General features: G+C 37.3%; 1 protein-coding gene across 1 annotated transcript; it reads right to left on the bottom strand.

Annotated features, from left to right (window-relative positions):
• Positions 1 to 74,246: 74,246 nt before the first annotated feature.
• On the bottom strand, positions 74,247 to 287,810 carry TTC6 (tetratricopeptide repeat domain 6). The gene is made up of 31 exons (XM_057543850.1): positions 286,866 to 287,810; positions 217,673 to 217,765; positions 212,278 to 212,487; positions 206,797 to 206,930; positions 202,174 to 202,368; positions 181,903 to 182,044; positions 167,446 to 167,550; positions 152,326 to 152,418; positions 150,147 to 150,221; positions 136,434 to 136,807; positions 134,236 to 134,698; positions 133,800 to 133,929; positions 132,787 to 132,959; positions 130,939 to 131,075; positions 116,863 to 117,032; positions 113,804 to 113,924; positions 112,230 to 112,380; positions 109,476 to 109,558; positions 108,462 to 108,538; positions 107,867 to 108,027; positions 105,043 to 105,177; positions 103,749 to 103,898; positions 102,786 to 102,926; positions 101,395 to 101,508; positions 98,250 to 98,369; positions 92,438 to 92,511; positions 86,973 to 87,183; positions 84,036 to 84,188; positions 83,027 to 83,197; positions 74,899 to 75,124; positions 74,247 to 74,450 (listed from the first exon to the last, which is right to left on the bottom strand). The coding sequence occupies exons 1-31, from the start codon at positions 287,808 to 287,810 to the stop codon at positions 74,314 to 74,316; spliced, it is 5,664 nt and encodes a 1,887-aa protein (XP_057399833.1). The 3' UTR covers positions 74,247 to 74,313.
• Positions 287,811 to 288,358: the final 548 nt, after the last annotated feature.

Raw genomic sequence — 288,358 nt, 5'->3', positions numbered from 1 at the left:
GCCAGATTCTCACAGTGCAGAAATTACCTAGTGACTTAATTCCTTCCAGCCACTAAGGACCTCTAAAGAAGCAATTTACTGAATGATACTGTAGTGATCAGAAAGAGGGAATGTGGCTAATTCCAAAAGAAAGTTTCCATGCAGAGTTTGCCCACAGGAAAAATATGTCTAAATACTTTTTAAGACCCACAGATTGGGGAGCAGTAAATTAATTCAGCAGGCTGTGTCTTTCCAGACTGTCTAAGAAATCCGTATGTGGTGGGTGTCACCTGTTGGAAGCCAGTTTTGAAAATCTGTTGAAAACAAAAAATCCCACTCTTCCATTACCTTTATTTGTGACTTGGATGTCTACACATGGAAATTCATGCTGGACTCCAACGTGGATTGTTAAATTGCTCACCAATGACCCTTGAAAAATAAGGGGGAAAATCTGAAGTTATTTTGTTCATTTCTAAAGGTTGTTCCTTTTCTTTGTGAGACTTGCACATATTTTAAAGGCAATGTAAGAAACAGGAAAAAGGGGGGAGTATGGACACAAAGTGAGGGAAGCAGGGGAGGGGGGTGGTGGTGGGACGAAGTGGGAGATTGGGATTGACATATACACACTAATATGTATAAAATAGATAACTAATAAGAAACTGCTGTATAAAAATTTTTTTTAAAAGGAGTGGGGGGGGGGAAGTGAGGCAGAGAGATAGGAAGAGGGAAATGGAAAAGTTAAATATATATATATATATATATATATATATATATATATATATATATATACACCCAACATCACACTAGTCATTACTGCCGAAAACCAGCATAAGTTTGGAGTCCACTCACTTGCTGTATCTGATTCTAATTCTACCACTAACAATGTGACATTAAGGATGCAACTTCACTCCTGTTCCTTTTCCATAAGTTTGGGGCACTAGTGTTGTTTACCCAAAGGTCCCTTCACGTTCTATGATTTTATAAGCTTCTACAAATAAGCACCGAGTATTCTCTGTTTTCTCAGCTCTCTCCCTCTCACTCAATTAGAAACCCAAGAGTCCATGTGAAGAAAAGTACTACAAATGAGCACCTACCCAGGGATCTCAGAGGTTGTTGTTTGTTTATTTGTTTTTTAACCCACACGGTGAAAGAGAAGTTGCTTCATTCTGCTGCCAAACTTGAGGAGAGTTATAGGCACCATAACTATGTTTGAATTTTAAGTCCTTTATCAATCAAATTCCCCCAGGGTTTAGTGCTGATCTCATTCCAATAACTCAATACCTTACAACAAAAAGAAAATAAGAAAGACAAACAAACTAACACAGAGTTACATGGCTCTCCTGGCTGTTGTTGTCACCTATTCCTTTAGTCAGTATGTTCCCAGAGAAAAGATCAATGTAGCCAAGGGAATAAATAAAATATGTGTAATAATAAAATATATGCAACTTCACACATCTATTTATTTACTATCCAGCATTCACCAGAGAGGAAGAATCTAACCAATTCTCACTCCAGCCCTTTCCTCAAACCAGAGAACAAACATAAAGAAAACAGGGGAGGAGAAACGTGGCAAAGAGGGGAGAAACGTGGCAAAGAGGAAAGAAACGGTTGATTTTAAGAATTATGTGCACCACATATGACCACGCTTTTGTATCTTATTTATTTACTTTGTTGTTGCTTTTCTAATTAATGTTATTAGTAAAAGTTTTTTTTTAAGTTCCAACCTGCTTCAACTGACAGATCTTTTGCCCTCGCTGAAGAATCAAGAGCAGAGGGAACGACTCAGGAAGCTGAGGTGAAGACCTGTAGATCTGGGACAGTGAGGGAAGTCAGCCCCTTGAAATAGAACTGAGCATTCCTTTTCCACTTGGGTATACCCTTATATATTTGCTTCTTCAAAGCTGATTTTCTGCAAGATATTAAATAACTTGAAACTCTTAACTGTAGAACTTTTTATACACTCAGTGCACCCATTTATAATTTTATCTATAGTAAAGTAAAAGTAAGGGACTTAGGAAAATAGCTACCAGAGATGTGAGACAATAAATTCTGTTGGTACATGTATTATTCTCCATAACAATATTTTTTTAATAGATCTTTATCGGAGTATAATTGCTTCACAATACTGTGTTAGTTTCTGTTACACAACAAAGCGAATCAGCCATATGCATACATATGTCCCCATATCTCCTCCCTCTTGAGCCTCCCTCCCATCCTCCCTATCCCACCCCTCTAGGTCATCACAAAGCACCGAGCTGATCTCCCTGTGCTATGCTGCTGCTTCCCACTAGCTAACTATTTTACATTTGGTAGTGTATATATGTTGAGGCTACCCTCACTTCGCCCCAGCTTCCCCCTCCCACCCCGTCTCCTCAAGTCCATTCTCTATGTCTATATCTTTATTCCTGCCCTGCAACTAGATACATCAGTACCATTTTTTTTTTTTTAGATTCCATACATATGTGTTAGCATATGGTATTTGTTTTTCTCTTTCTGACTTACTTCACTGTGTATGACAGACTCTAGGTCCATCCACCTCACTACAAATAACTCAATTTCATTTCTTTTTATGGCTGAGTAATATTCCACTGTATATATGTGCCACATCTTCTTTATCCATTCATCTGTCGATGGACAATCAGGTTGCTTCCATGACCTGCCTATTGTAAACAGAGCTGCAATGAACATTGTGGTACATGACTCTTTTTGAATTATGGTTTTCTCAGGGTATATGCCCAGTAGTGGGATTGCTGGGTCATATGGTAGTTCTATTTTTAGCTTTTTAAGGAACCTCCATACTGTTCTCCATAGTGGCTGTATCAATTTACATTCCCACCAACAGTGCAGGAGGGTTCCCTATTCACCACTCCCTTTCCAGCATTTATTGTTTCTAGATTTTTTGATAATGGCCATTCTGACAGGTGTGAGGTGATACCTCATTGTAGTTTTGATTTGCATTTCTCTAATAATTAGTGATGTTGAGCATCTTTTCATGTGTCTCTTGTCCATCTGTATGTCTCCCTTGGTGAAATGTCTATTTAGGTCTTCTGCCCATTTTTTAATTGGATTGTTTGTTTTTTTGATATTGAGCTCCATGAGCTGTTTGTATATGTTGGAGATTAATCCTTTGTCTGCTGTTTCATTTGCAAATATTTTCTCCCATTCTGAGGGTTGTCTTTTTGTCTTGTTTATACTTTCCTTTGCTGTGCCAAAGCTTTTAAGTTTAATTAAGTCCCATTTGTTTATTTTTGTTTTTATTTCCTTTACTCTAGGAGGTGGGTCAAAAAAGATCTTGCTGTGGTTTATGTCAAAGAGTGTTTTTCCTATGTTTTCCTCTAAGAGTTTTATAGTGTCTGGTCTTACATTTAGGTCTTTAAACCATTTGGATTTTTTTTTTTTTTCAAAACACTTAAGAAGTTTTACTGAAAACAGTAAAATAGAGAAACACCACATTTTCATTTTAAAGTAAAATTAACAGCATCTTCCACAACTGAACAAATGTGTATTTTCTCTGAGTTTGATTAGGGTGTGTGTGGTTTTGTTTTGTTTTTTTAATTAATATGAAGAAAGTTAAGTCCAGTTCTCACAGATATTAATCAAATAAAAATTGTTACTCATTCTTGAAAAGGTACAAATGTAAAATTTAAAAAATAAGTGGAGTGGAAGCTAGAACCATGAGAAAAATAGTTACCGGCAGGTTCATTATTTTGGATCTGGAACTTGGTTTTGTTTTTTAATAGTGCAGTTTATTTTTGTGTATGCTGTTAGGTAGTGTTCTAATCTCATTCTTTTACATGTAGCTGTCCAGTTCTCCCAGCACCACGTATTGAAGAGGCTGTCTTTTCTCCATTGTATGTTCTTGCCTCCTTTGTCATAAATTAGGTGACCATATGTGCATGGGTTTATCTCTGGGCATTCTATCCTGTACCATTGATCTATATTTCTTTTTTTGTGCCAGTACCATACTTTCTTGATTACTGTAGCTTTGTGGTACAAAGTTCCGTTTTTCTTTCTCAGGATTGCTTTGGCTATTCAGGGTCCTTTGTGTTTCCATACGAATTGTAAAATTTTTTATTCTAATTCTGTGAAGAATGCCATTGGTAGTTTGATAAGGATTGCATTGAATCTGTAGATTGCTATGGGTAGTTCAGTCATTTTCACAATATTGATTCTTCCAATCCAAGAACATGGTATATCTCTCCAACTGTTTGTATCATCTTTAATTTCTTTCATCAGTGTTTTATAGTTTTCTGAGTACAAGTCTTTCGCTCCCTTAGGCAAGTTTATTCCTAGGTATTGTATTCTTTTTGTTGTGATGGTAGATGGGATTGTTTCCTTAATTTCTCTTTCTGAGTTTTTGTTGGTGGTGTATAGGAATGCCAGAGATTTCTGTGCATTAATTTTGTATCCTGCAACTTTACCAAATTCATTGATTAGCTCTAGTAGTTTTCTGGTGGCATCTTTAGGATTTTCTATGTATAGTATCATGTCATCTGCAAAGTTACAGTTTTACTTCTTCTTTTCCAATTTGTATTCCTTTTATTTCTTTTTCTTCTCTGATTACTGTGGCTAGGACTTCCAAAACTATGTTGAATAAGAGTGGTGAGAGTGGACATCCTTGTCTTGCTCCTGATCTTAGTGGAAATGCTTTCAGTTTTTCACCATTGAGTATGATGCTTGCTGTGGGTTTGTCATATATGGCCTTTATTATGTTGAGGTAGGTTCCCTCTATGCCCACTTTCTGGAGAGTTTTTATCATAAATGGGTGTTGAATTTTGTCAAAAGCTTCTTCTGCATCTATTGAGATGATCATATGGTTTTTATTCCTTAATTTGTTAATGTGGTGTATCATATTGATTGATTTACATATACTGAAGAATCCTTGCATCCCTGGGATAAATACCACCTGATCATGGTGTATGATCCTTTTAATATGTTGCTGGATTCTGTTTGCTAGTATTTTGTTGAGGATTTTTGCATCTATGTTCATCAGTGATATTGGTCTATAATTTTCTTTTTTTGTGATATCTTTTTCTGGTTTTAATGAGTCAGGGTGATGTTGGCTTCGTAGCATGAATTTTGGAGTGTTTCTCCCTCTGCAATGTTTTTGAAGAGTTTGAGAAGGATCTATGTTAGCTCTTCTCTAAATGTTTGATAGAATTCTCCTGTGAAGCCATCTGGTCCTGGACTTTTGTTTGTTGGAAAAATTTTAATTACTGTTTCAATTTCATTACTTGTGATAGGTCTGTTTATATTTTCTAATTCTTCCTGGTTCAGTCTTGGAAAATTGTACTTTTCCAACAATTTGTCCATTTCTTCATGGTTGTCCATTTTATTGGCATATAGTTGTTTGTAGTAGTCTCTTAGAATCCTTTGTATTTCTGCAGTGTCAGTTGTGGTTTCTCCTTTTTCATTTCCAATTTTATTGATTTGCGTCCTCTCCCTTTTTTTCTTGATGAGTCTGGCTAAGTGTTTATCAATTTTGTTTATCTTCTCAAAGAACCAGCTTTTAGTTTTATTGATCTTTGCTACTGTTTTCTTCGTCTCTATTTCTTTTATTTCTGCTCTGATCTCTATGATTCTTTCCTTCTACTGACTTTGGGTTTTGTTTGTTCTTCTTTCTCTAGTTGTTTTAAGTGTAGGGTTAGATTGTTCATTTGAGATTATTTTTGTTTCTTGAGGTGAGATTGAATTGCTATAAACTTCCCTCTTAGAAATGCTTTTGCTGCGTCCCATAGGTTTTGGGTCGTCATGTTTTCATTGTTATTTGTTTCTATGTATTTTTTATTTCTTCTTTGATTTCTTCGATGATCTCTTGGCTATTTAGCAGCACACTGTTTAGCCTCCATGTATTTGTGTTTTTTAGGTTTTTTTTCCTGTAATTGATTCCCAATCTCATATTGTTGTGGTCAGAAAAGGTGCTTGATACGATTTCAATTTTCTTAAATTTTCTGAGGTTTGATTTGTGACCCAAGATGTGATCTATCCTGGAGAATATTCCATGTGCACTTGAGAAGAAAGTGTATTCTGCCACTTTTGGGTGGAATGTTCTATAAATATCAATTAAATCTACCTGGTCTATTGCGTCATTTAAAGCTTGTGTTTCCTTATTTATTTTCTGTTTGGATGATCTGTCCACCTGTGTAAGTGGCATGTTAAAGTCCCCTACTATTATTGTGTTACTGTCGATTTCTCCTTTCATGGTTGTTAGCATTTGCCTTATGTATTGAGGTGCTCCTATGTTCGGTTCATAAACATTTACAGTTGTTATATCTTCTTCTTGGATTGATCCTTTGATCATTATGTAGTGTCCCTCCTTATCTCTTGTAACAGTCTTTATTTTAAAGTCTATTTTATCTGATATGAGTATTGCTACTCCAGCTTTCTTTTGATCTCCATTTGCATGGAATATCTTTTTCCACCCCTTCACTTTCAGTCTGTATGTGTCCCTAGATCTGAAGTGGGTCTCTTATAGACAGCATATATATGGGTCTTCTTTTTGTATCCATTCAGCCAGTCTGTGTCTTTTGGTTGGGGCATTTAATCCATTTATATTCAAGGTTATTATTGATATGTATGTTCCTATTACCATTTTCTTACTTGTTTTGGGTTTGTTTTTGTGGGTCTTTTTCTTCTCTTGTGTTTCCCCCCTAGAGAAGTTTCTTTAGCATTTGTTGTAAAGCTGGTTTGGTGGTGCTGAATTCTCTTAGCTTTTGCTTGTCTGAAAAGCTTTTGATTTCTCCGTCAAATCTGAATGAGATCCTTGCTGGGTAGAGTAATCTTGATTGTAGGTTTTTCTCTTTCATCACTTTAAGTATATCCTGCCACTCCCTTCTGGCCTGCAGAGTTTCTGCTGAAAAATCAGCTGATAACCTTATGGGGATTCCTTTGTATAGTATTTTTGTTTTTCCCTTGCTGTTTTTAATATTTTCTCTTTGAATTTAATTTTTGTTAGTTTGATTAATATGTGTCTTGGTGCCTTTTTCCTAGGGTTTATCCTGTATGGGACTCTCTGTGCTTCCTGGACTTGGGTGACTATTTCCTTTCCCATGTTAAGGAAGTTTTCAACTATAATCTCTTCAAATATTTTTTCAGACCCTTTTTTTTTCTCTTCTGGGACCCCTATAATTCGAATGTTGGTGTGTTTAGTGTTGTCCCAGAGATCTCTGAGATTGTCTTCAATTCTTTTCATTCTTTTTTCTTTATTCTGCTCTGCAGTAGTTATTTCCATCATTTTGTCTTCCAGCTCACTTATTTGTTCTTCTGCCTCAGTTATTCTGTTAGTGATTCCTTCTAGTGTATTTTGCATTTCAGTTATTGTATTGTTCATCTCTGTTTGTATCTTCTTTAGTTCTTCTAGATCTTTGTTAAACATTTCTTCTATTTTCTCAATCCGTGCCTCCATTCTATTTCCGAGATTCTGGATCATCTTTACTATCATTACTCTGAATTCTTTTTCAGGTAGATTGCCTATATCCTCTTCATTTATTTGGTCTTGTAGGTTTTTACCTTGCTCCCTCATTTTTGACATTTTTTTTGCTGTCTCTTTTTTTTTTTAATGAGTGGGATTGTGTTTCTGTCTTACTGGTTGTTTGGCCTGAGGCTTCCAACATTGGAGTTTGTAGGCTGTTGGGTAGAGTTGGGTCTTAGTGCTGAGATGAGGACCTCTGTGAGACCTCACTCCAATGAATATTCCCTGGGGTCTGAGGTTCTCTGTTAGTCCAGTGGTTCAGACTCGAAGCTCCCATCACAGAAGCTTCAGCCCAATCTCTGGCTCATGAACCAAGATCCCGCAAGCTGTGTGGCGTGTTAAAAAAAAAAGAGATAGAACAATAATAAAGTAAAAAAATAAAATTAGACTAGGAAACTAACAGATATGTTAGAAAGAATATAAAAATAAAAGTATAGATGAATCAACACCTGGAAAGTACAACAGTACCACAATAGTAAAAGAGAGGAGGAGGGACGAGAAACAAAAAAAGAAAGAAAGTGGGGGGAAAGGCCTTGGCTGTGGAGGGCGGCCTAAGCAAGGGCGAGGTTTAGGTGGTGGGCAGGGCCTATGCTCAGGATCCACAGGGCTGGAAAAGGCCCTGGGGACTGTGGGGGGTGGGGCTTAGGCTCAACGGAACAGAAGGGGTCCAGGCGTGCCCTCCACCCCTGGTCTCAGAGGGCGGGGGACCTCACCTGGGAGCCCAGCAGGCTTCCTGGGCTCGAGTGGGCAGGGCAAACGCCCTCCTCTCCTCTCCTGCTCTTCCAGTGTCTCCAGGAGGGCTCCTCATGCCTGCCTCTCCTGTTCTTCCCTCAGCCTCCCTCCCATGCCCCCAGGACCCATGCAGCCTGGAGGGGCCTTTGGAGGGCAGGACTGGCCTGGGAGCCCAGCAGACTCCCCAGGCCTGAGTGGGCCAGGCGATCGCCCTCAGCTCCTCTCCCCCTCCTCCCGGAGGGCCCCTCCTGCCTGCCTCTCCTGATCTCCCCAGCCTCAGTGGTGCCTATCCTGTTTGGCTTCCACTTCTCCTCCCCCCTCAGTCCCCCCATGTCCTACCGGTTCACTTGGGGGTTCCTCCCATCTCTTTGGGCATCAGGGTCCCCCATCAGCGGCTGGCAGGCGCCCTAGTTGTGGGGAGACGCTAACTCGGCATCTTCCCACACCATCATCTTGACTCCACCCCCCCATAACAATATTTTTGTAATGGAAAAACATAAATATATCTCTGATATTAACTGAGCTTTAAAGCTTTCATTATCTCAAAAGAGGGGATTTTTTCATCCCTATTTCCCAAGATGAGCAAAGGATCCCTTGAGGATCCCACATGAAATTAACCCAGCAATAAACCAGTGATGTGCTGGTATACCAGCTCTCCAAATAAAAAAGCCCTGATCTGTAGTATTTGCTACAGGATGTAGTTTCCATGCTATAAATATTCCTACCACGGCCAGTTAAAGCTACCAATGTTTTAACAAATAACTTGCAAGTTCTTGATTATTTGAAAATCAGTTCTGAGAGCCAGTGCGAGTTGATACAAGTCAGTTCCAGCACACCAGCATCACATAATTAAACAACTTAAGAATTCCATTCAGAAAGTAAACTCATTTATTTAAATAACTTGAATAAGTCATCAGACTTCACAATTTCCTCCTTCTAGATTTTCAAATACTGACTTCCTGAAAATGTCACCAAAATAACCTGTTAAAAGAGCAACGTTAAGTTTATTGCTTACTAAGGTATGGGAGATCACTTCCTTGAAAGATTCTTGGTAGCATTTCAGAGAAAGGAGAGCAAAGACAGGCCATTTATAAGGTTTTTAGGGTCTGGTTTAGGCAGGTTTTTTTTTTTTTTTTCTTTTTTTTGTAAAAGGTGGAGAGAGGAGTTTGAATAGGATAAGTCAGACTTTTGACAAAACAGTTTAGGATTGGTGAACACAAGAAGGCAAGGGTTTCAAAGTGAATCTTGAGGAATAAACCGTCATTTGATGTTATTCATCATTCAGAAAAGGAATATTTATTCTGATGAGGGTACATTGAGTAGTCTAGTGTTCAGATGAGTGGATTTGGGGAATGTTCCTGAAATAATAAAGTTACTTGCAACTTTCTCTTTCTGGGCAAGAGTTTCTTGGAATCTTAAAAATTATGTTAACGAGGTCAAATGGGTAAATTACTTTAATGAACACAGCCAAATAATAAAGTTCTGTGTGGTTGTACCAGGTTTTGATTCCCAGAACCAAAGGTCCATGAACCTGGAGGCTTCTTTGCATGCAAACTAGTGATTTCCCTGTCAAGATTAGGAAGGGGCCACTGATTTTTTTTTCCCCCCAAGTCATGGGGATATAAATAGTTGATGAATACTCTGAAGACACCCACAGAAACCTGACAAGTATTCTGGAGCTCCAAAATGTAGAAAGAATAGCAGGGCATAGAAAGTTTAGACATTTGCCAGGCTGGTGTAATCAGAGAATTCACAGCTAGTCCTTCCACAGAAATGTTGCAAAATATCTACCACTCCCCTTTCTCCTCTTTGTGATACATACTAATCTGCTTTAAAATACAGATTTCTCAACACAGAGTCCCACTAACACACTGTCTCTAACATTTTAGTGTGAACGAATTGTTTTATTCATTGGTTCAGTCTATCAATCATTCAATCAAAAAATAAAGTGCCTATTAACTTTCAGATTGTGTTAAGCATGCAGTCACCAAGATGGACATGATTTTTAAAAATATATTCAATTAAAGGGAAAAAACAAGGGGTGCAAAATATTACTATCATTGGTTACAGAATCTCCACTGCTCATGAACTTTCCACTTTAAAATTTCTTAATAAGCTTGAAAGAAGCAACAATATGTCAACCTTGCCTGCCCTTAGATAGTGGTCTTGAATACTTACTTCAGTACAGGATATTGCATTATTCATAGCCTAAAATGCATAAGGCTATGTATGTTGTTAATGTGGAAACATTTAAGAACATTATGATCCCTGTCATATTCTATGGGCACATAAACAGTAAAAGTGATTTCAAAAACTTTTGTAAGAAGAGGCATAAAATTATAATATAAATGAAAAGATGATTACTAATTTTTCATTAAAGTTGTTTCCTTTTCCCATTTTTTCTGGTAAAATCAAATTACTACTTATTCTACTTTTTCCTTTATTAATTTGAGATACCTTCCATTTACGTGCTTTCATAATCAGATGCATTTTTGTCTCTACTGATATTTGAAATAAAATACCAAATATTTCCTTCATAAACATTCTCCTTCTGAATAAAATGATAGTTTTATTAGACTACTTCATGTTCCCTCCCCCTGACCCATGAGACATTGGGAATACTTTTACTCTGCCTCCTCCAAGCCAATTCTTGCTTTTGCTGAGATAGTTTGCTACATTTTTGTACTTTTTTAGCCTAGACTATTAGACTTTTCTTGTAGTAGGTTCCTTCCATTTCAGAGTCCGGATTCAGCTCTTACATTATACTCTTCCAGACAACTTATCATTTTCTATTTAATGGATAATTTAAATTGATTCTCCCTGTTTTCTCTCTTCATGTTCCCTTATTTTACTTTCTGATATGGTTCATTTCTTGTTTGATTGGAGTCTTTTACCAAGTGGTTTTCTGAGAAGGAAAACACAGTGGATAACCTCCGCTCCTTATACAAAACTAAACTTATTTATTAATGGTGGGCATATCATACCTGATTAAATAAGATTTATTCTCAGATATGACACTACAGGTATGGATTCAGTTGCACAATTTGTCCAATTATATTGTAGTAAAAAGGAGGACAGATTTTTACTGAACCTCTGCAAATAATATTATGGCTATTGAAGGAAGAACACTAAGTATAGAAGTATTTCTGAATTCTGAAGGGTCAGTGAGAACCAGCTACCATTAAGATATTTATTTCAGTTTTAAAAAGCAAGATTTACTAAACTGGGACATGGTGATATTTTAAGAACAAAGAGAAAGAACTTACTCATATATGCATTAAAAAATGGAACATTAAAAATCATGCCAACTAAATTTCAAATAAATAACCACAATTTAATTTCCTTTATCAGTTTGTCTAGTCACACATAATTCACTTTTGTTCCACTGGATCCTGGGCCAAACAGTCTGCTTTCATCATATATATCTGCTTCAAGACTGGAAAAAGTCCTGGAATTCCTAACAGTCCATTGGTAAAATCTGAAAGTCATCTAAGCATTGAGAGCTCAGAAATATATATCCAAGTATCTGTTCTTTAAAGTGTCAATATAGTGTCTGATAGAATCCATCCCATGAGACTCTAAAACTGTCCTTCTTTGTTGAAGATACAGCATACTAGCCTGTAGTGTACAGAATAGCCTTCAGGCAAACATCTAAGGGAAGCTGAAACTTGTTCAATAATGAAACTGAATGTGGTCAACTTAATACACAGTGACTAATAGTATCAGAATGGAGGAAAATAATATTCTCTAATGGAGTACAGTATATAGCTATTTCATAAGGGTTTGATCAATGTTTTTCCTGAGAATAGAAATAATGAGAGCACCAATAAATCTCAAGGGTTTTCTCACAAAATGTACAATTTCTGAAATATTTATCTTAATAACATTTTTCCTATATAAACTTAAAAAGGGTAGAGTCAGCATGTCTTCTGATTTAACAATTACTCCCATGTAGTTTTTACAATAGTGTCAAACTAATTGTGAAATATGGAGTATACCAAACACTCCTCTTTATTACTAGCATTCTTATAGGTATAGGTAAAGTTAAGGTATAAGTGTAAGGTAAAATAGTAAATCTTTTTTATTTTCTAGGGCCCTCTGTTAACTCTCAAAGACAGTTTTAGATGTAAAAGACATACTGATTTTATTTTTCTAATTTTAGGGTCTAAATCAAAAGAGTTATTAGAAGAGATTTGGATAGTTAATTAAGATAACATCATAGACGGGGAGAACTAGTACCTGGCTATCTATTTAATCAGTGTCTATTTAATAAATATTTTAAAATAACATCAAGCCAGGTAACATGATTGTAAGGAATTTTAACTCTTTCACAAGTGAAGGATCTTTGTTCTTTATTTTTGTTTTTAAAAAAATAATTAAGGGGCTTCCCTGGTGGCGCAGTGGTTGAGAATCTGCCTGCCAATGCAGGGGACACGGGTTCGAGCCCTGGTCTGGGAAGATCCCACATGCCGCGGAGCGACTAGGCCTGTGAGCCACAATTGCTGAGCCTGTGCGTCTGGAGCCTGTGCTCCGCAACAAGAGAGGCCGCCAACAAGAGAGGCCGCGACAGTGAGAGGCTCGCGCATCGCGATGAAGAGTGGCCCCCACTTGCCGCAACTAGAGAAAGCCCTTGCACAGAAACGAAGACCCAACACAGCCATAAATAAATAAATAAATAAATAAATAAATAAATAAATAAAAATTAAGGACATTACAAAAAGTTAATACAAAACAGAAAAAATTATTCTGATGAGATATGGAGTCTCTACTATCTGAATAGAGGTACAGAATAACATTCACAGAGGGTACAGAATAACATTTTTCTATCCCTTGTGAAGATTAATTTATTATTTTCACAGAGAGAAAGCTAAATTCTAGTTTTTTTATTTTTTTTATTTTTTTTTATTTTTTTTATTAATATGATATTTGGCAGTAAAAGATTCACAAGCTCTTTTTTGTTTCTTAAATTATCTTGTAAATACATTCTTCAAAATTGAACAAACTTTGCCAAAATTTTAATACATTTCATAGTTTTTTTTCAGACTAAACCATTATAGTTCAAGGCAAATAAAATCACTTTCCTCAAATTCTCTACAACTTGCTGTACATACTCATATTTTTGTCCTTCACTGTGCTCTCTTGAGAATATTCTGGAACAAACACACTTTAATGTAAGATTAAATCACTCTCCTTTTTTCTTAAAAAAACAAAAGTACATACACAGTTGCATTTCTCTCACACTATGGCTCCTACTATAGTCTCAAGCATCCATATTAATTATAACGTTTATATTGGTACAGCCACTAAATAACTTCTATTTCACAAAGCAAACTAGAAGATAGAAAATTGAGAAATGTATCATACTTAAGAATTTTATCAGTCTAACAAAACACATGAATACTGATAACAAACTTTCTCCAGATACACACATCCTTTACACCTTCATAAAATGGCAAAAATAGAACATTCATTAACATGAATATTCCAAAGATATAGCAGCTCTACAGTGTATCAAAGTCAGATGCAAAAAGTATATGAACTTGAAATTATGCTTAGTAATCAATGTTTTACTATCAATAGTACTTATAAATTATCTGTGTATCTATTGATTATCTTTTAAATAACACAATTTTTTAGATTCCAAGGTTTTAAGTTACCTACTGATCTCGGAAATGATGTTCAAACTGACACACTGCAAAAATAATTACTGCTATAAAAGTGTTTGTCAGAATTGTGAAGACAAATTTATAATTTTATAATCTTAAGCATTATGTATCTATAATATTAGTTTATTTGATTAATAAGTCAAAGTAACAAGTTTAGGAATTTTATATTAAACTAGTCTCCTCATGAGAAAACATACCCAAATCATGTTTAAAAAAATACACTGCATTATAATGACACTGATAAACCAAAAAAAATTATTAAACCAGTATAATTCATCCAAAGATTCACTTTAATTATGTAAACTTGGATTCTTAATGTGTTCCTAAGCTAGCAGTTTCTGTAAGAAGGATTTTTTTTCCTCAAATGCCTAGTGCATTTAAAGTAGTAAAAGGTTAGTTTCTTTATTTTCTGTGAATTCTAGGAATATTTAATTTATATAAGCATTTATTCATCTCTAAAAACCAATCAATCAGAGCCGAGTTCCTCAAATTTATTATAAACTGTAATCTAATTTATTAATACCCTCCAGAAGTAAGAAAATATTTCCCATTCACACACAAGAGGTAAAGGTTTTTCTGAATTACAAACACACAGCTTTTAGCCCAGTTGTACAATTTTAACTGCAGGTCAAAAGTAAACCCAGAAACCCCAAAGTTCATTAGTCTAGATTTCAAGAGTCGTTGCCCTTCCCAATGGTCAACAAATATTTTTCAACTGATTTGAGTTGAAAAGTAGGAAAACAGAAAAAGATTAACAGATCAAACTCTCACCCCTCAGGGACTAGATCTTCATCATCCATTTGACAGAGATCACCAATGGTCAGACCATAAAACCAAATTCCCAACCATTGCTGCCACCAATGGGGAATGGCTTTATTGACCATGCAGGAACCAGAAAAAGCAAAAACACAAAATCAAAAGAGAGAGAGAGAAATCTGAAGAAACAGAGCATCAGCAAAGCTAAACTTCTATTGCTGCTTGGCAGTTACTCCAGGGGGCAAGAAATGCTCAAGCAGCTCCTGAGGTGACTTCTCCAAAGAAGCAGCTCTTCAAGTGAGTGCACTTAGGTATTTCAGTGGAAGATCTCCAAAACTATTACAAGAATCATTTTCAAAAAGGTAAAACCACGATTCTCATGCGATATGAGCACTTGTCAATGATTTTTTTAACTCACTAAATAATGAGAAAAACAGTAAAATATTTAAGAGAGAGAGAGAGCAATTCAATGAGGATTCAGAAAGGGAGGCAGAAAGAAAGGTAGAGTCAGAAAGGAATGTTAAGATAAAATTGCTGAGTTAGATAGAAAATTGATTTTGTCTTACAGAGTCATAAACTATATCCTTTGGGGTTATCTGTTCCACCAAACAGGAATTATTTTCATCTCTACCAGACAAAAATATGCATATTAATCTCAGCCACTATAGACTTATAAAATAGTTTAGTCAATAGAAAGTCAAGCCCAGCTCTGCACAGAAAAAGCACCCAATAATCCCTTCTACCTAGTCCAACTTTGGGATCATTTTTTTCTAACAGGAGCTCAAGAATTTTTATCATACCTTAATATATCTTTTTTCATGCACCCTACCGATTTCTGGGGAGCCCTTTCAGAGTGAAGATTAGATCTTTTTTCAAATCAGGGACAATTCCTGCTAGTATTTAATCACTGATTCTCTCTTCAAAGAGAGAGTTCCTATTTCTCCTTCTAGAACTCAGAATGCGTACAGTGGGTCTTATAGAGTCAACCTTCTCTTTTCCCTAATGATTTCCATCTCTTGGTATTTTTCCACAAATTTCTATCTCAAAAGTAACCTTCTTCTTCCAATCAGTGACTGAATTCATTAGTTGGAAGATGTGATTTTTAGTTACAGGAAGTATTTGTGCTATACTTGACTCTTTTAAAATGCCCTGATTCCTACAACTCTGTTTGCCAAGTGTGTGTTCTATTTGTACTCACTACTCACCTTTCTGCTGCTGAGTCTTTAGATCGGTTGTTATTTTGTTGGGTTTTGTGTTTTTTGTTATTTTATTTGTTTTTTTGGTCCTTCTTGTTGACTCATCAAAGCTCATGTACAACATTCTCTTAGCCTCCTGCCTAGAAAGACTCAGCCCACTCATTCATTGACCTATTGTGAGCTGGAAAATCTGGCATATTTATGCAAAGCTGATTTTGATCTTCCTTCTCCCACTCTGGGCAGGGTTGGTGGGCACAGGCCTCTGTGAAGCTTTTCCCAAGTGCCTCTGCTTCACCTCAAGGGTCTCTAGTGCTGCTTCTCACCCAGCCCACAGAGAAAGGCTCCCCCAGTCTCCTCACTGGGGTTCCCACAGCCCAAGGGCTCACTTGGGTCCAGCTACCCATGTGCTCCATCACACATGTGGAGGCAAAGGAAGCAGGGTTCCACTCGCCATCTTTCATAATTCTTCACCAAGTACAATTTCAAATTCTCCTCCTTCACTGACGTTGCCTGAAGCCCCCTGAAACTGCTACGTCAGTTTGCCCATCATGCTGTATGCAGCTGCTGGGAAGGCAGGGAGGAGGGTGTGAGGATGGAGATTGTTCTTCAAATAAGTGGAAACATGAAAATTAAACTGTGTTTGACTAGGAAGGCTAAACGATGTCTTCATTTAGCTTGAAATAAGCAAACTGCTCACGTCTAGACTCCCTGCACTGCCAAATCTCAGGCTGGCATTAGAATCGACTTATCCTCTCTACCGTATGTTCACCATTCAATGAACTTGGGTTCTTTAGTTATTTTTGTTGAATTCCTATACTTGAGGGTAGGATATTTAAAGAATGGGTCAGGTACAAAGCCATACTGAGCCAGAAGAGAGCTTCTGGAAAAATGAGGGAAAATTTAGAACTTAGGCTTCCACAGAATGAAGAGGTTGTTTTGGATTTGTTTTTTTGAATTGCTTGTCTTTTTCTCTTGTTGCACCTGCTGCAATAAAATGGACCTGGGGCTGCCTCGCAATGGGACCACCCCCTAAGGATGCCTTAGACCAGCACTTCTGTAGGCCTTGGAACAAATCATTCTCCTCTCTGACTTTAGTAGTCTCACTTGGGTGTCTTTCCTTTCCTCTTTTCACCCAGTGTGTGTGTGAACTTAGGAGACAGACATCAACGGCTATATTGTAGTGGTTGTTGTGGTTCTTAGTGTGTTTGTTAAAGTGTATCTCATCCACTTAGGTCTGACTGCTGTAGATTAAAAACATTTTTGTGACATATTGTGATACAGCTCAGCTCCCAAGGAAACTAAATTTAAGTTTGGAACTAAACCTCCAGCTATTTATAGTCTATCTGTACCTGAATTTATCTCTTACATATCACCTTTGCAATCTGGTGCAGAGTTAGGAGACATTAATAATGATAATCTACTGAAGATAATGGACCTGGCTTTGTAGAGGTGGAGAATGACGCATCCTTTAGGATTACATAAGGCAGCTCTAATGGCCCTAAAAGATTTTATTTCTTCATAAAGAAGAGACAAACTTAAAGCATTGTCAGTATGATTAGAACCTTGAAATGGGTTCGGAGATTTTCCTGCCTTGTTCCCATTTGGTGTCCATAATTATTCAAAGATGCAATAAGAAAACAAACTTGCTGAATATTTGAACAGTAGCTTGATTCTGTTTTTTTCCCTTTATAAACAGAAAACAGTGCTTGCTTTTACTTTGAATTATAGCTTTAATATCGTTTTACAGTTTTATAAAAATACAAAAACACACGGAATAATATAAAAGTTATCCACAGTCTCAGTAACTAGAGGTAACCTCTGTTAGAATTTGCTGAATTCACTTTCATACATATATGCATATAGCTAATGAGTTCAGTCATATCTATATATTCAGTCATATCTATGATTTAGACAAGGTCGAGCTAGTTTTTAAATAATACGATCAAGTTTTTTTTCAAAATCCTATTTGAATTCATATTTTTTCTAATTACAAAATTGAAGAGTAGTATTAGTTTAACCTTCTTTTACTTCCCAATTCTTGCCAGTACAGCCCAAGATTATGCACCTAAAATATTATCAAATTATTTTTCATTCTATCTTTTTAAATTTTTATTCTTGTATTTAATTTGGATAACAATTTAAAATAATTACTTGGGCTTCACTCTATGCATATATCTGGCATCAGTGCTCTCATCATGGTCCTTTAGGATAATCTAATTTTTTTTAATTGACATATAGTTGATTTACAATGTTGTATTAGTTTCTGGTGTACAGCAAATTGATTCAGTTATACATATATATATTCTTTTCCATTATGGTTTATTACAGGATATTGAATATAGTTCCCTGTGCTATACAGTAGGACCTTATTGTTTATCGGTTTTATATATACTAGTTTGTATCTGCTAATCCCAAACTCCTAATTTATCCCTCCCCCCACCACTTTTCCCCTTTGGTAAACACAAATTTGTTTTCTATGTCTGTGAGTCTGTTTCTGTTTGGTCAATAAGTTCATTTGGGAAATTCCCTAGCGGTCCAGTAGTTAGGACTTTGCACTTTCATTGCTAAGGGTGCGGGTTTGACCCCTGGTCAGGGAACTAAGATCCTGCAAGCTACATGGCGTGGCCAAAAAGTAAAAATTTTAAAAACTTTAAAAAATAAGTTTATTTGTGTCATATTTTAGGACAATCTATTTTTTTTATCCTTACAAGTAACCTGGCTTGAAAACTTTAATTGTTTTTATACTGGGAATTCACATTTTCACAAGAATATGCCTGGAACTCCTCATTTTATTCATTTTGTTTAAAACATTTTCCTCAATCTATAGTGTCAGGTATTTTTTTTTTCAGATCCAGAAACTTTTCTTTATATATCTTTGATTATACACTTAATTATACTTTCTATTCATTCAGTCTCACCCTCAAGGATGCCAATTATTCGTAGCTTCATGTTCTATTCCCCAAATCTATCATTTTCTTTTTTATAATTTTCATTTTTTCTGCATTATATAATAGATTCTACATTAACTGTCCCCAAAGGGGATTCTAATTCTGCAGTGGTATTGTAATTTTTATGGATTCTTTTCTTAACATTGGCAACTCTTTTTTAATCTTTATCCACTCCCACTTCAAATACTCTTTCACAGATATCCTTTTTGCCTTTTAATAACTCAAAGCAGGTGTATTTTAAATATTCTTCTTTTACTATGATGACCTTTCACACATACTTTTTTAATTGTACTTTGTAGCAGTGGATTCCCTCTTTTATGTTACATGGGGCTTTTTTAAGGGTTCTGTTTGGGGGTTTTTTCCCCCTTATTTACACATAATTGAATGAGGAGGAATTTTCACCAGGACTGGTGAATACCAAGCAGCAGGGGCAGTCTTTCTTTTATTCCCACTCAGTGTTCCCCAGCTCTGACAGGGTCTCTCTCTCAAGGCTTCCCCTGAATGTGGATAAGCACAGCCCCTCCAGGTGTTTCTCTGGGAGATACTACAGGAGATACCTTCTCCTCTTGTCAAATCGTCTACCATGAGCTGCATTAATTCCTGGATAATCTGATCCTGTACAGGTCTTTTTATGTGTTCCCAGACACTGTGTGTGTGTGTGTGTGTGTGTGTGTGTGTGTGTGTGTGTGTGTGTGTGTGTGTGTGTGTGTGTGTGTAAAACCTATATTGAACCAGTATGCTTCATGATGTACTAAAAAGACAACAGTCCCATGTTATCCCCTTTTATTGGTGTTTTGTTTTTCTTTGCTTAACATAAGCTTTTAAATTTAAATATAATATGTGTAGAGAAAAGTTTATAAATCTTAACTGTGCAGTTTGATGAATTTTTACCTGGTGGATATATCCTCATAGCGACCAACCAAATGAAAAATTAAAACATTATCAGCACCCCAGATACCTTCCTTGTACCCCTTTCCAATCATTAATCCTACCCAAAGGGAATTACTATTCTGATTTATATCACCACAGATTAGTTTTACCTGTTTTTGAAATTGATGTAAATGGAATTATACTGTATGTATTCTTTTGTGTCTAACTTCCTTTGCTCAGGATTATGTTTTTGAGATCCATTCATGTTGTACATCGTCAGAATATGTTCATTCTCATTTCTCTGTAGTATTCCATTATATGAAAATAGCATAATTTTTTACCCCACCTCCTATTGATACACATTTGACTATTTCCAGCTGGGAGAGATATAAGTATGTCTTTTGGGATACATATGCTTACCCATAAGTTATGTGTATACACAGCTGTGGCAGGTTCTGCCAAATAGTTTTATAGGCAATGCATGAGAGTGTCTGTTGTTCCAAATCTTTTCTAACTTATAGTATTATCAATTTCTTTTTTATTTTATGCATTCTTGTAAGTGTGAAGTGATATTTCACTGTTTTATTTGCTTACTGACCATTTGAATATCCTCTTTGGTCAAGCGTCCAGGGTTTTCCTATTTTCAGTTGGGTTGTCTGTCTTCTCATTGACTTATAGATGCTCTTTACATATTATAGATACCAGTTCATCATCAGATATATGTATTTCAAAATATCTTTTCTCACTCTGTGGCTTACTTTTTCACTCTCTTATAGACATTTTTCATTTTTTATACTGAAATAATTTTAGACTTCAAAAAATTGCAAAAATAGTAGGTTTCCTGTATACTCTTCACTCAGTATCCCCTAATGTTAACATTAACACTTAACTAGTTCAATTATTGAAACCAGAAAGTTAATATTGATACAATTCTATTAATTAATCACAGACCTTTTTTTAGAAGTCTACCAATTGTCCCACTAATGTCCTTTTCTGCTCTAGGGTCCATTGCAGAAACCAACATTGCATTTAGCTGTCATAGCTCCTTAGTCTCCCCTAATCTGTGACACTTCCTCTGTCTGTCTTTGTCTTTCATGACTTTAAAATTTTGGGGGTGAGTACTGCCAGTTGTTTTGTTGAATTTTCCTCAATTTGGGTTTGTCTGATGTTTCTTAATGATTAGGTTGAGAATACACATTTTTAGCAATAATGACACAGAAATGATATTGTGGCTTCCCAGTGCATCATATCAGGAGGTACATAATGTTCCTATCTTATCACTGATGATGTTAACTTTGATCAGTTGGTTAAGGGCGTGTTTGCCGCATTATTCCTCTATAAAGTTACTATTTTCCACTTTGTAACTAATAAGTATCTTCTGGGGAGATACTTTGAAACTATGCAAATATCTTGCTTTTCATCATACTTTCACCCATTAACTTTAGCACCCATCAATGATTCTTATCTGCAACAATTATTTATTTCTATATCTGTCATTTATATATATATAATATATATATATAATATATGTATACATGTATCACAAATTCATATTAATACCTCTGATAGTTCAGTCCACGATCTTTTTAGCTTTCTCAGGCATGCAGCACAGTCCTCTCCCTGAGTGGTCCTCTTGAAGTCCCCTTTCTAGAGAAAGCCCCACCCATCCCCAGACTAGGGGAGAAATTTATACCGTTCTCACAAACCAGTTTAGACAAAACTCTTCAGTAATCCTCTTGCAAAGTCCTCTCGGAGGAGTCCAAGAGATGTGGGACACCTTGTAAACCTGCCTCTGAAGAGACTCCATCTCACACTCACTGTTACTGCCTAGCATATTGGTGCTCTATCAAAACTGAGGCACACACACAAAAAACCCCAGACTAATGGTTATATACATCCTATAGACATTCTCAAGGTTCTGACTGGGGACAGAGGAATGCCATTAGCCACATTAGAAAACATCCATGGTCAAGTTTGGAAGGAATCTCCTGACTCCGGTAGTTGGCTTAAATGGAACACATCAAAGGGCATGGGCAGTTGCCCTTCCTACTACTTCCTTGTTGGTGATGCACAGATCAAGGTTTTTGATCATTCACACGATGGTTAGAGGAAATTCCCCCAGGTGTTGCCAAGTCAGAAAATCATTTCCATGTTTCTGTGACACTATGTCTCTGCCACTGCACGTACTTTTACGAATATCTCAACGGGAAGGTTAGGGGGTAAATCGATGTAACTAGTTGGTCATCATGAAACATTAGCAATCTCTGTATATGTTTGGGATTTTTTAAGGTTTTTAGGTTACTTTTAGGAACATCTTTAAGATGAAGGAGTATAAAGAAGATTAAAATAATATCAAAGTTATGCATAATTAATTAAATTTTAGTCTGTCCTGTGTAATTTCATCATACAAAATATATAGCTGTTTCTATTTCTATAAGTGGTTTCTTGTAATTTTTTAAATTAAAATAATAGGCAGTTCACTCAGTACTGCACCAGAAGCTAGGGGTCAAGTCCCAATGAGCATGGGTGTCCTGAGAATTTGAGGCTGTCAGGATTCACAGAATCTCTGCTTCCCAGGACAGTTTACCAACCTCTGGGCGGTGACTGAATGATCCTCCTTCCACACAAGTAATGAGACAGGGTGGCAAACAAGGTTACCAATAATAATCACAAAGGCCAACAGTGATAGAAAAAAACTGTTGTTGATGAGTTCGATGCTCACCTCTCCCTGACAGGATAAGTTACTAAGCGGTGAGCTCAAATTTCTATCTCGTTAAATTTTACCTTGATAGCATTTCCATCCTCTCCTCCAAGCATCCCCTGTCTCTCAGTTTCATCGTGAATATGGTGGATGAAGGAAACACATTTTCTGAATTGAATACAGACAGAGTATTTTGTATTTCTAACTGTACTTCTTACTTATGCACAAGAGCATGGCTAAAAAGCAGAAGTTCTAAATAGAGATTCTAAGGGATTGACAAGCTGTTTACTTTCTCATGCCATCAATTATTATGGCCAATAAATCAATCGGACTGATTGGCTCCCTACAGCACTGTGTAGGATGCATTTCTTCATACATTGATCTACTACCATTTATTGTGACTCTTTAATGATCACTGGCCAGTTTCCAGTACACAGTGAACTGGCAATGCTTCAAAAGTCAACTAGAATAAAATCTTCCTGTTTCCATATTTTTAAATTACTAATTCATTCACTTAACTAACATCACTACCGTTTCTAACCTTTATTCTAAGCACTGTTCTAGGCTTGTAGTAATTATATCACAGTCCTTGCTTTCATGACAATACATGAATAATTATTATTTGAGCTAGTGTTTACAAAACATTGCACAAGAAGCACGGTAAAATGTCACAGAGATACAGAAGTAGGAATAAGTGCTCCCATCTGAGAAGATTAGGGAATGTTTCATCGAGGACTTAGTATCTGAGCTTATCTGTAAGAGTATGTAGGTTTTGAACAGATGAGATTAAGAGATGATGGAAGGACACTCCTAGCAAATGGAGTAGCATGGCAAAGTATATGAATATTTAAAAAAAAAAAAAAAGGCAAGTGGCCTTTTGACTGACGGGTGGGGTACTTAAAGACAGATAGAATAAAATGTAATTTTGGAAATGCAGGTTTGAAATAAGTCAGGGAAAATTTGAATGCCAGCCTAAAAGTTTCAGATTTCCTTTTGCAATCTGTCCAGCAAATAAAATAAACTTTGAAATTTTATTTACTTAAATTCTGACTAAATATGTCCCATTTATTCTATCTGAAAGAATTTCTTACTTGCAAGAAAAAATGTTTTCAAAATCCACAGATTTAATGTTCTACAATATCAATTGAATGATTTTTTTTTAATAAATTGAAATTTTTCGTTTTCACTAAGTACATTATATGTTAGAGAGCGACACCTAATGGTAATATGTTATTTTACAGCTAATTCTATGATTCAGGAAAGATTGGAGAGTCCTCCCAGAAGGGAGACTTCCCAGGACTACTGTAAGGGCTGTGATGGACACTAAGGGCAGTAAGAAGAGATGGCAGGTGATTGGGAAGGGCCCCAAATTTCCTGAATTACCAAGTTCCAACAGGACACCAATTATCAGTTGGCATGTGGGACCCTCCATGCCTGTGTTTCCTGCATCTGCCAGGTGATGACAAGCTTAAAGTATTTTTAACTAAGGATAGTATAAGAGTGAAAAATGCGCACCTATCTAATACTAGGTTCTTCAGATCCCCGGGAATTATAATGTATACACAGCAACAAGACAAACCCCAAATGTCCAAATGTTTGTTTAACGCCACACATAAACCATAAAAATTTATAAGAACAGTCTTACATTCTATTACTGGTGTCTTTCTGAAAAAAGGAGGTAGCATCACAAAGTGTCATAAAACACCTTCAGCCCCCTGAAGTTACTCTTGCGCCACCTCCAGTTCAAATGCCATGGCAGCATCTGCCCTATCCGTGGTCATGGGTTTATGCTGGAGGACCTTCTCTTTTGCTTACATCCTGCAAATAGAGTGGGGGATGATCCAGACTAGGGTAGAGTCTCTGGAGCACGTTGGGGGAACAAATCCAACCCACTAAAAAAAAAGTCACGCAATGACTACAATAACTTTCAATGCACACATTCTCTTGCTCAGCCTCTAATACTGGAAAGCTTAGAAAGAAAACGTTCCGTTGTTTCAATGAACAGGAACTTAGTTCTCACTTACCCTCTGCCTGTGTTTAGTATGAAGACCAGTCATCACTCTAACCAACTGGGACTCCGGGCTGCAATCCATAAACGCTGGACTAGAGAAGAAAAAGTAAAAGTTAGCACAGAACACCTAGGTCATTTCAGGTCCTCCGTTTGTCAACAACACAGCCGTCTACTCACATCTTCAAGTAGGACAAAAAAGAAAACCAAAATAATCCGATTTGCTTATATGATTCTAACTGGGTGCACTTCATTTCAGCTTTTAGCTCAGGTTTTATCATTTTAGCTCCCACCATGACTTTGAATTATATTTCTATTAGGATACAAGTTTGTGTATATAATTTATTTTCCTAAATGGCATTAATTTAATGCCATGTATTGAATATCTGTTATGTGCCATCACAGAATTATGTGCAAGGAAAAAGGCTGAGAGAAAACAAGTAACCTTCGTTTCCAACATCAAGTGTTTGTTTTTCCTCTACGTGTGCGTCCTAAGAAGATATTCTTAGGCACGTCAGGTTTACTCAAGTCTCTTAGCTTGACTCAGCTAGATTTATATTATATAATGGCTAAAATAGACTTCAAAAATGTTCAATTCCTATTCTTGTTCATACTGTAATCTCCCAAGAACTTATGAAACATTGGAGGAAGAGACGGATGTTCAAATATACAGGGACTATCCTAAGACATGAACATTGGCTGGCAATGCAAATAGAAATATTATTGTGGACTCTGGAGGGATTCGATGAGAGTGATCAGGGTATATAGGCCCCACCTGGCTTTTCCAGGCCCCAGAGGCGGGGGGCAACTAGTATGGATGGAAGGACCTGATGTTTCCCAAGGTGGCCCTGCATGCTAACGGGCCTGCCAGGACAGGCTCCTTGGTGCGTTGTAAACAGAACAGCAGGCAGGATAAGTGCTCCCAGGAGATGCCTACCAGCCACCCCAACACAGGGTTCTTTCCAGCTGGTTGGAAGCCTGCCTCTGTGACAAGGTAAATCCTAAAGGGACTGATTCTCCCTTCATCTCTCCTGCTTCCCCCACCTCCAGCAGAATAATATTTCTAGCGAGAATCACAAACAGATAGTGATGCCTTTTGTCCACAAGTTTATTAATTTATTTTAGTATGAACACCCCAAGCCCGATTTGCATTCTCCTTTAAAACCACAGCTTGGGCAACATCGCTTGTAAAATTAGATAACAAACAGCTACATAAAGTCTAAACCACAAGAATACCACTTGTGTACAAGAACTTTCCAACTTTTCTTGGCCACTTTGCAGTGCATGAATTTCTTGCAACAACGTATAGCATATTTTTAAACCAAATCTGAACTTCTCTGTCTTTCGATTCATGAATTTAGCCCATTCACATCTTATGTGAAAGAAAATATACATACCTTAACCCCGTTTGTTGATTTTAGGTTTACTCTTTATTATTCTTTATTGTTGTAGATCCCTCTGTTCATAGTGGCCTCCAGACACACACTCTAGAGCGTCACCATCCAATAGGACATTCTGTGATGAGGGAAATGTTCTCTCTCTGCGCTACCCAATTCAGTAACCCCCAGCCACACAAGGCTATTGGGCACTTGAAATGTGGTTAGTACAACTGAGGGACTGGAATTTGTATTTAATTTAATTTTAGTTATCTTAAATTTAAATGGTCACATGTGGCCAGTGGCTACTGCATTGGACAGTGTAACCTAGAAGCTTTTGTCAGGCTGGGATGCTGGGAGATGAGGGTCCCCACTTGACCCACAGGAGCCAGGAGCCTGAGGCTGGCATGTCTGAGTCCAGCCTGCTTTGTCAGCAATTCCAGAGCAAAGGAGGGTCCAGGTAGCGGAGAGGAGAAGAAAATCGCCATCTTAAACGGGCTCTGGGTCAGCTCTCCAGGTGTCTTTTGCCTCTCTGCAGACTACTGGCCTCAACAGCATCGAAATGTCTCATCTCCAGGACTCTGAACTTTTCCACAACACCAGGAAGCCCTCTCAGGCATTAAGGGATCTCTACCTGATGTCTTAATGAAGATTATGGGTAGCCAGTCCCCTTCCTCTTGCATACTTGGTTTCCTGCTCTGGTTTCTGGCCCTAGACTTAGAACCGTGGCTCTCAAACTTAAGGAGACAGTGGGATCAGGCAGTTCATCGGGAGCCACACGCAGCAAGTAGACAGGCCAGCTCCTTTTCAAGAGGATCCAGAGGCTTCCACTTGCTGGGCCCTGAAGAAGCCACAAAAATCTGCCATTTCACCATAGGCTTTGAGGAGAGACTAGCCCTCTCCGTTTCTGTGTCTCTCAACTCTTCACAGCAGCACAGGGGATTAGCGGCCCAGGGGTTCTCCCAAGTTTCCTCCTTTAGTTGTTATAATGTTCCAGAAGGACATGGGAATGGGGACTGTCAAGCCTGTCATATTCCAAGAAACTCCTCCAGCAAATTCTCTGAGAAAATGTTGCATCATTGTCCTAACTACCTTCCAAATGAATAACTAAGGAGTTGGAAATGCTAGACAATTTCAGCCTGGGTCCCAGAAGCCTGTTCACCCACAGTTGGATGGCACTTTTCTAAAACTTAGCTCTTCCTACATTCTACTTTAGGCAATCTTTCCCGCCTCTAACTACTGACCATACTCTGTCCTCTGTGGCAGCTCCCCTCCTGCCCTTCTTCTTCATTTTTTGTTTTTGGAATATACCTTACATATTATTAACATTTTAGAACTACAAGGAGACTAAATATCTTCTAGTCTAAGCCCCTAAATTTACAGGTGAGGAAAAAAGAATCACAGGAAGGACAAATAGAAGGCATGCATGCTGTCACTTTCCCTTCCTCTCCTATACCATGGCAGAGATCAATCAATTAAAGAAATCTTTTGGACTGGCCTCCAAATCTTTCTCAACAGAATACTCCAGGCAGCCTCTTCATATTTAATTATGAACATGATTGGCATCATACATTAAGTCCATTTGCCAATCCAGTGTTAAATGATGTCAAAGTAATCTGTGGCAAAACTAAGACTGAGACCTGAACCCAGGTCCCCCGTTTCTCAGGCCACTGACCTTTCTACTACTTCACAGTGCTGTGCTTATGTTCAAATGTCATGCTTTACATCCTCCCAACAACGCTTCATTTGGGTTTAAGTTTTCCAAAAACCATCTAATCATGTTGTTTGTCTTTTATTCTTCTTGAATAAGGACTACATTTACAGGGTTTAAAAATCAAAGTTTGGGATTAACAAATGCAAACTATTATATATAGAATGGATAAACAACAAGGTCCTACTGTATAGCACAAGGAACTTTATTCAATATCCTGTTATAAACCATAACGGAAAAGAATTTTTTAAATACAAAAAAAAAAAAAAAATCAAAGTACTATAAAGGTGTGTCCCGAGAAGTCATGCTCCTACCCCATTCCCACACACACCATCCGTCCACTTTTATTAGTTCCTCATTTATCCTTCCAGGGTTTCTTTGTGCAAATACAAGCAAATCAAATATATATTCTAATTTTCTGCCCTGGTTACACACAAAAGGTAGCATATTATATAAAATTTTAGCACTTTGCTTTTTTTTAAGTTAACATATTCCGGAAATGGATCTTTCTCATTATTCAGCAGGTACAAAATCATATTACCTTTGACATTTAGCTCCTTCAAACAAGATGCAATCTGCAAGACATGTCTTCTTAAGCCCTGTTTTTGTCCTCTCTGAGCTGTGATGCCACTATTTGGGCAGTTAACGTCTAAGCAGCCCTTTTTACGTAAGTTTCAAGATTATTCATGATCCTCCTCAGAATGCAGCTCAAGTTTTTCTATTATCCAGCAGTTATGGCCAACACTTTTATTTTAAAATAAACTTTATTACAACCACCACTCTTTTGAGAAACATTTTTTAAAGGCATGGAGGCACAAGTAAAGTATCATAATGGCATTGATAAGAGTTCAGTATTTTGGAGTTGCCAGGTAGAAACCTGGAGGCTTCAGAATTGATTTTAAGGATGGAGGCCTGGTTATTACACGTCTGCTCCTAAAACTGCTGTCCGTTCCACTCTCAGAAGGCCCGAGGCTTCTCTGGCATACAGGTCCTTGGTAGAGCCCCTTTAGATCTGTGGCTGCCCTAAAATTGACCCACTAGACCGAGCTCTGATGAAGTAGACCCCAAAGTGTCCACCCATATTCTTTTGTCAACTGCCCTGAGTGAGCGCACCTGATCTATCAGAGGAAAGTGTAGAGTCTTTGGTCCGTGCAGCATACTTGCATTTTCTGATCTTTATTACCTTCTATATAGGTATAAATCACTTGTGCATTTTTCAGTTCCTTTCAATTGCCCTGATCATAGAGAATGACCCCTCCTTAGAAAGCCAGCATCTATATGTGAAAATAAATGCTGGGGACATTATACAAAGCAAAGAAACAGATTTAAGGGTATATATCCTCATTTCCTTCACAACACTTCTTAGATGGCCAATTTCTTTGAACAAAGGCTAAGAAAGCAATTTAGGCACAGCGTGGATGGAGATAAAGAATAATAAGACCTTGTAGCTTGGATTATTGATGCCAAAGAGGTGGAGACATCACATGGAGATTGTTTTGCCTCTTTCCTACCACTGCTCCCCAGAGAGAGACAATCTGGGAGCCCCGTGAAGAGAGCACACCAGGCACCCTGCAGGGCCCCAGGACGGAGCAGACACCAACAAGTCAGTCTAAATGCTAGACAAGAACATTAGCCTTAATAGCATTAATTAGTAATTTATTTCTTCCTCATGTAGCCAAGCACTTAATAATATGAATCTTGGGAGGTAGCTGAGTAATAAGTCCCTGCTGGACAACCCATCTTGACTTTAGAAGTTGCTCTTGTTTTTTACCTTACCCTCAAGTGTTATCATTAGGTTTTAAGCAAAACCAATTCTCTTAATCATCCCCAATCTCCTCACCCCTTCTTCACTAGAATAATATCATCAACAGGCTGCACAAATTGGGCATCTGAGATTTAGCTGGATTAGTAACACCTCAAAAGATCATTTATGGCTGTAGCAATCAGCCTCCAATTTCATCTAATTAGAGAGCAAGATTATTTCCCTAAATCCTCACTAATATTTTGAGTTAACAAACAAGGAAGCAATCCTGATAAAGAGAATAAATGAGTTTCATAAAGCCACCGCTTTTTTGCTCCCTCTTCAATAACCTGACCACTATGCCCCACGTACAAATATAAGTGTCAAGAACAGAATACATAAGCATTCGTCACAACAGTCATTAGCCAAGAAATCTCCAAAGAAAATCCCCTGAATCAGAAGCATTTTAACTCTGGGGCTGCCATCCACCAGGAAGAATGCTACTGCTTTTATGCTTAAATTCTTAAACACTCAGGGACAGAGACAAATCTTGCTTGGTCCCTCATCATGAGAGTACTTAAGTATTTACTAAAGCTAATTTCTCCCAATAAGTTATAGCTCATTCCCCAAAGATGTTATTTCTCAAAGACACGGTGAAGCATTTAAAAAGATGAGGATGTGGCAATCTGACTAAGCCTGCTCTAGCTTGGTAAGTGACAACTTTTTTCATCTGAGACAACTGTAGCCTATGTCTATTTTGAGCACACATAAGGATATTAAAATTAATGTAAAATTGGATGGAATGTTGGCAAGCATGCCCCATGGGTAACAAGATGAGAAATAACATAGCAAATACACAGAACAGGGCGTAGAGAAGAACTGGCTGAAGAGAAGAGAAGGAAATAAATAGAAGACAGAAGAAGGGTTAAAGGGGGAGAGAGAGCCTGCTGAGGTTGCCTTGACAAAGAGTGTGTGGCCACTTTTGTGCTCCACGAGGGGATCTGGTAGGTCAGAACTTGGGCTGATTGACTAAGTGTCCTGTAAATGGGCCTGGCTTTGTCCCAAAGCACTTAATGCACAGTGACCCTGGCAGGGTCATTCTATACCTCGGCTTACTTGGCAACATTATTCTGGAAGATAAAGGGAGAGGTTGTATTGGGGAAGCAATAAGAAACCGGGTGTCCAGTGGGATATTGGGGAATTCTGGTTTTCTCCTTCCTCAACAGAAGAAGTTCAGGCAGGGTCCCTTAACATTTGCCCTCAGCAAAATTAAATGTGTCACCCACTCCTACCATTTGTAATCAAAGGAGTACAATGGGCAGAGTTTGCAACTTGCTTTCTGGAAACTTTAAAATGTCTAGTAATTTATTTTAAAGTTAATTACTCACTTGCAGGTGTGCAAACTTACATTTCCTAGAAATCTGGAAAGCCAACTAAACCCCTTGATTTTCTGAGGACCAATAGTATAGCTTATTAAGGCAAATGTCAACAAAGCAAAGAGAGCCTGCCCATTGTTTTCCCACTCCCCATAAGTGCAAATAGCACCCTTGTGGGAGTCTGGAGACCTGTTTAATTTTTCAGCTGACAAAGGTGAAAGCTATTAAGTGGTGGAGTCTGCTCTGAGCTCCATTGTATCGGATTCAGTTGTGTCCCACACTTGTTCCCTGACCTCTAAACCACACATCAGCCAGTCCTTTGTAACCCTGATTAATTACCGAACGAATAGTTTTCAAACTTCACAGATATCCGAGAAATGCCAAGATGCTAAAGAGCAAGTCAAAGGGTCCCAGCTTCTGTGGATGGGCTGCCTACCTTGTGTGAAGCCATCCCCACCGTGGTGGAACTGAGGACCCTTTTAATAGCTAACATTTATTAAGCACTAAACTATGTGCCAGTGTTCTGAACACTGTCTGTGAATCAACTCATTTATTATTCACAACTACTCTGAGAAGTAGTTGTCCCATTTTACAGATGAGAACACTGATCCCTAGAAAGGTTAAGTGGCCCAAGGCCTCACCACAAGTGGCTGGGGGATGCCTGAGTATAAACCGTGGCTCCAAACTGTACCTCCCTCTGTGAGACCAAGCCACCGTCTCCCTATCTTCTCTCACTCCTTTTTTAAGGCTGCTGATATTTTTCTTTAAGGTCATACCCCCAAATGCTTAGTTTAGAAACGTTTAAATATGTTTTATCATTGCCATCTTCTACTAAATTTGTACATTTTCCCAAATATTATCGTGTCTTTCCAGTATTTTGATTTTTACTTAAAAAAAAAAAAAAATACCCAGGTCGTATACTATAGGATCCCTCTCCTTCCAACCGCAGCCTGTGCAATCAAATTTAACCCCAGAGACAACCAGGGCTAACAGCGTGAGGTGTGTATATGTGTACCCCCTATGTATTTATTGTATTGTATCTAGGCACCATATGTATGTATATATGAACTTAAATACATACACAAACACATTTACCCTTTTTAACATAAAGGGATTATACCCAAGATATAGTTCTGCAACTTGCTATTATCAATAAACAATAGATCTTGAAGCTCTTTCAGTGCCTATGCATATAGATATGTCATTCTTCTAAGAGATGCAAATAGTCAAATGTCACCTTGACCGAGGGTATCCCTGGCCGTCCTATACAAAATAGCACCCCACCCACCTCTGTCATTCTCGTGCCTTACTTTGCTTTATTTTCTCCTCAGCTTTTATCAACCCCAGACACGTATTTATTTGTTTACTGTCTCCCTCCACTAAAAGGTAACCTTTATGAGACAGGACTTCCTTTTTTTACTGGTGTATTCCCAGCCCATAGAGCAGTGCTTGCACCTCTGAGGTGTTCAAAACATATTTTTTTCAGTGAATACTGTTGAGATTACCCTTCAAAAAGACTTTATTGATTTACATAATCACAATAGTGTATGTGTGCCCACTGACCCACACCCTCACTAACATTGCATATTATAGGACATTTAAATTTTTGTTAATCCAAGAGCTCATTTTAATCTACATTCCCTGAGAATTTGTTGAGTACATTACCTGCTTAAATACTTTTTTTCAATGTTTCTGATGAACCTAGGGGCACGACAAGAATAAAGACGCAGACGTAGAGAATGGACTTGAGGACACAGGGAGGGGGAAGGGTAAGCTGGGACGAAGTGAGAGAGTGGCATGGACATATATACACTACCAAATGTAAAATAGCTAGCTAGTGGGAAGCAGCCGCATAGCATAGGGAGACCAGCTCGGTGCTTTGTGACCACCTACAGGGGTGGGATAGGGAGGGTGGGAGGGAGACGCAAGAGGGACGGGATATGGGGATATATGTATACGTATAGCTGATTCACTTTGTTATAAAGCAGAAACTAACACACCATTGTAAAGCAATTATACTCCAATAAAGATGCTAAAAAAAATAATAAATACGTTTTTTCTCTTTGGCAGTTGGATTTGATTTCTTCTTACCTACTTGTAGGAGCTCTTTATACCTGCTGGGCACCAATCCTTTGTATTTTATGAGCTGAAAATATTTTGTCCTATTCTGGCACTTGTGTGCCACTGGTTAGGCATGGAAGCTTTAACTGGCTCCTCAGGGAGTCCCGCTACTGGGTGGAGACCAGAAGTCCTATGGACTAAACATCATCATGAACTGGCTTGTTCCAGATGACCTGGGCTTTCCAGAACCATTCAGTCAGCAGCTACCATTCACTGAACCCTACTCTGAATAAAAAAGATTCCCAAGATTGTGCCTCCTACAAAGCCTTGCCAGAGAGCACAGTGTTGAATCAGCTGCTGTCAGGCGCTCATCAGGTCAAGCTAAAACATTTAAGGAATATTGCTGGAGGACACGCTGCCCATCTAGGCCTTTGTATATTCTATCCAGCCTAATTATCGGAGAGCTGAATTCTTGGCCTCTGCTCTCTTGGAGTCACACTAGCTGACCTCCACTTATCCAGCTAGCTGGTTAACAGATGTCCCTCATTCCCTCTGAAAATGCACCAAGGAGAGCCCAGGGCCAGCTGAATGCTAGCAGCTAGCAAATCCGAGCGTTTCTGTCTCCCCAGTTATTTGCTTGCCAAGACTCAGTTGTGTTTTTTCTCAAATCTATTTATACTATTTAATTTTGTTACTATGATTTATAATTTGGTTAAATATTATATAAAGTAATCAAAATGTGGGTGAAAAGAGATTAGTTGTTTCTGTGAAAACTTAGTTGATTGCTTTGGATACTGTCAGTAAATTAGGTGCTAAAAATTGCTGTCACACTATATTTATATGAGACAACTGTAAAAAAAAAAAAAACAATGGGAAATTTCCAAAAATGTGGAAATTTAGAATCATTCCTCCTTCAGACTGGATAGTAAAGAGAAGGCCCAGGCTCTACATCAAAAGCCAGCTCAACGACTGCACCTTTAGTTGTAATAAAATGAATGTCACATGCATGAATTTTTTTATGATTCTCTGCTTTAATACACTTTTATAGTAGCTGATTCTACCCAAATTGTACTCTGCAGATGGCAGCGGCGGCAGCAGAAGTGGAAGCTTATTACAAATGCAGGTCATCAGGCTGGCCCCAGACTTGCTGATTCAGGACCTACATTTTAACAAGTTCCTCAGGTGACTGAGCACGTTGCACTTTGAAAAGCACCAATCTACAGAGTGTGTTCCCTCTGATTTTATAAGGGATATTGAAGTAAATCTATGCAGTTGAGGCATTTTCTAGATATTGCTCAGCCCATGTCAAAATGTCTTTTAAATTTGCTGGTAGGAAAAGTTTCTTCCTCACAGACAGTAGTAATTATAATATCAATCTTACTTTCCTTTTCGTTTTGACCACAAGGAAACTCATAAGCAGAGTTTTTACTCTGCTATGTCATCTGTTCTTGTCTTCTTATTTTAATTGGTACTTCCCCTAGTGTGATAGCTGTTATTTATGCTTTGTTATTTCATTGCTTCATGTTTCTTGAAATTTACTTACTTTAGTGTCTTCCCTAACATCATTTACAGAGAAAAGTAGGGAGGTTAAGAGATAAACCCTCCTCAGTCTAGCACTGTCTAGTCAGAATTTAATCTGACTCCACCCACATCCCTGACCTCAGCTCCTGCTTCCGCCCACATGGACATCAACCTCTCTCCTTTACTCAAACATCCTTTTGCTTTTTTCCTGAACTCTTGATCTCTCAGAGTTCAGCCCAAATTATATCTCCTTTTTTTAAGGTTTTCCCTGGTCATTCTGGAGCAAAAGTTCTTTCCCCACTAAACTCCAAAAGCACTCTGTTGGTACCACCCCTCCAAATGCAAATTCACATTTAGGCAAGTATTGAGTCCAACTGCGTACGTGGCTTGCAAGAGCACTTTGAGGGGAGGGAACATGTGTCATTTGGGTACCTGCTGCACAGTAAATGCTATATTAATGAATGAATAAATAAATGTGTAATGGAATGAATTAAGTACATATGATGAGAGTTTCATTTGGTTTAAATTAAAAAAAAAAAAGATTTGACACAGGTAGCCACTGACCTGGTCAGTAAAATAACACATTATTTTTACATTTTCTGCTTTACTCATCATTCAAAGAAAGTCATAACCCAGAATTTGGTTGAGGGCCTAAAAATTTTACTCTAAACATGTGAGATGACGTGTATGATGTGAACTTTAACTCAAGACAATGGGATGTTAGGATGTGTGGTAGGGTGGGTCAGATGTCCATGTACAATTTGGACGGGTGATAGAACATATTTCCATCTTTACACAAACAACACTGCTTACCTGGGGCTTCTGGAACGATTTCTAAAGACTCACAGGTCTTTAGCCTTTTAAGGCCAAAAGCTCCCCACAGACTGTCTCACAAGGATCTGCAGGGGAACATGGTCACATTGACTTTGGTGGCTGAGAGACAGTGCAACACAGCAGCAGACAGACAGCCTGGCACACAGCCAGCCAAGAAAATGGAACATCTGTGTGTGAGCAAAATAATACCACCGACCTTGAGCTAAAGGAATGAACCTCTGGCAGGGAACATTAAAAGGCTCAGACTCCCTAAGCAGAGAACGAACTTCACTCCCGTGTAAGTGCAGGGGAATGGCTCATGCCATATTCACTCGCCTGGCACACAGCAGTAAATCAACGAAGCCAATTTTGTAATTAGGAGACACAGAGGACAATAAAGTTTACCAATTCTCTCACCTTCCATTGAGATCAGTACTGTCTGACAGAAATGTAAGACAAGCTATGAATGTAATTTTAAATGTTCATAAAAAGGTTTAAAAGAAATAAGTGAAATTAATTTCAATAATATGCTAAAAATAGTAATAATAAGCTATGTTTAACCCAATGTACATGAACTGTTAGCATTCCAATATGTAATCAATATTTTAAAAATTATTGATGAGACACATTACATCCACTTCACATACTAGGTCTGTGAAATACACCATCTCATTTTGGACTAGCCACATTTGAAGTGCACAGTAGGCACCTGTGGCTAGTGGTTACGATATTGGACAGTGCAGACTTTAGATACTGAAAACACAGAAGTGGTAAAGGAAGCATCCATAAATAATGGGAACGGTCCTGGCTTTGTAGACCAAGGCACCAAGCTACACTTCTACTCCTTGGCTTACTAGCTGGCTCTTGGGACAAGAGAGGCCATGTAACCTCTCCCAGCCTCTCCACATTAGGGAAGTGTTGGTAAGTAATCTCTACCTTCAAGTTGTAGGGATGAATGTATGAAGAGTCCCTAGCAGGATATGGGCCCCATAGGACACTCAGTAAGTGACAATGGATATGATAATATAGCCAGAGAGAAGGACTCCAGTGCTAGCTGTGAGAAATCCCTCTGAAGGGTGTGAAATCCTTGTGATTTTCCTGGTTTAAAATCACAGTAATAGAAGAGAAAGAGGACAGTTTCATTCTACTTTTTTCTAATTTTACAGTATGTTATTCCAATAGATTGTATTCCTTTTATGAAAATACACAGATAGGAGAAAACCGCACGTTTTGTTATCATCTTTAAATCAAGAAGTCAAAACATTTTGAATGTGCAACAAATCAATATTTAGAGAAGTTAGAAGATAAATACCTTTCACCAAGGAATATTTCACCTCATACCACCACTCACACAAAATGATTTCATGATCAATAACTTTGAAAGAAAGTGGCTAGTGTCAAACAGCTAAGTAGATGCCTGAAAATGTTTTCAGACTTCTGTAGTGACCTGGGGCCCAGGTCACTACAGAATTTAACATCTCATGTGCTTAAGTGTCCCTTTTTCTTCTGTCACCAGTGGGTGTAGCTGGGGTCTTGGGAACCCAGTCTACATTTTTGCTGTATTAAAAAGTATTGATCGTATTGGAAAATATCTCAGAAGAAAAGGAAATAAGATTAGGCATTCAACAAGTAGGAAGTTGTTCTAGAAGCAGAGTTGCTTTACACAGATATCAATGGGAAAAAAAAAAGACTGTCAAGAGACAAATTCTGAAGAGACAATTTCCTGGCCTTAAGCAAAAGGAGAATAGGATCAGTTAGGTAGGTGGAAGCAGGGCTTGGGAGATACAGGAATTCACAGTCTTCCAGAAAAATCTAAAGTCAAAATAATTACTAGAGGGCTTCCCTGGTGGCGCAGTGGTTGAGAATCTGCCTGCTAATGCAGGGGACACGGGTTCGAGCCCTGGTCTGGGAAGATCCCACATGCCGCGGAGCGGCTGGGCCCGTGAGCCACAACTACTGAGCCTGCGCGTCTGGAGCCTGTGCCCCGCAACGGGAGGGGCCGTGATAGTGAAAGGCCCGCGCACCGCGATGAAGAGCGGTCTCCGCACCGCGATGAAGAGTGGCCCCCGCTTGCCGCAACTAGAGAAAGCCCTCGCACGAACCGAAGACCCAACACAGCCAAAAATAAATAAATTTAAAAAAAAATAATTACTAGAGAGACTAGGAAAGAATATACATTATGATATAAAGACACAGGGTGCAGGGGGCAATGTCTCAAATCACTGTGAAGGCGGAAAAGGGATTGGTTTTCGATGGACAAGCAGAGCAGCAAAGTAAGAGTATGAAGCTAGAAGGGAGATACCAGAGTGACTTCCTGGAGTGCAAGAATAATTAGAAGACAAGAATAATTTCTCCTTTCAGAACAGAACTACAATTTCAGAGATGCACCAGTAAGAAGCTGGGTCGAAGTCACTGCAGCCCTTAGAGAGGTCAGATGTGAACTGTGGCAAACTGCTTCCATGTGGAAGGAGAAAGAAGGGCTGGGGCACTCTGGAGGCTGAGGGGACAGAAAGAAATCCTGTGTGGTAGAAAGCAGAGAGCAATCTCACTTACAAAAATATTCAGGACAGGATTCTTTTTAGGTTGACATTGTTAACTGTAATTATTAACCATCTTTTACATTCCCCCCTACCTCTAACTTTCCACCCTTTACCTTTTCTTTTTTCCTTTATGGTTGCCATTGACAACAATTTAAGAAGAACTAGCTCTTGCCTCTTAAGAAGGAAATTCTACAGAACCAACCTATCAAGTGGTTAGATTAGAAGGTACTGCTGGTGGGAAAAAGAGACATTTTGGGAAAATGCTTTTTATTTAGCAAATTTGAAAATAGTACTTCTATAAGAATGATTATTTCCCACATGTTTTTTTTCTTTAGAAAGTTTTCAACTGACACAAATTTTCCAGAAGACTTGTAAAAGTTGTTAGCCAGGTTCAGAACAAGTTTCACCACATGGCTTCTTGAGGTCAAAAGCAGTAATGTGTGACTCTTACAAAGGAACTCCTCCTTCCTCATGTTGTTTGGCCACAGTTTTGTGCCTCTACAGCCCCACAGGGTAAAGCCAAAATAAACTCTCCACATAGTCTCACTCTGCCGTGGTTTACAATCTACACTTACTACAGTGTCAAGCATTTCAAAATTGCTCTGGGTCTTGTTGGCAAGTTATTATCAACCAGGAAATCTGGAATTAGTAGAGGAAGACACCACCTAAAGCAGTGGCTTTTAAACCTTTTTCTTACCTCAACCCACAGTACAAAATAATTTTTATATCGTGACCCTGCACACACATACATAAAATACACAAAAACATACATAAACTGAATCAAGAGAATCATGAAACAATACTTTATTACCCTAGATGCACTCTGAAATTTCAATCCCAGCTCTATTTCATCCAAAAATAAATAAAACAAACTTGCTGCTGCCCACTATAACTCATTACTGTCCATTAATGGGTCCTAACCCTGTTTGAAAAACACTAACCCAAAGGCTTTCCACAATCTGGCCCCATCTCCCTATCTTGTATGAGTTCCCATTTCTCCTAACACAGATTTTAAAATAATATAGCAGCTTTCTTTTATTGTGTACCTATAATGTGACTATGTGTATAATATCTCTATTACTAACAACCCTGTGATAAGAGTATTGATTTCCTCCCAATAGACAGATGAAGAAACTGAGCCTCAGAGAAGTTGATCAAGCAAGTAAGTGACTGAGCTAGAACTTGAACTAAATGGGTGTAACCCTGGAGCCCCTTGATTTTCCACTAGAACACATTGGCCTCCAAGTGGGCGTGATTCCTTATTGCCCCTCCACCCGCTCTGCCTGGAGCCCACCCATGTTCATGCTGTTCCCCTAACTGGAAGGCCCTTCCAGCCTCTGCTTCTAGCAATTCACCCATGCCTACTGCTTTTTCTGGACCCAGCTCAAACCATGCTTTTTCCAAGAAACTACCCAGATGATGTTGGCCCTTGTTCTCTTTCCTTCTCACTCTGTGAGGCAGGGAATCTTAGAGGTCAGAGCTGAAGCACAGGAACCAGAATGCAAGTTTTGAGTGTTAGTTCAGCCGTATACAGTCTGGTCATGGTGTTAAACTTCTGTGTCTCCATTTCCTCTTCTGAAAATGGAGATAATAATTGCTCCTACCCCGGAGGATTGTTGCCAGGATAAATAAGTTAATAGACATAGAGGAATTCGTACAGAAGCTGGTACATAGTAGGTGATTAATAAATGTTAGTATTCGGTTGTACCACAATGAAACATCATCAGATCCTGTCCTATCCCTTAATGTTACCCAATATGTATGTAGCTTATTTCTTTGACTAGAATGTAAACTCTTCTTGGGCGGGACTGTATCACATTTATATTTATAGAAGTACCCCAGAGTTACACAGTACCAGGCATGCCATATGCATTTAACAAATATCAGATTTAGGAATTACAAAACTGGCAATGCCAGATGAAGAACTTTTTTTTTTTAGCAAAAGAACAGCTGAGGAAGACCTGCTAGCCTTCACTTTTCTGAAGGTAAGTATTAGTTACCATTGGAGATGATTTTGTTTTGGGAAATTCCTCAGGATGGTTTTTAAGTCCCACACATAGAAGTGCTCTGAGGCCATCTGTGGTGCAGATGCCGCTCTGTACTCTGTTTAGTGACAAAGCAGATATAAATTTCATAGATTATGTACTGAGACTGATGTTATTTTAGTTCTTGAGCTTTTATTTCCACTTAAGTTTACTTAGTCTCTTCAAATTTAATGCTGTCATTCTAAATATGATTCTCTCTCTCTCTCACTTCCCTTTCTTTCCTCCTTCACCAGGACAGTCTAAGTTCCTAAGCCCAACCAGAGCAAGGCTGGAGTGAGAAATAGGCCAATAAAGTCTGCAGATTTTTTTCCAGCTCTGGGCATTTAACGAGGCTGTGAACACGGCTCTCAGAGGTTGGTCTGTTATACGCACCGCTGCAGAAAATGGGACATTTTAAACTCACTCAATATAGCCACTTTCTTTGTCCCTGGTTTTCTTTTGAAGCTCACCCAGGTCTATTCATTCCGCAAAAACCTCTGCCCCCCACAGTAAGTACCTTGCAGTAAAGAAGAGACAGTTGGAGCAAAGGCAAAGACCTCCAGTCTGGCTGACTTTTGCCACCAGTTATAATGAAAACACATTTTTTTTTCTTGTACACAGAACACAAAACAGCAAACACACACACAAAAAAAGGCACAAAGACAAATCTCACAGGAAAATTCATCCGGAACATCTAAAGAAAATCACATATTTTACTGTATTTGTTACCTTTTCCAGGAAGTGAAAGTGTGAGAGCCCTCAGACATCTGCCTTCAGGGAAAACATTTCTGTTCCACTAGAAATGCCCTTACTGATTTTGATGGCACCCAAACACCGGTCTCCCTTCTAGAACTTCACCTGGTAAACGCTGATCTTCAGGACGTGGTTCTGCACTCTTGCTCCCACATTTGCTGGTCTTGTTCAAGGAAGATTGGTGGGTGAAAAGGAAATACAGAGAGAAATGACAGCTCCCTGGAAGCGGCATTTTTTTTTTCTAGAAAGTGACTTGAATAGGCTTCAGCTGAGGGATAAATCCTCCCCAAACTCTACCTGCTCTATTGAGGGTTCGTACAAAGTTCTAGAAGAGCCTGGACACTCACTGGATGCTTAGAATTCTTGGTGTTACAACCTGTCATTGTATGATTTCACTACAGAATCCCTCAGTGTGTTATATGGCATGTGCTTATGTTGGCACAAATAGAAAAGTATAAATCAGTGTGCAATCAGCCAGGTCTGAGGATTTTACCGCCTCCTTTGGAATACTGGTAGCACACTAACATTGCAAAATCAGATTCTTGGCTTCAGCCCAGAGCAATAGGTGCTGGTGTGGTCAGGGTAGTGCTTTAGCACTCAGGTTTATGTGAGTTTGGAGAAACTTCTTTTCAGAACCACATACCCACTTCGGTTTTTGTACTGAGACTTGTTCTCCCAGGCTCCTTGGGTCACTTCTGAAGACTACATCTGCTACCCCCCGCCATGAGCTCAAGTGATCAGTCAATATGGCCTGCTGGAGCCCAGGCTTGGCTGCCCATGGAGCTTATGACAAAGACAGACAGTAAGTACTGCAGAGCAGTGTCATTCATGTAAAATAAATAGTTCTGTTAAGAAATCTTAAACAATGAATTTCAATAAATAAATAATTTTTCAATAATAGCAGAATATAGAACCAAAGCAAACAAAACTTAGTTGCAGAGTAAAATCTTTCTGACTCGTACCAGCTTCATTTTGACTCCTCTTTCTCACAAACTCCACATAGTTATTTTAAAAGCAATTCCATTTCTACTAATAGGTTAACATTATCTTTCTTCTACGCTGCTGAAAGCTATAGCATCAGAAAGGCCTACTAGTCAGTTTTCGGAGTTTCTACATAATCCACGTGCTCCTTCTAGAATAGTATGAGTACTTCCTCCTGAAGTAAAACTTTGTTGAGCAACACCATACTTCTGAGATTCTTCTTGTCAAAGCAGAACTCTCCCTTTGAACTTCCCTTTCCAGTAATTCTAGCCAGGGATGAACTGACATCAGTGTCTGTTTCTAAGCCTAAAGAAAGATATCCTTAACCTTTACACACCAGGGGCTTATTTTCAAAGAATAAGCACCATTTCATATGGAGTCAGAATACATCGTGGGAAAACAACTTCAGGGAGACTACATCGAACCCTTCACTGACGCTTTGGAGCAGGGGGCTGGCTAGGAGAGAAAAGGCAAGGACCTATTTCAGGGAGTTGACAGACGGAAGATGGGTAGGCACAGCCTGTAGGCCTGTGCTGAGGGAGAGTGAGGAAGGAGGAGACGTGGGTGGCCCCCCATCTCACTGGGTGCAGTGCGATGTATCTGTCCCAGAACTTGGGCCTGAGCAGTTCACTCCCTGAGAGAGTCACCACAATGAGATGAGGAGAAGGAAAGAGCGGGAGAGTGATGAGCCATCCCAAGGGCACAGAGCCTACACTCAACACCTCCCCGCAGTGGTGCCATGGCCCAGAGATTCAGGGTCAGCTTCAGTCTGTATAAACAGCAGCACGTTGGTGAGAGAACAGAAAGATCATATGATGTCATTCCCCTGAGTTTAACTCTCCAGTGTCTCCCGTTGTGCTAATGATAAATCACCAACTAAATTCCAGGAGCTTTTAAACCCTGCAGCTCGGGCCTCGACATACCTCGCAGGTCCCCTCTCGGGAGGCTCTCCCTCTCCAGTCTTGTGCTGCAGCCGCAGTCACCTTCCCGGTGCTGCCACGCTTCTCCCGCTCCTCTCAGAACCGTCTCTGTCTAAAATGCTCTTCCCCCCACTCCTCACCAATGCCGGTATCCTTTAAGTGTCATTTATTTCATGGAAGTCAACCGATCTTCCATCACCCTACACTTTCTCTTTTAGCCCTTGATACAATTTTATTAAACCACAATTTGTTTAATGGCTGTCTTTTGACTTAGACTGGAAGATCAGTGAAAATAGGAACCATATCTGCCATTAATTCTCAGCATCTAACACTCATAGTGGATGCTTGGTAAATGTTTGCTGACTGAATGCCTGAGAATAAATGACGTTGAGCAGGAGAACATGGGCGAGACTTCAGTTAATAACATGTTCTTTTTCTGGCATTCTGAAACTCCCCCTCCCCCAGATTAATGCTTCTTAAGTACCCATTCAGTTATACACAGAGATTTTATAAATGATAAACAAAATAGATCTTTTAAGAACTTATAGAATAATTTTAGTCTATCTTCAAAGCCAAAATATGACATTTCTATTAATAACTGTGGCAGGAAAGAGGAAAATATGCAGAAGGATTAAGATACTGTAGCACAATTCATGTGCTATGCCTTTCCACCATTTGATTTAATGGATTAATTTTAATTTAGTGAATTTTAAAATTTAGAATTCCAATTATGCTACTTTCTGTTCTCTGTTATTATAGGCAGTTGTTCTGAAATAAATGGAGCAGAAAAAAGTATCTGGACAAGAATTGACTATTACCAGGTAACAGGACTGGAACAGGTATTAGAGTGATCAGAGATAATTACCAAATAGGTAAGATTGATCTCAATTCTTTCCTGAAGTGTAGTTGAGTTTGATCTAGTGCTTCTCCAAATTTCGTGTGCACACAAATCACTTGGGGATCTAGCTAAACTGCAGATTCTTATTCAGTAAATGTGGAGTGAGGCCCAAGATTCTGCATTTCTAACAAGCTCCTAGGTAATGTCTACACTGTTAGTTCAAAGATCACAGTTGAAGAAGCAAGGAAGGGCCTAGAAAAAACTGGACTGGTCAACACAGATTGGCACAGGTCAGAGGGCACATTAGTGCCCTGAAGGAAAGGATTTTCTTCACTTAGAGATAGAGGCCAAAGTGCTAAAGGTAACATACTTCATTAAGAGGCTGGCGGGACCCAGAGCTAAAGGGTGAATAGTAAACACCAGCCGTCGCCAGCAGGGGGCAGCAGAGTGCAGGGTAAATTGCAGAGGACTCCTCCCACCGCCCTCCCGCCCCGCCTCAACAGGCCAAACACCCCTGAGGGTAATTATAATAAAGCTCAGAACAGTACCTGGATAAGAGGGCAGTTGGAAAAGCAAGACACCAAGAAAATCAGCAGCATGGAGGGAGATGCTCACATAGGCCAGAATAAACTCGCAGGAGGGAACACTTTGCAGCAGTGGAAAGCACACCCGTCATGAGATCGGGAGACCCAAGATCCAGTATGGAAACGGCGCAGTGCCTTTGGGCCAGCTCTCACGCCCCATCAGCCTTGATTTCCTCCGCAGGAAATCAGGAAAAAGTGCAAAGGGTGATCTCGAATGGGCGTTTCCAACCTTCACATCCTGTGACCCGGGCTTCTGGTTCTGGCTTTGAGAAAACTGAAAGGATCCCTATCCTTTAGGCAACGGGTTGGGAGTCAGAGCGAGGCAGAGCCCACAGAGAGCCGGCTGTTCACTCTGCTGGGTGAGGCCCAACAGGGCGTGTGGATGGGCAGTGAAGCTGTTCGGTCTGCAAGCGGGGGCTCAGCGGCAGCTGTGGGGGGTTTTGTTTTTGTTTTTAATCTGTTAAAGATTACGCGCAAACTGGTTAAAAAGTAAATAGGCCTGAAAGGCTTATAACCGAAACAAGCCTCTCATCCCCCTTATCCTCCTCATCCTTTTGCTTGGAAGCAACGTCTTTGAATCCTTTCCGTTTCCTCTTCAGTCTGCCTCCATATTTCCAAATAATATGTATAATATAATCCTACTACTTGATCCAGTAGCTACTGGCTTTTTACTCCAGTGGATCAGGAATTAATTCAATCACACCATCTCTTCCCTTCATTATTCTCCAAATATCATTTTTCTTGTTTTTTGGATCATGTCTATATTTGTCACCAGCAAAGACCATTAGCAATTCTGGGGAACTAAAAATAGAATCTGGGTAATAAAACAAAGTCTAACCTTCTTTTCCTTTGCGCTTCCTCTCGTTTCACTTGTTCATAGGGGGCCTCGCAAAGAAGCCTCGCACCCAGCCCTTCAGACCAGAGTTCCTAGTCCAAACAGCCGCAACTGAGACTTCAGCCCTGCGGACGGACGGTGTGCAGAAGCCCCACGCTCCACGCTCAGTTCCAGATGGCGGCAGCGGGCCGTGTGCAGAGACGCCGCACCTGCGCTGTGATCTGGAGGCTGAGGAGCGCGCCGGCCCTGGACCCGGAAGCGCTTCCCTGCCGCCACGCCCCGCCCCACGCCGTGGAGAACCCAGTAAAGCAGCCCCGCCCTCGGCCTACGGGTAGAGCATGCGCTCTAGAGCCTGGGCTCAGGACCTTCCGTTCTCTGATCAACGAATAAAGCTTTCCTTTGCTTCTGAACCAAACTTGGTCTCGTTCTGTCGGCTCCAGCGACACCAGGTAGAAGGACCCTTGTTGGGGCCCGGACTCAAAAGGGTTGGTAACATAGTCACTGTTTCTATTATTATGACTATGTAAATATTATTCAAGGAACATACTATGTTAAGGACAATGATATACTGTGATTATATTTAGCTTCTTGTACAACCTTCTGTTTATTCTGGAATTAATAATTGTCTTATTTTTTTTAGTTGCTTAGTTTACTTTGACCATTTGACTAAATTTTGCACACACCCCGGCACCTCTATAAAATGTCCCTTCCAAAGACAGTTTTCCACAAAGGAGAATTTGTCAGATTATTCTGTTTCACATTTTGTTGTTGGATCCTGCTTCTTGGATTCCTGTGTTTAGGGGGTTTTTTGTTTTGTTTTGTTTTGTTTTTTCCTCATTTTAGTGGAGCATATCCTCCAGTAACATCCAATACCCTTATGTCAATGCCTCTTTGGTTATTGTGGTTGTCTAAGGTACATTCTCTAGTAGATTCCTCAGGAAGAACTCACAGAACCAATGCTTCCTGAGTTTCGGCATGGTCATGACAGCGGGTCTGAATGCTGTATTTTGTTTGGCTGGATTTTCCTTAGCTTACATTTTCCTTCCTTGAGTATCCTAATTATGTTATTCCATTGTTTTCTGGCATAACACATTGCTCTCGAATGGTCTGATAAAAATTGATTTTCTTTACTTAACACATGAATTGTCTTTTAACCTGGATACCCTGAAGATTTTTTCCTTTTATCTCTTTCAAGTCCCATATGTTTACTAGACTGTGTATCAAGGTTGGCCTTTTGGGGGTCAGTTTTCCCAAGTTTTCTCTTTTAATCTGAGGCTTGAAATCATCTTTGATTTCAGGAAAGTTTTCTTGAATTATAAACTTTAACATTTGTTGTACTGCAGTTATTTGGTTTTCTTCTTTGAGGATTCCTGCCACATGTATATTGGATCTTCTTTGCTAATCCTTCTATCACTAACTCTCAAATTCCGTTTCTTCAGTTCTGCTTGATTTTTAAAAGTTTTCCTTTTCCCCTCTTCTATTTCTCTAAGGCAATATCCATTGCGTTTATTTTCTTTTGTTTTCCTCCTAGTTTCTTCATTTCTACAATTCTTTTCCTTTTCTTTTTACTTATTTTGTGAATTCTGTTGTTTCACATTTAAATGTCCCTTTCTCCAGTATCTCCTGAGTCTTTCTAATTCTGATTTCTGTTGTTCTCTCATAATTTCTATCAATTTCTTTTAGCTTGTTTTGAAATATTAGTTTACAATTGTCATCTGCTTTGGGAATATTTTTGTCATCTGGGAATATTTTTCTAGACTCTCTCATTGAATGGGGATGTTATTCTACTTCTTATTCTCCTTTTTTTAATAACTCTGTATTGATTCACTCACAATCCTTTTCTGTTGCTCATTTTTCAGACGGAGGGGTTTTACTATACTTTTAGGAAGGAGGGGTGAGTGTATAGCTTTTCTAGTTTCATAGCACTAGGATTCCCTCTTGTGTTGTTTTTGAAGAGATAAATATTTACATGGCCTTGAGCTTTCTGAGATGTGCTTTCTGTTACCCTCTCCCCTCTTCATCAGAACTTCTCATTCCTTTTCCTCATTATTTCTATTCTCAATTGGATTCTACTTCAAGCAGTTTCTCCTCAGTGCAGATCTTTGCCTGCACTAAGAAGGGACCTTTTGGTTTTTTGTTTCTAGAGTTGGCAGTACCCAGATTACCCCAAGTTCTCTCTCATTAACTGGAGTCTCCAGCTCTAGTCACAGATTTAACTCAGATTTGGGTACGGAAACTCTAAACACTGTGGTCTTTTGACCACATCTCACTGTAAGCCAGCAAGTGTGTGCTGGTTCCACACTGCTTGTACTACATTCCACTCCCAGGGTTTCCTAAGTATGTGTCACTTTCAGAGGCAAAGTCTGAAAGGATTTGGGGAAAGTGACAATAGCATAATTTATGAAACCCCTTCAATCCCTCTCCATATAAGAACTGACAGAGCAACTATTAACCTTGAGTTTTTCTTTTTCCAGTATTATTTTTTAAATTGGCTACTTACTGGATCCATGATTTTGGCTTTTCTCTCCTAGTTGTTCTGTCCGAGACCTGAGTTTGAGGTGAGCCTATGATCTCGGGCTTACACAATCCACTCTTTCATCATTTGTAAATAGGACCAAGAATAATACCAGAGTTATCAGAATAAGATGAGATGATGTGGAAGTTGACACTTATGAAATTGCCCATGATTTAACCTGACATGTAAAAAAAATTATAAACTGTAAAATGATATGCCATCATTAGTTATTTCAAAATAGATTTATGTAATATGTGAAAACCTATAATTTTATGTTTAACCACATTGTTAACGCCTAATACGCTTTTTTTTCTTTTCTTTTCTTTCTTTTCTTTCTGTCTCTTCCCAACGGAATATGGCTTCGTAAAGAGTAAAGATTTTTATCTGGTTTCTTCGGTGCCTTATCCTCACCGCGGAGTCCGGTGCCTGGCACATAATAGGCACTCCGTAAATATTTGATGAATGAATGAATGAATTGTGCTAACTTTGCCTTAAAGCATATTGTGAAGGATAAAACGAATGGGCAAAAAATAAATTATTATTAGGCCGTTGTTGAATTGGGCCTGTGGAACATGCTCTGACAAACTTTTCCTTCCGCGTCTCCGTTTGCTTTGCATTCTTGCCAAAAAATAACATTGGTCCCTGCTGTGGAGCAGGGACGAGGCAACACCCAGGGCAGCGCCAGAAAGGGCTACTGCTCCCAGCCTCCATCCTCCCGTCCAAAATACAAAAAGCCTGAAACAATGTGGAGAATAGCTGGGCTGAGAACAAGGGGCAGTTCTGTCCCTCTCTCGCTGGCGTTTATGCAAGGAAGGCAGTCTGTTTTTAAGCAAATAGACTTGCTTTAATGGAGCAATCTGTCAAAATAAGCCGGACTGCTTAGAGGGGGCCGAAAAGGTGCAGCTTCCGTCTCCCATGGGAGCTATTTATTTGAGGAGGATGACAAATGAGAGCGAGGCAGAAGCCTGCGGTAATGACACTCAAAGCAAGAAAAATAATAGCGTGTGGCTTAGACTGGGCTCATCTTCACTCGATGTATAGATGGGTTTTGTGTGTTTAAAGAGCCAGCCCTTTCCATTTGCATCTCAAACACATCGGCCGAGGAGCAGACAACGCAGAGGCATTACCGGGCAGCTAGCTTCTGGTTCGAGGGTTTTGTGAGAACAGGGGAGGTAACAAAGAACAGATTAATGAGCAAAAGTTTAGTCTCTACAGGTTTTCTGCCTCTTTACTAATGGAGGGGTGACAAAACCACTAATTTGCTTCATCGCCACACAGTACTTAATAAATAACATGTTTACATCGTGAGCTATATGGGGTTGGACACGGTGCAGAGGGGCGTGGAGGGAAGAAATTACCAGATACTCGCATGAAGACTCATATTTTGGACTTTACTCATAATATTCGCTGCTTGTGAAATGACACAATGAAAGGGCCAGGTGTAGTTTAACCCTTTTAGTTTGTGCCAGAACCTTGAATTCTTTGGAAAGAAGAAAAGGATTTATTGTGAACTGCAAACGCTTTAATCAAGTGGCTTTCTTCACATACCATGAAAGCATTTTGAAACATTCAAGTAAAAAAAAAAAAAAAAAATCCCTATTTTCTGAAAATATAACCTCTTAAACACCAAGGACGGGGCCAGACCAAGTCCCATCAAGTAATAAGGCACAATAAGAAGCTTAAAATAGGTAAGGATTAAGTTACATTTGTATGAATAAGCTCATTTTTGTTGTTCTGGTCTCAATCCTTAAATGATCCCATCTCGTGCATGGAAGGTGTCTCCTCATTAAATGATACATTAATATTCTCAGTGTGGGTCCCAGTGAGACCCAAAATGTCCCCAGGGCTCACCAACCTTTGGAAATAACTACATCAATAGCAATAATTCAGAGTTTGCATGCCCATTGTCCCCAGCTGGAGGGCCCTCCCCTCACCCCAGCCAGGTGCTCTTGAGATGCCCTAGACGCATCTCACGTGCAGATGAGAAGTCTGCACCTGCTCCCTCCACGTGAGCACAGGTGCTGCCCCACTACTGGCACGTTCTGAGGGGAAGCCATTCCCAAACGCCGTTCTCGTCCCAGGGCTATCCCCAGTCTCCCAGATCTGCAAGACACACCAGCTGCCAAAAGCTGCACATCCCCTTCGGGCCTCTCAGGGCCACTCATGCCGGCTCCATGTCCCACTTTGTTTCTTGGGCCTTGAAACAGACTGACTTGTGCCCCACATTTCACAAAATCTTTCATGAAAACACCTTCATCGCTTCTGCCTTCTGCCTCTCTCTCTACCTGTCTCAGATATAGACCAAGGCCCTGGAAATGGAATAAATACCCCTCCTCCAGCACCCAAAGGAGCACAGGTGTCCTCCTTCCAAGAAATATTAACATCCCCTATGCAAATTAACTCCTTCAGGGCCTTCCCTCCCATTTGACAAACATGCCAAGATACACTTGAACCTTAACAGGAGAGTGTCTAATCCTGCCTCTGTCTCTCACACTCAGGCACCAGGTCCTATAAATGAATTTTTCCTTTGTAAAACTTCACCCTGACCTTCCTTTCCTTCTCATCTGCCACCATCTTCATTCAAGCTTCTTATTTCTTTACTCCCAGCTGACCTCAGAAGTTCACTAATCGGAATCACTTTGCTAATTCATCCTAAAAGCCGCTTCCAAAACAAAAATCCTTAGACTCTGTCTTGAGAACATAAACTTCTTGCTGTAGTTTCTGACTTTCCATTGGCCGTATGAATCAGGTCTGTTACAGAAAGAGTGCTAGCCTTGGAATCAGTTACCGTGGGTTCAAATCTTAGCTCTACGCTTGAATAACTTTTGTAACTTTAATTGCTTAAAGCCTAAATGTCATCATCTATAAAATGTGATATTAATATCTGCTTCATAGGGTTATTGTAAGGAAAAATTAAATAATGAATGTAAAGTGTTTTTTTAATGTGAAGAACAATGTTATGAAAATTCAACCACTTCCCCTTGGAACTAAAGTCCTCCATAAGCTGGCCACCACCCACTTTTTCAACCTTTTCTCCAGTTAACCCCAATTGCAGCCCTCCTTCCTGGATTTATCAATCTGGTTCTTGCCCTTCAAACACGTGTTTCACTTCCAAATAATGCTACTTGTTATACTAGATAAACCAAATGTCAGTGGCTTAATACAAGAGAAGTTTATTGCTTGCTCACTTAAAATCCAAAACAGGTATTCCTACTCGGCAGGTGGTTCTCCTCCAAATGATGATTCGGGGATTCAGGATCCTTCCATCTTGTGGCCCTATCATCCTTGACATGTGGTTTCCAGGGTCACTCCAAAAGGAGAGAGACCAGGGAGTCTCACACAGGGAGCTTATCATGGGTCAGGCCTGGAGGAGGCACATAGCAGAGCTGAGTCACATAACAGCATCTAATATAATCGCAAAGGGTGTCCAGAAAGAGGAGGACACAGGTTTGGTGAACAGCTGGCTACTCTGTGCTACCACCACAGACATATGTATTTTCCAGACTGTATTCCCCAGATACATCCTTCAAAAACCAGCTCAGGCCTCGCTTAATTCATGAAGTCCTTTTGGAGCAATCTGGCTGATGATCTTATTCTCTGAACTCAAACTCCTAGCATACATTGATTATACCAGCCTTTGACTCATTTGCCTCATTTTTGTTAAATCACATAAACTTATATCAAGTCTCTTTCTTCTTAAACTCGGAGACATTTAAATCTGATAGCACCCTCCTTGATGGAACATTTCCTACATCCATCGACATCCGTCATTTCAGACCTTCTCCTGCCTCCTGTGAGCTCTAGTCATGGTTCAGTGCTTTTTTCCACTGAATAATTGTGAGAGTTCCCCAAAGAATGATTCTTCTGGTGAAAGTGGCTGGGCGGCTGCAGTCAGGCCCCAAACCTCAACCTCAAATCCAGAAGGCATTGGCTGGGGAAAAAGCTGACTTCAGCTTAGAGATCTTCCAACGTTTCTAAAGCCTCTTCAGCTGTTAAGTAGAGTTTTTCGATGTTAACAATTCAGACAAAAAACATAATAGAGTAGAATTTATACTTGTTTTTAGCCAAGAATCCATGGTAAGAATTGGGTCGTACTGGCTATAGAGATGTAGTAATAATAGGAGTTAAGTATTTAAGTGATATTGGGAATAGTAGAAGATGAAAAAATGTCTCTGTTCACTTTTTATAGTGTTCATTAGGCAGACATACATAGTCAGCCATGTAATCCATTTTCTCCCTCGAGATGGCAACATGTGTTCTATTCACTCCTGTCTGTTCTTCATTGCTTTGAGGAACAAATAAGACTCTATGAGATGAAAATATGGGTATAATTTGGAGATGGAAGAAAATCAAGAAGCTGGATTCAACAGTAATTGCTTACAGGAATTTAAAATATGAAAAACAATTTACCAGGATTCCAAAAACCCACTGCAATTGTAAGATAACTTTCAATTCCCTCTCCTCTCCTCCTCAGATGCCTGGCTCTCACAGGACAGTTTGGGCATCACTAGATTCTGAAATCTCTAGAGAAGCCCAAAAGGTAGAGAGCGGTCATTGCTCTCCTACCACCTCAGCAGCACAGAGTGAAGCCTGCATGCTCTGGGCAAAGAAGCTGGCTCAGTCCATCGTTTTGAACAGACACAAACCTCGCTTCTCGTTCCGCTGTTGACGGCAGGGAACGGTGTAAAGACTCCTTCACATTTATTCATGCAGCTCCACTCCTGCCCCGTTGATGTTCCTAAGCAGATGTACAAGTGTCCGATGACAATTAACTGATGATTCATCCTTCAGGACGCCTGCTAAGGCAGGCTGCCTGGCTGTGAGTGAAAACATACTTCTGCAGTAGCTAATCTTTCCCTTTGGTCGAGGACCAAGTCAGACTAGGCATAGCTTTGAAGTTATTTCTGTCTCAGTGGATTAGAGGTATCAAAAGAAGCAGCTCCACAAACCTTTAACAAATATTTACAGTTCTGCACTAAACAACCTCCACCGTTCCTTAACCTTTACTGTCTTGTGAAATGCTTGCCAACTTCCCTGCCAAACACATTCACTTGACAGAGTAGGAGAGAGGGCAGCAGCTCAAAGAAAATGAAGTGCAAAACGGTAAGGGATCCACTGTCTTTGCTGCGGAGGAGAACGAGGCCCTTTTGTGCTGACCTACCTGCAGAGGGGGACTCCCTTCCCCTGTCCCCTCCCCCATGAGGGGTACTCCTCCACCCCTGATAGCTCACCTTCTCAACCAGGGTGTTGAAGAGACACGTTCTGTATTCAGCTCACTGAGGTCGTGGGACTGCCCTGAACCCAAAGTTTCCAAATGTGCCAAAGGATGGCTGTAGCCAGTGCAGGAAGGACACAAAACAATAGGTTAAACCCCAGAGGAGGCTGCTGGTGTTTCGGTCATTTAGAGGACTGCCACACTTCGCATAGTTTATAGTAAGCCTCCCTCCTCGGAGGTTTTGCAATGAAACTGATCATCATAGAATTCTCTAGTTGCTTCTAAAACGCTGTAGGGATTCGTTAAATAGATGACTGATGTGTTTTCTATTTTTAAGACTCCTTACTGTGAGCACAAAAATCTCATAACAAAAAGAGGTGGATAATTATTTTTAAAAAAGGATAAATGAAAGGAGCCGGCAGGCAGGATACCATGTCTATGGGGTGGAGAAGAGCAGCAGGCCAGCCCCTGCCTCTTCTCTGTCCTGACACCTCGGGGGGCCACTGCATCTTACCCCTGGAGTCAGGCCCATGATAAGACACATAAAGGAGACTCATAGCAGGGTCCAAATTGGTGAGGTCCCCCAAGGGGCTTCAATCAGCAACAGAGGTCCGTGGCAGAGAATCTACCAAAGGAAGCTTTAGCGGAACAGCAGCTGCCGACATAAGAGCCACCGAGGTTTGTTCATGAATCCCCCTGACATAGTACTCAGGGACCCCCCCAGAACTTACTGTGAAACTCTGAGGGGACCTAAATAGAAGCCCGCAGCAGTGATGGAGGCAAGGGTCAAAAATATGTGCTATACGGTTAACAGGACCACCAGCGGTTACCTCTGGCTAGATGCAGATGAACTCAGAGATATAGTGGCTAGGGTCATGGTTAGGCATTTCATTCATTCGTTCACTCATTCACTCATTCATTCATTCAACAAATGTTTATATTCCAAGACACTGGGTTAAGTGCTTTGCAAAACAAAATTACACATTGGTTTTGCCATCTAAAAGCTTGCAATAATCGCTACTACAAGTACACAAATATCCATAACACAGGTTAGGAGTGGGTCATTATATAGTCACAGATAAAGTCTGCACTGGCCAGGTGGAAGAGAGTGATGATTTCTGTGTTGGGAGAATTTGGAAAGATTTTGTATAGGAGCTAAGGGTTGAGGTAAAATTAGTGTGTGCAAAGGTGATGCAGAACATATTCTCAAAGAGAAATAGTCTGAGTGATGGTATTGAGAAGGGAAAGGTTGCACATGCTTAAAAATAAAAGTAGGTTGTTCCGTTGTCTGGGCAATAGTGTACAGGAAAGGAAATAGTGGGAAACATGGTCAGAAAAGTGGGATAGTCAGGAAATGGAGGGCTGAGTGCACCAGGTCAAGGAGTCTGATCTTCTGTATAAAGTGATGGGAAGTCACTCAAGATTCCTTGGCAGAGGAGAGACTTGATGATTACTTCTGGAAAATTAATCTTTGTTTAACAGCCAAGAAAACTCTTGTATACAGGGACAGGTTTATGATCGAACTTTACAGTAACTCCTGTTACAATAAGACTCAGTATCGTAAACAAGCAAGAAGATCGTTCATCAGTTTTCAATCCTAAACTTATGTTTTCCTACTGCCCAGAACACTGTTACAGGTTACCCACTTTCTGCATGCTCAGGGAGTGAAAACTCGTAAATAATAGCTTATGTCAATCATAATTAGTAAGGTCTGTCCGCTGGAGAGAGGGGCAGGGCAGACACAGTGAAGAGCTAATTATTATATAAAAATGACTAACCCAAGCTTACCAACAAGCGGCACATCCTCCAGGAAGCCTTTCTGGTTGCCCCACAATCTCTCCTCACCTCGGACAGATTTGGGGGGGAGCTTCTTTCATAGTCCACAATCCTCAGGTATGTATTCTTAATATCTCAAATAACTTACAAAGTCATTAATGCACAACTACATTCCTGAAAATTGGTGAAAACATCTTTTTTTCTGCAGGGATATTTTCCTTGTTAATTATGTAAAAATAACAGGAATAGCCCATAGACCTTGAGAGTCTTATTCTGAGGCATTAAATATAGCATAAACTCAATATACTTTATTTCACACATTTTAAGAATATGAAATGGGAACAATGGTCATAACTCCATGAAATCTAGCCATCACCTGTTGGTTGTAATCAAAATAATCTCTATTTATAGAAAATGCTTCCATGACTCCTGCAGCAGTTCATGAATATTTGCTTTTAATTTCAGAATTGCTTTACAGTTTCAAAATTTAAAAGACTTAAAAATTCAATGTTGGGCTTCCCTGGTGGCGCAGTGGTTGAGAATCTGCCTGCCAATGCAGGGGACACGGGTTCGAGCCCTGGTCTGGGAAGATCCCACATGCCGCGGAGCGACTAGGCCTGTGAGCCACAATTGCTGAGCCTGCGCGTCTGGAGCCTGTGCTCCGCAACAAGAGAGGCCGCGATAGTGAGAGGCCCGCGTACCGCGATGAAGAGTGGCCCCCGCTTGCCACAACTAGAGAAAGCCTTTGCACAGAAACGAAGACCCAACACAGCCATAAAAATAAATAAATTTAAAAAAAAATTAGTCAAATTGCCTTTAAAAAAAAAATCAATGTAAAGTTTTCTCTCTTTTCAAAAAGGTAGAAAATACATCTTTATTAGCAAAATTAGAAAAAATATATAAGCAAATTAAAGAAAAATCTTTAGTCCCTTAATCCCACCATTCAAAGATAATGACTATTAATATTGTACGTATTCCTCTAGATAGTTATGTAAACAGGAGCACATTACCTTGTAGTTGTATATTGAGCAATATATTGTAAGCACCTTTCTATGGAAAAAAATTCAGCTATGATACACAGTAGTTTTTAATAGAGAAATAACATTTTATTGTATAAATAGACCATAATTCATTTAACCTATATGCTCTTGTAGATTTAGTGTTTTCAATTTTTTCATTTTAAAAGCAGAACTTTTATGAGCATGCTATCTAAATATTTGCTTACATTTCTAATCACTTCTTATGACACGTTTATAGAAGTCTAATTTCTAGGTCAAGGGATAGGCATATTTTAAAGGGTTTTGATGAGTACTGACAAATCATACAGAAAAGTTAGACCAATTTAATTTCCCTCCTGCAATGAATGAAAGTGGCCATTTTCTTGAACACTGGATATTATTATATTTTATTATTTGCGTATTTAAATATTTTATAATGCATGTTACTCATGTGATTTCTTCCCTTTTGAGTTATGTTCTTCGTCCATTTTAAACTTCGTATGTTTGGGTTTTTTCCTTTTTCGGGGAAAAGGGACTCATGTTTAACAAGTATTTATATATATTGCAAATATATTTTTAATGTTTTGTTTTATCATTTTTGTAGTATTTTTGATATAGAGTCATTTAAATTTGTACATGGTCATATCTATCCACCTTTCGCTTTCATGATTTCTGGATTGTTGTCAGATATAGGAAATCTAGCACACTCAAGTTTACATAAATATTTATCAAATTTTTATACTATTCTTATGTATTATGTTTGATGTTTAAATATCTTTAATCCATTTGGAATTTATTTTGGAACGTGGTGACAAAGCAGTGGTTTGTCCCTGTGTGTTTTGCAAGTAGTTAGCCAGTTGTCCAAACACTATTTGGTAAACATTTCATTCCCCCATTTAATTATATATCAAATTTTTATAGATGAATGGACCAGTTTGAGGACTTTATATTTTTTCTTTTTCTTTTCAATTTTCTCTATTTTATTTTACCTTTATAACACCTTGTAATATCTGGCATGGTATGGTGAGGGCCTCATGATTAGTTTGTTTTGTTCAAATAGAAATTGTGCTAGTCTCACCTATTTATCCTTTAACAATTTTCAAGATGTTATGAAAATTTTAAACCATTTTAAAAGGCATATAGAATAATTAAATGAACATTCATGTACCTAACACACATCTTAAGACTCTTTTGAGTTTATTTATAGCTTTACTATGTATGTCAATATATATACTTGTTTAACATTGATAGTGTTCAATATTATGTTTGTGAAGTTTGCAACTGATATATGTAGCTCTAGTCTTTCATTTTCATTGTTTCCTAATATTCCATTGTATGAATGGGATGTATCATTTAAATTATTTATGCATTACCTTGTAAATAAAGTTTTATGTGGTTTCTTTTGCTATGAACAATCTTGTCCCTGTCTCCACATATATATGTAGGTATTTCTTGACAATATATACTGATAAGTAGAATTGCTGAGTTGTGGCATGTATATTCTTCAATTTATACTCGGTGTTCTTCTGTTGCTGTCCAGAGTGGTTATACATTTACTTTGCTACTAGCAGTGTATAAGAGTTCCCATTGCTCCACAACCTCACAGATTTTAGTGTTTTCAAGCTTTTAAACTTTCACCAACCTGATCAATTTATTTTTCCAGATGAACTTTAGAACTGTGTTGTTCTATGACAATGGAGGCAAGAATATACAATGGAATGAGAACCTACTGGGTAGCTCAGGGAACTCTACTCAGTGCTCTGTGGTGACCTAAATGGGAAGGAAATCCAAAAAAGAGGCGATATATGTATACGTATAGCTGAATCACTTTGCTGTACAGTAGAAACTAACACAACATTGTGTTTCTCCAAAGAAGACATACAGATGGCCAACAGGCACATGGAAAGATGCTCAACATAGCAAGTTATTAGAGAAATGCAAGTCAAAACTGCAATGAGTTATCACCTCACACTGGTCAGAATGGCCATCATCAAAAAATCTACGAACAATAAATGCTGGAGAGGGTGTGGTGAAAAGGGAACCCACCTACACTGTTGGTGGGAATTTAAACTGGTACAGTCACTATGGAGGTTCCTTAAAAAACTAAAAATAGAGCCTACCATATGATCCAGCAATCCCACTCCTGGGCATATATCGGGAGAAAATCATAATTCAAAAGGATACACGTGCCCCATTGTTCATTGCAGCACTATTTACAATAGCCAGAACATGGAAGCAACCTAAATGTCCATCGACAGAGAAATGGATAAAGAAGATGTGGTACATATATACAATGCAATATTACTCAACCATAAAAAAGAACGAAATAATGCAATTTTCAGTGACATGGATGGACCTAGAGATTGTCATACTGAGTTAAGTAAGTTAGACAAAGACAAATATCATACATCGTTTATATGTGGAATCTTAAAAAATGGTACAAATGAACTTATTTACAAAACAGAAATGGAGTCACAGATGTAGAAAACAAACTTATGGTTATCAAGGGGGAGGGGGGAAGGGATAAATTGGGAGGCTGGGATTGACATATACACACTATTTTATATATATATAATAGATAACTAACAAGAACCTACTGTATGAAACAGGGAACTCTATTCAGTACTCTGTAATGACCTATATGGGAATAGAATCTAAAAAAGAGTGGATATATGGATATGTATAAATGACTCACTTTGTTGTACAGCAGAAACTAACACAACATTGTAAATCTACACTTCAATAAAAAAATAACTTAAAAAATAACAGTGTTGTTAAGTTCTAATAGAATTTGTAACTTCATGTATTTGGAAAAATTAGCACACACACACATAATATATTATATGAACTCTGCTTACCTCAGAGCATGATTTTTCTTTCCAATATTTTCTTTTGCCTCTTTGTAGTTTTACACTTTTTCATAGTCGTGAACATTGCTTAAGATAATTCATATGCATTGCATATTTTGTTGCTATTGTGAATGAACTCTTTTTTTCAAAAGTTGATTTTTTAAGCCAAAAATTTACTTTATTCTTTTACTGACTTTGAATATAAGTAGATTAGTGCCCCCCAAAAGATGGAAAATATGTTAAGAACAAATAACTGAGCATATCATAGCATTATCTAAAATGTCAAATAAAAGGTCAGCATTGAAATTAAATTTCAGTACCATTATAAACACTGCTGGTCCCCTTCATTTGATCTGCACCACTCTCCAGAAGCCTGATTTTTTTAAAAGTCACTTTCAATGACTCCTCCTCCTAACAGGCTGATACAATGAGGTGATCTAGAATTCATCACATGAAAGAGTGGGCAGAGGGTAGGCAATTCCTTTGGGATCCTCCTGCCCAGGACACTTTGCAACACCTTACTAAGTTTCACTAGCAGTTGTAAGGACAGTGCTTAACCATTAGCTTTAACCATATGCTCAAAACTCAATGACATAAGAGAAGGTAGGCATAAGAATGGGGTCTCCTATCTCAATGCTCCTCCCTTGGTCTCTGAGCACCCATCTCTTCATCAATAGAAGTTATCTACTATGGACCAAGGGTTGGGTCTGATGCTGCTAAGTTAGAGGGAGAGAATATGAAAAGATCCTAAGACATGGTTTCTGCCCTCAAAGAGTATACAGCCTAGCTGAAAAGAGAACCAATGTGCATGCAGAATTCAGTTCAGTACCCCTAAAGAGTACTCTCATTTTTTTCTATAGTACTCTTAGCTGCATCCAATTATAGAGATAGACAGATCATAGATAGATAGATAGATAGGTAGACAGATAGATAGATAGATAGATAGACAGATAGATAGATAGATAAAGATAGACATATATAAGATAGTTGGGGTATTTTAGTTTCTATGTCACCCTGTGAATTGGAACAATGGAAAATATTCTTTTAATATCACGACTGGAAAGATGACCTAATTTAATGCTACTGCATCTCAACAGTCACAGCCAGGTACAAAGGATATCATTATTTCTCTTGGGGCTCTGAGTATGTTCCTCCTGCCATCACCACCCACTGGCCCCCAGCTGTGGGTTGTCCTGGACTACAGCACTTTTCTCCTCACCTGGGGGAGATATTGAGTGCCCAGCTCTGTTTAAGCAATCTCTGGTGTGAAACAGTAAACTCACCTACTTCTCAGAACTTTGAAAGGTGTAGGAAAAAAGTCCAGAACCCTGTGTACCTGGGATTAATTTTACCTGTCTTCAAAAAAAAAATAGTTCCTCCCTCTAGTCTCTGCTTTAGAATGATTTGGCGTAACATCTAGTGGGAGAGAGATTAGTCTGTTCATTTGTCTTGCATTAGGGTGCACATCATTAAAGACCTAAATACAAGATTAAAAGTAAATTGCAAGCTATTTTGATTCTTCAGAGGGAATTAATAGTATCACATTCCTTAATCTTTTGTAGAGGATTTACAAAGTAGTTTCATAAATATGATCTCTAATTCCCACAACAACCCAGCTGGGTAGGCTGAGCAGGTTAAATACTAACCCCATCAAATCCATAGAGCTTAAGGCTAGAAGAGACTTGAAGACTCTATCCTGAAAACAGGTTCAGAGCAGCTGAGTTGACACAACTAGTAGAGATGGGACTAGAAAACCTAGTTCTGACAACCAGATCCATTTGCCTTTTTACTACACCATGATGCCTCATCTATCTCAAGTAGAGAAGGATGAAAGTGGTCACTTAGTCTGTAGATGACTGCAATGGAAGGAAGGAGGGCAAGGTGCTCAAGAGTTTCAATAGTAGAATGTCTCTATGACCACATCACCTGAGATCCCCACATTCAAGATTATGGGAGTGTGAGGCATAGAACCCCTTAAACTTCCTGTGGTTTGTGTTCCAATGTTACAACTGATGCAGAAGTGAAAAGCCCCACTTCAGCTTCTCCAACTCCAAGGGAACATTGCTTTCCAGTCAATGCATCCCACCTGGCTTTCTCAGGGGATGTCTAGGTCTGGAATTTCAGAATCTCTGAGAAGGAAGGTAATTTCTAAGACTGACTATGATACACAGGGCCCAAACTTAGTCCAAAACCTTCAAACCCCATTAGAACAAATTCTACCTAGAATGGAACCAAATTTTACATTCCCCCCGCCCCCCCAGAACCAAAGCCATGGAAGAATAACAAAGCCAGAGCAAGAATAACTTCCCAGGCCCTGCCTCCTTGAACTAACCCTTGTGTGAGCCCATAGATGTACTGACAAAACTAGACATGCTGGGAAGGAGGTGAGAGACCTTTTATTTTATCTGGGGACCCCTGTGTCTACCTTCATAGCAATCAGCTGACATGGGAGATGCAAAGGTGAGACAGGTTGCCCAAGGACTGTACGGCAACCTCCTTCCCTTCGTGAGGCGGGGTAGTGTTTGGCCTCATAGCTAAGCTCTTTACTTGGCAAGCCACCAAGCATTTGGGACAGACAAGTGGATCACCATGCCCCCGTGACATCAATACTGTTCAGACACCGGAGCGAGTAAGACAGGAATTTGATCCAAAGATTGGTTTTGGAGAACCACACTCAGACTAGAAGGCTGAGCCTCTGAAAAAGATCTGTCTCGCCAGCTGGCCAAAATAAATACGTGCAAAAATAAAAGAAACGGGGAGAAAAGCAAATTATGAGTAGTTTTTCCAGACATGCAATTCTAAACCTAAGTCCAGATATGCACTTTAGAAAAAAAAAGTGCCCTAGTCTTTTGAACTATTTCATCTCTGGGAACAAATTTATTTTACTTTAAATTTGCTTTGATTTAGAAAACAAACGTAGAGTGAGATCAAGGAACTTATATGCATTTATGCAGAAGTTTATTATTATGAATATTATAGCACATTAATACAAGACTGAAATGCACATCACTTGATCATTACTGATATGAAACATATTAATACATGACTACCTTCCATATCCTGGCAGTAAACCCTGACTTTTTGCTGTGAACACTGAAATCCATGTTCACATTTTAAATTCTATTTTTTGTTTTGAGAGGTCAAATTTCCCCCCAAAATTAAGTTTACTTATTTCTACAAATATGCATCAAATGCCTTCTTCATGCTATGCAATCAATTACTGAATTCAGGACTTCTTGTTTTTTATATTGAGGAGAGGAAGGAGGGAAAGAAAGTGAAGTTTCCCATGGGAAAATATAACTTATTAGAGACTTGACTGTTTACATTGCTAATTTTCATGTAACTTAGAAAAGTACATATCAAATTTGGAGATGTTTTAATTCTCCCATTAAGAAGAGATGGGTATTATTTTGTTCTGCTCGTAATGACCATGGTCATATTATATTTTGAGATGGTAGCACACATTGGTTGTTTTCAATCCCACAGTCTCAAGTAAAGACATCAGTGAAACAAAATTATTATGAATAATATATTAACTATTATGTGCTACAAGTTTAACAGCAATAATATAACTAGTCAGTAGACCGTTTAAAAGTAAAGTCTTCAATGGTAAAGAAATAATTCATTCAAATACTATAATATTATGTAAAATGGAAAAAGATATTTTTATAATTAACTGTTATATTCCCTTGTTCTAATATTCTCAGGCCTGGGAGAGCAGAATCTTTACAACCGGTATTACAATCCATATCCTAAATAGCTTTTTAATGACACTGCTCTTCTTTGGTTAAATTATGTCACATAAAACCTCCCAGAGAAATGAAAAGGAACACAATAATGAACAAGACATATAAAGTTCCCACACTTCTTCAACAGCCTTGCTGATCTGCTCATGCATTACTGAGCAGGCTTTCAGAGCAGCCACTCTGACCCTACTAATGAACATCTTTTGAGAATCACAACTGTCATTAAAGGAAAGAGACCTTATTAACCAAGAAAGTTCACATCCCACGTAAGCCTCGCACATTAAATGTTGCATAATCTGTTCACAAGGGAGCAGGAAAGATCAATATTTTACGTACAATAATCTCAAATAAGCTTAAATGAATGTTTTTGTATTTGGATAATAGTGACATACTTTGAACCCTGAATTATGAGTAAACATTTTAATACAAAGCACCTAAACACTTTCCGTTACTTTTGACAATTTATTTAAAATTGTTTTTATGCCTTTGATGCCTGACCCATTTATACCTGAGTTATACTGTAAGTGAAAGTCAAAGAGAAGACACCTTTATTATTATGACAGGTTACTGTTTAACACCAAATTTCTGCATCTAAATAGCTAAATAAATCTTGTTCTGAAAACTCTCTAATCAAAGAAATGTGGATAATAGAAGATGAATAACAAAAACATTCAGAAGCAAATCCACTCATGTTGTATTGATGTTGCATCTATATGCTTCATGTGTTTAATTACATCTTAATATGTACTTACCCACATCAATGATGTGTAGTTTTGTGGTAAATCTCAGATTCATTACTTTTCTTTAATTCTTTGTGGTAAATCTCAGATTCATTACTTTTCTGTGTGTCTAGCACAATATGAAGCCCATTTAATAAGAACCTTTGATGATGGTTACAAACCCACAGTAGAACTCCCAGTTACCACAAGGGTATCTTGTTTAAAAAAAAAAACCCTTTTAAAAGAAACTTACAATCACCAATAACGAAAATTCCAGCACTGACTTGTCACTATTTTTTAAGTACTCTTTTTTCAGTCAGAAGGAAATTCTGTAATCCAGTGCTTCTCAAACTTGAATGCACAGACAAAACACCCATCTATTCTAATTCTTATTCTGATTCTGGGGTGAGGCCCAAGATTCTGTGTTTCTCACATACTCCCAGGTGAGACCAATGCTGTTGGTCCAGGAACCACGGTTTGTGTAGCCAGAGTAGAGGATTATTTCTAGGAAACCAGTAAAAAGCCTCAGCACCCTACTACAGTGTTCCTTGGATTTTATTAAGTTTTACTATAAAGATGCTCATCCCAAACACGACCTACCTTCTCAGCTAAATTAAAGAATGATTGTCACTGCTGTGAAGACAGATACTTCAAATGGAAAATATAAAGCATAAACAGGCTAGCTCTGACTTAAAGGAATTAAATTTATCCTTCTCCCACTGAAACAGTCATTCATTAATCAAACATCTGTTGCATATCAAGGAAGTACCCCCCTGTGAAGCAAAACAAAATAAGAAAGGTCACAAACCTCATATTTAAGGAGTTTGCTGTATGGTAGGAAAGATGAAACATCTTCCCCCAAAACACAAATAAGTGTATCCCCAGGAGGAAAGGAGTCAGTCAGTGTCCTCGAACAGGTGAAAAGCAGGGGCTGGGGAGGGTCTGAAGAGAGAGATGATTCATAATTGTGTGAATCAAGCCTTCCTGAAGGGAGTGGGAGTCACCCTCTGAAGCATGAGCTGGGTTGAACCTGCAGAGATGGAAAGTGAGCAATGGTCCCCACAGAAGTACAGAGAGAAATTTCAGGGCTTTTGCTAACATTTTAATTTCTACAACCAAAATGCTTAATATTTAACATTTGAGAGCAAGTCATGAAGTTGGAAACCCACTGGACTAGACCTTCTTTGCTTCAGTATGGATAGAAATCTCTCAGGAGCTTATTGAAATGCAGAGTCCTTGGTTCCTTCCTAGAGAACCTGTTTTACTACAATTGAGATAAGGCCTGAAATATGCATTTTTAATAAGCATTCTAGCCTATTCTGACCCAGGTGGACCACATATCCCATTTTGAGAAACCGTGAGTTCGGGTATGGTCTCAGGACAGGAGATGAAAGAAAGAAAAAGGGATGTGAAGAGAGTCAACAAAAACAGTTAGGAAAAGAAGAAAAAGAAAAGAAAACAGCTCTGTGTTTATCAGTATGAAAGCAGCCAGTAAGGAAAGGGTTTAATTCTGAATGCTCTGGAAAGAAAATGAGATCCGGAAAGCTGATACCTAAGTAACTCACATATTTCATAAAGTTTGATGGACAGTTCCACCAGGATTTTTCATTAGCCATAAACAATTCCTCTTTTATAACACAGGTCTCCGGGTATGACTCCTCTTGGCATTACAGGTGTAGAGAAATCACTTGAGTTCTCCCCTGCCCGATGCCCAAGAATTCGATAAGCCATTGCCATTTTTAAAAGACTGTCATTTATTGCTTGTGGGTCACAGGAGAGCTGAATGGCAGAAATTACTCTTAAAGCCTTGTCCTGTTTAGAGAGTTAGGTCACATTAGCCATTTCCTCTCAGAGGGTCCTTCCGTTATCCCGTAAACTTCCAGGGATAAATCTCAGAGAGTCTTAGTATCCAGAAAATAAAGTTCTGGCTCAGTAGAAACTACAACCCTATAGCATAGTGAGGAAAATTACTAGGTTTTGAGGTTAAATTTTATCCTTTAATCTTCCTCATTTTAAAACAAAATTGAATTGCTTACTTTGGGTCTAGGTTATTGTAAACAGAAGATAAAACGTGGAGTTCCTGAAGTCCTCAAGGAACCGCATAATTTCTGGGGTGCCAAGAGATTGAGTTTCCAGGGCATAGATCTCCCTGAAACCTGCAGGCTGCTGACAGGCAACTCCTTTGCAGATGACGGGGCCTCAGTATCTGTCCTCCCTCACACAGCTTAAAATCAGAGGAAAGAGCAAAAGCCCTGGAGTCAGATTGTTCAACCCCTTAATTGATGTGTAACTTTAAGCAAATTACCTAATCTCCCTCTGCTTCAGTTTTCTCATCTATACAATGGGCATGTTAATCATAATAACTGTATGGGGTGGTTGCAATAATTAAAGAGCTAATACATGTACAGCATTTAGAAAAGATCTTGACACAGTAAGCACTTACGTGTTTTTATTATTCCACATATTTTACCTGGCACAGAATGGATCCAAGTAGATATGAAGATGGCACTTAAAATATTAAACAAAAACGCATGTATCATTGAAAGTACTTTGAGAAATGGGTTACTCTTCATCAGGTTAGTCAAAAATGCATTAAACAAACAAACAAAACTCAAAAAAGAGGAGCTTCAGCCTTTTTTATCTGGCTTTCATAGGTATTTCCATTTCAAAGTATTCCAGAAACACCATTTCTCAAATTTCTCAGGTTGCCTGGGTTTGTATTATGGCTCCTCCCTTAACTGTGGGACCTCTGTGAGCCACCTAATCTTTCTGGACCCAAGTTTCCCCATCTGTAAAATGGGCTCATGGGCACCCACTGTGGAGGGAGCGTCAGGAGTAACGTTGCTGTGTTGCTGTGCTCTGGAGGCTGCTTCTGTGTCTCGGTTCCCAGCAACGCAGGAGAGTGAATGCTGACCCCTACTGGTCTGTGACACATCCCGAAGCATCCACCCAAAAGGGAGAAATGTCTCCAAAGTCTTATGTTTTACTGTTAAGATTCATGTGAATTTTTAAAGTTCTATTCCATGACATTGCTGTACCTTTTTATGTCTAAACTGCTTTCTAGTTAAATTACTTAAATTTCTCCTTCCTCTCTCCCTCTGACACTCTTCCAGTAAAATTAATATGCATTGGCTACCCACTTATTTCCCTAGTGGTTAAGACATCCCAGGTTCAGAAACCCGAGAGGAAAGTTCTATTCAAAAACCACATTTCGAACTTCCAGGAGAGTGAACATAGGCAGATGCTGCAAGAGTGATGCCCTCAGAGAGAGATGGAAGCTTCCAGCCCTTTCCCTGTGTGCCTTGCCTTGTGCATCTCTCCCATCTGGCTGTTCCCTGAGTTATATCCGTTGTAAGAAACAGCACACAGTGAATGGTGCTTTTGAGCGCCTTCTGTGATTACCTCTCACAACTTTTCCAGGGACACTCTTAAAAGAACCAGCAAGCATCCAGTTTACTGAGATATAATCCCAGATTCATGGAGTTGTTGCAGACCAGATACCTCTTGTCTCACTAAGACTGGCCGTGTGGCTGACAGGGTCTTGGTGCTCCGCCCAGGTGTCAGGCCTGAGCCTCTGAGGTGGGAGAGCCGAGTTCAGGACATTGGTCCACCAGAGACCTCCCGGTTCCACGTAATATCAAACGAAAGCTCTCCCAGAGATCTCCATCTCAACGCTAAGACCCAGCTCCACTCAACGACCAGCAAGCTACAGTGCTGGACACGATATGCCAAACAACTAGCAAGACAGGAACACAACTGCACCCATTAGCAGAGAGGCTGCCTAAAATCATAATAAGGTCACAGACACCCCAGAACACACCACCGGACGCGGTCCTGCCCACCAGAAAGACAAGATCCAACCTCATCCACCAGAACACAGGCACCAGTCCCCTCCACCAGGAAGCCTACACAACCCACTCAACCAAACGAAGCAACTGACAATCTCCAAAATTTATAAGCAGCTCATGCAGCTCAATATCAAAAAAACAAACAACCCAACAACAATGGGCAGAAGACCTAAATAAACATTACTCCAAAGAAGATATACAGATTGCTCAACATCACTAATCATTAGAGAAATGCAAATCAAAACTACAATGAGGTATCACCTCACACCAGTCAGAATGGCCATCATCAAAAAATCTACAAACAATAAATGCTGGAAAGGGTGTGGAGAAAAGGGAACCCTCCTGCACTGTTGGTGGGAATGTGAACTGATACAGCCATTATGAAGAACAGTATGGAGGTTCCTTAAAAAACTAAAAATAGAACTACCATATGACCCAGCAATCCCACCACTGGGCATATACCCTTAGAAAACCATAATTCAAAAATAGTCATGTACCACAATGTTCACTGCAGCTCTATTTACAATAGCCAGGACATGGAAGCAACCTAAGTGTCCATCGACAGATAAATGGATAAAGAAGATGTGGCACATATATACAATGGAATATTACTCAGCCATAAAAAGAAACGAAATTGAGTTATTTGTAGTGAGGTGGATGGAGTTAGAGTCTGTCATACAGAGTGAAGTAAGTCAGAAAGAGAAAAATAAATAACGTACACTAACACATATATATGGAATCTAAAAAAAAAAAAAAAAGGTTCTGAAGAACCTAGGGGCAGGACAGGAATAAAGACGCAGATATAGAGAATGGACTTGAGGACATGGGGAGGGGGAAGGGTAAGCTGGGACGAAGTGAGAGAGTGGCATGGACACATATACACTACCAAATGTAAAATAGATAGCTAGTGGGAAGCAGCCACATAGCACAGGGAGGTCCGCTCGGTGCTTTGTGACCACCTAGAGGGGTGGGATAGGGAAGGTGGGAGGGAGACACAAGAGGGAGGAGATATGGGGATATATGTATATGTATAGCTGATTCACTTTGTTATAAAGCAGAAACTAACATACCATTGTAAAGCAATTATACTCCAATAAAGATGTTAAAAAAAAAGAACAGCAAACCACATTTCCAAAACCAAAGTATACTGAAAAGTTGAGCGTATTAAGCTATTTTCTGGATTGCCAAGGACTTTCAAACATTTTTCCCCCATCTTGTCCACTCACCATCAAAGATCCAATATAGTAAACACACAGCATGGGAATTGAAAGCAGGAGATGCAATACTAGAGAAGCCAGCTTTTGGTGGAGATGAGAATACACTGCAGAGCTATTACACAGCTCATACATTATTCAGGGTAAATTACACCCTGAAAAATTGTGTTGAGATGTCTCCCACATTTCAAAGGCATAGAGTGGTACTATAGAATTCGTAAATTTCCTGAATAGGGCTCCAAGACTTTAATAAACTCATTGTTCTATCATTTTTAGGAAAGACCTCATCTCTAGTTTTTGTGTAATAAATCACCTTAACTTAGACACTAAAATTCTTATCCTGGTCTTCAAATTCAAAACAGAGATTCGTTCCTAGCTTATAAAGCAAACACACCTAAATGGCGGTCTCCCAGTCTGATAAATTCAGATTATTGCGATTTATAACAATTTTTTAAAAAACACTTACTACTGTGTAACAGTCATAATGCCGTAAAATATTAAGTTAAGCTCCCAGTTACTTTTTCTTTTTTCAAATATAAATCAAGCTAAGCTGATTTATAGGTCTCCTATGGGAAGATTATAGAAAAAAAAAGAAATGTTTCATGTAACATAACTAGGGATCTATTCCTTACGTCTTTGAACCACATAAGTAAAAATCATACTTTAAAGTGTCAAATAGGGGACTTCCCTGGTGGTGCAGTGGTTAAGAATCCGCCTGCCAATGCAGGGGACACAGGTTTGAGCCCTGGTCTGGGAAGATCTCACATGCCAAGGAGCAACTAAGTCCGTAAGCCACGACTACTGAGCCTGCACTCTAGAGCCCGTGAGCCACAGCTACTGAGCCCGCGCACCACAACTACTGAAGCCCACGCGCCTACAGCCCGCGCTCCGCAACAAGAGAAGCCACCGCAATGAGAAGCCCGTGCACCACAACGAAGAGTAGCCCCCACTCACCGCAACTAGAGAAAGCCCATGCGCAGCAATGAAGTCCCAAAGCAGCCAAAAATAAAGAAATAAATAAAATTTATATTAAAAAAGTGTCAAATAATAAAAAATATACATGTAACAATAAATGAAATTGTCTAACCTATTAATCAATTGAAGTAAGATTAAGGAGCATTTTAATATTTGAAATGTAAATGATGCTTTTTCCACTAAGAGATTTATTTCTTTTAAGTTATAAAATTTATGGTTATAAAATTACAAGTATCATCAGAATAAACCACTGGTCTCTTAAGATCCCTTTCTCTATTAAAATTTGTGTCATGAAGTTGATACACATGTTGAAGCAAAGTTTTCAGTAGGTTTTTTTTCTTCTCATCAGAGGCTTTGGAGATGTTTCTACTTTCAGAGAAGAGATCTAAAGTAAAGCAAAATCACCACTTGAGTACCTGCAAACTAATATCTTCTCCTTTTGCAAGTAAATTAAAGTTGCAGTGCTGAGAAGATAAACGACCTCAACTCACTCACACAGGTTTGGACAGCAAATTTTATATTTTCCTCGGAAATTTAAGTGACTATGACCTTATCGTATGTACTGTAGAAAAAGATTTTTTTTAAGACTAAGTTTTTCCAAAGAGATGGTGATGGTGCAAACATGGACCTCAAATGCTTTGTGGGCAGGACCTGCCTGAACCAGTTGGACCTCTAAAGAGGGCTTGCAGGCCAGATCTAGTTTGAAGTTCACTGTAGGCACCCAGGGAAGAAGGCAATGTGCGTATTTTACGGTCATAAATATTGCCTCAAATAAGCTATTTAACTAAGGGGGTGGGGGAGATTATTTTATATTTTTCCTATTATAGAGCCAAGACACGTTCAATGATTTAAAAATGAATAAATCAGAAAATGCAGAAGCATCAAAACTAAAAAATCAAACTGAGCTTCTCTTAAACCTCTCACACACCCTTTACCAACAAACCCTACACCAGCAATCTCATTCTCCACAGGTACTAACTGTTAAAGGCTGGTGTATTAAAGTCATTTAAGGCTTTTTAAAAAGATATAATGGGTATATTCTTTATATGTTTAATTTTACAATAAAGTGGAATTATACTATAAATATTGTTCTACATAATGAAAATCAAATTATCACTAAAGGTTTCTGGGCTAGCATAGAATCAGAAAGAAGAGAAGTAGCTAGATTACCTTAATGGTTTAGTGGATTAAAACTATGACAATGGTATGACCCATTTACTTTATGGAGATGAACTAACAAGAAGTCAAAAGATCAGAATGTTCCTATCCACTCTTTGGAACACCAGTTCAGCAGATAGAGCCAGGAACATGCATATAAATGTTTGCACTCTGACCATTCCCTGCCCCAATTTTAGGTACAGTATACACCATGCCCCTTGATTACTGCAAGATTTCTTTTTTTAAATAGGAATAATTAAAAATTTGTTATAGTCTCTTACTCACTATACTTGATTGGGTTACAGCTTGATTATGTCATAGCGTCATCCAATTATAAAAATTTACAATGATTAGCCTGAGATGTTAACACATCATGATTTCAGACATTTCACCCTCATCACCTTGACAGCTACCTACTTGTTATTTTTACAGCAGACTGATCTCATTCATTACATCTTGGTTTTTCCTAATTTCATTTTCTAAGGTATTCATCTTATAGTTCTAAGGGTGCCGTGTGTGTGTGTGTGTGTGTGTGTGTGTGTGTGTGTGTGTAAGTTAGACATTGTGAAAGCTATGTGGCTGCTAAGAACCTCTCTACTCACAGGAGATATTAAATAAGAATAGCAGTGAGGATGAGTGCTGTCATTGCTTTGACCTTTGAAGAGTCTGTGCCTAGAATCTCACAGGATGCTCACTTTATCAGAGAAATGAATAGTAAAACATATATCTGTAGTGTGTTGGGTCATAATGTCCTGCATTATGAGTGTCCAGACCTGCATTTTATTTAAGTAAATACATCAAATATTTATGAAGCCCCAGCTATGTGCCAGGAACTGTGACAAGCATTGGTGATACCATGGTGAACAGGATAGACCTAATCCTTGCCCTCGAAGTTTCTAGTCTAGTGCGGAAGACAGCCATTAAACAAGGATATACAGATTTGAAGGGTATTCCAAAAGAGCAGGTAGCAGTGCTGTGGAAGTGAAGAGGAAAAAGACCTAAGCCACCCTCCTAGGGAGAGGAAGAAATCTCTTCCTGAGAATAAATTAGCCAGGTAAAGATGGGTGAAGAGGAGAAGACAAGTTGAACATTGGCATCTCATAGTAGATGGTCAAAGTGCCTGTTATTTTTGGAAATCAGTGATTCTCAGGCATTGACAAACAAAACATTTTTATGCCACTGGAGAACCTCTAGGAGTGAGATCTTGTTACAACACGCTAAGAAGGTAGACCAAGACCCTCACAGCTCAAGGATATTGCTTCTAGCTCCGAGCTGCCTGTCCAGGCACAAATCAACTTCTCTTCTTGCTCATTGAGGAGGCGTTATATGTTTTTCCCTCCCTCAATGTGATTTCTCTTCCAGCTACACCCATCTAGCAGTGACACTATAGAGCACAATGTTTCCTAAAATGTGATATGAGGAACACTGGTATAAGAAGATTACTTTAGGTAGAACAAGGACAAACTTATTAATAGTTATGCATTTATTTTTACAAATTCCTTCTCTCTAAATAAATTCAATTAATACTAGCAAGTCAACTTAAAGAAATATATTGAATAAATAAAAATGAAACTACATTTGGATAACATTATTATACTCGGGGTGCTTTAAACCAATTATTTAACCTTTCTGTACCTCATATTTTTCTTCTGTAAAATGAGAATAATAAGACTGTCTCAAGTATAATGGTGAAATGAAAATGTCCTTAAGCCATAGGTGAGTTTCTGGTACTTAGTAGATTTTTAGCAAATGAAGTTTTCTTTTTCTTCCCTTTCTTGCTGCCTACATACTGACCTTTCTACTGTCATTCCTATCTGGTCTGTACTATTAAAGATAAAATGTAAAATGTTGCCCATTGACTATTTCAAATTAAAAGCTCAAGATAATCTTACTACTATCACGCATTTATCTAAGGCTAGGCTAGATACATAGATACTTAGACACAGACATAAATAAATACACATATATGCCAGTACAAAAGAAGTGTTAAAGACTGGAAATCCCTTTTTTGCACTAATAATCATTAGGCAGACAGAGAGCTTTAATGTCATCATGATAAAGGTTATTTAATAACTATGAGTTCATCTTGTTTTATTTCTCTTTAGGTGAAAAAGAGGAGGAGCAGAGGCTTTTAAACTAGAATAGAGGTTGACTTTCAGCTCCACCATTTACTAGCTGTGTGACACTGATCATATAACTGGACCCTTCTGAGCCTCAGTTTCCTCATCTTATGATACCTGCTACCTTACAAGACATGGGTAAAGAAGTAGAGACAATGAATGTGAGGCAGAGAACACTATACCTTGCCTGGTCTGGCTTAGCCTATGTGTGGACCGAGAGAAGGGCCTCAGGTGGAAAGTTGTAGGTTCTTGCAAGAGGTTGGGGGTCAGTACAGACAGAAACTGTGGGTACCCAAGGGATGTGGGCCCAGGGTCACGTAGCATTTTGGCATGTTAGATATGATTTGCTCCATTACGCTATCATGGCCCTTGGTTTGTATCATTCCTGCCTCTTGTTATAAGTATTTGTATGTTATCAGGAAAAAAATATTAAATTACTAATTGTCTTAGCATGGGTTGTCCCAGAAAGCAGAGCCAGAGGAAAACGTTTCTGGGCAATGACTTTATCACGAAGTGCAAACCGAAAAAAGCAGGAGCAGTAATAAAAGGGAGCAAAGCAGGGAAGCCAAAAGCACCAGTACAAGATACATCTCGAAGCTGGCCACCAGTATGTGTGAACTAATTGCTTGATCTCCCAGGACCATCCTCCAGGAGGCTGTATAAACCGAGTGTCTCAGGACACTCCACCAACAGATGGAAAAGAGCCTGTCTACTAGTTCCTTTCTCTCATCATCAAAAGTTCATTTGACAGGGACTTGGGTCCCCTGCACATCCGCCAGGCACGTGGCTGGGCACTACCGCAGCAGGTGACACCTCAGCTTTAAAAGAGATGCCCAGCGCTGTAGGTGAGAGATGTGTGGCTGGAGCACAAGATGAGCGTCTGTCTGTGGGTGCATGAGGTTGGCCTGAATCTCATCTGTGGCTGGGCTGGGACTAAAGGTTCTGGAGACGAGTGAGAATGAGAGGATCTGAAGAGTCGTATTAAAGGTGTCTGAATCACCAACTGAAATAACTTACTAGGCACGACCCAGTCCTCACGTGGACCCACATATCATGCTAAGAAAACTATCCTGAAAGAGTGTGAAGCATCCCCACAGTGGCTTACGAATAAAAATCAGCTTTGTATTGTGAAAATCTGGTACATCAAACTGAAAACAAAGGAAACTGAGTAGATAGGGGTATTTTTTCCACAATGCCTCATCTCAGTGAAAACAGGTCTCTGAGGAGCTGGAGATGTACTGGAAGAATGAAACGAAGAAGGAAAATAAACTGAGTGAAGCAGATCTAAATGTGTTTACAAGTCAGGAAATCTTGTTACCATCAGTGAGATAAAGGAAAGGGGTTCTCTGGTTCACCAAAGAGATATCCTATTAAGAATTTTTACCGTACGACCCAGCAATCCCACTACTGGGCATATACCCTGAGAAAACCATAATTCAAAAAGAGTCATGCACCACAATGTTCATTGCAGCTCTATTTACAATAGCCAGGACATGGAAGCAACCTAATTGTCCATCGACAGATGAATGGATAAAGAAGATGTGGCACATATATGCAATGGAATATTACTCAGCCATAAAAAGGAACGAAATTGAGTTATTTGTAGTGAGGTGGATGGACCTAGAGTCTGTCATACAGAGTGAAGTAAGTCAGAAAGAGAAAAACAAATACCGTATGCTAACACATGTATATGGAATCTAAAAAAAAAAAAAGGTTTTGAAGAACTTAGGGGCAGGACAGGAAAAAAGACACAGATGTAGAGAATGGACTTGAGGACATGGGGAGGGGGAAGGGTAAGCTGGGACGAAGTGAGAGAGTGGCATGGACATATATACACTACCAAATGTAAAATAGATAGCTAGTGGGAAGCAGCCGCATAGCACAGGGAGATCAGCTTGGTGCTTTGTGACCACCTAGAGGGTTGGGATAGGGAGGGTAGGAGGGAGACGCAAGAGGGAGGAGATATGGGGATATATATTTATGCATAGCTGATTCACTTTGTTATAAAGCAGAAACTAACACACCATTGTAAAGCAATTATACTCCAATAAAGATGTTAAAAAAAAAGAAATTTTAGCTGTTTTAATGTATTTCTACTCATCAAGTTCTATGATGCACTAATTATAAGTGTATGCAGATTTTTTATATACTCTTATGACATGTGCATTAAAGAGGCAGAGGCATCTCAAGGAAAGCGGACGCTCAAAATCTTTATAGGTGCTGTTCTGGAAAGGAGGCAACATGAAAAAGAGGAACGTGTTTATCTGTTGGGAAAACATGAGTAGCAGGAAGAATACAGACCTGTGTAGATACTGTTCAAAGGAGGAGAGAGGATATGTGCTTGACTTCAATTTCTTTATAGTCATCAGCTCTCTAATTTTTTTAATCTGGATACTGTTGATTACATTTAGGTATTGATGAAAATGTCAATGAGACTTTTTCTGAAATCACGCAGTATTATTTTAAAAGGAATTATTTTACTTTAAACACAATATTTGGTGTTAATATGTCTCTTGAGAAACATTCTCATTTAAATTCTACACCTTGTGAAGAAATTCAATTATTGAGTTGTTCCAAATCTGCAGAAAATGATCTGAAAGTTTTATAATTAATGTATAACAAAAAGGTGTTGCTAAAATGCATTAAAGAATTATATAAAAGACTAAACATAAAGGACAAAACAATGAAGATAGTGCAAACTTTTTTTAAAGCAACAAATACGTTTCAATTTCTGGAAGAACAGCTGTGTAAACTGCTACAGAATCCATGGTCTACGTAGTCATACCACTGAGGCACGTTCTTGAAGATCAAGGGCTTGGTTATAGTCAGCCACAGCTTCCTCAACCAGACCTATTTTACCACGAACTTCTGCTCTAAGATTATATACTAGAGCATCATTAGGTTTCAAAGACAGAGCTGTAAAAGAAAAAAATTTCAAGATATGTTTTATGCTAGCACTCAAAAAGCCTCATTTTTTTAAATAAAAATCTTATAATATAAGAACTTTAGTATTACCTACTTGAAAACATTTCCTCATATGTACCTAATTATTTAGTTAAATTTAAAACATTGAATCTTTCTAAGAAAATTAACTTGGGAAAACACAGTACAATGTCTTTTTTGAAAGGCTGGCAATGTTTATGTATGGTTTCCCTAATAATTTTCTATGTCTTAGCTTACCAATGCTGTAAGTTATTACATAAAGGAATCCATACTGATTACATTAAAGATATGATATATAAAACCATTAATTCTAATGTTAGTTTATCTAGGCAAATAGACCTGATGATTTTCTTCCTTTGTCATCTAAAAACAAACAAATCAGCCATTGTAATATTACTCAAAAAATTACAAAAAAATATACCTTTACTTAGGTCTTCTTCAGCTAGCTCATATTGCTTTAAACAACAGTAGAAGTATGCTCTGTTAAAATATACTGCAGCCCAAAATGGACAGCTTTCAACTACATATGCAAAGTCTTCTTTTGCTTCTTCATATCTCTTTAATACTGTATTTGCAATAGCTCGATTCATGGTAGCACATTCATTTTCTGGATCAAACTTTAAAGCCTTTGAGAAATAGTCACTAGCCTATAAAAATGTGAAGATAATGATAATCTGAATATATTTTAATTGGCAGCTATACAGCACCTTGAAACACTTTTAGTATAAAACTAAGGCCAGTGGCACACTGAGGAGATAGTGGAAGCATTTCATCCCAGATACAGATGATAAGGAGGTGCTAGCATTTGTAGAGAATGTAAAAGACAATAATAAAGCCAACCAATAGTTGGTCTGCTTTTTGTTATCACCATGTGTCAGCAGTTTTAGGCAGTGTCAGAGATAAAATACTCTCTGCTGAGGTGAAATGTTCCACTACCACCTCCCCCCCACCCACACACAAATCTCACATCCCTGTACAGCACTAGAAAAAAGTAAAATATAAGTTAGAAAAGAAGGTCACACAGGAGGATGAAATATAAGTTCGAAAATTAACATTTTTCATATAAAAGCAGAGTAAGGGCTAAAGAGAGAAGTGAATTTTGAAAATAAAGTTCTAAACCATACCAAAAAGAGATTAAAAACTCCGTTATACTATGAAAAGCTATAAGGAAGAAAGAGAGAAGATTAAAATCAGCTTGTCAAGAAGATCAAAAACTCTAGATGATTTACAACTCGTCATCAAGCTGGAAGGGACCCTCCAAAGTGTGGTCCATCGACTAGCTGTTGGGGTCTTGATTAACAGTAAGTTAGAAAATTTTAAAAAACAGGTCCTTCATCACCGATTAGACACCCTACTACTCAAGGTAGGAATCTCATCTCTAACTCTGTGATGGATGGAAAATGTGCCTCCTACTTTAAAACTTCCCTAAAGGAAAAGTCATTTTTAACAATACGGCTTGCTGTCTCCAATTCCTTACCACTCGACTTTTCCCCAGTACAGCACAGTCTGGGTTCTATCTACCTCCCCCTAGCCCGTGAGGTCTGCTTTTGCTAAGGCTGAAGATGTCGTCAAGCCCAGTAGGCATTTTCTAGTCCTTTCTTTCCATGGCATTTCTGTGGCACAGATGCTCTTGGTCTCTCCTTCCCTCTTAAAACTCTCTCTGTCCTTGAGACAGGGTGTCTCCCTAGTTTTTCCCCTACCTCTCTGATCATTTTCTATCAGTCTTCTTCATGGAACTATTTTTCTCCATGTTTCCCAGGGATGTGTCCTCAGTTCATTTCCATTGTGGGTGAAGTGAAACATTGAGAGCATGGTGGCCAGGAGCCCAGAGCATGGGGCCAGATTTCTAGGTTCAAACTCTGGTTCCACCACTTATTAGCTCTATGTCCTTGGGTGAGTAACTAAAACACTCTGACTCGATTTTTCTCGTCTATAAAAGGGAGGCAACAAATCGAACCCTAATTTCAGTGCTGCTATGAGGATTAAGTGAGCTGACAGGTAAAGTACTGAGAACAATATGCAGAATATATTAAGGACTCAGTCAATTATTATTGATACATCATTTTTTTTTGCCAGTGTCTACAAATGGAGAGACTTCATAGCCCTCAGGTAATACTCCATGAATTTTACTGCCTGAGACGTTTGAGAAGGAATTAGATCAAGATTGTGTAACCCATCTCATCCCAGAATGGGAGCTATTCTATGCTGTAGTTAAGTGCAATTTAAGGATCCCTTAAGATGGCAGCAGAATTGACATCCCTCTGTGAAGAGCTTAAATTAAAGAGAATTCACTCCTGAACAGGAGGCTGGACTCACAGTCATTATAAATGAGGCAAGGGAATGATTCGAAGCAGAGCCAAGACTTCCTTCAAAAATTAATTTGTTTCACTTTAATTCACCAGTAAATGATCAATAAAGGTTACACAATTCTACATCACAAAAGCATGACTTGCAATCAGGTAGAAGCAAATGCCTACCTCAGCTAAAATAAATGAACTTAGTAAAACACAATAGTATGGTTAACTTTGAACAATGTAACTTTCTATTACAGCTTTGAAAACATATTACTTAGAAAATGAAAGCCTATAAATTTAATGAGGTTACTTGAAGAACAGGAGTATTAACTATGAAGTAGTTAGAGGCCAAAGACGCCTACCACAATAGATGGCCTTGATTTAACAATTGGTCTAATGCCCTCATATCTGTAATTAATTAGAAAGCAGATCCAGGTATTTTTTAAAAGTCACCTGTAATTCATGACACATGCATGTAGCTCATCCAATTGTGGTTTAAAACCATTAAGTCACTAACCAACCATAAAAGAAGCCAGAACACATACATGTTTTAACCCTTTAGAGATTATCTGGTCTGTTGAGGGACCCTTCCTCCTGGCCCTAAATCTTCTTTCCATACATCAGAAACAAAGGGGGACGGGGAGGATGGACCGGAAATAGAAGAATTTGCTCCACAAAGAAGCATAGAGCACACCAAAATAGCTGAATAACTACTCTCAAAGTCTGCTTGTCTCTGAAGGGAGCACATACTGCAAAGCCCGAGTATCCAGTATATCAAGACAGAGAACGGAATACATTTTAGATCAAATATTTGCCCAGCTGATGTGTCCCCAGCTTGGAGGTGAAAGAGCCATACTTAAAAAAAAAAAAAGAAAAAATCAAAGATCAAACTACACTTTAGATCTAACCAAATAGTTTTATACATGATGTCCATAGAGTGATTAAGGACAAATAAGTTTAAATGTGAGGGTCTCCCTCTCATGTGGACCTTAAACACTGATAGAAACAGAAAATTGCCCTGGGCACTGTGTTTGTCTAATGCTCGTTAACTAACTCTACAATGCAGAGAAACAGTGCCAAGACCCAGCCAGAGAGTGGTCTGAGCTTGAGGAAGTTTAAGGCAACTGACCCTGGCCTGTCAGCCTAGGAAAACATTAGCCTCCCAGCTGTCTGAGGTCTGAGCTATGACAATCTCATTCATGCCTTATATAATAATACCTTTGATAATTCTCTGTCCCAGCAGCTAGCTTCACCACTGAGGTCAACCAGCCTCATCACAGGGGTCAGCAAGCTAACTGATCTAACTCGGGAAACAGCTAAACTAAGGCAATGGCAGTAGAAATAGAACGGAAAGAGCATATCTGAGAAAAAACTAAGAAGGAAATTTGACAGGATTAGATGACTGATTAGATGAAGAAGTTGAGGAAGAGAAAGTTACAACTGATGCTAATATTTTTACTCAGGTGACTCCATGGAATGACATCTTGAATTGAGACAGGGTTTATCCGAAGAAGAGCTGGACGGGGCATAGAGGATAGAGAGATGAATTCAGTTTTGGCTCTCATGCACTTGTAAAACATCCAGTTTTAGCAACTGGTGATAAATATGGGTTAGGAGCTCAGAAGAAAGGTGGAGGCTGGCATGTAGTATAAGCCATGGTTATAGATGGGCTTTCTGAGTAAGGAAATATGGAGAGAAGAGAAAGCAGTGTGATTCCTGGCACTAAAGAGCTTAATTGGAATGAGGAGATAAGAGACTAACACACAGAAACAATTGTGGAGTGACAGGAAGCCGTACTGAATCTGTATAGAAATAATTATACACAAAGCAGTACGGAGTCAAGATCTCACTTTAAATTTAACCACAACCTCAAGTGAGAACTTGAAGTTGTCTGGTGGTTCTACTATACTTCCCTAGAACATTCACCCTACCGCTCTCTAAAACAATTATTTCACATTTTCTCTTTTCTCTTCAAAACTCCTAGCCATACTCTCCCCCTTTTTACCTGTTCACCCTCACTCTTAACTGGTAACTGGTACTCCTATTCCATGGAAAAAATGTAATCATTTAAGAGAAATACCTACTATCAAAATCTACCTATCTGCAGCCAGCTGTGCCCCAACTCTCTGCCTTCCCTCATGACATAATGGATAGTGTGTCCTGCTCCCTTCAAAGGCCACCCCTGGAACTTCCAAACTTTAGCCCCATCAAATCCTCAAAGATTTTGATCCTAATTATCCTTGCCACTCTGCCCTGCACCAACAATTTCTCCCTTTCTACTAGATCCTTTCATTAACACAGGAGCATGAATCAGCATCCCTCATATTTTAAAAAATTAAAAATACGAACACCTCACTCCACTCTAGCCACCACCCCCATTTCACTACTTCTCTTCACAGAAGAATTTCTTCAACTACTTGAACTGTCTCTAATTCTTCACTTCACATTTTCTCCACAACCCTTTCCGCTCAAGGCTCTGATGCCACTGCGACTCCAACAATGTTCTTGCCAAAGTCATCAATGACTTTCTCCATTCTCCCCTTCCTTGACTTCTCAGCAGCATTTGACACAGGACACATTTCCCTTCTTAAAGTACTTTATTCTTGAGGTGATATCATGCTCTCCTGCTTTCCTTCCCAACATCCTGACTGGATACTCCCCACTCGGTCTACACTCTGGAGTCTCCTTTCTGCTTCACTTCTAAACATTGGTATTGCCCCAGGGCTTGCTCCTTAAACCCTTTCTCTCCATCTATACTCTCCACCCAGGTAATCTCATATAGTCCCACACAGTATGCTAGTACTGATATAATGACGCTTAAATAAGATGGTATTAGATGTTTGTCACTACTAATATTGTTTATTTTCTATTTCTTCCTCCAGTAAAACGTAAGCTACAACATAAAAGAAGTCTTCCTTATCTTGTTTAGCTCTGTATCCTCAGGGTCTTAATTCCTAGCACATGGCAGGTACATTATAAATACAAGGAGATTGAAAGAATGAAGAACTAAGTAGAATCAGGAAATATCTGCTCAGCTTTTCCAGCAAACTACAGACAAGGACTTTAGCCTCTTGGTAGATAAAGGTGCCCCAAAGATCATTTTTAAGGGGTATGGTGACAGTATCGGGTGTTAGAGGAGAACACAGAGGTTACAGATCTCAGAAAATGCAAGCAATAAAAACAACTTTTTTAAATGAGTATGTTATCTTAGAAGCAAGGACTGTGAAAAGTTCTGAGAAACAGAGAGCTTGTGGTAGAAGCCTTCCCAAACCAGGCTAGGCTAGAAAGGACATACTGTAAAGTCCTTTGCAATAGCATCAGTGGTAGCTCAACTCGGAAAGTTACCAGGGCCTATCACCCTATCTCTCACAAGAAAATCTGCTATTAGTCCAGGAAAAAAAAAAATTATCTCATTCAAATATAAGGAACAGAAAAGTAATTTGCCTGCCTTCATTGTAAAACATAAAGATAAAAAAGTAAGAGCTTAATTTTTGGAAAGATCATAAAAACTGACCGGAAAAAAAGTATTCCTACAATGTAGATAAAAATTATAATGTAACATTATAAAATAAACTAGAAAAAAATTGTTAAGGAAGAAACTGCATTTAAGAAATAAATAAATAAATAATAAAGGATCTTAGAAAAAGAGGTGGCCAGGAAGATATGTCACGGAAATGGGACAGAACTAAAAAAAAAGTTTTAAAGAAACCTGAATCATAAGGTCAACAAGGGAATAATAGAAAACACAGTAAAAATTTAGGAGATGCAAAAGAAAATGAAACAGATATTAAAAGATAAAAAACATTTGAAAAAAATAATTGGCATATAGGAGTCAAAAGACATCCTATTTATAATCATTGGTATTCATCCCCAATGAAGAAAATCAAAACAATGAAACAGAGAAAAATATTTACACTGAATTCAACAAAGATTTTCTGAAATCTACATATTGAAAATGCGCACTCTCTACTTGATAACTTTGACCCCAAAAGCTTAACTCTAACACATACTTTTTTTTAAGTAAAAAAACTTTTCACTTAAAATAAATAAATAAATAAAATTAAATAAAATAAAAACTTTGGTTATCCTGACAAAAAGAAGTCACCAATAATGAAAATCAGGTTTGCATCAGGCTTTTGACACCAACATATGCAACACCAAAAAAATAGTGAAACAACACTTACAAAACACTCAAGGAAAGAAAAAATGAGTCAAGGACTCTAAACCCAGACATGCTGTCGTAAGATATAAAGGCTTCAGGCTAACAGCTGTGAACATGAAACAATTCAAGGAATATTGTTCTCGTGAACCCTTTCTCAGGACTCTACTAGAAGACTACTTTCAGACCACCAAGAAATGATTGGTTAGGAGGGAAACTTTGGCAAAAAGCCTGGTGATGAGAATTAAATATATTTAACTGAAGAACTAAGACTAAACGTGAAATAAAGGTAACAAAATAGTATGCAAATATTAAATACTCTGGCAGTGTAGGAATAACGAAAACACAACAAAATGGAAGAATACAGAGAGAGTGGAAAGCAAGCTGACAGAACAAGCTCAAGCATATTTAAGGATATAAATATAAACATTTTTCAAAAGAGTATACTATTAACTAAAATTGACTAATAGATGAGAGGGAGAAATAAGGGAGGAAGAGATTAAAGGGTCATTTTATTGTTCTTCATAGTAGAGAACTAAAGAAATAAGGAAGTAAGGGTACAAAGGTATTTTTATAAAGGTCATCACTAAAGCAAACTGTAAACCTTCCTAAATATTAGAAAAATTCTGAAATTTTTAAATAAAACAGACCACAGAATAAAATATTTTAAATACATGTAAACAGAAAATATGATATAAAATAACAGAACTAAGACCAAACATATTGACCATGCCAAAATGTCAATGGGATATAACCCACCTATTAAATGATAAATATTTTCAAATTGTCATCTAAACCAAAATCCAGCTCTATGCTGTATAAACGAGACACAGCTAAAACGAAAGATTCTAAACACTGAAAATAAAAGGAAGGACAAAGGACTATCAGGCAAAAGCAAACCAAATGAAATCAGAGGTCAGGATCTTCACATCAGATAAAGGAGAATTTATTCCAAAGAGAAACAAAGGAAAGCATTTGTAATGCTGAAGACTACAATTCACAATGCATATGTAATATGTATGAACATCTATACATGAAATAGCAGCAATTTTCATAAAGCAGAAATTACAAGAGATGTAAAGAAAACTATATAGGGCCACACTAATTATAGGATACTTGAATAAACCTTTCTCTGTCCAAGATAAACCAAATTAAAAAAAAAAAAAGTATGGATATAGACTAATTATACTCAAATATTAGAAAATATAAAAGCCCTTCCTCCTGAACATTTTAAGTGCCCTATTAATTTATTCTATAGTCAAAGGAGAAATAAACTTTCAAGTGCAATGTTTTGGGAAAACAAAAATAAAAACATTAAAGACCAAAATACAAGGGATACTGCTGAAAACAGTACTTGGGGAAAAGGCATAACCTTAACAATTTATCACAATATAAATGAAAGGGTGACAATAAATGAATTAAGCTTCTGACTCAAAAAGACAGACAAAGAACAAAATACAATTGAAGATAAAGAACAAAAGAGTAAATATAGATTTAAAAAAACACAAAAAATAGCGTTTGAGTCATGCAATGCATTACAGTTCAAATAAAATAAATTCAAAATATAAAAAATATCATCTAATAACCCAGCACTTTCATTTCAGCCGTTATGAATTGAGGTCCAAAAAGATTTAGTTGTCATGAAAACCAGAACTAACAGACATATCTCCTTACTCCAGTCAAGTGCTCATGTGACTGAAACTTAGAAAAGGTAGAAATTAAGACGAGTTAGATAATCACATCGTGAAAGAGAGTCTGGAAGGAAGTCTGAGATTTGGCTAAGTGGGGGCAAAGAGCAGAGGATTCCAGGCTGGAAGCTGGTGACAATGGATAGCAAGGCGACTGCCGGCACTCAGAGAAGTCCAAAACAATGTTTACTGGACGAGTGCTGAGTGGCTGATGATAATGAGGAGAAAAAATCCATAGAGGTGTAAACATTTAATAAATAATTATAAACATTTTTATGAAAGAGAAAAAAATTTTTGAAGAGCTAATGAACAAATTAGCCTGACATATAAGGATTGCATTTTGAAACTATATGTAGCAGAGAAAGCATTTACGGTCAAAAAGAAAATGTTAAGGAAAATTCACATTACCTGGGAAAACTGCCTGTGGTGAAAGTAGATATTTCCTGCATTAAAGTAAGCCAGCGAGTACGTGGGGTTTAGAGAAATTGCTGCTTGATAGTCTCTCATTGCGTTCTGTTGTTGACCCATAAACTCATGAATCACACCGCGATTTGTTAGGAATTCTGCTCTAGTATTGATCTGCAATATAATAGTATGAGTATTTAGCATCTGGGAATAGTACTTATCTCCAATTTCATGTCTGCAAAAATGGACGTTATGAAATCTCTTTGTGGGAAACTAGTAATTTTACAGGGCAGGTGAAACCCCATTAGAGCAAATATTTTGAGAAACAACTCCAAATGAAGTTGGTTCAGTGTCAACACTTTGTTGATTTGGTTGCAATAAAACAAATAATATTAGTGCTCTACTCAGTTCCTTTCCAAAGAATAGATGCAAGGGGGAAAAAGCTCATCTCTTTAGCTCTGTTAAGCTGGAGAAGAAATTAAATAGTTAACATGTTTATTTGTCCTATGTAGTAGCAATTATCTTTCAGGTCTTTCCTTTTTCTCATCTCAAAGATTACAACATCTACCTAAATTTACAGAAAAAGAATCCGAAATCTAGAAGAAAAAAGGCAGATTTTCTGTCACTGCATTTTTTATTTGCCATTTCACTACAGAAGAAGCTGGGGATTTACACTATTCTTTCTTGAGTTCCTTCAAACCCAGAACGTTATTTTATTTTTTGCATTCATTTTTTATTACACAATAATACTGATGTATCATGAAACTATACATTTGCATTTACTGAGAGGAATCAACATTTATTAGGGATTTGTTTTTAAATTTTTTAAATGCATTAGGTTATAAAACTGGTAAGCTATAATAACTCTTTAGGAATCTCCTGGGGAAAAAATACAAATATTATTTTCTCTACAAGTCACTTTTAGAAAGCAACAGAGAACTTCTTATTTGATCTTATTCACTGATGATGTTAATTTAATGCTAATGATAATATAATCTGAGTGGATTTTTACCTTTATGGCAGCATTTATATCCTGAATTGCAGCAAAATTATCACCCATCTGAAGAGAGACCACAGCTCTTCCTTCATAGGCTAGGTAGCTCTTCGGATCAACTTCTATGGCAATGGTAAAGTGGTTCCAAGCTTTCTGGAATTTTCCTTGGGCCTAAAATAATTTTCCATTTACACCAAGTAGGAAATTGTCCATATCATGACAAATGTTTATGATTCTAACTTAATCAAATAAAGCCTTTAGTAAGGGTATATTTATATTATGCTTAATCTAAGATATTTTAAACAAGGAAGTAGGCTGTACTGTGAGTGCATTCAATTGATTGATTACCTCTGAGCATTTATGCTGAAATTTTAATTAACTGAAATAAATCTAATTGTCAGAGTCATCTCTTATACCAGTCTTGAACAACATAAAATCTTGACCACGACGGGAAACACCAATGCTTCTGACAATCACCACAAATTTTACATTGAGCTCTGCACACACAGGCAGGAATTGTCTATTTGCTTGGCATTGAATCTCCAGTTAAACATACTATACATAATAAAATAAATATGTGTTGAATAAGTAAATGAATAAACTAATGGTGTAAAACCTATTTGATAAATTGTACCAGCATCACACATTCCATGAAAACTGCATGCAAATCTACCAAGCAGGTGTTTATACCAACCTTAGCGCCAACTGGAAGAAAAGAAAGAAGGTTAGGAGAGGACACTTAACAGAATGATGTCAGAGTATTTCCTAGAGAAGGCCATTTGGCAACTAAATACCTCATCACAGGAAGGCAGTGAGTTGATAAATTCAGCACAGTCCAGGGACTGTCCTTTATTCCTGTGGGTTCAAAATCCCAACTTGCCAGAGCCTCAGAAGCGGACTCTCACATAAACCAAGCAAAGCCCAGTGACTCTTGCATAAAACTAACACGAAATATAACTAATAAGTTAACTAGACATTGTTCTTTAACCAGTAAAGCTTCTCCCTCACAGTAAATTATGTGGAAACCAACATCGTCACCACATGTTCATTTGATAAACAAGGAACTGAACTTGTCTGTTCCTGACAACAATTGTTTTGCTCACTTCCATAACTCTAGTGCTAGGCACATAGTAGGGGAATCTGTTTCATATTTGTCCACAAATGGTCACTCTTTCCCAAAACAGGATTTGATGGGCCTAACTCTCCTTTTTCAGTCCTTCCTTTCCTGATTCAAGTCTTCCTCACACTAATGTGTTTTTCAATCCTCCTTCAGGTTGATATATATCAGTGAGATCTTCATAAAACACAAATCTGATGTCATTGCTCTGGTGAGTGACATTCACATTTTTAACTGAGCTGGACCAGTTAAAAAGACCTTCACCTCCAGTCATTACTCAATTCAGTCTCATCCCATACCACTCTCCCCTTGTCCATAACATTCCATCCCCTTGAGCCCTCTGTCTCTTTCTCACAAGACTTAATAATGGGCTGTTCCCTCTCTCCGGAACACCTTGTTCTAAGCCCTAACTCCTAGTCCTAATTACTAGTCTTTCACACCTCAGTTTAAATGTTAATTTCTCAAAAAGCCTTCCCTCACCCCTAAAATGAAGCTAGGTTCCCTTGTTACAAGTTGTCCTAAAACCCATCCTTTTTCTTTGTTGCACTTATCCTGAATAGAATTAAATAATTATTAATAAGACTGCTTGGTGCTTATCTCTCCAGTAGGTAGTAAACTCTACAAGAAGAACCAGTGTATTTTGGGCACTGCTGTATCACTAGGCCTAGATCAGCTCCTGTCCTATACTAGGTGCTCAGTAAATCCTTGTTGAATGCAATGAATGATGCTGTTAACACATTTCTTTTGATTGCAGTAAATTCTAGCTGTTTTAGGAGTCACCCTGTCTCTAAATTGACTTTGCAAATTTCTACTGTGATCAAATAAGGGCTAATTTTATGTTTAACACTCAGAAGGCAACCTTACTTCCCTTATTAATCAGTTCTTGGGCATACCTCACTATAACCAAACCCACAACCACCTCCAATATTATTAATCTTACTTTTAAGTAAGTAAGTAAGTGAATAATCAATATTATTCACTTACTTTTAAATGAAAAAAAAATCAACTTTAATGACAGATTATTAATAGGAATTTCTGCAAATTACCGTATTTTAAACATACTTTGGACCACTGTTTAAATTTTTTAATATTAAAAGGGATAAAAAGATTATTCCTTTCCTTTTCATGGAAAATATAACACATCTAGCACTTTATTCCACGAATACCACTACATCTTTTGTTAGCGCAAATAGCTCGGTGAGTGCATGGGTCAGGTCAGAGTGTCCCAGAGATCACTCAGAGACCTGCTTGACAACACAACAGAGCAACACCCTTCCAACTTGCTGGAAGGACAAATGCCTGGTCTCTTGCCTTCCGGTATGTTCTAATTCACTGCCATGTGGAAGATGACCTGAATTCAGAAATCCCTATACAGTGGTTGTCTGATCCATCGCATAGATCATACATTGTTTATTCCCTTTAGCTTTTCACTAATTTAATAGGCCAAAACCTATGGAGCCCAGGTATAAGCTAGTGAAACAAATTTTAGCCAGGTTCTTATATGTGAAACTCATCAGGCAAGTCTTAAAAGTTGTCTATAAGTGTGGTAGGTATAAGGGGGTGAGGTAGAAAGGGGTGCAGGCGTTAAGGAAACTCAAGTTCAGAAGATCCTCATCTCACTATCACACCAGGTCCCTGGGTATGCTCTCCAGGCAGGCTCCCTGTAACTCACCAAACCCCTGCTTCTCACTGCTGCTCTGAATACAAATAAGAAAAGAAAGGTAAAATGTTCATAGCCAAAGAAATATCATGTATCCCCATCACCACTAAAAGGCCAAATATACTCTTTTTCTTGTCCAAAGGTGCTTTCGTGGTAAAATGTTGTTATACAATATTACCTGCAAATTATAGCCTAAACAAATTCTGGCTTTTGTACAGACTGGATTAAAATGCAGTGCTTTCAGAAAGTCCTTCTGTGCTTGTTTGATGGCCTCATCATGTCCATATTCCGTGTAAGAATTTCCCCGTCCAATGTAAGCATCCAGAAAACATGGATCAATTTTAACAGCCCAGGTAAAGAAATTGACAGCTTCTTCAAACTCTTTATTTCTGAAAATAAATTAAAATATTGATGCTTTCTGGTGAATAATCTAACTGCTTTCCTGTATATAACCTCTTCATAAAGAAATGCATTGACCTTAAAAAAACTTAATTTTTATTATTTTTTATAATCATAAGAACTAATTGTGTAAGTTCATATGACCTAAGGAAGCCTGATGGATTCTTTAAAGATATTGGTAAAAGGAAAGAGGGGAGGTAAGAGACATTTTTATAGCAGAATATGCTGGGATGACATGCTAGAGTTCTTTTTCAGAATTATAAAAATCTGAATGGCATTCTTGAACCTGTTTTTAACAGTTATCAGTGGCCAGTATAGAAAAATATATGCTATTATTGATAAAATACACTATTTAAATCAGATTAAAATAAATTCATTGTTATTTATTTAATATGTCCTTTATAATGAAAGGAGCTGAATTTTTATCACATGGGAGTTCTTACTTCAGATCTTCTATAAAGGCAGCCCATCTCATTTTGGACACCAAGAGAGGAGGGGAGAAAAAGAAGTAAAATGCATTTTATTTATTAACTTGTGAATATATGTGACTAAATGATAACTCTGTCTCTCTATCTTCCTTAATTAGTCTCCTATGGTGAAGAGAGGGTTGTTGAAGGAATCGAATATTCCCATGTCCATGGGTATATAAAGTCACTTTTCCACTTCACATGCATATCTAATAATTATTTTTAATCTCAATTAATATGGAGAGTCTAGAATTTTTTTTAATAGAATGAAGGCACTAACACTGAATAACTGCTTACTTACCAGGTACTGTGCTAAGTGCTTTACATATGTGATTTTACTTAATCCTTCTAACATTTCTGTAAGCTTGTTATAACTTTTTATATTTTATAGATTAAAAGAATATCATGGCTCAGAAAAGTTTGCACATAGTAAATAGCATGCTAAGATTGCACAGAGTAAATATCTGGGACTTAAACTCAGGTGAGCCAGACTCCAAAATCCATGCTTTCCCACAGTCATCTCTACCCACATTCTTCACCTTTAACATACTTGTAGTTGGTGCACAAGAGCCAGTGAGCTGATATCTCAACAGTGTAGTCAGAAGAAAGCCTTGGAGTTCAAACCTAAGCCCGAACATACAAATTAATAGTAATTTTTCAAAATTGTTAGACGGATCAAATGACAGCATGTGAAAAACCCTTAGCACAGAGACCCTCACCCAATAGAGATTATTATCTTCCTTCCATTCTTTTCATTACTTCTCAAAAAATTTTCAAATTTTTATGAGATGCATCATTACTTTGCTACCTTTTCCTTTGTAAAATACATGGAACCCAGGGTAACTATTCTAGAAACTATCATCTCTTAGATATTACTCAGCATTATCTTTTAAAATACTGTTTCCCAAACCTCAGCCCCTCTTTTGTGACAGTTGCCCTATGTTCAACCTACACTATCATTTACTTAGTATTTTTCTTTAAGTCAAGTCACTCTTTTACTTAAGTAAATCTATTTTTTTAAATAACTTAATTTCAATACCACAAATACAAAATCAGTGTCTCATGCCATAAACAGAAGGCAACCATGAAAATAAATAAATATTGGAGTTGGATAGTGTAGTCTGCAGAAAACTAAACCTGAGAGCTGTACCATCTATTACAAAGTGTGGGAAAGATGTTAAAGACTAACTCTTAGCTGACACCTTCTCCTTGAAGTATTCAGAAGGTTTGAGAAAGAATTCACTTTGAAACTGAAAAACAATTCAGCTTCTCATAATGTGATTCAATATATTTTTAATGCTTGTGCACACCATGAAAAATAATGGAGTTACTCATGATATTTGCTCCATGTTTTGGCAAACACTACCCAAAAGCATTCACCAAGTACTGTGTCAGAAGATCACACAAGAATCAACAGTGAAGCACCAGGAAAGCCTGGCCTCTGACGATACAAACAGGGGAAGGTTAACATTCACATACGTGAGCCAACTAGTATCTTCTGAGTTCACTCTGTGGATTCTCACTAAGAAAACATGGGCTCCCTTCCCTCAAGCAGTTTACAATGAAACTATCCTCCTCCTTCCTGATAACTGGCACTATTTGAGAAGTAAAAGTTCACTGAACATAAGGTCACAATGCTTGTAGCCACTTTCTCACTGTATTACAGAAAAAATTCTAGCATAAATAACAGATTTTTTATCAAGAATAATTACACAGTAGTATTCCTGTATAAAATGCATTTAAGTTGATAGGTTTTGTTATGCTCCGTATTTCTATCTATGGATAGTGAACTACTTACTTATGATGCATACCTATGGTGACCATGTAAACTGAAGTTTACAGGGTAACCCCAGCTCTCTCATATTTTTCCCACAAAACATTGAAATGCTTCTGGTATATTTACATCCAAATTGTATCATACACATTGCACCCCTCTTACCCAGAGGGAGATTTAAAATCCTTGTGAGTACATATGCCGATATATGGTTTATAAAACATAATCTCACCCTTCGAAGAGTCTAACCAATTTAAAAAGAAAAAGAATAAGCAATGAATTGAAGCTATTTTTCTATACATATCTAGTTACCAGCACTAATGTTTAACGAACATCTAGTCTGTTCTGACTTAGTAAATAATCATTAAACCTTAAACCTGGAAACGGATCCCGAAAGCTACCTAGCAAGCTCTTCAAAGCTGATGATAACTAAAAATCAAGTCCAGAGGAGGTGAGAGAGCCAAAGCCAGAGACTCCCAGCCCCCTCCACCACTAGAAAAAAAAGAAAAACTCCATAGACACAGCAACTTCATTTTTCTGAAGATGTGTGTATCACACAGTGCCCTGCAGGTTGGAGCGCCTGTTAAATAATCACATGGCAGTTAGACAATGAAAAAATGTGGCAGTGTCTCTTATATCAGGATACAGGTTCACTGGCACATAAATTGTTAAACATCAATTACACAAATATAAAAGTATATGAAATTAGTTTTTCTAAAACAAAAAGTGTGTGTATAAATCTAAAATAACGTGATCACTGACGGAAGGTGCATGCCTCTCATTATGGTGTCTATTAACTAAGAATCGTGTGCTCAGCTTGCAGGCTAGGCCACGGACACCAAGGCCCACCTCATTTTCCAAATTAATCACATAGGTGACCAGATGTGCCCTACTGAGTTGTACAAATAAATCATAAATACCTCCCAAAACTAAAGAATGTGGCTTGCAGAGTCGAAGATTCAGAAATATTTTATGCAAATATAAGAATGGTAAAATAAATGTGCTGAAGTAAAAAATGGACAGAATATGTAACTCTGAGCCACCAGGCTCTCCCTCTGTGACATTTTTTTTTTAATCTTAAGGTAGCTTTCTCAAAGAGATCTAAAAATTAACTCTACCTTAACACTCTTAGTGACCAAATTGGGCAACAAGTAGGATATTCAGCCTAAGGAATGTTGTCTCCTAGCAACCACAAGAGTGAGAACCAGAGATATACAAAGGCACACTTCAAAAGTCTGCAACCCCACGAGTTCAAAGATCAAAGCCCTAAAATTTAAAGATTTATTACTTTTCAAAAATTTTCCAAATGGGAGAATTTTACTTTCTCCACTATAAGACGCCAATAGTGAATCTCATTATTTACAAACCATGCTGCTGTAGTAATAAGTTATAGCTCACCTTGAAAAGCAAAAATATTTTTCCTGAAATAAATGTAACCAATCACTAAACATTCCTTATTGTTAAATTCAGTAAAACTGTTAAAACACATGGAATTGGGACTATGAGTTATCAGAGCTTTACTGTTGATTTAAATTCTACTTTTATTAAAGAACAATAGAGATTCTAGCAGGATGATGAAAGGTGGTTGTTTGGAATTGCAAAGCAGTATCAGCTTAAGGAGGCTCCGCCATATATACCCAGTGATTACATTTCATAAAAGAGATCAGGAACTGACACACAGAGAAATTTACTGACTCTAATAGTTGCAAAACATCGGAATGAGGTTGAGAAAAATTTTGGTGTCTATTTTTAGATTTAAGAGAATTCAATGACCTCAGACATTTTTGGCCTGCACTCGCCTACCAAAACAAACACATCAGTCATCGTTATTCCATTTCTTTTTAAGAATGACAATTACTTAAAAAGATGAATTGTACAAAGGTTGCTGGATGAAAATAGACAATGGTGTGACTGTGTTTTGCTGTCTGTATAAAATTAAAGGTCCGAGACCAGTTTAGGCCTTTTAACCAAAAACGCCTTCACAAGTTCCAGTTATTATACTACTATGTTCATAGAATGTTAAAAATCTAATTCTCATAGGGAAATGTACCTGTACTAGCTATGTCCTAAAAGGGGAAAAAAAGAATTTCAATTTCCTAAATAATTCAAACTATGTTTCATTGTCTAGATTGTATATTTACACAGCCTAGTCTACTATCCTAATCTCCTCATCCAATTAACTGCTATGGTTTCTCTCATGAAAAATAATGCTGTAAACTATTACTTAACCAAATACACTTTATTTCACATTAAAATACTCATGGGCTGCATTTCTATGCATTTAAAAGCAAAGTGTTTAGAAATTAATTTTTAGATGTCAAATGTATGTGTAGAAATGTAAGTATTATAGTTAGCAAAATCAATCTACTATACTCTAATATTATCTCAGAGTAAATTTTAAACTGATCTTCTTCTGTATTTTAGCCTCATATAACTGTTCTTTTCTCCCCTCTATAACTTACTTATTTTTACAATAATACCAGAAACAGGTAATAATGTTTTAAGTAATATATTTTTTGTAGACTTTATTATACCTTGTAGATATTTACTGGTATTATTTTACTCATTTTTAGATTTAGAAATGCTTTCTAAATGTAAAATTTTCTTGGAAATATAATATTTTTCTAAATCAACCTCTCTTCCAAGAAACAGGCTTTTTAAAAGTTAGTTCCATTTTATGAACAAAGTTAATAACTTTATTTTATTCTTAGATATTTCAAGTTATGCATGATTTCATTCTGTGTATTACCAAGGTCCTTTCCAATAAATGGGCTTGAATCAGATGGATACCCGCAACGCTATGATGCGGGTATTTACTTGCTGACTTGGCTAAAATAGTTTATTAGTAGGTAGAAGAGTGCTGATACAAGGATTCTTTGTGCCTCTCTCCATTTTTGTACTCTGTCACTTTCACAATATTCTCCTCTGTTTCTTCTATTCTATTATAATTATAAATCTGATGGTCTCACTTGCTCTCACTTCAACATAAATTGCACCCCATACCTGTGATAGCATATGGCAGTAGCTTGACAAAGGCTCACATTAGTCTTGCTTATCAGTGCAGCTTGTTTAAAATCCTGAAACAGTTTTACAAATTTTTGTTAATTTTACAGCATTATATTTTGTGCTTTCTTAAACTTCCTTCTAACATTGATTCTACCGTGAATAAAATTTACACAAGCATTAAAATATACATCTTCTTAAAACCCTTATTTTTTCCTTTTAGTATCACATGTAGAGCGAGAACAGATGGAGCAGAGGAAACCCATAACCAAAAACTCACTCAGAATCTTGCGCTACTGTTCACTTTTCCTGTGATTTTGCCTGGTATTATAACGAGGTATCAGGTTTACTTTCTTTTTATTGTTTTTTCCCAATGAACACCAGAGACTTCCCTATCCAGACAGAGGTAGAAATTTACCTGCAGAGAACCTTATGATTATAGGACAAACAGGCACTCAGGCCCAGGGAAAGGGCATAACTGAGCCTCTATGTGGATTAACTAAAGCAGCTGCTACCTCTGGAACCCACACTTCTAGGGGAAAATGTGTCATTTTATCCAGAGATCCTAGAGGCCTCCCAAGAGGGAGCAATGGAAACGTTAACCACAAGATTTGAAGTCAGGGCAGTCAGCTGGGGTGGACCTGAATGGCACTGGGGAAGAGGTTAAGAGAACTAAAAGTGCTAAGTCTGCCAGAGATCCTGCCGCTGTGGCACAAGAGACACAGTGTCTGAAGCTCCTTAGCTTTTCAAAGCCCTACATCAACAACTGAAACCTGAAGCAAAATAAGAACACCACTAAACTGAAATAAATAAAATATCTAAATATCTACATATCAAAAGATCATGTCAACTGCAATGAGATATATATGTGTATTTGTGTGTGTACACATATACAAAAATTATGTGAGATTGATTTCAATGTTTGCCATAAAATGGGAAGGAACCTTCCGAAAGTAAGAGTTCAAAGCCTATGAAGGAATAAAAATGGCTCTGTTTTTTCCCAGAGGACTGCTTCAGCAAGAATCTTCTTGGGCAGTTTTGGTTGTGAGCTCACTTGACCAAGCTAGGCTGTGGAGAGTACTCTATCGTCCCCTGGAGTGACTAAAGGAAACCCTTCCAGACTCCTTTCTCATTTCCAGGAGGCTGGGATGTGGGCATTCTACAATCTTAAAGGGCAAGTGTCAGAGTTCTGGTTTCTACCCAACAAGGGAGGACCCAACCATAATGACAGTCTCCCTCCTCCCTCTCCTCCTCCATCCCCTTCCCCTCCCCCTCATCCTTCCACAAATCTTCCTTGGCTGTACTAGAGAGAGGAAGATGGCTGTTTTATGGGGGTAGAATAAGTTTTCTGCTAATACTGGGGGTGGAAGACGGAGCAGTACGGTCAAACTGAGCACTCTTGGATCCTACTGGAGGAGAAGGGTATTAGTCACAGACCCATCTGAGAATATGGACTCCCCACTTAGACTCCCAGCATATTTTGATACTAAATGGAATTATTTGGAAGAAAATAAGAAATTTATTGTCTAATCAAATATGCTACCAGATAACTCCCCTAAGAGAATTTTTTTTTTCTGAAATGGGGGCAAACTTACAGTGTAACTGAGATTTATTACAAACATTCCCATTAACTTTGGGAGTTATGAGGAGTGACCACAAACTTAAAAGGCTGAGAATACCAAGTTTAGTTTTATAATCACATAAAACTTACAAAAGTCAGCTTGACTCTATATATAAAATCATTGTGATGCTACATGGTAATTAGAAATTATCAGCAACAGACACAAATGATGACTTAGGATTACTTAGAATAAAGCTAACCGCAGGGCTTCCCCGGTGGCGCAGTGGTTGAGAGTCTGCCCGCTAATGCGGGGGACACGGGTTCGAGCCCTGGTCTGGGAAGATTCCACATGCCGCGGAGCAACTGGGCCCGTGAGCCACAACTACTGAGCCTGCGCGTCTGGAGCCTGTGCTCCGCAACAAGAGAGGCCGCGACAGTGAGAGGACCGTGCACCGCGATGAAGAGTGGCCCCCACTTGCCGCAACTAGAGAAAGCCCTCGCACTGAAACGAAGACCCAACACAGCCAAAAATTAATTAATTAATTTTAAAAAAAAGCTAACTGCAGTTTTTATGATTTTCCTCTTCTGCACTAGTTTTGTTTCTAATATGGATCATAAATAACAAACCACACAGAGTCACTCACATACAAAGCAAATTCCCTCCACTCCCTTCCTTCTGCTGATGAGTTTATTTGTAAGACTCTTCACCTGCACCATCTTCCTGTGTGTCAGAGGATGCGCTCTTGACCTCATCCTTCCCATCTCTGGAAACTTGCTCCATCACCTTCTTCTGTCCTTTGTAACTTTAATCCTTTTCTCACCACCCCGACCTAGTATGCCTTCCCTCAAACCTGCCTGCCCGCAAGCTACACACGGCTTTGTCTTTCTAGTTCCTGTCACTACCAATCTCTGAAAGCAGAGTCAACGCTCACCATCTCCAAGTCCCCAAACGCCATCAACTTCTTGTTGTTTAGTAAGTCCAATTTCATTTCGTAATTTGTAAACTGCCTCTAAAGGCATTTTTAAATTTATTTTTATTTTTCTCAAAGTAACTCATGTGTGCAGGGTAGGGTAGAGGGTCCAATGAAACTAGAAAACTCACAATGCTTACAGGGATGCCCCGCGCCACCTCTCCTTATCTCTGAGCCCCGCTCCCCAGAGTCAACCATTTTTACATCTTGCTGTTATTTCTTCTGCTATTTACCTCTGAATTTCTAAATAACATGAGTATTTTATCATGTTTAACTTCCAACATAGGATAGAACTTAGCTACCTTACAGCATCACTCCACACACCTCCCCTTCTCCCACCATCCCCATAGCCCTATGACAATGTGTTTATTTTACTCTTTATTTTACTTCCCTCAAGTGTAGAATCTTTGGCTACCCACTCATATTTAAGTTTTAAAATCTGGAATGGTAGTTTGGGGTGTCTGGGCACCTCTTCTCCACTATCTTTAACCTTGTGGGATTATGTCTTTTTTATTCCTTTACTGTCTTCCTGGTTTTCAAGAGGACAAAGAAATAAACAAATGTTCTCAATCCAACAAGCTTAACCATTAACTTCCTAAACAATTCCAGTTTAAATGCCGCACTCTACTTCCCATGTTCTTATGAAGATCACACAACTATCAATTAACTAACATGTGTTCAGTGCTCATCCTACTTGACCTTTCTGTTAATCAATCATTCCCACTAAAAATGTTTCCCTGGTTAGGTTTTAAGACTCTGCTCTCTCTTGGTTCGGCATTTAGCCCTCTTATTATTCAGTCATATATTACTTCATTGGTCTACCTCAGCCAGCCTCTTTTTAAAAATTTTTCAAATTAATTTTTTAAATTTGCAGAGGGGAGAAACATTTTTTTTGCTTTTAATTACAGGCATATCTTGTTTTATTGTGCTTCGCAGATACTGCACTTTGTACAAATTAAAGGTTTGTGGCAATCCTGCCTCAAGCAAGTCTATTAGCTCCATTTTTTCCAAAAGCATTTGCTCACTTCGTGTCTCTGTATCACATTCTGGTAATTCTCACAATATTTCAAACATTTTCATTATTATTGTATTTGTTATGGTAATCTGTGATCATCAGTAATCTTTGATGTCACTACTGCAAAAAACTTACAGCTTACTGAAGGCTCAGATGATGTTTAACATTTTTTATCAATAAAGTATTTTTTAATTAAGGCATGTACTATTTTTTAGATATAATGATATTGCACACTTAATAGACTACAGTATAAACATAACTTTTATATGCACTTTTATATGAAACAAAAAAGTCACTTATTGCTATATTCACTTTATTGCTGTGGTCTGGAACCAAACCTGCAATAATTCCAAGGCAGGCCTGTAGTGTTTGCAGGGCATATTTTTTTTTCCAGCTTTTTTACTTTTACCTATCTATATCTTATATTTAAAGTGTGTTTCTTGCAGTCAGAATATTGTTGGGACTTTTAAAAAATTCTAATCTGGCATTTTCAATATTTCAATTGGTGTATTTTGACAATTTCCATTTAATGTAACTACTGATAAGGTTGAATTTAGGTCTACCATTTTATTATTTGTTTTCTGCTGGTCTCCTCTGTTTCTGTTCCTTTGTTTTCTCTTTCCAGACTTATTTGGGATTATTTTAATTTTTTCATATTCCTTTTTAATTAAAATACTCTTTTTGACTGAGGAGGTCACATTTGAGAAGAAACGTGAAATGAAACGAGGGTGTGAACCAATAGGAGGAATATTCTACACATAGGGAACAGCTTGTGTGAGGACCCTGAGTCAGGAAGGGAGCCTGGCATTTCCAAGGAATAGCAAAAGGCCAGAGTGGAGTAACCTGAGTGGAGAAAAGAAGAACGCTGACAACGAAGTCAGATCAGTGAGCAGCAGTTAGGTCACTAGGGTCTTGGTTGGCCATAGTCAAGAGTTCAGATTTTATTCTAAGTGTGATGGGAAGTCACTGGAGGGTTCTGAGCACAGGAATAACTTGCTCTGCTTTATGTTTTTAAGAGGCCTCTTTGGCTGCTGTGTGGAGAACAGCATGTAGAGGGGAAAGAGCAGAAGCAGAGAGGCCAGTTGGGAAGCTACTGCAGTAATCCAGGGGAGAGAAGGTGGAGGCTGGAAGGAGGAGGAGAGCAGTGGCAAAAAATGAGAAATGACTGAATTTAAAATATGTTTTGATAGCAGAGCTGACCACACTTGCTCATGATTTAGATGTGGGATGTGAGGAAAGAGAGGGATCAAGAATGATTCCCACCAGACTATGAGCTCCTCAAGGACTAGAAATCTGTCTTATTGATATTTGTCTCCGCATCTTCAATGCCAATGTCAGTACCATGCCCTGTCTGAAGGAACACAGGATTTGGAATCAAGTGAGACCTGAGTTCAAATCTTGCCCCAGTACTTCCTGGCTGACTAAGACTTGATTTAACCTCTTTTGAATATCAGCTTCCTCTTCCATAAGTTACAATCATAAATTGTGCAGCATTATTGAGAAGCTGGCAGGTAGTAAGTGTGTGATAACTAGAGTTAATGTTGTTCTTAAGTACTAAATAAATACTTACTAGGTGGATAATACAGGCCCTTCACTTAATTCTCCAACAGCTGAGGTCTTTTGCTTCCAACTCCCATTCTCCTCACTTTCTCCACCCAACACTATTGCCCAGAGTTCCACAGATTTTTGCCTACACCAAACAAAGCTTCCCCTACCTGAGGGAATTCTGAGTGGTATACCTCAAAACCAAAACCTAAGGGAGTTCAACCCTTGAAATTACATTTCACCATAGTGTAAATTGCCTAGAATACAGTTTCTCAGACACTTCCTTAATAATAAGTAATTTTGTGGGACAGAATCTCAAAAGATGACTCCAGAAGTTGAAAAATAATATCAATACAAGGAAAATTGTGAATGAGAAAGAGCACTAAGCAGCGAAGTAAATGATACATAAATCATTTTATTGAGTTTTGTCTGTAGCTAAGACACTCCCTTAGGGGAGATGATAGTCTTGATATTTCATCAATTCTGATTTTTTTTTTTACATATTGGCTATTTATCTGTGTTAAAAACAAAGTAAAAAAAACACTTTTTTTGCAAAGATTCTATTACTCATTCAAAGTATTTCAACACAATTCTTGCTAAAGTTGAATTATTGCTCATCAATATTGCCATTTGTTATCAAGAAAAACTTTTTCACTGTTTTCAGAAGTGAACATGCAAAATCAAGCGGGTTCATTTTCACAAGTAAACAGAAAGGTTTACCTCTAATGCAAAACCGAACTGCTCTAGTTCTGTGTAGATGAGTCCACGATTAATAAAGGCGTTTAACGTCACAGTTTCTCCAGCATCAAGGAGAAGCACAATTCCATAATCTGTTAATGCCTAAAAATGAAATCATCACGTACAACCTAAAGTCAACTCTTTAGAGCATTACTGCATTGACCATGGACAAACTAGTACCTCATAATTAGTTCTTTCATGTGACAAAATTTATGGCCAAAAATAATCATTTGTTAGATTTAAAGGTTTCCCTTAATTAAATACTGTGGATGTCGCTCCCTCCTAATAAGCGGTGTGCGCTGCGCTTGCACGTCACATGTTATCTGTGAACCATCTGTGAACTACTTTTCTTGTGTATGGATTGAAGCGGGGATGCAACACCCTTCCCCAACTTAATAGTTTCACCAAATGACTGTTGACATTAAAGCAGAGCACTTGTTACCTTTTGAAATTTAATTTCTTTGTAGTGATTTATTGTTTTCTTCACTGAAACCTAAGTTTTATGGAGGCACCGATTGTCCATTTTGTTCACCATTGTAAAGCCAGTAACTAGCACCATGCCTGCACATACTAGGCATCTGATAAATTTTTGTTGAATGAATACATCATAAAGCAATGAAAACAGATCTTAATAAAACTAACAAATAAGCACTTGTTGGAATATTACTTCAATATTCTCATTTTTTAAAGATATTAGTCTAAGCTGAGAATCAACTCAGAGGACCTCTCTCCATTTTTTTATCTTTTTTTTTTTTTTTCATTCAATGAACAGCCTAGTTTTTACTGGTCATCTACTCTGTACCAGGTACGAGGAGCATCCCAAATTTGGGCTGGAGCTGAATCTCTTAATTCATTTTCCTTCTGAACATTTTGTCCAAAAGAGCCATATGGTTTCATCAGAAAAGGCCCAAATCATATCATATATGCCTGTAGCACATGCTAACTGAAAATGCAAATAAAACAGTATTTTACTATTTGCTTAGTGGTTCTCCTCTACTGTTTCATGATTGGGCACTCAAGCATCTAAAAGAATTGTACAATTAAATATCCTATATGTATATTGTGGCATAACTATAAATAAACATTGACAAGGCTGTAAAAATAATTTGTAACACTTGTAAAATAAAACAGAACTAGAATGTTGCCATTTTCCTTTCACAGAATCACAGAATTAAAACCTGTATATATATCAAGATGCCTTAGAAATCCACTAAGCAGCTGAATATGTGACACAAGAGGAAACAAAAGCTGGGAAATGAGATTTCATGAAGGTCACAATGAGCAGGTTTTGTGTTTTGCCTCTGCTATTATTACTGACTTTTCAGCCTTGGGAAAGTTACTTAACACTAAGCCTCAGTTTCCTCATCCACAAAAATGGGATATTAATAACTCATCATATTGTTGTAGAAGTCCACTTTAAAATATTTTGATTATATGTTGGTAAAGCATTTAGCCTAGTGCCTGTCACACAATAAGCCCTAAATGAGTGGTAACTGTTACTGTTTTTATTAATATAAGGCGATAGGAACCAGAATTCACCTTTTCTAGTTTTTATGAAATCATATCTTGGGAGTGCATTTTCTGCACAAAGTACTGGGTTTTCTCAGTCTTCTTATGGCAGGAATGCTGAGAAACGGGTTGAAGTAGACAAAAGGGAGGAGATGACACTGTTAAATGACATCTGGTCCACATGCTGGAGGTCAGATGGTTTCACAAAGCCACCTAAAGACTGTTAACCAGAAGCAAACAAACCTGCGAACACCAATACAGGTCCCTATTGCCTGTGTGACTTGGATGTGTTTCTAACCTCATTTCCTCATCTGTAAAAGGAGCTCATTGGATGAAAAGCGTTGGGTACCTGGCAGCTCTAAAATAACCAGTATGTTCTTATTCTAGTTAGGTTTCTATTTACGTAGTTTTTCGTGTTCTTCATTCATGGAGCACTAGCTCTGTTACACATCAGAGATAACAAAGATAGTAGTTCCCTGCCCCCACCCAGACCACTGTTTGCAGTTGAGGGTTACCCAGAAAAGGCAGGAGTCCGGGTGGGGAGGGAGCTGTCAAAGATACCTGCTGTGCAGGTTACTCTGATAAATGATCCTTTAATTAGCTCCTAGAATGGTTTACAACAGCCTGTGTTAAAAATTAGTTATTCATTTGTCAACATTTCTGGAGGAAACCTGATAATCCTGTTACCAGGAATTCTACATCCTCTTAGAAACAATGTTTCTCAACTTCTTCCTTCCATAGCAAATAAATTACTAAATTTCTAAATGTTTTAAACAGATTTAAATTTCCAAGTTTCCAGGAAACTGGGCAAGTGTGCCCACACACAGCAGCAGGTACATGATGCAGTCATTTAAAGAATGCTTCATTGACTATGGAAGTGGATAGAAACAAGGAAAGGGAAACAAGTGGACAGCAGAAAGGGAAGCAAGAGATCGGACAGAACACTAAGAAACGAGTGACCTGCTCCCCAGTGAGGGATCCTGACTGGAAAAGAACCAAACCAACAAGGAGAGAGTGGAGAAGGGGTAAGATTAAAAAATATAAAAGAGGGCTTACACTGGGAGCATCTGCATCAGGGCAAATAGAGAAAAAGGTTTGCTGCAGCCATCAGTCAGGCCTTCAAAACGCACAGATAATCCTGGTCACTGGTCCCTGAGCTGGAAACCATCACTCAAAACTCCCTGCTGCATCTGTGGTCTGACCACTGTAAAAAAAATACCTCCACAAACTATTGTAGTTAATGTTGAGATTTTGAAGCAAACAATATTGCTAGTGATCACTGCTTAAAAATTCTGCACACGTTTATCAGTAGAAACATTTTCTCGAATGAGAATTATGTCATACATTTAAATTTACATAGCCTTTAAATGCTTATATAAGCATTATAAAATTAATTTTTCATTTGACACTGCAGAGACTGTATAAGAAAATTTGGTAAGCACTAAAAAAGAAAATAAATATTCTTTGAAATGGTTCTTTGGTTTCTCAAGTTTTATGTGTATTTCCACAGAATTATTTTTCCAAAATTGTAACAAAAATAATAAGAAAATACTTTACACATGCTTTAAATAAGTTTACAAATGCTTTAAAGTGTTGTTTACTAAGATGGTCATCTTACCATTTGAAGTTCATTTATCTTGGTGTAACATAATGCTCTGTTATAAAATGCTATATAACTGTTTTTATCCATGTTGATAGCTGTAGTTAAATCTGTAATCGCTAGTTTATAAGTCTATAGAGAAAAAATAATTAAGTGAGAAGGGTTAATCATAATGGACTGAAATTTAGTTGTAAAATAAATTCTTGATTCTATCAGAGTTTTGGGAATACTCGTTTAACCATTCTGTGTATCATCTGTGAAATTAAGACAATCAAGCTAACCTTTCACAGAATTAATTAAGAAGGTCCCTTGGTAGGAATTGCTATAGTTTCTCTCACTTGCAAATAAAATTCAATATATAAACAACTTTAAATGATTATCTTATTTCCATTGTTGCTATATAGCAAGGAAAAAATTAAATTTCTTATGGATAAAAGAGAAGCAAGCCTTATTCATCCAGCAAACATTCACCAGAGCTTGCTTGCTTCTTCACTCGCACTGTCATATCACATAATCGTCATGTTTTCTATCCATGTTCTCTTTTGCTTCTCTTTGATGCTTCTCTGATACCTTAGATGATCCATTTATATAGATAGTAATTTTCATGGAATTAACAGGTAATGCAAGGTCTTACCTTTGCTTTAAGGTATTATTTGCAAAATATTTCATATGAAATGGCTACAAAGAAAGTTCAGAAAAGAAACACAGGGAGAAAAAAAGTATTCCTTGAAGCATCAGATATCGATAGTGTTGCTACACCCAGTAATTTCCATTTAGGAACCATAAACTCAAGTAACAATTTTGTTCTGCGTGTATAACTGTATTATTTAAAATAGTAAAATAATAAAAAATTTCAAACAATCCAAATGTCCAACAATAAAGTGGTTAAAAATACACTATGGTGGAATATTATGCAGTCATTAAAAATGGTATCTTCAAAGATTAAATATAAGAAGCAGGGCACAACACAGATTATGTAAGTAGCATAGTCACAGTTTTGGAAAGTATGTATTATATTTTATTAGGAAAAAAAGACAAAATTCAAATACATCAAAATGCTCTCAGGAATTACCATTTGATGGTGGGAAAACAGGTGATTTTAATCTTCTCCTTTATTCTTCTCTGTATTTTCCAAATTCTCTACAATGAATATTACTTTCCTAATAAAAATATATAATCAGTGCTATTTAAAATGCAAATGTCAAAAATAAATAGCGCCATTTTATGAAAAATTATGAATTGAAATCCCTTTGATGTACTGTCAAAGTGTAACGCCTTCTATGTAGTTCTGCCTTCATACCATGGCAATTCTCCTCTCACAGAGGAAAAAAAGGAAGTGAGTCCCTCCTTGGCACCCGAGCAGCCACCCACTCTAAAATACCAGAGAACAAGGTAGGAAATTGCCTTACCTTGTTGTAGTATTTCAGAACTCCTCTGTAGATGTAGGCACGCACACTCTGAGGATAAATTTTGATGGCCTCATTACAACTCAAGATTGCTTTGGAGTATCTGCCTTTCAAACCATAGTAGGCTACTCGACTTAAATATGCCTTTTCAGAGAAAGAGGGGAGGAAAGCAGGAACAGATATTTTAGTAAAAGCATCAGTTCTACCCAAATATATGGTAGCTGGAACAAATTTATGCCACCCAAAGATGGTATAAAATATAGACTTTTTGTCACTCTCTTTTATTAAGAAAATTTCAAACATGCAGAATAATTGAAAGAATAGTACAGTAAACACCCATATGCCTACCACCTGGATTCAATAATTATTAACATTTTTCAATTTTGTTGTATCTATTTTTTTCTGAACTATTTGAAAATAAGTTGTACACATCATAAAACTTCACCCCAAGTCTTCCAGTATGCATCTCCCGTGAAGACATTCTCCTACATAACCACACTACCACTGTATATCTAAGAAAATTAATAGTATTTCCCTAAAATCATCTAATATTTCATCCACATTCAAATTTCATATGCTTTTAAAATCAAGATCCAACGGAGTTTCACCTATTGGATTTTGTGTTGTCTCTAGTCTCTTAAGAGGCAGGAATCAATGTGACAGCGAACCAAGAAGTAAGTAAAATTAATAACATAGTATATAAAATAATTATTAATAGCTACATTAAAATATTTACAATATTTGTATACACCACAACTCATGAAGCACTTTTACCTATATAATTTCCCTGTTGGAAATCATATTTTTAGTTCAAGAGGAAATACAGATATATGGATTATTAAAACTGCTGAAAAGTAGGTAAAACTAACTGACTGTTGCTAACTAATAACAATAACATTTAAAGATTTAATAGTTTTAGCAAATTTAACACACTTTCCAAACCACTGAAATTGTTCACTTAAATACCTGGTAATGTTTTGGATTAAGGGTAATTGCACGATTAAAATCCAGGATTGAACTATCCTTGTGGAGTTTTACTTTACAAAGCCCACGTTGATAAAAGCCTTCTGCAAAATTAGGATCTGCTTTCACAGCTTTTGTAAAAGAATCAAAAGCCTAGAAGAGCAAATCATGTAGTGAGTAGAATGTATTAATTTAAAATGTTAATAAATTACAGTATATAACTATTGTTGAAAAGTTTTCATTTTAGTTTTTGGTCATTTTAAATATGTTTCTCCCAGTGAACCTTGTGGAGCAAAAAAAATTTATGAACAAGCCAGATTTATTATTATAATTTACAGGTTCCCTTACTCCCAGACTAATGTCTGCATAATCCATGTTGTTACAATACTTCCAGAGGTGTAACTTCAATAATTATTCTTCCTGTTGCGTTTCTTCAAAGAAATCACAATTAGTACATTTATTTTCCATGTGGGCCAGCAGATATATGGTTATAAAATTTCAAAACAATGGAACTCCAAAATTTTTCCTAATATTGTAAAGCAAAGCTAGGTTTCCTCTGCTTGTCCAAAAGGCTAAAAACATGAAAAATATTTGTAATTAATCTTATATTTATTGTAATTTCCTAATGGAACAACTAATCAAGTGCAACTCTTTTTTAAAGTTATGAAGACGCAAGTTTCAGACACTGTCCACCCCTATGAATATAAGGACTGGAATGGTGTGTGTGTGTGTGTAGTTGTGGAATATTCAAAAATAGCCAATGGAAAATACATATTTATCATATCATTGAAAATTTTGAAATGGAGAATTGTGTGAAATAGCCAAATACTGGATAAATACATAATAATTGAATCAACTGGTTTTCATTGAATCTGGTTTTATTCTGATTTGAATTGCTCAGTTGTCAATAAGAGAAATCAAACAGTGTCCTAATCATTTTCCATTTATTCTACATTACAATGAAGCACTCAATATAAAGTACTTACAATTTAATAAGTAAATTTATACTAATGTGATGAAATTTTGATATAATAATTTCTTACAATTAAATTTGTTTAGTGGGAAACATGCATTAGTCTTCCAAATAGTGTTGACAAACAAGCAACAATAAAGTGTTTGAATAAATAAAACAATGTAGTAGGTTTTGCAGGGTGCAGACTGCCTATAGTAAGCCAAGCTTTATATGAAGCTTTGGTCTAGTCACTCACTGTTTAGGTAGCCTTCAGAAATGGAACTGAATGCAAGGAAACAATTTCTAAAACCATAAAATACCTATGCTCTTAAGTATACAAAATACCAGTTGTAAGTTGCCTTCCTCCATGTAACAAAGACCCAAGTGATACAGACAGTCTGATGAAGCTGCTACGGCATTTCGTCCTTTATCAGAATGAGAAAAGATATCCAACGCCTTTTTAAACATTCTCATGGCTTCCTATAATGATTTTAAAAAAAAGAGAGGGAAGGGAATGTTTCTTTCTAATATTTATTTAACACAATAGCCTTAGATGTTAAAAGGAATCCTGAGCACACAGCCCTACTCTCATTTCACAAGAGGACACACAGATCTAGTAAAGACACAGATCTTGTCAGTGCACCAAGATGGAGGACTTCTGACAGGCAGGAAATCTGACCCACCCAGGTGCCTATCCTACAGGCAGGTACGTAAGCAGGGTTACACAAGTGGACTTTTGGAACTATAATTTCTAAATTCTAAAGGGTATTTTCTCGTAGTCTTAAATCAGACTTAAATTTATAGACCAATTTATGACCAATTTCCTAGTAATTCTCCTGAAGGGAATGCCAGGCAGCTATTAGGTAGTAAAAGTTCTCCACTGATAATATCTGAGGTTGTTTTAATCAACTTTTATTTTGTCCTGCTATGCTCTCAAGGGGGTTCCATTGACACCAGAAAATAAACTAACATCAAAAATTACCCATTTACACTATTCTGTCAAAATAGTTGAAATTCCTAATGAAAAAAATTCAATTTTCCAAATAGAAACGCGTTTTCATGACTAGCTACTCAATGTGTTTACCTAATACATAGAAATACAGCTACTTGTGACTCTTTAGCCCACTTTCTTAATTATATTAAATTGCTAAAGAAACAATGAGGTTTAACTTGGATATGCTGTGTCCTTTGTGCCCACCCTTAGTTTACATCACACGTCTACAGCTTACCTCAACATTCATCCTTCCAGCCTCACTCTCAGCACATGCCTTTGCAATAGAAAAAAATGCATCACCTTCTCAATTTCCCTCATTTTTACTTTTCAAAGTCTCTATATCTTCTTCATTTCCATCTTTTTTTCTCCTGTCTTTGAATTGTTTCCTTTCTTCTTTTCAGAGCTAACTCCTCAAGCTGTGCCCTTGACCCCAACTCCTTCTGTCCCGCCTTCTGCTTTTGGATCTCTGCCCCTTCATTGCCTCCTGGAGTCCATAAAGTCTTCCATCACATTTAAATTTAAATGAACACATCTTCACTTCCTCCTCTAGCTTATGTCCCACCTCTCTTTCCTTCACTACTCTAAAAAGTAGTGGACGCTCTCGTAGGGCAAATGGACATTCCAAACACAGTACTGCGGCAGCCGTGTGGAGAAAAGCTTGGAAGAGTTCAGCACTATTATATAATTCAAACAAAATACAAATATGTTCTGGACTAGGATAATGACCAGAGAAATAGAGAAAGGAAGTGGATTTGAGAGACATTTAGAAAGTAGAACCAAGAGAGCATGACTATTGATTGGGTAGAAGAGGGACACAATCAAAAGTGACTTCAGGTTTCAGGGAGGTTAAAGTAAATTTAAGATTATTCCAAAGAAGGAATTTGATATCATAAAGGTGTCAATTCTCCCTAAAATAATCTAGAGATTCAATACAATTCAATCAAAATTCCAACAGGGTTTTTAATGAATCTTGACAAGCTGAATTTAAAATCTTGACCAGCTGCAAGAGTAAAGGCCCAAGAATAACCAGGAATTTCCTGGAGAAGATTATGGTGTGGCAACTTGCTCCACCAGATGTCAAGAATTACAATAAAGCAACAGTAGTTAAAACATTGTACTATTAGGCCAGGGATAGAAAAATTGACCAAGGGAATAGAACAGAGAGCCCAAAATCAGATCCACACATACATAAAAGGTTATAATAGGACAGATGTACCACTTCAGATCTTTGGTTTAGGAGAACATTTCAATAAATGATACTGGAACATTTGAGTATCCATATGGGGTAAATTGAAATTTTATCACTATCTCACATTCAAAAATATCAGTTTAAGGTAGAGTGAGGTCTTAAATGAAAAAAGCAGAACTTTTAAACTTTTAGAAGAAAATATGGGAAAATATCTTTATGACCTTGGTGTAGGGAGGGAATTTTTAAACAAGAATTTTTTTTAAAGCTGTGACAATAAAACACAAAAAGATATATTCAACTACATTAAAATTAAGACCCTCTGCTCATCAAAAGACATCATGAAGAAAAATTTAAAACCAGCCACAAATTGCAAGAGGATACATGACACACATGTAACCAACCAAGGACTAATACACAGGACTTATTTTTTTCAATGTCAAAAATCAATATGAACAAGACAAACAAAAATGTGTACAGCAAATTGATAGAACAGGAAATATAAGTGGCTATAAACATATAAAAAGATACCTCAACCTTTGCTCAAACTGAGAAATGTGAATTAAGACCATAATGAGACATTAGTTTTTATCCACCAAACTGATAAAAATAAAGTAGACAGCACCAGTTATTGTAGAGGATGGAGATCAACGGGAATACTTATATACTACAGGCGGGAGAATAAATTGGTACAACCCTATGGAACAATGTGCCATTTTCTTGAAAGTTAAACATTTACATTCTCTACATACCAGCAATGTTAACAGAAGACATGAAAAAGAATATTACCCTTACTCTTAAGAGGAGAAAAAACAAAAGGAAACAACCCAAATATTAATTAACAGAAGAATCAATAAATAAATGGTATGGTTTAGTTTTGTAAAAAAAAAAAAAAAAAAAATATATATATATATATGTAAGCAGTAATTCCAAGCACAATATAAAAATTCCATTAATAGGTTTAGTAAACATTACTCAAGACTTTTCACCTTGTTCCTCTTGGCCTTCATTTGAGCTTTTGCTAATAGAGCATACATGGTGACCTCAGGCTTATTCGAAGTGATCCCATCTAAGACCTGAATGGCCTTGTCATGGTTCTCACAAAATGAATAAATGAGTGCTTGCTGTATAGGACTCAACTCAATGAGACCTAAAAGGAAAGGAAAATTTATCAATAACTTTGCCAAGTATCTAGGACTTAGAATATGATTATTTTAAGACAGTCAAGCAATTCAATAATCTATTTTTACAATATGAATTAATAAATCAATATGATACTAAAATCTATTTACTGTCAACAAACAATAAGACATTCCAACTACAAACAAACAAACAAAAAATAAGAGTATAAGCCTGGTATTTCCTATAATAATCTCTCTCACAAAATTCACTAGGCTATGAAGCATTTTACAAATTGGTTAGATACATGTGAAACTGAAGTTTTAGTTTCAAAATCTAACTTTGACTTTCAAGTGAACCCTTCATGCTATCTATACAGAGCTACTGAAAATAGTATAAAAAATTTAAAGAAGTATTTCTTTTTAAATTAAGACAATATTATAATTTTACATTGATTATATTTACCTTCGGTCATTTCTGCTACTTGATAAATAGTGAACTTTGCAAGATCATAGCACTTCATCCTAAGAAGATATTGTCCTCTGGAAGAAACAACAGCATTCTAATTCTAAGCAGTTAAAAATAATTTTTCTAAAATAAAGTTTTTTATACTCAGTTTCTTAAAATTTTAAATTATAATACATTTATTCATACTTATTATAATACATTTATTCATACTTATGTATGACAAAAACAATGTGAAAATCATAAATATTTTATGTAAGTCTAAATAGGCCAATTAGCGTGGAGATATGAGAAGAAAACAATTTAGGAAATGTGAAGCTGAAAGAAAAATAGTCAAATCTTTTTGTAATTATCGGCATTTAAAAAGTTATACTCTGTTGCTGAGAAATTTTAAAAGCTAAACACAGTTTAAGGGGCATACAAATGGAGAAGTATTTACATAAATTGTTAAAATGTGGTTCAAGAGTTAAAAGACGAAGCAAGACCTTATCAGAAAGCATTGTTCCAGTCCATTTTCCCATTTTCTGTAAATCCATTTCCCATGTTAGTAATTATAATATATTTTTGGTAGTGATAACCCATAATTTGCAATGGGTCCTTTTATAGCAAGCTCTACTGCATTTGAAATACAATTCAATGTATCTTTTTTTTTCACTGAATTATCTGAGGTTTATACTTGGTACCTCTGGGTACACAATCAAAATATATTACCTTACTTTCATGAGATCTGTGATAACTGTCTAACCAGTAATCAAGAGAGACCTCAAAGAACTTAAACACAGACAGTTGTGTTTTGATGCAAGGACAGAACAAAGGGAAAGATCTGTTATCTTATATTATGAATTAAAGTTTAACAAAAACAACCAAATCTGACTTGCTGTTTTGGAGATGGCCATTTCTGGGAGATTAAATGTAAAACAAGGAGGCTGGAAGGATCAAGAAAGAACTAAGGATTCCAACAGCTAGCTCAGATACTAAGTTATCCCAAGAAGAATTCTATTTCTATGCACATACCTTATTATATATAATTGGATTCCATCTGGCTGAAGGTGGATAGCACAAGATAACTCTCTTACTGCCTTTTTCAATTTGTGCAACTGTTGAGTGATAAACAGAAACTTAGCTCTTAATAATACTGATTGCTTCCTTTCTGATAGTTATTCCCTCCCACCCTTCAATACAGAAATTTTGCAGGAGTCTCTCCTAATACACGTGTTTCTTAAGAATCATCAAAGCAAGTGGGATACAGAGAAGTTAAAAAAAAAATTTATGAAGCAAAGTCTTTTGTTTTTTTTAAAATTATCTTTAAGTTTGAAGAATGATTACACAGATCCACAAATATATAGTTTTAAATAAATATGATTATATCATATATTCTAGTTTGTTTTTCCTTTTTGTTTAGCTTTTCAGTTTTTCTCCCTCAACCATAACACCTTTTACACCAAACTTTACTCATGTTAATAAACTAGCTTGCAAATGAATGTAAAATAAAAAGTAAAAGTCAATTCCACTTAAAAATAAGAGAGGAAAAACAAGCTTGCACTTACTGAGTAAAATGAATGAATAAAACAAAATACAACAATGATGAAAAAGATATCTGTTTAAAATCAATATACAATGAAAAGTAAACAATGATTCTTTCCTTAATACTGGTTACAGAGCATAATCTGAATGTATACAAATTTTTACAAACATTGGGGAAATTACAAAAGGCGGAACTAAACACATCCCAGCAAAATGAAGCTGGGACAACAAACGACTCCTCTTACTATGCTGACGTGGTGATCAAAACATTTGTGCGTGGAAGTAGACAATACCTGTGAAAATGGTACAAAGTGTTTGGAGGAAATAGTGGGTGGAGTCAAAAGAGGGAATTCAAAAGGAGGGAGTTTGAGATGTTTTTAAATAAATTTAAGAATTACTGTGGAACTTCAGGCCTGCTGCTTCTCAAGCTAACCCTGATCAGGTTGGTATAATTAATAAACCACCTTGTCATATGCCTGCATTGCTCCACCTGGTTCCAATCATACGTATCTATGCATTGAGGACACCCTGACTAGGAATGATGGAAGCTCACTCTTTGGTCTTTACAAGCTTTCCTGGGGTTGGACTTCTCCAGGTAGCATTAGATTGGATTTACCCTGGAGCCTAAACCCACACTGTAGGCATATGTATTCTTCTATATACATACACAGGGTTTGGTTTGTCATTGTTTTATCTACATGGGATCATCCTGTATACACTTTAAAGTCTTCTAAATCTTGTTCTAGAATATCTCTTGGAAATCCCTCCAAATCACCTGGCATAATTCTAACTATTCTTTTTATTCACTATATAATACTCTATAGTGTGAATACAACATAATTTATTCAACCATTACTGTGAAGAGGTTTTTGTCTCCTCAGAACAATGAGTCTTTGAATATATGTGCTTACACCTTGATATTATGCTAGTGCTTTGGTTTCTAAATGTGATCGGAGGAAATTCCAACTTCCCCATAAGGCCTCAGCTCCATCAACAGGGAGTGAAGCAAAAGGGCCACACACAATCCCCACCCCTTCCCAACAGGGATCAAAAGCAAACCTGCCCTGGGGACAATACCAAAATGGCCCCAGGGTCTTCTGCTTCCATCATCAGGAAGATAAGGACTTAGTCACACTGCATCCTGAGATGAAGACAATGAGAACAGAGCCTCTAGCAAACTCCCAATGGACATGCAGTGTGAGCAAGAAATGAACCTTTGTTATTTTAAGATGGTGATTTTGAAGTTTTATTTGTTTTTGTTGTTTTCCACAGCATAACAGGCTATCCTGACTGAAACCAATGTGAAGAGAGGACTTGTAGGAGACGAGGGCAGAAAGGTAACAAGGAGCCAGTTCACATGAGCTCTTGTAGGCCTTTGGCTTTTGCAAGATTTGGCTTTTATTCTGAGCACAAAGGGAAGCTATTGAAGGGTTCCAGGCAAAGAAGTGAAATAATCTGATTTATGTTTTAACAGGATCACTATGCTGCTGTTTTGAAAACCCATCAAAAAGGAATAAAGAACAGAAGCAAGAAGACCAGGAGGCTACTGCAATAACCCTGGTGAGAAATCAGTGTCTTGGACAGGACGGTCAGTGATGGAGCAGTAGAAGGGAATATCTATTTTGAAAGGTAGACACAACAGCTAACAGTCTTTATCTCTGGAAAGTCCAAGTTGGTTGGAGTCACAGAGAGCTCTTATTATTTACTACGTTGTTTGAATTTTACACTAAGGATATATTATTTTTTTAATTTAAATAACTTGTAAATTTTAAACAAAATTTAAAGGAAAGTGTGAATGATTTGGCCCCATTCTATGCACAGATCCCATTCTATTCACTCACCATTCACTCACTCCTCATACACACACACACAAAATTGATGGACTCTAAAATGTTAACAGTAGTTATCTCTAGAGAATGAAACAATGGATGGTTTTTAATGTATTCTTATTTGCATACATATATTACATGTGGTAAATATACATTGCTTTTGTAATAAGAAAAAAACAGGCATTATTTAAAAAAAAAAAATTCACACCTAATCAGGAGAGGATTTTTAAGTGGGTAATTATAATTATACCCACCCATTATAGATCAATATATCTATCTAATATGTATTGTTTATAAATGCATTAGGCTCTGTAATTAGCTGAAAAAGAATACATTGATATATTTTAAATTACATTGAACAAATATTCAAAAAATTAAAACTTTTTAAAAAAATCAGTTCTCAAACCTTAAATACCTTATGATAGGCTTCTGCTCGACAAATATAGCTTTGAATATACATAGGGTCAAGTCTAATAGCCTCAGAAAAATACCAAGTGGCTTCAATGTAGTTATCCAGGTGTAGCAGATATATGAGGCCAATATTTATATAAGCCAAAATAATGGTTCTAAAAAAAATGAGAAAGCAAAATATTCTTAGACATTTTAATTATTCCAGATGTTCTCCAATTATAAATGAACCTAATGAAATACATACATCAATTTATACCAGGGTTCTTTCTCAATGTTTTCCTAAAGCAAAATAAATTAGTTAAATACTTTCTATTAAAAATTATAAACACCTTTATGAAATCCTTAGTTAGGAATAAACATTTGTAGAGTCTGTCCTAGGAACTGATTTCCTGAAGTCTCCTAGACTCTTAGCAATACTTCACTCTTCCTTGACTTAATCTTGACTTATCTTGGATAACAAGCTTAGTTTTCCTCAACTCAAAAGTTTTTGCCTCAAGCTATGTTATATTTGCCAAGAGAAAGGGTGAGGAACAGTAAGAAAGAGCAATATTCTCGAGGCTTAGGGTTAAAAATCCTCTCCACAGAGGTATTAACCCATTTGCTTTTCTATATCAAATAAAAGTTGTTTTTCTCTCTTAGAATCAAACAATTTTCAATGTAGAAATAACCTTATAAATTATTTGTTCCATGCTTCTATTTCAAAATGAGGAAACTACACATTCTGTATGCCAACTGCACAGAAGCCCTGACCCTTTTACCGACTGCCCACTTTCTGGCTTTCTGCAACTGAAACCCATTTCTTTCTCTTCCTGACTCAAAAATATCCCAAAGAAAACCGCTGTGGCCATTGTGGAGCCATGTTCCATGACTTTTCCCAAGTCAAGTTCAAAGTTTACCTTAAATAAGCTAAGTAAGCAGTCTGCCGGTTGGCACAGAATGGGCATGATTTGTTACTCTTTCTGACACCTCCCATTTTAAAGAATACTTCTTTGGAAAGAAGGGGAATTATTTAATTAAATTCTACTTTTTACAGCCTGGCTTTCTGACTAGTGTATGTAACTTTCAGTCTGTTCCTTCCTGAACCTGTGTTCTAATGGTATTTGCTTTTTTATTTTGCTTTACTAAACAAAATGTAGTCAGAAGTTCTAAATAGAGGATTTCTTCCCACTGAGTCGTATATTGTGCCTAGCAACAATATATCAAGCAAATATTTTGCCATTATTTTAAAACTTGATGACAGTTTTCCATGAACTTAACTTCAAAAAGTTTTAACCTGGGCATCCCCAAACTGCTCTTAATTACTGGTTGATTTTGCTATCCTTGGATTTAAACTCCTCTCAAACCCATTCAATCTCTAAAGTTTGCAAAAGCATCTGAGGCAAACAGATGTTGAGAATAGTTCTTATTTTAGAAGTAATCTTATTTTCAGAGGTAGTATTCTAATTCTAGGATGACTTCATAATTGTCTCATTTTTACAAGGTTATTAATGATGAGGGGAGAAAGCTTTTTCTTTCACCTTGGTATTTTCTTGATTTTATATAAAAGTGAAATCAGTAAGAATAAAAGGGAAAACATACCTTTCTAGAGAAATAACAGCTTCAAAGTCACAAATTGCCAGCAACCAAAGTTTTAGATTCGCATAGAGTATGCCCCGATGTAGAAAACAACTAAGATTCTCATAGCCATCATTTATGAGAGCTTAAAAATAAAGGTACATATCTTATTCAGGTTCTGAACAAACATATCTGAGTTTTATTTTAGCCTATGCCCCTTCCTACTGCTTATTCTTATTTTTTTTAACATTACATAAAATAAAACATATCTATAATGAGTGTACTTATTTGGTGAGTAAAAAATAGTACTCACATAAAAAAGTGTATTTGTTTATAAGGAACAATGTGACTATGATGGTTCACAATCTCATTAGAGCTGGAAGAAATCCTGGTATTAATCTAGGATAGTCCACTCACTTTACAGATGAAGAGATTAAGGTCCAAAGGGGCCAGGTACAGTGACCATGCAAATCAATGGCAAAGATGGGCCTAGAATCTAACCTCTGATCCACTGCAATGGATTGCAGTCAGAAAGGCGCCATTGCCCTTGATGGCTTGTTATTATCTGGAAGATAGGAAGGCATCATTACTGGCCAAAGAACAGGTTCTGGTACAAACCCAGACTGGGGCAGACAGCAGAGGTCAGGCTTATACACATAAACCAGGAAGGGCAGCTCAAAGAGGCTACTCCAATTGCAAGCAGACCTTGGAGTTAAGGCAGGCAACTTGACTATGCATATCCCAAAGAACAGAAGCGTGGGGCAAAAATAACCTCCTCTCAGGACTCCAGGCATGTGGCTTTCATCAGTGACCGGTCTAGCAGTCTAGAGGTTATCTCGTGTCTCCTCACTTGCTGATTCCCCCTCAACTTTCAAAAACATGCAATGAATTAGATGAGATTTCTACATTTGATCCACATCACCCAAGCTTCTCAAGCTAAAAAGGGAAAGTTCTGCAAAAAATGTACATAATGTTCACAGCCTGGGACACAAATATGCACAATACTAGATTTTGGGACGTATTTCTAGTGTAAGCAGTGATCATACAGATTAAGTAATCACTTGAAGGCCATTTGACGGCTCAGTTCACAGTATGACTGTCTAGCAAGGAGAAAAATAGCTGCAGTTGGTTAGTTGGTTGCTCTAGAAAAATAGAAATATTCTTCTTTTTTTTAATTTATTTTTTTTTTAATTTTTGAATTTTATTTTATTTGTTTATACTGCAGATTCTTATTAGTCATCAATTTTATACACATCAGTGTATACATGTCAATCCCAATCGCCCAATTCATCACACTACCACCACCACCCCCCCGCCGCTTTCCCCCCTTGGTGTCCATACAAGAAACATTCTTCTTGAGGAAACAAAAATATTAGAATGACTTATCCTCTCTGTGCTTCGGTTTTCTCATCAGTAAAATGGGGATGATAATAGTACCTACCTCATAGCATTATTCTGAAGAGTAATTGAGACACTCCATATATAGCATTTAGAATAGTGCTTGACAAGTAGTGAAATGCCTAATGAATGTTAGATATTATTATTATTATCTTAGAAAAATATATTGAGAGTCCTTTTTGATTGTGAAAGATAAAACTCCTTAGGCTATCCTATAGGAGAAGATTGAGGCTAAAATAAAGCTGGTCTGCTCTGAATAATTAAATAACAAGGATTTGTATTATTGTGATAGCCTAGAAAAGAGCGGGTGAGGAGTCCAAAACTTGGAGAAGAGGGAAATATGAGAAAGCAGCTTTTAGGGAGACCAGGAAGAAAGGGGTTTAGCCAGATGGCAGATGGACAGAGCTGACAGAGACCAATAAAAGATAAACTTACAGAAATAAGGGTATTTAACCTTCAATTTTAAATTATCTGTGCTAACTTTATCCTCTGAACCCTAAAACATTTAGTAACAGATGGTAGCCATGAGCAGTGAATTGGTGAACAAAAATGGAGACTCAATCAGACAGCAGAAATTAGGTACAAAGATTCCAAGAGAATTGAACAGGAATCCTCAGTTCTCTCTTCTAGGAATCCTTGGAAATAGAAGGGAGGGCACTAGACTCCTCTCAGCACATAGGATGGGCTTTGAGTTATTTTATTTGAATATTCATGGGAAGGGTGACCTCAGAAGGCAAATGGATTTAGAGATATCAAGAAACAATCATCTTTTGGAGTTCCCTGGTGGTCTAGCGGTTAGGATTCAGCACTTTCACTGCTATGGCCCCGGTTCAATCCCTGGTCAGGGAACTGAAATCCCGCAAGATGCAAAGCACTGCCAAAGGAAAAAAAAGGAGAAACAATCATCTTAGATTGCCTCCCCTGAGGAGTTATGTATTCTCTTCCTAAGAGTCTAGTGGTCTCCTTAATCTCTAGATTCTGCCTCATCTAGGATGTTGGGATTCTAGCACTTTGCACCCAGGTGAACAGAGCCATGTTTGGAGTGTTGGACTCTGGCTAGAATTTGCCAGTCAGGATGGGCTAATTTATTCAGCTGGACACTGTTTACTGAGCATTTATTCTACGCCCAGAATTGTGGACATATTCATATACCAAGAATGCACTGGTACAGGGTAAAGTGGAAATGGCCACTTTTAGCTGTTGGCATCCTCTTACTGAGGATTCTCAAAGCCCATTTTTAGTCTAAGGGTTACAAAACTCTGAATTTGACTTATCCATGGGCTGGGTCTATGGAGTAGGACATAGACCACCAGGAAAAATCACTGCCATTTTAGCAAGACAACTAAGAAATAGGCCTGGATTTCCAGAAATAGCCTCAGAACTTCATATATAGAAAGAGATTTCTTTGATATGATATTCTCTCTTTGTCACAGTTGTACACACGTAAACACACACACAATCATACACACTAAAAGGGAATATTAAAAACACTTTTAGCAAAATTATTGTAGCTTTAAGTATAAATAAATATATATGCTATATAAATATATATAAGTATATATATATATAAATGTATAACAATATACATATTACATTAGTCATCCCACATTAGTATTCCACTCCATGAAAGTGGCTGCTGAACCTCAGATTAAATTCTCATGTATTTGCCATTAAAGGTGAAGTACCTGAAACACTATAATCCTGCAGTGCTCTAAGAGGGTTACTCTTCCTAAATAAGCAGGCTCTGTAATACAATGCTAACCAGTTATTAGGATCTAAGTGAATTGCAATAGAAAGATCTTGAGTTGCTTGCTTATAAAAGTGCCGTTTAAAATATACTCTCCCTCGGTATGTCCTAGAAAAAGAAAAAAATTCATTTTAACATGTACTGCAAAATATAAATTTTCTCTTTTTGGCAAACTTATACAACTAATTTTATATTTGAATAACAACTTGTGATTATTTCTCTTTGCTACCCAGGAAAGTTTAGTCATAATGTTAACAGCAAAAAGGATATGGACATTTTATAAATAAATATGTAAATATATAATAAAATACTGTATTATTATATGTATAAATAATATATAAATATATAATAAAATACTTTATGCTTATTGATAATATATATTAATTATATATATGCTTAATAATTATTATTATATTTCTTACATTTATCAGAGAGGTGTGTCAATAAAATAAATGAGGCACCCAAGATACACTGAAGATACACCCCCAAAATGGGAGGCTGCTCTATCTGCAAGGGTAAAAGCTATTGTATCAGTTTTATGAGTTGAATTCTATCTCCATTAACTCCTGACTTCAATTTCTAAATTTTCATTGACCTATATCAACTCTGAAAATGTCATCTTCGATCACTTAATAATGTAAAACAAATCAGTTTTTACTGCTAAAAAAAAAAAGACAATTAAGGAAAAACAGGAAGAATAAGCTAGTAGGTTGCCTGCTCTGAAGAAGTTAAATCCAGGGGGAGGAAAATAGATGTTCAAGAAGGTTATAGTATGAAAACAATGGTAATTTGGAAAAAAGAGTACAGCAAGTAACAGAGGTCTTTCAAAAGCACTAAGCATCCTAAGACTCGGGATATTTTATCGTGAAGCAAAATATTTTTTACCCCACATATAAGAAATGCCTCATATAGTTTGTAATGAATATAAGAATCTTACATTTATTTTTAATAATTTCTGATTGCTAAAGACTATTACTAATTATTTCTAAGTATATACATGATTCTGAACTTAAAATCTTACAGAATAAAACATTACTAATATTTTTTGTAGGATGCCATTAAGTCATGTCAATTCCTCAAACACACTGACTTTTGCATCCATTCCTTCTTTCATTTCTACTGCCTCAGTACTGAAGACCCTCATCAGATCACATCTGGGCTACTACTTTACTCCATTCTTATCTCTAGAGTGATGAGATTTGATCAACAGATAATAAAGATCACTTTTTTCAAAAACTTTCAACAGCCCCCTATTGACAATGGGATAAGGCTGAATTCTTTAAAAAGGCATATAGGCCTCCCATAAGATAACACCACATTATAACACCTTGAATTAACCTTCTGTTCTTCTCCAACTAATTTGATGCCTTCCTGCAAGTAATGCCCCTTTAAGTCAAGAAGTAGACAACCAGAATAGAACAATAACTAGGGATGAATTTTTAAAGAGCTTCAAAAAAGTTTACCCTCCCTTCAAATGGCTGCAAGCTGAGATAATTTTAGAAGTAAGTTATTTCAAACTTTCAAGGAACAAAAATTATCCAATCCTAAAGGACACGTTTCTAAGAAAAGAAAAAGATAAAAGACTTAATTCATTTTGAGAAAGTAGACAAATCCTGAAATCAAAATCTGACTATGAAACTAGTGAACAATCTTACTATGAATATAGATGAAAAACTCTTAAAGAAAGTGAAGACAAAGCAAATTCAGTATTGTTTAATAATATTCTATCTAAAAATATATGACGGCCAGGAGGCATTTATCCTTCAAAATTAGAAAGCCTATTACCATGAAATTCTTATATGTAGATCATAGGGAAAAAATTTAAACAGGAATAAAGAGATATTCCCTTGAAATAATTAAAGAATAAATGGCTCAAAAATTACAACTGTGATGTTTCTTGGTAAAAGCCAAAGGCATTTTCATTAAGTTCAAAAGATGAAGATTCTTATTATCACCAACATTATTGTTAAGTTAAAGTTGATGCAATGATAAAATGAGTTGGGAGATTAGAGTAGAGCAAAAGAGGTAGAACAGGGAACTCCAAAACTCCACCTTTCCACAAAAGCAATGAATAAGTGGGTAAACACTGTCAGAAGCAATTAAAGAATTAAGAATCTAATTAAAAACTTAGAACCACCAGGGTGATGCTTAATAAAGGAGGAAAAGCTGCTGAATTTTGGTAAGACAGCTCTGTGGTGTTCTAACTCACCCTATTTCCACCCCCCCCCCAACTTCCCAGACCCATGGTGGTCTTGAAGAAAACAACCTGCATTCCTGATGCAGGTTACTAGTACCAGAGGGAACAATATAAATCTTATTCTCAAAGAACTGTAACTGTGTAGTTTTGACCTGTCTGGTGGATCACTGAAAGACTGGCTCAAATGTTTCCCTTTGTTTTGACTGCCTTAGAGCTTTCCCAGGGCTGATGTGACTTCCTGGATGGTATTTATCAAAGTCATTTAAAGGCAAATGTATTAGCTGCTGCCACTTGGGGCAAGGGATAACAGTTGGGGCAGGCAATAGTCAAACCAAAAACCCTTGTAAGAAAGAAGGTGGAGAAGGAGATACCAGGGGGATGAGGTCTTTAGAAAGTTTCGCATATTGTAGGGAATCTAAAAGGCCACATGCAAACCCAAGGCTGAAAGCATGCACAGAAAAGACCTACGAAGACCCTTAGCTTTCACCTCTGGTTAATTCAGTCTCTGTGCAAGTAGGACATGAAAGCTAAGGCATTGAAGTTGTCTGGATAAGCATTCAAGGAGTGCCCCAAAAGAGAGTCAATCTGCAAAGACTGAGAGAGTTTTTTTTGTTTGTTTCATTGGTTGGTTTCGTTGGAATCTCAGTCAAATCACTAGCTGACTACCAAGTTAACAGAACACAGACTTCAGTGGCCACACATGACAAAGAATACAGACTTACAAAATGTGTTCAGAAAAGTCACTAAACAAACTACATGAACGACAAGAAGCAGCAACAAAAAACACTGGAAGAGGGGTGAATCTGATATCCAAAGGTGCCACATAATAATATTCAAAGTGACTACTTTTCAACAAAAAATTACAAGTAATGCAAAGGAAGAAGAAAATATGGCCCATTCACAGGATAAAAAGAAAAAAATAGAAACCATCCCTGAGGAAGCCCAGACATTGGACAAAGACTTAAAATCAACTGTCTTAAAATCAACTTAAAAGACTTTAAGTAAACTATCTTTGGGAAACCCATGGCGGTCCAGTGGTTAGGACTCGGTGCTTTCACTGCCAGGGCCCAGGTTTGATCCCTGGTCAGGGAACTAAGATCCTGCAAGCCATTTGGCCCAGCCAAAAACAAAAAACAAAACAAACCAAGAAAACCGACAAAACTATTTTAAATATGTTCATATAGTTAAAAGAAACAGTAAAGAACTAAAGAAAACTAGGAGAATGATGTCTCAACACATAGAGAGTATCAATAAAGATACTGATAGATAGAACTAGATTGATAGATAGAGAAATTATTGAAAAAAAAGAACCAAATAGAAATTCTGGGGTTGAAAACTACAAAAACGAATGAAAATTCACTAGAGGTTTCAACAACAGATTTGAGAAGGCAAAAGAAAGATTCAGGAAACTTGAAGTAAGGTCAATTCAGATTATCTAGCCTGAGAAGCAGAGAGAAAAAAAGAGTGAAAAAAAAAAAAGGCTGAGGGACCTCTGGAACACCATCAAGCATACCAACATATGCATACATTGCAAGTCACAAAAGGAAAGGAAATAATAAAGGAGCAGAAATGACATTTGAAAAAGTAATGGTTGAAAGCCTCCCAAATTTGATGAAAAAAATGAGTCTATACAACCAAGAAACTCAATGATTCCATGTAGGATAAATTCGAAGAAATCTAGAGGCACCTTATAATCAACCTGGTGAAAGCCAGAGACAAAGAATCTTAAAAGCAGTATGAGAGAAACAACTCATCATGTACCTGGAATACTCAATAAGATTAATAGCTGATTTCTCATCCAAAATCATGGCCAGAAAGATCATGACTCACTGAATAGTCTATGAATCATAAACACAATAAGTAAAAAGAAAACCACTCTTAGGCACAATATACCAAAACTGCTGAAATCCAAGGACAATGAGAAGGGCTTCCCTGGTGGCACAGTGGCTAAGAATCTGTCTGCCAATGCAGGGGACACGGGTTCGAGCCCTGGTCCAGGAAGATCCCACATGCCACAGAGCAACTAGGCCCGTGAGCCACAACTACTGAGCCTGCGCTCTAGAGCCCGTGAGCCACAACTACTGAGCCCACATGCCACAACTACTGAAGCCCACGCTCCTGGAGCCTGTGCTTTGCAACAAGAGAAGCCACTGCGATGAGAAGCCCGTGCACCTCAACGAACAGTAGCCCCCGCTTGCCGCAACTAGAGAAAAGCCCTCGCACTGCAATGAAGACCCAACGCAGCCAAAAATAAATAAATAAATAAATAAATAAATAAATAAATAAAAATTTAAGAAACAAAGACAATGAGAAAAGTTTAAAAGCAACCAAAGGAAAAAGACACATTACTTTCAAAGGCATTGACTAACCACTGATTTTTTTCACTTAAAAAAAAAAAAGGAATCTATATGACACTGCACTGCAATATGTTCAAAGTGTTCAAAGAAAATAAATGCCAAGGGAGGACCTTCAAGATGGCAGAGGAGTAAGACATAGAGATCACCTTCCTCCCCACAAATACATCAGAAATACATCTACATGTGGAACAACTCCTACAGAACACCTACTGGAAGAAGACCTCAGACTTCCCAAAAGGCAAGAAAATCCCTATGTACCTGCGTAGGGAAAAGAAAAAAAGAAAAAACAGAGACAAAAGAATAGGGACGAGACCCGCACCTCTTGGAGGGAGCTGTGAAGAAGGAAAAGTTTCCACACACTAGGAAGCCTCTTCGTGGGCGGAGACAGGGTGTGGGCAAGGGGGAAGCTTCGGAGCCACGGAGGAGAGCGCAGCCACAGGGGTGCAGAGGGCAAAGCGGAGAGACTCCCGCACGGAGGATCAGTGCCGACCAGCACTCACCAGCCTGAGAGGCTTTTCTGCTCACCCGCCGGGACGGGCGGGGGCTGGGAGCTGAGGCTCTGGCTTCAGAGGTCAGATCCCAGGGAAAGGACTGGGGTTGGCTGCGTGAACACAGCCTGAAGGGAACTAGTGCACCACAGCTAGCTCGGAGAGAATCTGGGAGAAAGTCTGGAAATGCCTAAGAAGCAAGAGACAATTGTTTCAGGGTGCGCGAGGATTGGGGATTCAGAGCATCCCCTAAACGAGCTTCAGAGATGGGCGCGAGCCGCGGCTTTCAGCGCAGACCCCAGAGACAGGCATGAAACGCTAAGGCTGCTGCTGCCGCCACCAAGAAGCCTGTGTGCAAGCACAGGTCACTATCCACACCTCCCCTCCCGGGAGTCTGTGCGGCCCGCCACTGCCAGGGTCCCGCGATCCAGGGACAATTTCCCCGGCATGCCTCAGGCTGTTACAATGTCATGCCAGCCTCTGTCGCCGCAGGCTCGCCCGGCATTCTGTACCCCTCCCTCCCCCCGACCTGAGTGAGACAGAGCCTCCTAGTCAGCCGCTCCTTTAACCCCGTCCTGTCTGGGTGAAGAGAAGACGTCAGAGGGCAATCTACATGCAGAGGCAGGGACAAATCCAAAGCTGAACCCAAGGAGCTGTGAGAACAAAGAAGAGAAAGGAAAATTTCTCCATGCAGCCTCAGGAGAAGCGGATTAAATCTCCACAATCAACTTGATGTACCTGCATCTGTGAAATAACTGAATAGACAACGAATCCTCCCAACATTGAGGCGGTGGACTTTGGGAGCAACTGTGGACTTGGGGTTTGCTATATGTGACTGGCTAGTTTCTGATTTATAAGTTTATCTTAGTTTAAATTTTAGCTCTTGTTATCATTGTTGGATTTGTTTATTGGTTTGGTTGCTCTCTTCTTTTTTTTAAATTACCTTTTTAATTTTTTTATTCTAATATTTAAAAAATTTTTTACTTTAATAACTATTTTATTTATTTATTTATTCTTTCTTTTTTTTTCTTCTCCCTTTTCTTCTGAGCTGTGTGGCTGACAGGGTCTTGGTGCTCTGGCTGGGTGTCAGGCCTGAGCTTCTGAGGTGGGAGAGCTGAATTCAGGACATTGGACCACCAGAGACCTCCTGGCTCCATGTAATATCGATCAGCAAGAGCTCTCCCAGATATCTCCGTCACAACACTAAGACCCAGCTCCACTCAACAACCAGCAAGCTACAGCGCTGGAGACCCCATAGCAAACAACTAGCAAGACAGGAAGACAACCGCACCCATTAGCAGACAGGCTGCCTAAAATCATACTAGGGTCACAGACACCCCAAAACAGACCACGGGACGCGGTCCTGCCCACCAGAAAGACTAGATCCAGCCTCATCCACCAGAACACAGGCACCAGTCCCCTCCACCAGGAAATCCACACAACCCACTGAACCAACCTTACCCACTGGGGGCAAACACCAAAAACAATGGGAACTACGAACATGCAGCCTGTGAAAAGGAGACCCCAAACACAGTAAGATAAGCAAAATGAGAAGACAGAGAAACACACAGCAGATGAAAGAGCAAGGTAAAAACCCACCAGACAAAAAAAATGAAGAGGAAATAGGCAGTCTACCTGAAAAAGAATTCAGAGTAATAATAGTAAAGATGATCCAAAATCTTGGAAATAGAATGGAGAAAATAAAAGAAACGTTTAACAAGGAACTACAAGAACTAAAGAGCAAACAAACAATGATGAACAACACAATAAATGAAATTAAAAATTCTCTAGAAGGAATCAATAGCAGAATAACTGAGGCAGAAGAACAGATAAGTGACCTGGAAGATAAAATAGTGGAAATAACTACCACAGAGCAGAATAAAGAAAAGAGAATGAAAAGAATTGAGGACAGTCTCAGAGACTTCTGGGACAACATTAAATGCACCAACATTCAAATTATAGGGGTCCCAGAAGATGAAAAGAAAAAGAAAGGGACTGAGGAAATATTTGAAGAAATTATACTTGAACACTTCCCTAATATGAGAAAGGAAATAGCCAGTCAAGTCCAGAAAGGGCAGAGAGTCCCATACAGGATAAATCCAAGGAGAAACACGCCAAGATACATATTAATCAAACTATCAAAAATTAAATACACAGAAAAAATATTAAAAGCAGCAAAGGAAAAGCACCAAATACCATACAAGGGAATCCCCATAAGGTTAACAGCTGATCTTTCAGCAGAAACTCTGCAGGCCAGAAGGGATTGGCGGGACATATTTAAAGTGGTGAAGGGGAAAAACCTACAACCAAGATTACTCTACCCAGCAAGGATCTCATTCAGATTTGATGGAGAAATTAAAACCTTTACAGACAAGCAAAAGCTAAGAGAATTCAGCACCACCAAACCAGCTTCACAACAAATGCTAAAGGAACTTCTCTAGGCAGGAAGCACAAGAGAAGGAAAGACCTACAATAACAAACCCAAAACAATTAAGAAAATGGTCATAGGAACATACATATCAATACATACCTTAAATGTAAATGGATTAAACGCTCCAACTAAAAGACATAGACTGGCTGAATGGATACAAAAACAAGACCTGTATATATGCTGTCTACAAGAGACCAACTTCAGACCTAGGGACACATACAGACCAAAAGTGAGGGGACAGAAAAACATATTCCATGCAAATGGAAATCAAAAGAAAGCTGGAGTAGCAATTCTCATATCAGACGAAATAGACTTTGAAGTAAAGACTATTACAAGAGACAAAGAAGGACACTACATAATGATCAAGGGATCAATCCAAGAAGAAGATATAACAATTGTAAATATTTATGCACCCAACATAGGAGCACCTCAATACATTACACAAATGCTAACAGCCATAAAAGGGGAAATAGACAGTAACACAATTATAGTAGGGGACTTTAACACCCCACATTCACCAATGGACAGATCAACCAAAATGAAAATGAATAAGGAAACACAAGCTTTAAATGACACATTAAACAAGATGGACTTAATTGATATTTATAGGACAGTCCATCCAAAAACAACAGAATACACTTTCTTCTCAAGTGCTCATGGAACATTCTGCAGGATAGATCGTATCTTGGGTAACAAATCAAGCCTTGGTAAATTTAAGAAAACTAAAAACGTATCAGGTATCTTTTCTGACCACAATGCTATGAGATTTGATATCAATTATAGGAAAAAAAAACTGTAAAAAATACAAACACATGGAGGCTAAACAATACGCTACTAAATAACCAAGAGATCACTGAAGAAATCAAAGAGAAAATCAAAAAATACCTAGAAACAAATGACAATGAAAACACGATGGCCCAAAACCTACAGGATGCAGCAAAAGCAGTTCTAAGAGAGAAGTTTATAGCAATACAATCCTACCTCAAGAAACAAGAAAAATCTCAAATAAACAACCTAACCTTACCCCTAAAGCAATTAGAGAAAGAAGAACAACAACAACAAAAAACCCCATAGTTAGAAGAAGGAAAGAAATCATAAAGATCAGATCAGAAATAAATGAAAAAGAAATGAAGGAAATGACAGGAAAGATCAATAAATCTAAAAGCTGGTTCTTTGAGAAGATAAACAAAATTGATAAACCATTAGCCAGACTCATCAAGAAACAAAGGGAGAAGACTCAGATCAACAGAATTAGAAATGAAAAAGGAGAAGTAACAACTCACACTGCAGAAATACAAAGGATCATGAGAGATTACTATAAGCAACTATATGCCAATAAAATGGACAACCTGGAAGAAATGGACAAATTCTTAGAAAAGCACAACGTTCTGAGACTGAACCAGAAAGAAATAGAAAATATAAACAGACCAATCACAAGCACTGAAATTGAAATTGTGATTAAATATCTTCCAACAAACAAAAGCCCAGGACCAGATGGCTTCACAGGTAAATTCTATCAAACATTTAGGGAAGAGCTAACACCTATCCTTCTCAAACCTTCCAAAATATAGCAGTGGGAGGAACACTCCCAAACTCAGTCTACGAGGCCACCATCACCCTGATACCAAAACCAGACAAAGATGTCACAAAGAAAGAAAACTACAGGCCAATATCACTGATGAAAATAGTTGCAAAAATCCTCAACAAAATACCAGCAGACAGAATCCAGCAGCACATTAAAAGGATCATACACCATGTTCAAGTGGGGTTTCTCCTAGGAATGCAAGGATTCTTCAATATATCCAAAGCAATCAATGTGATGCACTATATTAACGAAGTGCAGGATGAAAACCATATGATCACCTCAATAGATGCAGAAAAATCTTTTGACAAAATTCAACACCCATTTATGATAAAAACTCTCCAGAAAGTAGGCATAGAGAGAACTTACCTCAACATAATAAAGGCCCTATATGACAAACTCACAGCCAACATTGTTCTCAATGGTGAAAAACTGAAATCATTTCCACTAAGATCAGGAACAAGACAAGGTTGTCCACTCTCACCACTATTACTCAACATAGTTTTGGAAGTTTTAGCCACAGCAATCAGAGACAAAAAAGAAATAAAAGGAACCCAAATCAGAAAAGAAGAAGTAAAACTGTCACTGTTTCCAGATGACATGATACTATACATAGAGAATACTAAAGATGCTACCAGAAAACTACTAGAACTAATCAATGAATTTGGTAAAGTAGCAGGATACAAAATTAATGCACAGAAATCTCTTGCATTCCTACGTACTAATGATGAAAACTCTGAAAGAGAAATTAAGGACACACTCCCATTTACTGCTGCAACAAAAAGAATAAAATACCTAGGAATAAACCTACCTAAGGAGACAAAAGACTTGCATGCAGAAAACTATAAGACACTGATGAAAGAAATTAAAGATGACACAGATGGAGAGATATACCACGTTCTTGGTTTGGAAGAATCAACATTGTGAAAATGACTATACTACCCAAAGCAATCTACAGATTCAACACAATCCCTATCAGACTACCAATGGCATTTTTCGCAGAACTAGAACAAAAAATTTCACAATTTGTATGGAAACACAAAAGACCACGAAGAGCCAAAGCAATCTTGAGAAAGAAAAACAGACCTGGAGGAATCAGGCTCCCAGACTTCAGACTACATTCCAAAGCTACAGTAATCAAGACAGTATGGTACTGGCACAAAAAGAGAAATATTGATTAATGGAACAGGATAGAAAGCCCAGAGATAAATCCAGGCATCTATGGTCAACTTTTCTTTGATAAAGGAGGGAAGAATATACAATGGAGAAAAGACAGCCTCTTCAATAAGTGGTGCTGGGAAAGCTGGACAGCTACATGTTAAAGAATGAAATTAGAACACTCCCTAACACCATACACAAAAGTAAACTCAAAATGGATTAAAGACTTAAATGTAAGGCCAAACACTATAAAACTCTTAGAGGAAAACATAGGCAGAACACTCTATGACATAAATCACAGCAAGATCCTTTTTGATCCACCTCCTAGAGAAATGGAAATTAAAACAAAAACAAACAAATGGGACTTAATTAAACTTAAAGCTTTTGCACAGCAAAGGAAACCATAAACAAGATGAAAAGACAACCCTCAGAATGGGAGAAAATATTTGCAAACAAAGCAACTGACAAAGGATTAGTCTCCAAAATATACAAGCAGCTCATGCAGCTCAATATCAAAAAAACAAACAACCCAATCCAAACATGGGCAGAAGACCTAAATAGACATTTCCCCAAAGAAGATATATAGATTGCCAAACACATGAAAGAATGCTCAACATCACTAATCAGTTGAGAAATGCAACTCAAAACTACAATGAAGTATCACGTCACACCAGTCAGAATGGCCATCATCAAAAAATCTACAAACAGTAAATGCTGGAGAGGGTGTGGAGAAAAGGAAACCCTCTTGCGTTGTTGGTGGAAATGTAAATTGATACAGCCACTATGGAGAATAGTATGGAGGTTCCTTAAAAAACTAAAAATAGAACTATAATACGACCCAGCAATCCCACTACTGGGCATATACCCTGAGAAAACCATAATTCAAAAAGAGTCATGTACCACAATGTTCATTGCAGCTCTATTTACAATAGCCAGGACATGGAAGCAACCTAAGTGTCCATCGACAGATGAATGGATAAAGAAGATGTGGCACATATACAATAGAATATTACTCAGCCATAAAAAGAAACGAAATTGAGTTATTTGTAGTGAGGTGGATGGACCTAGAGTCTGTCATACAGAGTGAAGTAAGTCAGAAAGAAAAACAAATACCGTACGCTAACACATATACATGGAATCTAAAGAAAAAAAAAAGGTTATGAAGAACCTAGGGGCAGGACGGGAATAAAGACGCAGACCTACTAGAGAATGGACTTGAGGACACAGGGAAGGGGAAGGGTAAGCCGGGACAAAGTGAGAGAGTGGCATGGACATATATACACTACCAAATGTAAAATCGATAGCTAGTGGGAAGCAGCCACATAGCACAGGGAGATCAGCTCGGTGCTTTGTGACCACCTAGAGGGGTGGTATAGGGAGGGTGGGAGAGAGACGCAAGAGGGAGGAGATATGGGGATATATGTATATGTATAGCTGATTCACTTTGTTATAAAGTAACTAACACACCATTGTAAAGCAATTATACTCCAATAAAGATGTTTTGAAGCAATTATAGTCCAATAAAGATGTTTTAAAAATTAATTAACTAATTAATTTTAAAAAAGAAAAAGATATGAAAAAGACTTCTTCACACAAACTATGAAACATTACTGACCAAAAGGAATGAAGATCTAAGGAAACAGAATGTACCATATGCATACATGAAAAGACTCAAAATTGTTAGGATGTCAACTTCCCCCTACTGCTCTATAAATTCACTGTAACCCCAATCAAAATACAAAGGAATTGTCACAGAAGTTGACCTGCTGATTCTGTTAGGTTAAACCGTATGAAATTTTGAAATTTTACTATTTTGATCTATAAAGAAGTCAATTTTTATATAGTTTAACCCAACTCAATGTGTTTGGAAATGCAAAAAAGCCAAGGAATGCTCTGACAATTTTGACAGATCAAAAGAACTGTTCTACTGGATTTCAAGACTTATTATGAAACTATAGTATTTAAGGCAGCATAGTATTGGTGCAAAGATAGATTTTTTTAAAACCCGCAAAATAGAAAAAGAGACTGAGAAATAGATCCACCCATACATGGATCTTCATTTCCTACAAAGCTAACACTGCAAAGCAATGGTAAAGGCACAGGCTTTTTATTAAATGTTGCTTGGAAAATTGAATATGCATGTAGAAAAAGTGAAATTTGTTTCCTTACTTCACATCATATACAAAAATTGATTCTAGGTGTACTGTAAATCTAACTTTAAAAGAGAAACAATAAACCTTCTAGAAGATCAGACAGGAGAATATCTACATGACACAAAAGTAGGAAAAACTTACTTATAGTACACAAAAAGCACTAACCTTAAAGAAAAAGGTTACTAAATCAGACTATGTTTCATTTTAAAACTTTGTTTACCAGAAGACAATTATTTAAGGAGTGCAGTGACAATCCGGAGCAGGAAAAAAATGTGCTGCAAATATAACCAACAAAGGGCCTGTATCAAGAATATGTAATAGTTCATACAAATCAATAAGAAAAAAGACCAACAACCCAAAAGTCATGAATGACAAAAAAGAAAATCCAAAAAAGAAAATTTTGAAAATGAATAATCATGTTAGTAATGAAGAAAATGAAAATTCAAACTAAATGAGATAATACTACATACCCACTAGGATGGCTAAAATTTGAAAGTTATAATAGTAGCCAGTACTGGTCTGTAGCCTGCATATATTGCTGGTAGTACAACCAGTTTGTAAAATTAGTTTGGCCCTACAGCTGAACAACTGCATACCCTATATACCAGATGTTCTACCCCTACTTGTGCATCCAACGGAAATGAGTATATGTGTGTTTTGTACCAGAAAGTTGAAGGAAACAGTATTTGTGATCATCAAAAATTAGAAACACTTAACTGTCCATCAACAGTAGAATGGATAAGTAAACTGTAATATATTCATATAACTGAATACTATACAAAAATTAAAAGGAGCAAACTACAGCCACATGCAATAGTACATAATATTCAATGAAATAAGTTAGAATTGAAAGAAAACTACTTTATGGTTCTCTTTATATAAAGTTCAAAAAAAAAAAGGCAAAACTAAACCAAGAATGTTTAGGGACACATACTTATGTGTTGAAACTATAAAGAAATACAAGTCAGGACAGTGGTTACCTTCTCAGGAAGGCAAAGGCACAAGGGGGTGCTAGAAATGTTGTTTCTTGACCTGATAATGGTTACACGAGCATTTACATTGTGATAAGTCATTAAGCTGTATGTTTGTACTTTGTATACTTTTTTTGGATGCCTGCTGTATTTTTCTATAAAAATGTTAATATTAAACAAAAACTGTGAGTGAAGAGATGAATAGGTATGGCTACATACACATTTTAAGCCTCTTCAAAACAAAACTTAGATGAAAAGAAAAGCAACAAAATGGAAATTGCATTATGCACAATAAGGTTGGAAGAGCAAAGTTTAATATCCCAGTTACAATAAGATAGCACAGAAATCTATATGAACAGTTCTCTGTACTGAATGAATACAAAGTATATGAAAAGAAATCCAAAGAAACAAAATATAGGTTAATACTTCAAAAATTGATAATGTAACTAGTATTCAGGAAATGCAAATGAAACAATTTTAAATTATCATTTCATGCCATTTAAGTTAAACTACCCACCACTCTTAGGGTATAGGTAAAGATTTTCCTTCACTAGTAGCACTAAAAATCGATTCACTACTTTTAAAGGGCTGTCTGATGTATTTCAAGAAATTTTCTTTCCTGGGAATGTATTTCAAAAAAAAAAAAATTCAAAAACCATATCTAAAATAATTCTCACCTTGCTTGAGAATTTTGGGGATCTATATTTAACAAGGCTGTAAAATCCTCTTCAGCTGCAATCCAGTTTTCATTTTCATAGTAGAACATTCCACGCTTAAATAATGCATCTGTTCTTCTGGGATCATAAAAGATACACTACACGGGGGTGTGGAGGGGAGGCACAAAAACATATCACATAATGAAAAAATAAACAAGAAAAGTATGTAATCCTATAGCAAACTAAATGGACTGAAAACCGTGTTTTTAATTTCAGATTACATAAAACAAACTACTTTAAGATGCCAGAACTTTCAGATTTGCATTTGAAGACCATGCCTTTAGGAAGTCCATTTGTCATCAAATTCTAGAAAGGGGAGGTTTTATTAAAAAAAACAAAAACAAAAAACCAGCAAATACAAGAAGCCAAGGTTTCTGCCCACTAAAATTTTTATTCATAAAACCTCATAAGTAATTGTTCAGCTAGAGTAGGGTTATATTGGATCTATCATAGCATTTTATTCCAATTAAAGATGATATATATTAGATCACATCAAGGCTGATTCAATGAAATTAAATATGGATTAATTTAGTCCCTAAAATGGTGCAAAGAAATGAATTGGTATTGGCATGGTTCATTCATTTCACATTGACATACAAGGCAATAGAGTAACGAGACTAAATCATTGTAAACTCAGCTGTAAAGTTTCTTGCCTATTGATAGTGGGGAGAAAAATGAAGCACAAAGATTATGAAGTATTTTTAAAACAGGGGAAAAAAAACTCTAAAGATTTTGAAGTTTGTTTGACCTCAAGTTGCTGCATTAGTCAATCTTTAAACTATTGGTGCTAGATAAAGGAAATGATCAGAAAAGATATTTTTAATAATTTTAATATCTTCAAAAGAGATTTGTGGTCACTTCTAGACAAGAAGTTACCAAAACTTATAATATTCTCTTGAAGCAAAAGAAAGTCAAGTATGTGGCTAACCATCATAGATTAAGAAACAGGGCAGTTGGGAACATGAAAAGCTAAATTATTTAAATAACATCTAAGTTCTCAATTGTACTAAGAACTAAGAATTTAAAGTCAGGAGTTCATGGTTACAATTCTGCCGCAATCAGTGGAATATCTGCCTGACTCTAGCCTCAAAATACAGTTCAGCTAAAATTCACTTCCTCAAGGGAATTCTCTGATATCCCCCAACCAAACATAAATTGCCTCCCATCATCTTTATTTCCATCATAGCATTCATCACAATTTGTAATTACATATTAGTGTATATATTTATTTCTTTAATATCTGTCCTTTAAACTATAGGCTCCATGTAAGCATGAAGCATGTCTGTTTTATTCACCAAGATTTATCCACTACATTACACTACACAGTGCCTTAGCCAATAAATATTTGTGAGTAAATGAATGAATGAATGAATAAATGAGCCAGTGAGCACAGCTTTCTTTTAAAGCAGATAGGTTTGCTGCAGAAGAGAATCAGCTACGTCTCAAGAGTTAAGAAGCAGAAAATGATTTTCTCCATTGTTTGAAAGAAAAAAGCAATCTTCAAAGGTTTCTTTTTTCACTGCTTCATAGTCCAAGAGAAGAGAGCTGGAAAAGTCAAGTCCCCCTCAAAGTTGCCTCTTGCCTCAATACTCCCACACCTGACTCTGATGTAAATCCATCCATTCAAAAAAATCATTGACATACTGTTAATATCAATCCCAGTAACGAATGTTCTAGGGCCTAATCTAAAATAAACTAATTTTGATTATATAACATATGAAAGAATTTCAACAATTTGCTGTAATATTAGGATGAGAATATCATGCTCTAAAATATATAAATGGCAGAATTATATGTGATACAGCTTACTTTAGAAAAGTCATCAATGGCCAGTACTTTGTTTTCTATTTCGTACATCTCACCCCTCCTGAAATACATATCAGCATCCATGGGCTTGCACTTAATTGCTTGAGTATAATTTAGAATTGCCAAAGTACTGTCTTTTTTTCCTCTGAAAATTTCTGCCCTTGAAAAATATGCCTCTAAAGAAAATTTTAAAAGGTAAAATTTAGTGTTACAGTCCTAAATTTTTAAAGATGAATCCTTCACCCTCCAAAACTGTAGTCTTAGAATAATGTATCTCTATTATACTTTCTTTGCCATTTAACTTAAGATTTGTTTTTTATTTCAACAATGCAAAATTTGTTCTCAAAGCCTGGATAAATACTTATGGTTAAAAGTGTTTTCAATTTCAATATGAAATAACAAAAATTAACTTTTCTTTTTTGTATATCTGAAATGTTTCATAATCCTTTAACGTTCATAGTAAAAAGTTATATTTTGATGGTACAAGATCTTATGGACTTTTAGCAGAGATCAGCACAAATTTAAAAAAACATTTATTAAGCTCATGTTATATTCTAGGGGTATGTTGTGGGTGCTGGAGATACAAAGATGAATATGACATTTTCTCATTCCCCAAAAGTTCCATGTCTAGTCATTCAAGTTGGTTAGAGAATGGTACGTAAACACAAACGTAAATGTGAAGTCTTAAGAACGCTACAACTCTAATTCAGACTAAATTTGTAAATTATTTTCTATAACTAAAAATTGTAAGTTCATATTCTTCTTACGGGATGAGCAGTAAGGAACCAATTTATTGTAATGTATACCAAGGACATTAACATTTCAAACCATGATAAGTATTTTTAAAACAATAGGATCACAAACAGTCCTAAATATATGATATCAAGAGTAAATTTAACTTAGGAAGTCACAACCATTTGTGGAGATGTATATGTCTTGAATTATGTATCTTTATACCGCTAAATGACCAAAGCTTAGGTAAAGATCTAAGTAATATAACTGCACAGACAACCCACCTGCATTATTTTTATTATATTTATTTATATAATTCAAGTCATCCAAAGCTTCATTAATTCTGCCTTGGAAAAGATAAATGAAATGTCGGTGCCAATAGGCATTGAGAAACAATGGCTCCAAGAGTATAGCCTAGAAAATAAATGTATAAATTCAATTTAAATTGATTTAAGGGAAGATAGCCCATCAAATAAATTTTCAAACATTATTGATCCCAATGGCTTTGTACGTGTATAGTATAAAATGATGCCTCCCAACCTGACAGACAAAATCAAGTGTTTTTAATGTTAATTATTTGAAAATGCCAATAATCATAATTTCACAATCCCATATGTATAATACAAATATTCATTGTTCAAAATTCTAGTAAAAGTTAATATATAGTTATAAGCAAGGATAAATTGTTAATATTATTATTTTGATTAAATAAAAACTTACTTCCTGTAGATCATTCATGGCACTCTGGAACTTTCCCAGTTTCCTATAAAGAGCTCCACGCCTACAATATAAAAATGCAGGATATTTCTTCTTACTATTTATTTCTTCAGTCAAGATCTCCACTTCGGATTCATAATGTCTAATGACCGCTGGAGGAAGACCAGACTCCAAAGAATCACTCAATTCTATTTTCGGTGTTTTTTTCACTCTTTCAGACAAGTCTTCATGAACAGATATTTTAACAACTGTCTCTCTTGGGGTTGTCTTCTTTTGTTTAGGCTTAGAGAACAAGTCAAGAGCCCATGTTTGAGGACCACTATTTTCTGGAATTCTTCCTTTACTTTGGGCAAATTTGTCAAAATTTAAACACAAAGGTAGACTGGGACACCGTAATAGACGTTCATATAGTGGAACTTTGAGCAAAAATTTCTTCTGTCCAGGAAGGATTCCATGAGACTCTGATCTAGTATTCAAAAGAGTGATTTTTAAATTACAGAAATATAATTTTTATGATGAATAAATCAACTCAGCCACAGACAAAATTACTATTTCTCTGTTACCAAAATAAAATTACATGGTACTTTTATGCAAACCAAGTCCTCCTGTTCATTCATTGAGATCATATGAAGAATCTCTGTGAGTTTATGAAAGCAGAAGACTGTTATTAAAGATGCAGCCTTTGTAGAGAACTGAAATAAAGGGTCAGTGCTCCCTTCAGGCTTAATTTACACCCCTACCACCAACCAGAGGAAATACAATGGAGAAATGAGGAGTTAAAACTTGATGTGAGAAAGGAAATGACATCTAAATGGTTCACAAGGACATGAACTTGAGGAAGAAGGAAAGATTTGACTCCACAACAGGTTAACAAAAAAACATCCCAGACTCCATCCCAAACTTAGTAGGCTATCAAATTAGATGACATGTAGTAAGCTTTCAAATGGTATGTTTCTAGGATTATCCTCCTCAAACTCTCCATTTCCCACACAGTTTTCATTCAGTAGAATTTATGCATGCCAGTGCTGTACTAGCCACACAAGATAGAATAAACACATTCTATCGGAAGAAAAAAAAAAATCACACCCCATCATTTCATTAATATTTACTGAGTGTGTACTATGAGAAAGACCCGTGCTAAAAGTAGGAGAATAAAAGTGAGAAAAATCAGTACCCTTCCCTTTCCTTACTCTGTGACACTCCCCACTCTGCTCCACACTCTAGTGCAAGCCACCATCATCTCTTCTGTCTAGAGTACAATTACTTCTTAGTTCCCTACTTCTCCTCTTGGTCTCATCCATTCTCCACATGGCAGCTAGCATGTTTTTTTTTTAAACAAATGTAAATCAGATCATGTCACTCCCTCCAAGAGTTTTCTCTAGTACCTAGAATACAAATCAAACTTTTCACCACAGTCTACAAGACTCTACATGATAAGACCCCAGCAAGTATCTCTAATAACACTACTTTCTCGCCTCCCACTGTTCCAGGCACAGAGCAAGCCTCAAGGGTACTGCATTTTCCAGTCCTTCTGAGTGGCTGACTCCTTCCCAATTACTATTTCTGGTCAAATGTCACCTTAGAAGGACCATCTGTGCCAAATAGGTTTCGTTTCCACCTGCACATTTATCTCTATCCTTCTCTACCTTGCTCTTTGCCCTGGAGTACTAGTCTGTACAGACTACAGACAGGATCCCTTGCTGTCTTCTAATCAAATATGTCCAATTAGGAGCCCTGAAAAGGTAAAGAGTGAAGTCAAAGTATTTATTCCTCTGGTCCCCTCCTGAAGGGTTGCCTCACACTGGCCATGATCTTTGACCAAAGTTCACTACTTATTTCAAGGAAATCCTTTCCATACAATTTCTTTCTTCCAGGTTCTAGTAATCACTCCCTCTTTTTGTCCTCTCATACTTAGGGGTAGAGATTGGCTCTATTATTTCTAGTCCCAGGATACTACTCTATCATTTGTGGTTTCCCTATGCCCTGACATCTTTGTAAATTGCCCTTGTTATACCTTCCTAGAATTATTCTAAATTGAGAGTGCTGTTTACTCCTGGGATCCTGACTGATAAATTAATTGGTACCAGAGATGGGCCCAGGAAATACACACACAAAAGGATCCTTCAATGAGTGAATTATAAAATTAAGGCCCAAACCACAATACATTTCTTAAACTATAACAATTGTTGATTAAACAAGACCTTTTAAGAGTTTTTGGAGGCTTGGATAACTCATCATACACAAGTGTAAGTTTACTGAGTCTCAATCCTTTCTTCAGTTTCATCTTCTTTTTCTTGGGATAAACAACGTAAGTAATGCCAGCTTGTCTAGATGTTTCAATGAGAGAGAGAGACAGGTCTCTCGAACTGTATCTGCCCTGCATGTTGTCTAAGATAGTATCTATATTTTCTTTCACAGAGACGGGTTCCTCAGTTTCATTTTGCTCAGCCATCCAATGCTCCAACTCCTTTGTTTTTTGAAACATCACCTCTTTCATATTGCTTTGCATGTCATCCTTAATCTCTAATGGAGTTATGGTCTCCTCCTTCTTCAACTCAACTGCAGATTTTACTCTCTTATTTATAAGGAGATAGAGAAACAGAAAAAATATAAAATCAATTTAGTTGCTGTACATTTAAAATTAATTCAGTTACAATTGCTATTAATGTAATTTGGTCACTATTGAAAAATTTTAAATCTATTCTTGATGTTTTTCAAAAGTGAGCATATAAGTTAACAGTGGGTTAGTTAAAGCAAAGTGCAATAATTTGGTCACATGACATTGCAATAGCTACATAAAAGTAACACCATAAAGTAGATATGAATTAATTGTGATTTTATATATTCTTATTAGAAATGAATGCTCTTTACATATCCAAATAAAGTATTTGCTCTACTTTTAGTTTAATGCAAAAAAAAGTGGTAGAATGGGCAAAAATTATTAAAATGCCTTACCTTATAAAATCAATTTGTGGGACTTCCCTGGTGGCACAGTGGTTAAGAATCCGCCTGCCAATGCAGGGGACATGGGTTCGATCCCTGGTCCGGGAAGATCCCACATGCCACGGAGCAACTAAGCCCGTGTGCCGCAACTACTGAGCCTGTGCTCTAGAGCCCACGAGCCACAACTACTGAGCCCATGTGCCACAACTACTGAAGCCCGTGTGCCTACAGCCTGTGCTCCACAACAAGAGAAGCCACCGCAATAAGAAGCCCGTGTACCACAACGAAGAGTAGCCCCCACTCACTGCAACTAGAGAAAGCCCATGCACAGCATTGAAGACCCAACGCAGCCAAAAGTAAATAAATAAATAAATAAAATCAATTTGTAAGTCTATTTTCAAAAGCACCCTAACAATATTGAATTTCTATACATAGTATTCAATTATTTTCAATTCAATATTTACAGGCTTAAATAACAGAATTTTAGCCTCATATTCATTTTATCTAATCATTAGAAAACCAACTTAATTTTTAATAATAATATTAATATAATACATTAATAATTTATAATAATTATGCATTAGTAACTTGAAACTCTAACAACACTCATTATTAATAAAAGAGAGATCAGTTCCAATCCTTTGATACAGCATTTCTTGCCTTTTGAGCTATTGTCACTAAATTAACTGCATTTAATTTTCCTAGTAAATAATAATTTGTTACAGAAATATTTTTCTTTATAGTGAATATAGGCCCAAATTCCAAATATAACAATTCCATACAAGCTGGTTATATACTTTAAGATGTACTAAAGTGCAATAGGGATATTGACCCTCTCTGTGACTTACTATATATACTTCCCCCATCTCAAGAAATTGTATTCAACTCAATATGTAATTAGAATCGAGAATAGAGAAATACAGACTATAGAATAGTTGTATGTGTATGTATATGTATATATCAAGAAAAGGAAACACATATGTATGTACCAAGAAAAAGTAGAACATGCCTGAAAAAAAGTAGAATGTAAGATTTTCATATTACCTGCTTGCTGACTAGCTATGAATTATGCAGCTCTGTAGAACACTTGAGAAGGAATTACTGACAGAATCTATAACTATAAAGCAGAACTACCAGGTAGGTTTGGGTTTTTTGTTTGTTTTCCAGCTTTACTGAGATATTATTGACATATAACATATATAAGCTTAAGGTATGCTGTGTAATGATATGATAAACATATATACTGTGAAATGATTACCACGATAAGGTTAGTTAACACCTCAATCCCCTCATATAATTACCATTGTTTTTGTGTGGTGATAACATTTAAGATATACTCTTTTAACAACTTTCAAGTATATAATATAGTATTGTTAATTATAGTCACCATGCTGTACATTAGAGCCCCAGAATTTATCTTATAAATGAAGGTTTATACCCATTGACAAACATCTCCCCATTCCTCTTCTCCTGCCCCAGCCCTTGCAACCACAATTCTACTCTATGTTTCTGTAAGTTCTGCTTTTTAGATTCCACATATAAGTAAGAACAGTATTTATCATTATACTTTTTATTATGTAAGTTTCAGGTGTACAACACTCTCATTCAACATCTGTATATACTACAAACTGACCACCCCCAAAGTCTACCGACCATCACCATAAAGCTGACCCCCTTCACCCCTTTTCCTCACCCCTCAAGCCCCCTTCTCCTCTGGTAACCAACAATCTGTTCTCTGTATCTATGAGTTTCTTTTGGTTTTGATTTGTTTGTTTATTTATTTTGGTTTTGTTTCATTTTAAATTCCACACACGAGTGAAATCATATGACATTTGTCTTTTTCCTTCTGACTTATTTCACCTAGAATACTACCCTCAAAATCCATCCACGTTGTCACAAGTGACAAGATTTCATTCTTTTTATGGATGAGTAGTAGTCCATTGTGTGTGTGCATGTATATGTATAAGACACACACCACACACACACACATATATATGTGTATATATACACATATATATATAATCACTATATATATATATATATATATATATATATACACCACATCTTCTTTATTCATTCATCCATGGATGCACACTTAGGTTGTTTCCATATTTCAGCAATTGTAAATAATGCTGCAATGAACATAGGAGTGCATATATCTTTTCCAATTAGTGTTTTCATATTCTTTGGGTAAACACCCAGAAGTGGAATACCCAGATCACATGATAATTCTATTCTTAATTTTTTGAGGAACCTCCATACTGTTTTCCATAGTGGCTGCACAAATTTACAATCTCACTAACAGTGTAAGAGGGTTCCCTTTTCTCCACATCCTCTCCAATACTTGTTACTTCTTGCCTTCTGGATAATAGCCATTCTAACAGGTGTGAGGTAATAGCTCACTGGTTTTGATTTGCATTTCCCTAATAATTAGTGATGTTGAACATCTTTTCATGTGCCTGTTGGGCTACCTGTATATCTTCTTTGGAAAAATGTCTATTAATATCTTCTGCCCATTTTTAATCATGTTGTTTTTGTGTTGTTGAGTTGTATGAATTCTTTATATATTTTGGATATTAACCCCTTATCAGATATATAATTTTCTCCCATTCAATAGGTTACCTTTTTGTTTTGATCATGGTGTCCTTCGCTGTGCAGAAGCTTTATAGTTTCAGTAGTTCCATTTGTTTATATTTGCTTCTGTTTCCCTTGCCTTCAGAATCAGAGCCATAAAAACATTGCTAAGACAAATGTCAATGATATTACCATCCATGCCCTCTCCTAGAGTTTATGGTTTCAGGTTTTACATTCAAGTCTTTAACCCATTTTTAGTTTTCTGTGTATGGTATAAGACAGTGGTCTAGTTTCCTTCTTTTGCATGTGGTTGTCCAGTTTTCCAAATACCACTTAATTGAAGAGACTGTCCTTACTTCATTGTGTGTTCTTGACTCCTTTGTTGTAAATTAATTGTCCATATATGTGTAGATTTATTTCTGGGCTCTCAGTTCTGTTCCATTGATCTGTGTGTCTGTGCCTATACTATATGATTACTATAATTTTGTAGTATAGGTTGAAATCAGGGAGTGTGATACCTCCAGTTTTGTTCTTCTTTCTCAAGATTATTTTGCCTATTCAGGATCTTTTGTGGTTCTATACAAAATTTTGGAATTATCTGCTCTAGTTCTGTGCAAAATGTCATTGGAATTTCGATAATGATTACACTGAATCTGTACATTGCTTTGGGTAGTATGGACATTTGAACAATATTAATTCTTCCATTCCATGAGCACAGAATATCTTTCCATTTACTTGTGTCTTCATCAGCTTTTTTCATCAGTGTCTTATAGTTTTCAGTGTACAAGTCTTTCATTTCCTGGGTCAAATTTATTCCTAGCTATTTTAATTCTTTTTGATGCAATTGTAAATGGGGTTGTTTTCTTAATTTCTCTCTCTGATATTTCATTATTAGTTCATAGAAACACCACAGATTTCTGTATATTGATTTTGTATCCTGTGACTACTGATTTCAGTTATTAGTTCTAATAGTTTTTTGGTGGTATCTTTAGAGTTTTCTATATATAATATCATATCATCTGCAAATAATGACAGATTTTCTTCTTCCTTTCCAACATGGATGTCTTTTGTTTCTTTTCCTTGCCTAATTGCTGTGGCTAAGACTTCCGTATTACGTTGAACAGAAGTAACAAGATTGGGCATCCTTGTCTTCTTTCTGATCTTAGGCAAAAAGCTTTCAGCTTTTCACCACTGAGTATGATGTTAGTTTTGGGTTTGTCATATGACTTTTTTATATTGAGGTATGTTCCCTCTATACCTGCTTTGTTGAGAGTTTTTTTCATAAATGGATGTTGAATTCTGTCAAATGCTTTTTCTGCATCTATTGAGATGATCATATGATTTTTATCCTTTATTTTATTAATGAGATGCATCATGTTGATTGATTTGTGGGTGTTGAACCATCCTTGCATTCCTAGGATAAAACCCATTTGATCGTGGTGTATGATCCTTTTAATGTACTGTTGAATTCAGTTTGCTAATATTTTGTTGAGGATATGTGTGTCTATGTTCAAAAAACAATTGGTCTGTAATTTCTTTCTTTCTTTCTTTTTTTGTGGTGCGCTTGTCTGGTTTTGGTATCAGGGGAATGCTGGCCTTATACAATGTGTTTGGAAGGTTTCCCTCCTCTTCAGTTTTTTGTAAGAGTTTGAGAAGGATAGATATTAAATCTTCTTTGAATGTTTGGAAAAATTCACCAGTAAGGGCGGTTTTTGATTACCAATTCAATCTCTTTATTAGTAATCAGTCTATTCAGGTTTTCTATTTCTTCATGATTCAGCCTTGGTAGATTGTATGTTTCTAGAAATTTGTCTCTCTTCTGGGTTGTACACTTTGTTGGCATATAATTGTTCATAGTATTCTCTTATGATCCTTTGCATTTCTGTGGTATCAGTTGTAACTTCTCTTTCATTTCTTATTTTATTTATTTAAAGCCTCTCTCTTTTTTTCTTGGGTAGTCTAGCTAAAGGCTTGTCAATTCTGCTTATCTTCTCAAGGAACCAGCTAAGTTTCACTGATCTTTCCTATTGTCTTTTTAGTCTCAATTTATTTCCACTCTGATCCATTATTTTTTCCTTCCTTCTACCAACTTTCAGCTTCATTTTTTTCTTCTCTTTCTAGTTCCTTTAGATGTAAAGTTAGATTGAGATTTTTCTTGTTTCTTGTGGCAGGACTGTAGTGCTACAAAAGTCCCTCTTAGAACCCCTTTTGCTGAATACCATAGATTTTGCTATGCCGTACTTCTGTCTTCATTTGTCCCTAAGTGTTTTTTTAATTTCTCCTTTGATTTCTTCCATGACCCATTGGTTGTCTAGTAGCATGTTGTTTAATCTCCACATTTTTATGGTTTTCCTGTTTTTTTCTTGTAATTGACTTCTAGTTTCACACCTTTGTGGTCAGAAATAATGTTTGGTAGGATTTTAATCTTCATGAAAGTTGAGACTTGTTTTGTGACCTAACACGTGATCTATCCTGCAAAATGTTCCATATGCACTTGAGAAGAATGTGTATTTTACTGCTTTTGGATGGAATATTCTTTATAAATCTATTAAGTCTATCTGGTTTAATGTGTCATTTAAGACCAATGTTTCCTTATTGGTTTTCTGTCTGGATAATCTACCCATTACTGTTAAGTGGGCTGTTAAAGTTCCCTCCTTATTGTATTGTTTTCAGTTTCTCCCTTTAAGTCCATTAATAGTTGTTTTATATATTTTGATGCTCCTATATTGGGTGCATATATATTTGTAAATGCTATATCTTCTTTTTGGATTGACCCTTTTATCATTATGTAGTGCCCTTCTTTGTCTTTTATTACAGTCTTTGTTTTAAAGGCTATTTTGTCTGATATGAGTATAGCTATACCAGCTTTCTTCTCATTTCCATTTGCATGAAATATCTTTTTCCATCCCTTCACATTCAGTCTGTGTGTGTCCTTACTTCTAAAATGAGTCTCTTGGGCTTCCCTGGTGGCACAGTGGTTGAGAATCTGCCTGCCAATGCAGGGGACACAGGTTCGAGCCCTGGTCTGGGAAGATCCCACATGCCGCGGAGCAACTGAGCCCGTGAGCCACAACTACTGAGCCTGTGCGTCTGGAGCCTGTGTTCCACAAGAGAGGCCGCGATAGTGAGAGGCCCGCGCACCACGATGAAGAGTGGCCCCCGCTTGCTGCAACTAGAGAAAGCCCTTGCACAGAAACGAAGACCCAACACAGCCAAAAATAAATAAATTAATTAATTAATTAAAAATAAAATAAAATAAAATAAAATGAGTCTCTTGTAGGCAGCATACAGATGAGTCTTGTTTTTTTTTTAATCCATTCAGCCACTCTATATCTTTTGATTGGTGAACTTAGTCCATTTACATTTAAAGTAATAATTGATAGGTATGCACTTATTGCCATTTTAATTGTTTTATGGATGTTTTTGTAGTTCTTCTCTGTTCCTTTCTTCTTTTTTTTCTCTGTTCCCTTATGGTTTGCTGGCTTTCTTTAGTGTTAGCTTTAGATTCCTTTCTCGTTTTCTTTTGTGCGTTTACAAGTTTTTTCTTTGTGGTTACCATGAGGCTCAACATAACATTCTATGTATATAGCAACCTTCTTTTAACTTGATAACAACTTTGAACACATCCTAAAGCTTTACATTTTACTCCTCCCCCCCACATTTATATTTTTATGACACCTTTTACATCTTTTATTTTATGCTTTCCTTAACTAATTATTGTAATTTTACTTAATTTTACTACTTTTGTCTTTTAACTTTCATACTTGCTTTATAAGTTACTGATCCACTACCTTTACTATATATTTACCTGTTCTAGTGAGATTTTTACTTTTATATGTTTTCTTTTTATTAATTTAGTGGCTTTTCTTTTCAGCTTACAGAAGTCCCTTTAATATTTCATAGAAGGCTGATGTCGTGGTAAACTCCTTTAGCTTTTGCTTATCTGTAAAACTATTAATTTCTCCTTCAATTCTGAATAATAACCTTAAAGGTGGAGAATTCTTGGCTGGAGATTCTTCCCTTTCAGCACGTTTTTATGTCATGCCACTCTCTTCTGGCTTTTAAAGTTTCTGCTGGAAAATCTGCTCGTAGCCTTATGGGATTTCCCTTGTATGTAATAACTTGCTTTTCTCTTGCTGCTTTTAAGATTCTCTCTTTATTCTTATCTTTTTTCATGTGTCTTAGTGTGTTTCTCTTTGGGTTCATATTATTTGGAACTCTCTGGGTTTCCTGGACCTGGATGTCCTTTTCCAGATTAGGAAAATTTTCAGCCATTATTTCTTCAAATAATTTTTCTGGCCCCTTCTCTCTCTCTTCTCCTTCTGGGACCCCTATAATGTGAATGTTATTCTGCCTGATGTTGTACCAGATATTCCTTAAGGTATCTTCACTTTTTTTTTTTTTTAATGCACTTCCATGTTTATTGCAGTATTCGCAACAGCCAAGGTATGGAAACAACCCAAATGCCCATCAGAGGATGAATGGATAAAAACGATGTGGTATGTATACACAATGAAACACCACTCAGCCATGAGAAAAGAGGATATCCTACCATTTGTGACAACATGGATAGACCTTGAGCACATTATGCTAAGTGAGATAAGTCAGATAGAGAAAGACAAGTACTGTATGGGTATCTTCACTTTTTAAAATTCTTTCTTCATTTTGCTGCCCTGTCTGAGTGATTTCTGTTGCTTTTTCTTCCAACTTGCTGATTCATTCTTCTCCTTCATCCAGTTTGCTATTGAACCCTTCAAGTATATTTTTCAGTTCAGTTTGGTACTTTCTTATATTTTCTATCTCTTTGCTGTTTTCACTGTGTTCATCCATTCTTCTCCCAAATTTGGTGAACATCTTTTGACCATTACTTTGAACTCTTTTGGAACATATTCTTCTCTCTGCTTTTGCCTGACTCTTTGTGTTTTTCTATATGGATTAGGCAAAACAGCACCTCTCCAAGTCTTGAAGGAGTGGTCTTGAGTAGAAAATGATCTGTGGGACCCAGAAGCACAATTTCCCCTGGCCACCAGAGTCAGGTATTCAAGGGGCGCTCCTTGTGTGGGCTGTGTGCACCTGCTGGCTGTAGCAAGGCCACAGCTGCTACACAGAGAGAGCAAGGCTTAGTGCTCTTGCTCACCCAGCACAGTTGTGGCATGGTTGCTGTGGCACAGGGTGGGGGGAACTTGGGGCACTTGCCCTGCCTGACTGCAACACAGTTGTGTCATAGGGTGTACAGGGTTTGGTGCACTCACCCAACCCGGTTCCAACATGGCTGATGCACAGTGTGTGTGTTGGCAGGTACTCAGGGCACTCACCTGGCCTGGTTTCAGCGTGGGGTGGGTGGAGCATGCCCACTGGCGCTAGCAGATTATAGGGAGAACACAAAAAATGGCACCCAGCAACTCCTTCATCAGTAAGTTAGAATGAGATTTAAAAATGGTGCCCACCAGCACTTCTGTCCCCAGAGAAAGTCCCAACAGGTTCCTGCCTCTCCAGCAGCTGCTTTAAGATCAGTAAGTGGGCATCCCTCACTTATGATCTAGGCGTTTTTCAAACTATAGTTTTTGTGCTGAATCTCAGGGCAAATGGATCTGTGCAGGAGCCCTTTAAGAGCAGGTTCTCCATTCCCTAAAGTTCAGTAGTTCTCCTGGACTCAATCCCCACTGATTTTCAAAACCAGACATTTTGGGGGCTCACCTTTCCATTGCTGGACACAAGGGTGGGGGTTCCTGATGTGGGCTCACTCCCTTCATTCCTTGAGGGAAAGTTTTGGGATCCCTCCTGATTGTGGGTCACCATTCCTGGGGTGGGGTCTCAGGTGAGATCATGTCTCTGCTCTTCTACTTACCCAGATGCATCTCTTTTATCCTTGTTGTAGAAGCACTCTTCATCTAGTTCTCAGGTCCTTTTTGGAGGAAAATTATTCCATATATAGCTTCAAATTTGTTGTGTCATGGAAGGAGGTCAGTTCAGGGTCTTCCTATGCTGCCATCTTAAACCCAGTCTCCCTTTCTCTCTCATTTATCATAATGTTCCATGGTCCATGCATGTTGTCACAAAAGGCAAGATTTCCTTCTTTTTATAACTAATATTCCATGAATATAGATGCAAAAATTCTCAAGAAAATACTAGCAACAAATTCAACAGCACATTAAACATATCATACTACAAGATCACATAAGACTTATCCCTTGGATGCAAGGATCATTCAACATACACAAATCAATAGATGTGATACATCACATTAATAGAATGAAACATAAAGATCATATGATCAACTCAATAAACATATAAAAATCATTTCACAAAGTTCAACATCCTTTCATGATAAAAACTCTCAACAAAGTGGCTATAGAGGGAACATACCTCAACATAATAAAGGTCATAAATGACAAACTCACAGCTAACTTCACACTCAGTAGTGAAAGGTTGAAAGCTTTCCCACTAAAATCAGGAACAAGAGTGCTCACTCTTGCCACTTTTATTCAACATAGTACTGGAAGTCCTAGCCAAAGCAAGTAGGACAGAAGAAGGGGAAAAGCCATCCAAATCTGAAAGGAAGAAGTAAAATTGTCTCTGTATGCAGATCATAGGATCATATATAGAGAAAACTCTAGAGACTCCACGAAAAAACTGTTAGAACTAATCAATGAATCCAGTAAGTTGCAGGATACAAAATCAACATACAAAGATCAGTTGTATTTCTATTTACTAACAATGAATTATTTGAAAAAGAAATAAAGTAATCTCATTTACAATAGTATCAAAAATAATAAAATACTTAGGAATAAATTTAACCAAGGAGGTGAAGAATTTGTACACTAAAAATTACAATACATTGATGAAAGAAGTTGAAGACACAAATAAATATAATAAAAAGATATCTCACATTCATGAATCAGAATTAGTATTTTTGAATATCCATACCACTCAAAGCATCTATAGAGTCAATACAATACCTATCAAAATTCCAGTAGCATATTTCACAAAAATAGAAAAAACAATCTTAAAATTCAGATGGAGCCACAAAAGATCCCAAATAATCAAAGGAATTCTGAGAAAGAAGAAAAAAATTGGAAGCATAAGAATTCCTAATTTCAAACTTTATTACAAAGCTATAGTAATCAAAGCAGTATGGTGCTGGCATAAAAACAGACACAGAAACCAATGGAACAGAATCAGGATCTCATAAATTATCCCATGCATATATAGTCAACTAATATTCGACAAGGGAGCCAACAGTACTCAATGGTGAAAGTATAGGTTCTTCAATAAACTGTCCTGGGAAAATTGAATATTCACATGCTAAAGAATGAAATTGGACTCCTATCTTACACTACACACAAAAATTAACTCAAAATGAATTAAAAACTTAAATGTAAGACCTGAAACTGTAAAACTAGAAGAAATCACAGGGAAAAGTTCCTTGATGTTGGTCTTGGTGATGATTTTTTGGATATGACACCAAAAGCACAAGCAACAAAAGCAAAAATAAACAACTGGAACTACATCAAACTTAAAAGCCTCTGCACAGCAAAATAAACAATCTGCAGAATGAAAAGGCAACCTATGAAATGGGAGAAAATATTTACAAACCATCTATCTCATAAGGAGTTAATTCCAAAATATGTAAGAAACTCTTCCAACTCGATAGCAAGAAAAACAAACAATCCAATTTAAAAATGGGCAAAGAAACTCAGTAGAGATTTTTCCCAAGAAGACATGCAAATGGCCAACTGGTTCATGAAAAGTTGCTCAATGTCACTAATTATCAGGGAAATGCAAATAAAAATCACAGTGAGATATCATCTCACACCTGTTAGAATAGCTATTATCAAAAAGACAAGAGACATCAAATGTTGGTGAGGCTGTGTTGGAAGTGTGAGTTCAAGTGTTGGAACCCTTGTACACTGTTGAGGGAAATGTAAATTGGTACAGCCACTATGGAAACAGCATGGAGACTCTTCAAAAAATTAAAAATAGAACTACCATATGATCCAGCAATACCACTTCTGGGTATATATCCAAAGGAAATGAAATCAAGATCTTGAAGAGATATCCACACTCCCATTTTCATAGCCACATCATTCACGATAGCCAAGATATGGAAACAATCTACCTATCAACAGATGAATGAATAAAGAAAATGTGATATAGATACAGATATAGATATACACACACAATAGAATGTCATTCAGCCATAAAAAAGAAGGAAATCCTGCCACTGGCAACGACATGGATGGACCTTGAGGACATTCTGCTAAGTGAAATAAGTCAGACAGAGAAAGAGAAATACTGTATGAGCTCACTTATATGTAGAATCTAAAAACAAAACAAACAAACAAACAAAACCCTCATAGATACAGAGAATAGATTCATGGTTGCCAGAGGCAGGAAGTAGGAGATGGGCAAACTGGGTGTGGTGGTCAAAAGGTACAAACTTTTAGCTATAAAATAAATAAGTCCTGGGGATGATTTAATGTACAGCATGGTGATTACAGTTAAAATACTGTATTGTATATTTGAAAGTTGTTAAGAAAGTAGCTCTTAGAAGTTCTCAGCACAAGAAAAAAGGTGTAAATATGTGGGATGATGGATGTTAACTAGACTTACTGTGATGATCATTTCACAATATACACAGGTATCAAATAATTATGTGGTACACCTGAAACTAATATAATGTTATATATTAATTATATGTCAATAGAAAAATCTTAAGGATGGTGTCAGTGTACAGGGATACAAAACAGAACAATCAAAAAGTTGGTAAGAAAGAAGAATGTCAGAAATGAAATAGGAAGCAGGTTAAAGTTAAGCAGGTTAAAAGCAAGTTAGAAGCAAGTAACATGGAGAATCAAGGAAGCTGAGTGTCAGATTTCAGAGAGAAAAACAAAAGCTGGGAGCTATTTGCCAATGCCACTAAACGTAAGATCAGCACTCAAAAAGATTGCCAACAAACACATGAAAGAACGCTCAACATCATTAATCATTAGAGAAATGCAAATCAAAACTACAATGAGATATCATCTCACACCGGTCAGAATGGCCATCATCAAAAAATCTAGAAACAATAAATACTGGAGAGGGTGTGGAGAAAAGGGAACCCTCTTGCACTGTTGGTGGGAATGTAAATTGATACAGCCACTATGGAGAACAGTATGGAGGTTCCTCAAAAAAATAAAAATAGAACCACCATATGACCCAGCAATCCCACTACTGGGCATATACCCTGAGAAAACCATAATTCAAAAAGAGTCATGTACCAAAATGTTCATTGCAGCTCTATTTACAATAGCCAGGACATGGAAGCAACCTAAGTGTCCATCATCGGATGAATGGATAAAGAAGATGTGGCACATATATACAATGGAATATTACTCAGCCATAAAAAGAAACGAAATTGAGTTATTTGTAGTGAGGTGGATGGAGTTAGAGTCTGTCAAACAGATTGAAGTAAGTCAGAAAGAGAAAAACAAATACAGTATGCTAACACATATATATGGAATCTAAGGGAAAAAAAAAAAGGTCATGAAGAACCTAGTGGTAAGACAGGAATAAAGACACAGACTTACTAGAGAATGGACTTGAGGATATGGGGAGGGGGAAGGGTAAGCTGTGACAAAGTGAGAGAGTGGCATGGACATATATACACTACCAGACGTAAAATAGCTAGCTAGTGGGAAGCAGCTGCATAGCACAGGGAGATCCGCTCGGTGCTTTGTGATCACCTAGAGGGGTGGGATAGGGAGGGTGGGAGGGAGGGAGATGCAAGAGAGAAGAGATATGGGAACATATGTATATGTATAACTGATTCACTTTGTTATAAAGCAGAAACTAACACACCATTGTAAAGCAATTATACTCCAATAAAGATGTTAAAAAAAAAAAACGCTTATGGATTCTTGTTGCAGAGGAAAGTCCATTGCGTTTGGTAAGAGAAGGTGTGGGTTTAAGTACTAGCTCTGTCACTTATCACTTTCTGACCTTTGCTTTTTCATATATAAAACAAGGATAGTATCTGTCTCATCTTCCCTCTTATCAGGAGATTGTGTAGCTCAAGACCAAACTGGAATAGAGTCCATGAAAATGCATTAACACTGTGAGCCCAATGCAAGCGTAGATCAATATTATAAGTGACTTGATTTATAATATACCAAGTAAAGCCAAAGTATGAATATGAGACACTTCCAAGACATGTTGAAAATCTTCAATTGGTACTATGAACAACAATCTTACAGGGGCTACCAAATACACAGTTGAATCCAAAATTTCAGTCAACTCTGGATGAATCAAGTGATCACACTATTTCAGGAAAGCCAACAAAAAGCATAGGTGGTGATTATTACTAGAGATGCAAACATTTCTTTTGAATAACAAAAACTGAAAAATTATCATACCTTTAATTGTGGAGATTGCATGCTGAAACATTTTTGGATATTTTCAAATGAGGCAGATTTTCTTAGGAAAAAAAACTGTGAAATAATCAGATGACAAATATACACTGACTCTAGACACTATTTGGTAAACTAAAATATCATATGACAATTGGCTAATAATAACTGTTTAAGTAAATCAATGAAATGCAGAAACACTAATGAAAATACAGGTTCTTACTGATTTTGAAATCACGGACTTCACAGATGAGAGCAGAGCTTAAAATCCATCAATTAATTTTGAAAAGTGTATAATAATGGAAGCTATCTTATTTTTTTAATTCAACATATATAACAAACACTAAAGTTTCCAGAAAGTAGCCCAGGTGTGTGTAAATGTGCCATAGGTATGCTGGGCCATTAATCCTCTTAGCCCTGGGGCTGCGCTAGTGGGACCTGGAGCGGCTACTGTTCCTGCTACTTTTCAGTGGCTACTGAACAGTCTCCTCTAAATCGTGAGCAACCTCAACCTTTTACCCCAGAAGGCCACACAAATATTATTACTTACTATGAGAACTATTATACTAAAAGAGTTGTGAAGTACTAACATACCAAATAGAGTAGAAAGTACCAAAAAAAATGACATATTTCATGTATGATGGTGGAAACAGACATAAAGAAGTAACTATAATCCAAAGCAACTGTAACAATGACTGTAAAGATAGCATGAATCAGGTGTAAAGAGAGCACAGGAGAGGTGGAGGTCAATTCAGAATGGAAAGGAACCTGGATTGACCAGCTTGAAGAGGTAGCATTAGGGCTGGCCTGTAAAAAGTAGTGACATTTCCATGAACTGAGAAGGGGTTGAGAACATCCCAGGCCAACGGAATAGCCTAAACAAGCACAGAGAAGTGTCAAAGTGCTGGGATTTTAGTCCCCTAGGACTCTGGTGCAGACAGAGTACAGGGTACCTGGGGGTTACATGGAAGCAGAAGCATAATGGGAGGTAAGATAGTAAATATAGTCAAGGCCAGGTTATGAGGCTTAGTTAAGCACTCTGACTTTGATAGGTGGAGTTATTCAGTTTGTTCAGATTGAGTGTTGTAATTACACCTGTGTTTTAGGAACATTGCAGGGGACAATAGGGAGGATGGATTAGAAACCGTTAAAAACAGTAATATCTGACAGGTAGGTATAAGTAATGCTACTAGAGTAGTCTATGCATTCCAAACTAGAAAGTGTCATTTGTTGGTTCAATTATGTTTTTAAGTGATGGTCACTGTTCTAGGTGCTGTGGATAAAACAAGAATGATATGACCCCCATATCACTCAGACTAATGAAAAATAAAAAGATAAAACATATATGAGGACAAATATTTAATAAGCAATAGTGATATATGTTAAAAACAGCAAAAGTGATCTATATTAAATAGAAATATTACTCAAAAAAAAAGTATTACCTGACTGTATGGGGAATATGGAAGGAGGCACAGACACATATTAAACCTAGTGTAACTGACCAGAATGGGGATTTGATTTGTCCTAGGTCAATAAGACTCTCTACTATGTGACACTCAGCATCCCAAGATATCACCAAGGGGAGTAAGGGCTGAAGGCCTTAAGGAAAGAAAAATAAAATCCTTTCTTGTTTGTCCCTCATAAAGTTCAAGATATTTATTAAACCACTAATATAAATTTCATACCTTTCTTCTTCCCTCAATCGCTATCTCTTTTCTCTCCAATTGTGTTTATTAATTAGTTTATTTAGATACACCATAGGGATAATAACGTCATGGGCATGAGTCCAATAACCATTTACAGAATTCAGTTTTACTCTGTTTTATAGCCATAAACAATTCCCTCCCTGCATTTGGTCAAAAGATTCATAAACATGTTCCTTTGATCATTTAAGACCTGGGCAAGCAGTGATAAATGAGTGCAAACCCAGACATTTTAGGAATTTTAGGAAAACTCATAGCAGATGTCCTGCTATTGATTAGTAAATAACATCTTCTGAGTGTCATAAAGACCACAGATTTGAAAGAGGAAACATGTCCTCTGCAAAGACACTAGTGAATATTCTGAGGCATTTCCCAGAATGAGGAAGCATCAAGAAATTATTTCTGAAATCGCTAGAAATAATATCTGAACTGTAGTCACATAAAGCCACCAACCCATAATTTAGAGTAAAAATTATACTTACCCTAGAACTTCTCCTACGCTGATTTAAAGTAATGACACTTTCCTTGCTTTCAGATGTAAATTTCTCAAATAAAATTCTGCTTGCTTGCACACTCTGTGATAAAAAAAAAAGACGACAGTTTTAAGCTATATAGTGGAATACTTTTAAAAGCCTATGATTACTGTTGCTTCATAGTATAACATTATTACCAAAAGAGCAATATACAGGAAAGGTAGAATTCTAGAAAACACCAGAGATGCATCAAAGTCTGGCTGCAGACTAAGTATTTGGCCAAAACCCACAGTTTGGCTTCGGCATTGGACTTTAGCCAAATAGATACCTCTACATTATTTCTGACATCCCTGGTCTTAGGAGCAATCAATGATCCTGTGACCTCATAGGTTGGCACTGAATCTCTTTAGTATATCAACATCAGTATTATGAACAAAACATATCATTTGGAGTTACTGTCAATATGCAACTATTCACTGACAAATACAAGTAAGCATTCTAAATATTAATTGGAATGAAAATTTCCTTAAATGCTTTATACTTTTAACTCAGTCAATTAAATTATATAAATATTTATTGTTGTAAGGGTGAATTGCTGCAATAATTATGATTATTATTAAATGTGCTACTTCTCTATCTTGTAATCAGAGATTTGGATATATAGAAACAACTACAAGACCTAAGTTTCATAGCCCGGTAGATACATGACGAATAAAATCCTTCCACTGCTATGTTTGCTGAAATTTTTAGGTCTCAACTAACATTTCAAAAATTTTAAATATTTATTCAATAGAAAATCAACTTTTAAAAGCATAATGTAGGGACCTCCCTGGCGGTCCAGGTGTTAAGACTCGGCCCTCCCAATGCAGGGGGCCTGGGTTCTATCCCTGGTGGGAGAACTAAGATCCCACGTACTGCAACTAAGCCCGTGTGCTGCAACTAGAGAAGCCCGTGAGCCACAGAGCCTGCATACCGCAACAAAGACCCAGCACAGCCAAAAAAATAAATGAATAAATAAATTTTTAAAAAGAATATCACGCAGTTATCACTGAGAATGGAACAGATATGCAGAAGGCTATGGGTAATTTAGGAATCACCAACATTGAATCTTTGTTCATCCCCTCTCTTGTATTTATGGAAAGTAGTTATAGCACAATGTAAGGTAAGAGTATTACTGGACATTGCAGAAAGATACCTGGTCACTTTCATCATTATTCTTCAAAGACAAACTATGTGACACACAAGAGATTTTGGAACTATTTTACCATATGCTTGCACAAAATATTCAAATATGATGGAATAGCAGCTATTACATATTTAAAACAATGCTTTTAACAGTAACAAGGACAAAAATTTTAACACTGCACTTTATAGATATCAGAACAGCAGAACCTACTAACAATCAATGATTGCTTTTTAAAAAAAGAATGTGGAAGGAGACCTTCAAGATGGCGAAGGAGTAAGACGTGGAGATCACCTTCCTCCCCACAAATACATCAGAAATACATCTACATGTGGAACAACTACTACAGAACACCTACTGAATGCTGGCAGAAGACCTCAGACTTCCCAAAACCCAGGTGGCTGACAGAATCTTGGTGCTCCGGCCAGGTGTCAGGCCTGTGTCTCTGAGGTGGGAGAGCTGAGTTCAGGACATTGCTCCACCAGAGACCTCCTGGCTCCACATAATATCAAATGGCAAAAGCTCTCCCAGAGATCTCCATCTCAACGCTAAGACCCAGCTCCACTCAACTGTCTCCAGCACTGTAGCACCAGCAAGCTAAGGTGCTGGACCCCCTAGGCCAAAAACTAGCAAGACAGGAACACAACCCCACTCATTAGCATAAAGGTTGCCTAAAATCATAAAAAGGTCACAGAAGCCCTAAAACACACCACCGGACGCAGTCCTGCCCACCAGAAAGACAAGATCCAGCCTGATCCACCAGAACACAGGCACCAGTACCCTCCACCAGGAAGCATACAAAACCCACTGACCAACCTTAGCCACTAGGCGCAGACACCAAAAGCAACAGGAAGTACAAAACTGCAACCTGTGAAAAGGAGACCCCAAACACAGTGGGTTAAGCAAAATGAGAAGACAGAGAAACAAACAGCAGATGAAGGAGCAAGATAAAAACCCACCTGACAAAACAAATGAAGAGGAAATAGGCAGTCTACCTGAAAAAGAATTCAGAGTAATGATAGTAAAGATATCCAAAATCTTTGAAACAGAATGGAGAAAATACAAGAAATGTTTAACAAGGACCTAGAAGAACTAAAGCGCAAACAAACAATGATGAACAACACAAAAAATGAAATTTAAAATTCTCTAGAAGGAATCAATAGCAGAATAACTGAGGCAGAAAAACGGATAAGTGACCTAGAAGATAAAATACTGGAAATAACTACTTCAGAGCAGAATAAAGAAAAAAGAAGGAAAAGAATTGAGGACAATCTCAGAAACTTCTGGGACAATATTAAATGCACCAACATTCGAATTACAAGAGTCCCAGAAGAAGAAGGCAAAAAGAAAGGGACTGAGAAAATATTTGAAGAGATTATAGTTGAAAACTACCTTAATAAGGGAAAGGAAAGTCAATCAAGTTCAGGATGTGCAGAGAGTCCCATAGAGGATAAATCCAAGGAGAAACACACCAAGACACATATTAATCAAACTATCAAAAATTAAATGCAAAGAAAAAATATTAAAAGTAGCAAGGGAAAAACAACAAATAACATACAAGAGAATCCCCATAAGGTTAACAGCTGATCTTTCAGCAGAAACTCTGCAAGCCAGAAAGGACTGACAGGACATATTTAAAGAGATGAAAGGGAAAAACCTACAACCAAGATTACTCTACTCAGCAAGGATTTCATTCAGATTCGATGGAGAAATTAAAACCTTTACAGACAAGCAAAAGCTAAGAGAATTCAGCACCACCAAACCACCTTTACAACAAATGCTAAAGGAACTTCTCTAGGCAGGAAACACAAGAGAAGGGAAGGACCTACAATAACAAACCCAAAACAATTAAGAAAATGGTGACAGGAACATACATATTGATAACTACCTTAAATGTAAATGGACTAAATGCTCCAACCAAAAGACACAGGCTGGTTGAATGGATACAAAAACAAGACCCATATATATGCTGTCTACAAGAGACCCATTTCAGACCTAGGGACACATACAGACTGAAAGTGAGGGGATGGAAAAAGATATTCCATGCAAATGGAAATCAAAAGAAAGCTGGAGTAGCAATTCTCATTTCAGACAAAATAGACTTTAAAATAAACACTATTACAAGAGACAAAGAAGGACACTACATAATGATCAAGGGATCAATCAAAGAAGAAGATATAAAAATTGTAAATATTTATGCACCCAACCTAGGAGCACCTCAATACATAAGGCAAATACTAACACCCATAAAGAGGGAAATCGACAGTAACACAATCATAATAGGGGACTTTAACACCCGACTTTCACCAATGCACAGATCATCCAAAATGAAAATATATAAGGAAACACAAGCTTTAAATGGTACATTAAACAAGATGGACTTAATTGATATTTATAAGACATTCCATCCAAAAACAACAGAATACACTTTCTTCTCAAGTGCTCATGGAATATTTTACAGAAGAGATCATATCTTGGGTCAAAAATCAAGCCTTGGTAAATTTAAGAAAACTGAAATCATGTCAAGTATCTTTTCCGATCACAACGCTGTAAGACTAGATAACAATTACAGGAGAAAAATCTGTAAAAAATACAAACACATGGAGCTAAGCAATACACTACTAAATAACCAGGAGATCACTGGGGAAATCAAAAAATACCTAGAAACAAATGACAATGAAAACACGATGACCCAAAACCTATGGGATGCAACAAAAGCAGTTCTAAGAGGGAAGTTTACAGCAATACAATCCTACCTCAAGAAACAAGAAACATCTCAAATAAACAACCTAACCTTACACCTAAAGCAATTAGAGAAAGAAGAACAAAAAAACCCCCAAAGTTAGCAGAAGGAAAGAAATCATAAAAATAAGATCAGAAATAAAGGAAAAAGAAATGAAGGAAACAATAGCAAAGATCAATAAAACTAAAAGCTGCCTCTTTGAGAAGATAAACAAAATTGACAAAGAATTAGCCAGATTCATCAAGAAATAAAGGGAGAAGACTCAAATCAATAGAATTAGAAATGAAAAAGGAGAAGTAACAACTCACACTGCAGAAACACAAGGATCATGAGAGATTACTACAAGCAACCATATGCCAATAAAATGGACAACCTGGAAGAAATGGACAAATTCTTAGAAAAGCACAACCTTCCGACACTGAAACAGAAAGAAATAGAAAATATACACAGACCAATCACAAGCACTGAAATTGAAACTATGATTTAAAATCTTCCAACAAACAAAAGCCCAGGACCTGATGGCTTCACAGGCAAATTCTATGAAACATTTAGAGAAGAGCTAACACCTGTCCTTCTCAAACTCTTCCAAAATATAACAGAGGGAGAAACACTCCAAAACTCATTCTATGAGGCCACTATCACCCTGACACCAAAACCAGACAAAGATGTCACAAAGAAAGAAAACTACAGACCAATATCACTGATGAACATAGATGCAAAAATCCTCAACAAAATACTAGCACACAGAATCCAGCAGCACATTAAAAGGATCATACACCATGATCAAGTGGGGTTTATCCCAGGAATGCAAGGATTCTTCAGTACATGCAAATCAATCAATGTGATACACCATATTAACAAATTGAAGGATAAAAACCACATGATAATCTCAATAGATACAGGAAAAGCTTTCAACAAAATTCAACACCCATTTATGAAAAAAAATCCACCAGAAATTAGGCATAGAGGGAACTTACCTCAACATAATAAAGGCCACATATGACAAACCCACAGCCAACATCGTTCTCAATGGTGAAAAACTGAAACCATTTCCTCTAACATCAGGAACAAGACAAGGTTGTCCACTCTCACCACTATTATTCAACATAGTTTTGGAAGTTTTGGTCACAGCAATTAGAGAAGAAAAAGAAATAAAAGTAATCCAAATCAGAAAAGAAGCAGTAAAACTGTCACTGTTTGCAGATGACATGATACTCTTCATGGAGAATCCTAAAGATGCTACCAGAAAACCACTAGAGCTAATCAACGAATTTGGTGAAGTAGCAGGATACAAAGTTAATGCACAGAAATCTCTTGCATTCCTATACACTAATGATGAAAAATCTGAAAGAGAAATGAAGGAAACACTCCCATTTACCAGTGCAACAAAAAGAATAAAATACCTAGGAATAAACCTACCTAAGGAGACAAAAGACCTGTATGCAGAAAACTATAAGACACTGATGAAAGAAATTAAAGATGATACAAACAGATGGAGAGATATACCATGCTCTTGGATTGGAAGAATCAACATTGTGAAAATGACTATAATACCCAAAGCAATCTACAGATTCAATGCAATGCCTATCAAACTACTAATGGCATTTTTCACAGAACTAGAACAAAAAATTTCACAATTTGTATGGAAACACAAGAGACCCCAAATAGCCAAAGCAATCTTGAGAAAGAAAAAAGGAGCTGTAGGAATCAGCGTCCCTGACTTCAGACTATACTACAAAGCTACAGTAATCAAGACAGTATGGTACTGGCACAAAAACAGAAATATACATCAATGGAACAGGATAGAAAGCCCAGAGATAAACCCACGCACCTATGGTCACCTTATTTTTGATAACGGAAGCAAGAATATACAATGGAGAAAAAACACCCTCCTCAATAAGTGGTGCTGGGAGAACTGGACAGTTACACGTAAAAGAATGAAATTAGAACACTCCCTAACACCATACACAAAAATAAACTCAAAATGGATTAAAGACTTAAATGTAAGGCCAGACACTATAAAACTCTTAGAGGAAAACATAGGCAGAACACTCTATGACATAATTCACAGCAATTAATTCATAATTCCTTTTTGACCCACCTCCTAGAGAAATGGAAATAAAAACAAAAATAAACAAATGGGACCTAATGAACCTTAAAAGCTTTTGCACAGCAAAGGAAAACATAAACAAGATGAAAAGACAACCCTCAGAATGGGAGAAAATATTTGCAAACGAAGCAACTGACAAAGGATTAATCTCCAAAATTTACAAGCAGCTCATGCAGCTCAATATCAAAAAACAAACAACCCATTCCAAAAATGGGCAGAAGACCTAAAGAGACATTTCTCCAAAGAAGATATACAGATTGCCAACAAACACATGAAAGGATGCTCAACATCACTAATCATTAGAGAAATGCAAATCAACACTACAATGAGATATCATGTCACACCGGTCAGAATGGCCATCATCAAAAGGTCTACAAACAATAAATGCTGGAGAGGGTGTGGAGAAAAGGGAACCCATGAGAATGTAATGGGAATGTAAATTGATACAGCCACTATGGAGAACAGTATGGAAGTTCCTTAAAAAACTAAAAATAGAACTACCATACAATCCAGCAATCCCACTACTGGGCATATACCCTGAGAAAAGCATAATTCAAAAAGAGTCGTGTACCACAATGTTCTTTGCAGCACTATTTACAATAGCCAGGACATGGAAGCAACCAAAGGGTCCATCGACAGATGAACTGATAAAGAAGATGTGGCACATATATACAATGGAATATTACTCAGCCATATAAAGAAACAAAATTGAGTTATTTGTAGTGAGGTGGATGGACCTAGAGTCTGTCCTACAGAGTGAAGTTAAGTCAGAAAGAGAAAAACTAATACCGTATGCTAACACATATATATGGAATCTAAAAAAAAAAATGGTTCTGAAGAACCTAGGGGCAGGACAGGAATAATGATGGAGACATAGAGAATGGACTTGAGGACACGGGGGAGGGGGAAGGGTAAGCTGGGACGAAGTGAGAGAGTGGCATGTACTTATATATATTACCAAATGTAAAATAGATAGCTAGTGGGAAGCAGCCACATAGCACAGGGAGATCAGCTCGGTGCTCTGTGACCACCTAGAGGGGTGGGATAGAGAGGGTGGGAGGGAGACATAACAGGGAGGAGATACGGGGATATATGTGTATGTATAGCTGATTCACTTTGTTATAAAGCAGAAAGTAACACACCATTTTAAAGCAATTATACTCCAATAAAGATGTTAAGAAAAAAAAAAAGAGAATGTGGTTCATATCTTGGAACCTGTCAGGATATGGCCCAGGGCAATTACAGCATTGCTTACCTGATACATGATGTAAAAATTCTCCTCCTCTACTACAAGGATATTGCTAAAATTAGTATGCATGTAATAAAAGCTGGGATGCAGATGGAAATGGAAACAGTTTTGCTACCTTAAAAGTCAGTTACGACTTCTGCTTCTGATTATGGCATGCTAGGTACTTCTGCTGAGAACAACTAAGAAAGTGTGTATTATGTCAAAGATAATCTTCAAAGCATCAAAAAGCTAACAAGATGATGAAGAAATACTGAGCAAAAATATAGGAAAATGCAAAAACCTGAAAATGTAAACCCAGTTTTCAAAGATGATTTTGTTTGCAAGATGATGCCAAAACCGTTGCAAAGCTGAGCTGCACATCTGCAACTTTTGAGGGCAAGGATGACAGAAATCCAAGCCCAGAATCCCCCTGAGGTATGGAAACTGATTTTATATATATAAAATACACAAGTATCCAAGGCTACAGGGATACTACAGGGCTATACCCTCAGATTAGGAGTGAATGGAAGTAAATCAACATTTGTGTATACTTTCAGCCTAGGCTCTGTCACAAGGTGTTCATAGAAACTCAAGCCTCAACCTTAAATTTAGGTTGAGTGGTACAGATTTCAGGTTCTGAAAAAAAATTTTTTTCTCTGGAGGAGGCACTGCCATTCCAGGTCTCAAATATTTACTAAAACTAATGTCTTAAATACAATGATAAACATTTAAAGACAGACAGGTACACAAAGAAACAAAACACCAGAACATAATAGGTTTGGAGGAAATATATAAATTCTAAAAAGAAAAATACAAAACCAAATTTAAAAATACAGAGGACAAGTTTAACAATATATTAGACATAACTGAAGAAAGAATTTATGAACCTGAACTAAAGACAGATCAGAAGAAATTGTCCAGGATCCAGTTTCAAGAGAAAAAAAAGTAGCTAATACATGTGATTAAAGTCCCAGAAAATGAAAGAGAGAATGGACAGAAGCAAAATATGAAGAAATAGTGACTAAAAATTTTACATAGCTGATGAAAGATATCAAACCACAGATTCAAAAATCCCAATTCTTCCTAAATACAATAAATAAGAAGAAATCTACAACTAGACACATCATACTGAAACTGTATGGAAGAAAAGAGAATAACTTAAAAGTAAAAAGTTGGGGGGGGGATGCAGAGAATTGATTATCTTCAAAGGATTCATACTTAAGACTCAATTCTCAACAGCCATAGTGGACACCAGAAAATTGTGGAACATCATTAGTGTGCTAAAAGTAAATATTTGCAATAGTATTATCCCCAAGTAAGATATCCCACAAGCATGAATATAAAGACATTTGAAACAAAGAAAAAACAGGATTTTACCACTTCCCTTAAAGCAAGTTCTAAAAGATATACTTTAGCAGAGGGCAAAATGATTCCAGACAGGATGGTCTGAGATGCTCAAAAAATAGAAAGGTTCATTGTTATAGTATAATGTTATGTAAGTAATTTAGTGTTGTAAGCAAAAGTGAATAGATGAAAATCTGTGTTAAAGAATAATTTTTGCCCCCCCCAAAAAAAAAATAGAAAGGAAAAGAGAGAGAGATAAACACATGGGTAAAACATAAGGAATATTGCATAAAATGAAAAGAATAATGTCTTTGGAATTTTAAAAGATAAGGGTCTAAAAATGTATCAAAGTTAGAGCACATTAAATCAAAAAGGAGTAAATGGAATAAAAGGTTTAAAGGTATTGATTAATATTAGATATTGAGGGACTTCCCTGGTCTAGCGGTTAAGACTCCACAGTTCCACTGCAGGGAGCGCAAGTTGGATCCCTGGCTGGGGAACTAGGATCCCACATGCTGCATGGTGCAGCCAAAAATTTAAAAAACAAACAAACAAAAAAAAACATTAGCTACTGATAAGTTAAACATATATATTCTACGGAAACCATCACAGGAATAAGAAACAATATATATAACTTCCAAAGTAGGCATGATAAAACACAATTTACCCAAATAGTTAAAAAATGAAAATAAGGGCAGAAGACCTTAATAGACATTTCTCCAAAGAAGACATACAGATGTCCAGTAGGCACATGAAAAGATGCTCAGCATCACTAATTATTAAAGAAATGCAAATCAAAACTACAGTGAGGTACCACCTCACACCAGGCAGAATGGCCATCGTTAAAAAGTCTACAAATAACAAATGTTGGAGAGGATGTGAAGAAAAGGGAACCCTCCTACACTGTTGGCAGGAATGTAAGTTGGTGCAGCCACTATGGAAAACATTACGGTACAGAGGTTCCTCTGAAAACTAAAAATAGAATTACCATATGATCCAGCAATCCCACTCCTGGGCATATACCCAGACAAAACTATAACTGAAAAAGATACATGCACCCCTGTGTTCATAGCAGCACTATTCACAATAGCCAAACATGGACACAACCTAAATGTCCATCGACAGATGAATGGATAAAGAAGATGTGGCACATATATACAATGGAATATTACTCAGCCATAAAAAGAAATGAAATGGAGGTATTTGTAATGAGGTGGATGGAGTTAGAGTCTGTCATACAGAGTGAAGTAAGTCAGAAAGAGAAAAACAAATACAGTATGCTAACACATATATATGGAATCTAAGGGAAAAAAAAAAAAAAAAGGCCATGAAGAACCTAGTGGCAAGACGGGAATAAAGACACAGACCTACTAGAGAATGGACTTGAGGATATGGGGAGGGGGTGGGGTGAGATGTGACAGGGTAAGAGAGTGTCATGGACATATATACACTACCAAATGTAAAATAGATAGCTAGTGGGAAGCAGCCGCATAGCACAGGGAGATCAGCTCGGTGCTTTGTGACCACCTAGAGGGGTGGGATGGGGAGGGTGGGAGGGAGGGAGATGCAAGAGGGAAGAGAAATGGGAACATATAGTATATGTATAACAGATTCACTTTGTTATAAAGCAGATGCTAACACACTATTGTAAGGCAATTATACTTCAATAAAGATGTTTGAAAAAAAAAAAAAAAAAAAAAAAAATTAAATCAGAATATATTATATGCAGACCACTGACTTTTTTTTAAAGGAATAATAAAAAAGATAAATTTAAGATAGGAAATAAAAGGAGAATATAAAACAAACAAAAGGCAGCATCTATGAAAAACAAAAATCAAATGGCAGTATAAAACAAAAAATATCATCAATCATAATATACGTAAACAGGTAAAATTTGCTTTTAAAAGAAATGAGACACACAGATCTTTGTATCTAAACATCATTTCCCATTCAAAGAAACCAAGAGTCTTTGAACAAAGGTCTGATTACAGTTCTGGTGAATGGAAAGTGTTCTGGGCCCTCTTTTTGTACCAGAAAGTCCTGTTGGATCCTTTTCCTTCTGGTCATTGGATGTGAACAACCACCAGTACCAATTTACTTCTGAAGTACCTTTCTAATGCATTACTCCATCATCACCAGTTCTAACCAACGCTTCTTATAATTGCTACAATTCTTACTTCTGTTCAGACAATTCTGCCTACTCTCAATTCCCTATATTCACACTTTTCTATATACAAAGACAGAAAAATACATGCTCATACTTTAGAAACACATACATGCTCATACTTTATAAACACACAGTTTAGACAACATTGTACTCATATTGCAGACCCCCCTATTGTGTCAGTTCATTTAGAATCAGATGCTACCAGCGGAGGATAAAGAGATAGGGAGTAACATGCAGGGGGAGCCTTCAGACCATGATGTAGATCTGACAACTGTGGAAGGGGAAAAGAGAGGAAGGACTCGGCAGGAAGAGCTTCAGATTATGGACCAGTTCTGAGAAAGAGTCAGCCAGGCAGATGGAAAGTCTCTGAGCCAAAGTGCCTCATAAAACAGTCCCACATTGAGCTGGAAAGGGTCAGCTTTAGAAAGCCCCTGTGCTCAGTCACTGGCTGGGAGCAGTCCAGAGGAAGAATGGCCCTGGAGTGAATGCCATGGTAGATCTACAGGACAGCAGCTGGAGGCTGGCCAAGTATGCTCTCCCATCAGATTCTCTGGAAGGAGATGTGAGCATCACATCTTTTTTTGTGAATGTCACACCTATTTACACAATTAATATTCACCAATCTTTTACATTAAGGAATCTTTTATATAATTTGTTATTAATCTTCTCTTTTTAGCTCATGGCATCTTTTCCCCCCAAAATATAATTATTATTTTCTTAAGTAAATGAAAAGTTTAGATTACACTTAAAAAAAGGAAGTGCAAATATACACAATAATCTTCCAATTTAAATTACACATACACTTTGGCCAGGAATTCCAAATAGAAAAATACACATATGTATGCAAAGGTACGTGGAAGTATGCTTTAAGAGAAAAAAAATCAAGATGCAGAACGATATAGATTACCTTATTCCACATATGTAAAAACATTAATCTGTACAAACCTGCATGACATAAATAAAAATGAAAATGTCCGAATAGATACACACAATGCATTTGACGATGGTTGATTTCAGGGAGAAGAGAACTGGGGAGGACAGCATTCAAGGTGGGGAGTGCTCTTTATGCCATACACATCTTTGTATTTGTATTTTTTCTACTACTTGTGCAAGTTCTTAAGTAATTTTAATAGGTCTTACCACTCTGAAAACAGCACAGACAATAATATTGCTAAAGAAAATAATGGTTTAACAAAAGACAAACTAGAAAGAAAATTTTGAAAAGAAACCACAAAATAAAATAATGTTAGTAAGACCAAATTAACCACATGCCACTTATATGGTTCATATAAAACAAAACAAACAACAAAGAGATGATTAAAATGAAAATATTCCTGAACATAAACAGATAATAACACAGGGCTGGCCATATTAGAGTAGGATTGCAGCATTAAATAGGCCAAAGTAGGTCATTCAAAACTGGTAAGAGACAGAATTCATAAGAAAGATAAAACATTGCCAAATTCATAATAAAGATAAACAGCTTCTACTCACATAAAGTAAAAGCTATTAGTAACATATGGAGAAATGGACAAAACACAGGTGCATTGAAAATCCCAAAAAGTAGTTTTTAGAAGAAGAACTATGTCACAGAAGAATGGAATAACAGAACAATATAACAGTTATACCTATTATTAACTGAGCACTTAGCATTCATCAGGTAATACAGTATATAGTTTTTTATTAAATCCCCAGAACACCCACATTACATACAAAACTCTGAGACTTCAAGAAGTTAAGATACTTATGAAAACAAAGTTAAGATACTTAAGAAAAACTTATGATTACCAAAGAGGAAAGCGGGGAGAGATAAATTGGAAATTTGGAATTAACAGATACATACTACTATATATAAAATATTACAGATAAACAACAAGGACTTACTGTATAGCATAGGGAACTATATTCAATATCTTGTAATAACCTATAATGGAAAAGAATCTGGAAAAGAAACACATATATACATACATACATATATATATGTATAACTGAATCACTTTGCTGTACACCTGAAACATGGTAAAACAACTATACTTCAATAAAAAAATAAAAATTTTTACAAAGAAGAAGTTAAGATACTAATACAAGGGTATCCAGAAAACAAGTGGGATTCAAATCCAAGACTGTCTGATTACAAAGCCTGCACTCTGCTTAGTGCCGCTACAATATAAAAGTCACTGCATATAATAGCATTGAATTAGTATTGTAGATACTATTGGGATATCTAGTAAACCACAAAGCAAATATGAATAAATTCCAAGAAACTGTTACTCTAAAGAACATATTTTCTTATGTTAATAAGGATAAACAATAAAAATTAAACAAAATCATTTCAAGTTAAAAAAACACTTTCCCACATAAGTTGTGTATCAAAAAGATAAAGAAAGCTGCAATAGAAATTATTTAGAAAATAAATGAACACACTATAAATAAAAAACATATGAAATAAGGTCAAAATACTTATATTTGTTAAAAATATGAAAGGTAAAGAGATTAAATTTTCAACAAGAAATTAGGAAAATGCCCAAATAGAGATATCAACCTTCTGTAGAAGCAGGAAGCCAATAACCAAAACATTTTCAAAAAGAGAAGCAACAAAAACTCAGAGGGGCAAAAATTGAATTTATAACTAATCCAAAAGTTTTTTGGTCAAATATGGTAGGTTGGACTCATTTGTTTTTCTGGCTGACTGGTCATGATATCTAATAGCTAGGGAATCATACACCATAAACCTTGCTAAAAAAATTAAAGAGATGGTTTTACACTAGTGTGGGTATAGTAATTTGACAAGTAGAGAATAAAGCACTTGTAATTGAAAATAAATGAGAAAAGACAAAAAAAATACTAATTTCTAGAAAATTCATTCTAGGGAAGAAAAAAATTCCCCAAATATCATTAGAAATGGGAAAGAAAACAATGCAACTTTAGCAATGGAGATTAAAACTAAAGAGAGAATATATACAAACTCTGCATATAAGCTTATAAATTTCAATTGAATAAATGGCTTTCTGTAACAATATGTTACCAATTGACTTGAGAAAAAATATTAAACATGAATAACCCAATAATTAGAAAATAAAAAGTTTTAATTGTCAAAAAATTACCTTCCCAAACAGTTCAAATGTTTCTAGACAGTGAATCCTTCCACATTTTCAAGGTTATTCCTATGCTATTTGAATTCCAGAATATTAAAAAAGAAGAAATGTTACCCAATTAACTTTATAAAGCAAGAATAACCTTGATAACAGAGTCCAACAAAAAAAATACACTAAATACATATTTCACTCATGAGTGTATATTTTAAAAAAACAATAAAATATTGCCTAACAGAATTCAATATAATATTTTAAAATAATACATCATAATCAAGTAATGCAAGGAACATAAAGATGTTTCAATATCAACAATGATGTTGATGACCATTTCAAACAAGGGCATATATGGACAGAATTTCTTTGATTTAATTTTATATCTGAATTTATTATGTTAATACCCTGGTATGCTTTCCCCATGATTAACTCTTTTGTCTTATTCTTTTCTGATACATGTGTTATCAGTAAGCTATCTAGGATCCTATGCAAATAAACTAATTCTAAATACCATTAAAAATGTATGCACCATGATGTTCATCACAGAATTATTTTAAGAGGAAAATATAAGTAGGAAGAAGAAAAGGAGGGGAAAGGAGAAAAAAAGAAGAGGAGGAGGAAGAAAAAGAATTTTTAACAATGAAAGAAAATGGACCAGAAAGTGGGCAGTGATTGTCTTGAGGGAGAAAAATAACAGATGATTTTGGTTTCCTTCTCTTCATTTTTCTAATTTTTAAAATAAGCCGTAAAACATAAAATGAGAGCAAGCAAACACTTTAAGGGAAGAAGAAAATAGATTAATAATTGTATTGGGTAGTTTTAAACTTTCTTAAACATTAACTAAAAATGCACTTTTAAAAGCAAATGAAAATATCATAAAGATCTTCTAAACAACCCAAGAAGCTTTATATCTTGTCAGTCAAATAAATGATTCATTCAGAAAGAAAAGAGAATATTCTTTTTGACTGCCTAAATTAACATGGATAAGTACAACATTTTTTTTTTAGAAATATACGTATAAGTGTATGTGCATAAGTGTACACATAGTTAGGGGTTATGTGTGTATATATGTATACACATATAACACATACATATAAAAATTATTTATTTTGTATGTATAATTTCTATAGTGCCATCCAATCATTCAATTATGACAATCTTTACCAACAATTTACATAACAACTGTCCAGTAAAATTTAATGTCATATTCAATTATACAGTCTAATTATTAAACAACAATACAGAAAAGTCATTCAGTATTTTACCTCATATTTTGGATATACGGTTTCCTTTATGACAGATACTGGAACAGAGAATTTGGGTGAAGTTAGATTCCAAAACAACTTGGTAAATCCTGGATAAGCAGACACCTTTGAAAATAACATAAAAGGCTATTAGAAATTAACAAATGGTCCCCAGGGTAAATACCCAAGCTCCTATCAAAATTAGTTCTAGCTGCTGAGAAAATGAGGTGATTGGTTCCACAGTGTCTGCAAATCTGGGAAAGACAATATATCATACCCATCAGATTAGCAAAAGTATAGTCAGCAATTTCAAGTGATGCCAAAGATGTGGGAAATTAGTAGAACCACACTAGAGGCAAACTGGTTATTTCTAGTAAAATAGAAAATGTATATGCTGCATAATCCAATAATTTCACTTCCAGCTATATATTCTAAGGAAATCCTTCCACATATTCATGAAGAGATATGTACAAGGATGTTGATACAGTGTACGAAATAGCAAAAAACAAAGCCCAATTTAAATGTCAATTAATAGAGAAACAGATGAATAAAATGTGGTGTATTCATATAACTAAACACTGTAAAGCCATTCCAGCCAAAAATTACAAACCATAGTTGGATCTTAGAAGCATAATATTAACAGTAAATAAGTAACTTTTAGAAAGATACATACAAAATCGTGTCATTTATATAAATGTACCTAGAACACACAGAACTATAGTATTTATTGTTTAGGGTTATAAGTACATATAATAAAGTATAAAATCATGGACTGGAAAAAAACTTAATTGTAACAATAACTGTCCTTGGGTAAAAAGGAAGAGAAATGGAATTAGGAAGAAGTACAAGAGGACTTAATTTGTTTTTAAAATGTCTTTTAAAAAATCTGAAACAAGTATGACAAAATATTACTTACAAATTTTTGATAACATGTACCCACGTGTTTGTTAGTTTGGTTTCTGTATTTATTTGTTTCTTTAAGCTTTTTCAAATAAAATTTAATCAGGCATAGAGGAATTTTTAGGGAGGTGAAACTATGCTGCATGATACTAGAATTGTGGCTAAATGACATTCATTTCTCAAAACCATCGAACTTTACAGCACAAAGAGTGAGACAATGTATGCAAATTTTAAAAAAATCATTTAGGAGGTCAAGAGCAATCCCAGGATAGTAACCTTGGAAATGAGTAGGGTATATAAGACTAAAGGCAAAAGAAACTGTATGTAGCACTACACTTTAGTTCATAAAGTTGTTTCCCACAGGAATATGAGTTAATAATTCTGATACTTCTATATTGGAATTGAACAATTAAGTAAATGGGTGGAGGATGGTGGGAGCCAGGAGTCACTCATTATAGGGAGTTTAAAGATAAGCAAGGGAGGAGGTTAGAATGATACATGCGGTCATGAATTAGAGTTGTAGACATCAGTATGAACTCATGCTTAGCTTAAGTTAGACAAAGATGGTTACATATACGACAATCCAAAACCTGTGGGATGCAGCAAAAGCAGTTCTAAGACAGAAGTTTATAGCTATACAAGCCTACCTCAAGAAACGAGAAAAATCTCAAATAAACAATCTAACCTTACACCTAAAGGAACTACACAAAGAAGAACAAACAAAACTCAAAGTTAGCAGAAGGAAAGAAATCATAAAGATCAGAGCAGAAATAAATGAAATAGAAACAAAGAAGACAATAGCAAAGATCAATAAAACTAAAAGCTGGTTCTTTGAGAAGAACAAAATTGATAAACCATTAGCCAGACTCATCAAGAAAAAGAGGGAGAGGACTCAAATCAATAAAATTAGAAATGAAAAACGAGAAGTTACAACAGACACTGCAGAAATACAAAGCATCCTAAGAGACTACTACAAGCAACTCTATGCCAACAAAATGGACAACCAGGAAGAAATGGACAAATTCTTAGAAAGGTATAACCTTCCAAGACTGAACCAGGAAGAAATAGAAAATATACACAGACCAATCACAAGTAATGAAATTGAAACTGTGATTAAAAATGTTCCAACAAACAAAAGCCCAGGACCAGATGGCTTCACAGGTGAATTCTATCAAACATTTACAGAAGAGCTAACACCCATCCATCTCAAACTCTTCCAAAAAATTGCAGAGGAAGGAACACTCCCAAACTCATTCTATGAGGCCACCATCACCCTGATACCAAAACCAGACAAAGACACTACAAAAAAAGAAAATTACAGACCAATATCACTGATGAATATAGATGCAAAAATCCTCAACAAAATACTAGCAAACAGAATCCAACAACACATTAAAAGGATCATACACCACGATCAAGTGGGATTCATCCCAGGGATGCAAGGATTCTTCAATATACGCAAATCAATCAATGGGATACACCATATTAACAAACTGAAGAATAAAAACCATATGATCACCTCAATAGATGCAGAAAAAGCTTTTGACAAAATTCAACACCCATTTATGATAAAAACTCTCCAGAAAGTGGGCATAGAGGGAACCTACCTCAACATAATAAAGGCCATATATGACAAACCCACAGCAAACATCATTCTCAATGGTGAAAAACCGAAAGCATTTCCTCTAAGATCAGGAACAAGACAAGGATGTCCACTCTCACCACGATTATGCAACATAGTTTTGGAAGTCCTAGCCACGGCAATCAGAGAAGAAAAAGAAATAAAAGGAATACAAACTGGAAAAGAAGAAGTAAAACTGTCACTGTTTGCAGATGACATGATACTATACATAGAGAATCCTAAAAATGCCACCAGAAAACTACTAGAGCTAATCAATGAATTTGGTAAAGTTGCAGGATACAAAATTCATGCACAGAAATCTCTTGCATTCCTATACACTAATGATGAAAAATCTGAAAGAGAAATTAAGGAAACACTCCCATTTACCATTGCAACAAAGAGAATAAAATACCTAGGAATAAACCTACCTAGGGAGACAAAAGACCTGTATGCAGAAAACTATAAGACACTGATGAAAGAAATTAAAGATGATACCAACAGATGGAGAGATATACCATGTTCTTGGATTGGAAGAATCAATATTGTGAAAATGACTATACTACCCAAAGCAATCTACAGATTCAATGCAATCCCTATCAAATTACCAATGGCATTTTTTATGGAACTAGAACAAAAAATTTCACAATTTGTATGGAGATACAAAAGACCCCGAATAGCCAAAGCAGTCTTGAGGGGAAAAAATGGAGCTGGAAGAATCAGACTCCCTGACTTCAGACTATACTACAAAGCTACAGTAATCAAGACAATATGGTACTGGCACAAAAACAGAAACATAGATCAATGGAACAAGATAGAAAGCCCAGAGATAAACCCACGCACCTATGGTCAACTAATCTATGACAAAGGAGGCAAGGATATACAATGGAGACAAGACAGTCTCTTCAATAAGTGGTGCTGGGAAAACTGGACAGCTACATGTAAAAGAATGAAATTAGAACACTCCCTAACACCATACACAAAAATAAACTCAAAATGGATTCGAGACCTAAATGTAAGACCGGACACTATAAAACTCTTAGAGGAAAACACAGGAAGAACACTCTTTGACATAAATCACAGCAAGATCTTTTTTGATCCACCTCCTAGAGTAATGGAAATAAAAACAAAAATAAACAAATGGGACCTAATGAAACTTCAAAGCTTTTGCACAGCAAAGGAAACCATAAACAAGATGAAAAGACAACCCTCAGAATGGGAGAAAATATTTGCAAACGAATCAACGGGCAAAAGATTAATCTCCAAAATATATAAACAGCTCATGCAGCTCAATATTAAAGAAACAACCCAATCCAAAAATGGGCAGAAAACCTAAATAGACATTTCTCCAAAGAAGACATACAGATGGCCAATAAGCACATGAAAAGCTGCTCAACATCACTAATTATTAGAGAAATGCAAATCAAAACTACAATGAGGTATCACCTCACACCAGTTAGAATGGGCATCATCAGAAAATCTACAAACAACAAATGCTGGAGAGGGTGTGAAGAAAAGGGAACCCTCTTGCACTGTTGGTGGGAATGTAAATTGATACAGCCACTATGGAGAACAGTATGGAGGTTCCTTAAAAAGCTAAAAATAGAATTACCATATGATCCAGCAATCCCACTACTGGGCATATACCCAGAGAAAACCATAATTCAAAAAGACACATGCACCCGAATGTTCATTGCAGCACTATTTACAATAGCCAGGTCATGGAAGCAACCTAAATGCCCATCGACAGACGAATGGATAAAGAAGATGTGGTTCAGATATACAATGGAATATTACTCAGCCATAAAAAGGAACGAAATTGAGTCATTTGTTGAGACGTGGATGGATCTAGAGACTGTCATACAGAGTGAAGTAAGTCAGAAAGAGAAAAACAAATATCGTATATTAATGCATGTATGTGGAACCTAGAAAATGGTACAGATGAGCTGGTTTGCAGGGCAGAAGTTGAGACACAGATGTAGAGAACAAATGTATGGACACCAAGGGGGGAAAACCGCGGTGTGGTGGGGATGGTGGTGTCCTGAATTGGGCGATTGGGATTGACATGTATACACTGATGTGTATAAAATTGATGACTAATAAGAACCTGCTGTATAAAAAAATAAATAAGATAAAAATCAAAAATTTAAAAAAAGATGGTTACATATAGAAATATTATGTATATTTATTATATTTATTATGTGTATATATGTGTATTTACAGGAAGGAGTTAGTATACAGACATATATTCATGTGAGGTGAGAAGGCCTAGAAGCAACAAAACCCCAGCAGCAACAAGCACATCCAATGCTCTGATCTTAGTTTCTAATTACATTCTCCAATAAAGGAAACTGAGGCTTCCTGTAGAAATGGCTGACTCTATGGACTGGGGCAGGAAATATGCAAGATGAACCTGGAGCATCTGTACTATCAGTAATTAAGTGTTAAAAAAAAAAATCCCACAATGATGGGGTCTGTCAAAGGGACATAGGGGGCTTCCCTGGTGGCGCAGTGGTTGAGAATCTGCCTGCCAATGCAGGGGACACGGGTTCGAGCCCTGGTCTGGGAAGATCCCACATGCCACGGAGCGACTGGGCCCGTGAGCCACAATTGCTGAGCCTGCGCGTCTGGAGCCTGTGCTCCGCAACAAGAGAGGCCGCGACAGTGAGAGGCCCGCGCACTGCGATGAAGAGTGGCCCCCGCTTGCCACAACTAGAGAAAGCCCTCGCACAGAAACGAAGACCCAACACAGCCATAAATAAATACATACATAAATAATAAGTAAATAAATAAATAAATAAAATTTTAAAAAAAAAAGGGACATAGGAGACAACTGAAGGAGCTCTCAATGACCAAAGCTCAAACAATTTTAGCAAAATAATAATAATAATAAAGTAGTATTGGAATAAAACTCAAAGTATAGCATAAACATCCATGAGTCATACTGATATAAGTAAATGATTGAATAAATAAATAAATGGGAAGAATAGACAAACATCCTGTCCAGCTGAATTCAAATTAATCTTTATAGATACTCTGCTCTGAAGGAGGTGGAGCATAGCTCCACATTCCTTAAGTGTGGGCTGCACATAGTGACTTCTTTCCAGAGTACAGACGGAAAGGAGGCACAAAGAGAAACTTGACAATGAAGAAAACCTGGCAGACACTACCTCAGCCAGGTGATTAAAGTTAACATCAACAATGATAAGTCATATTGATAATATGTACTCTCAATATGATATGATGAAAATGGCACCTTACCTCAGTGGTCTTCCTCACAAATCACATAACACAATCAAATCAAAAAAACATCAGTCAATCCCAATTAGGGACAGTCTACAAAATACCTGACCAGTACATCCCCCAAACTGTCAAGGTCAACAAAAACAAGGAAAGTCTCAGAAACCGTCACAGCCAAGAGAAGCCTAAGGAGACATAACAATTAAATGTAATGTGGTATCCTGGAGGGGATCCTGGAACAGAAAATGGACATTACATTAAAACTTAGGAAATCTGAATGAAGTATGGACCTTAGTTAATAATAACGTATAAATATCAGTTCACTGATTTTAACAAATCTACCATACTGCTCTAAGATGTATTGGTAGTTTCTTAGGGCTACTGTAGCAAATACAATTCGGTGGCTTAAAACAACAGAAATTTATTCTCTCAGAGTTCTAGAAACAAGAAGTCCATCAAGGTGTCAAGAGGGCTATGCTCTCTCTGAATGCTATAGGGAATTCTTCTGTGCCTCTTCCTAGCTTCTAGTGGTTGCCAGCAACCCTTGGCATTCCTTGGCTTGCAGCAGCATCATTCCAATTTGCTTCCATCAGCTCAAGGCGTTCTTCCCTGTGTGTCTGTGTGTTCACAGAGCATTCTCTTCTTATAAGGACACCAGTCATATCGGATTTAGGGCTTACCCTTGGGTTTCGGGCTTACCCTAAATCCAAGATGATCTCATTCCAAGATTCTTAATTACATCTGCAAAGACCCTATTTCCAAATAAGGTCACATTCACAGGTACCATGGGTTAGGACTTGGATATATCTTTTGGGGGCCACTATTAACCCACCATTATCATATTAATAATAGGGGAAACAGAGTGTGAGAAATCTCCACACTGTCTTTGTAATTTTTCTGGAAGTCTAAAACTATTCTAAAAAATAAAGTTTACTATCAATAAAATAATAATAATAAAACAAACAGTAAAAGAAAAATAATTTTTAAAAATAGGTGGAAGTGAAAAACTTAATCCAGCATTCATGACAAGATTTGAAGAAAATGTGGCAAGATTTTTTAAAATAATAGCTGTTTGAATCCATGGTATTATTGGTAATTATGTTTTCCTTAACTTTCATTGACTTTGAATAATATTTAATTGGACCAAGCACTTTCCCCAAAAAGATTTGTCTTTCACCAGAAAAAAATGAGCGCAAATGATTTTAAAGCATCAACTTGCAAGCATTACTCTAGCATCAACTATGAAACCCTTACAGTGACCATCTCCTGGAGCATGGTTGCTATACAGACTTCTGACAGTAATATCCAAAGACCCAAACACAGTAAATAAAGATTCACAATTATAAGCTGATACTGAGTCTTCAGCACTTTTATTTCTAGTCAACTATTCTTTGATCACATTTCCTCTCTACCAACAGAGTATTTATTTAGAGAAAGGTAGATTTTGCAGTTGCCACGTTAATTTGTCCACCACAGAAATTCAAAATTGTTTCCATCTCACTCATCCTCTATTTGGTGGGCACACTGCATCACTTTATGCTGTATAGACCTAGAGCCAGGAATTCCTTGACAAAAGATGAATAAACTCTTCCAAAATCAGCTGACAATTCTTTTTCCAAAGATCACCTAGAAATTAAGATTTCAGATATTCAAATGATTATGTCACATACAATATGGTAAATTTTCCCTTGTAGTAAGTAGACTTTCAGCAGCTTAAGCATCAGAATAAAATTATTCCCCTAGAAGAAAGCAGTATACAAGCCTCTAAGTGGGAAGAGAGGAAAATCTATCACTAAACAGCACTATTTTGCTCTCAAGGAAAAACACAGATGCACTTTCAGGAGAGAATGTGTCAAATTAAACTAGCAAAGAAACACTCATCATGGTAAACTGGTTTCCCCAGCAATGCTCAGAACTTTCTAAGAGGAAATCAGGAAAATGGTTAGAAACAGCCGGGTTGGTGGCTGCTAGAACTTGACAGGAGGATAAAGATTGCACAGCAAACTGAATTACTAACTATAAAGCAAGCTAGGTTAATTGAGTAAAACAGCACCTGCACAGCCCCTAAGGTTACTACATATATTACAACCCAACACAATAACTCATGTTCATACTGAAGACTCAATGTCAGAATATTATATTCACTAAGGGAGAGAGACATGCAAATTAGCTTCAGGGGTAAGTTGAGCTTCATATAAATGAAATATAAGGATGAACAACAGTTTCTAAAATGTGGTCTGAGCTCTGGAGAGCCTCAAGACCTTTCAGGGGTCTTTTCAAGACCTTTCCACACTAAAAATACAAAGAGGTCATTTGCCTTTTTCACTGTGTTGAAATTTGCACTTTGTGTAAAAAAAAAAAAAAAGAGAGAGAGTAAAATTGGTGGACCTTAGCGTGAATTAAGGCAGCAGGATCTTAAAAATACCCCCACAAAGCAGGAAAAAAATGTTCATTTTATTAAATCTCAACTTTTAAGTGAATATCTTTTTAATATTCAGTGTAACAAAATGATAAGTACACATGAAGTGCTTCTGTGGCCATAGTGCAGTAGGATGGTGGTTTTGAGGAAAAACATGTGTGCTATTGTTTGAGTTCTGAACTGAACTAGCCACCATTTTTACTTGAGAGGACAAATATTAAACTACCTTTATTCAGACTTCGGTTTGTGGTAAGCATTTTCTTGAAAATGAGAAAATCAGTCATTTCAAATAAAATAATTGAGAGTATGTGTGTCAAGAGAAAAAATTTAAGCTTTTAGCAAAAATTAGAATTTTGGAAAAATTGTGTCCCTCACCATGAGCTTGCCAGGTTCCCAGTGCTAAAAGACTTTTCTGATAATATTAAAATTGAGATATTTTGACATTATATATTAGTGAAATGTGTCAACATTTGAAGATCTACATAACTTGATGAATAGTATTTTCTAAATGACCAATGCAAAATGTTACAAAATCATGCATGGGTAAAAGAGCTATTCAAATTACAAAATGAGGCAATAGATTTTCATGTAATAAGGTATAAAAAAGTCATTGACATGGTTTCAGGTTTCAATTGCAACAAACTTTTTTACCCGTACAAATTATCATTTAATACATTTTCTTTTCAACTAAGTTTATTTTTTTTTTTGTACTGGTCCAACAACCACAATTTTTGTATTAAGCTTTTAATTTTGAGATAATTATAGATTCACAGACAGTTTTAAGAAATAATACAGAGAGACCCTATCTATCCTTTACTCAGTTTACCTCAAAGGTAACATCTTGCAAAACTGTAGTACAGAATAACAAAATATTGACATTCATACAGTTAAGATGCAGAACATTTCCATCACCATAAGTGATCCCTCATATTGTCCTGTATAGACGCACTCCACCCATTCCCACCCACCCTCATTCTGAAACCCTGAAAACCACTAATCTGTTCTCCATTTCTGTAATTTTGTCATTTCATGAATGTTATATAATAAAATCAGCCAGTGTGTAGTGTTTTGGAATTGGTTTTTACCAGCATAATTCTCTGAAGACTTACCCTTAAAGAGTTTATGTATTCCTTCTGCAACATGCTTAATAGTAGTTGCATGTTTATTTTGGTTTTTTAACTACCAAACTATTTTTCAGGGTTCTGAGAAAGGAGTTTTGTTAATTAAGCATTCACTTTCCTTAATATTTTAGAGCTATTCAAAGTATCTATTTCATATTGAGTGAGTTGTGGTAGTTTGCGTTTTTTTGAGGAACTGCTCTGTTTTGTCTAAGTTGTCAAATTTCTGTGTGTAGAGTTGTTTATAGTATTCCCTTATTATTATTTTGATGTCTGCAGGGTCTGTAGTGATATCTTCTGTTTCACTTCTAATATTGGTAATTTGTGTATTTTCTGGTTTTTCCATGTCAGTCTTGCTAGAGATCAATTTTTTCTAAGAACTACCTCTTTGTTTCATTGATTTTCTCTATTGTTTTCATGTTTTCAACCTCATTGATTTCTGCTCTTCATTATTCCTTCCCACTGCTTGCTTTGGGTTTATTTTGCTCTTCTTTTTCTAGGTTCTTGAGGTGGGAGCTTAAATTATTGATTTGAGACTTTCTCTTTTTTACTTTAAGCATTTAGTGCTATAATTTTCCCTCTCGGCACTGCATTATCTGTGTTCTACAAATTTTGATATGTTGTATTTTCATTTTAATTCAGTTCAGTTGATTTTCAATGTATTTTTTAAATCCCTTGAGACTCCCTCTTTAACCCATGGATTACTTATACCTGTATTGTTTAGATTCCAACCGTTTGGAGATTTTTCTGTTACCTTTGTTATTGATCTCTAGTTTGATTTCATTATGGATTTGTTTTATCTTGGTATAATGTCCTGCAGGAACGTGAAAAGAATATGTATTCTGCTCTTGTTGGGTGTAGTGTTCTGTACATTTCAATTAGATCCTGTTGGTTGATGGAGTTATTGATTTTTCTATATCCTTGCTGATTTTCTAAGTGTTCTACCAACTATTTAGAGAGGGGTGTTGAAGTCTCCAAGTATAATTGTGGAATGGCCTATTTGTCCTTTTAGTTCTACCAGTTTTTGCTTCACATATTTTGCAGTTGTTTTGTGCACACACTCTTTAAGACTACTATGTCTTCCTGGTGGATTGACCTTTTTATCATAATATAATGCCTCTCTCTGTCTCTGATAACTTTCTTTGCCGGGAAGTCTATTTTATCTGATATCAATATAGCCACTCCTGCTTTTCTTTGATTAGTGTTTGCACGACTTATCTTTTTTTACCCTTTTACTTTCAACTTCTCTAAGTCATTATATTTGAAGTCAGTTTCTTGTAGACACTAAATAGTTGGTCATGTCTTTTAACCCACTCTGCAAGCTCTGTAACTTAACTGGTGTATTTAGACCATATATGTATATATATATATATATATATATATATATGTTTTACATCTTTATTGGAGTATAATTGCTTTACAATGTTGTGTTAGTTTCTGCTGTATAACAAAGTGAATCAGCTGTATGTATACATATATCCCCATATCCCCTCCCTCTTGAGCCTCCTTCCCACCTTCCCTACCCCACCCCTCCAGGTGGTCACAAAGCACCGAGCTGATCTCCCTGTGCTATGCTAAGCACTGAGTTGATCTCCCTGTGCTATCTCCCCATGCTATGATCTCCCTAGCTATCTATTTTACATTTGGTAGTGTATATACGTCATTGTTACTCTCTCACTTCGTCCCAGCTTCCCCTTCCCCACAACACTGTGTCCTCAAGTCCATTCTATACGTCTGCATCTTTGTTCCTGTCCTACCCCTAGGTTCAGTACCATTTTTTTTGTTTAGATTCCATATATATGTATTAGCGTATGGTATTTGTTTTTCTCTTTCTGACTTACTTCACTCTGTATGACAGACTCTAGGTCCATCCACCTCACTACAAATAACTCAATTTCATTTCTTTTTATGGCCGAGTAATATTCCATTGTATATATGTGCCACATCTTCTTTATCCATTCATCTGTTGATGGACACTTAGGTTGCTTCCACATCCTGGCTATTGTAAATAGTACTGCAATGAACATTGTGGTACATGTCTCTTTTTGAATTATGGTTTCCTCAGGGTATATGCCCAGTAGTGGAATTGCTGGGTCATATGGTAGTTCTATTTTTAGTTTTTTAAGGAACCTCCACACTGTTCTCCATAGTGGCTGATGTATTTAAGTTAGGGATTTTGTTTGCCATTTCATTTTTGTTTTCTTTCTCCTTGTTCTCTCTGGTTTCTTTTGTTTCTCTGTCTTCTTCTTCCTGCTTTCCTGTTACATGGACATATTTTAGAATTCCACTTTTATTTATCTATGGTATTTTTGAGTATATATCTCTTTGTATAGCTTTTTAGTTTTGCTCTAGGTATTACATTATATAAATATAATAAGCATAACTTATCAAAGTCTACTGATGTCTCCAATTTACCAGTTCAAGTGGTGTGTAGAAACCTTACCTCCCTTTATGTCTCTTTACTCTTCTCCATTTATAATACAGTTGTCTTAAACATTTCCTCTATATACATTTAACAGTATAATTTTTTTTCAACTGACAGACATAATTTAGAAAACTCAAAAGGAGAAGGAAACGCTATTGCACTTACCTGTGTTTTTGCTTTACATGTTTTTGTTCCTTTTAGATATTCCGAGATTTTTTCTTTCATCATTTTTTTTTTCCTGTTTAGAGAACATCCTCTAGCCTTTCTTGTAGTGTAAGTCTGCTGGGTGACAAATTCTCTTAGTTTCCTTTCATCTGAAAATGTCTTGATTCCCTTTCATTCCCAAAGGATATCTTCTCTGGATATAGGACTCAGGGCTTACAGTTCTTTCCTTTCAGCATTTGAAAAATGTTCCACCACTTACTTCTGGCCTCCATGGTTTCTGATGAGAAATCCACTGCCATTCAAAGTGTTTTTCTCCTGTAGGTAACATATTACTTCTCTCTTGCTGCTTTCAAGATTTTTTTCCTTGTTGTTAGTTTTCGTAAGTTTCACTAGTAAGTGACTTGGTACAGATTTCTTTGGATTTTTCTTGCTTGGAGTTTGCTCAGCTTCCTGAATATGTAGGTTTAAGTCTTTTGCTAAATTGGGGAAGTTTCCAGTCATTATTTCTTCCTATATGTTTTCAGTCACCCCTCTTCTTCTCCTTCCAGGACTGTGATAACACAAATGTTAGATCTTTTGTTTTACTCCCACAAGTCCCTGAGGGTCTGTTAATTTTTTTTTTCAGTCTGTTTCTCTTTGTTGCTCAAACTGGATAAATTCTATTGTTTTATCTTCAAGTTCACTTCCTGTTTCATCCATGCTACTTTTGAGCCCATCTGCTGAGCATTTTATTTTCGTTACCATATTTTTTCAATCCTAAAATGTCTTCAATTTCTTTACTATTTATCTTCAATGCCTATACTAAGACTTTCTATTTCCTTTCTGAATCCTTCTATTTTTTTAAAATTTGTTTCAAGTGTGTTCAAAATTATCACTGAAGCATTTTTAGGATGGTAGCTTTAAAATCATTGTCACGGGCTTTCCTGGTGGTGCAGTGGTTGAGAATCTGCCTGCCAATGCAGGGGACACGGGTTTGAGCCCTGGTCTGGGAAGATCCCACATGCCGCGGAGCAACTAGGCCCGTGAGCCACAATTACTGAGCCTGCGCGTCTGGAGCCTGTGCTCCACAACAAGAGAGCCCGCGACAGTGAGAGGCCCGCGCACCGCGATGAAGAGTGGCCCCCGCTTGCCGCAACTAGAGAAAGCCCTCTCACAGAAACGAAGACCCAACACAGCCATAAATTAAAAAAAAAAAAAAAAAATCATTGTCAGATAATTCTAACATCTCTGTTATCTAAGTGATAGCATCTATTGATTATCTTCTTACGTTCACTTTGAGACTTTCCTGGTTCTTGGTATGATTAGTGATTTTCAGTTGAAATTTGGATATTTGGGGTATTTTGCTCTGAGGCTCTGGATCTTATTTAAACCTTCTGTTTTAGCTGACACTCTGCTAGGCTTCCTCTGGTACCACCACAGTGGGGAGGGAGAGGAGTGGCTCATTACTACTAGGCGGGGATGCAAGTCCAGGATCCCCATGTGGTCTCAACTAACACAGTAAGAGGGGAAACCTCATTACCACTTTATTAAGGTGAAAGTCCCAGCCCCAAACAGCCTTCATTGATACCACCATGGCAGGGGTATTATAGTGCCTTCTTATACTCTGGGCAAGAGTAAAAGTCTAGTTTTCCTACTAGGCCTTTGCTGGCAGAGGTGAAGAAAGGACCAGGGCCACCATTTTTTCTGTGGTGTTTGGCTAGGGTAGAGTAGTTATTGTTGAAAAGTTCTGCCTTGCTAGGCTGTCCCTTTCCTGGTTCTTTGGCTAGAGGGAGTAGGCTTTTGTTTGGACTTTTTTTTTTTTCTGTCTTTACCTAGTTTTCTTTCTAGGCTACCAATTTTTTCAACTCTAAGTCTAGAATATGTGAAGCAAAAAACAAAACCCAAGGAACTAACTCGCCACTGTGCCATTTGTTGGGTCCCAAAGTTCCTAGTTAGTGCCTTAGTCTCTCCACCTTTTAGATCTGTCCTGTTTGTAACACCCAGGTTTTTACCTGTACTTAGCAGGAAGAATAGGAAAAAGTACTTCTACTGCATCATCCCCAGAAGTGGAAGTCTCACAAGTAAGTTTCAAGAAACTACCACTTGTAAAGTTTTGGTATATTATTAAAGGAGAATATCCATAATTACGTTAAAAGTCTATTAAAATAATCTCTTCTTTTCCAACTACATATCTTCATGAAGCCAGAATCTTCCTCATATATTTCAACCAAAACAACCTACCACAAAATTGAATGCAGAAGCAAACATAAGAATCCAGCTAACATCTATTAAGCCAGACGTTAAAGAGATTTGCAAAAAAAAATACAATCCTAGTTTTACACTACTTTTCTGTTTTAAAAAATATAACTACTTTTCATAAAAATACATTATGTTAACATATATTACTTTATTACTGTTATTTTTAATTTTAAAAAATAAACATTTAAGCATTTTCCCAGCTTTAATTTTCAACACTGTAAATGTCAATAGATATAACCCACATAAATAATTATTGAAGTCCTCAAAAATTTTTAAGAGTATAAAAAGGGTCCTGAAACCAAAAAGTTTGACAGCTTGTAAGACAGAGAAAACTAATATTAAAGGAAGTTCTTACTTCCTCTCCCGAGAGTTGTAGGTGTGGCTTGTGAGCACTCCGTCCAGTTCCGGGTGCCAATTCAGGCGGTATCCCTGGTCTTGTTGGAAGGTCGGCAACATATTCTTGGTTGTCACCCGTAACAGGAATTCCTTGCAGTATTCTACAGGGTTTTTAATAACAACAACAACAAAATTGTTCTTTAAGTCATTGATAAATCAAAGGGTGTTTTCTCTCATTTTATATCTCTACCGAAATAAGCACACTGACATTTGATATCTGTACTAAATAGATTAAATTGTGCAGAAGTCAGATAATCCAAAATGGGAAATAATTCAAGAATGATTTGTTTGCTTCTGAATGCATTTTAGTAGTAATCTTTTGGTGGTTTTGTTTTATAATATTGGAGTAATAAATTCACTCTATGAAAGCCTCATTATAAGAGAGGTAAAAAGTTCTCTGCTTTCTGATCCCTAACCTGCTCCTCACTCCAAGTCACAGGAAACGGTTTCATTTCTTAGACTGAGGCAAAGCATCAGCCTAAGCAGAACTGCCTTCTCACATGAAGGTTTTCCCTTCCTGATTCATATCTTGCCAAGATGAACAGAAACTGTTATGGCATTAGGTCTTTATTTCTAGGCTACAAACTACATATACATAAGAATATACACAGGAGGTTTAAAACTTATCAACAAAAACCTAAATTAAACCAAGAGATGAGGTAAATCAAAATCTGAAGGCAAAATGTGTCATTAATGACTGACTTACAGACTCCTTGAAAATACATTAGTTTTTGTATTGCAGCACTTACTGTAAAAGAAATATAAAACGAGTATAAAGTAGACCTACACAGACTATAGCTATATTTCAATTTCGCTTGGAAGTAGAGCCACTGTTCCAACTTTTTGTTATACCATTATATGAACAGACAATCACTTTATGAGCCACCAAATGTGAAGACAAAGCACACACATATCAAACTGACTACTTAACGATATGCTGAAATCCTTAGATTCCATCAAACCACCTCTTAAAAATCAGGCCCACCCAAAGCTAGGCTGGAGAAGACAGGGCTTTGCCAAAGTAGGTTTACAGGAAAAATCTTCCTATCTCATCCAGTCAAATATTTGAATTCAAAGAGAAGATAAAGCTCAACTCCTGGCACAGTGGACATAACAGACTGCCATTCAACATCCAGCCCATCCTCCCTCCAATACACTTTCCCCAACTGCTGAGGATGGGGAGGTGAAGACCCTCCTGCAGCCAGTGTCCTAGATGTGTTTTAGGATCTACTAACCACGTGCACTCACATACAGTTTGGAAGGAAGAAGGTTCTGACGTTCCTGCTGGCAAGCAGTCATGGCGACCTTGAGTTCTGTGGCAGGGTTCCAGTTACTTCTTTTGTGGGTAGCCTTTTTTTGCCAGTGAGCGTTCAAACAGACATAGCAAGGCTCCAGAGTCAAAAGCTGTGACACTAGAGGCCACACGATCCCTGAATTTCAGCTAAGGTGGTCTGTTGCCAATGTTGGCCTCCAGATTTCCCACCTTCCTGACTATGCCAGAAGGAGCAGCAGCTTTGGCCGCCAGTTAAACATGCTGTATGAGTCATTTTTGGAAAAACCTCCCTGCCTAGAGCCCATTCTTCCAATCTTTCCATTGATTTTAAAAGCATCACATTCCCATTATTATAGATCCCTTTATGCTTAAAATAGCTAAAAATATTTCTGTTTTCTGCAACTGAATCCTGACTGATATATCCAGGAAAAACAAAAGAGCAGGGTATTCTATTGTCTAGAATAATAAGCGAGAGAATACATATATCAAGATCAAGGAGGAGAGGGGTGATTTAAGAAGCTATCTTGAGGCACTGCTATATTTTTATCTGTCCATAAGCCAAAAACAAAGTAGTCAGAAGCATTCACATATTATTGTCTTTTCACATCCCAAATGTGCCTCAAAGAAATAGAAATTCTATTTGGTTGGAAGGAAAGTGAAAGAAGTCACTGGCCATTTTAGAGTGCATAGCTCTGGTAGACATCAACTGGGGGCCTTAGTGGAAAGGCTACCCAAGGTTAGCAACTGTTCCTGTCTGACAAAGATGAAATCACTTGCTTTGAAATTTTTGTCCAGATTTTCCCTGCTTCCTTCTTTATTTCCAGAGAAAAGAACCAATCCTTTTTCGAGATCTCCCCTTTGGAGACCACCACCATCTCAGTGGTTCAGAATGAAAATCTCTTCCTCTCCAACCTCTCCCTCACCCCCAACAGTAATCACTAGTCCTGACCCTTCTCCCTCCAGTGTCTCTCCATCCTGTTGCATTTCCTCTCAGCTGAGTCCTATGATAACCTCTTTGCTGTCCCTCACCTCCAGACTTTCCCACCTCCGATCCATGTTACAGATCCCTGCCAGAGTTGTCATCAGCTACCCCCTTCCAAATACTTTAATGACTACACACACAGGGTAATACCCAAGCTCCTGAGCCTGGCCATCAGGGTCCTCCACAGTCTGGGAACCATCTACCTTACCAATCCTACTTCCCTCCCCAACACCTGGCCCAACCTATATTCACTGCACAAAAGATGCTCTAGGTGCTGAGATTACTATAGGTGCAATAGGGGAGACAGGCAAACCAAACTACAAAGCAGTGTGGCTATGAAAGTGTTGAAAATAAGACTTTCAGACCTCAACTGTTCCATGAAGCCTTTACAAATGTCCCTCTGCCCAGCCAAAATTCATCTTTGCCTCCCTAGTTTCTCTGGTGCATTTGATCTGCAAGTTCATTGTAGAATATATTACATTTTATTCTGTATATTTTTCATAGTAGATTACAGGCTGGTTGGGGTGGGAGAGGCGTGATTCTTATTCATTTTCTGTCGTCTCCCTTGAATGTGAATATAGTAGATACTGAATACGTATTGTGTAACACTGTGCTTGAAAAATCTCACAGCCAAAGTTAGCCCAGACCCTGTCCTGAGAAACAGATTCATGGGTTAGCATGATGTACTGCACTGCTTCTCAAAGTGTGTTTCCTAACCAGCATCATTAGCATCACATAGGAACTTGCTAGAAATAAAAATTCTTGAGCCCCATCACACTTAATGAATCAGAAGCTCTGGGGAGGAACCCAGCCTTCTGTGTTTTAACCAGCCCTACAGTTAATTCTGATGCACAATGAAGTTTGAGAACCACTGATGTACTGCAATCTTTCCTAAAAGAGCCGGATCATAAGAATATCCTGGGATACTTGTCAAATCTATAGCTTCCCAGATATCTCCTCTGGAGATTCTAGTTCAGTTGGTTTGGGATAAAGCCTAAGAACTGATACACTTAAACAACCCAGATGGCCCTTATACTCAGGGGAAGCCTAAAAAGCACTGCTGTAGTGAGAAGAGCTAGCCTTTGGAATGAGGTTAAAAACCAGGATTTTAGCCTTAGTTTGGCCACTTGATGTGCTGTGTTGGATAAGTCACTTTTCCTTCTTAAGTCTCAGTTTCCTCATCTATGACTAGCAACAGCAATGGGATCTTTCAGGGTCTAACGCTTAGAAATAATATATGTGAAGAGTTTGCACAAATTACAAAAAAACCCAGTAAGTGGTTGATATTACAATCATTTTTGTTATTATGACAGAAGAGACTGAATGAAGTCAACAAGCCCATCTCTCTCAGAGTGAGTTAAACCTCCTTCCCAGTCAACACTGGTCTCCCATGGGGCCAGAGATGTAAAATGTTCTTCTTATTATAGGTTGTGTCAAAGAAGTTTAGAGAACATTTGCTCCAGGCTGTGAGCACTCTTAAAAATCTCTGCCCACATCTTTTATGAGTTACACAAATGTGACTGTGGGCTCCATCTTGTGAAGCGTAGAGAAGGGTTCTCCCTCCTGTAACACTCTCCCCTCCCTGGTGTGACTCTAACAGAGAAGTTCCCCCATCACATCTTCCTTATCCCTTCCTTAGAAAATGTACTGTGCTCCTTGGGGTACTAAACCTGGGGGAGCCTTCGCAGGAAAAAGCTCACAGTCACTTTTACGCAACTCAGAAAAGATGTGTTCATGGATATTTTAAGAGTGTTCAGGGACCTCCCTGGTGGTCCAGTGGTTAAGAATCCGTCTTGCAATGCAGGGGATGCTGGTTTGATCCCTGGTCAGGAAACTAAGATCCCACATGCCGTGGGGCAACTAAGCCCCCACGCACCACAACTAGAGAGCCCGCAGCCCGCAACCAATAAGGCCGCACGCTCTGCAGCCCTCATGCCACAACTAGAGAGAAGCCCGCACACAACAACAAAGAGCCGGCGCACTGCAACGAAAGATCCCGCATGCTGCAGCTAAGACCCAATGCAGCCAATAAATAAATAAATATAAAATTATTTTTAAAGTGTTCATGTAAAAAGCTTTGCCAAAGTAATACTTACATGCAATATTCTATCCCAGACATCATTTCTTTAAGGGACTAGTAGCAAGCCATTACATTGATTGCACAATCCACTTATTGGGTCACAATTGACAATTTAGAAAACAGTAACTTAAAAGAATGTTGTTTGAAAAGCAAACTCCTAGGTCTAGAAAAGACTTTAGGAGTTCATCTTCTTGAAGATGCTAATCTACAAATAATTTTTTTTAGTGAAGTCTTTAAAATCTACAGTAGAAGTAATGAATACTTTCAATACTTTAAAAAATTCAGGGAATATAGTCTTAATAAATAATAAATCGAAAGAAGGATAAGAGTGCATTTATACAGAATTTTTTTTTTTACAAAATATGATTAGAGAGGGGGTAATTTTATTTTTAATCATTGTAACTTCATTGCTACATGCAAACAGTGACATCTGGTGGAATGACATTGCTTTGCTTAAAAAAAAAATATTCCAACTTTCAGATATTGGCAGTTATGAAATCACACAAATTGCCAAATAATCTTTTTTTTTGGTGTTTCCATATAAAACAAAAATACACTAATCTAATATCTTATGAAATATTGATAGTACATACTAATATAAATTTGTCATTCCAATTTGTATTTTTTAAAGTATGCTTAAGGCTTACTTAGGTATAGGGGCTATTTGTTGAAAATGAATATAAATAACCTAGGGCTTCCCTGGTGGTGCAGTGGTTGAGAATCTGTCTGCCAATGCAGGGGACACGGGTTTGAGCCCTGGTCTGGGAAGATCCCACATGCCGCGGAGCAACTAAGCCCGTGCGCCACAATTACTGAGCCTGTGCGTCTGGAGCCTGTGCTCCGCAACAAGAGAGGCCACGATAGTGAGAGGCCCGCGCACCGCGATGAAGAGTGGCCCCCACTTGCCGGAACTAGAGAAAGCCCTCGCACAGAAACGAAGACCCAACACAGCCATAAATTTAAAAATAATTAATTAATTAATTAATTTTAAAAAATAATAATAATAACCTAATTGAGGTTACCGTTGATTCTAGTCCTAACTCTGTCAAAACTGATGTGGGGTGCAAAGTTTTGCCTCTGTTTCTTCATAATATGAGATGGTTAGGCTAGGGGAAGGCTAAGATCTCTTACAGCTCTGCTATATGTGCTTCTGTCACACGTATCACCAGCTAGACCTCAAACAGGGATTAAGTCCTATACTCTTTGGTATCATTGTCGGGATCATGCAGCAAGGAACAAGGCCAAGTAAGGGGTGGGGGTGTGCTGGGGCCAGGATTAGACCTGACCATTAAGGAATGGCAGACAATGCAGGAAATAGGGACAGTGGGGGAAAGTCAGTCCCAGATATCCACAGTGGAAGGAAATGTGAAGCAGAAGACAGAACACACTATTCCAAAGGCAGAGCTATAGACCACGGGTGGTGGTGCACTGGAAACAGCATCAGAAAGGGCTAACATGGGATGATGGCACATTCTAGTGGGGAGCAACCAGTGACAGGGAATACAAATAAAGGCAGTAGTCAGTGAGAGCTTTTACTAATTAAGTAATTGATATCAGGACAGTCTCCCTCAGTTTGCAAGACCCCAGCCCTGGCCCAGGACTCAGAAACAGGATTTCAGTTCCTAAGAGGGAACAAACAATACAAGATAAAACCCTCACCCTAATAAGCAGAAACCTTGCTTCCAAAATTGGGTCACAATAGACCAAATACAAAACATCAACGGTGAGTAAAATATGATTCTTCCTAGTTTATATCAGCATTGGTTCTGAAAACAAGATGAGAATGAGTATTTGGAATGAAACATAAAGAGAAAAAAATAAGAGGCACTTTCACAAGTTCACAAAACAGTGGGATATAATGGAAATCACATTTAGAAACAGAGAGACCTGGGTCTGAATTCCAGCTTTTACCAGCTATATAAATATGAACTAGTCAACCTCTGAACCACATTTTCTTCATTTGGGAAATAGAATGATTTTATCTATTAGATAGAGTTGTTGTTAACACTAGATTATGCAATAAATGCACAACAATACATTTTCTTTAGATAATTTTCTGCTTTCCTATTCAAATATTGCTATTTGGGAGGGGGGCCAGATAAAACCTTTCTAATGGAAGCTCATTTTATATAGTTGATTTGTAAACTATAAGTAGTAAAGATAATAAGTCAAAATAATTACCCATATGTCTGTCCTTCAGTTTTAAAATAAAAATCCTCAAAGGATTATAACCTGTCAAAACAACATTTTTAATGTCATTTTTGTAAAATGTATGTATATGTAATATATGTACATGCACAGGAAAAAAACCTAGAATAATATTTACCATAGTAATATAAACCTGCATCTCCTGGTTCTCCTACTTAAGATCTAAAAGTAGTACTCTAATGCTTCCAAAATGAACAATCAAGAATTTCCAGGTAGGCAAGCCCCACCCCTCATGGAAGGTTCACTTCTCTCCCTGCTCAGAGGCACACTGGAACAATGCCTTGCCCCAGGGGCCAACTAAGAGGCCAAAGGCTTACCTGCAGCGAAGTGGCCTTCTGGAGGTGAACCTGGGGCCCCAATCTGACATCTGCCAAGGGCATTTTCCTGGCTTGTTCAGCACTTCAGACAGGTCACTGCAAAAAGAATCCCTGAGAATTGCTGGACAACCTACTTGATCAAATAGTACTTCCAATACTTGCAGTTGCTCATGAGCCATGTGGCTGACAGGGTCTTGCTGCTCCAGCCGGGTGTCAAGCCTGAGTAACTGAGGTGGGAGAGCCGACATTCAGGACATTGCTCCACCAGAGACCTCCCGGCTCCACGTAATGTCAAACAGTAAAAGCTCTCCCAGAGATCTCCATCTCAACACTAAGACCCAGCTCCACTCAACGATCATCAAGCTACAGTGCTGGACACCCCATGCCAAACAACTAGCAAGACAGGAACACAACCCCACCCATTAGCAGAGAGGCTGCCTAAAATCATAAGTTCAAAGACACCCCAAAACACACCACTGGATGCAGTCCTGCCCAACAGAAAGACTAGATCCAGCCTCATCCACCAGAACATAGGCACCAGGCCCCTCCACCAGGAGGCCTACTGAACCAACCTTGCCAACTGGGGGCAAACACCAAAAACAACGGGAATTACAAACCTGAAGCCTGCGAAAAGGAGACCCCAAACACAGTAATTTAAGCAAAATAAGAAGACAGAGAAATACAAAGCAGATGAAGGAGCAAGGTAAAAACCCACCAGACCAAACAAATGAAGAGGAAATAGGCAGTCTACCTGAAAAAGAATTCAGAGTAATGATAGTAAAGATGATCCAAAATCTTGGAAATAGAATGGAGAAGATACAAGAAATGTTTAACAAGGACCTAGAAGAACTAAAGAGCCAACAAACAATGATGAACAATACAATAAATGAAATTAAAAGTTCTCTAGAAGGAATCAACAGCAGAATAACTGAGGCAGAAGAACAGATAAGTGACCTGGAAGATAAAATAGTGGAAATAACTACCGCAGAGCAGAATAAAGAAAAAAGAATGAAAAGAATTGAGGACAGTCTCAGAGACCTCTGGGACAACATTAAACTCACCAACATGCGAATTATAGGGGTCCCAGAAGAAAAAGAGAAAAAGAAAGGGACTGAGAAAATATTTGAAGAGATTATAGTTGAAAATTTCCTTAATATGGGAAAGGAAATAGTCAATCAAGTCCAGGAAGCACAGAGTCCAATACAGGATAAATCTAAGGGGAAACACACCAGAACACATATTAATCAAACTATCAAAAATTAAATACAAAGAAAAAATATTAAAAGCAGCAAGGGAAAAGCAACAAATAACATACAAGAGAATCCACATAAGGTTAACAGCTGATCTTTCAGCAGAAACTCTGCAAGCCAGAAGGGAGTGGCAGGACATATTTAAAGTGATGAAAAGGAAAAAACTACAACCAAGATTACTCTACCCAGCAAGGATCTCATTTAGATTCGACAGAGAAATTAAAATTTTTACAAACAAGCAAAAGCTAAGAGAATTCAGCACCACCAAACCACCTTTACAACAAATGCTAAAGGAACTTCTCTAGGCAGGAAACACAAGAGAAGGATAAGACCTACAAAAACAAACCCAAAACAAGAAAATGGTAATAAGAACATACATATCGATAACTACCTTAAATGTAAATGGATTAAATGCTCCAACCAAAAGACACAGACTGGCTGAATGGATACAAAAACAAAACCCGTATATATGCTGTCTACAAGAGACCCACTTCAGACCTAGGGACACATACAGACTGAAAGTGAGGGGATGGAAAAAGATATTCCATGCAAATGGAAATCAAAAGGAAGCTGGAGTAGCAATTCTCATATCAGCCGAAATAGACTTTGAAATAAAGACTATTACAAGAGACAAAGAAGGACACTACATAATGATCAAGGGATCAATCCAAGAAGAAGATATAATGATTGTAAGTATTTATGCACCCAACATAACAGCACCTCAATACATAAGGTAAATGCTAACAGCCATAAAAGGGGAAATCAACAGTAACACAATCATAGTAGGGGACTTTAACACCTCACTTTCACCAATGGACAGATCAACCAAAATGAAAATGAATACGGAAACACAAGCTTTAAATGACACATTAAACAAGATGGACTTAATTGATATTTATAGGAAATTCCATCCAAAAAGAACAGAATACACTTTCTTCTCAAGTTCTCATGGAACATTCTCCAGGATAGATCATATCTTGGGTCACAAAATCAAGCCTTGGAAAAGTTAAGAAAACTAAAAACGTATCAAGTATCTTTTCTGACCACAACGTTATGAGACTAGATATCAATTACAGGAAAAAAAACTGTAAAAAATACAAACACATGGAGGCTAAACAATACACTACTAAACAACCAAGAGATCACTGAAGAAATCAAAGAGGAAGTCAAAAAATACCTAGGAACAAATAACAATGAAAACACGACGACCCAAAACATATGGGATGCAGCAAAAGCAGTTCTAAGAGGGAAGTTTACAGCAATACAATCTTACCTCAAGAAACAAGAAACATCTCAAATAAACAACATAACCTTATACCTAAAGCAATTAGAGAAAGAAGAAGAGCAAAAAAATCCCAAAGTTAGATGAAGGAAAGAAATCATAAAGATCAGATCAGAAATAAATGAAAAAGAAATGAAGGAAATGATAGCAAAGATCAATAAAACTAAAAGCTGGTTCTTTGCGAATTGATAAACCATTATCCAGACTCATTACGAAAAGAAGTGAGAAGACTCAAATCAATAGAATTAGAAATGAAAAAGAAGAAGTAACAACTGACACTGCAGAAATACAAAGGATCACGAGAGATTACTACAAGCAACTATATGCCAATAAAATGGACAACCTGGAAGAAATGGACAAATTCTTAGAAAAGCACAACATTCTGAGACTGAACCAGCAAGAAATAGAAACTATAAACAGACCAATCACAAGCACTGAAATTGAAACTGTGATTAAAAATCTTCCAACAAACAAAAGCCCAGGAACAGATGGCTTCACAGGCGAATTCTATCAAACATTTAGAGAAGAGCTAACACCTATCCCTCTCAAACTCTTCTAAAATACAGCAGAGGGAGGAACACTCCCAAACTCATTCTACGAGGCCACCATCATCCTGATACCAAAACCAGACAAAGATGTCACAAAGAAAGAAAACTACAGGTCAATATCACTGATCAACATAGATGCAAAAATCCTCAACAAAACACTAGCAAACAGAATCCAACAGCACATTAAAAGGATCATACACCATGATCAAGTGGGGTTTATCCCAGGAATGCAAGGATTATTCAGTACATGCAAATCAATCAATGTGGTAAAGCATATTAACAAATTGAAGGAGAAAAACCATATGATCATCTCAATAGATGCAGAAAAAGCTTTCAACAAAATTCAACACCCATTTATGATAAAAGCGCTCCAGAAAGCAGGCATAGAGGGAACTTACCTCAACAAAATAAAGGCCACATATGGCAAAGTCACAGCCAACATTGTTCTGAATGGTGAAAAACTGAAACCATTTCCACTAAGATCAGGAACAAGACAATGTTGCCCACTCTCACCACTGTTATTCAACATAGTTTGGGAAGTTTTAGCCACAGCAATCAAAGGAATCCAAATCGGAAAAGAAGAAGTAAAGCTGTCACTGTTTGCAGTAGACATGATACTATACATAGAGAATCCTAAAGATGCTACCAGAAAACTACTAGAGCTAATCAATGAATTTGGTAAAGTAGCAGGATACAAAATTAATGCACAGAAATCTCTTGCATTCCTATACACCAATGATGAAAAATCTGAAAGAGAAATTGAGGAAACACTCCCATATACCATTGCAACAAAAAGAACAATGTACCTGGGAATAAACCTACCTAAGGAGACAAAAGACCCGTGTGCAGAAAACTATAAGACACTGATGAAAGAAATTAAAGATGATACCAACAGATGGAGAGATATACCATGTTCTTGGATTGGAAGAATCAACATTGTGAAAATGACTATACCACCCAAAGCAATCTACAGATTCAATGCAATCCCTATCAAACTACCACTGGCATTTTTCACAGAACTAGAACAAAAAATTTCACAATTTCTATGGAAACACAAAAGACCCCACATAGCCAAAGCAAACTTGAAAATGAAAAACTGAGCTGGAGGAATCAGGCTCCCAGACTTCAGACTATACTACAAAGCTACAGTAATCAACACAGTATGGTACTGGCACAAAAACAGAAATATACATCAATGGAACAGGATAGAAAGCCCAGAGATAAACCCACGCACCTATGGTCACCTTATTTTTGATAAAGGACGCAAGAATATACAATGGAGAAAAGACAGCCTCTTCAATAAGCGATGCTAGGAAAACAGTTACATGTAAAAGAATGAAATTAGAACACTCCCTAACACCATACACAAAAGTAAACTCAAAATGGATTAAAGACCTAAAAGTAAGTCCAGACATTATAAAACTCTTAGAGGAAAACATAGGCAGAACATTCTGTGACATAAATCACAGCAAGATCCTTTTTGTTAGACCTCCTAGAGAAATGGAAATAAAAACAAAAATAAACAAATGGGACCTAATGAAACTTAAAAGCATTTGCACAGCAAAGGAAAACATAAACAAGATGAAAAGACAATCCTCAGAATGGGAGAAAATATTTGCAAATGAAGGAACTGACAAAGGATTATCTCCAAAATATACATGCAGCTCATGCAGCTCAATATCAAAGAAACGAACAACCCAACCCAAAAATGGGCAGAAGACCTAAACAGACATTTCTCCAAAGAAGATATACAGATTGCCAACAAACACATGAAAGGATGCTCAACATCACTAATCATTAGAGAAATGCAAATCAAAACTACAATGAGGTATCACCTCACACCAGTCAGAATGGCCATCATCAAAAAATCTATGAACAGGGCTTCCCTGGTGGCGCAGTGGTTGAGAATCTGCCTGCCAATGCAGGGGACACGGGTTCGAGCCCTGGTCTGGGAAGATCCCACATGCTGCGGAGAAACTAGGCCCATGAGCCACAATTACTGAGCCTGCGCGTCTGGAGCCTGTGCTCCACAACAAGAGAGGCCGCGATAGTGAGAGGCCCGCGCAACGCGATGAAGAATGGCCCCCACTTGCCACAACTAGAGAAAGCCCTCGCACAGAAACGAAGACCCAACACAGCCATAAATAAATAAATTAAAAAAAAAATAGGTTACAGTATAAAAAAAAAAAAAAATCTATGAACAATAAATGCTGGAGAGGGTGTGGAGAAAATGGAACCCTCCTGCTCTGTTGGTGGGAATGTAAATTGATACAGCCACTATGGAGAACAGTATGGAGATTCCTTAAAAAACTAAAAATAGAACTACCATACGACCCAGCAATCCCACTACTGGGCATATACCCTGAGAAAACCATAATTCAAAAAGAGTCATGTACCACAATGTTCATGGCAGCTCTATTTCCAATAGCCAGGATATGGAAGCAACCTAAGTGTCCATCGACAGATAAATGGATAAAGAAGATGTGGCACACAGATATTACTCAGCCATAAAAAGAAATGAAATGGAGTTATTTGTAGTGAGGTGGATGGAGTTAGAGTCTGTCATACAGAGTGAAGTAAGTCTGAAAGAGAGAAATAAATAATGTACGCCAACACATATATATGGAATCTAAAAAAAAAAAAAAAAGGTTCTGAAGAACCTAGGGGCAGGACAGGAATAAAGACGTAGATATAGAGAATGGACTTGAGGACACAGGGAGGGGGAAGGGTAATCTGGGACGCAGTGAGAGAGTGGCATGGACATATATACACTACCAAATGTAAAATAGATAGCTAGTGGGAAGCAGCCACATAGCACAGGGAGATCAGCTAGGTGCTTTGTGTCCACCTAGAGGAGTGGGATAGGGAGCGTGAGAGGGAGACGCAAGGGGGAGGAGATATGGGGATATATGTATATGTATAGCTGATTCACTTTGTTATACAGCAGAAACTAACACACCACTGTAAAGCAATTATACTCCAATACAGATGTTAAAAAATAAATTACTTAATTTAAAAAAAAAAGAATTGCCAGGTAAAGCTATCTGATATTAACTTTGGGCAGCCAGAAATGGCCTATCTTCATTCAAAGACGAGTACACTGGAAAATCCAATATGAGTTCTATGAAGAGAGTCTGCAAAGCATAAGAAAGAAATATAGTATTCAAAAAATTATATGGGGGCTTCCCTGGTGGCGCAGTGGTTGAGAATCTGCCTGCCAATGCAGGGGACACGGGTTCGAGCCCTGGTCTGGGAAGATTCCACATGCCGCGGAGCAACTAGGCCCGTGAGCCACAGCTGCTGAGCCTGCGCGTCTGGAGCCTGTGCTCCGCAACAAGAGAGGCCGCAATAGTGAGAGGCCCGCGCACCGCGATGAAGAGTGGCCCCCGCTCGCCGCAACTAGAGAAAGCCCTCACACAGAAACGAAGACCCAACACAGCTAAAAATAAATAAATAAATAATTAATTAAAAAAAATTATATGAAGAACATTCTTTTAGAAGAGTTTTATTATAGAAATCAAAAATATTTTGAAAGGGTCTACTCTGGGCTATCAAAATAAATTTTTTTAATGCCTCATGAAACAGGTAAAAGTTCAGATAAAACAAAAGACTTAGATTTTTCTTAAGAGTCTGATAGAATTAAGAACAAATAAGAAAAATGCCATAGTGATAAAAAGTGGTAATTAGAACAAATTTTTTAAATTTACATCTCAGAAAATGAAACCATTGATATAGAACATAGGTTTGAGAGATGAATGTAGGCAAGGAGATGATAAATGTAGGTGACGGATAGTGAAGATGCAACATATGGCTAATTGGTATTCCTGAAGAAATGTACCAAATAAACAGAATGAAAATGCTACTCGAAATAAAACAGAAAAAGCCCTAAGCTGAAGAGCTGTATTTGCATATCAAAAGGGCTTTCCATGTACCAGGAAAAAGTAATTAGAAAACAATCCACTCCCAAACATATGCTAGTGAAATTATTTAGTTTAAAGCAAAATTTAAACCCTATAAGCATCTAGGAGTGGAGAAGAAATAAATTACATGCAAATAAAATAAGATTTAAATTTCAGATTTCTGTCTCACAATATTAGATATAAGACAATGATACAAACAAAAAACACATAGACAAATGTTGACAAATACGTCAGATTATAGGAAAGAGCAAAGAAGCAAAAGAGAAAGAGAGAGACTACAAAATAAGATGACAAGAATGATACCAAATGCATCTGATATGACAATAAATGAATATGTGGTGATCCAACCTACTATAAGTGAATTCATTTCTGCTTGGCTTAAAAAAATGTTCAATACTATGCAATCTACAAGGGACACAACTAAGAAAAATTGAAAGTAAAAGAAAAGGCAAACATATACCATATAAATAAAGCAAAAAATAAGTTGAGTTTCACTTTTCATCCATTTGGTGTACAATCTACAAGGAAAACAGAAGGATCACAGTTAACAGTTTCCTGGATTTTCTTCCATGTAAAAAATTTGTTGTACATAATCACATATCTGTTTATATACTTAGTTCTAACTTGTTTCAGCACACAGAGCTCTACCTTATTCTTTACTGCAATTCCAATACATCCCATCATTGGATGCACTATAAAATGTCTTCCATTGATGGACACAAGTTGTTTTTAGTTTTTAGTTATTATAAGGACAACTACAGTCCTTAATCATTTATCTTAGTTAATAATAGTTATCAGCATATAGATCATATTTAAAGCCATAGTCCTGGATAAGATCACTTTGAGAGTATAGTTAGAGGAGAAAATCCTAGGTCCAAGGATAAGCTTTGGGCACTCCAATGTTTTGAAGTCAAGAGATGAGGAGATACCAGCAAGAGAGACTAAGAAGACATAGCAAAGGAGGCAGGAATAGAACCAAGAGAGAATGCAGTCCTGAGGCCAAGGGATAAAGGTGTTATATGGAAGAGCAAGTGATTAACTGTGTTAAGTGCTACTGAGAAGTCACGATGAGGACTGTGATATCTTAAAGCAAATCTGATCATGTCATTCTTCCTCAAAAAATCCTATCAGTGATGTCTCCATATACTGTGAATAAAAATCTCTCCCCCAAGTCCTCACAGACATGCTCTCACATACACATAGAGAGCATCTATAAATCCTACATAATCTGACTCTTGTGTCCTCTCCAGCATCAACTGCATCACTGCTCTTCCTATTCACTACTGCTTGACATCTTTCCAATTCTCAAATGGGTTCCAACTGTCCACAGCACAGACTCTCAAACTTCAATATGCATACAAATCACCTGTATTTTTAACAAGCTTCCAGGTGATGGTGATGCTGCTGGTCCATGAACTATACTTTTGAGTAGCAAGAAACTAAAAAAATTCTTTCCCCTCTTCCTAGCTATCTTCTATTTATTCCTCAGATTTCAATTTAAGTATCATTTCCTCAATCTCCCCCAGATAATTGGGAACTCTTCTTACATGCTTCCATACACTGCACATCTGCATATTAATTGTCACATTCACAATAATTAATTCACCACCTTTCTTCTCTGCTAATCTCCAAATTCCCTGAGGGCAGGGATTATGTTTCTCTTGTTTGCAGATGCTTACCTAGTGCCTAACTCAATGCCTGCCACACAGTAGGTACACAAAAAATATTTACTGATCAATTTAAATGATTATTCAGATCTGTACTTCGTGACATAGAAGGATAATTACAACATAATAAGTTTTAAAAATCAGGTTACAAAACATTATTTACATAGCATTATCCAAGTTTTGTTCCATATGATTTATTTGCATACAGATAAGTCTGGAATCATATACTTAAGAATAGCATTATCTCTGGATGGCAGGATTTTGAGTAACTGTTTTCCTTTTTTGTATTTTCTTGCATATTTGTATTTTTATTATTATTTTGTAGCAAAATAATAAATGAAATTAAACTTTGAATTCTGACACTTAACTTTTGCTTTTCTAATTTTTGTTGTTGTAGTCACTGCTGTTTTAATGTATAAAACTAACAGTCTGTACACGTTTTTCTAAAATGTGACTAGGAATTTCCCTTGTAATTTGAAGTTGAGTTGAGGGCTAAATCTGGGATCTATAGTCTAAGCACTGCTTACCACCAGAAGCTGGCTATAAGGGTACCTGACTTGAGAAGGTCAGCCAATGTTTGCCAAGACAGCATTTTTGCCACCAGCTCTCTCTTTCTTGATGGTGGATCAACAAAATACACAAGCCATTTTACATAGAAAAAGCAGTGAAATAGAACGTTAAGTCCATAAATAGTCTTGATAACACATTTGAATTTAAGGTATGAAAAGTTGGCATTTCAAATTAGTGAGAAAAAGAGGATTTATTGAATAAACGATATTGTGCAATTGGCTAGTCATTTGGGAAAGAAACATTAATGCTTATTCTTCTTATCAAACTAATTAAAGATGAATCAAAGATTTAATTTTTTAAAAGAAAGCCATAAAATTACTAGAAGAAAATATGACGGAATATATTTATTTATTTAAATTTATTTGTTTGTTTTTATTTTTGGCTGTGTTGGGTCTTCGTTGCTGTGTGCTGGCTTTCTCTAGTTGCGGTGAGTGGGGGCTACTCTTCATTACGGTGCGCAGGCTTCTCATTGTCGTGTCTTCTCTTGTTGAGAAGCATGGGCTCTGGGCGCACAGGCTTTAGTAGCTGTAGCACGTGGGCTCAGTAGTTGTGGCTTGTGGGCTCTAGAGCACAGGCTCAGTAGTTGTGGCGCACGGGCTTAGTTGCTCCGCAGCATGTGGGATCTTCCCGGACCAGGGATCAAACCCGTGTACCTCGCATTGGCAGGCAGAGTCTTAACCACTGTGCCACCAGGGAAGCCCCAACAGAATATATTTAAATTGAAGTGTAGAAAAGCCCTTTCTAAGAATGACACCAAGACTAGAACACATAAAGGGAACTATTGCCAGTTTTCATTACTTCTGTATTAGCATACAACTTCTGGATAGCATAAAACAACATAAACAAAACTGAAAAGCAAGCAAAACAATTTTTTAAAGTCTACATTATATATGATAAAAATCTTTAATATAAAAAGATCACTTATAAATCTATAAGAAAAAGATGAATGATAACAGAATATGAATTGGTAATTCTCAAAAGGAGAAAAACAAATAACTAAGAGACATCCAAAAATATGCTCAATCTTATTAGAAATGAATAAAGCAATAAATAAAGAGATATTTTTCTTCATCAGATTAGGAAAAGATCCAGAAGATTGACATTTAGTGGTTTGGCCAGGTTGAAAGGAAATGAACAATATCATAAATTGTTGGTAAGCATATAAACTGGTACGATTTTTCTGGAGAGAAGTTCAGCAATATGCATCAAAATTTTTAAACCAAAAATTTTAATAAATAATTCCACACCTAGGAATTTTCTTATACTGCAGCATGGTTAAGTTAGCAAATATTATGAAGTAATTTAAATGTTCACACATAACCTTGAGTGGAAAATATAAGTCTATAGAATGCCATCTATGGTTTAAACACATGTTTACACAGAGATGTTCAGAAGGCTACTCACCAAACTGTTAACACTAATCTAAGTGTTTAAACACTTTTAATAATTTCCCTTATTTTAAAACCCAAAATCTAAAATTCCATGCTAAGAGTTCTAATTCTTAGATGTCTATAAACTTCTCTTTATAATACAGAAACTTTAAAAGCAAAAATATGATCAATATGGAATATTTTTATAGTTCTAATCAAAACTGCTATTTAGCAAAATAAACATGTTTGAACAGTACATTGCTATGTTAAATAAACTTATGCACCCACACTATCCCATTAAAATATCCTTGGTGTTTCCCACAAATAAGTTACTATGTGCAAAATTAGGAAAGCATTAAAACTATATAACCACAAGTATTATGCTTTGTGGAACTGTTCATTGCACAGAAAAACCAAAAAGCCACCAAGTGAAAGGGTATTCATTTTGTATTCACAATTACCTTTCTTGAGACAACTTATTAGTGCAGAAAAAATTATACATTTCTCTGAACTTGTAGGCTCAGCAGACAGATATATTTTGAAAAGGTTAAGCTATGTTTAGCAAGGTAATCCTCAAGAGATGGATGCCAGAGAATTAAATATTCAGTACTTAAATTAACTTCTTATTTGGTACTTAGGAACAAATTGCCAAGAATTATCATCATCAAATAGAACATTTATTGACTCTCTTGGAAAAAGAAAGTGAGACCTACTTGAAAAAAAAAATTTAGAATTGGAAAGAAATCAGTATTTTTAACACTTTGCATGAATAATAGAAGCTGTAAGCCAAGGATGCTTGACTTGCAGAGTGCTAATAGAAATGACTCAATATAGTAGTTTCATAACTACTGGATTATGTTTACGTCTTTATGTCCACTCTCAGCTTTAGGCTTTTCAAAGACATTCCAAAGAAGTCATATGGAACTTCTGTAATCTACCAGATTATAGAAGCAATTCTATAATTGCTGGAGCAATTCTGAAATTTCTAAAATTCTTCACATATAATTTTATTCATAAAATTATGAATAACACATAAATCACTTAAAAAATCTTTTTGCTAAACAGAAAATAAACATGAGAATGAACTTCTTTTGGGGATTCATACTGAATGGCATTGTGATTACTAAACACAGGGAAACCATGACTTTAAGCCTTAAAAGAACGCAGTAAAGTGTTACAATTTTTACTAAAAGTAAAGTTTGAGGAAATGGGATCAGAATATAGCATGAAAAGTGTGGGTTAGTTACTTACAATTTTTTGATAGTGTTAATTAAAAGTGATCTTTTAAAATATTATTCTTATATATCTAGAATAGTTCAAATATAACACTAAACATACATCTACTTAACTTAATATTTAATATTTGAGTATTTTAAAAACCTGTTATAGATGATTTTTCAGGATTCCTACCAGCTCTTCTGAAAGGCAAGACACTTTAGAGTATGCATTCTCTATGTGCAGGTGATATCACCCCCAAGGGAGTGAAAATTAGTGACTGGGGAGGGCAGGGGGTGAAAAAGCTTACTCTTTTTATGTATAAGTAAGGCACAGATTTACATACAGTACCATAAACAGATATACAGTGTATCTAGAGCACTACAATATAATGGAGAGGGGAAGTTGGGTGGGGGAGTCTAAAAAGCCTTCTTACTGGGGTGATAATGAAAAAAAAAGTTTGAGAAAAATTAAGTTAAACAAATCTGGATTCTTTTTTTTTTTTTTTTTTTTTGGCTGTGTCAGGTCTTAGTTGCAGCATGCGGGATCTTTCGTTGTCGCTCGCGGGCTTCTCCTCGTGGCATGCAGGTTTTCTCTCTCTAGTCGTGGCGCACAGGCTCCAAGATGCGTGGGCTCTGTAGTTTGAGACACACGGGCTCTCCAGTTGAGGTGCGCGAGCTCAGTAGTTGTGGCATGCGGGCTTAGTTGCCCCGCGGCATGTGGGATCTTAGTTCCCTGACCAGGGATCGAACCCGCGTCCCCTGCATTGGAAGGCGGATTCTCTACCACTAGACCACCAGGGAAGTCCCACAAATCTGGATTCTAATCACTATCTAGAGATAAAACTTGGGCAGGTTACCTGATATTATAAAGCCTAAGTTTCTCCATGAATAAAATGGAAATTATGACTTCTCCCTTATGATTGAAGATTTAAACAGGAAAGATGCAAAGCACACAGCACAGTGCAAGGAATACAGTTCCTGTTAAATAAATGTTAGCCCCCTTCCCTTTTCTCCTCTCATTTGAGGATGCTATAAATTATATACTCTCCATAAAAGAATACTCACATTCCGAAGGAAAGTGAGACACAAGGAGAAATGGAAAAAGGTCCAGAGGAAATGACATTTGTACATGATCCCTGGACCCAAGCATGCCCAATGGTGGTGAAATCTAAAAACTGGCTTCAACTCCCAAATCTGTGATGTTCTTAGTTGTATAAGCCTGGCAAAGTTGCTTGGTTCTTTTAAGCTTCAATTTCCACATCTGTACTCCACAGAGTTGTTACAAAGAACAAATGAGATCATGTATGGGACACTCTCTGGGAACCATAAACCACTAAACCAAAGTTACCTTATGATAGGGCATGGTTCATGTCAATAATGGCAGGAAATGAAGACACTGACCTAGACTGTGTATGTACCAGGAAGGAATGGAAAGGATCAAAACCGCTCCTTTCAGGAGCAAGTCTTCAAAATCTAAGCCTCAAAGGTAGAAATTCTTTGGCCGTTTAAATCTAGTTTAAAACAAAATTACCAGTGGAGCTCTTACCTATCTCTTTGCTCTTCATCTGTATAGCGATCATCTAAGAAAGAGGTTCCACATACTCCAAATACAGTATTGTGGCCTTTCTTGTCGGCTGTATGATACACTCGAGAAGCCAGGCGCAAGTCAATGGGCAGCTCTTGGGCTGGGATAGTGGCGCACAGATCGTGAAGGGTCCGAGTGGAGTAGTCTCGTGGAATTCTGCCACAGAGATAAGAAAGCGGGCCTCTTTTTATCATTTTGTGCTCTTTAGATGCAAAATACATTCACATTGACAGTTTAGTTCAGGCTCTAAAAAAGGAGGTCTAAATGTAGGAGAGATCACATTTAAAACTAGTATAGTAGTTTCTAAAAAATTTAATATTACAATCTCAGGCTATTGACCAGGTCTTCAGCCACATATACAATTGCCTGCTGAAGATCTCAACCTATATATCCTACAGATATCTCAGAATCAACAGGTCTAAAAGCAAACTCATTATCATCCCACCCCACCCAAATCTCTTCACTCCTGAACTCTGTAACTCAGTTAGTGACACCAAAACCAGCAATCATACATTACTTCTTTGCTACTCTGTACAAATGCTCGTGTCCCTGAAGAAGCACAACAATACAGTACACTATCCATTAACTAGCATCAGTGGAAACCTGGGTCTCTCTAAGTTAACGTAGCACCTTCCTTCCCACCATGCTAGAACTTGCCTCTTTCCTGCCTTTCCAAAATAGAGAAGAGGTCATGACGATCTGCTTTCTTAATCCCCACTGTCACACTTGTCATCCCATCCAATCAACAAATACTTTTTGAGCATCTATTATGTACCAGACTTTGTGCTAGGTGATCCACACACATCGTCTCTAACTGCCACAATGAAACTACATGGGAGGTATTATTATCCTCATTTTGGAGCAGGCTTATTTTGCATAGGTCACAAAATTAGTGAGTGGCTACTAGGATCTACACACAATGCTGCTAACTATAGTCAAATTTCTTTCCTATTAACGTCTATTAATGACCCCTGAGGAGAAAGTGGCCCTTAGCCGGTACTACTCCATCCCCACCTCCCTACTAAAGTTATATTCTTACATTAACCAAATGACCTTTTCATCAAATCAAATCAAATGAACTTTAGATCTTTAGATCGTGGTCTCTGTGACCTCCAAGCCACAGCTGGCAATACTGTTGACTCTTCTTGAAATTGCTCTTCCTCCATGAGCTTTTTTCAGTCTGCACTATCCCAGCCTCTCCATCTACCTTTCAAATCCATCATAATTTGACTTAGTCACTGGTTTTTCTTTCACTATCTTCCGAACTGGTATGGGGCTTCCAAGGTTGAGCTACTCTTTCCACATTAGAAAAATCATCTTCAGTGTTTCAGCTCTTTCCTCTGTGCTGAGGGCTCCCAAATCCCATGTCTGGTATCACTATCTCACCTAGATTCCTCACCTTCAAGATACAAAACATTGGGATCATCTTTGTCTCCTCTGTCCTTCACCTGCTTATCCAATGAAAAACTGAGCTTCTCCCTTGGACAGAGCTGTTCAGGTGTGCTCCTTCTCCCCGCTCACTTCTACCACACTCCAGTCACCTCATCGCCTCAGCTTGCAGAGCAAAGGTCTTCCAGTTGGATTGAGCACTGCACCCTGTCTCTTCCCCCTTCCATACATCCTGCAAAGTTCTATCACACCGATCTTCAAATACTCCTCTCCCCAGCACAATGGTTTTTTGTTGCTTGCTGCATGCATCTAACTTCCTCTTTCTAAGTTTCAATTCTCTCAGCATCTGGCCCTACTTTTAGCATAGTGTTTAAGAATGTAGACTCTGCAGTCAGACTTCCTCTGTTCAAATCCTGTTTAAAGTTATCACTTGGCAATAAGCAAGTAATTAATTTCTTTATACCTCAGTAAGTTGAGAATAACAACATTTGGTAAGCTGGGAATTACAACATTAGTGCATCCTGGGTAAAGGTGCGATAAGAAAGAAAGGAATGAATGCATTTAAAACAGTGTCTCTCACATGGCAGGTGTTGTCTCCAGCACAACTCACAAGGCCAGAAAGACCTCTCAGTTCTTTAAGTTATGGATATGTTGCTTATCTTTTTGTCCATGTCTAAACACTCTCCAAACAATAACTCAAGGACAAACTTCTCTGCAAACTTTACTTTTTTTTCTTTCTTACAAATTTCTTTTCATACATTCCCCCATTCTTGTCCCACCCATTCTGACCCTTTATCTAATGGGTTAATGCAGATCCGTCCACTGACCACTCCACGTACCTGGATAGAAGCATAGTATAAATATGCTAGTATAAAGCAAAGTATAAATATAGACTTTGCATAGTATAAATATAGACTTTGGAGTTAGCTGGGCCTGGATCAGAATCCTAATTCTAACACTTGCAAACTCTATTACTGGTCTCTCTGAAGGTCTTCTGCAAAATGAGAACAAAAATTCTTAACACTTGCCTTATAAAAATTGATAACAATAAGTTCCTGGTCTCTGGAACTCTCAAGAAATGCTTGTTTATTTTTATTGCTGTTGTTATTTATTTGCACTGCACAGCATCTAACCCGTTGCTAGGCACAATATGTACATCATTGAATCACTAATAGAGAGTGGTTTATGTCATTTCCAAAACAGCATAGGGCCCCCCAAAAAAACAGGACATGAAATTTGAACATGTTTAAGTGGGGGAGGAAAAGAGAGGTAAATCTAAAGCATTTGGAAATGTCCGAGACAAAGAGACATAACTCGGGGAGTGAAAATGGGTCTCCAGGAAGCCAAAGATCCCAGGCACTCAGGGTTCCTAAGAACAGACTGGGAAGAAAAAGAGGAGAGAAAAAGGTGAATTCTGATGTCAAGCTCACCTACATCTTCATTCTACCTCGGACAGGTCCTGGCTAGTGGAATGTTCTTGAGATTACATTACAGATTTTCTTTTTTCCTTAAAAAAGCATCAGAACCAATCTGAATTCCTATGTTCCCATCATACTCTAATAATATAGATCTGCAAGTGAATCTCCCTTGGTTATTGAGCTAAATAACACTGTATTTTCAACAGATGGCTGAATTCCTAAGGAAACAATTTAATTTGGAAGCTAGTCACTGGTGAGAAAAGCTAGGTAAAAAATTGATTAAGGAAAAAGGAGCAGTGAATAAAAGATTTTCCAAAATTCTCTTTCATCATATAAACTTTTTAAATATCAGATTTTTATTCCTCTGCACCTCATTCTTATTTCTTTGTAATGGTGATTTCTGATTTCAGTTTTAATGAATTAACACAGTAAGTGAATTAACACAGTACTATATATATCAAGAAGATCTACAAATATTTTTGGCATGCTCAAGAAAGGCTGTGTGTTTTTATAGCACACTCTCCTTAAACAGGACTATTTGTCATTCTTTGAAACACCAAGACATAAAAAAGAAAAGACTCTGTCTCTGTGTGTGGCCACACTACTTTGCCTAATGCACTAAATGCAAGGTTTTTTAGAAAAAAAAATCAAGAAGTTTCTGCTTCATTGATAATCTGACAGTAACTATTTATTGAAGGTAAAATACTTGTTGTCTGCTGTCACTATTTGTTTTAATACATAATCTTGCTAACTAAATGAGCTTAAAGCAATGCAGATAAGCAATGGCATGTACAGGGTCACTTAAATGCCAATTTGACTCTTTCATAAACTTTGGAATTCTTTTCCCATGAGTCTACTCTCAGCTACTAAATTGTGAGTAATATCCATTTACAAAGTTTAGGCTGGCCATAAAAAGGTTGTCTTCCATGTCCTGCACACCTTTCAGTGCCCTAAGCAACAACAAAAGCTAATAATTAAAGCTTCTTTAAGCCCCCATAAAGAGTTAAATGAAGAAGAATCTAGAATAAACCAACCCATAAAAACCTAGTGGAAAAATAAGGAGAAAATAAGTTTCAACAAGATGACTGGCAAAAGATAGACCATAAACCTAAACTGCATTTACACAGTATTATTCAAAATTATGGTTGCACCCCTGTGTAATAAGAAATCCTATTGAAAATATGTGGGGGGCTGGGAATGAAACATGAAATGATAGCAGAGAAAAATAAGGCCGTCTAAATTTCCAAATCGACTGGCCTATGGACATTTTGTGCTGGGTTGTCTTTTATTTTATCATAACAAAATTAACCAATATAATGAGCAGTTAATCCAAATCAGGCACTTCAGTGACCAAAAATATCAAATCTAATATGTTAACATTTTTATTCTAGCTATTGCTATGTCATTAAACTAAGTACATTGGTCAAAAAAAAAAAAAAAAAAAGAGTAGAAAGAAGTGTGGAGGACTTCCCTGGGGGTCCAGTGGTTAAAACTCCACGCTTCCAATGCAGGGGGCGCAGGTTCCATCCCCGGTCAGGAAACTAAGATCCCACATGCCGCGTGGCACGGCCAGAAAAAAAAAAAAAAGTGTGGAGTACAACATACATATCCTAACTGTACTATCTGCCACCAACTCTTCCTGTGAGAAGGTTTAAGTTGGATCTCAGACACGAATTTCTAAAACATTTAGTTTTCCTTTAAAAACACACTTTCAGGTATCAATGCTACTGAATAACTTCTCTTCAGACACTTAAATTTGTAAAGTTAAGGAAGTTACTTTTTTTTAGGTAGGTTTTGATCACACAGAGGTTTTGAAATCTTTCTTTGTCTCTGTTGTGTAATTCCTAATTTACTTTTCCGCCTTCGCTTAACTTCTTTTCCTTTGATTTGCAACAATTCTGATGATTTCACCTTGGAAAAAACATAAAGTGCGCCGTTAAGGAAAGCTGTAGCCAAGCGTTAGATCTTTCTCTCTATTTAATGGTGCACAGTATTTTTAAACTCCTAATTTCTATGTGTATTTTATAACAGAATATAAATCCTAAAGGTGAAGTTGATATTTTCCTCTAAATTTTGTCCTAAATTCTACCATATACACCTTCATAGCAATAAAAATACGAGTACCATATTTATTTATAATATTCTATTTACTGCCTTAAAACTATTAAAAAAATATATAAGATTTTTTTTCCCTCCATAAATCTACTCTCCTTGATTGGTATTTCTAATAGAACTTACCTTTAGCTACTTAAAGTTTGGCATGACTGCTGGTTGCAAGCACAAGTCAAAATGAACTTTAATGCTTTATAGAACTATTTTGAACAATGTTTACCAATTTATGCTTCCTACAGTTATACTGTTTTTCTATTTCCACTGCTTGGGAAAAATCAAATGCATTTTTGTCTCTTAAATAATTGCCTTTTAATCATTATAGCTATTAGGAGTATTGTTTTCTTAGATTCCTTAGGAAATTTGCAGAATTCATGGCAATAGTTCATCTAAAGATATTTTTCTCTGTGGGTTGCTCTGTCCTTTTTTGAGACTAGATTTAAGGAAGAAAGCAGGGAGGTGTTCCTTGGGGAAAGCAGAGAATGACTGAGTAAATAGAAGGATGCCAGATAAAGGGAGGTTCTTCTAAATTAGGTAGAGGGTTTGGGCTCGATGCAGTTGTAAGCAGAGAGCTATTGCAATGTCTTCGGTAGGAAGTGATGATGAATAAGGAAAGCTCAGAGTACGGGTATTCCATCTCACCATCCAGTTCATGTTTGAATTTCCTCTATATTATCTCCACCAAAGGCCATCCATCCTGACTTGAACATGGTCAGAAACAGAGGACCTGGATAAATCCAAAGGTAGCCACTTTCTCTTTGAAATCTTTCCAGTTGTTAGAATTTTTGTTTGTTTATTATTGAGCCTAACAACTTACATCCACCAGTCTCAACTCAAACATCAGGATCATACAGGAATGATCTGGTTCTCTTCCATTTGACAGACAAATATTTGAATACAGTTGATTCCCCTGGGCGTTCTTTACCCCACATAAGCATCCCCAGTCCCTTCTACTCTACCTCACATGACACAGTTTTGAAATACTCTGTCATCCTGAGCGCTCTCTTCCAAACAGTCTCCAATTTGTCAGTGTCTCTCCTGGGGTTGGACACCCAGATCTGAACACAATATTTGAGGTGTGATGTGATCAGATCCACCAGGAGAAAGATGATCCTCTTTTATGGTAATCATCAATCAATGCAAATTATGATTGCACATATCTTCCTATCACAAACCTAAATTATAACTTAAAACCGTGAAGTCTTGTCCACATTTGCTCTAAGTCATGCCATCCCATATCTGTGCACTTAGTTTGTGGAACCAAGGAAAGAACCATACATACATTTATCCCAATTAAATTTCATCTGAGGTCTGACCAAGCAAATCTTACCAGTCACATTTTGGACATTACCTGCAAATCCAATCAGTAAATCTTCCATATTCTCAACCAAATTATCAGAAAATAAGCTGAACTGGACACAGCCCTATAACAGTCCACTAGGGACTTTCATGACTAATTGTCCTTTGCATAACTAGTTATAAATCCACCTGGCAGTTCACCCGATTGTAGTCTTGTCTACAAAATTGTCATCAGGAGGCTTTCATAAATGGATTGCTGAAATCCAAAAGATAATAACAATAACTAATATTTATTAAGTTTTCTGGTATGCCAGGCTCTTCCCCACGATACTCGTGTGTTGACCCCCAGGTCTGACACTTTTCTTATGTTCGTTCTAGTAATTCTCAAAAAAGTAAATAAATAATAAGGTTGGTCTTCCATGGCTTGCCCTTAGGGAACCCATGCTGGCTCCAGGTGATTACTCCTTCCTTTTATAAGGGTTCAAACACAATTATTTTAATGATTCATTTAATCATTCCAGAGTTTTGTCCAAGATCAGTGCACACATTACAGAAACCATAACTCTTACTCTTAAAAGAAAAAATAAAACTCAGATTTGCAGTTGCCGGTCTCCAGGCTCCTAGCACCTCTCCCATGGCAGCAGCACCTCAAAGCCGCTGCTGACAGGGGCACAGCAGGCTTAAACCTATCTATCTAAGCCAACAGGATCAGATATCTAAGTTAACTCTTAAAATCTTTTACCAATCTCGGGCTTCAAGTTTCTTTTATCAATTCTTTTCTCTTCTTTCTAAACTAAGGATCATCCTCCTTGTCAGATTTAAGAGAAGCAAAGTACCATTTTATCAGCTTCCCTTTCTCTTTGTCATAGTTCTGTTTATTTAAAACCTCAACCTTTCTCCAAAAATAAATTAAGACCACTCTGTCATCCGTTGTCATCACACTATTCATCCATAATGACAGGGTTATCCTTCCTTTTTTCTCTCTTTGCTCCAAAACTAACACCAAAAAAAAACTTTCTTATTCTTAGCATTATGCACAGGCCTCAACCCATTTTGGATCTTAGCTCTCCTGATATAATTGTTATAGCCACATGCCACTTTTATGTTTATCTATGGATATGTGTTTCTTCTTTCATCTTCTGTATACTTTTAAAACTCTGAATGCAATAGATCACTCAAAATTGTTTTGTGAAAATTTGCGGGGTGGCGGGGGAGCGGGGTTTGGGGTATCCCACATCTCTGAAACATCCTTCACTTAGAATCTCAGGACATGTGCTAGCTATATATTTTTTTACAGACTTTTTCCCTCCTAAAATGCTCAACAATCCTCTCATGGGTTCTTCTGTCAGTCATTTCTTCACAGAGTCGCTATTATCTAACTTCTCCTTCTGTTGGTCATGACTTAGACCAGAGACCTAATAACCTTTATCATACTAATGAGCTTCTAAGGATAGAAATGGTCAATAAAGTAACAACTGATTAAATTCTCTACTTTTTTTGCTGAATGAGACTGTCTGGCATGCATCTGAGCAGTGAAAGTCCTGCATTTCTCCTTTATCACACCTCTGTGCCACTTCTCTGAGTGATGTCAGGGGAGGTTTTCTTGTCGCCCCAGTCCGGCCTGGCTTGCTGGAGTATACTGTTCCTCATTGCTGTCCCAGAGATGCTAGAGACTAACGTTATGGTCTCAAATGTCCAAACAGGGTAAAGCTCACGGGTAAGGACTGATCTTGACATGTTACCACAAATAAAAGAAATCCAAGGTGAAGATTTGGTGGGATGAGTCAGAAAACTTCCAGCACTATTTCCTCTGGCACTTCTGATGTGTCCCACAACTATAAACCATAAAGTCTTATCAGACATTCTCTTCTCCTCCTTTTGAAACACTTCTGGTTTCAGTTTAGAAATCCTCTTAATCTGTTCTCTAAGTCTCTCTCATCAAACCATTCCCCCTAGATAAGTGAGGAACACTCCATCCATAGTCATTTTTTGCCACTGTGAGTCTTGTACTTAACCAGATACCTGTTAATTGTTGTTATGAAAGGGCAGTGCTGCAAAGCGGCAAAGAGTGAAGGATCCAGAATTAGACCACCTCAGTTCAAGTCCTGACTCTACAACTTAGCCATATGGTTGTACCTGGGCAAATTATTTATCTTCTTCATGACTCATTTTTTTTAACTATAAAATAAGAGTAATAATAGGGTTGTTATCAGGCGAAAAAAAAAGATAACATATGTAAAATACTTAGCAAAGTGGCTGGAACATGGTAAGCACTCATGGTAATTCTAGTTACCTTAGGAAATGACTGTTTTTACCAAAAATAAATAATTTTGCATATTTCTTAATAATAGTTAATATCAGCCACAGCAAACCAAAAGAATGAACATTATGGGACTTTTTCAATGAGGGATTCAAATTCCTGACAGGCCATTGTGGTTAAATCACTGATCAGAAAATCCATTTCCTTCTTTGACACATTTAGTAGCTAATCATTTGCCCCTCTTTTTATTTCCAAAGTCCCAATGTTCAGGTAGGAGAATACATAAAAACACTACCTGTACCCACAAACCTAACACTCTTTCAAGATGCCATTGTTTTAAAAGATGCCTTCTAAGTTCTCCACACCTAGAAGGTGTCAGCCTAACACACAGGCTGCACCTGCAGTAGTTAGCAATGAGTGGGGTTACTCAGCCTTGGCAGGCTTCACTTCATACCCCAAATGTGAGCTTTAGGAAGACAGCATGACGTCTGATGGAGTCATTCACCAATCACAGCATAAGTCCCTTCCCCCGACAGCAGTGGTGTCACCTGTTACTTGTGGATCTTCCTTATGATCTATTATTGCAGGAAGATCTGTATGCTAGTGTCATGCAAGATGAACCTAAGAAAGTAGGACTTGAGAAATGAATAAAAACCAGGAGGCAACTGTACTAATCCAGACATAAGGTCAACTGTAAAAAGAAGAAAAAAATTATAAGCAATAATATTTAGGAGGAATCTAGGCCTTGGAGGCTGATATTTTGTGAGGCAAGAAAACAATAAGGTCATGGATAAATCTAAGGTTTCAGAGTTGGGATTTTGGGGTAAAACTTGAAGAACTGTTAATGGCTAGTTCACTTGGGCGAAGCACAGTAGTAGGATCATGGTCATTGGTGGGGAGAGGTAAACCCAGAAGGAGAGGGACTGACTAGAAGAGTTGTTTACCCAAGAAGGGGTATCCATCTAAATCTGTCAGAATAGACTGCTGGAGATAATACCAAGACAGTAAGCTGTGGTTCAGGAAAAAGTGGCTTTTTTGAAAATCCTAATAATAATATATCTATTTTTAAATAAACTCATTTATTCAAGTCAAAAAGTGACTCAAATTAAAGAAATGTACTAAGTAAGTAATAGTAAGGCAATATACAAATATGGTAAAATTATGAAAATTATGCATAAATAAAGTGGAATAAAATTATAAATAAAATAAAATTCTCACAGTAGGAAAAAACTCAGGGAGTAGGATAAACCTAAATGGGGCAAAGGCTACAAAGTTCAGTCCAGGTCCCTGGGCTACAGTTCCTGACTCTCTCAAGATGGTAACAGGAAGACTCTTGGTCAATTTCTGAAAGCCCTGAGGTTCCCTCACTCCTTAAAAATCTTTATTCTCTCCCCGGAGTTGCAATTAGGTTTGAGACTAAAATCTCTGAAAAAACAGAAGTCCCCTTTTCCCAAAGGAGCAGCTTTCACATATAAGGCCCTTTTTTCAGGGTGAACCCTCGCACAGGCTTTGGCCCTTTCTGGGCCATAGCTTCACACCTACACATCCTCAACTCTCATAACTCTGTTTCCAACATAAGTAGTGTTTTACCTTTAAAGACAGCCGCTTGGTTGTTTCTGAATCACCAATGGGCTGTTCACCTTCCAAAGGTTTACTTGATTCATCTGCTGACTGAACTTCCAAAGTTTCCTGAGGTTTAAATAATATGCTTTCTGCATCTGGGACGCCCCATTCCGATACGTCCTCTTGTTCAATCTGGAAAATACGTGATACAGCTTCAGGAAGCTTCTCAAGCACATTCTGTTGGGAAACGTAAATGTACAAATATGCTCTTTTTATTGGTCCTTCCAAAGTTTTAAGTTATGCAATGTTTTCTCTCTGACAACAAATGACTATGAAAATGCGTGACTGAAATTAAGCAGAGGTAATAAGTGAAGATTTAGAAAAAGAAACTCAAACTGACTTAAGAAAAACGTGAAGCGTGGCAAATTATTTTCGTTGGCCCTTGTCTCAGAAAATACTGCTACCCCCCTGTATTATGCAACAACTCTAAGGAAATAACAAGACTCCAATCTTACCCTGATTCTCACCCACACTCACACAGAATCAAGACCCACTGAAATATATGACCTCTGCCCAACCTGAGGTTCTTTGGTCCTAAGCAATGAGATGCCCGCTAGCCAAATGCTCTTCCAGAAGCATGACTTCAGTCCCTCAGAGAAGAGCTTACACAGAGGCCCCAAGAAGACCACCCAGACACCCCAGCTCTATACCAAGCCCTAATGAAAAATTCTCACAAAATATCACTCCTACACCTGTTTTGTGTTTCTTAAAAACATCTCACTGACTTAATGTGTGTCTCACCTAGCCTTTAAGAAAGTATCTTTACAGACATATTTTGGGTATTACCCAATTTTAAACCAAGATTATTTGGGATTATGAGCACTGCCTCAAATTAACAGATCAGAAAACCAGTCTGATTTACATAGAATCTGAATTTTATAGAATGACTTGAAAATGCAATTGTATCACTTTGCTCTCTGGCACACTCATTTGCTAATAAGTAAAATAAAGGGTAAAGATGGCATATAGTAGTTCCAAATACTAATTAAGTTTCTTTATTATGTAGGAAAGAATGGCTAAACCAAGAAATATACTTTTGTAAAACATAACTTTAATCTAGAGCTCGTGTTTTTATAAAGCTACTCAGTGGTGCTGGGGAAAGAGTAAGAGCTCTTAATACAAATCCTGGATGTGTCTATCAATAGGTGTGTAATCTTGGTCAAGTTACTTAACCCTTTTTAGCCTCATTTTCCTCATTGGTAAAAAAGGGGTTAAAAAAAGTCCTTCCATAAAATGGCAGAATAGCTACACAAGGGTTACATGTGTTATGAGCCTTTATTGTCTACCTATGACAAACTCATTCATTTTATGTTCCATAGGTTTTGGAACTGTTCATCACTCCCTTTCTTTTGACCCTGTCTGCTCCTGGCTTCCTCAACACACTCTCCCAGGGTCTAGCTGGGGGGACTGTATAGATGAAGATTCCACCCTTCAAAAGCTTGAGAGGGAAAGGGTAATCCTCCAGCTTCAACTGACCCTCTCAGGACTCTGCCAGCCTCGCCTACCCAGAAAGCCATTAGTGATCTTATCACTACCCTGTGGCCTGCTCTATTTTAGCATATATCACACTATATTACATTCGTCTAAGTAATCATCACTATAATTGTCAACATATATGAGCATTATCTCATTTAATTTTAATCTTCACCACAACTCCATGAAGTAGAGGAGCTCTTTGTAATCCCATTTTATGGATGAAGAAACTGAGGCTTAGCGAAGTTAAGTAACATGCCCGAGGTCATACTGAGACTAAGTAGCAGGACAGTGTTTGAACCTAAACAACCTGAATCCAAATTGTACTCTCTTACCCTTTATTTATTTATTTATTTATTTATTTATTTATTTATTTATGGCTGTGTTGGGTCTTCGTTTCTGTGCGAGGGCTTTCCCTAGTTGCGGCAAGCGGGGGCCACTCTTCATCGCGGTGCGCGGGCCTCTCATTATCGCGGCCTCTCTTGTTGCAGAGCACAAGCTCCAGACGCGCAGGCTCAGTAATTGTGGCTCACGGGCCCAGTTGCTCCGCGGCATGTAGGATCTTCCCAGACCAGGGCTCGAACCCGTGTCCCCTGCATTAGCAGGCAGATTCTCAACCACTGCGCCACCAGGGAAGCCCTTACCCTTTTTTTCGCCCACACAATAGACTACTGGTTCTCAAAATGTGCTCCACAGACTCCTGGCAGTTTAGGCCCTTTCAGGGGATCTACAATGTCAGAACTATTTTCATAATAATATTAAGGCTTATTTTCCTTTTTCACTGTGTTGACATTTACATTGATGATGGAAAAGTACCGGGGAGTAGAACAGTGAGTCAATACTTTTCAAGTAATTAACACATGAGGTACAAAATCATGCAGGGGGTTAAAGGTCTGTTCAAGGAGCAAGGTAGATCAATTAATTTTAAAGTAATGATACACAATAAGTTCATTTATCTGGTTTCAGATTCTCCACTGCAACTAATCTTTAAGAAACTATCACTTGTGGAGTTTTGGTGTACTAACAAAGACGACCATCCATAACTATGTAAAAAACAGGTTATTAAAATGACTCCCTTCTAATCTGTATCAGACTAGACTTACTTAATATACTTCAACCAAAAGAACACATACAACAGATTGAATGCAAAAGCAGATATGAGAATCTAGCTCTCTATTAAACCAGATATTAAAGAGATTTGCAAAAAGTGTGAGACAATCCTACCCTTCTCACTGAATTGTTTTGTTTTGCACATTATTTTTTTCCTAAAAATATGTTTTATGTTAATACGTAACAGGCTGGTTATTATTTTAAATGAATGAATAAATAATTTCTGTTTTTCTCAGTTTCAGTTTCTAGTATGGTAAATATTGATTGATTGAATCCACACAAAAACTCCTTTGGGTCCTTAAAATATTTTTTAAGGGTTTAAAGCCATCCTGAGACCAAAAATTTTGAGTACTTCAAAACCTTCAGGGCTTCTCTGGTGGCGCAGTGGTTAAAAATCCGCCTGCCAATGCAGGGGACACGGGTTCAAGCCCTGGTCCGGGAAGATCCCACATGCCGTGGAGCAACTAAGCCCGTGCACCGCAACTACTGAGCCTGAGCTCTAGAGCCCGCGAGCCGCAACTACTGAAGCCTGCGTGCCTAGAGCCCGTGCTCCACAACAAGAGAAGCCACCGCAATGAGAAGCCCTTGCACCGCAACAAAGAGTAGCCCCCTCTCGCCGCAACTAGAGAAAGCCCGCGTGCAGCAATGAAGACTCAACGCAGCCAAAAATAATAAATAAATAAAATTAATTTAAAAAAAAAAAAAAAACCTTCACGTTTGAGAATTCCTTAAAAAAGAAATTGTGTCTCACCTGTCTTTTATACCTCAAGCACTTAGAACATTGTAGAACTTGTGCAATTATTTGTGAATGAATGAAAGGAAATTATATACATTTTTTCTCTACTATGTAATTAGTCTCTATTTAGAATATTTATTAAACAGTATTGTACTTTGTCTCTTCATATACTGGTCTACTCTATACAATGAGTTCCTCAAGTGCAAGAGCTGTATTTTCTATCTTTGTATCAACCATGTCTAAAACATTGCTCACCACATCATAGGAAAAGGAATGAATGAATTCCTTGATTTTTTTGATAAGTATGAGAGGAAATCATTCTCCATGATGATTCAAAAACAATTATATTTAAAATGGTGGGTACTTGGAAAGATATTGCATTAAGAATGCTCTTTTTTAAAAGAAAATAAATTACATCAAAGAACTAAGAGCACTCTGGCCTGTGGCACTGAGATGCTCACAACTGAGGCTGCCATGCTCTATTGGTAGAGTGCTTGGTACCACTTAGAAAGAGCAGGCCCTCTCCAGATGGGTGCTTGTTGGCCAGTGCTGCACAGACAAATCTCAGTCCAGGAAGCATCTACAAGTCTAAGGGATAGGTACAATGAACAGATAGAGTTCTGTTCTCTGGCACAGAGCAGGTACCCAAAAAATGTGTTTGGAATTAAAGATAACCACAGAGGAGCTTTTTTACCATGGCCAGGTATCATCTTAAAAGGTATTATACATCTAAAGAAGTGGGAAGCTTCCTCTTAAAAAGCCAGTGACCAGAAGAGGTCCAGTAATTGCTTGCAAATGTCAAAGCTGAGGGTATGGTTCCTACAGAATTACAAAGCAATTAATATTTTTGTTTAAATGTTTATTCTAAATAATCAAGATGATGTATAAGCCAGGTATCTGGTAATTGGCCTTTTTCATAGTTTCCTTCAAAATGGAATAATCTTTTCTTATACTTTATATGAATATTCAGTGAATGGTATTAAGTCAAGTTTATCCTACTAATGAAGATTTCTATTTTTCTGAACCTAGCTGATCTTGTATTATCAGTTTATTATACCTATTAGAAACTTACAGTTCAGAGGTTTTGATATCTACTTGTAAATGGTGTCACCTAGAGGCAGCTACCCTAGATATCAGTTTTAAGCCCATAGCATATGTGGTAAGGCTTCAAAATTGATTTATCCACATCTTGTGCCATATATCCTAGGTCTTGAGACAGACGATGAGAATACAGAGGAGAAAAATACATGATCTCAACCCAGAAGCATCTCAAACTCTAGTAGTCAACCATTTGTAGTAACTCTAACATTACAGGATCCATGATTTTTGGGAAAAGAAAAGATTCAATACATTTTCTAAACATGATATATTATCCTAAAACTGAATTGTGATCTGCATTTTTATGTGTGTGGAATCATATTTTCAGGAAATAAAGGAGCTTGTTATTTAATGATATCATTTTACAAATCCTTTGTAAAAGACGGATCACCGTGCCATCATTTGTTTGATATAAATGTGGATTTCTACACACAGGGAGACACTTCGCATTCACAAGGAATATGTTCCAGATTGCTTTGAATCCCGTAAGTATTTTGCCAATGATGGATGAAAAGGAAGTTCTATTTCTGAAACAAACTTCTGTCACCAAGTGTCCATATTTCTCTACAAAACACGCCCCTTGTCAATGCTTTTCACAATTCTTCTAGGTAAATAAAGAATAAGGTGATGCTTTCTTAGAAGCTAATAATTTTTAATTAATTCTCCAGCTACCTTCTAGATCTAAATGTCTTTAGACCAGAAGAATTGTTAAAATCTTTTCCTTCCGAAATGAGTTTTGGGCCTTAGCTCCAAAGGTCTATGATAGGCAGCAATGGTGAGCCAAAATAGCCAAGACTCTCAATGTGGTATTAGATTAGACGTGCTTACAGTTAAACACGCCTCTATCAGAGGAGATTTTTTTTAACTCTCTAGATAAACATTCAAGCAACAGAAGCAGACTATTACTTCAATATAGTCAAGGAGGATTTTTATTAAAGACTTTACCATTTGAGGTTCCTTAATACTTATCTGCAGTCCTTGCTCTGCTTGCACTTGCGGTGTTTTTTGCCAGTACACTTTTCCCATTAAAGAAATATCCTTGAAGGAGAAAAAGAAAACAATTAAAATAATGTCAATTTTAAAAATCACTGAGACATATTATTCAATGCAGTAAAATGCTAGTCAGTATAATGCAGTAAATGAGAAATATAGAACAAAAGATACAATAAAAATATTTTGCCTATTGTTCCAATTTTAAGGCTTTTTAAATTACTGGGCTCTATAGATATATCATCAGATTTAATAAGACAATTAGGTAATACTAAATCAGATACTATAAAACACTGCTTTTAAATGGCTGCGCAAGAAAGATAAAATCAAAAGTAAAATTTAATCTAACCAAGAGCAAGAAGGAATATAAATATACTTTAAATGTTAATGGGGGGACTTCCCTGGTGGTCCAGTGGTTAAGACTCCGTGCTCCCAATGCCGGGGGCCCGGGTTCAATCCCTGGTCAGGGAACTAGATCCCACATGCAACAACTAAGAGCCTGCATGCCACAACTAAAGGAGTCCACATGACACAACTAAAGATCCCACATGCCAAAACGAAGATCCCGCACACAGCAAGAAACTGCATGCCGCAACTAGACCCAGCACACCCAAATAAATAAATAAATAAATATTTTTAAAAAACGTTAATGGGTAGAACTGTTAGTGTCATTTTTATCATTACTAATGCTAATTGCTATGATATATTCTGAACTCAGTTGAAGTGGTAAGAAGATAGTGCACTACAGTGTCTAACAATGAATAGGAATAAAGAGACCCAGCTTCTGCCCAATTTGTAAAGTCACAGACCAGACACCAACAGGCAAGTTATCTTGCTTCCCTTTACCTCAGTTTTATCATCCTTAAAATGGATGCTCATGACTTTTTAAGGTCCCTTTCTCCTCTAGCCTTTTAGTAATGTCAGTAGCAAAATATGAGCATTCCTTGTACTTTAAAATCCTGCTTTTCTAACTTTGCTTAATTAAAAAGATTCAACTGAAGTTACTAGCTTCTACTTCTGCTCACTTAAAAATAACTATAAAATTAGACAAAATATAAGGACAACTCTTTTAGGGTTGGACAACAGGCAGTGCAAGACTATAATGACTAAGAGAATGGAAACAAAAAAGGCTAAGAGCTAAATCACCCCAGATTTCTGCCTTGCACAATTTCTAGACCACAACACAAGGAGAGAGAAATCACACAAAGCCCAAGTATCTCACTGAGTTAAACAGACAGAAATTAGAGTACGGAAAAGACAAAGAGGGTAGAGTTTGTAGGGCACATTATGGGGAGGAGGGAGCTGCATAGAGAAGGAGCTCCAGAAATCTGCATAGAATCCTTGAGTCTTTGACTGAACACCAATCTGTGTGTACCATGGTGAAACCCATGAGGCCGGACAAAGAAAAACTGCTGGGGGAAAGAAAGCAATTACCAAAGAGCTGAAGCCACAATTCCCAGAGCTCACACAATGCTAGTAATCATTAGATCTCCCACCAGACATTCTTATTACATGGTATTGGGTTGGCCAAAAAGTTTGTTTGGGTTTTTCCGTAAGATCGTATGGAAAAAACCGAATGAACTTTTTGGCCAACCCAATACATTCATTACAAACCTCAGACGGATCATACATTAGTCCTAGAGTAATAACTTCTCTGGACACTGACAACACTTTAAAATAATACTTAAAAAGATCAAGTAGCTTAAATGCCTAACAGAACAAACTCTGACCCTTTGTAAAGGAAGACAACAAAATCCAGTACTCTACAATGTAAAATTCACAGCACCTAATCAAAGTTACTAATCATATGAAGAGGCATGAGTATGTAACACATAACCAGAAGAAAAAAACAGAGAAAGGCCCAGAAATAGCAGAGACATTGGAATTAAGAGATAAGGATCTTGAAACTTCTAACATAAATATTATAAATTTCAAAGATGTAAACATAATGAGGAGCAAATGTAAGATAAAAAACAGAATCAAATGGAATGTCCAGATAAAATGTCCACTATCTGAAATAAAAATTTCACTGAGTGGCATAAATATCAGAGAAAATACTTCAGAAGAAAAGATCAGTTAAAGACATAGCAATAGAAACCATACAAAATAAATCACCTGAGAAATAAAAATTGAAACAAAATTAACAAACAGTCAAACTGACATATATTTAATTAGAGTCACAGAAAGGAGGGTGTGAAGAGAGCAGAAAATATTTGTACAAAAAAATAGCCAACATTTTTCTAAATTTGATGACAACTATCAACCCCTGGTGCAAAAAGCTCCATGAACCGCAAGCAGAAACACACAAAGAACACTGTGCCAAGCACATTATAATCAAAATGAAAAAAAAAACAAAAAACAGTAATACAGGAAATAATAAATAATAAGCATCCAGAGAAACAATAAGTACAAAGACATAAAGAATTACTGGCAACTAATTACCACAAATTAATACTGCAGGTTTTGTGTCAGAACAGTGCAAGACAGAAGACAATAAAGCAACATATTTAGAGTACCTGTACTGAAAGAAAACAACTGTCCACATAGAATACCATATCCAGCAAAAATCTCTTTTAAAACTGAAGGTGAAATACTTTTGTGGCAAACAAAAGGTGAAAAATTTATTGCCATCAAACTTGCATTACAAAAAATGTTAAAGGAAATTCTTCAAGCAGAAGGAGTAAAACTTGAATGCACACAATGAAAATGAATGATAAAATGATTTAAAAAGTAGGTAAATAAAAAAGACTTTTTCCCTTTTTGAAGTTTTTTTAAATATAACAGACTGTTTAAATTAAAAATGATATATTTTGAGATTTATAACTTATATAGATATGAAGTATACACAAATGAGATCACAACAACAGAAGAAGGGAAAAAGAGTTATACTGCTATAAGTTTCTTATACTATATACGATTTACCGGGATAAGTTAAATATGCATATTGTAAACCCCACAGCACTCACTAAAACAATAAAACAAAAAGGTAAATAAGCTAACAGTATGAAATAGCATGAAATGCTAAAAATTAATCAAAAGAAGGCAGGTAAAGAGGAAAAAGGGGGCAAAGAACAAATGTGACAAATAAAAAGCAAATAGCAAGATATAAATACAAACCCAACCATATCAATACTTGCATGTAAATGGTGCTAACCACTCCAATTAAAAGACAAAGATTGTCACACTGCAGAAAAAACAAGATCCTACTATATGATTGCTATAGGAAACCTACTTTAAGTATAAAGACACAAGTAGGTTAAAAGTAAAAGGATGAAGGAAAATATAACATGCAAACACTAGCACAAGAAAACTGGCATGGCTATATTAACATCAGACAAGGCAGACTTCAAAACATGAAGTATTAGAAGGAAAAATCAGATCACTGCATAATAAAAAAAAAGAGTCAAGTCCCTCAGAAGACATATAGTATGCACTGATGACAAAGCTACAAAGGGTATAAAACGAAAACTAAACTAACTGAAAACAGAAGCAGAAAAATTCGCTATTATAGTTAGATATTTCAAACAAAGACTATCTGGCTCCAGAGACTACACTTTTTACAAATATAATAACTAAACAGTTAATTTTAAATGTGAAAGCCTACAAAAAATTCTTCACCACCTTTTAGCTTTATAAATACATCATTAAAGTATAAAAACATGACAGGGCTTCCCTGGTGGCGCAGTGGTTGAGAATCTGCCTGCTAATGCAGGGGACACGGGTTCGAGCCCTGGTCTGGGAAGATCCCAAATGCCGCGGAGCAACTAGGCCCATGAGCCACAACTACTGAGCCTGTGTGTCTGGAGCCTGTGCTCCGCAACAAGAGAGGTCACGATAGTGAGAGGCCCACGCACCGCAATGAAGAGTGGCCCCCTCTTGCCACAACTAGAGAAAGCCCTCACACAGAAACGAAGACCCAACACAGCCAAAAATAAATAAATAAAATTAAAAATTAAAAACAAAAAACATGACAACAATGAACACCAAATTCAGGATATTGTTCACATCTGAGGTGGATGAGAATTACTGGAAAGAGATACAAAGGGGGCCTCTACTTTACTTGTAATTTTCTATTTATTTAAACAATCTAAAGTGAATATGGTAAAAAAAAATTTTGAAAAATCTGAGTGAAGAGTATGTGTTCTACAATTGAAATATATCATGATTAAAAAAAGAAATTTCTCCACATATTAATGTAGGTAACATAAAAATGTCAAAAATGGATAAAAAACATCTTAATAAAGAAACCTACAGCTTACATCACTTGTAAACATAAATGCAAAAATCCCCAATTAAAATATTTGCAAATCTAACTAATCAGCATATTTAGAAACAATGCATCTTGACAAAGGAACTTTTTCCCCAAACTGGATGGATAATTCATTGCCAGTTTATGAGATTAACAGATTAACATGGAAATTCATATGATCCTTTTAATAATTGCTGACAAAAATCATCAATAAAATTCAACCTATTTCTGAGTGAAAAGTAACTAGAAATATATTAATTAGACCATATATTTGGTGGAAAAAAGAAAATCAATTGAAAAACTATCAGACCAGAGTAGAGGTAAAAGGCATGCCTAACAAATTCAACAAATGAAATTTCATACCAGCAATAACCAGTTAAGATCCCATTCTCAAAATAAAAGTTAGCTATTAATATAAGCAATGAAATGAATGAATCTCAAAACCACTGTGTTGAGCACAAAAGGCCAGGTTTAAAGGGCATCAAAATGGCCAAAAATAGCCTCTCCAAACTACCCAATAAAATAAGTATGAAGACAAAAATATATGAAAATTTAAAGTATTTGTCTAATAAGTCCAATGTCCTTCTTCAACAACAGTTTCTATTAATTTTTTTCTGTGCGTGGGCCATATTTTCTTGTTTATCTCTGTGCCTCATAATTTACTGTTGAAAGACATAGTAACCCAAGGAGCACTTGTTCATCAAAGACTAATGAATCTCAATAAGAACAATGAGTTTTTTCTATTCCCATACTCTTCTGTCCAGCTCAGCTGTAGCCTTGAAAAAGAAAGATAACAATAAAGTAAATATTTTAGTGACTAGGCCATATAAATGTGTAGTTTGATTGTTCTGAGTCAGTCTCAGCCTATCAGTAGTGATGCTATCACCTAGAAATGCTTGTGAGCACTCAACTGGGCTCATACTATTTGTGGCAAGCCCCCACAGACATTTCGCTGACTGAAGGCACCATTATGATTGCAAGGTATACCTCAGCAAAACCATCTGGGAACTTTGAAAAGACAGGCTTATTATTTATGAGTCCTGAAAGATACACAGCATACCTGGGGCCACACAGTGAGATCACAGGCAGATAGAGAGAGGGGGTTAGGGGGAGAATGGACCTGGGGTTCTGCCTTTATTAGTATAAAGGGTGGGGTGCCCAGGGTTTTACAGGTTTACTCACTATTGATGAATTTAAAACATAAGGGTGGGAATCAAAGTGTTCAATCAAACAGTCAGTTATCTAGATCAACCAGAGATTTCCAAAAGGGGGAACTTCATGGGTGAGGTGGTCTGGCTCTTAATCTAGTTGTGTAGCTGGCAATGTGTTTAGTCAAGATGGATGTCTTTGAATTGGATGCCTCAGGAATCAAAAGTTTAATGTTAGGCAATTACATTAAAATCAAAAAAGCTAATTGTCAGGTGCTTGCACTACACTGAAGTGCATACCAAGGGCTGTGCACATGCTCAGAAAAGACCTAGAAGCCCTAAGTTTTCACACCTGACTGACTTTGAGGCTCTAGGCAAGCTGGAAGTGAGGGCTAGTGCAGAGTTCTAAACTGCCTACCTGGGCACTGAAGGTGTGTCCCAACACACAAAAGAGCCCCTTAGCAAAAACTAAAAGACATTGATTGGTTCCAGGCATTCAAGGAAATCTATATTCAGTCATCACCTGATCACTAAGATTAGCAAGCAGAGACTTCAGTGGCCATACATGACTACAAATAAAGACTTTACAAAATTAGTTCAAGAAAGCCACTAAAATTTTTTAAATGATAACAATAAAAATAAGAACTACAACAGCAAAACAGCAACAACAACAAACCCTGGGGGGGCGGAAAGGAGGATCTTATTTTCACAATTATCACATTATATTATTTTAAATGGCCAATTTATAACAAAAAGTATGAGCTATGCAAAGAACAAAGAAAGTATGGCTCAACACAGGAAACAAGACAATAAAAAGAACCATCCTTGGGGAAGCACAGACATTGGACAAAGACTTTAAATCACCATGTCTAAACAACTGAAGGAAAGTATGACAATAATGTCTCATCAAACAGACAATATCAATAAAGAGATAGAAGTTATAAAAATGAACCAAATAGAAATTCTGAAAAGTTCATTAACTGAAATGAAAAATTCAATAGAGGTGCTCAATAGAAATTTGAGCAGACTGAGAAGAAAAATTGGTGAACATGAAAATAGGTCAGTTGAGGTTATTCAGTCTGAGGAACAACAAAAAGAAAAAGAAAAAGTAATGAAGAAAACTGAACAGAGCCCTAGAGACCTGTGGGACACCATCAAGCAAAATGGGAGTTCCAAAAGAAGAGGGGAGGGCAGAAAGGATATTGGAAGAAATAATGGCAGAAATTTTCCCTGGTGAAATCATCTCCATATCAAAGAAGCTAAGCACACCATAACCAAACTGTCAAACTATTCAAAAACAAAGAGAGAATCTTGAAAGCAGCAAGAGAAAAGCAACTCATCACCTATAAGGAATCCTCAGTAAGATTAACAACTGATTTCTCATCAGAAACCATGCTGGTTAAAAGGCAGTGGGATGACATATATAGAGTGCTAACAGAAAAAAAATGTCAACCAAGAATTCTAAATCCAGGATAGTTCTAAAACTATCCTTCAAAAATGAAGGAGAGGGCTTCCCTGGTGGCGCAGTGGTTGGGAGTCTGCCTGCCAATGCAGGGGACACGGGTTCGAGCCCTGGCCTGGGAGGATCCCACATGCCGCGGAGCGACAAAGCCCGTGAGCCACAATTACTGAGCCTGCGCGTCTGGAGCCTGTGCTCGGCAACAAGAGAGGCCGTGACAGTGAGAGGCCTGCGCACCGCAATGAAGAGTGGCCCCCGCTTGCCACAGCTTGGGGGGGGCCCTCGCACGGAGACGAAGACCCAACACAGCCATAAATAATAAATAAATAAATTAAAAAAAAAAAAATGAAGGAGAAATGAAGATATTCCCAAATAAACAAAACTAAGAGAGCTTGTCACTAATATAATTGCCCTACAAGAAACACTAAAGTGAGTCTTCAGGCTGAAATGAAAAGACACTAGACAATAACTCAAATACACATGAAAAATAAAGAGCACTGGTAAAAGTAAATAGGTAAATATATAAGACAATACAAATAAAATTTTTGTTTGTAACTTTTCTCTCCTATCTGATTTAAAAGAAAAATGAATAAAGCAATAATTATAAATATGTATTGGTGGACACATATTGCATTAAAAATGTAATTTACATGACAATAGCATCACAAAGAGTAGGGAACAGAGCTATACAGGAGCAAATTTTTTATATTATTGAAATTAAGTTGTATACATCTGAACCAGATTATTATGTTAGGATGTTAATTATAATTTCAAAGGTAACCATTAAGAAAATAAGTTAAAAATATAAAGTAAAATAAATAGGGGATAAAACAGTACAAAAAGAAACCTACAGCTTTTCATACTTTTCATTAGTTCAACATTTTAGAAAACCATACCATGGGTACTGAAGAAGATTACACTACAGTGAAATAGGGATTCCATAGTGAAAACTTGCTAGAACCAGGAAGTGAGACTCAGAGATTGGCAAGTCAACCTACTCAATAGATAGGGCTCTGGAAAACAGTGCAGGGTAAAAGAAGCCCACAAATGCATTCAGTTCATAAACTTCTAGACTTTTTTTTTAAGGTCATATAATTTTAATGATTTTTTTAAAATTTTTATTTTATATTAGAATTAACTTCTAGATTTAAAGAACATTTTCATTTCATGAATAAAGAGAAAAAGGCAACTTAAGGCCTATGGAAAACCATTGCAGGATAACGGAAAAGAGACAACACTCTGAAATACCAAAGGAATAAATTTTTTTTAATTGTGTGATGTGCTCACAAGATGCAAGAAGATATGATTTCTGCCCAAAAATATAGAAATCCATGCAGAGTAAAGATAATGAGTTGAAAACTTCAAGATAAAAATGAAACAAACTGAATCAACTAAGAAGGTTCGAACAAAAATAAAATGCAATAATAGTATTAAAATATTTAAATACATCTTAAAAAGCAGATTTTAAAATATGTTAATGAAGAAAATTAAATCAGATGGTAGAGGACAAATCATAAGGTCTTCCAAAATATAGAGGAAAATGACCAAAGAGCGATGGGGGGGATGGAGGTGGAAGCAATGGGAAGATAGTAATAAAATCAGAGAAAATGAAGAGACAATGTGAGGATAATTGATGGTTTTTTAATACAAAAGTAAATTACATAAAAGCAAAAGTGAGTAGCTGGATACAAAATGATTTAACTGATTTTTTTAAAGGTGTAGGTAAGTTAAAAGGGTTTGCGTTGTCATGTTCCAGGAAAAAAAAATCAGTGAAAATAAAAGCACACCTAAACATATGCTATAAAATATTTAATTAGAAATGTAGCAGATGTGTAAGTTTGTGCCCAGAAAAAGATATTCTGACAGATTCTGGAAGCAAATGCTGACCTGTCGGCAGAGCTCCCAATGGTCAATTTGGGCAGGAAATGCAGAGAGGGTTTCAGGCAGACAACAGTGGGAAGGTTGGATGATTAGGAAAACGGTGGAATCTGTCTCAGACACTGGTGCCTGGTCCTTAGAAGCTTCTACAGACAGAAGCTAAAGGAACACTTTTCACAGGTGACTCCATGAAGCTAAGAGACACACAAAGAACTCCTTGACAATGAGCCTACACAAGAGAGAACAGGGGCATCCTCTCCTTTTGGCTCAGAACTCTGCATGTCTCCTCTGCAGTGGGGATCACAGATATACGCAGCTCAGAAAACCCACCATACATGAAATAACCTTCTAGAAAAATTATTTGCAGATGCAATTAAGTGCTCCAAAATAAAAAGTTAAAGTATAAAAATAGATGAGTAAAAGTGGTATGCAATGAAACTATTTAAACATAAATAATAGTCTAAATAAGTTTTAAATGGCTAACAAAACTGAGTGTAAATGTCAAGAATTACATTTTAAAATACAAGCAAACTACTAAAACAAACCTAAGAAAAAGCAGAAAATTTGATCAGACCTATAGCAAGAGATTGAATCAGTAATCAAAAACCTTCCAACAAATTAAAGTCCAGGACCAGATGGTTTCACTGGTGAATTCTACCGAACAATCTTTCTCAAACTTTTCAAAAAATAGAAGAAGAGGAAACACTTCCTGACTCATTCTGTGAGGCCAGCATAACTCTGATACCAAAGCCAGATAGAGACATTACAAGAAAAGAAAACTATAGACAATTTTTGTTATGAATATAGATGTAAAAATCCTCAACAAATTACTGGCAAACTGAACCAGCAGCAAATTTTAATGATTATAAGACATGACCAAGTGGGGTATATCCCAAGTGTGCAAGAATGGGTCAACATACAAAAAGCAATCAATGTAATACACTCAATTAATAGAATGAAGGGGGAAAAAAAAACCCATGATCACCTCAATTGTTACAGAAAAAGGATTTGACAAAATCCAAAACCCTTCTGTGGCTAAAACAAAAACAAAAACAAAAAACACTAAAAAAACTGGGAATAGAATGGAACTTCCTCAACTTGACAAAGGATATTTATGAAAAACCAAGAGCTAACATTACACTCAATGGTAAAAGACTGAAAGTTTTCTCCCTAATATCGGGAACAATGATGCCCAATTTCACCACTTCTATTCAACATAGTACTGGAAACTCTAGTTGAAGGAATTAGGCAAGAAAAAGAAATAAAAGGCATCCAAATTGCACAAGAAGAAGTAAAATTATCTTTATTCACCAATGATATGATCTTATATATAGAAAACCATAAATAATACCAAAAAACTATTAGAGCTAATAAATAAATTCACTAAAGTTGCAGGTACAATACAAAAATATTTTAAAGTATTAAATTTCTATACACTAACAATGAACAATCTAAAAATGAAATTAAGAAAACTTTCCATTTACAATAGCATCAATGAGAATAAAATACTTAGGAATAAATTTAACCAAGTAGACACAAAACTTCTATAAAACATTGCTGAAAGAAATTAAAGAAGACCTAAATAAAGGGAAAGACATCACAGGTTCATGGATGGGAAGACTTAATATTGTTAAGATGGCAAGATTCCCCATAGCAATCTACAGATTCAATGCAATCCATATCAAAATCCTAAAGGCCTTTTTTTGCAGAAATAGAAAAGCTGATCCAAAAATTCAAATTGAATTGAAAAGGACCCTGAATTGGCAAAACAATTTTGAAAAAGAAAAAGTTGGTGCACTCACACTTCCTCATTTCAAAACTTACTATCAAGCTACAGTAATTAAAAACTGTGGTGCTAGCATAAGGACAGACATCTAAATCAATGGAATAGAACTGAAAGTCCTGAAATAATCTCATCCAACTGTTAATGTTTACAAGGGTCCCAAGATCATTCAGAGGGGTATAAATCATCTCTTCAAACAGTGCCAGGACAACTGGATATCAACATGGCCCCCCATCTCACATGTTATACAAAAATTAACTCAAAATAGATCAAACACCTAAGCGTAAGAACTATAAAATTATTAGAAGAAAATGTAAGGGTAAATCTTCATGACCTTGGATTTAGTAATAGATTCTCAGAAATGACACCAAAAGCATAAGAAAAAAAAATTTGGACTTCATCAAAATTAAAAATTTTCGTGCATCAAAAAGTGAAAAGACAACCTATAGAATGGGAGAACAACCTATTTACAAATCATTTATCTGATAAGGGTATGTATCCAGAATATAAAAAGAACTCTTAGAACTCAACAAAACAAAACAAAATCCCAATTAAAAAATGGGCAAACGATCCCAGCTTTGAAGTTAATAATACTCTGGCAATAACACTAGTAATTTTGAAGTTGGGGAAAAGCAAAAGGAGGGAATCAAAGGAGCTGTCCTGATTATTCAGCTTAAGAATTTCCCTCCTTCCCTCTTCCTACCTGTTGTAACTCTCCTGACCACCCCACTCTCTCTGACCTTAATCCTAATACTAATCATTCTTTAGTGTCAACGACTTCAGCATTTCTCATACAAGTATGCTTTTCCTCTCAGAATCACTTGTTCATCATTAATATTATAATATTACCATGCAACAGAAAACCGTCTAGTGTTCTTTCCTTTGGCACAATCTTGACACTAATATGCAATAAAAATATTCTGGGAGTTGAAGTACTAACTCTCTGCTTTAGAAAACCCTGTGATTTATTTAGTAAAAGTGAGAAGGAAATCACAGGAGAGATAATAGCCAATAAATTTTCATTTTTATACAGTCAAAAAAAATGTGCAAAGGACTTGAATAGACATTCCTCCAAAGAAGATATACAAATAGCCAACAAGCATATGAAAAGATATTCATTAGGGAAACACAAATCAAAATCACAATGAAATACAGGGACTTCCCTGGCAGGCCAGTGGTTAAGATTCTGCAGGGTGCAGGTTTGATCCCTGGTTGGGGGACTAAGATCTTGCATGCCATGCAGTGCAGCCAAAAAAAAAAAAAAAAAATCACAATGAAATAGCACTTCACCCCAGATAGGATGCTATAATAGGAAAAAATACAGACAATAACAAAAGCTGGTGAGGATGTGGAGAAATTAGAACTTTATACATTGCTGGTGGGAACGTAAAGGGTGCAGCCACAATAAAAAAGTTTGGTGGTTACTCAAAAACTTAAACATAGAATTACCATATGATCCAGCATTTCCACTTTTAGAAAATGCCCAAAAGAATTGAAAGTAGGTATTCAAACAGACATTTGTACATCAGTGTTCTTAGTAACACTATTCACAATTGCCAAAGGGTGGAAATAACCTGAATGCCTATCAACTGACAATGGAATATTATTCAGCAAAAAAAAAAGAAGTGAAGTACTAATACATGCTAAAACATAAATGAACCTCAAAATTATTATGTTAATTGAGACACCAGACACAAAAGGTCATATATTGCATGATTCCATTTATATGAAACATCCAGAAGAGGTAAATCCCTTGAGACAGAAAACAACTTGTGGTTGCCAGGGGCTGGAGGGGGGGCAGTAGATGGAGAGTGACTTCTTAATGCATGTGGGATATCCTTTGGGGATGATGAAATCGTTCTGGAACCAGATGGAGGTGATAGTTGCTCAACATCGTGAATGTACTAGATGCCACTGAATTGTGAACTTTAAGATGGTTAATTTTATGTTATGTGAATTTCACCTCAATGTGAAAAAAAAAGTGATTGGGTTTGATGAGCACCTGAAAATATTCCCTGCTCCTTCAACACTTCCTTATATAGCAATAAAATTTATACTTGATAATTCTAAGACATTGTCCAATAACAAAAGAACTTATTTTGCTTGTCTGTATTATAGTAAATTTATAGAAATAAAATTCACATTTGACATTTTTAAAAGACATGTAATGTAAAAAATAATGATTTATTGATAAAAATTTAGCTAGTATTAGATCGAAATTTTAACATAAATTTAGTAACATACATGAATGTGGAGGTAACAGGTAAGAGTTACTACCATGGTAGTCTCAAGTGAGAATCACATAGGAAGGCACTGTGATAAGATGACTGAGTACACATGCTTTGTAGTCAAACTGCTTCAATTCAAATCTTAACTCAGTCACTTTAGGGCAGACTTGAACAAGTTACTTAATCTCTCTGGGCCTTGGTTTCGTAAAATGGAGATAATAATAGTACATATCTCTTATGTTTACTGTGAGGAATAAATAATACATGAAAACAAAAAATCTTATATGTAATAATAGCTATTACTGTTCACATTGAAATAAAAAACAAAATAAGGATGCCTATTGTCACCATCATCATTTGTTATTATACTGGAAATTCTAGATATGAAATAAATAAAACATAAGATTATAAGAAATGATTTAACCAAATTACTGTGATTTAAAGAGGCTATGACTATATGCCTAGAAACCCCAAAAGAATCTATTGCAAAAGTATTAGAAATAGTGTTATTTAGACATAAAATCAATTCACAAAAACCAAATTTAGAAAACAAGAAAAGGAACAAAAGTCACAAAAAGCAACAAAAAATATAAACTACCAAAATAGTGCCTTAACAAATGTGAGGAAAACTAAAAAACTTTACTGAGATATAAAAACTGCCTTGAATCAGAAATCTTGGATTTAGGACTAGGAATAAAAGCAAAGATAATTCTTTAAAGAAACACAATTAGTATTTTGCCTAACATGTATTAATTCTATTTTGTCTCCCCAACTGAGTCAGAAACTATAACGAGTAGCATTGTTCTGCATCTTTCACAGGGTCTGGCACAGTGTTGAACAAACGTTTTAAAATTTGAAAATGTATAAAGCCATGAGCAGTCCAGCTTCACAATCCTAGATACATTTTTCATGTGTTTCTCAGGGCAGTTTCAACCTGTGTGTCTAACTTAGAATCCAAAATATCAGAGCTGGAAGGAACTTGAATGATTAGTAAAGTCTGAAGGAAGCCCCAATTTCACAGACATTGAAACCAGAGCTTTAAGCCCCAAAGCGTGCTGGGTAGTATTCAAAACAAACAGAGTCTGTGGTCTTTCCCCTAAACTGCTTCAAGCAGACAGACCAGCAACAGAAGCAGCAGTGTTCTGCTGGCCTGTTAGGCAGGGCCAGTAGTTTTTCAATCATCTTTTAAAAGTGATGGGGAGACCAACTTCCCCCCACTCTTCCTCAAGCAATCCAGTTCTCCCCAAATGACGCTTGCTGCTAAGATAGAGGCCAAAGTGTATTTCTACCGCATACTCTTTTATGGTTTCATCAGCACTTATTCAAGGTGCACTGCCTTTAACTCACTATGAAGTTCAAGTTTCAGAAAGAAGGAAAGAAAAGACATTTTTATGGCCCTAAGCAAATACTTGTCCACACAGGTTATTTTCTTGAGAAACTGCCCTGATTTGCATTGACTTTCTCTTGCTTCCCGCAGGCAAAACCCTGCCGGCATTGGCCTGTAGAATCCTGCTTACAGGCACAAGAATGTGTCAGAGCTGCTTTGCATTCATTCTTAACCACATTTGACTTTTTTTTTAATTAAACATTTTATATGATTGTTCTGGATAGCTGACCCCTGTATTCAGTAAACTGTCTGTTCTAAAAAATATGATTTAAAAAAACTGAACCAGAATGGCAGCCCTATAAATGTAAACATCAAAATTTCTACAGACACTATCTATAACTAAATATGTATGGTAGCTTTTCCACAAAGTCCTAACAGAATAATGTCCATTACTTAAGCCTGTTCAAAAAAATATATTTCCAGAATACAGTGTTTCAAGTGGATTTTCACTTCTTATATCACATTTCTGATAGGTGCTATATACTATAAAATTATATAGTACTTTTAGAAAAAAATTATTGGAGTATTCATAAAAGGCTTGTTTAATCCAGGTCATCTAAAACAGAGGCAATCAATAAAATATCTTCAGAATATGATAAAGCCTACAGTCAAGTAACACACTATCCTTTACTCCCTGACATTCTTACTAGGGAAGACAACACAAAATTTGGGCTTTTCCTTTCAGAAGTCTAAAAATAAATTTTAGTTAATATGCCTGCTTCTAGCTTATAGGATCTGCTGTATCAGATATGACAGTCCTTTGAATTAAGCACCAGCTATTTAGTGAGTTATAGCCAGCTATGTGACAGCTCTATGCTACAGAGCATCAAGGCTAGGAATCCCTGAGAAATATGAGGCAAGATGTTTTTCTTCAAGAAGTTTACAATCTAGAGACTTCCCTGGTGGCGCAGTGGTTAAGAATCCGCCTGCCAATGCAGGGGACATGGCTTCGAGCCCTGGTCCGGGAAGATCCCACATGCCACAGAGCAACTAAGCCCGTGCGCCACAGTTGCTGAGCCTGCTCTCTAGAGCCCGCAAGCCACAACTACTGAGCCCACGAGCCACAACTACTGAGCCCACGAGCCACAACTACTGAGCCCGCATGCCACAACTACTGAAGCCCGTGCACCTAAAGCCTGTGCTCTGCAACAAAGAGAAGCCACCGCAATGAGAAGCCCGTGCACCACAACTGAAGAGTAGCCCCTGCTCCCTGCAACTAGAGAAAGCCCACATGCAGCAGTGAAGACACAACCCAGGCAAAGATTAATTAATTAATTAATTTTTTTTTAAAGCTTACAATCTAGTTAGAGAGCTGAAAATAACAGACTAGAAACAATGTTTTTTAAAATGCAAAGCAATGTATTCAATCAAGCATAATTATTATGCACAGGCTCCAAGTTCAATAGGGATTCAGTTTATATAGAGAGATGAGGATAAGTGTATAAATACAAGAAAATGCACCAGTTCCAATTATGCCAATGGGAAATAAAATTGGGGAAGAGCTGGGTTCTTGGGTTGGAAGGGCAGAGGAAGAGGGATGGGAGAATGGCGGTTCTCATTTCATGTCTTAATATAAGACCACCTGAAAATATGTGCTTGTGTCAATTCGCTTTGAAAGTTCCTATATCCCTCTTTTGTTTACTTAGTCAACAGGAATCTATAAAACTGGAACTTTCAAGACACAAACTGAAGAAGGATGAAAACATATTTGTTATGGTTTCTTTCAGTTTTCACTGTTCTAAATCAAATAATAAGTTCAATTAATTTTCTTAAATGTTTTCTATTGTAAAATCATTCAAAAATTTTTAACTAAAATAAAACTCAACAAGTTACTACACAGCTAACCTATCTCTAATATTCAGCAAAAACATTCGTAGTACCATTTGCAGATCTTATTACAAAAAGGCTCTGATAGCCAGTGTCCCAGATGGTCCCCAATGATTTCCACCTGGTGATAATCATGCCATTCAGTAGTCCCCTACTCAGTGAATACAGCAGACCTGTGTCATTAGTAAGCTAGAGCGGAAATGACAGTGTGTAGCTTTATCATAAAATATACTGCAGCTCCAACCTTGCTCTCTCTTAGAACACTAGCTCTAGGGGAAGCCAGCTGCCATGTCATGAGGACACTCAAGCAATCCTATGGAGAGGTCTACATGGTAAGGAATTGAGATCTCCTGGCAACAGCCAGCACCAAACAGCTAGTCCTGTGCTTGAGGTATCCTGAAAGTGGATCCTCCAGACCCAATCAAGTCTTCAAATAATGGCAGCCACCAACAAGATCTTGACCACAATCCCATGACCTTGAGCCAGAATCATCCAGCTAAGCTGCACCTGAAGTCCTGACCCACAGAAATTATGTGAAATAATACATATTCAATGTTTTAAGCTGCTAAGCTTTGGGGTGATTTGTTACAAAGAAATAAACAACTTAAAAAGGCACTAAAGGTAAAACTCTAGCTCTTCAGATATTTCATGGCATTTCCTAGAGAACCTAAGATCCCAAGATCTCAAAACAATTACAATTCTTTATTTAGGTAATTATGTGTTTTCTTCCTTATTACCTATAATTACATAATTTTTCTTAGCCCTTTTAAAAGATATATATTGTTTAAGAAAGTCCATTAAAAAGTTAAGTATTTTGTGCTAGATCTTTAAGCAATACAAAAAGTATGTGCATTAGCAATATATACTGGGCGATATTTAACACGCCTTTCTTTGTCCCACATAATTATCCTGTACATCACGAAACATTATCATCTAACATTTCATTACATATATCAGCAACTTTAAAAGACACACGCTATGCACCATTACTATAGTATTTGCGAAAACCACAGAATTAGAGAGAATTAAAGAGCTTACTAGAAGCAGGACACACCAACACCAAGAACACCAAGAACATGGTTCTTTGTCCTATTACTAGGTAAAGTCAATGAAGGAAATTCTGTAACTCCCCTGAGAAACACAAATCTATAAATAATATCCAATCTATGTTTATATTTTAGGCAATGTATACACCTTCCTTAGTTAAGATGAAGAATGACTAATATCATCCATAAAGGAGAATTAATAATCAGATTTCATTTATCTCTTCCCCATACTAAACTCCAGCTCCTGCAAACTTTTCTCATATGGATCTGGGAGTGGAAATTATAAGTTTTCAGAAGAATCCATAAGAATATTCTTGAAGCCTCCTCAACTCACACATGATTTAATAACATAAATACTTCAATAATAAAATTCAGGTCTCCAAGAGTAAGCTTATTTTTATTTATAACATTTGACAAATATGTATTTATAGTGACTACTAAGTACAAGGAATTATGTGGGGTGATGTGAGGGATAAAAAGACAAAAGATAAATAATGTTGCCTCCAGGTCATTTACAGTCTTACAAGACAGATTTGGCATTCATTTGATCCATCCTACTAAAAATAGAAAGACAAGTAAGACTCGATTCTGATCACTTGGGTATTCACAGCCTAGACAAACACATATATTGGTGTGTACGTAAATAACAATAATACGTGTCATAAGAGAGGCAGAAAGTAAATTTGTACCACGGAGTTAGGGCAAGGAGGGGGCAAATTAAATATTTTTAGAATAGCAGGCAGTATTTCCCTAAAATGGGCTATGAGAGAAAGGTAGGATCTAAATGTGTCTGGGGAATACAAAGGGCATTTCATGTGGAGAAGGACTCTTTGGGCAAATTTTTAGGTCCTTTTTCTTCCTCGGGGGCAGGCACACACATGTCACTTACTGAAGATAAGCAGGGTGAGGATGGAAAAGATCTTCATATTGGCTCCCTCACTTCCCCCACATCTATTTCCAAGGGATGGTAATGAGTCTTTTGGCTGTGTGTGCTCACCTGATTCTCTAAAATGGCTTTTCTGACAAGCAGGTTCCAATTCAAAAGGGAAATCACTCTATTCATCTGGTTTATATGAAGTTGTAAGAACTTGTACCAGATTACCTATGTCCTTCATTTCCCTCCTCCTACTTCGCAAATTTCTGAAGCAAGAAAATTCATCTCTGGGGGGAAGCAAGGAGCTTACTCAAGTCATCAAGTGATTCAATCAACATTCTCAGTCAGGAGCATCAGAAACAGACTCTTGTCATACAGAGACATTGAAAGACTGGCAAGACTCACAGAATCAATGGGAGAAGGACCAAAGGAGTCACAGAATCAAGAAGAGAGAAGCATCATAATAGTGTTTCAGCAAGAATAGTCTTGCCAGGCTTCCTCATGACACAATGGCTCTGAATGAAACCTTACCAATTGTGCCATTACTTGGCACAAGTAATGATGTGCCAATTCCAAGCCTAGGGTTCAAGGGGTCTTGCATGTTGCTCTCTTGAGCTTCTGCTGTCACCATGAGAAAGGCATGCTTGGTCAAACCAATGGCTCCAGGGTGAAAGCATGCATGGATGTGCCTGCTCTAGATGTTGGTCCCAGAGGGGAGACACAGGGCAGAATTGCCCCAGCTAAAGTCTCCAGCTGACCCACTGATACACGAAAAAGCCGAATGACTCACAGACACATGTGCAAGTCCAGCCTAGATCAAGTGACTTGAGCTAATTCACAGATGTGAGATCTATAATAATACTGTCTTAAGCCACTAGATTTGGGGAGCTGTTTGTTACACAGCATTAGCTGACTGATACATCTGGTGATTGACATGAGATTGCCAGAGAAAAGTATGAGGCTAGTAAGGTTAAATCATGAAGGATGCTCTATGCTATCTACACTTTGGAGTTGGACACTATTCTGTGGTCAGCAGGTATCCAGCCAAATTTTTAGTCAGAAATAACATAATAACAAGTTTCTGGTAAATAAACTTAGTGGGGGGTAAGAACTAGCAGTTGGTACTGAAGATCTTGAAAGGATCCATGTGAAAGCTGATGAGGGTCTAACTTAAGACACAGTCAGTGGAAATAAGGAGAAGGTTTAAAAGAATATTCTCTTTAAATTCTCATTCTCCATTCCTTAAGGATATCCTTACAGATCAAAAGAAAAGATTAATAAAAAATAACCCTCAAGTTTTTGAAATATAGGGAGGCTCTCCTGAGTCTAAATGGAGTTCAGATATGTTTGGACAGTCTGACAAAGTCTGATGGGACAGACTTCCCAAAATCTCATCTGCATGAATATGGAGTCACTTGCAGAAAAAAACCGAAAGAATAAAAAACCTAGCCATGATGAGCAGAACCCCACAAGAAAGCCTTGATCTGAGAGAGGTGACAATTCTGTCTCTCAAATTTGTCTCCTCGTCCAGCCCATCAGAACTCACGTCTGATTCATAGTAGGTATGTGTTTGGGGGGAATGGGTGTTATAAATAAACAACGAATGAGTTAATTAACTTAACACATCTCACTAAGGGATGAAGAAGAGTCCTTCTCTCCAACCCAATCCCCCTGCTCTAACCAGGGATAACTTGTTTAAAAGCAGGATCTTTTTTTGTCAAACAAATTCATGCTTGAAGGTCCAGCATGTAAAGTAGATCAAAAGGGAATCCTGGGACTTCCCTGGTGGTCCAGTGGTAAAGAATCCGCCTTCCAATGCAGGGGACGCAGGTTCGATCCCTGGTCAGGGGACTAAGATCCCACAAGCTGCTGGCAACTAAGCCAGTGCACCACGTCTACTGAGTTTGCGTGCCTCAACTGGAGAGCCTGCGTGCCGCAAACTACGGAGCCCACACACCCTGGAGCCCGCGCACCACAACTAGAGAAGAGAAAAGAAAACCCGCACGCCACAACTAGAGAGAAGCCCGTGAGCTGCAATGAAAGTCCCGCATGCCTCAACAAAGATCCCGCGTGCCGCAACTAAGACCCAACGCAGCCAAAAATAAATAAGATAAATAAATAATAAATAAATCTTAAAAAAAAAATCTATCTATCTAAAAGGGAATCCTGCACTTAGGTGAGGGCTGATGGAGAGTGCTGGGAGGGCCAGTGCCCTGTCCACTCATTCCTCCTGCCCACCTCCACAGGATCCCAGGACTCCCTGGGACACTGGAAATCACTGTTCTTACTAAGTTACAACACAATATAGATGGGCCGATCGAAGAACAAATTTACATTTAGAACTCATTTCGTTTGTAAATTGCTTTATAATTACATATTCATTTGGCTCCAACATATTTAACTATTTATGCTGGAGTAGGGTAAGAAAAAGAAGTAAGCTATTTAAATCAAGGCTCTTGCATGTGCGTGAGATGACAAGCTTGACTTGGCTGCTGCCTTAGCTCCTGGTGCAGCCTCAGAGTACGAACATCACACCTAAGGAGTATGATTCCGGTTTTAAGGACATGTACAGCCCAAAACATTAACCAGCCAGGTCATCTTGGGCTCAGCCTAGCTCCCCTGAACTTACTTGGAGACTGTGTGGCTGTCTCATAAGGCCCCATTTCCTTCAAGATATTCAAGGGTAGTTAGGACTGTTCATCGTTTTCAACTTAAGTGTTGATTTGGGAACCTGACCCCCTCGTAAGATAAAACTCCACATTAACTTTCATCATGGCAATTCTGTGATTTTTTCAAACAGTCAACAGTGGTACAAATGACACTGTTTTCTCAAAATTTTATCTATGTTAATACCATGAACATCACGTCTGAAGCAATTGGCATAACTAATAAAGTAAAAAAGTTTCAATTTGATAATGTAAGAGAACTGATGATTTAGACTAACACTTGAAATCAACATGTAAATCTTGGTAATTAATCATCATATAATTTATATTTCAAAAGAAAAAAATCATATACTTCAACGATTACAGTTTTGTGAGACCAAGGTCTAAATTTTAGAGTGGAAGCATAGATATATTCTCAAAAATGTCATGAGTTTCCATAATCATTTCACTTCACATCCATTTCTAAAGTGAAGGTGAAAGACTTTTTCAGATATTTTACTTATCCAGGGCTTTTCTAAAAACAGAAAGCCAAGACTAGCCAAACCAAGAATAACCCCAACTGCAAGTCCCACCAGCTCACATGCACTTTTAAATAACAATGGCCAAGGGACTTCCCTGGTGGTCCAGTGGTAGAGCATCTGCCTTACAATGCAGGGGACGAGGGTTCGATCCCTGGCCAGGAAACTAAGATCCCACATGCTGCGGGGCAACTAAGCCTGTGAGCTACAGAGCCACAACTATTGAGCTCGCGTGCCTCAACGAGAGAGCCTGCATGCCTCAACGATGACCCGATGCAGCCAAAAAAAAAAAAAAGAAAGAAAATAAATTAATTTTTAAAAAAACAATGGCCAAGGTCCTTGCAGTCTCTCTTTCGTTCAAAAGAGGAAAACTTGATCACATAAAATGACAGAGTCTTTCATAATACAATGTAAGTCAAGATTTGGCAAAGGATGGCCCACCTACCAAATCTGGCCAGCCACCTGTTTTTGTTTGGTCCATGAGCTAAGAATGTTTTTTACATTTTTAAGTGGGTTTTAAAAATCAAAAGAAAAATATTTCATGATGTGAAAATTCTGTGAAATTCAAATTTCAATGTCCATTAATAACATTTTTAATTTCATCAATAAATATTTTTGGAAATTTGTATTCTCTCATTATATAAGTACCTACATACTATTCCTGATTTTGCCTCTTGGCACACAAAGCTTAAACTATTTACTACCTAGTACTCTACAGAGAAGTTTGGTGACCCCTGATGTAAATGACTGATAAGTAATAAGAAATCACCACTCTGTGGGAAAAATGTATCTCTAAAGAGGACCAAAAGAATGAATTTTTCACTCTGAAATTTCAGACAAAACAAATACTTTTAAGAGTTGGTACATATCAACAAAAGAAATCAAACTATCTCCTTATGTAGAGTTACATGGGTTAAACTGATTTTATCACCTCACTACATACCATATTGTCTGAAAAACAAGAGAAATTGGGATCTCCTCTCAGAAATAACTTTACTGGGAGTTTAAGTCAAAGAATTAAGCAACCACTCTACTTTTCCTTTCTGCTTTAAACTTGACAAGATTTTTATTAATCAAAATAATATTTTATAAAATTGATATCTGTGAAAAAATCTACTTAATGACAAGCAACGTATTAAATAATTTTCAATTCATGACGCATACCAATACAGGTATGCCTTGTTTTATTGCACTTTGCTTATTGCGCTTTGTAGATAATGCATTTTTTACAAATTGAAGGTTTGTGGCAACCCGGAATCAAGAAAGTCTATCGGTGCCATTTTTCCAACAGCATTTGCTCACCTGGTGTCTCTGTGTCATATTTTGGTAATTCTTGCAATATTTCCAACTATTTTCATTATTATATTTCTTACAGTGATCTGTGATCAGTGATCTTTGATATTACTATTGCAAAAAAGATTACAGCTTGCTGAAGGCTCCGATGATGGTTAGCATTTTTTAGCAATAAAATATTTTTTAATTAAGGTGTGTACATTTTTTAGGCATAATGCTACTGCACACTTAATAGACTACATTATAGTGTAAACTAACTTTTATACTCACTGGGAAACTCAAAAATTTGTGTGACTCACTTTATTGCGATGATCTGGAACAAACCCGCAATATCTCTGAGGTATGACTGTAAACGTTTTATTTTTCTTTATAGATTGTTCAAATCATTCATACTGGTATAGTTTCCCCAATACATTGGGTCCTTTGCCTGGTTCAGTACCCTTGCTTATGTTTGTCCCTCTGTCAGGAATTTTCTTTCTGAATACCCTCTTGCAGTGGTTCTTTCCATGTAGCATATGTAGATAAATAAGACATTTGGGAGGTTTGGGGGAGGAGGAGGTTTTTTTTTTTTACTGGAAAGCTTCCAAACCTTCCAAAAGTTTTGAAAAACAATTTTTTACTGAAATACCTCTTCTCTTTGAATGTTCACTCAGAATTCATTGTTCTCACAACGTATTACTTATACTTCTATTTTGCATTTATGCCATTCTATCTGATTAGAATGTGATTTTAGAATCATCCACCTCTACGTCTTTACAGATTTCAAGAAGCTGGTTGTTTTCTGGTGTTCCTCATCTCCAGAGTGGCATCCCCAAAGTGCAAATGCAGAAAGGAGGAGCTTCTTTGACATCACTCCTCTCCCTCACCTCCCAAATCCAGTTCACCACCAAATCCTTAAATTGCTGCATAAATATTTCTGGAACCCCTACCATAGCATCTTAACTGTTACAACCCACAACCAATCTAACCACCTCCTACCACAGCCATTCATTCCCCACACTACAGTCAGGATAATCCTCTTAAATCAAACTCTCATCCATATACACACACACTGACATCCCTATTTCATCTACCCATATCACAAGGGATCCTAGCACCATGTGGCTCGCAAAATTGTGCTGGAGTTTGAAGCTTGTCTCTGCCACTAAATCATAAGGGTATGATCTGTTTACAGTGGCCGCTCAAAGACATTTCGTGACTGGATTAATGCTCGGCAACACCTCATTCTTTGCATTCTCGAGGTTGCCAACTACTTTAAAGGAGTCCATTTTGGAAGTTCCATACTTAATTCTATAATTTTTGGAATATCTTTTGGAACTGCCTTCAAAGACAGTCTGCCATCCACAAAAGAAAAATTGTCTTTGTTTTCATTGCTACACCTGGATTGTTGACCCAGAGAGGTTTTACTCCAAAGTGTTCACCCATTTTATTTGAAACACATTGCTTTAAATGACATTTGCTTGTTTCCAAAATATCTAACCCACCTTCAGAAGCTAGATACTTGACAAGAGATAGGCAAAAGAATGTGCCATGAACTATGAAAGCTAAGAATTACTGAGCGCTTAGAGTGCTCCAGGCATCACTGAACACTTGACAAACATTATTCAACAAACCCAGGTGATAATGACAATTATCGTTCCAACAGTTTTCATATTAAAAGAAAACAACAACAAACTGAAATTAAGAGCAGTGGTTAAGACTTTGTAGGAAAGTACCTTATGAATACCTGCAAATGAAATATTGGGTGATGGTAGGTATTGGGTAGTGGTAGTATCAGATTAATGTTTATCTTTGCATTTCCTGGGAATCTACAGCCTTATTTCATTATCTTTTGTTGATCCCTGTTCAAAGTATTTTGGGTCCCTGCATGATACTGAATCATGCTGAATAAGCCTGGGAGGAGCTGTTAGAAAAATAAACATCTAGAACAGGGATATGATATGCCTACATTATAGATACAGCAAAAATTTGAAAGAAAAGGAAGGTTACTTCAAATTGACACAAAGGTAGTTCTGGAAGAAAAGAGTAATCCTGGTTGGCTGTTCATACTCTAAATTCAAGATATCATAACTCATATTAATAGTGTGGTAGCAAAGTAGCAATACAGAAATTAAAACACAAGGTTTTATTTTTAAACTGCTGGAAATAGCTTAAAATGCAGAAGTTAAACGGAAAATAGAGGAATTAATGTGAGAAACTATCCATTTTATACATAAGGGTATTTTTTTTTTTTAGTCTTTGCTCTTCTGGGTACCATTCAGTTTCTCAATTTAGATAAACATATTTGTCATTTTAGGTTTTATCATAAATATTCATCTTTACAGTATCAAAATTCAAGGGTGGTATTTGGCCATGATTCTTATTTTTCCAGTCTTTATGTCAAAACCTCTAGGCCTGCTACACTAGACATGAAAGTGGTTTAAACAGCTAGGGTGTGAGGTGGGGGTGGGGGTGAAAGGTGTCAGTGGCACATCCTAAGAGCAGCCAAAACAACTCACTCACAGAGTTTCCAAACCCATCCACAGGGTAATGAAATCACACACTTAGTGTGGATTTAGAAATTATTTAAGGAACAAGTTGATAAATGGAAAAGCATAATCTCCAGATTAGCATTAATAGATTATAATCAACTATAAAATCTAGCCTTATTCTCTATAAATTAGAAAACAAAAAATTTTAATGACTCAAATACCTGACTTACCCATATTTCTGAGAGTGCTAAAATACAACCATACAAAAATCTATAGGATGCGGCAAAAGCAGTCCTAAGAAGGAAGTTCATAGCAGTAAGGTCTTCCTCAAACAACAAGAAAAATCTCAAATAACAACCTAACCTACCATCTAAAAGAATTAGAAAAAGAACAAACAAAACCTAAAGTCAGCAGAAGGAAGGAAATAATAAAGATCAGAGAGGAAATAAATAGAGATCAAAAAAACAGAAAAAAATCAATAAAACCAAGAGCTCATTTTTTGAAAGGGTAAACAAAATCAACAAACCTCTGGCCAGGCCACCAAGAAAAGAGAGATGACCTAAATAAACAAAATAAGAAATGAAAGAGGAGAAATAACATCTGATACTGCTGAAATACAAAAAACCATAAGAGAATACTATGAACAATTATATGTCAACGAATTGGACAACCTAGAAGAAGTGGACAAGTTTCTAGAAACATATAGCCCACCAAAACTGAATCAAGAAGAAATAGATAATTTGAACAGAGCAATCACTAGAAGTGAAATAAAAAATGTAATTAAAAACAAACAAACAAATGAACAAACAAAAATCTCCTTGCAAACAACAGTCCAGGATTGGATGGCTTCACTGGGGAATTCTACCAAATATACAAAGAAGAACTTATACCAATTCTTCTCAAACTCCTCCAAAAGACTGAAGAGGAGGGAACACAACCAAAGTTATTCTATGAAGCCACCAACACCCTGATACTAAAATCAGACAAAGAAACTACCAAAAAAGAAAATTACAGGCCAATATTTTTGATGAATATACATGCAAAAATTCTCAACAAAATATTAGCAAACAGAATCCAACAACACATAAAAAAGATCATACACCATGATCAAGCTGGATTCATCCCAAGGTCACAAGGATGGTTCAACATATGTAAATCAATGTGATATAACACGTCAACAAAAGAAAAGACAAAAACCACATGATTATTTCAATAGATGCAGAAAAAGCATTTGGTAAAATTCAACATCCATTCATGAAAAAAAACTCTTAGCAAAGTGGGTATAGAGGGAACATATCAACATAATAAAAGCCATTTATGACAAACCAACAGCCAACATAATACTCAATGGTGAAAAGCTGAAAGCCTTCCCACTAAAATCTGGAAAAAGACAAAGATGCCCACTCTCACCTCTTCTATTCAACATAGTATTGGAAGTGCTAGCCACAGCAATCAGACAAGAAAAAGAAATAAAATGTATCCAAATTGGAAGGGACAAGGTCATTATATGCAGATGACATGATACTATAGAGAGAGAGAATCCTAAAGACTCCACACAAAAACTACTAGAACTGATAAATGAATTCAGCAAGGTAGCAGGATACAAGATTAAGAGACAGATAACTGTTGCATTTCTAATAGAAAGGGAAAGTTTAAAAAATCCCCTTTAAAATAGCATCAAAAAATAAAGTATTTAGGAATAAATTTGACCAAGGAGGTGAAAGACTTATATGCTGAGAACTATTAAACATTGATAAAGGAAACTGAAGATGATTCAAAGAAATGGAAAGATATCCTATGCTCTTGGATTGGAAGAATTAATATTGTTAAAAGCAATCTACAGATTTAATGCAATCCCTGTCAAATTACCTGTGACATTTTTCACAGAACTAGAACAAATAATCCTAAAATTTATATGGAACCATAAAAGACCCAGAATTGCCAAAGCAATCCTGAGGATAAAGAACAAAGTGGGAGGCAGAACCCTCCCAGACTTCAGACAATACTACAAAGCTATAGCAATCAAAACAGTGTGGTAGGGGACTTCCTTGGCAGTGCAGTGATTAAGAATCTGCCTGCCAGCAAGATCCTTTTTGACCCAGCTCCTAGAGAAACGGAAATAAAAACACAAATAAACAAATGGGACCTAATGAAACTTAAAAGCTTTTGCACAGCAAAGGAAACCATAAACAAGACCAAAAGACAACCCTCAGAATGGGAGAAAATATTTTCAAATGAAGCAACTGACAAAGGATTAATCTCTAAGATTTACAAGCAGCTCATGCAGCTCAATAACAAAAAAACAAACAACCCAATCGAAAAATGGGCAGAAGACCTAAATAGACATTTCTCCAAAGAAGATATACAGATGGCCAACAGACACATGAAAGAATGCTCAACATCACTAATCATTAGAGAAATGCAAATCAAAACTACAATGAGGTATCACCTCACACCAGTCAGAATGGCCATCATCAAAAAATCTATGAACAATAAATACTGGAGAGGGTGTGGAGAAAATGGAACCCTCTTGCTCTGTTGGTGGGAATGTAAATTGATACAGCCACTATGGAGAACAGTATGGAGGTTCCTTAAAAAACTACAAATAGAACTACCATACGACCCAGCAATCCCACTACTGGGCATATACCCTGAGAAAACCATAATTCAAAAAGAGTCATGTACCAAAATGTTCATTGCAGCTCTATTTACAATAGCCAGGACATGGAAGCAACCTAAGTGTCCATCATCGGATGAATGGATAAAGAAGATGTGGCACATATATACAATGGAATATTACTCAGCCATAAAAAGAAATGAAATGGAGGTATTTGTAGTGAGGTGGATGGAGTTAGAGTCTGTCATACAGAGTGAAGTAAGTCAGAAAGAGAAAAACAAATACAGTATGCTAACACATATATATGGAATCTAAGGAAAAAAAAAAAAAGGTCATGAAGAACCTAGTGGCAAGACGGGAATAAAGACACAGACCTACTAGAGAATGGACTTGAGGATATGGGGAGGGGGAGGGGTAAGATGTGACAGGGTGAGAGAGTGGCATGGACATATATACACTACCAAATGTAAAATAGATAGCTAGTGGGAAGCAGCCGCATAGCACAGGGAGATTAGCTCGGTGCTTTGTGACCACCTAGAGGGGTGGGATAGGGAGGGTGGGAGGGAGGGAGACGCAAGAGGGAAGAGATATGGGAACATATGTATATGTATAACTGATTCACTTTGTTATAAAGCAGAAACTAACACACCATTGTAAAGCAATTATACTCCAATAAAGATGTTAAAAAAAAAAAAAGCTCTGAGAAGAAAATGTCTATAAAATATCATGCAATTGCCACAAATCTGGTCCAATTTGGGAATCATTTTCTAAACATCCTTTCTAGAGAGTAAGAAAACCAGAGTTAGACAGAAATGCTTAATGTGTTTTCATTATATTAAAATATGTCATTGTTGTTTTCTAAGGAATAATCATCACCACCGCCCCTTCCCCAGCTTTACTGGTTATTTCTTTGACTTTTTTTATTTGGTGGAAATAAACTGATATTCCTCAAATATGAACATAAGTATTTTCAGGTTTAATCTAGCCCTGCATGTCATAAGTGAATTTAAAATACATAGAGTTGAATTATTGACGGAAATCACGACATAGGGAACTTTTCCCTCTCATTTTTCACTCTTTGCATAGAATTAAAATCCATCCATTTATTCTGTCAAAAAAAAAAAAAAAGAAAAACAAAGAATCTGCCTGCCAATGCAGGGGACCTGGGTTTGATCCCTGGTCCAGGGGGATCCCACATGCCACAGAGCAACTGAGCCCATGTGCCACAACTACTGAGCCTGCACTCTAGAGCCCACATGCCTCAGCTACTGAACCTCGTGTGCCTAGAGCCCATGCTCTGCAACAAGAGAAGCCACCACAGTGAGAAGCACGTGCACCGCAACGAAGAGTAGCCTCCACTTGCTGCAACTAGAGAAAGCCCATGTGCAGCAACGAAGGCCCAATGCAGCCAAAAATAATCAATAAGTAAAATAAATACATTTATATATATAAAAAAAAAACAATGGCATGGTATTGTCACAAAAACAGACATGGGGATCAGTGGAACAGAATAGAGAGCCCAGAAATAAATCCACACATCTATAGTCAATTAATCTTTGACAAAGGAGGCAAGAATACACAATGGAGAAAAGACAGGCTCTTCAGCAAGTGGTGCTGGGAAACTTGGACAGCCACATGTAAATCAATGAAGTTAGACCACACCCTCACACCATATACAAAAACTAACTTAAAACTGCTTAAAGACTTAAATATAAGACCTGACACCATAAAACTCCTAAAAGAGAACATAGGCAAAACATTTTCTGACATAAATCCTAGCAACGTTTTCTTAGGTCAGTCTCCCAAGGCAATAGAAATAAAAGCAAAAATAAACAAATGGGACCTAATCAAACTTACAAGCTTTTGCACAGGTAAGGAAACCATAAACAAAATGGAAAAATAACTCACATAATGGGAGACAATATTTGCAAACAATGCTACCAACAAGGGATTAATTTCCAAAACATACAAACAGCTCATACAACTCAATAACAAAAAAACAAACAACCCAATCAACAAATGGGCAAAAAACGTAAGTAGACATTTCTCCAAAGAAGACATACAGGTGGCCAACAGGTACATGAAAAGATGCTCAACATAGCTAGTTGAGAAATGCAAATCAAAACCACAATGAGTTATCACCTCACACCAATCAGAATGGCCATCATTAAAAAGTCTACAAATAATAAATGCTGGAGAGGGTGTGGAGAAAAGGAAACCCTCCTACACTGTTGGTGGAAATGTAAATTGGTGCAGCCACTATGGAGAACAGTATGGAGGTTCCTTAAAAAACTAAAATTAGAGTTACCATATGATCCAGCAATCCCACTCCTGGGCATATAGCCAGAGAAAACTCTAATTCGAAAAGATACATGCACCCCAGTGCTCATAAAAGCACTATTACAATAGCGAAGACATGGAAGCAACCTAAATGTCCACTGACAGATAAATGGATAATGAAGATGCGGTTTGTGTGTGTGTGTGTGTGTGTGTGTGTGTGTGTATCACAAAAGAAAATTACTCAGCCATAAAAAAGAATGAAATAATGCCATCTGCAGCAACATGGATGGACCTAGAGATTATCATACTAAGTGAAGTAAGCCAGACAAAGACAAATATCACTTACACGTAGAATCTAAAAAAAAATGATACAACTGAACTTATATAAAAAACAGACATAGACCCACAGACATAGAAAACAAACTTATGGTTACCAAGGGGGAAAGGGGTGGAGGGATAAATTAGGAGTTTGGTATTAGCAGATACAAACTACTATCTATAAAACAGATAGACAACATGGTCCTACTGTATAGCACAGGGAACTATATTCAATATCTTGTAATAAAGTATAATGGAAAAAAATATGAAAAAGAATATATATGTATAACAATCATTTTGCTGTACACCAGAAACTAACATAACATTGTAAATTAACCATACTTTAATTTTAAAAAAAAGAGTAAGGGACTTCCCTGGTGTTCCAGTGGTTAAGACTCGGCTCTTACAATTCAGGGGGTCTGGGTTCAATCTCTGGTCAGGGAACTAGATCCCACGTGCCGCAACTAAAAGATCCCACATGCCACAACGAATCCCGCATGTGGTAACGAAGATCCCATGTGATGCAACTAAGACCGGGTGCAGCCAAATAAATAAATAAATAAATAAGAGTTAAAAAAAATAAAACAATTATCTCAGACAAGCTTTAACTATAAGAAGACATTGCTTTAAATAAACACTCTTCTAATTGGGAGCAAATCTATTAAAGGAAGTTTACTTTGGACATGACTCAAAAGACAATAAGAACCTCAAAATGTATTCTGCAAGACTGTTATTTATTCTTGTGTCTTACTATTGTAATGCATATAGTAAGTTGCAAATAAATAAAGGCATACATTAAAAACAACAATAAACATTGAAAAGCTGACCTAAGAATATCTTGTAAATATTTTATTATTTTATCAAAAATGCTCTATGAAATGTAATCTCACTTTACAAAAATGAAAGCCCAGAAGCAAAAGAAGTCAAACTGCAGAACCTCAGGAAGATTTAGGAATTGGAGGCAACAATCTCCAAAAGTGAGGGTGCAAGTGAGGCTGAAGGTAGCCCCCCAGACCCCCCTTCATACAGCCAAATAATTATCTCTCCCACACCAGAGCAGAGGACAGAAAGGGTTGAAAATAAAATACGCCAGCAAGAATGAATACATCAATACAAAAAAAGAAAAATTGAGAAAATTCTCCCAGAACAAAGAGGCGACAACAAGGAGGAAAATAGTAGGGAAATATATAAAAAATAAAAGAATCACTCCAAATAATAGGAGAACCAACACCCAAATAATAGGAGTTCAAGAGAACCAACATTCAAATAATATGAGTTCCAGAGAGAATTGAGAAAACACAGATGAAGACTTTTCTAAATAATAAAAGGAAATTTCCCAGAACGGAAGGGTATGAGTTATTAGAATGAAAGGGCTATGGAGGGCCCACCATAAATGAATGATAAAGAATCCACATCATGTCATTGTGAAGTTGAAGAAAACCTGGGGTAAAAAGCTTTTGGAGAGGGGAGAAAAGGTCACTAAAAAGGAATAGAAATGAGAACATCATTGAAGTACTCACCTGCAACCACAGATGTTAGAAGATGGAACAACACTTTCAAAATTCTGAGTAAAACAACTTGCAACCTAGCATTCTGTGACCAGTCAAACCATTAAGTGAAGGTAAAATAATGAAATTTTCACAAGTGAGATCTTTTATAAAAAGTACCTCCCATGTATCCTTTCTTGGTAGTTAGTAAATCAAGAAAGGGGAAAATATGGGATTCAATCAACGGATGATGAAGGCGAATGCCACAGCTAAGTAGCAGCCCAGAGAGCAATTAATCCTGATCTTACCAGGAAATCAAGGCACTCCAAAACGAATGTCTCAAAGAAAGAACATGAGAGATTATATGACGTATCAAAGAGCTCAGGAATAAATTAGTGATGTTTACATAAAAAACTAAGAAATTTGGGAAAAAAAGAAAACCTTTGCAATCGTCAATTCTAGGAAAAAGTAGCTACTCAATAAAGAAAATGTTAGTTGTGATATCTTCCTAAATAATATATTTCAAATACAAAAAATTATGATTAACTATATTGAGAAGATAGGAAAGTGTATGTGCCATGGGGTGGGGGTAAGTGGTAGTAAAAGCACTAAATCGTCATATTCCATAAAGGAAATCAATAGATGCTATCTAATATAAAAAATCAGAAATAGCAGCATTAAAATATTATTTAGAAATACAAAGATATATGTAAGATGAAATAGCTAAAAGGTTGAATAGTAATTTTCTATGGGGAGTAGAAATGGGAGGTATGGAACTCTTGTTATAAATCAAGTAATACTATATGACCTTTTAAACTATATTTATGTATTATTTTGACCAAAATTAAAATTAAATTAAAAATAAAGCGATAAAACAGCAACAACATTAAATCCATTTCTTCTTTTTTTTTTTTTTTAAATTGATTAATTTATTTATTTTTGTCTGTGTTGGGTCTTCGTTTCTGTGCGAAGGCTTTCTCTAGTTGTGGCAAGCGGGGGCCACTCTTCATCGCGGTGCACGGTCCTCTGACTATCGCAGCCTCTCTTGTTGCGGAGCACAGGCTCCAGACGCACAGGCTCAGTAGTTGTGGCTCACGGGCCTAGTTGCTCCGCGGCATGTGGGATCTTCCCAGACCAGGGCTCGAACCCGTGTCCCCTGCATTGGCAGGCAGATTCTCAACCACTGCGCCACCAGGGAAGCCCTCCATTTCTTCTTATGTCTTCAATCTCTCTCTCTCCCCCTCAGGTCTTTCCCCTTAGCATATAAACATCCTTTCAAAGAAAATCCTTATATAACCTCTTCCAGCCATAGTCCAGATTCTTTTCTTTCCATCACAGCCAATTTTCCTGCAAATTATCCTCTAATCTGCTGCAATAGATTAAGTTGAACCATATGGAAAAGTGTTGATCTCATCATTTTTTACCTATAAAAAGAGCATTTCATATGGTTCAACCTAATGGCTTACTCTCATTACCACCAAATTCTGAGTCCATCACCTGAACATGTCCTGCCGTCTGTTTCATTTGTACCCTGCTCTCCAGCCACACTGCTCGGCCTTAAGTCAGACATTCTTCATTTCTTTCTGGATTAAGGCTTTAACCTCCTAACGCTTGCTTCCCACCAGGCCATGTTGGCACTGCTGCCGGAATGGTCTTTCTAAACACTCACTATATCACGTCACTCCCCTACTTAAAATGCATCTCAATACCATCAGATTCAAACCTAAACTCTCTCCCACAGCGAAACGCTGACCACTGTCTACCTCTCTTGCTTATCTCCCTCCATTCTCTGTACCCATCCTAGACCGACCACAGCTTTGCATTCTATACTTGAGTCATACTAAACATTCAGTGTTTTCTTAAATGATCCCAAAAGTAATCACGGATGAAAAATATATAAAAATTCAATTTCTTCTATGGGCCAAGTCAATACTGAAAAGGTTGATTATGTTTACTAAAATATTCAAATGCATAGTGACAGGGAACTAAGAACAAGTCATATTGAACGAAGGAGAGAGAGAGAGAGAAGGAAAGAATGAGAGAAAGAAAAAGGAGTGGGAAAAGGCAGGGAGGAGAGGAGTCTGGAAGAAAACAGCTTCACCTCAATTTTACTGTGTAACAACTATGTGAAGAAAATTTGCAAACATTACAACTAATCTGTGTGTAGGAAATTGTTCTCCATTTTCCAAAAAATGATAAAACTAAGACCAACTTATGGTTAGCCTTAAGGAATATATGTACCAAGTATTAGTATTTCTATTTATCTTTTGGTGAAGAACTTCGTCATTAAATTTTAAAAGCCGTCCAACCAGTTCTCAAACTAGCACCTCATCCAACAAAAGTTTAATTGGGTTTGGAGTTTTGTTTAAACTGACAGCTGTGGTTCAAAAAGCCCCCAAGGTCAGGAGTATAGTTTACATCAAATGGCCCAAAGGTATCCTGTGGTTCTGTGGTGGTGATTTTTTTATTCTGATTTGCAACTATCTAGTTAATAGCTCTGTGCTAAGAATGTGGCATATTCAAATGCAAAATATTTTTACAGTACCTCTGAATCAATAAAAAAGAAAAGAAAAGAAAAGGAAAAAAACAGTTGTTCCTCACCTGTTCACTGCGCAGACATCCTGCACCCTCACGGATCTAGCCAAGACAGGAAGCAGGATGTAAGCAAAAAAGGCCTTTGAGCAGGTAAAGAGATGTCAGCAAAGGCTTGTGCAGAGGAAGCTCACAAACTTTCCCATAGGAAAGCTTGGGAGGCCCTCCCTCAGAGGCTATTTACTCTCACTTTACAAACAATATTACCAGGCTTATTTACCTAGTTTCAAAGCCTAGGGCAGAATAGAAATAAGATATTAGGAAGAGAGCTATGAGAGAGGAGCTACTTATAGCATACTGAAAATACCGACTGCAAAACAGAGACAGTTGTCAGCCTAATGGGAAGGAGGAAACAAAAATTATAAAAAGAAAACAAGAGAACTCAAAGCACAGTTGGATATAGGGTGTGGGGGACAAACACCCCACTCACCCAATAAGACCACGGCATCACTTTATTATAGCGTAGGATAAGGAACAACTTCCAAAATGGCGTCCTTTGTCCTCAAGAAGAGGATCAACTTAGCACCTCTGCTAGGGCATACCTGAGCTAGGTAATGGGAATGCAAGGGGGGACAAGTCCCGCCCACTTTTACAAAGGGGAAGAAGTATAACAGATTTTAGAATATGTTCCTACTGGAAGAGTAAACATTTTAAAAGGGCCTATTTTTCTTGAATCCAAATTATTAAGAAAATTCAGCATCTACAATGGTTCATTTGCTAAGGGACCCTCATGATGACAGTTACAAAGTATTTGAAATCTAGGTGAAATATATGTTGAGTTGTAGAATCTAAACTCCATACATGTTTCAAATAACTGTTAAGATAATCTATAACATCAAAGAACACAAAAGTAGTAGTTAGAGGATCTGGAGTTTGCTCTCTCTGCTCCACCACTAACTGTATATGACCTTGGCAAGTCAGCTGAGACTCTGTCTCCTCATCTGTCAAATGAGGGTCTGAAGAGATAGTTTTCAAGAATCCACTGACATTTCCCCCCATCCCACATACCCAATATTCTCCCTTTATTCAACTTGGCAATTCTGGGCCCATGGCCTTAAGCAAAAGGTGCTATTGCAGAACATAAAATGATAAAACAAGAGTCCTTTTCTGGCTTTCAGGTTTCAAAATCCAGGGAGTCTTGTGGAAAAGAAGAACATAGGACAATAACAATTGATTAGGGAGAAAACAAGACGAGTTTATCTGAGTAATATGCCCCTCCTTCACAGATAGAAAAGAATTGAATTCCTGGACCAGAAGAAGTTTGTGGGGAAGTGATGAAAACATAGATGCTGGTGGATCCCTGGGATAGGGACTCATACCCAGCTCCCCAGGGCTAAGCCCAAAGGAAACCTCTTGAGGGAGATGTGTTTGTAGGAATGGAGAGCAGAAAAGATCTGAGATCACGTCCCATGGAGAATCCAAGAAGCAGCAAGATCCCTGAGAAGACATGACCATGTGGGAGCATCAAGGCAGATGGAGCATTGTATAATCTTACAGAGTTTACCAGGCCCCAGCGTGTCTTGAGAACAGCAAAATGACTTCTGTATACCCAAGAGTGGCAAACACAGACGGGAAATCTGGGGAAACTGAAGGAGCCTTAGAGATGGGAACAAGGGGCAACTCAGCAGGGACCTCTGTAGACTGATGATGGAGGGGAGATCTGTCAAGCAAGTGGCATCTGTTGCCCATCACCAGGAGTAGAAGTCCAAACACTTCTGCCCACTGCATCTTGGTACTGGAGGAAAGCACAACACAGTCAAGCGCTGGAGGGAGGGAACAATGTTACATAGAGAAGAGACAGAGTAAGATCAGCTTCACTAGTGGCCGGAGGTCTGCCATGGCCAGCAAGTCCCTCCCGACAGCCAAAGCAGGACCATAAGCCTTCCTACACCCCTCTTTTGCTGTACAACAAAGGGCCCCCTCCCCGCCCTGCAGTGGGCAGATAAAGTAGTGGGGCTGGTCACATGCCATATAATACACACACTTAAGCAGAACAAAGACATACATTTTGAGTCTGAAACAGGAAAAGATATTCCCACACAAGGATACAAGTCCAACACAAGCTGTGAGGACTCTATCTTTTGGTAGGGAAGTATTCCAAGCCCAAGGCCCATTCTTATGTGGCTGAGTTGGAGGGTCAAGAGACTTCATGTATGAGACTCCCTTTCTCAACATGACCTAAGTGGAGCACCAGATGGAAGTATGTCCCAGCAAAGATCAGAATGGGATGTAATCTTAAGGGACTCTGTAAATATCCCTATCCCAGAGATAGGGAATCCCCAAATTGCCTAAGACCAAATTTCTGTGGTCCTGATGGAATGAGAACTCCAAAAAAAGACTAAATTGAGTTCTAGAAAATAAACATATTTCTTGCACATCTGTGTTTGGATACTGAGATTCATACCCACTACATGCTGAGACAGACTCCACAACTATAAAATCAAAAGACTAAACCACAGACTAAGAAATAATCTATGAATAACTCCATGCCAATAAATGCAGCAAAACTTAATTTAAAAAATTATTGTCTAGAAATACATGTCACAAAATTGACCTAGGGGGAGGGAGGGAATTGAAAGTCTGAATAAACTAATAATCATTAAAGAAACAAATAATTTTTAAAAATCTCTCTTTACCCAAGACACAAGCCACAACAATACAAGTGAAAACCACCAAAGTTTCAAGGAACAAAGAACCCCTCTCTCATACCAACTGTTTTGAGAAAACAGAAAAAGATAGAAAGCATCCAACTTATGTGGCTAGTACAACCTTAATACCAAAAATGGACAAGGACTGTACAAGAAAAAAAGTATACACCCATCTCACATATGAACATAAATGCAAACACCCCAATAGAAATTCTCGGTGTATAAAAACATACTGTAACATAAACAAGAACTTTCTCTCAGAATGCAAGAAGAGTTCAGATGGACTACCACATCACAACAACAGAATAAAGAGGCAAAAAAAGAATTCAATAAAATTCAGCACTCGTTAACGATAAAAATTTTTAGCAAGCTGATAAAGGAAGCAAAAATAAAGAGTATCTGTCAAAAAGCTATAGTAAACATCATACTTAGTGGTGAAACTAAAAACCAAGCCTTGGTTTTAAAGTCAGATATAAAACAGGGAGGCTCACTATCACCACTTTTATTCAACACAAATTTTATTAAACAAGAAGTTCTACAGGCTAACTACTGGAACAAATAAGCGAGTTAAGAGAGGTTATGGGATACATGATCAACGCATTAAAACCAATATGGTAATAAACAATTCGAAAATGTAAACAGAAAAAAATCTCATTCACAAGAGCAATAAAATCTATAAGGTAGATATAGTTACATGTGTGCATAGCTAAATGTTATAGTTAAAACTTTATGGTTAAACCTTACAGCGCTCATCTAACTTGACCCAGGAGGATGTGACACAGTTATCACATCCTTCTGGAAATACTTCCTTCCTTGGTTTCTAAGACCCCATATACATTCTCCTGGTTTTCCTCCCATACCTGGCTCTCCTTCTCAGTTCCTTTTTTCATTCTACCTCTTCTCCAGCCTCTAAACATTGGTGGGCCCCCCGGCTCTTAGTCCTTAGATTTCTTCTCCTTTCCAACTATACTCTCCCCTTTGGTCATCTCTTCCAGTTTAATAAATTCAAATACCACCTAATCCCTGATGAGTCCCAATCTTTCTAGCCCTAACCTTTCCTCTGACCTCTAGAATTATAAGTAATTACCTATTCAACATCTCCACTTGGAATTACATTAGGCACCTCAAACTTAAATCAACCCCACAACCTAGCTCACCTTTGGTCTTCTCCATCTCAGAAAATGAAAACTATATTCTACCAGTTAGCTTCACCCACCAAAAACCATAGAGTCATCCTTTACTCTTCTCCCTCCACATATTCAACCCATAAGTGACCTTCAGAATGCATGCTTAGACCATTTCTCACCTCCTTTCCACCACTATCACCATAGTTGGACAAAGCCACCATCATCTCTCATGTGGATTACTGCAGTAGGCACCTAACTGGTCTTCCTCCACCACTCCTTCCCCTGTAATTTACTGTCCACACAGTAGTCAGTTGATCATTTTAAAACAAGGTCAGATCATGTCATGCCTCTGCTCAAAACCCTCCAAAGTCTTCCCACATCACTCAGAGTGAAATCCAAAGTTCTTATGAAGACTACAGCGCTCTACGCATCAGTGATTCTCAGCAGGGATGATACTGCTTCCTAGGGAACATTTATAAATTGCATGAGAGTGGGGGCAGCATTTTTGGTTTTTACAATGGGAAAGTTCTACTGACATTTAATGTACGAGGAAGGACTAGGGATGCACCAGACATCCTGCAGTTCACAGGACAGTCCCACAAAACAAAAAATGTCCCTCATCATGTATAAATTTTTCAAATGTCTGGGAAGGCTTTCTTGTGGGTGAAAAGCATTTTATAAATATCTGAGACCAGACTCTAACCCCATTTTAAATATTAAAGCACAAAATATTCCCCTTATTTAACCCACACTATATTATCCAGGAATGCAACTACTTTGTAAACCAAAGAAAGATTGTACTTTATTTTCTTGGGAACTTCAACAAGAGTTTCTTACCATTTTAGAATATCAGGTCAACCAAAGGCAACTCTGCTAAAAGTTTGTTCACCAGAACAACACACCTGTTTCATTATGCATCGTTAGCAGTTGCATACAAATATATACAAGAGGATAGATGAAGTTCATTTTGTAAACTTAGAACTGAACATAATTAATTTAGCAAAGACATGTGAAACACAGAAATAATATTTAATTAATAAAGGGACTAACTATATATCATTACCAATCCATGTAATTCTTAAATACTTTTGGCAAAGGATAATAAATTTGTCATAGAAATTACATGTTGAAGTTATTTTTTTAATTTTGAATGGCCTGGTTTGGTTTTTTTCTTTGTTTGTTTGTTTGTTTTACTCTCAAACTGTCCACAATGGTCCATTTCTCCATGTCTTCTTGTATTACTCTTTTTTTTCCAGTCCATCCTGTAGTCTCATCATCTACCAAAAGATATGGACTGCAAGCTCTAAGTTCCAGACTCTGAATGTGTCCTGACATCTGTTAAAATTTCAAGTTGGGAGATATGGGGTTTTTTTTTGATGCTTTTTCACTTTGTCCCATGTCACAAAAGAAATTTATTTTGACAGTACACTTATAAAGAGGCCTAGCTCATTTTCTCCATTTCAAAAGTCTTTAATTGTTCATAGCATACTTCCCCACTGCACTTAAGGTTATTTCCCATTTTCTCTTATCATACACACATAAGTCTAGTCTGCTATTATTTATCTTAATGTGTATTCTAGTGCCAACTGTGCTGCTTTTTCATTTTTTGGTCTTTCTTATAAATTATGACCACTTATATTCCTACACAAAGCACATTTATTATCAGCAGATACAAGCAGCTAACAACTTTATTATGTCTTCCAGTGCAGTCATTTATAATTATAATTTAATTATTCATCACTCATTTTTTTCTTTACATTACAAATAGGGCATTATATTGATTTTTGACATTACATAGGTAGGTAGATGATAATTATTAATTTTACTTCAGGTTAGTAAAAGAGGGGTAAAATTATATGCAAAGTACATGCAATAAGAAGGGAGTGCTAAGTCTGATAGTATTGAGAACCACTGCCTTGGCTGATCTGGCTCTTGGCTTCCTCTCTGACTTTTCTCCTACCATACCCCCCCATTCAAAGGCCCCCACCTTGCTGTTCCTCAAACACCACAGTAATATTTCTGCCTTGGAGGTTCACAATGTTTCTTCCCTTTGCCTGGAATGATCTTCCCCCATACATGAAGTATATAGCCCGCTCCATTACTTCCTTCAGACCTCTGCTCAAACGCCATGTTCTCTTACAGTCCTTTCCTGACCGTCCAATTGAAACATCTCTCCATTATTCTTCTTTATGTCACTTATTGCCACCTGAGGCGTTACTGATTTGTTTACGCTCTGCTTCGTGTCTCTAGAATGCAAAGTGGCCCAAGAAAGGGGCTTCATTTGTTCATTGCTGCTTCCCAGTGTCTAGTATGGTGCCAGATATAATAGGTACCCAGTAAAACTGAATGGATAGGCGAATGTCTTAAAGGCCAAAGAATGTGCTGGTAGGAGCCTGAACCTAGCAGGTTGGTTCCAGGTCCTTCATTCCCAATTGACACAATGCTGCCATGCTATTAAATGTTTGGGATATTGAACATTTGTTGAATATTTCATCTGAAGAAATGTTCCACAACTGAAAAGTACTGGAAAGTCACTGGCCTTTCAAATTAGCAAAAATTCAAAAGCACAGTAATACACAATGCTGGTGAGGATGTAGAGAAACAGATTGGTATTCATTATTTGTGGTAATGTAGGTGGTTCACTGTTACTGGGAGGAAATATGTACTGAGAGCCTTTAAAAACTGCAGTATATTTAACACGTGCTGTTTTATTTAAGATCATTTTACTCTCACAGTATTGTAAAATAAGCATTATTAACTCCACTGCACAAATGAGAAAACTGAGGCACCAATAAGTTTAAGTAACAAACAAATTACAAGTCAAGGATCTCTATCTAGGTCATCAAGCTGCAATTCCAGGGCTTTCTCCATCAGTTTCCATTGTCTGTGAGTTCTCTTGTTAGGTACCTAACTCCTCAAAGCTAAAAATTGTGTCACATAAAAAATTTTTCAACACTTAGTACCTAGTACACAATGCTAAACATTGCAGGTGCTCAATAAACCTTTGCTGCAAGAGAGAATAACTCTTTCAACCACAAAAGTCTCCATAGACAGTGCAAGACCCATAGAGACAATAACAGAAACCGACCCAATATCTCTTCTACCCTCATACTAACAGAATGTGAACCCTGCCACACAGCTGCCCAGAATAGTGACTTCATTTTCATCATCTTTTGTAGGTAAATATGGTCACGTAGATAAGTTCTGGCTAATGAAATATAAGCAGAAGTGCTGGACAACTTCAGGCACATGCTCTTCTTGCTTAAAGGCTTCCTGCTGGCTGGAATGCAGATGTGATGGCCAGAGCAGCCAGACTGGACCTTGAGATGACCTTGGTAATGAGGGGTATACTTAGAGAAGCAATAAGAAGGCAGGATCCCTGACTCTGCAAAACACCATATCAGTCCAACATTACCTTTCATATGACTTTTCTATAAGAGAGAAATAAACTTCCACCTTGTCTAAGTCACTATTATTTGGGGTTTCCTGATTATCTTGCACCCATTAGCTGCCCTGAACTAGTTCTATTACGACTGCCACTTACTCCCATTTCCTTGATACTTGAAATCGGGCTAAACTGATTTGGCATTGTACTAGTGACAACCTATATGAATTATGCATTCCATTTAGCATTTTCAAAGATTCCATTGTAAATGGATATTTAATAAGCTTTTTCACTTAACCCTAAAGAGCAATAGAACAGAGTCATGCATAAAAAGCCATAATTCAGTGAACTGTTTAATAATCACTTTCCAGAGTAATAATTGATTGTCAAAGACTGTACATCTAGGCAGGTCTCAACAGCATAATGAAATCAGAACAATGAAAAGTGTCCCAGCTGTCTCAATCTTTCATTTCTTCAAAACCCTATTTCCAATGATTAAGAGATGAAGAGCTTGATACTAGAGATGTTCTTGAGGGGAAATCTGGCTGAAATGATGAGGTCTGGCTTTATTATAATCTTCTCCTGTGTGCCTAATAAATTTGTAGTAAGCCAAGCAAAGGACAGGAATCTTATTTACTGTATTATCTATGAGATCTAAAAAGAAGATAGACTACCAATTTAAAAGGTGGGAAAGGGGTGGAGGATGCAGGGGATTTTACTCATTATCAAGACTGGCCAAATCTGATGACCAGAATGCCAATTAACAGTTAACCATGTGATCATGGCAATCCTGCAGTCTTACTTAGATAATATCCAAAGCGTTGACTCTTCCTCCTAGCTGTTGGGAAGTCTTGGTAAGGCCACTGACACACTCCATTCTCTCAAGTCGAGGAGTCACAAGACCCCAATCCAACACAGATAAGATTTCAACTATGTCAAAAGAAGCTCTCCTTCCCCAAAAGGATGGGGACTCATAACCTATACCACTGGGCTAGAAAGAAAAAGTACATGCAGGCATTTCTCCACCTTGAGAATAGCTATAAGATTTTAAAATAAAATAAAGCTAATAAGATGAAGTAGACATGGGTCAGACTGTTATTCTGCCATGAGAGATGGCAGATAATGGCAATTTCATCTTTTATTCATATTAACAGCAACCTAAGTTGGCAGAATCAGTGGTACTTGATTACGTATAACTGGTTAGTGATCATATAATCAACTGCTAATGTCATCACTACCTATAATTCATCCCACCTGTATTCTTTCCCTTTATGACACAATCTTAGCCCAAGTCGCATTCCACACACACCATCTCTACCACCACCACACTGCTCTGTGAGCAGCAAATCCTTGCTTCTTGCTGACCTTCCCACGCCTAAGTGTGTTGGGTTTAGAAGTCACCAGCAAGAGGCTATGGGTGGCCATCTCAGGACAGAAGAGTGTGATGGGCCTCTCACTAAATGCAGAGTCATCACAGAGATCTGAGAGGGGAAAACTCATAATGAGAAGTAATTCTGGATACCTGGGGTCTGAGTCTTAAGACAGTGAGGAGGGAAAAAAGAAAGGAAGATGGAGCAAAAAAGGAAAAGGAAATGCCATCAACATGATGTAATAAGAATAAAAACAATTCTGGTCTCGTTGTCAAAGGAACTAAATTGGTTCTGATCCCAACTATGCTAATTGGCTGTATGGCCTTGCAAAAGTCACTTTCTCCCATTGGGTCTCAGCTTTGTTATCTATTGTATAATACAGAGTTAATTAGGTTATCTTCCAGCTCCAGACACTATTTTAATGAAAAATGAAGGTAAGAAAACACTATGGAAAAATTTATCACAGGACTCTGAAAGTCCTTTTCCATATAAGAACACAAAGTAAAATATGTAAAAGAAAATTTACTAAATGAGAATGTATTATTTTTAGTTTCAATGCAATAGACTAAGAATTTAACCTTTTTCCTACTATGCTCAAAAAAACTCGTACAGATAATAAATATGGCTGATTTGTCAAGCCATCCTTCTCTGTAGTGAGACCAAGATGCAGTGCAGCCCTCTGTGGGCTCCCGGATCCCGGGGGAACCCCTCCGCGCTGGGGCCTGAGCCGGGCTCTCCTTTGCAGATGGCCGCGGCCGGCTTCGCCCACTGTCCCACTGAGAACGAGCCCGACCTGGCTCAGTGTTTCTTCTGCTTCAAGGAGTTAGAAGGCTGGGAGCCAGATGACGACCCTATAGAATAACATAGAAAGCATTCATCTGGTTGTGCTTTCCTTTCTGTCAAGAAGCAGTTTGAAGAATTAACCCTCAGCGAATTTGTGAAACAGGATAAAGAAAGAGCCAAGAACAAAATTGCAAACGGAGCCAACAATAAGCAGAAAGAATTTGAAGAAACTGCAAAGAAAGTCCGCTGTACCATTGAGCAGCTGGCTGCCTCGGAGCGACGCCACCCCACCGTCACTGCCTCACAGAGACACAGACACATCGTTTCCAAGGCACAGCCCTCAGGGTTACCAGCTTTACTCTGGGGCCTCTTAACTGTGCCTTAGGAAAGGAGAACATCAACATTTTGAAATTAGAATATTTAAACTGTATTTTTGGGTTTTTTCTTGAAGGTGGTGCCAGGAGCTATTTCTGTTGTACAGCTGGTACTAAGTACAGTGAGGGATTCTCTCTTTTCAAAATAAAAAAGACGCAGTGCACTTTACAGTGGACTAAGGACACCAGGTACTTGTAAAAGAATATTCTCCCCCAAAATGACATACATATTCAGCACAACTGGATAATGTGCTGCACAGTCTATTAGATTACTTCCATTTGGGATGAAAGATGCTTAAACATGATTGTAGTTGGCTAATTCTCAAGATTTTGATTTTTTCTGTCAAAACTATTTATCTACCCATCCCTAAAACCCACATGTTTACCTATTATGCTTTAAAACAAGCATTGTAAAGAATACAGCTGCCTAGCTTCAGGCTGTTTACGGCTACAGAATGACTGACTTAAATCACAACCAAATACTGTAGTTTTCAGTAATAAAAAATAAACGACTTACTGTGTACAATAAGTCAACATGTAACCTAACTGGGACATTCAGTTGGTTCCATCTGCTGTCAAGGTAGCCATATTATTCTAAGCCCTAATATCAACTTTACGTTTTTTAAAACTGCTTTGAATTGCATAAACTCTTTCCTCTCATTTTACACAGAATAGGTAAAAATCATGACTTGAAGGTATCACAAATGGACCCAAACTCTACAATGTTAAGGTGGCAATTAGTGCTATATTTTAAACATATAGTTTATCAGCTGTACCCACCTCACCACCCACTGAAAGAGATTCTAAGCCCTTGGACTAGTCCTTAAAATTTAAAAGCATTAAAAAGGTCTACATTAGGAAATCAAAGTTAAAATTGATTTGTGTATTGAAATAACAGTCCACAGAGGGGAAATGTCTTAATCCTAACTACCCAAATATCCAGTGAAAAACAATTTTAATAAGGTAAATAAAGAACTGTATCTGCAGATGGAGAGGGTAAACTGAAAGTTAATGAAAATATACCAATACTCAAGCCAGGGATTCTTAACTTGATGTTCTCCATGGATGAGTTTCTGGTTGTTAATGAAATTTTTAAATTAGAGCAAAAAAAGTATGATCATATTTTATCTACCACATCTTTACACTAAAATTTTATTGAGATATATTAAAATCAGGGGTTCTTGATCTTTTTTGTAGGTCCTATATCCTTATAAGGATTTAATTAAAGTTATTGATCCTATCGCCCGGAAACTGTACATATATTTAATATTTACCAAATGCCACATGATTTTATTACAACAGCACCCCACTTCCAGGTACCAATTTTTCTTTCAGTTAAATATCACCATATAAGAACTGTAACAAAATTTTTTAAGATTTATATGGAAACACAAAAGATCCTGAATAGCCAAAACAATCTTGAGAAAGAAGAATGGAGCTGGAGGAATCACGCTACCTGATCTCAGACTATACTACAAAGCTAGAGTTTTCAGAACAGTATGGTACTGGCACAAAAACAGAAATATAGATCAATGGTACAGGACAGAATGCCCAGAGATAAACACATGCACATATGGTCACCTAATTTACGACAAAGGAGGCAAGAACATACAATGGAGAAAAGACAGCCTCTTCAATAAGTGGCGCTGGGAAAACTGGACAGCTACATGTAAAAGAATGAAATTAGAACACTACCTAACACCATACACAAAAATAAACTCCAAATGGATTAAAGACCTAAATGTAAGACCGGACACTACAAAACTCTTAGAGGAAAACATAGGAAAAACACTCTTTGACATAAACCACAGTAAGATCTTTTCTGACCCACCTCCTAGAGTAATGGAAATAAAAACAAAAATAAACAAATGGGACTTAATTAAACTTAAAAGCTTTTGCACAGCAAAGGAAACCATAAACAAGATGAAAAGACAACCATCAGAATGGGAGGAAATATTTGCAATGAAACAACAAAGGATTAATCTCCACAATATACAAACAGCTCATGGAGCTCAGTATCAAAATAACAGACAATCCAAATAAAAAATGGGTGGAAAACCTAAACAGACATTTCACCAAGGAAGACATACAGATGGCCAAGAGGCACATGAAAAGATACTCAACATCTAATTATTAGAGAAATGAAAATCAAAATGCAATGAGGTATCACCTCACACCAGTCAGAATGGCCATCATCAAAAAATCTACAAACAATAAATGCTGGAAAGGGTGTGGTGAAAAGGGAACCCTCCTGCACTGTTGGTGGGAATGTAAATTGAAACAACCACTATGGAAAACAGTATGGAGGTTCCTTAAAAAACTAAAAATGGAACTACCATATGACCCAGCAATCCCACTACTGGTCATATATCCTGAGAAAACCATAATTCAAAAAGAGACATGGGCTTCCCTGGTGGCGCAGTGGTTGAGAATCTGCCTGCCAATGCAGGGGACACGGGTTCGAGCCCTGGTCTGGGAAGATCCCACATGCCGCTGAGCAACTAGGCCCGTGAGCCACAACTACTGAGCCTGCGCGTCTGGAGCCTGTGCCCCACAACAAGAGAGGCCGCGACAGTGAAAGGCCCGCACACCGTGATGAAGAATGGCCCCCGCTTGCCGCAACTAGAGAAAGCCCTCGCACAGAAACGAAGATTCAACACAGCCAAGAATTAATTAATTAATTAATTAATTTAAAAAAAAAAAAAGACATGTACCACAATGTTCATTGCAGCACTATTTACAATAGCCAGGACATGGAACAAACCTAAATGTCCACCGACAGATGAATGGATAAAGAAGATGTGGCACATATATACAATGGAATATTACTCAGCCATAAAAAAAACCGAAATTGAGTTATGTGCAGTGAGGTGGATGGACCCAGAGTCTGTCATACAGAGTGAAGTAAGTCAGAAAGAGAAAACAAACACCGTATGCTAACGCATATATATGGAATCTAAGAAAAAAAAAATGGTACTGATGAACCTAGTTGCAGGGCAGGAAGAAAGATGTACACATAGAGAATGGACTTGAGGACACGGGGTGGGAGGGGGACGCTGGGGCGAAGTGAGAGTAGCATCGACATGTATACACTACCGAAAGTAAAATAGTTAGCTAGTGGGAAGCAGCAGCATAGCACAGGGAGATCAGCTCGGTGCTTTGCAATGACCTAGAGGGGTGGGATTCGGAGGATGGGAGGGAGGCTCGAGAGGGAGGGGATATGGGGACATATGTATACATATGGCTGATCCACTTTGGTGTACAACAGAAACTAACACAGTACTGTGAAGCAATTATACTCCATAAAGATCTATTAAAAAAAAAGTCTACATTAGGAAATCAAAGTTAAAACTAAGTTATGTATTGAAATAACAATCCATAGAGGGGAAACGTCTTTATCCTAACTATCCAAATAACTGTACCCGAAGTAACCAGAAAAAAGCAATTATTTCGCTAACATTTAAAAATTCTTGGGAATTCCCTGACGGCCCAGTGGTTAGGACTTGGTGCTCTCACTGCCAGGGGCCGAGGTTCGATCCCTGGTCGAGGAACTAAGATCCTGCAATTTATGCGGCGCGGCCAAACAAATAAAAATCAAAAACCTCACGTGTACTCAAACCATGGCATATGTGAAAATGGATTACTTTCAAGATTCAAATTCATTTGTCCTTTATAGTCTAAATTAAGAGACTTTATTACACAAACAGGCAAAAGAAAAAAATCATTGCTGGGCAGTATCTGTACTAACAATCAGGAAAAAAGTACACATGAATTCTATAATAAATTAGCATTTCATTTTTCAAGTAACTCTGTATTTCAATCTTGAAAAAAAATCCTCATGGAAAATAAAATGTGCTTGTATCCAACCAAGAATAAGTTTATTTTAAAGGAGCAACTCCTAGCTTGGTTCAAAATTATTATTACAACCCAACCAGCTAAAGGAATAGGAATTTTCTCTCAAGAACTAATAAAAATAATATTTTCCACCTTTTAAAAATGAATGAAATTAAACACATAAGCATTTTGTATTTATTGAAGGTATCTAAATGTTATCTGAAAGACTTTAAAACTTCACAGGAAAAAAAAACTGTAAATCAAGAAACTTCTTAATCATTACATCATTTGTACTACTTTAAGCTGTTAACATCTATGAGAACAATAAAGTACTGCACAAAGGGAATGTGTAAAAGAAAAGTGTAATAAATGCATCTGTCACTCTGAAGAGAAAAGATTTGTCCAAACTAGTTCCTCCCAATTGTACTGGTGACATTCAAACAGTAGATTGCTTTTCTTTGCCCAGATCCTGGTAGGTTCCCTGATTTATACCTCCAATGAGCAAAACTTTTTTCCTAGGATAGGGAAACATAAAATTTGAAAAGCAAAGAGCCTAGGAAATGTTTAAATACTATTTAAAATGTTTAAATACTATGCAGCTATTTAAAAGAATAAATTAAAAATCAATCTTGGGGGCTTCCCTGGTGGTGCAGTGGTTGAGAGTCTGCCTGCTGATGCAGGGGACACGGGTTCAGGCCCTGGTCTGGGAGGATCCCACATGCCGCGGAGCAGCTAGGCCCGTGAGCCACAACTGCTGAGCCTGCGCGTCTGGAGCCTGTGCTCCGCAACAAGAGAGGCCACGATAGTGAGAGGCCCGCGCACCGCGATGAAGGGTGGCCCCCACTTGCCACAACTGGAGAAAGCCCTCGCACAGAAACGAAGACCCAACACAGCCAAAATAAATAAATAAATAAATAATTTAAAAAAAAAAAATCAATCTCGGGCTTCCCTGGTGGCGCAGTGGTTAAGAATCCGCCTGCCAATGCAGGGGACACGGGTTCGAGCCCTGGTCTGGGAAGATCCCACATGCCGCGGAGCAACTGGGCCCGTGAGCCACAATTACTGAGCCTGCGCGTCTGGAGCCTGTGCTCCGCAACAAGAGAGGCCGCGATAGTGAGAGGCCCGCGCACCACGATGAAGAGTGGCCGCCGCTTGCCACAACTAGAGAAAGCCCTCGCACAGAAACGAAGACACAACACAACCATAAATAAATTAATTTAAAAAAAAAAAATCAATCTCCATTGATATGTGTCAAAAAATAAGCTGCAGAATAATGTGTACCATATGTTCTTATTTTTATAAGAAAAACCCCTATATATGTACGTATGCATACACATTTGTACTAAACACTTAAGATAAATAGAAGGATAAACAAGTATTGGTTACTGTTGGTGAGTTAAAGGGGATTTAGAAGAGAATTTATTACTGTTTCCTTATGTTTCTTCTTACAACTTGTAAAAATAAATTTTATAAAGAATCTGGTAACATTTTAATTAAAGTTTCTGTTTTTTTTAGTAATTGTAGATTCATATTCACTTGTAACAAATAATACAGAGATATCTCATGTACCCTTTATCAGCTTTCCCAATGGGAATATCATGCAAAACTATAATACAAAATCACAGGCAGGATACTGACACTGACACAATCAAGATACAAAACATCTCCATCACCACGAGGCTTTCCCATGTTGCCTTTCTAAAGCTACACATACTTCCCTCTCACCCTCCCCTACTCCAAGCCTGTCCTCAACCCCTGGCAGCCACAAATCTGTTCTCCATTCCTATAATTTAGTCATTTTAAGAATGTAGTATAAATGGAATTATACAGTATGTAACATTTTGAGATTGGATTTTTTGCTTCAGCATAAGTTTCTGGGGATTCATCCAAGTTGTTGCAGCTATCAATACTTTATTTCTTTTTATTACTGAGTAATATATGACCATTAACCCCTTGAAGGACATCTGGGTTATTTCTAGTTTTTGGTTATTAAGTACTACAAGTGTCTATGAACATTCATCTCAGGTTTTTGTTTGAATATAAGTTTTCATTTCTCTAGGATAAATGCACTGCTTTACCTCCATCCCATAAATTTTGATATTTTGTACTTTTATTTTAATTTAGTTCAATTTTCAAAACTTCTCTGAGGCTTCCCCATTGACCCATGGATTATTTAGAACTCTAATGTTTAGTTCCCAAGTGTTTGGAGATTTTCTTATTAGCAGTCTGTTATTAATTTCTAGCTTGATTCCATTATGAGCAGAGAACACACTCTATATGATGTCAATTCTTTTTTTCTTAACATCTTTATTGGGGTACAATTGTTTTGCAATGGTGTGTTAGTTTCTGCTGTATAACAAAGTGAATCAGCTATACATATACATATATCCCCATATCTCCTCCCTCTTGCGTCTCCCTCCCACCCTCCCTATCCCACCCCTCTAGGTGGTCACAAAGCACTGAGCTGATCTCCCTGTGCTGTGTGGCTGCTTCCTGCTAGCTATCTATTTTACATTTGGTAGTGTATACATGTCCATGCCACTCTCTCACTTCGTCACAGCTTCCCCTTCCCCCTCCCCGTATCCTCATGTCCATTCTCTACGTCTGCATCTTTATTCCTGTCCTGCCCCTAGGTTCTTCAGAACCATTTTTTTTTAATTCCATATATATGTTAGCATACGGTATTTGTTTTTCTCCTTCTGACTTACATCACTCTGTATGACAGACTCTAGGTCCATCCAACTCACTACAAATAACTCAATTTTGTTTCCTTTTATGGCTGAGTAATATTCCATTCTATATATGTGCCACATCTTATTGATCCATTCATCTGTCAATGGACACTTAGGTTGCTTCCATGTCCTGGCTATTGTAAATAGAGCTGCAATGAACATTGTGGTACATGACTCTTTTTTTTTTTTTTTTTCCCCACACACACACATTGTATTTTATTTTTACAAGAGATAAATAGACTGACACCAAGCATTGTACATGGATGACCACAACAAAAGCAACAATGATTGCAATTACCAAACATGAAACACACTCATACTATGTCATAATATTGACATTCAGTCCAGTAATCCTCCACTGTAACAGCTCCTTTACTTTGCAGTGAAAATTGATTTGTATATTCTTTGCCTCTGAGTCCTTGTGGGATTTTTTTTTTTTAATTCAGACAGAAAGTCACAAAAATTATACTCATCCTCATCAGTTCACTCAGTCCCATGTAATTAATTTTTTTTCATCTTGATCTTTTGTTAGCACTTTTATGAGTTCATCAGTTTTTCATTAGAGTTCTGAAAATGCTTATTCATTCAGTTCAGCAGTACAGTCAGTTACCAGAAACCTGTACTTGTCAGAGTCTTTTCCATGAATTTCTTGAAGATGAAACCCTTTTATAGGAACATATTTGCAAAATCATCAGAGTACACCCAGAACTGTCTGTAAATGACAAAAGACTTAAAAATGACCATGGTTAAAGATTTGATGAAAGTTCATAATAATGCAGTTGACAAGAAAATTAGTTATTTCTGAGATATACATTTTAAAGTAATAACTAGGATTATTACTTATAACATTATACCAGAACATATAAGATTTTTAGAAGTTTCCTGTAATGTCTGAAACATTTATATTAACATATTTCCATACATATTTCCATACAAATACAAATATAAGATTTTTAGAAATTTCATGTAATGTCTGAAACATTTATATTAACATATTTCCATACAAATACAAATATAAGATTTTTAGAAACTTCATGTAATGTCTGAAACATTTATATTAACATATTTCCATACAAATACAAATATAAGATTTTTAGAAATTTCATGTAATGTCTGAAACATTTATATTAACATATTTCCATACAAATAACCCAATGAAAGTTTAGTATTAGTTGTTTTGTTTGTTTTTTTATACTGCAGGTTCTTATTAGGCATCAGTTTTATACACATCAGTGTATACATGTCAATCCCAATCGCCCAATTCAGCACACCACCATCCCCACCTCACCGCAGTTTTCCCCCCTTGGTGTCCATATGTCCATTCTCTACATCTGTGTCTCAACTTCTGCCCTGCAAACTGGCTCATCTGTACCATTTTTCTAGGTTCCACATACATGCATTAATATACGATATTTGTTTTTCTCTTTCTGACTTACTTCACTCTGTATGACAGTCTCTAGATCCATCCACGTCTCAACAAATGACTCAATTTCGTTCCTTTTTATGGCTGAGTAATAGTCCATTGTATATATGTACCACTTCTTCTTTATCCATTCGTCTGTTGATGGGCATTTAGGTTGCTTCCATGACCTGGCTATTGTAAATAGTGCTGCAATGAACATTCGGGTGCATGTGTCTTTTTGAATTACGGTTTTCTCTGGGTATATGCCCAGTAGTGGGATTGCTGGATCATATGGTAATTCTATTTTTAGTTTTTTAAGGAACCTCCATATTGTTCTCCATAGTGGCTGTATCTATTTACATTCCCACCAACAGTGCAAGAGGGTTCCCTTTTCTCCACACCCTCTCCAGCATTTGTTGTTTGTAGATTTTCTGATGATGCCCATTCTAACAGGAGTGAGGTGATACCTCATTGTAGTTTTGATTTGCATTTCTCTAATAATTAGTGATGTTGAGCATCTTTTCATGTGCTTCGTGGCCGTCTGTATGTCTTCTTTGGAGAAATGTCTATTTAGGTCTTCTGCCCATTTTTGGATTGGGGTGTTTGTTTCTTTGATATTGAGCTGAATGAGCTGTTTATATATTTTGGAGATTAATCCTTTGCCCGTTGATTCGTTTGCAAATATTTTCTCCCATTTTGAGGGTTGTCTTTTCGTCTTGTTTATGGTTTCCTTTGCTGTGCAAAAGCTTTGAAGTTTCATTAGGTCCCACTTGTTTATTTTTGTTTTTATTTCCATTACTCTAGGAGGTGGATCAAAAACAGATCTTGCTGTGATTTATGTCAAAGAGTGTTCTTCCTATGTTTTCCTCTAAGAGTTTTATAGTGTCCAGTCTTATATTTAGGTCTCTAATCCATTTTGAGTTTATTTTTGTGTATGGTGTTAGGGAGTATTCTAATTTCATTCTTTTACATGTAGCTGTCCAGTTTTCCCAGCACCACTTATTGAAGAGACTGTCTTTTCTCCATTGTATATCTTTGCCTCCTTTGTCATAGATTAGTTGACCATAGGTGCGTGGGTTAATCTCTGGGCTTTCTATCTTGTTCCATTGATCTATGTTTCTGTTTTTGTGCCAGTACCATATTGTCTTGATTACTGTAGCTTTGTAGTATAGTCTGAAGTCAGGGAGTCTGATTCCTCCAGCTCCATTTTTTTGCCTCAAGACTGCTTTGGCTATTCGGGGTCTTTTGTGTCTCCATAGAAATTTTAAGATGATTTGTTCTAGCTCCGTAAAAAATGCCATTGGTAATTTGATAGGGATTGCATTGAATCTGTAGATTGCTTTGGGTAGTATAGTCATTTTCACAATGTTGATTCTTCCAATCCAAGAACATGGTATATCTCTCCATCTGTTGGTATCATCTTTAATTTCTTTCATCAGTGTCTTATAGTTTTCTGCATACAGGTCTTTTGTCTCCCTAGGTAGGCTTATTCCTAGGTATTTTATTCTTTTTGTTGCAATGGTAAATGGGAGTGTTTCCATAATTTCTCTTTCAGATTTTTCATCATTAGTGTATAGGAATGCAAGAGATTCCTGTGCATTAATTTTGTAACCTGCAACTTTACCATATTCATTAATTAGCTCTAGCAGTTTCCTGGTGGCAGTTTTAGGATTCTCTATGTATAGTATCATGTCATCCGCAAACAGTGACAGTTTTACTTCTTCTTTTCCAATTTGTATTCCTTTTATTTCTTTTTCTTCTCTGATTGCCGTGGCTAGGACTTCCAGAACTATGTTGAATAATAGTGGTGAGAGTGGACATCCTTGTCTCGTTCCTGATCTTAGAGGAAATGCTTTCAGTTTTTCACCATTGAGAATGATGTTTGCTGTGGGTTTGTCATATATGGCCTTTATTATGTTGAGGTAGGTTCCCTCTATGCCCACTTTCTGGAGAGTTTTTATCATAAATGGGTGTTGAATTTTGTCAAAAGCTTTTTCTGCATCTATTGAGATGATCATATGGTTTTTATTCTTCAATTTGTTAATATGGTGTATCACATTGATTGATTTGCGTATATTGAAGAATCCTTGCATCCCTGGGATAAATTCCACTTGATCGTGGTGTATGATCCTTTTAATGTGTTGTTGGATTCTGTTTGCTAGTATTTTGTTGAGGATTTTTGCATCTATATTCATCAGTGATATTGGTCTGTAATTTTCTTTTTTTGTAGTGTCTTTGTCTGGTTTTGGTATCAGGGTGATGGTGGCCTCATAGAATGAGTTTCGGAGTGTTCCTTCCTCTGCAATTTTTTGGAAGAGTTTGAGAAGGATGGGTGTTAGCTCTTCTCTAAATGTTTGATAGAATTCACCTGTGAAGCCATCTGGTCCTGGACTTTTGTTTGTTGGAAGATTTTTAATCACAGTTTCAATTTCATTACTTGTGATTGGTCTGTTCATATTTTCTGTTTCTTCCTGATTCAGTCTTGGAAGGTTATACCTTTCTAAGAATTTGTCCATTTCTTCCAGGTTGTCCATTTTATTGGCATAAAGTTGCTTGTAGTAGTCTCTTAGGATGTTTTGTATTTCTGCGGTGTCTGTTGTAACTTCTCCTTTTTCGTTTCTGATTTTATTGATTTGAGTCCTCTCCCTCTTTTTCTTGATGAGTCTGGCTAATGGCTTATCAATTTTGTTTATCTTCTCAAAGAACCAACTTTTAGTTTTATTGATCTTTGCTATTGTTTTCTTTGTTTCTATTTCATTTATTTCTGCTCTGATCTTTATGATTTCTTTCCTTCTGCTAACTTTGGGTTTTGTTTGTTCTTCTTTCTCTAGTTTCTTTAGGTGTAAGGTTAGATTGTTTACTTGAGATTTTTCTTGTTTCTTTAGGTAGGCTTGTATAGCTATAAACTTCCCTCTTAGAACTGCTTTCGCTGCATCCCATAGGTTTTGGGTCGTCGTGTTTTCATTGTCATTTGTCTCTAGGTATTTTTTTATTTCCTGTTTGATTTCTTCAGTGATCTCTTGGTTATTTAGTAACGTATTGTTTAGCCTCCATGTGTTTGTCTTTTTTACGTTTTTTTCCCTGTAATTCATTTCTAATCTCATAGTGTTGTGGTCAGAAAAGATGCTTGATATGATTTCAATTTTCTTAAATTTACTGAGGCTTGATTTGTGACCCAAGATGTGATCTATCCTGGAGAATGTTCCGTGCACACTTGAGAAGAACGTGTAATCTGCTGTTTTTGGATGGAATGTCCTATATACATCAATTAAATCTATCTGGTCTATTGTGTCATTTAATGCTTCTGTTTCCTTATTTATTTTCATTTTGGATGATCTGTCCATTGGTGTAAGTGAGGTGTTAAAGTCCCCCGCTATTATTGTGTTACTGTCGATTTCCTCTTTTATAGCTGTTAGCAGTTGCCTTATGTATTGAGGTGCTCCTATGTTGGGTGCATATATATTTATAATTGTTATATCTTCTTCTTGGATTGATCCCTGGATCATTATGTAGTGTCCTTCCTTGTCTCTTGTAACATTCTTTATTTTAAAGTCTATTTTATCTGATATGAGTATAGCTACTCCAGCTTTCTTTTGATTTCCATTTGCATGGAATATCTTTTTCCATCCCCTCACTTTCAGTCTGTATGTGTCCCTAGGTCTGAAGTGGGTCTTTTGTAGACAGCATATATATGGGTCTTGTTTTTGTATCCATTCAGCCAGTCTATGTCTTTTGGTTGGGGCATTTAATCCATTCACGTTTAAGGTAATTATCGACATGTATGTTCCTATGACCATTTTCTTAATTGTTTTGGGTTTGTTTTTGTAGGTCCTTTTCTTCTCTTGTGTTTCCCACTTAGAGAAGTTCCTTTAGCATTTGTTGTAGAGCTGGTTTGGTGGTGCTGAATTCTCTTAGCTTTTGCTTGTCTGTAAAGCTTTTGATTTCTCCATCAAATCTAAATGAGATCCTTGCTGGGTAGAGTAATCTTGGTTGTAGGTTCTTCCCTTTCATCACTTTAAGTATACCATGCCACTCCCTTCTGGCTTGCAGAGTTTCTGCTGAGAAATCAGCTGTTAACCTTATGGGAGTTCCCTTGTATGTTATTTGTCATTTTTCCCTTGCTGCTTTCAGTAATTTTTCTTTGTCTTTAATTTTTGCCACTTTGATTACTATGTGTCTCGGCGTGTTTCTCCTTGGGTTTATTCTGTATGGGACTCTCTGCGCTTCCTGGACTTGGGTGGCTATTTCCTTTCCCATGTTAGGGACGTTTTCGACTATAATCTCTTCAAATATTTTCTCTGGTCCTTTCTCTCTCTCTTCTCCTTCTGGGACCCCTATAATGCGAATGTTGTTGCGTTTAATGTTGTCCCAGAGGTCTCTTAGGCTGTCTTCAATTCTTTTCATTCTTTTTTCTTTAGTCTGTTCCGCAGCAGTGAATTCCACCATTCTGTCTTCCAGGTCACTTATCCGTTCTTCTGCCTCAGTTATTCTGCTATTGATTCCTTCTAGTGTAGTTTTCATTTCAGTTATTGTATTGGTCATCTCTGTTTGTTTGTTCTTTAATTCTTCTAGGTCTTTGTTAATCATTTCTTGCATCTTCTCAATCTTTGCCTCCATTCTTATTCCGAGGTCCTGGATCATCTTCACTATCATTATTCTGAATTCTTTTTCTGGAAGGTTGCCTATCTCCACTTCATTTAGTTGTTTTTCTGGGGTTTTTTCTTGTTCCTTCATCTGGTACATAGCCCTCTGCCTTTTCATCTTCTCTGTCTTTCTGTAACTGTCCATGACTCTTTTTGAATTATGGTTTTCTCAGGGTATATGCCCAGTAGTGGGATTGCTGGGTCTTATTATAGTTCTATTTTTAGTATTTTAAGGGACTTCCATACTGTTCTCCATAGTGGCTGCATCAATTTACATTCCCACCAACAGTGCAAGAGGGTTCCCTTTTCTCCACACCCTCTCCAGCATTTATTGTTTCTAGATTTTTTGATGATGGCCATTCTGACTGGTGTGAGGTGACACCTCATTGTAGTTTTGATTTGCATTTCTCTAATGATTAATGATGTTGAGCATCCTTTCATGTGTTTGTTGGCAATCTGTGTATCTTCTTTGGAGAATTGCCTATTTAGGTCTTTTGCCCATTTTTGGATTGGGTTGTTTGTTTTTTTGATATTGAGCTGCTTGTAAATTTTGGAGATTAATCCTTTGTCAGTTGCTTCATTTGCAAATATTTTCTCCCATTCTGAGGGTTGTCTTTTCGTCTTGTTTATGTTTTCCTTTGCTGTGCAAAAGCTTTTAAGTTTCATTAGGTCCCATTTGTTTATTTTTGTTTTTATTTCCATTTCTCTAAGAGGTGGGTCAAAAAGGATCTTACTGTGATTTATGTCATAGAGTGTTCTGCCTATGTTTTCCTCTAGGAGTTTTATAGTGTCTGGCCTTACATTTAGGTCTTTAATCCATTTTGAGTTTATTTTTGTGTATGGTGTTAGGGAGTGTTCTAATTTCATTCTTTTACATGTAGCTGTCCAGTTTTCCCAGCACCACTTATTGAAGAGGCTGTCTTTTCTCCATTGTATATTCTTCCCTCCTTTATCAAAGATAAGGTGACCATATGTGCAAGGGTTTATCTCTGGGCTTTCTATCCTGTTCCATTGATCTATATTTCTGTTTTTGTGCCACTACCATACTGTCTTGATTACTGTAGCTTTGTAGTATACTCTAAAGTCCAGGAGCCTGATTCCTCCAGAATCCGTTTTTCTTTCTCAAGATTGCTTTTTCTTCCTCCGTTTTTCTTTCTCAAGATTGCTTTGGCTATTCAGGGTCTTCTGTGTTTCCATACAAATTGTGAAATTTTTTGTTCTAGTTCTATGAAAAATGCCATTGGCAGTTTGATAGGGATTGCATTGAATCTGTAGATTGCTTTGGGTAGTATAATCATTTTCACAATGTTGATTCTTCCAATCCAAGAACATGGTGTGTCTCTTCATCTGTTTGTATCATCTTTCATTTCTTTCATCAGTGTCTTATAGTTTTCTGCAAACAGGTCTTTTGACTCCTTTGTTAGGTTTATATCTAGGTATTTTATTCTTATTGTTGCAATGGTAAATGGGAGTGTTTCCTTCATTTCTCTTTCAGATTTTTCATCATTAGTGTATAGGAATGCAAGAGATTTCTGTGCATTAATTTTGTATCCTACTTTACCAAATTCATTGATTAGCTCTAGTAGTTTTCTGGTAGGATCTTTAGGATTCTCCATGAAGAGTATCATGTCTTCTGCAAACAGTGACATCTTTATTTCTTCTTTTCCGATTTGGATTCCTTTTATTACTTTTTCTCTGATTGCTGTGGCTAAAACTTCCAAAACTACGTTGAATAGTAGTGGTGAGAGTGGACAACCTTGTCTTGTTCCTGATCTTAGAGGAAATGGTTTCAGTTTTTCACCATCGAGAACAATGTTGGCTTTGGGTTTGTCATATATGGCCTTTATTATGTTGAGGTAAGTTCCCTCTGTGCCTACTTTCTGGAAGGTTTTTATCATAAATGGGTGTTGAATTTTGTCAAAAGCTTTTTCTGCATCTATTGAGATGATCATATGGTTTTTCTCCTTCAATTTGTTAATATGGTTTATCACATGGATTGATTTGCATATATTGTAGAATCCTTGCATTCCTGGGATAAACCCCACTTGATCATGGTGTATGATCCTTTTAATGTGCTGTTGGATTCTCTTTGCTAGTATTTTGTTGAGGATTTTTGCATCTATGTTCATCAGTGATATTGGCCTCTAGTTTTCTTGTGACATCTTTGTCTGGTTTTGGTGTCAGAGTGATGGTAGCCTCGTAGAATGAGTTTGGGAGTGTTCCTCCCTCTGCTATACTTTGGAAGAGTTTGAGAAGGATAGGTGTTACCTCTTCTCTAAATGTTTGATAGAATTCACCTGTGAAGCCATCTGGTCCTGGGCTTTCGTTTGTTGGAAGATTCTTAATCACAGCATCAATTTCAGTGCTTGTGATTGGTCTGTTTATATTTTCTATCTCTTGCTGGTTCGGTCTCGGAAGGTTGTGCTTTTCTAAGAATTTGTCCATTTCTTCCAGGTTGTCCATTTTATTGGCATATAGTTGCTTGTAGTAATCTGTCATGATCCTTTGTATTTCTGCAGTGTCAGTTGTTACTTCTTGTTCATTTCTAATTCTATTGATTTGAGTATTCTCCCTTTTTTTCTTGATGTGTCTGGCTAATGGTTTATCAATTTTGTTTATCTTCTCAAAGAACCAGCTTTTAGTTTTACTGATCTTTGCTATTGTTTCCTTCATTTCTTTTTCATTTATTTCTGATCTGATCTTTATGATTTCTTTCCTTCTGCTAACTTTGGGGTTTTTTTGTTCTTCTTTCTCTAACTGCTTTAGGTGTAAGGTTAGGTTGTTTATTTGAGATGTTTCCTTTTTCGTGAGGTAGGATTGTATTGCTATAAGCTTCCCTCTTAGAACTGCTTTTGCGGCATCCCATAGGTTTTGGGTCATCGTGTTTTCATTTTCATTTGTTTCTAGCTATTTTTTGATTTCCTCTTTGATTTTTTCAGTGATCTCTTGGTTATTTAGTAGTGTATTGTTTAGCCCCCATGTGTTTGTATTTTTTACAGATTTTTTCCTGTAATCAATATCTAGTCTCATAGTGTTATTGTCAGAAAAGATACCTGATATGATATCAATTTTCTTATATCTACCAAGGTTTGATTTGTGACCCAAGATATGATCTATCCTGGAGAATGTTCCATGAGCACTTGAGAAGGAAGTGTATTCTGTTGTTTTTGGATGGAATGTCCTATAAATATCAAGTCCATCTTGTTTAATGTATCATTTAAAGCTTGCGTTTCTTTATTTATTTTCATTTTGGTTGATCTGTCCATTGGTGAATGTGGGGTGTTAAAGTCCCCTACTATTATTGTGTTACTGTCTATTTCCGCTCTTATGGCTGTTAGCATTTGCCTTATGTATTGAGGTGTTCCTATGTTGGGTGCATAAATATTTACAACTGTTATATCTTCTTCTTGGATTGATCCCTTGAGCATTATGTAGTGTCCTTCTTTGTCTCTTGTAATAGTCTTTATTTTAAAGTGTATTTTGTCTGATATGGGAATTGCTACTCCAGCTTTCTTTTGATTTCTGTTTGCATGGAATATCTTTTTCCATCCCCTCACTTTCAGTCTGTATGTGTCCCTAGGTCTGAAGTGGGTTTCTTGTACCCAGCATAGATACGGGTCTTGGTTTTGTATCCATTCAGCCAGCCTGTGTCTTTTGGTTGGAGCATTTAAACCATTTACATTTAAGGTAGTTACCAATATGTATGTGCCTATTCCCATTTTCTCAATTGTTTTCGGTTTGTTATTGTAGGTCTTTTCCTTCTCTTGTGTTTCCTGCCTAGAGAAGTTCCTTTAGCATTTGTTGTAAAACTGGTTTGGTGGCGCTGAATTCTCTTAACTTTTGCTTGTCTGTAAAGGTTTTGATTTCTCTGTCAAATCTGAATGAGATCCTTGCTGGGTAGAGTAATCTTGGTTGTAGGTTTTTCCCTTTCATCACTTTAAATATGTCCTGCCACTCCCTTCTGGCTTGGAGAGTTTCTGCTGAAAGATCAGCTGTTAACCTTATGGGGATTCCCTTGTATGGTATTTGTTGTTTTTCCCTTGCTGCTTTTAATATTTTTCATTGTATTTAATTTTTGATAGTTTGATTAATATGTGTCTTGGCGTGTGTCTCCTTGGATTTATCCTGTATGGGACTCTCTGAGCTTCCTGGACTTGATTGACTATTGCCTTTCACATATTAGGGAAGTTTTCAACTATAATTTCTTCAAATATTTTCTCAGTCCCTTTCTTTTTCTATTCTTCTTCTGAGACCCCTATGATTTGAATGTTGGTGCGTTTAATGTTGTCCCAGTGGTCTCTGAGACTGCCCTCAATTCTTTTCATTCTTTTTTCTTTATTCTGCTCTGTGGTAATTAATTCCACTATTTTATCTTCTAGGTCACTTATCCATTCTTCTGCCTCAGTTATTCTGTTATTGATTCCTTCTAGAGAATCTTTCATTTCATTTATTGTGTTGTTCATCATTGTTTGTTTGCTCTTTAGTTCTTCTAGGTCCTTGTTAAATGTTTCTTGTATTTTCTCCATTCTATTTCCAAGATTTTGGATTATCTTTACTATCATTATTCTGAATTCTTTTTCAGGTAGACTGCCTATTTCCTCTTCATTTGTTTGGTCTGGTGGGTTTTTATCTTGCTCCTTCACCTGCTGTGTGTTTCTCTGTCTTCTCATTTTGCTTAACTTACTGTGTTTGGGGTCTCCTTTTCACAGGCTGCAGGTTCGTAGTTCCCGTTGTTTTTGGTGTCTGCCCCCAGTGGCTAAGGTTGGTTCAGTGGGTTTTGTATGCTTCCTGGTGGAGGGGACTGGTGCCTGTGTTCTGGTGGATGAGGCTGGATCTTGTCTTTCTGGTGGGCAGGACCGCATCCGGTGGTGTGTTTTGGGGTGTCTGTGATCTTATTATGATTTTAGGCAGCCTCTCTGCTAATGGGTGGGGTTGTGTTCCTGTCTTGCTAGTTGTTTGGCCTAGGGTTTCCAGCACTGTAGCTTGCTGGTCGTTCAGTGGAGCTGGGTCTTATTGTTGAGCTGGAGATCTCTAGGAGAGCTTTTGCCATTTGATATTACGTGGAGCCGGGATGTCTCTGGTGGACCAATGTCCTGAACTCGGCTCTCCCACCTCAGAGGCACAGGCCTGATACCTGGCCAGAGCACCAAGACCCTGTCAGCCACACAGGTTTTGGGAAGTCTGAGCAACCAAACCAAAAAACACATCCACCAATGATAACAAGTGCTAAAAACCATACTACAAAAAAACAAACAACAAAAAACGGACAGACAGAACCCTAGGACAAATGGTAAAAGCAAAGGTATACAGACAAAATCACACAAAGAAGCATAGACATATACACTCACAAAAAAGAGAAAAAGGAAAAATATATACATCTATATATTTAAAAAAAAGAAAGAGTGCAACCAAATCAATAAACAAATCCACCAATGATAATAAGCTCTAAGTACTCAACTAAGATAAACATAAAACCAGAAACAAAATAGACGCAGAAAGCAAACCCCAAGTCTACAGTTGCTCCCAAAGTCCACCGCCTCAATTTTGGGATGATTCGTTGTCTATTCAGGTATTCCACAGATGCAGGGTACATCAAGTTTATTGTGGAGGTTTAATCCACTGCTCCTGAGGCTGCACAGAGAAATTTCCCTTTCTCTTCTTTGTTCGCACAGCTCCTGGGGTTCAGCTTTGGATTTGGGCCCCCTCTGTTTGTGGGTCACCTGAGGGCATCTGTTCCCCACCCAGACAGGATGGGGTTAAAGTAGCAGCTGATTAGGGGGCTCTGGCTCACTCAGGCCAGGGGGAGGGAGGGGTACGGAATGTGGGGCGAGCTTTCGTCAGCAGAGACCAGCATAACATTGCAACAGCCTGAGGCACGCCGTGTGTTCTGCCAGGGAAGTTGTCCCTGGATCACGGGACCCTGGCAGTGGCGGGCTGCACAGGCTCCCAGGAGGGGAGGTGTGGACAGTGACCTGTGCTTGCACACAGGCTTCTTGGTGGCTGCAGCAGCAGTGTTAGCATTTCGTGCCTGACTCTGGTGTCCGTGCTGATAGCCACAGCTCACGCCCGTCTCTGGAGCTCATTTAGGTGGTGCTCTGAAACCTCTCTCTTCGTGCACCCCAAAACAATGGTCTCTTGCCTCTTAGGCAGTTCCAGACTTTTTCCCAAACTCCCTCCCGGCTAGCTGTGGCACACTAGCCCCCTTCAGGCTGTGTTCACGCAGCCAACCCCAGTCCTCTCCCTGGGATCTGACCTCCAAAGCCAGAGCCTCAGCTTCCAGCCCCCACCCATCCCAGCGGGTGAGCAGACAAGCCTCTCCGGCTGGTGAGTGCTGGTCGGCACCAATCCTCTTGTGCAGGAATCTCTCTGCTTTGCCCTCTGCACCCCTGTTGCTGCACTCTCCTCCATGGCTCCAAAGCTTCCCCCCCGCCACCCCCCGTCTCCATCCTTGAAGGGGCTTCCTAGTGTGTGGAAACTTATCCTCCTTCACAGCTCCCTCCCAGAGGTGCAGGTCCGTCCCTATTCTTTTGTCTCTGTTTTTTCTTTTTTCTTTTGCCCTACCCAGGAACATGGGGAATTTCTTGCCTTTTGGGATGTCTGAGGTCTTCTGCCAGCGTTCAGTAGGTATTCTGTAGGAGCTGTTCCACATGTAGATGTATTTCTTTTTTTTTTTAATTTTTTTTTATAGCTACTTTATTTATTTATTTATTTATTTTTGGCTGTGTTGGGTCTTCGGTTCGTGCGAGGGCTTTCTCTAGTTGCGGCAAGTGGGGGCCACTCTTCATCGCGGTGCGGGGACCGCTCTTCATCGCGGTGCGCAGGCCTTTCACTATCGCGGCCCCTCCCGTTGCAGGGCACAGGCTCCAGACGCGCAGGCTCAGTAGTTGTGGCTCACGGGCCCAGGTGCTCCGTGGCATGTGGGATCTTCCCAGACCAGGGCTCGAACCCGTGTCCCCTGCATTAGCAGGCAGATTCTCAACCACTGCGCCACCAGGGAAGCCCATGTAGATGTATTTCTGATGTGTTTGTGGGGAGGATGGTGATCTCCACGTCTTACTCCTCTGCCATCTTGAAGGTCTCCCCCGATGTCAATTCTTCTAAACTTACTGAAGTTCATTTTTATGGACCAGATATGGTCGTAGTATATGTCACATGGACAGTGACAAAAATGTGCCTTCTGCTGCTGTTAGGTGCAGTGTTCTAAAGATGTAGATTAGATCCTGATGTCTGATGGTGTTGTTGAGTTCTATATTCTTGGGAAATTTCTGTCTAGTTTTCTATCAATTGTTGAAAGAAGGGTGTTGACATCTTCAACTATGACTGTAGATTCATCTATTTCTCCTTTCAGTTTTTACTTCACATATTTTTTCAGCTCTGTTGTTTGGTTCATACAAATTTAGGGTTGCTTTGTCTTCTTAATGGATTGAAAGTTTTATCATATTATAATGCCCACTGTGTCTCTAGTAATTTTCTTTGTTCTGAAGCCTACTTTAACTGAAATTAATTTAGTCCCTCCTATTTTCTTTTGAATAAGGTGTGCTTGATGTTTTTTTCATGCTTTATTTTAAACCTGCCTATATCATTATACTGGAAGTATGTTTCTTGTAAACAATATATAGTTGGGTTATATATGGAATCCACTTGCCAATCTCTGCTTTCAATCAGTATATGTAGACCATTTACCTTTAATGTAGCTATCCATATATTTGAGTTTGAAACTGCTACTTTATTTCTTGTTTTCTTTTTATTCTCTGCTTTTTGCTTATGTTTATTTTTACCTGCCTTCCTGTGGGTTACTTAAAATTTTTTAATTCTATTTTGATTTATCTATAATGTTTTTTGAGTGAATCTCTCTGTATAGCTTTTTTGGTCATTGCTCCAGATAGTACATTATATATACATAACTTATTACAGTCTCCTGGAATTGTTATTTTCCAATTAGAGTGAACTATAGAAACCATATTCCCTTTATATCTATTTACCTTCCCCTATTTATAACTGTCTTAAATATTTCCTCTACATACATTTAAAATCACATCAAACAGCATTACAATTTTAGCATCAACCATCAAATACATTTGAAAAGCTCAGGAGAAGGAATGTCTATTGTATTTAGCCATAGTTTTTGCTTATTATATTCTTTCTTCCTTCCTGGTGTTTTTTCCAAGTTCTTTCTTCTAATCATTCCTTTCTGTTTAGAGAACTTCCTTTAGCCATCCTTTTAGGGTAAGATTGCGAGTGACAAATTCTCTTAGCTTTCCTTCATCTGAGAATGTCTTGATTTTCCCTACATTCTTGAAGGATAATTTCCCTAGATACAGAACTTTGGGTGGACAGTTCTTTTCTTTCAGCATTTGAAAATGCTGTGCCAATCCTTCTGGCCTCCATGGTTTCCAATGAGAAATCCCGTCATTCAAGTTGCTTTTCCCTATACGTAACACATTGTTTCTCTCTCATTGCTTTCAAAGACTTTTTCTTTTTCTTTAGTTTTCAAAAGTTTGACTATTACACGTTTTGGTGTGGATTCCTTTGGGTTTCTTTGATTTGGGCTTTTCTCATTTTCCAGGACTTTGATGGCATGAAGGTTAGATCTTCTGTTATAGTCCCACAAGTCCCAGAGGCTCTATTTTTTTTTCCCCAGTCTATTGTCTCTCTGTTGTTCAGACTGAGAAAATTGTATTGTTCCATCCTTGTGTTCACTGATTCTTTCCACTGTCTCCCCTCCGTTCAGTTTTTGAGCCATCCATTGAGTTTTATTTCAATTACTGTATTTTTTAGTTCTAAAATTTTTCTTTGGTTCTCTTTGTATGTTCTGTTTCTTTACTGAGACTTTCTATTTCTCTGCTAACACTTTCTCTTTTTCTCATTGTTCCAAGTGTGCTCATTATTATTGCTCATTGGGGCTTTTTTTTTTTTTTTGAGGGCCTCTTTAAAATCTTTGTCAGATAATTCTAACATCTCAGTCATCTCAATGTTGGTATTAATTGTCTTTTTTTCTTCCAAGTCTAAATGTTACCAGTTCTTGGTATAACAAGTGATTTTCTATTGAAACCTGGACATGTGGGGTATTATGAGAGTCTGGATCTTATTTAAACATTCCTCTGAAACTGCCCAAGGCTGCCTCATTACTACCAGGTAGGGGTAGTGGTCCAAATTCCCAGCTTGGTCTCCACTGGCACCAGAGGTAAGGGGTTCCCTGCTATTGCTGGGCGGGAGTAGGAGTCCTGGCCCCCACTAGGCCTCTATTGATACCATCCTGGTGGGGAGGGATATAAGTCTCTCATTACCGTTCCCTACAAGGCGTCCAGTGACACTACGGGGGCGGGGGGGTGGGTGGGTAGGGTAGCCTCTTTACTGCTGGGCAGTGTTGAAAGTCTTGACTCTCCACTAACACCACATCATTAGGGAAGGAGTGGGGGTACCTTGTTTCAGCCTGGTAAGAGTGGAAGTTTAGGCTCCCCCCTCAGCCCTGGCTGGCAGGGGTGGGGATAGGGCCATAGGTTTTTCTTTGGTGTCTGACTAAAGTAGCATAGTTATTGTCTAAAAGTTTCACCTTGCTAGGCTGCCCCTTTCTTGATCCTTAGCTAAAGAGAGCAGGCTTTTGCTGGGGCTTTTTCTGTCTGCACCCATTGGCATTCTTAGGTTGCCAGCTTCTTTAGCTCCAAATCTGGCAGACATGAGACCAAAAGAAAACCTGAGAACTCATCAGGTTGTGTGATTCCTTGGATCCCAAAGTCCCTAACCAGTCTGCTTCTCTCCACCTTTTGGAGTCTTCTCATGTTTGTTTTATAAATAACATCTAAGGTTTGTATTTAGTTGTACTTAGCAGGAAGAAGAGGTAAAATTACATCTATTTCATCTTCCCTAAAGTTAAGGCAGGCATAAGTTTTATGACAAAACATTTGCTTGTGAGCTATACATTATTTGTTTATAAAAGACCTTGGGACATGAATGCCCTCTTACCTGGGTCATGTTAAGCCATTTTTCTTTTGAGCTATATGGCCAAAAACAACTACACATGACAGAAGCCAGGATGGGCTGATTCCTTCATCCTCAATTAATATCTGGAAGGTAGTCTCTGAACTTCAGTCTCATATAATTAGAATGTATTTTATGAGTGATAGTATTGAACTCCTCAGTAGAACAAACATAGGATCTTATAACATTTCTATCCCTCCTGTCATAGTATATGCATACCGTTTAAGACAGTAGTTCCTAACTAGATGGGAGGTTGAAAGGGGAGCGATTTTGCCCTTCTCCCCAGGGTCTCATTCGGCAACATCTAGAGATATTCCAATCGTTATGGCTTGGTGGTGGGGAGGGTGACGAGAGGATCATACTACTGGCATCTACTGGGTAGAGGCCAGGGATAATTCTAAACATCCTACAGTTACAGGACAGCCACCCACAACGAAGGATTATTCAAACAAAAAGTTAAGTGCCAAGGTTGAGAAACGCTGGTTTAGATGTTTGACCTACATTTGACAGCTGAGTTTAATCTTTAGATATTCTGTGCACCTTTTGGCCTCTGTAATTGTTTGTGGAACTCTGAATGCTAGGTCTGAAAGGGCCCTGCCCAAACTCTAAACAGAGACAGCACACCCTGCCAGGACTGTCTTATCCTTTGGCTTTCCCTCCAGGGACTGGCTCCAAATTAAGATGTCTAAAGTAAAGAACCATATTCCTTACTTATCATGGAGAGAACATTGTTTATATAAACTCCAAATGTTTAAAACAAGTGTCCTTATTGTAATCTTTAGAATTTTTTAAATCATAATTTAGATACCACTTTTACACTTGCATTCTCATTGCTTTCTCTTAACCTACCCAGCCACAGCCATTTCGACAAATTCCCCATTGTTCTCCTCTCACCCTAATAAAACTCCTGAAACCAAAATAATGCAAAGCTCCATCTTCTGGAATTGTTGGGTGGGGGGCAGGCAGAGGCAAAGTTTTAAAAGCAAGAACAAAATCTAGCTACACAAAAAAATCAATACAATGGAAGGCAGGATGGGACTGAGGCATTTGAAACTGGCCAAGTCTTACAATGCGGGGCTAGTTAGTGACCCTGGCTTCTGACCCTAATCCTTCAGGCCACTCTCCTACATAAAACAATTCAAGTAACTGAAGCACCAGAAAAGGATACACAAGAGAAATGGAATACCAGAAAGAACAGAATTCACTGTCCCAGGGCCCATTCATCACTGATACACTCCCTTCTTATATTCTATTCTATTTGAACCCTTCAAAATGTACTTTCTCTATGGGGCCTTGCTCTAAAAGTGTAACTTTCCCCAACTGTACGGGACCTCGAGCCAGCTTCTAATATAGGCCCCTCTTCATGTCACATGCCTTGACTATGTCACAGAGTTCTTCTCACAGGGGCAGGCAATGAGGCTTTGTTCTCTCCATTGAGGCTCTCCAGTATGCATCCCTGATTCATTTTCTGTTAGGCCCACAGAAAACCTAATTAGAAATACCCATTTTGAAACGGCCTGAGCAGTCACACTGATCTTGTTCAGTAACCGTATCGAGGTATGGGTCTTAACTGAAAACATTTGTCCCATTCTGCCGACAAACATTAGGTCAAAGACGACACTGGGGACTCTTGTCGTTACACGTTTTTGTTTCCCTAATGGGCTTTAGGATCACATTCCTTAAATCACAGCCAAGAGTATATTCGGGGCTGAAACTATTTTAAAGACATAATGTGGCAGCAGTATTCTGTGTACTAACAAGAGGTTTGGAGCTGCAGCCAAGAACAGTAATAGAATCTTCTTCCCCCCTAAGTGCCATTCTCATTACCATTCTCAAAAAAAAAAAAATCTCTCTCTCTCTCTCTTTGTCCTTTCCTCCTTCCCTTCTTCCCTCCCTCTCTCCCTCTCTCTCTTTCTGTGTGGGATTCAGATTCCCCTGTTATTATTTTTACTTTGAAGGTCCCTGTCAAGGCGAAGTCTATATAATGAACAAAATACCTTAAACTATGACCCTATCTAGCTTTGCTCCCTACTGGGGACACATCACAATCAACAAATAGCCAGCCCTGGCATGGTTCCAGTTTACTCTCTGGGGTGTGACCCGCTGGGGTGGAATCCCAGCTCTGCTCTGCCTTAGTTGCAGGACTGTGAGCCAATCCTCTTAACCTCACTAAAGCCAGGAAGCCTCTTATGTAAAATGGGGCTCTTATGGGTACCCACCTGATGGGGTTGTCATTGGGACAAATAATCACTTATAGTCTCTATAATGGGGAAGACCTACAAAGTAAATTTATAAAAGATATTTTAAAAGAATGGTTTTCACTGAAAATAGTACAGAACTCTTATAAATTCAAGTTATTAGTAATATATTGATCTTCTTAAGATATAGATTCACTGTTAATAATAATAAACTGCACAGAAAAAGACTGAGTCTTTCATATAAAACATCTGCTAAATCAATACTAACTAATCACAAAGACTTTGAAAGGAAAGGTTACCGGTGATGCATTACTCAGGTCAAAAAACTAATGTTCTTTGTACCAGTTTTTGAAATATACTCTCAATTATTTTCACTTTTTAAAGAGGATATACTCCCTCGATGGAAAATTCAAAATTCAAAGAACCTGAATAACACCCCAGCGTTTTGTCTAGCTTGTCTAGCTTACAACACACCACACGCACTGATTTTATGTTTGTATCCTTAAGTTACATTTACCCAGGAGAAATACTACTTTCCTTTTGGGTCACCTACTTCCATTTTAATGTCGTAGTTCTGGCCGTGGACGCTCTGGATGAGCTCTCTGATGCTCTGGTCGGAGGCCAGCTGGGCCTCGGACTGCAGCGAGGCGATGATCTCGATGGAGGTCGGGATCGCTCGCACGGGCTGCGGGGCCTGCGGGGTGGCCTCCCGCGCGTCGCTCGGCGGGTTGCTCTCGCGGTCGGTTTTGGAAACCGACACGGGGGCTTCCCGCGACTCGCCGCGCGAGCCCTCGCGCAGGAAGCGGGTGTGAATCCTCACTCTCCTCCGCCGGCCGGCCGCCTCCGAGTCTCCCTCGTCGCCGGACAGGGAGCCGCCCTTCCTCTCTCCGGCCTTGCGGGCCTCCGCGAGCCGAGCCGGCTCCTGGCTCGCGTCGCGGCCCCCGGCCGGGTCGAGGACCGGCTTGGAGCCCGCGGGCCGTGGGCTCCTGGCGCCCCGGTGCGCCCGGGCCTTCCCCCTGGGCGCAGGTGGCGGCATCAGGACCACGGGTCTGGACGTGCCCGCCCTGGAGGCGATGACCGGCGGCTTCTTCTGGGGCCGGTGCCGGAGGAACGCGGAGCTCCGCAAGTAGAAGTCCTGGGGGCAGAAGGGCCGGGTCTTCCCGGGAGCGACCGCCTCGCTCGGGCCCGGGGGCCGCGCTGCGCCTCGGGTCGCCGGCTGCGGGAGGGCCGCAGCGAGGGGCGCACGGCCTTTGGCCCGAGGGGAGCCTGATGGCTTTTGGGGTCTGGCGCGGGAAACGCTCCACTTCCCCCCATGCCGGGCCGGGCCGGGGACCCGGAGGCCGAAAACAGGGACTTCACCCACAGCCGGCTTGGAGGCCAACTTCTCCTTGAATCGGAGAAATTCCTTTTTAGTCTCCTTGCGAACCTTCTCAAGCTCTTTAAAGATGTACGATTCTTCTTTGTATTTCAGTCCAAAGTGCTTAGAAATCGTGGACATCTGGGCTAATTTGTCCTGTGAAATAACAATAAATTAATATATACATATATACATGAAAACTACTGATAAACAAAATTCCAGCTCAAAAAAGCTTCTCATGGTAGAGCGCTCACTGTGCTTGCTGAAGCACGATGGGTAGTATTCGTTTATATCATTTTAAGTCCAACTATTGGCCTTTTCACAGGAACAATGAAAAACCTTTAAATCAGTAACATTTTCACAGTGAGAGTTTCCGAAACCCCTACTGGGTTTACTTCAATGTTTCTTTAGACTATAATGTAGTGCCCCAATTCCAGGCAAGAGAGACCACACTCCACATAGGCATAGAAAATCTAAAGTAACCCTACCAAGAAGAGAGAACAGAGGTCAAATGTGGCCTGGATCCTACCTGCAAACATGTTTTTCAATTGCTCAGGGTTTTTCAAAAATATTAATTCATAGCCAACAATTTTAAATTGAGAGATTTTCGTATAAGAATGCAGATTTGCAGTTTCTCTGGAAAAAAAAAATGAAGGCTCTGGCAATTCAAGAGCCAAATCCCTACTCTT

Source organism: Balaenoptera acutorostrata, chromosome 3, assembly GCF_949987535.1.
Source record: "Balaenoptera acutorostrata chromosome 3, mBalAcu1.1, whole genome shotgun sequence".
Classification (NCBI taxonomy): domain Eukaryota; kingdom Metazoa; phylum Chordata; class Mammalia; order Artiodactyla; family Balaenopteridae; genus Balaenoptera; species Balaenoptera acutorostrata.
The sequence above is the reverse complement of the archived record's forward strand: the minus strand, read 5'-3'. Positions and strand labels throughout refer to the sequence as shown.

What these genes read in the sequence shown, in the direction of transcription:
- TTC6 (XM_057543850.1), bottom strand. Translation starts at nt 287,810, where the DNA reads ATGTCCACGATTTCTAAGCACTTTGGACTGAAATACAAAGAAGAATCG. An exon ending in ACTACGACATTAAAATGGAA is followed by an intron (nt 217,766 to 286,865) that starts GTAGGTGACCCA and finishes TTCTCCTTCAAG; the next exon opens with GATATTTCTTTAATGGGAAA. An exon ending in GATGAAGAGCAAAGAGATAG is followed by an intron (nt 182,045 to 202,173) that starts GTAAGAGCTCCA and finishes AAAACCCTGTAG; the next exon opens with AATACTGCAAGGAATTCCTG.